This window comes from Sebastes umbrosus, chromosome 21 (assembly GCF_015220745.1).
Source record: "Sebastes umbrosus isolate fSebUmb1 chromosome 21, fSebUmb1.pri, whole genome shotgun sequence".
NCBI lineage: Eukaryota > Metazoa > Chordata > Actinopteri > Perciformes > Sebastidae > Sebastes > Sebastes umbrosus.
In genome coordinates, this window is record NC_051289.1 from 9,235,061 (window position 1) to 9,478,853 (window position 243,793).

At 40.4% G+C, this 243,793-nt stretch overlaps 6 protein-coding genes and 3 long non-coding RNA genes across 13 annotated transcripts in view; 3 read left to right on the forward strand and 6 right to left on the reverse strand.

The window, feature by feature from the left end:
* Positions 1 to 3,425, reverse strand: part of en2a (engrailed homeobox 2a) — a 6,045-nt gene extending 2,620 nt beyond the window's left edge. Inside the window, exon 1 of the mRNA XM_037757420.1 lies at positions 2,073 to 3,425. Within this exon, the coding sequence (XP_037613348.1) occupies positions 2,073 to 2,571 (499 nt within the window). The 5' untranslated portion in view covers positions 2,572 to 3,425. The remainder of the gene's footprint in view (positions 1 to 2,072) is intronic.
* Positions 3,426 to 20,985: 17,560 nt separating this feature from the next.
* On the reverse strand, positions 20,986 to 30,658 carry insig1 (insulin induced gene 1). Its single transcript, XM_037757421.1, has 7 exons — positions 30,485 to 30,658; positions 29,107 to 29,451; positions 28,255 to 28,606; positions 25,705 to 25,829; positions 25,315 to 25,481; positions 24,504 to 24,603; positions 20,986 to 21,823 (listed from the first exon to the last, which is right to left on the reverse strand). Exons 3-7 carry the CDS (start codon positions 28,589 to 28,591, stop codon positions 21,794 to 21,796), a joined length of 759 nt encoding a protein of 252 aa, XP_037613349.1. The 5' UTR covers positions 28,592 to 28,606; positions 29,107 to 29,451; positions 30,485 to 30,658; the 3' UTR covers positions 20,986 to 21,793.
* Positions 30,659 to 65,191: 34,533 nt separating this feature from the next.
* Positions 65,192 to 79,562, reverse strand: htr5ab (5-hydroxytryptamine (serotonin) receptor 5A, genome duplicate b). Its single transcript, XM_037757412.1, has 3 exons — positions 79,032 to 79,562; positions 72,583 to 73,363; positions 65,192 to 67,113 (listed from the first exon to the last, which is right to left on the reverse strand). The coding sequence occupies exons 2-3, from the start codon at positions 73,288 to 73,290 to the stop codon at positions 66,781 to 66,783; spliced, it is 1,041 nt and encodes a 346-aa protein (XP_037613340.1). The 5' UTR covers positions 73,291 to 73,363; positions 79,032 to 79,562; the 3' UTR covers positions 65,192 to 66,780.
* On the forward strand, positions 68,318 to 102,725 carry LOC119480819. The gene is made up of 3 exons (XR_005205013.1): positions 68,318 to 68,453; positions 98,917 to 99,060; positions 102,581 to 102,725. It is a non-coding gene; the product is annotated as an uncharacterized LOC119480819 (long non-coding RNA).
* LOC119480817 lies at positions 97,661 to 99,334 on the reverse strand. The gene is made up of 4 exons (XR_005205011.1): positions 99,196 to 99,334; positions 98,914 to 99,062; positions 98,702 to 98,841; positions 97,661 to 98,616 (listed from the first exon to the last, which is right to left on the reverse strand). It is a non-coding gene; the product is annotated as an uncharacterized LOC119480817 (long non-coding RNA).
* Positions 102,726 to 120,424: 17,699 nt separating the features above from the next.
* dlgap1b (discs, large (Drosophila) homolog-associated protein 1b) lies at positions 120,425 to 228,973 on the forward strand. 5 transcript variants are annotated; one of them, XM_037757394.1, is made up of 12 exons: positions 120,425 to 120,639; positions 160,401 to 160,487; positions 177,220 to 178,369; positions 180,772 to 180,986; positions 186,476 to 186,647; positions 189,966 to 190,224; positions 216,573 to 216,958; positions 217,050 to 217,129; positions 222,587 to 223,002; positions 224,247 to 224,338; positions 225,550 to 225,702; positions 225,900 to 226,197. In XM_037757394.1, the coding sequence occupies exons 3-12, from the start codon at positions 177,287 to 177,289 to the stop codon at positions 225,900 to 225,902; spliced, it is 2,859 nt and encodes a 952-aa protein (XP_037613322.1). In that variant the 5' UTR covers positions 120,425 to 120,639; positions 160,401 to 160,487; positions 177,220 to 177,286; the 3' UTR covers positions 225,903 to 226,197. The 5 variants fall into 5 exon arrangements, with proteins under 5 accessions (XP_037613322.1, XP_037613318.1, XP_037613321.1 ...); XM_037757390.1 differs by lacking the exon at positions 225,900 to 226,197 and adding an exon at positions 226,204 to 228,973 and having other exon boundaries at positions 120,428 to 120,639; XM_037757393.1 differs by lacking the exon at positions 225,900 to 226,197 and adding an exon at positions 226,204 to 228,973 and having other exon boundaries at positions 120,428 to 120,639; positions 186,476 to 186,527.
* Positions 205,665 to 209,574, reverse strand: LOC119480816. The gene is made up of 3 exons (XR_005205010.1): positions 208,830 to 209,574; positions 208,621 to 208,746; positions 205,665 to 206,045 (listed from the first exon to the last, which is right to left on the reverse strand). It is a non-coding gene; the product is annotated as an uncharacterized LOC119480816 (long non-coding RNA).
* A 3,109-nt stretch (positions 228,974 to 232,082) lies between the features above and the next one.
* tgif1 (TGFB-induced factor homeobox 1) lies at positions 232,083 to 236,565 on the reverse strand. The gene is made up of 3 exons (XM_037757418.1): positions 236,228 to 236,565; positions 234,309 to 234,538; positions 232,083 to 233,650 (listed from the first exon to the last, which is right to left on the reverse strand). The coding sequence occupies exons 1-3, from the start codon at positions 236,241 to 236,243 to the stop codon at positions 232,994 to 232,996; spliced, it is 903 nt and encodes a 300-aa protein (XP_037613346.1). The 5' UTR covers positions 236,244 to 236,565; the 3' UTR covers positions 232,083 to 232,993.
* A 4,926-nt stretch (positions 236,566 to 241,491) lies between these two features.
* LOC119480801 (OTU domain-containing protein 1) lies at positions 241,492 to 243,575 on the forward strand. The gene has a single exon (XM_037757405.1). It carries the CDS (start codon positions 241,790 to 241,792, stop codon positions 243,104 to 243,106), a length of 1,317 nt encoding a protein of 438 aa, XP_037613333.1. The 5' UTR covers positions 241,492 to 241,789; the 3' UTR covers positions 243,107 to 243,575.
* The last annotated feature ends 218 nt before the right edge of the window (positions 243,576 to 243,793 follow it).

Sequence of the window (243,793 nt, forward strand, 5' to 3'; positions counted from 1 at the left end):
CCTCTCAAAAAGAACATGCGTAAGAATCAGGCAAACTGCTTAATAACAACTTTAGAAATGAAAAAAATATTATTTATTTGGTTTTCTCATTAAAATAGTCAACCCACGTATAATTAGTATACTATTGTACTACTTTACATTTAGGAAAGAGCCTATACATGTATCTAAACCACGTGCGTAAAGTCTAGAACACATGCGTAAAGTCTAGAACACATACGTAAAGTCTAGAACACACGCGTAAAGTCTAGAACACATACGTAAAGTCTAGAACACACGCGTAAAGTCTAGAACACATACGTAAAGTCTAGAACACACGCGTAAAGTCTAGAACACACGCGTAAAGTCTATTTTATAAGATTTTTTTTTTCTTATTTTAATCTCCAAAATCAAGAAATAAGTAAACAAATGTCTCTTCACTCATCTGTTGTCATTTGGTGACTGTCTTTTAGAAGTTTAAATTTTTCATAAAACAAATCATAAAATAAGTTTTATTTAAAGCATTTTTGGCAAACTTGTAAATAATAATGAGGAGGACTGATTGTAAAATGTTGACACGTCCACTGAAGAAAAAAACACCCAAGAAGCAAAAACCTCCCCTCCCTCCCTGTTTCTATCCCTCTTCCTCTCTTACACACACATATATATACATACACACACACACACACACACATCACACACTCTGACACTGTCTGTAGTAATAAGGAATTATTCACCAATAGGGCAACACTTGGAAAAACATCACTGACCCACTGTTTTGGAAATACAGGATACACTTCAATGCAGCTACTTTGCATTTTTTGTTTTGTTTTTTTGTGGGCCACTTGAAAAGCTCCTCAATGGACAAACGTGAATAGAATCTGAGCAGCACGTTCATTTTCCATCTAGAGGCCTATTTAGTGGAGCTTTTGCACTTAGTGGTTTTTGTTCCCTCCTCCAAAACAGTGTTGAAAACATTAATGAAACCCCATAATACAGGCCGAACCTCTATACTGATGAATCAGCTTCTGTGTGTGTTTTTTTCAAGCAGCTCCATATAAAAACTGTGCAGCTCTACAACTCGTAGTAGTCGCCTACGCTACTCCATACAGCGTTACATAATGCATGAGAACAAGTTGTACTCCACTTTTCATATACACTAAGAAAAAATACACTAGATATTAACTTTGCTGCAGGCTGACAAGTTGTAATGTCTGTTTTCTAGTAAATAAAGATTAGAAATAAAACCAAAAACACTCACTACTGGTACGCATATACATGAGCTCTGGGAGCGTCCATTGTGAACACAGATGCATATTTAATTCATCCCAAACACAAACTCGCTTCTAAGAAGCAAAACAAGAGCAACAAATATTATTTTGCAGATTCTCTGGCGCGCTAATGTTTAGTATGTAGGACCCCATTATTCTCATATTCATAACACGAGGAAATATACAACAATACTGCCTGAATGGGAACATTTTTGTGCAGAAAAATCTGTGCGTAAAAGCTCCAAATAAAATTACTTTTTTTACGTTTTGATGTATTTTGTTGGGTAATTAAAATATTAAGATTTTACAAAGAGTTTCACTGTTTAAAAGATTTTTTTCTTTTCTCGTTTGCATTTAAAAGAGGCCTCCTCCTCTCACCGAAAAAAAGCCCCATTTCTATTTTCTTTGTGGTATTTTTTTCCCCCACATTGTACAATGACGTGTTGTTCGTGTAGTCTACTGCAGGATTTGTGTTTTGCATTAAATAATATTTCTAAAAATTTCTATTATGTTTGAGTAAATCACCAGCTTTTGCGCTGCTCAGCCACAAATGTCACATTAAATCACTATTTCACAACATCTCGTACTAAAAGGCAGGAAAAAGGCATTCAATATAGGCTCTATATACAAATATACTATAAACTGTGCTTTATCTTTCATGAAAATCTATTATTGCTTGGTACTTTTTCCCTCATTCGCCCACCGTATAGAGAGCGAAGCGCTATACTCTACTCTGCAGAAGTCGGTCAAGGCATCCGGGGTCAGTGTTATTGAGGGTATTTCAGGTTACAGAGAATAATAGTAAAAACGCATGCATGCACCAACCTGAAGAAGGCCTGTCCGAGTATCTGGTGCAGTAGACCCAGGCTGGCCACAGCATGGACTTGGACTGGGATGGGTTTGAGCTGGCTTGGGAACTGTCTGAGTCTGAGCTTAGGCACTGGTCTCCTCTCTCCACGCGGGGTTTCAGACTCTCCTCGGCGGCTATAGCTGGCTTCTTGGTCCCGGTGACCGTGTGCGGAGTGGAGGTTCCTTCAGCCGGCACCGTGTTGCCAACCGGCTCGGTCTGAGGCGCGTCTGGGCTGTTGTGGCTCTCCAGGCGGCTACTCTCTCTCTCTTCTTGGTTTGCGCCTCCTCCTCCTCCGTCCTTTTTGCGTCCGAAATCCGGCCGCAGGATGTTGTCGATGAAGAAATTGGTGACCCTGTGAGGAATCTGCTGCAGGTTCCCAGGCGCCTGTAACAGAGGAAGGATGCCTCTGTTGTTGGACTCATCCTGCTGCTGCTCCACCACCACGTCTATGTCTCCACGATCATTTTCTTCCATACTGATTCACTTTCTTTTTAACCCCTTTATCACTCTCTCTCCGCTCTGCAAGAAGCAAAAATTCGCAAAAAAAAGAACTTCAGGGGGATTTAAAATTTGCAAAAAAAAAAAAGAAAATGCACGCTTGGAATATATATTTATATAAAAAAAAATAAAACTCAAATTCTAGTGAGTGCCTTGGACACCATGCAAAGCCTTGCCGTAGTGTCCTCTTGAGAAAAGCATACTTTTTTTTGACATATATATCCTCTCAATCTCTACTGATAACGCAGAGCTAGTGCCATTTGCGCACCATCCAAATTTAGTGTTATCCGATTTCAGTGTGCCTACACCTAAACTAAACTAAGGGTAAATAAAGAGAGCTCCTAAACTGATGCTCTAATACTCTCACTCTGGAGTTTTGTTCTTATTTTCAATACGAGCCCCCCGAGTGACGTTTTCCCACCGTCCTCCCAGACACGTGCCTTGGACCAATGGGGTGGGAGAAACCGGGCCACCTGACGCAGACTCCAGAGCAGTCCACAAAAAAAACGCCCATCCTCAGCCTTTAGTAAAAGGGAAAGAGTCCTCCTGCACTGACGGAGAGGGAGAGAAGAAGCCTCATTTAAATCCAGTGCATGCTCCACAGATACTCCCAATAATTCATCTGTGTTTATGAACCTGTGACTTCATTTTTTTTGGGAGTTTTAGTTTGCAAATCTAATGTGCATCACATTGTTTGAGTTTATTATAGGAGATAGAAGCATCGGCTGTCAAAGTGGGATGTGGGGGGTTCCTTTGCTTGCAGGGCATGGAGGGAGGGATTCCCATTAAAACGAGGAATAGTATACGTTTTTACTATGTTATTATGCACTATATCACATCTTAGGTGTAAATAAGTTGCTTTATCGACACTTTTAAGATGCATACAGTTCAATACAGTTTAATTTTAAAACAATAACAACTAAACATCTGCTCATTTGAAGACAAAATCCTATTATATGGGGTAAAATAGCCTCATGTGGGTGTATTTTGGGGATCTGTGACATGAAAATCTGTGTTGAATTAGCTGAAAGTACACCTTTATACAACACTGAAAACACTATTATATGTTGGAAATATGTTTAAAACAATAACAACCAAAAAATCTGCTCATTTGAAGGCAAATAAGACAAAATTCTATTATATAGGGTAAAATAGCCTCATGTGGGTGTATTTGTGGATCTTTGACGTGAAAATCTGTGATGAAATATCTTAAAGTACACCTTTATACAACCCTGTAAACACTATTATATGTTGGAAATATGTTTACAATACATCTGCATTAAAGGTTATTATAGCACCTGTAAGGTCAACTGGACTCAGAGTAACTTATAGTGAGGTTGTCCTGGCCAAGGTTAAATACGTAAAACAATAGCTGCATGCTCTCATTTGTAACTGAGGGTGGAGTTCTTGACATTTTAATTTAATTTCAAAAACATTTATCTCGTTTAAACCTATAGCAGCATCACATTTTATGCTATATCATGAAATGGAACCACTTTATTTGTGTCTTAATGTGACGTGTTTGCTTTCAGTCGCCTCATAATTGGATGCAAAACTCTGAACTCTGAGTTCTTTTAAAACAAAGCTTAAAACTTTCCTGTTTGCTGCTGCCTTTTATTAAACCAGATAATGATCTTATACTGCACTAGAGCTTTTACTCTTGTGTGTTATATTCTATTTTAGCTTCTATCCTATAGCTTTTTTTTAAGCTTGTTTTTATTTTCTAATCTTTAATGTTTTTATAACTGTTTTCAGTATGTCTTAATGTTCTTTTGCACTTTGTTGCAATGTTCTTGAATGTTTATGTAAAGCACTTTGAATTGCCCTGTTGCTGAAATGTGCTCTACAGATAAAGCTGCCTTGCCTTGCCTTGCAAAATGCATCAAAACATGAAAATGTGCAACTGCAAACGTGCAGAGATGTTATATTATAAGTATTTTTTTGATGTCCTCATACATGTTCTCCTGTCGTGACGCTGCATGCACTCGACCAAGAAACTGGGTCCATATCCCTTTAAAAGAAAATCAGTGATGCAAACAAACTGTTTTGTGCGCCGCCGCTCAGGATACAGAGTCGCGCCAAAGACAAAACTTTGAGTAACTTTGCTGACCGGCTGCTAAGTTTGTGTTTCTCCTCCCAGGAGGGCTGCAGAGAGGCTGCAGAGAGAGAGAGCGAGAGAGATGGATGCATGGATGGATGGATGGATGGATGGATGGATGGAGCTCAGCCGGCTCTCCTGCTGGCGTTTGAACCGGTTGCTGCGCGTAAAAGAGAGGGGGCACCGAGGAGGACCAGGGGACCTGCAAGCTGCAAGACTCAGACTGAGTGAGGAGCCTTTGAACTATTCAGTTAGAAAGTCAGACTTTCTTTTTATTATTGCAAGCATGCATTGTCTGCTCCTGTAGTTTTTGGGGGAGTGGGAGAGGATCCAAATGTCTAAAATGAACACATACTATGTTGTGATTATTTGTGGTCAGCCTTTATCATATTTGCACTTTTTTGGGTGCTGTGAAGGTTTCAACAATAAGCTGCTGCTTTCTTTTTATTATTGCAAGCATGCATTGTCTGCTCCTGTAGTTTTTTGGGGGAGTGGGAGAGGATCCAAATGTCTAAAATGAACACAGGACTGCATACTATGTTGTGATTATCAGCCTTTATCAGATAGAATATACTGATTTATTTAAGCTATGGGGATGTTTGCCATACAAATGTGCACTTTTTTGGGTGCTGTGATGGTTGCAACAATAAGCTGCTGCTTTCTTTTTATTATTACAAGCATGCATTGTCTGCTCCTGTAGTTTTTTTTTAGGGGAGTGCATGGGAGAGGATCCAAAATGTCTAAAATGAACACACGGACTGCATACTATGTGTAACCAAATAGTCAAAAAAGTACTTAAGACTTAAATACCAAAAACTAACAAGTTGGTATAAATACACCCATTTTACACCTTGTTTCAATGGGGTGAATTCTGTGAGATGAGATGTTCAGGATTCAGATAATGTTTGGTTTCATACAGTTCAACCGTTTTGATTTAACTGGAAATAGTCTTTTCTCAAACTGGAAAAGATATTTTCTTTGTTGTGTAGTGTTTCTTGTGTTGTCAGAGTTCACTTTGGGTCAGCCTTTATCAGATAGAATATACAGATTTATTTAAGCTATGGGGACTTTTGCCATAAAAAATGTGCACTTTTTTGGGTGCTGTGGAGGTTTCAACAATAAGCTGCTGCTCAAAACTGTTGTTTTAATTTGTATTTGTGACACCCTGTAATTTAAACTCGAGTTTAAGCCTGGTATTGACCTGCGGGAAACATCCTATCCTTGATTTTTCACTTGTTAAACATAGATTTTGTGCAAATTGCAAAGTTAAGTCTTAATATTTACTTATATTTATGCACCAAATATTTGGAACAAGCTCCCAGAAACCTGCAGGACCAGCTGCAACTCTGAGTTCTTTAAAATCAAAGCTTAAAACTTTCCTGTTTGCTGCTGCCTTTTCTTAAACCAGATAATGATCTTATATACTGCACTAGAGCTTTTACTCTTGTGTGTTATACTCTATTTTAGCTTTTATTTTTAGCTAGTTTTTATTTTCTAATCTTTAATGTTTTTATAACTGTTTTAATTATGTCTTAATGTTCTTTTGCACTTTGTTGCAATGTTCTTGAATGATTGTGTAAAGCACTTTGAATTGCCCTGTTGCTGAAATGTGCTATACAAATAAAGCTGCCTTACCTTGATACTTAAAAATATGTGTTTGGGGTTAATCTGCATTTACGTGCACACAGATTCACAAAATGCAACATCCCAGGCTTTAAACTGATCTTTGGATCATATTTTTCTATTCTTGCTTTCTGATATCAATGCATTTTTAAAAAATCCTCACCCCAAAATCTACCTGAACCTCCTGCTCCTCCTGTCTCTCTCACATGGCCCCTCCACAAAGGGCCCATCCGAGCTCTGCACGTCGGCTGCTGCTGCTGCTGCTGCTGCAGTGAAAGTTGGGAGTGAAAGATGTAATTAGACAGGCCACTCTCATGCTGCGATTGTTTCTCACTTGTGAGAGGAAGCGCAGATTAATGTTGAGCTGCTAAATAAGCAGCAGACAATGGAGGCACAGACACAGACTACCGCCTGGGCTTGGCCTCTAACCTCACAGCAAAACACTGATGTCTGGAGGAAATGACACCATTTCAGCCTCTGAATTATAATAAGAGGCTGTGTGCACTGCAAAAAAAATACACATTTTCTTACCAACCAAGCTCCTAATAAGCCCTAGAATATGATTTTCTTAAAAATAGTGACATATATATCACTTAATCCACTTGTTTCCATTTTGCGTTTTAGTGGTTTTTACGCACATGGAACAAACCTCGCTGGAAATAGGTGAAACCCTATGCAGAAGTCATCTCACTCTATTGCAGCTTTTTAGCAGCAAAACAAGCTTTTTAATACTCAAAACTAGACTAAAATGTGTATTTTTTGCAGTGTATATACCGTACGAGCACATAATCCCACCATTGTGGGATTTTTGATTCACTATTGTGCGCTCAGTTTTTGACTGGCTTGTTTTGGTCTGTGGTGGTAAAACAAAAAGACAAAATGTGTCCTGTTTTAGCAGAAAATCTATGTTTTGCTTACTGAGGATTTCTTCTATCTTGACATATAATCCACTTTCTGGTTTACTTTTACACATTTTTAGGACAGTTTGTTCTGGTTGGTTAAGGGTTAAAATATTGCTGTGGCATCCAATTACGATATTGTTGTTTTTAAGTTGTTTATTTCCATGTTAAATCAGGCATTAATCGACTTATATGAAGCTGTTTGTTGTATAAATCTGGCTTTTTATTGTGTTTTTTGGTTGCATGCTTGCTTTGTTGTTTTTATTGTCTTGCTCTACATCTTCTATTATGTTGCTTTAGGATGTAAAGCCCCTTATAATCAATCTTTAAGATGTTTGTTGTTTCTTAAAATATTGATTAATACAGGGGGAAAAGGTACATTTTAAAAAATAAGCTTTTATGATGATCACCCTTTAACATAATGTTTTTTTTTATTATCTGTATCTACGCCCTTCCAGACGCTGTGAAATGGATATATGAATCCAAAATAATATTTTATTTTTCTTGCTTATAATAATCAGAAACCATCCAAATCAGTCTGTATTAGTTACGTTAAAGCGTGGCTGCATGTGTTCATCAAGCAGGCCTCACTCGCTTCTATTATAGGCGTGTAGATTTTATTTAAGAAGAAAACCTTAAAAAACACTTTTCCACATTTCGATAAAACATTGTCCAATAATCAAACAGCCTTGCAGAGACAGATATTCCTTAAAAAGGTGACTAACATCAACACATTTAAGAATTAACTCAAATGTGCAGCAATGGAATCATCACAAATGGTTCATATTCAAGTGTTATTTGTTATAATTTACTCCACAGCAGTCTGACATACTATATATAATACTGCTACTATACTATTGGTAATAAACACCATTATTGGTAATTTGCCAACATCACGTTCTCATTATATAGCTGCTTATTTGGACTATTTTAAAAAGTGTAAATTGCTTTGTGGGTTAAAGCAGGTTGGATACAATTTCAGCATGAATATATTCTGTTCTTGTTCAGGGAAGCAGGAAATATTGATTATTTTACATGTCATATCTGTCAGGTTCTGCTAAATAAGTGAATGCTTCTTCTCTCTTTTCTCTTGTTTGTTTAAAAAAAAAAAAAAAAAAGCAACAGAGAGTGTTTTTCTGCTTTGCATGGAAGGGTTAATATATATTTTTTTTTGGAAGAAAAAAAAAAAATCCAGTTGTGTGATTGTGTTACTATGCAGCCTATAAATCCAGGGTTTATTTCATATTCACTTATAGCTCCACTCCCTCCTCCTCCTCCTCCTCCTCCTCCTCTTCTTCTTCCTCACACACACACACACACACTCCTCCTACTATAATGCATCGCGTGCATTGTGCGCATGTGCCCTGTCCTTGAGTTCCTATAACCTATTTTTCTTCCTCTGTATTTTCCTTGGTAGGATTGTCTTACACGTCACCAGCGCTCAGTACTATGGAGTTACTACAAAAGGTGACGCGCAGAAAGGAGGATTTGTGAATGGACGCTGTGATGTGTGCCAGCTCACAGATCAGAGGCTGGTGGTGGTGGTGGTGGTGGGACTTCTGCAGATGCACCCTGCAGCCCCCACCACCACCAACACCCCTCCAGATGAATGGGGGTCTCTAGATATCAGCCCTGTCACCATGCAGGGGTCGGAGACCAAATCCTCCAGCTTCCTGTGCCTTTCAAAACCTGAAAGCAAGTCTCTCCTATTTGATGATCCCATATGATTTTTTTGTTGTTGTCCTTTTGTGGGTCTTGGTAGCTCGATGCCCTCTTGTTTCTTCATCCCAGGTCAGCCAAGAAGAGCATGGAGGCCGAATTAGAGCAGATTAGATAAGGGCCTAATTGTGTCTACACTGCAAAAAAGTCAATTAGTTTAAAAAAGGAAATTAATCTAAAATACATTTTAGGATTTGGAGAAAGAGAGAGTTGTTTCAAAATGACCCATTGTTTTCCAGGGATTTTCCAAAATGTGTGAGTTGAATGTGGGAGAAATGGGCAGATCACAAGACATTTATGTACAAAAGAAAGTCAATTAGTTTAAAAAGAAAATTAATCTAAATTACATTTTAGGAATTTGGAGAGAGAGTTGTTTCAAAATGACCCATTGTTTTCCAGGGATTTTCCAGAACATGCAGTGTGGTGAATATGGGAGAAGTGGCAAAATCACAAGAAATTTATGTGCAAAAAAAAAGTAGAAAATCAATCAAAAATACATTTTAGCATTTGGAGAGAGAGAGAGAGAGAGAGAGAGTTGTTTCCAATGACCCATTGTTTTCCAAGGATTTTCCAAAATGTGTTGAATGTGGGAGAAATGGGCAGATCACAAGAAATTTATGTGCAAAAAAAAAGTAGATTTGGATTAAAAACAAATCCAATTATTTGATTGCATTGGTGCATTTTTGCCACTTGTAAATTATATTTTTGCAGTATAGTACACCAACATAGCAGGCTATTACTGCTTCATATCATGGTGAAATGTTGCTGAAATACTGTGCGTAAAAAGCCATAAAACTTAGGTTTTTTAGGGAAAATATTTAGTGAAATGCTTCTCAAAGTCTAATTATCGCCTTCCAGATATCCTCCTTTTTACTCCACTATTTATTTATCATACACATCCTATGTAGATGATGTCTATATCGTGTTTTTGTTTTTTTCTTGGTGTGAAAGGTGTTTACAGAGAAATCCTCAGTGCTGCTGGATCTTCTGGTTTCAGCCCTTTATAGGTTTTAATAACTCTTAATCCGTCTGATCGGTCTGGCGTAGATAAGTCTCATTTGAATTGGGATTGTTCTTAAGGAGCAGCTCGTATTTCTCTCCACAGAAGTCTCAAACAGAGATTAAGCACAAACAACTGCAGCACCCTGAGCGCAATTAAGGCCGCGGCTAAATTGGATGAAGACTAATTGAATGCAGCTGAGCTCCCATCAGCAAACTCCTGAACGCTGCACTAATATGAGCAAAACGGTCGGTGGGTAGTCACTTATTGTTTTATATAAATATTTCTTAAAATGTAAAAAAAGCAGCAGCACTCCTGTCTGAATTTACATCAAAAACGGTTTTTTTTTTTTTTTTAAATGAAGTTTTCTTATTTCTCATAAGAGATAAAAACATAAACAAGTTTTTGTTAATTGAGTTGTGTTGGATGCAGAGTGGTAGGAAACTTGTAAGTTGGACCAATATATAAAACAAGTTCCTACATTTAATATTGATTTCGGGTCTTGCCCAAGTGGAAAATATATATGTTTTGTGTTAAAACCAGTAGTCACTTATTGTTTTATATAAATATTTCTTAAAATGTCCAACAACAAAAAAAAAAAAGCCAAACAAAGCAGCAGCATTCTTCTGAATTTACATCAAAAACGTTTTTTTTAAGAAAGTTTTCTTATTGCTCATAAGAGATGTAGGAGAAAAAGTTGTTTGCAGCTGTTGTTAATTGAGTTGTGTTGGATATAGAGTGGTAGGAAACTTGTAAGTTGGACCAATATATAAAACTGTGGCAAGTTCCTACATTTAATATTGATTTGATTTCTGGTCTTTCCCAAGTGGAAAATATATATATTTTTTAGTGTTAGTGTGTAAATCCTAAATAGGCTCATTACGAGCCAAAGTTGGTCTCCGTGAATCTAACATACAACTGTGAATATCATGAGGAGTCAAGTTTGTTCAATTTCTGAATATGTTATTGCCAAATACGGAATTTTAAATCGAGGGCGAGCCCATGATAAAATAAAACACCCTCCAGCTCTGACTACAAAATAAAACCAAAAAATACTACATGCCCAAAAGGAAAATAAAGTTACAAAAGTATACCTAACAAAACAAAACAAAACGAGAACAACACCAGTAGTTTAATTTCTTTTTTTTTTGTTATAGGAAATTCATGGCAAACGTGCATTGCTTTACTTTTACAACCTTTTTTTTATTTTGAAATTATTGAAAGGTAGAGGAGAAACTGCTGATTCATGCATTGTTACTTTAAGACCGAATGACTAAGGAATTAAAGGGTTAAAAAAGGAGAAAAAGACGCTCACAAAACAAGATTCAGCCATAGGACAAAACATCCTCTCTCTGACCCCTAACACTTTAAAACTACTGTTTCACTATTATTATTATTATTTTCCATGTCAAAGTAAATGTGTAAAAGTCATCAGTCTAATGAGAGAAGATAGTTAAAACTTCTTTTTTATTTTGAAATTATTGAAGGGTATATGAGAAACTGCTGATTCATGCATTGTTACTTTAAGACCCCATGACTAAGGAATTAAAGGGTTAAAAAAAGAAAAATTAGCTCACAAAAAAGACACTCACAAAACAAGATTTGGCTATTAGGACAATACATCCTCTCTCTGACCACTAGAACTTTAAAACTACAGTTTCATTATTATTTCCATGTTAGAATAAACATGTAGAAGTCATTATGCTCCTCATAAAGACTGTTAAAGTTCACTCTATTCTATGCATCCTCTATAGGCTCTATAGCTCTAGTGTTAATACTCAACTGGTGTCAGTGTTTTTCCATCATACTGTAGTTTTCCAGCTGGTCAGCCAACAGGACTTTTCACGTCTTAACTTGTGACAGCAAAGAATGAACTCCACGTGGTGGTTATTTCCGTCAGGTTAACGGGTTTACATTCTCCGTCATACAGAACAAATAAAGCTGCCATGCAACATGTGAGAGTGGTGGGAGTGGAGAGAGGAACCAGAGGAACCAGAGGGGGGGATTTATTTTATGAATGGAAATGTGCAGCTAAACAGATCTCAGAGGAAAGCCAGTGCACTGTTAAAAACGCTCCTCCTGATGTGCAGTGAATTTCTCTCTCTGTCACACTCAGCTCGGTGGGCCACTAAAGTTTTTGGTCACCCAGGATGCTTTAGGGGTTTTGCATCGTCCAAATGCCTCGTGCACCTGTCTCGAGCTCCTGCGTGCGTTTATGAGTAAGGAGGAACAAGTGTGAGAGAGAAACAGGTGGAAAACACTTGCTGCAGAATAAACAGAGCAGGTTTAAGCATGCAGGCTGGGCAGTGAAATATGTTGTGGTCACCTTAACAAAATATATGATTTCTTTTAAAGATATTCCCATATAAATATCCTGCAAATAAGAACATGTGCAATCACTAAATCTCTGCAAGGTGCATTTTTCCAAAAATGCATGTTAAACTAAAGCTAGATACATTTTCCAAATCTTCAATTTAAGCTACTCATTCAACCTGCAGAGATGTAGTGATTGCACATGTACTTCCACCTTTTATTTGCAAGATACCCTTTTTAGCTACATGGTAAAATCTTTAAAAGAAATCAAAGTATAAATGTTATATATTTCGGTATGGTGACCACCAGATATTTCACTGCCCTGCCTGCAAATTAAAGGCGGAAGTACATGTGCAACCACTACATCTCTGCAAGGTGCATTTCTCCAGAAATGCATGTTAAACTAAGGCTAGATACATTTTCCAAATCGTATTAATCTTCAGTTAAAGCAACTCATTCAACCTGTAGCTCATCTTAGTGGATTTTAGTTACAAATGTCAAACCAACCCGCCAGATGTGATCATACCACAGAGTTTTAAAAGTTCCACATTTAATGAAAGGTGCATTTTTTTTCAAAAATGCATGTTAAACTAAGGCTAGATACATTTTCCAAATCTTATTCATTTTCAATTTAAGCAACTCATTCAACCTGCAGAGATGTAGTGATTGCACTATACTTCCCCCTTTTATTTGCAGGATTTTTACATATAAATATCTTTAAAAGAAATCAAACTTAAGTATAAAATATCATATATTTTGGTGACCACCAGATATTTCACTGCCCTTCCTGCAAATTAAAGGGGGAAGTAAATGTGCAACCATTACATTCAAAAATGCATGTTAAACTAAGACTATATACATTTTCCAAATCTTATTAATCTTGACTTTAAGCAACTCATTCAACCTGTAGCTCATCTTAGTGGCTTTTAGTTACAAACGTCAAACCAACCTGCCAGATGTGATCATATCACAGAGTTTTTTTTTTTTATAATATGTTTATTGGGTTTTCTTATTTTCACAAACACAATAAGAATAAAAAATACAAAACAACAAACACAGTACAGATCAAAAAAACGTATATAGGATGTCATAGGAAATAGTCCATAGTGCAGGGAAGTCACAGGATATATGAGTTCATGTTCAAAGACTCCTTGTGAGATAATGGAAGAGAGATCAGGTCCAATATAATTCAAATAGGGCTGCCAAATATTGTGGAACTGATCTACTTTGGCATGTTGAATATTTGTGAGATATTCCAAAAAGTTCCACATTTAATGAAACGGTCCAAAAAAAAAAAAAGAGATCCAACATTGGCTACAACTTTTTTTTCCCCCTCCCGTTTATTTCCGTTTTTCAGATCGGAGTTCATTCTAAACAATTCCTGTTATGTCTCTGCGTCCAGCTTGCAACTTTAATTATAGTGGAAGGTCAGTCAGTCAGAAGCGCTTTCTTGACCTCTCTCCCTGTGTGGCATCGCCTAAAACTGCCAAAATAGTGCCGGACTTCCCTGAAAGCACCATGTGCCATGAGTCCCTTTCACCCCGCGTGCACCTGAGTTGTTTTTACCCCCCCTAGCCACTGGTATGTTGTGAATTTGTCACTTATCGGGGGGCTGGCTGTCAAAGGCCATTTTAGGCGCAATAACTTTCCCAGATGGATTTAGCCTGCCAACTTTGTGCGTCTCTCAGCAGCCAGAGAGATGAATAGGCTGCATGCCTGTTGCTCCACACAAATGTCTCTTACGCCTACTAATGAAGACTAATTAAAACATGACAAACATCGACCTTTAGTGCATCCTAAACAGGGCTGCGAGCATCGTTTGGATTATGCAAATTAGAGTCCCCATTCTTTGACAATATTCAAGCATATTTCTCACATGTGTGTGTTTATTTATTTAAAAAGGATCCCCTTTAGCTGAGACCAATGGCACAAGCTATAGTCTTCCTGGGGTCCGAAATCAAGTAACATCTATCACATACATACTATATACAACATCATATTTGTGGTACACTAATAACATTCAAATTTACCAAACATATATAAATTTTCAAGACCCATCATCAGGGAAAAGGAGCAAAAGAAAAAGCATACATGACCAACACTGGACTATCGATCAGCTGCTTAAGTAATGTATTCTTAGATGGTATTTGAATGAGGTTTTGTGTGTCTGTAAACAGTATTTCTGCTCTGTGTGTCCACACAACAGGTGTCTGAGCTTTTTAATTTTTAGGACACATAGTCTGAATGATTTCATATTTGATATTTTAATGTTTCTTGTACACAATTCAAAGCCCATAGCCAATACTGTCCAGAGCTAATCTTTAAAAATCAGTGAGTAAATTAGTTGAAGTCCAGACTGACAGAGCCTCTCCTCAATTATTTTGTTATTTATAGAAAACTAAAGCATACATATTGACCTGCGGTGTAACATTTTCTGTGAGTTTTCCCACAAAAAAAATGCAAAGTTTTTTTGTGTGTTGTGCCTCTCAGGATATGATCAGCTTGATTTATTCCATTACCTTTTATTCAGTTCTTATTATTATTATTACCCCGGTCGATTTGCAGAGTCTGATCTGGGCTGTGAGACGCACTGGGTGTGTTTAATTTACACTGGGAAGGATTTGTTTGGATGGCATGCATAATGTGCCATCACCTGAGGTTTAGCCTGTCATTTTTATTATTGTCCTGCGGAGGAAGAGGAGGAGGAGGAATGGCACACAAGGCTAAAGCAATGCTGACTGAACTGATAAATCCCCACTGTGAACTGTGTTGTTTACACTGTTAAAGATGATGCTGCATCTGTAGTCTTTTTCTGTTTTTTTATTGCTTTGATTTAGCCCTAAAGCACTGAAAAAAAAGCTGGGAATGGTAAATAAGAAAATGAAGAAAGGGTGTGAAAGGATAATTACACCCTCAGACAGGAATACGTGAGGCAGGGAGCAGCCTGAGACTGCCATTTGAATGGGATCTGAGAGGTAATTTGAGCTAAAATGGAGTCCACTTCTCACTCAGCCCCCCATGGCATCCACTGTAATTCATTATTCCTGGCCGGCACTGGGAGAGGCAATGAGCGAGGGCAGAGGACAGGAGTGGACCCAGCTCTGGTGTAATGAAGACTCAGTAGACCTAAACCTCTCACACACACACACACAGACACACACACACACAAGCTTTCATTATATATCGCAGAGAGCAGGACATTAATGCCACTGAAGACCTTTTGGCAGAGAAATAAGAGTGTGCAATGATTTTCTCCACACTCAATCCATTTCATTGACCTTTTCTATCATGCATGTGACTCTGCCCCGCTCACACCGCAGTGTGAGAGATAAATATTCCGAGAATAATCTGTTTAATAAATTATCTTTTTTGAATCTGAATTTTGATGCTCAGCGGTGGGTTTTTAGAGGTTTTAAAGAAACTCTGAATTTAAAAACAAATACTGGTAGGATTTTCTTAAATTTTCTCTTTTGTATGCAACATACTTGAACGTGCATTTTTAAACATAAAAAGCTTGCTATCTCGGATCAATTATCTGTCTGTGTTTTGTCTGAAGGCTATGGAGATTTATGTTATCTAAATTTAATCTTATAAAAGTAGTTATAATCAGGATAAACCTGCTGTATTATGAGATCAGGCCCTTACTGTTCCCTGTACCTCCACTAGGGGTCCATAGAGGTCACGGTAATAATGTCCAGACAAGCTGAGAGGATAAATACTGTCATCTGGTGGTAACAAAAGCCATCACTACTGAGTAGATAACACTGGAATCTCATAGTATACTGCATTGTTTACTCCTCTTCCCAATCATCTGCTCTTCATCTTTGTGCCACATGAATGCATGCAACACTTGTCAATATGTTGATGTATCTGAGAGACTTTTAAATGTGTGTGGCAGGTAGAGCGAGGAGACAGGAGGATGTCAGTCAATCTGCATCCACAGAGTCTGGATCTGCTGAGGGGCCCTAAGGTGAGAAGGAATTACTACACACAAGTTTGAAAAAGTAATTTAGGAGTGGATGACCTAAATGACAGACAATGGGCCTCATGCAGGAAGCGACATACAAACAAATCTCTCACATTTGTTCTTATTTTGTTAGTATTTCATTGATTTCTGAGATTCACCAATGTTTTCTTAGGTTTGCTCTTCTCTTAGTTAAGAGAAAATCTTTCTATCTAAGATCTTCTTACACTTTTTTGGTGGCCAATTCTTCACCTTGTGCCAGAGTATTTGCACACAGCACAGTACCTGCCCTTATATAGTGTTTAAAGGGGCGTTACCTATGCTAATAACACAACAATGGGCCACACGCCTCCAATTTATGATCAAGTTGGATTCATCATTCAGCAGATTTGGATATTTCAGAACGTTTGGTGCATCTGGAGTTGTCTTATTTTTTCTCTCTTAACATAAAATTAAGGCAAAATATAAGATTCATTTAAGATAATGTTGCTGCATGAGGCCCATTGGCTCATATGAGCGTATGTTAGCTTGGTTTAAAGGTGTTCATGGTGGGAGTTTTGAGGTCTGATATTATTAATATGGGGCATTCAAGGTGACCCAGATCATGCAATGTCTATATCTCTTTGTGTGTTATAAGTTCTCTGGTTTGGGTTGTCTTTCTCTCTCCTTCTCTCTCTCTCTCTTTCTCTTTTCTAAACCTGTGAGCCATGAAATCTAAATGGATTTCTTTATTTTGACCCAAGATCATATGGTAAATGAATTCTGCTTTTGCATTGATGATCTGACCTTTTCTATCAAATTGTAAATTAAACTATAAATAATTTAAATCACAGAAGAAATATAGTCATGTAAACATGTTCTAGTAGAAACCCAGAATACAAGTATGATCCTAAAAATGAGCATGAAATGTCCCCTTTAAGATGTTTTCTCTTGCGAGAACACCATACTTCTTAAACCACGCAAATCAATGATTTATGCACTTGTGGGGCATTTTACAGTAAATTAAGTGAGTTCCCCTTTTTTGAGATATCAAGGACATTCTCAAAACTAAATCCATTAGGGAAAAAGCTGAATGAATCCATCAAAAAGACACAATTTTCCACTTATTTTATGAAAGACTTTCCAATACCCATACTACCATATTATTTAGTATGCCAGAAAAAGATTTAGTATGTCCCAATACATAGTATGTCAAATGCAGTATGCCAAAAATACCAGGATGTCCTACTACATCCAGTTGCATTTTACAGTAAGCCAGCATGTTTTTCTGGCTATTCTGACCCACAATCCTCTGCGCAGCGGATATATGAGAAAGAGGGTCAAAGTTCAAGGAGCAATGTTATGAAGTAGTATGTCCCAATTGTATGCATACGGCATGCAACAGTACGTACTTTGTAAGGGCAGCTGCAGTATGTACTATGTGATTTGGAACGTAGCCATGATTTCCCTTAAGGCGAGACATAACAGGCAAAAACTGTTTTTCAAGCACTGGTCAATTTTGAGATTTTGGGCTATTTTGCTTCCATAACATGTCTTCTTTCAGACTAGAAAACATCCAAAATACACATTTAGGTGTTTATTTTAGGAGATTTCTCCTAAATTCACCAAAAGTTACCATTAGATAATATGCATTTGCATATTTACACATAAAATTTAAGAAAACATGTAACATGTAACACTGTTTTATGATGATATCTATTAGTTAAAATGTTACCCTATTCCCCTGTAGTGTCTCAACAGTATTTTACTGTATATCGGCCTGCTTTTTATAAAGCTATAACTTTCAAAACCAATTCTTCTTCAGAAAGGAATATCCTAGATGTGTTGTATATATCATTTTATACACATTTTCCTTAAATGTGTACTGACATATTTGGGAACGTTGGGGTCTCTTCTAGGATTTACTACCAGAACAATGTTTGGCTGCACAGCATGAGTTTAGAGCCTCTGCTTGTTATCTTTAAGTGTCTTTGTATACTGCTGTTATATTTGAAGAGTTGTGAAATGTTAACATCACTGGTGTCTTCATGTTTACTGGCAGTCGACTCGCTGCAACAAATTAGAGGCTCAATAACGGCAGTTTCAAAGACGTAATCCAAACACAAAGGTGCTGCGAGGAGATGGAATTGAACAGTGTACCAGGAGGATCTATAGATGGCTCAGATCAATAGATCAGATGGGCCCGGGCCTGTCTGCTCGCCTTGAAGGAAGGACAGAGGGAGGAAGAGGAAGAGAGAGAGAGAGAGAGAAGAGAGTGGGGGTTCTTTTGGCAATAAGGAGGCGCTCTAATGGAGTCTTTCAGTTTGCTGTGGCTGGAAATGAAAGGAGGTTGAAGCCCGGCCAATTATTCAGCCTGAGAAGAGGAGGAGACTGAAAGAGGAAGGAGAGGAGAAGAAGTGGCGTGTGGCGCTGGATCGTTGGCCTGTCAGAGAGAGAGATAGATAGATAGATAAATAGATAGATAGAGAGCAGATACATGGATGTATGGAGAGCCTCCCAGAACGAGGGGTTCATTCAGAACAGCCCCACAGATATTGGCCCCACTCCCAGAAATTTCCCCCAGAGCAAAAGGTTAACTGTCAGTCCCCCGCTAGGTATAAATAGAAGTCTGCCCTCCAGAAAGGCGTGTTCAGAGAGGGGGTAGACGGAGGAGGGAGGGTGGCGGGGGGGCAGTTCCTCATGATCCCAGTGACACACACGGGTAGGGGGGGAAGAGAGAGGGAAGATGCAGCCGAAGACATTATAATGGCTCTGGAGACTGACGGACAAAAGAGTGTCCTCATCTATTCAACTTGGCCGTGACAGCAGACACAACAAATGCCATCATCAGCACCACAGAAAGCTCCGGTGCAATTGAGCTGCGGGCTGCATGTGACACCCAGAAAGAGGAAAAATCAGAGAGGCATTGTTTTACTGAAGCTGCTGAGACGTGTAATTAGGCCAATGTCTGGAGGGGAAGATATAGATAGTCGCAATATATCAGTACCATACATGTGATTCTTATATTCATCTTTTATAGCATTTTTTTATTTACTTATTTGCACTGTGGTTATTCATTGTGTCTTTAATGCACATATTTCTTATATTCTTATTATTTACTTATATTTCTCTACATATATTGTAGCATTATGTACATAATTTACATGTTATTTCCTTCTTTATTTATATATTTTTTTACATTTCTGTACTGTAAAATCCCAATATCCCTCCCCCGAGGATCAATAAAGTATATCTGATTCTGATATAATAATCTAGTTTTAAATCCCTTAATCCGGCCCCATATGTGAGTAATAATGACTATACACAGATATCCTCATCAGGTGTTTTTTTAATTTTTCACTTAAATCCATGGTAGCAAAAATGATACACCGCTGAAATATCCGACACACAGAAACTCTAAAACATCGAAACAAAAAGGTGCTTCACCACCTCAAAAATATAAAGCTTCCTCTTCAGTTTAACACACCTGAATCCTGAATGTGAGCAGCAGATTCAACCTGAAGTGACCTGCCACACAAAGAAAAGTATTTAAAAAAATAAAATCAGGTTTCCTTCGAGAACTAAATGAGATTTTTGTTTTTTTTTAAACAACAGTTTGACACAATATATTTATTTACTCTCTGGTGAGAGTCATTGGTATTGACTCTGAAGGCATGTAATCTCTGACACAAAAAAACAAAGATGTTATTGCTGTTTTTTTTTTAAGTATCCACACTGCATATACTTACAAGTTACACTTTTTTTGTCAGAAATAATAATAAATAAGGAAAAATAATCGGCTCATGTATACTCTGATTGCACTTAATCCTCTAGACCCCCAAACGCTAACTAACATGTAGGTCTAGTAAGGTGATAATACCTGTCTGATCAACATAGGAAAGCCATTATACATAAGCAAAAATGTAATTATGTTCGTACAAATGATCAAACTAAAACTGTTATAGTGACAAAAGCACTACATTCTATAATACACAGGCAATCACAGATTGCAAATCTTAAGTCATAATGTCCTGCCCTCTCCTCCAACCGGCGTGTGTTCCCAAAATATTAGTTTGAATAATGTGTGTGATCACAAAGACGTTTAACACCTGGTCACAAATTAATAGTGTTTTCAACTGGTTTAACAGTGACCACAGATGCTGGCAAAAGTAGTTGTAGTATACTCCGGGTACATTCTTTCAAAAACACTTTCTTCGCTCTGCTGACTAATGCTTTGACGTCTTACTTCTCCCAAGTTCCTGACTAAACAATCCTTCGTCTGTGTGTCTGAAACTTATTAGAAGCAGACAAAACATACGTACTGAAGGTCTCAGAGTAGTTTAAAAAATAAAATGTGATCTTGTGCTGGCAGACAGCTGTGAATATGACGCTATCAACAGGTAAATGCGACTAATTTCCATTGAGGAAACTAAATAGTTTGCATTTTCACTTGTCGTCATAGTGAATATCAGCCAGTACAAACAAGTTGGCACTCCTGTACATATTTCCTGTCTCTCTTCATTCTTTCTACCATCCACTAGAATGTGTTTTATAGTCACTTTAAAGGAATAGTTCAACTAAGATGAGAAGATTGATACTAGGGCCGCAATAATTGAATCAGTTTGAGTCATTTTTTAAAGAAAAAAAGTCCAAATTCTCTGATTCCAGCTTCTTAAATGTGAATATTTTCTGGTTTCTTCACTCCTCTATGACAATAAACTGAATATCTTTGAGTTGTGGACATTTGAGGACGTCATCTTGGTCTTTGGGAAACACTGATCAACATTTTTTACTATTTTGTAGACCAAACAACTGATCGATTAATCAATAAAATAACCAACCATCAAAATAATCGTTAGTTGCAGCCCTAATTGATACAATTTTCATGTCTTCGCAGTAAATATGTGCCAATTTGTTCACCGTACAGATATGAGAGTGGCCTCAATCTTCTCATCTAACTTTGAGCAAGAAAGTAATTTCCTGAAATATTCCTTTCAAAATGGGAGGCATCATTCATTATCAATTATACAGTACATTTGGTTTGGGGGGGGGGTCATTCAAAACGTACAAAATAAATACTTAATTTGGTTCGACTGGGAACATACATCCCCTCTGTGTGCCCCAGTGATGCAACTGAGGCCGCAGCTGAATACACTTCTACGTGAGAGTGAAGACATTTCCCTTTTTATGATCATAATATATTCAGGCTTAAAAACAAAAAGACCATCCACACTAAAGCACACGCTTCCACTCCATTAACTGCAGAAAGATACGTATTTCCAGCATGGAAATAAAACCAGTTCACTTCAAAAAACAACAAAAGAAGAAGGCAAACACTGTCCTCCTGCGTAGTGTGAAGGAAGCCTTAATGCTATCGGAGGAGGTGGGAGGGAGCGGTTGTTTGGCCACAAGGAGGTGCAGAGGACATGGCACGTTAGATGACGAGGGGCTTTTCTTTCCTGACCCGCACTTTGTTATGAGAACAAAGGATGAAGTCGAAACAATGAGTCTTTTTTCTCCTGTTGTCCTCCCCTTGTTCTTCACATAACTTGTCCATCTTTACATTGGCTGTGCTTCGCCTGGTTGTCGGTGTTTTCAACTGTTCAGTCCATGTGGGGTTTCTCGATGCCACCCTGAGGGGAGACAGAGAAGGAGCCCGCTGTTAATAACATGTTAATCAAAGTAATGCAGCAATTAGAAAAAAACAATAGAACATATGAAGTTGCTTACAAACTGAGTGACTAAAGCCTTTTTTAATGCAAGAACTGAAGTAGCTTTATGATCCGTCTCATAGAGAAATGTCATCAATCAAACTATTGTTATGTTTTGATGACAGGGAAACTCATTTGGAAACTTAACAGCGTCAGGTGACTTTTTCAAGACATGAATCACATGTGAACACATTAGTTTCAGTTTCCTGTAAACTCAAAACTGCAGCTGGAACAAAACAACAATCAGTAGCTTTCAAGCAAATATGCACTGGTTGCTGTTTCTACTTTAGGACTACTTTAAAAGGTGCCATCAGCCACTAGATGTCGCATTCTCCCTCCCACGTTCCATTGCATTCACTTCACAATAAGTCGTTGCCAGAAACTTATTGTCAAACTCAGCCATTTATCCGTTTTGTCCACACTAAATTATGACCCAGAGATACCATGTGATACAAACGCCGTTTTACTATTGGCTCACAATCCAAAAAACAGATATCTTCCACAGAGATAAACAAAAACATTCATTTTGGACCCACCAACATTTTTTAAATGATTAATTCACAATCAAAACAAATTTCAAGCACCTTACTAAAAGCTCTGTGGATGTATTATTTTTTTTTTTAAATATTCATTTACATAAAAATGTTATCAATATGACCTTTAAATGTCAAAATATGTTTAAAGACAGGAACATTTTTCTTTCAGTTCCCCCTTTTTGGAATTTTTCTTTTCCTTTTTTGTACAATAAGGGAAGAGAGTACTGCTTGCTCATCAAGGCTCATTTTACCCATCACAAAACATCCTAAATATAATCACACAAAGGTCTTGGCAGTTTGTGTACTGAACTTTTTGCTCACGGACTCCAAAACCACACATCTGACTGTAGCTTCAGATAAGATAAGATTAGCCATTCTGCTTTAAAGCAGATCTAACAAGTATGAAAACTAGAGAGCAACGTTTGGTCTTCATTCTGCCTGGTTAATGCTGCAAAACAGATTGTTTCACTATAACTGGCTTTAACCCAAAATAAAAAAAAAACACTTTTGAGATACTAAGTCTCTATGTTCCTCCTGATCCTGCTCATAAATGACCCACTGGAGCGAAAGCACGAAAAACAAAACCACGAGCGCGAGCTTGTGCCAACATTCCTCAGGCCTCATCACAAACAAAAACAACAAGTAGCAAATGACCCTCTGGTCAGCCGAGTCCTGACTGGCTCTGTGTCTCACCACGACTGTGAAAAACAACAGCCCTTAATCTGCTTTCACGCTTCCACTTGAGTCAAACTGAGGGAGTGACGGGACTCTTACTTTACAGACAGAATGAGGTGAGGCTTCTGGGCACGGGCTTAATGAAGACGTCAAAGCTGACTTGATGGGATAATTATGAAGGAAGGGGGGGCGTCCAGTGCACTTTGCACAACTTTAAACCTTTTTGACAATTTTATCGGCTGTTGTGGTTCAGCCTAATAACTGTAAATAAAGCATGTGTGGTGCAGAAGAGTCTTTTGAAGTCTGTTCCACAGTTAAGACAGAGTGCAGAGGAGCTCAATAGACTGATTTCAGATAAATGTGAGGGGATATTTTGTGCAAATATGACAGATCAAACATTATCAAAACATCACACAGAATCACCTGAATTATAATCTTGGCAACATTGGAAAAGTCCCTGAGTCAATAGTATCATGTGACTGTAAAACATCCCACTTAAAACTGCAGAACTGAAACTGGTTTGGTCGTTGTTTAAAGGAATAGTTCACCTAAAAGGGTGCCAATATGTGACATTCTCACGACTTAACTGTTTTAGATGTTAACTTCAAGCTAATAAACGTAGTGAAATATCAAATACATAATGAAGATCACTGTATGGTGAGGAAAAAAAACTAATAAAAAAAAAACTCTCAGCAGTACTTACTCACTCCCTGTATGCTATATTCAAAGGAAAAGTTGAGCAATGTTTCAAGTGTCTTAAGGGTGACTATAGATTAGAGACAGTTGTAAAATTGTATTCTATTTCATTGTTATTTTATCATTTAGTTTTAATTTGACACTGTTTTACTACTAGTACAGCTTTTAATTCTATTTTATTACATTTTTAATATTTTATTGTCTTCTCAAATTCTCAAATTGTTAAATTACTGAATTGTTTTTGTCTTTTCTGTTGTTTTCACAGTCCACACTTCATTCATTGTACATTTTACAGTTGAAAAATAAACTTTTAACTTTAACTTACAATTTTTATTTGTCCCGGCTGTTTATTTATACTTGCTATTTTGTGTTTTTAGTCTTTATTTACTTATTTTTATTAAATTAAATTTTGATTTAATTTCTTTTAATTAAATTGTATTGATTTATATATGTATTTATGTAGTTATTTATTTTATTTATTTATGTTTTTTGTGAATATTCATCTGTAAAACACATTGGACTGTCTGTTTTATGTCTGTGAAGGAAACAATAAAAATCATAATTGGAAAAATAAACTTGTCAGTGGTTTGATTTTTACTTAAAAAAAATAGAATCGGCTGTTGAATGAGAACTCAAATATATAACTTTAACGCTAAACTTATGATTACATATTGTAAAACAGTTGCAGACTTTACCATGGCGAGTTGGCGTCCGATGTTGCCCACAGTAACGCCGCCTGAGAAGAATATGCATGGGAGCCAGGAGCGCACATACCCGAAGTCTGGAGACGTATACCTGAAAGAGAGAAAAAACAAAAATTATTAAATCTATCTTAATAATATAGAACAGGTAGTTGTTCTGTAGCTGATCCCGACCTCTGACCTCTTTGGAGGATGTTGAAATAAACCACAATTCCCTTCAAAAGCTAAATAAGATGTCGTATGATAATCAAAGCACAGTGTCATCATGCCAGAGAATAAGAAACACATAATACTAAACAGAAAAGGCATCTTAAAAGACACGCCAGATCTGGGAGCGGGGAAAAACAAAACCTGTCATGCTAGAAAACGCACTCATTCTTTTCTCTCTGTTTCTACCTTGTAAAGTCAGCGTGAGCTCCCTTTTGAACCTCTTATCTTTCTTCAGCTCTGTGTTTTTGATGATATGCCACTGAAGCCGGTAGGAGGTCCTGTTTAATTGGGCTCCCAGAGACAAGGGGACTTGCCAAAATATAACGTCAAGTGTTATCTGTCACGTTGTGTTTTGATGGAGTCATACAGCTGGGAGTACTTCCAGGTACTTTATCTACTTCAGTCACACCAGGGCGGGGTTTTACTCTCACAGCTATATAATTAACACTTAAACCAACATAGCTGTTGTTGTGAGTGTAATATGAAAACAGAAATTAGTGATGACAAGGCACATGATGAATCATCAGTTTTGTTTCCTCAGAAGGGAAAACCTGGACTACTTTTGTTCCCCTTCTGTACAAAAAAAGCGACTTACTGGTAGACTCCGTTGTAGACCAGCAGCTGTGTGAACACAGTTGCTAGGACTGCAGTGGTGAGGCCCAAACCGAAACCGCTCCTGGACCGGTCGAACGTCCACCACAGGCCCAAGGACAAGGCTGCCAGCGTGAGGGAGAGCTGCACGTTGTTGTCGATGTCTAGTTTCTGTGTTACGCGGCAGTTAAGGACAAAAACAAACAGTGTGGCGCGAGCATGGGAGTTGTTCTTACTCAAATATTTGCACAGCCTTGCAGAACTTCCATCACTTCTTAATGACAGAGCAGGACATCCTGTTGCTTTAGTCTAAACTACAGATAGAACAGAGCAGTTTCCACATATTCTGACAAAAAGATCTGTATAATAAAGAATCTACAAGGTGAAAGGATACAACACTGGCGTGGTTGATGCCGACGAACACCGCGATGCACCTCATGACGCTGGCCCACTCCCTCTTGAACTTGTGCGGCTCTCCCAAATGGCTGTCGAGGCAGGGATACAGCAGGCCGACAACAGCTGTGAAAAGGAACAAAACAGACCCGAATTACACGAGATAAGCAGAAATTTCTGTGAAACGCCAGCAGGCAAATCCTGTCATGGAGCTGCTGTGTGGGATTATTTTATTCGCTGAACATGCGCTTCCATAATTAGTCTCATTTAGACACCTGCATAAACTTAAAAAAAAACTTTCAAAAAGAATAGACTTTTGTTTTTTGACTTTTATGTTGTTTGTTTGACTGTTCTTTTGATGTAATTCCTGGTTTTATGTACCGCCAAGCACCTGCTTACTTTCGTACACCCAATTCTATATTGTCAATTAAGTAAAAAGACCAAAGTAATGTCTTTAAATTGCTTGTTTTGTGCATCCATCACTCCAAAACACAGAGATATTCAGTTTAGACTAGAGCTGTAACAATTCATTGATTAGTTGTCAACTGTTGATTTAATCGCCAACTATTTTGATAATCGATTAATTGGTTTGAGTAATTTTTTAAGAAAAAAAAAAGTAAAAATTCTCTGATTCCAGCTTCTTAAATGTGAATATTTACTCCTCTATGACAGTAAACTGAATATCTTTGAGTTGTGGACGAAACAAGACATTTGAGGGTGTCACATTGAGCTTTGGGAAACACTTTTTCAACATTTTCAGACATTTATAGACCAAACAACTAATGATCTACATCTTATTGTAGATCAAGAAAATGATCTACAATAAAAATAATGGTTAGTTGCAGCCCTACATAAGACAATCAGCAAATCCTCACAGTTTAGAAACTAGAACCAGGTATTGTTAACTAGATTAATTAGATTAGATTAGATTTCCTTTATTATCATTGTACAGGTAACTCATACAAGATGCATTGAAAGACATTTTTATAAATATAGGGTACTGTATAAAGACAGCTATGAGGTTAGTGACCAGTGTCGTACGTGCAAAACGGTCATAAAGGGCGGTAAAGGTAAAGTAGTCAATCTAAAACAATATAAAAGACAATAAATAATTAAATACATAATAAATAGTATAATCAGTCGGCATGTGCAATATCATTAACAAATGCAAAGTGCAATTGTAGTCAGGTTAAAGTGCATGGGAATGAGTACTGAAAGCACATTTAGTTTACACAATAAAGACCTTTAAACAAGTTCCTGCATGGCACTGAGTGGCATTAATTTGTGCACAGACTAATGTCAACAGACTGTGAAAACATGACTCTTCTACTGTCATTTGTTTCCTGCCCTGCAGCACATGGGAGGAGGAGCTGAGGAGAAATTCATATTTATTTATTTTTTTTCCTCCCACTTCCTGGTGGCTGGCCTTAAAGCACCTCCTCCCTTTAGCTCACCCGTTATGACACCAGCCAATCAGAGAGCAGCTCGCCTAGCATCCGGCTGTTGCAGCCAATCAGAGCTCGAGAATCACCACCATCTGTTCCAATTCATTTTTTTTTTTATAACTGACTGCCAGACAACAAAACCACCAAGCCGAATGATGTTTTATTACCACATGATCATACATGAGCTGATAGCAGTGGCAATAATAAAAACATATTGTTTTTATGTCTTGAACTGTTTAAAATTGCACTATTTTACAGCTTAGTCTGGTGTGGCATGCACATTTCCAGACTTTTAGCACCCATGTTTATTCGTAAAGAACATTTTAATTGTTTTTTCATTCTCTAACCTTTTCTCTTTATATCCTCCTGGGAACCGAGTTAAAAAAAAGTGTCTTCAAATTACTTTTTTTTGTGATTTCCTTCCTAATTAGGGTTTAAAGAAAATGGAAATGTTCCCTTTCCTCTGCACATGGAGGAATAAATAAAAAACTCTCAGCAGTGCTCATTCACTCCTTGTGTGTTATATTCACAGGAAAAGTTGAGCAAAATTTTCAAGTGTTTTAAGGGTGACTATATAGAACCAGTTGTAAAAGTTTACGCTATTTTATTGTTATTTTAATCATCTAGTTTTTATTTAACACTGTTTTACTACTATTACTGTTATAATAGCTTTTAATTATATTTTTAATATTTTATTGTATTGGTCTCAAATTGTTGAATTGTTTTGTCTTTTCTGCTGTTTTCACGGTTCTGTTGTTTTACACTTATCAATTTAGGCTTGTTAAACTTTATTTTTATTGTCCACTGTAGTGGACTACAGGACTATTTCAAGTGTTAAAAGACAAAAAAAAATTAACAGTACACCAGGGGGTTGATAGAGTAGGTCAAAAGAGTAAGAGGATATGCATGTGGACAAAATGTCCACTACAGAGGACACATGTCAATGGGCTGCGTATCATGAGGACATGGAAAAGCTTCAGCACTGTAACACCTCCTCTCTGTGCATTCCTTTGTCTCAAACTTTACTGATAACCTACAGGTCACACTGCTCTCCACTACTTTGACGCACCAATTACGCACAGTGTGTGTTGTGTTGTTGTACTCACCAGCCCCTGTGCCACAGCAAGGTGGGATCCACCAGGCGGACGAAAACAAAGTTGTCATCACCTCCTCTGGAAACAGGGTGACATTTCTCTGTATCTGCAGCAAGTTGAGCACCAAAGCGAGGAACGCACCGACGGTGAAGAGCACCAGACCTCTGCGGATCAGGTTGGCCGTGCGCACGTCGTGCAGAGAGCCGTAGGCATTGCGGAGCACCGAGGTGATGATGGACATCATTTCTTCTGCCTTGTGTGCCAACCAGTTTGCTCCAGATGAGTGCTTTGCTTCAGTCGTTGATGATGCACAGGAGCAGCTCCAGCAGTGGTCCTCTAGTCTGGGCATTTGGCACTTTTTAGGCTGAAAGGGGGAATATATATGTGACATTTAGCTTATGAGTGGTGAGATGTTGCAAGATGGAGACAGGGACGTCACATTGGGCTTTGGGAAACACTTTTTCACCATTTTCTGACAATTATAGATTAAACAACTAATTGATTAATCAAGAAAATAATCTACAATGAAATGGTTAGTTGCATCCCTACATAAGACAAAGACAAGCAGGAAGTCCTCTCAATTTAGAAACAAAAGCCAGGTATTGTTTTGCAATTCAGAGTGAAATATTGTACTTTAGTGCACTACATTTATTTGATTAGTTACTAGGCTAGTTACAACTAATAAATGATGAATAAATGTGTGTTTACCAGGATAAAAGCAGAAGTTCCTCTTGTATAAATGCTCACAGATCTTGTCCAAAAAAGCAAACTATTCCAACAGGCTGCACCTCCACAAACTAGTACCAACCTCCTGCACAGGTACCTTTATATAGGCAGCTTATGAGAAATAAGATAAGTGCATACCTTGATCTCAAGATGTCTTCAGTGGTCCACAAAGAGAAACCTCCACTCCTCTCCCCGACAAAAATGATGAAACCTTTCTTGTTTTTCCTGCAAGTTTTTTCTCTGCAATCACGTAGTTTTGTTCACATCATCGTACACTCAAAAAAACAAGAGTGCTGCTCCATTCCACAGCACAGCAGAGCTCTCATACCACAGACAACAGCTTCCTCTGCAGAAAACAATCACAGCTGTGTCGGGTGAGACTCGGCAGCCAATCAGAGCGCGGCGGCTGATATGACGTGGCAGCCGCAGCACCGCCCACTCGTCCGGCACACAGACGCACAAAGCTGCTGGAGGCTGCTGGAGCTGAAGAGAAGCATGAAACGAAAGTGGAAACAGAGAACTACTTTGAATGGCAGACAAACTATAAAGGGAACTATAAAAAAGCATTTGAAGAGATGTTATAAAAATAAAAAAAATGCTGTATGTTTACACAGTGATGGAAAGTACATTTGCTCAAGTACAACTTTTTCTGCAATTTTCTGCTACTTTATACTTCTACTGCACTACAATTCAGAGGGAAATATTCTACTTTACTGCACTACATTTATTTGATTAGTTACTAGGCTAGTTACAACAAATAAATGATGTTTTATTATAAATATAAATATTGAATAAATATATTTATGGATCCCTAGGTGGAATTCACAAGCTACCTGGCAGTATATAAATTGAGAAAAGTAAACATTTTCTGATTCCAGCTTCTTAAATGTGATTATATTCTTGTATCTTTGGGTCAGGGACGTCATCCTGGGCTTTGGGAAACACTTTTTCACAATTTTCTGACATTTATAGACCAAACAACTAATTGATTAATCAAGAAAATAATCTACAATGAAAATAATTATGGATACATATATTTATTGATCCCTCTGTGAAATTCACAACCTACCTAGCAGTATATGAATTAAAAAATAAGCCCCTCTTTTACCAGCTGCAACATTAACGTGATGAACACATTAATGCATCAATATTTATAATTCAATATTGTAATTACATTATTCTGAAATAGGCCATTCACTATAATGAGTACATTTACTTTTTGCACTTTAAGTGTATTTTAATGCTGATACTTTTGTACTTTTACTTAAGTAAAATGTTGAATGCAGGACTTTTACAAAACAGAGTATTTCTACACTGTAATATTGCTACTTTTACTTAAGTAAAAGAGTACTTCTTCCACCACTGACATTACAAGATCAAAATTGGATATTATAAGAGCAAACATACAATAAAAGTAGCCCAATAATTCATGATAAACTCAGCACTGAAATGATCTGCAATATAGATCAATGATGGACTATTGTGAGAGTATTAGTTTAAAGAAAATTGTGTTTACCAGGATAAAAGCAGAAGTTCCTCTTGAATAAATGCTCAAACTTTCACAGATCTTGTCCAAAAAAAGCAAACTATTCCAACAGGCTGCACCTCCACAAACTAGTACCAACCTCCTGCACAGGTACCTTTATATATAGGCAGTTTATGGGAAATGAGATAAGTGGCACACTTTTTCTGTTGTTTACAAGAAGTTGTTGAACTCTGGGTCAGGTTAGGAGAGGAGGTGTGGCTGCCTGCAAGGAGGAGTGTGCCGGCAGGGACATGTAGGCCAACCGCACGTCAGTCAGAGATATATAATGCGAATGGGAAAGGTTCAGTGCCCGGATGAAACCCTCTTTCAAGGCCCGACAACAACATGGAAACATGTTTTGCAAGACCCAGCCAGGTCGATATAGGGCAGTGAGATAACAAACCTTTACCTATTGCATACGTGCAGCAAAAAACATACACATCTATTGGTGCATGTTTTTGTTTTTCACTGTACATGCGTATGTAGGCTAACCAAATACTTGTGCCTCAGTAAAAACAAAATTGAAAACTTGTTTACGAGACACTGCATCTTCAGTCCAGTGAGATTAATGACAAATTACAGTTATTTCAATTTAAATGTCAAAAGTCATATTTACTTATCAGCTGCTGGCACTTTGTACAAAGTAATACCATGGTTGAATCATCTTTTTTTCATGCAAATTGGCTTGCAAAATGAAGCGATGCTTCATGACCTACAGCAAATTTGGAAAACAAAAACAGAAAGCATATCAATCAGATAGCATTTCTTTTCAGTTAAGTTTAATTAAAAGCCTTTTTTTAGTGTAATTATGCCGCTGATGTCTCAGGGTGTTGTATTCATTGTATTTTTTTTGGCAATAATGTGGTGATAAATTGCAGAACCAAAAATGAGTTCTGCACCAAATGAAGGGACTGGTTTCTAGTTGTCGCCCAGCTTCAAGCCTTAACCCAACTGCTGAATTTATCGCTTCTTTTTATGGCTGATTTGATGTGCCATGTGGAGGAGAACAATGCCCCAATTACTGTGAATAATTGAAAAAAAAATTGTACAGACATTCATGATGATGTATCTTGAAGACTTTCGTGATCCACGACTTTTCCTTCAGCGGCACATAAGGTTCAAATTTGTGCTCTTGAGTGAATGTCTCTACAACTATGGAAGGGATTGCAATGAAATTTGGTGCACATATTAATGCACTGTCCTGTGCTTAACACTTTAGTGCTAATTAGCAAATGCAAGCATGCCAACATGCCATACTGTTGGATTTATTATGTACAAAAGTGCTTACAATGACCTGCAATAACCTGATTGTTGGATTTGTTGTGCTTGAAGTGTTTGCGAGGACAGGAAGGCACGCGGGAACTGCATGCTCTGTTCTTTTTGCAAGGTCAAGGAAAGAAAGGAGTCAGAAGGAGATAACAAAGAAGAAGATATGCAGCAAAAATATCACGTGTCATAAGCTCATGAATATTACTATTGTGTAAACCATGAATAGGCTGGATCAGGGATAGCTCGGGGTTCAGACTTCGCGAACTGACCCATGCACTGTATGTTGTCAGGGACACGTAGGTTGGATCCAGATATCTGTAAACTCTTTTATTTTACTTATGCAACACTGATTGTTCGGAATAAATTGTATTATTATGCTTTAACCCGTCTGTTTGGAAAATCTCTTTGTCACACAAGATTAACCAGCACGTAACTGGGCCTTGACCTCTCGGAGGTAGAAGGCCAGTTCCTTCAATACTTAGATGGAGCACATAGTAATCATTACACCTGCTTTAGCATCATCATGTTGGCATTGTCATTGTGAGCAAATTAGCATGCTGATGTTAACATTAAGCTCAAAGCATTGCTGTTTCTGGTCTCCCAGAGACGCGAGCATGACTGTCGACTACCTACAAACAGTGACGGCAAATGCAGTGGAGGGGAAGCTATTTTATTCCAGAGACACATTCACATTATAAGTTATTAACCATGTCATCACACAATTTAAAAGATAAAGGAGCTGCTTTAGTCCCACTACAGCAGTTTCAGAATGAGTTTTTGAATGTTAGTATTTCACATGGGTATATAAGTCATCTTATAGGTATTACAGTTTCCAGACAGCGCATTCAAATTGACCGAGTTTTAAATTGGTTCCACTTGAATAGAATGAGAAAATGCCATTTCAAAAATGGCAGTGATAACTGAATGGTTAAATATAAATGTCACAGCTGCACTCCACTGGAGCTGTTTCACTATTTTGTACCAAACAAGTCAAGCATGAAAGTATATTGAGGGTTGAAAAGTTTGCATTTGTCCCCCCTTGTCTCATTTCTGAATGCTTAGAGTGGTGTTGGTGTGTGCAAGAAGGCTTGAACAAATACAGCATGTCTTATTGGATGAGAAGACTATCAAAAGAGGAACTTCTGCTTTTTTCTTCCTCTTTATAAGGACGCGTTGATATAATAGCATACATCCTCAATCATGACCTCTTTACAAACACGCTGTTGTGGTCCTAAACCAACTTTCACTTTGCTGCAATTCATAGATAATGACATCAGTCATATTCACTCTGTCCTAATTTCAGTGGTCCATGTGGTTAACACAGATAAATCACCAGAGCTTCACGGTTTCACAAAGGGGGAAAGAAGGTCAAAATGAGAAGGGTGCACCTACGGGGGGCTCTCCAAGGCCCAAAACTACTGCACCACCCCAGTAATCCAGCTATAGTATTCTTCTCAGCCTCAGCGAGTGTGTTGAAGGTCTATGAGAAGCAGTGTGTTCCCCAAATGAATACATTTCTCTATGTAGTTCTTGGCAATCCATGTACCCGAGGATAAAAGCCTACAGCAGTGGGAGTGTGTGCGGGAGTGTCTGTAATCTAAGAAAAAGTGTATATGTGTGACTTAAGAGAACTTCCGCACAAGAAGAAACATTAAATATCTTATTAATTGAAGGAAGGAAAATAAGGTTAATAGGGAAAATTGTGAGACCCTGCAGGAATTTTGATCCCAAATTTCTCTTCTTGTGCTCCTCCTGACAGTAACATGTGCATTAACGTGGAGGTTGAAATTACAAGTTAGTTAATGTGGCTCCGTAATAACCATGAAAATGACCCGGCATATAGCAAATAGCTCCTAGCAACCGGCACAAGCCGGCGCTGCAGCGTAGAGGAAGTCTCATCACATCAGAAGATAAAGCAGGATGCTACGACACTTCAAATGAATAGCAGATCAAGCGTGTCATAGATTATGCTGTTAGACTGGGAGGGATTGAATTATAGCTAAAGGAAAAGCCTGCTGGTAAATTGATCTATCAAACTCAGGCTTGACAATTTTCTTTCCTCAATCCTGTGTGAAATTATGAAGGGAGACATCCTAATCCGCCCTCTCGGAGGGTTGATTAAGACGAAAACGGTTTTCAGCTTCATGCTGTTTATTCCTTCTGGTTCAGGTGTCAAAAATCATTGCGTTTATTCCTTTCTAAGTGCTAAGATACTGCACATGTAGACAGCCTTTATTAAAGAGGGTATTTTCATGTAAATGCACCTGCAGCATCCATCCCTTTTTAGGTTATTAATCCATAGTTTGCTCAAAATTCCCAAATGCTTCAATGCATTCTGGGTACTCTGGATACACACCACCTTTTCAGTATCTCTGTGCCATGAAATATGAAAGAGGATTCTGGGTATAGAGTGTATCAAGCAGCTTAACAAAGGGTGCCGTAAAGGCCCTGACTCTACAGCCCGAGGGCGTGGCACCAGGATGCAAATCTCCCAGCCCCCTTTGTTCTACAGTGTTCAGATCCAGAATTGTTTCAGAGCAGCTCACCTAATTTCATAGCCAGATACTACATTTACTTACTCCTGCACAGCATGCCGATATTCACGCCAAAACAGCAAGAATATATTGGGTTTGTAAGAATGACATAAACACACCCTGAATCAGAGCTGCAAGCCAAACAAACTCTGCTATTCAGTGAATACAAAGTTTCTATCTGATTGTTTAAAGGAATAGTTCAACATTTTGTGAAATATTATTTTAAATTATTCACTTTTCTTGCAGAGAGTTTAATGAGGAGATTGAGCGTGCTATCATTCAATCTTCTCATCTAACACTCTGCTAAAAAAGCACATATGTTGATACACAGCCATCAGAGGTGGGACCAAGTCAGTGTTTTGCAAGTCACGAGTTAGTCTCAAGTCTTTGCATTCAAGTCCCAAGTCAAGACAGTCAAGTCCCAAGTTAAGACAGTCAAGTCCCAAGTTAAGACAGTCAAATCCCAAGTTAAGACAGTCAAGTCCCAAGTTAAGACAGTCAAATCCCAAGTTAAGACAGTCAAGTCCCAAGTCAAGACAGTCAAGTCCCAAGTTAAGACAGTCAAGTCCCAAGTCAAGACAGTCAAGTCCCAAGTTAAGACAGTCAAGTCCCAAGTCAAGACAGGCAAGTCCAGAGTCAAGTCCCAAATCAGGACAGTCAAGTCCTAAGTCAAGTCCCAAGTCAAGACAGTCAAGTCCCAAGTCAAGTCCCAAGTCAGGACAGTCAAGTCCCAAGTCAAGTCCCAAGTTAAGACAGTCAACTCCCAAGTCAAGACAGGCAAGTCCAGAGTCAAGTCCCAAGTCAGGACAGTCAAGTCCCAAGTCAAGTCCCAAGTCAGTACAGTCAAGTCCCAACTCAAGACAGTCAAGTCACAAGTCAAGTCACAAGTCAGGACAGTCAAGTCCCAAGTCAAGTCCCAAGTCAAGACAGTCAAGTCACAAGTTAAGTCACAAGTCAGGACAGTCAAGTCCCAAGTCTAGTCCCAAGTCAAGACAGTCAAGTCCCAAGTCAAGTCCCAAGTCAAGACAGTCAAGTCTCAAGTCCAGACAGGCAAGTCCAGAGTCAAATCCCAATTCAGGACAGTCAAGTCCCAAATCAGGACAGTCAAGTTCCAAGTCAAGTTCCAAGTCGAGACAGTCAAGTCCCAATTTAAGGCAGGCAAGTCCCAAGTCAAGTCCCAAGTCAAGTCCCAAACCAAGACAGTCAAGTTCCAAGTCAGGACAGTCAAGTCCCTGGTCAAGTTCCAAGTCAAGACAGGTAAGTCCCAAGTCAAGTTCCAAGTCAAGACAGTCAAGTCCCAAGTTAAGACAGGCAAGTCCCAAGTCAAGTCCCAAGTCCTAAACTTTCAGTTTCGAGACCTTAACAAGTCATGTGCTCTTCACCAAATGTAATGACATTTTGGGGGAAGGTAAGTATTTTCAAGTCAAAAGGCTCAAGTCCAAGTGAAATCTCAAGTCAATGGTGTTAAAATCCAGGTCGAGTTGCAAGTCTTTTTAGATTTTGTCAAGTCAAGTCTACAGTCATCAAATTTGTGACTTGAGTCTAACTCGAATCCAAGTCATGTGACTCGAGTCCACACCTCTGGCCTTCACTACTGTATGTCTGTCATGATAAACTGCCTGCTGCTCTTATCATCTGTGAACTTCCCAGTGCTAAGCTTATTGCTGCCGTTGACCTTTTAATAGCTATTTCACTTTAAAGAGATTGTTATCTGTACCTACAGCGGGGCTGCTGACTGTATTTTTTAATTACTTTATGGTAAACCGATGACTCACAACCACAAACTCAAAACTTACCACAGTGTTGAATCAACACTTCTTTGACAATCTCACAAAAACTGAACATTATAAGCTCCACAAAAGTGCTATTTTTGTTGCAGGGCTATTGTATTGGACTGCTTTAGATTACAGCATGATTCTGTTCCCCCCTGGCTGTGTATGTGGCATATTTACACAAAAGCTCTATTCAAGTCAGCTACACTAGATGTGCCCGTGAACAGCACGGTTCCAACAGCCAATCGGCATCCTAAATGATCCCTGTCTGTCTGCTCAGGTGTCATTCTGGGCCAATCACAGCTGCTCCCCCAGTGGGTATATTCTTGTGTCTATGGCGTAAGAGAGACAAATAGAGAGAGTTTTTTTACAGAGGGACAATACTCCTAAAATACACCTCACATGATCTTTATGCAGTATTGCACATTGGTGTTTCATTTGGTAAATTTTAACAAGTTTCTCCTCAAGCTGTACTGCACAGAGACAGAATTTAATGGTGATGTAATCCTTTCGACAGATCCTGAAGCTGCTTCACAGACAGTGACTAATGAGACAACTCACTATGTCAGCACCCATCCGTGGTGACTTTACTGGGATGACTAATAGCTATAAAAAAACTCAGACATTTGAAATGTCAACAAAACTCTGTCAGTCATCAAATCCAAAACTCAATTCACTTTGCTGTCCAAAATCAATGCAATAGCATGATTCAAATACATTCAATTTATAGAAATAGTTCAACATCTTGGGAATTACACTTATTTGTCTTCTTGCTGAGAGTTAGATGATGGTTTCTGTCATTTTAGGTGGTTCTTATCATGCTGATGTTTGTTCAATCCACCGGCCCACTCCATGACGTGCTGCTCAAACACAGGAGTACATTCATTGAGCGAATCATTCCACCGAGATGCACTACAGAGCGCCACAGGAAGTCATTCTTGGCCATCAATCTTTACAACTCCTCCCTCTGAGTGTCACACACTCTGAGTCAATAGACTAGACATGGACTCATTTCACCCATCAGCTGCTACTATATACAATACTGACTTAACTCTACAATAATTTGTGCAATACTTCAACTGTGCAATACTGTTTATTAATACTGCATTTATACTGTACATTCAAGAAATATTCTTATTCATTTCTTATTTATACCATTCTGGCATTTATATTTAACACACTTAATAGAAGGGATGCACCAATCCAACTTTTTCAGCCCCGATACCGATACCGATACCGATAGCGATACCTGGGCTTTGAGGTATCGGCCGATACCGAGTACCTATCCGATACCAGTGTTGAATTAATAAGCTGAAGGCCTCACTGTGTGGAAGTGACTAGGAACATTATTTTATATGTAAGGCAACATCAAGCCTTAAACATTGCTTTCTTAACTTTGTAAAACCAAATGTTACAAATAAATACATAGATATACATTTACTGAATTGTTCTTTATTATTAATTAAAATAATAAATCATACACTAGCAACTTGGTAAAAAATCTTCAAAATTAACAGGAATTACAATTCAAATTGGTTAAAACATAAACAGCGATTTATTATTTTAATAATACTCAGTATTGGCCCCTATTATCCAATCCGGTATCGGTGCATCCCTACTTCTCAGCATTTTGTATTTACTTTTTTGCACTGTGGTTATATGCTATATATTGCACGTTTTAATGCAAATATTTGTACATATTTCATACTTTTTATACTCTCATTTTCTTATTTTAAATTTTAAATATTTGTACTTATATTTCTTTACATATATTTTGTTTATATTGTAGCACTATGTACACCTTGTAGCATTATGTACATAATTTACATGTCACATACTCCTTTATTTCTATTTTCTTACATTTCTTATGTTTATACAAGAGCAACTGTAACGCCCCAATTTCCCCACCAGGGATCAATAAAGTATTTCTGCTTCTGCTTCTGATTAAAAAGGGGTGATACGTCATGTTTGACAGCTAGTATCTAAAGGATTTAGATGATTTAGACTATCAAAAGAGCCATGTTAGGCAAAAGAACAAAAGAAAAAATCTGTCTGGAGCTGCAAAACATTTGAGGTCACATTGAGGGAAAAAAATCTGAGATTTACAGAATAAAGTCACAACTTTACAAGAAAGAAGTCATAATATTATGAGAATAAAGTCACAACTTTATGAGAAAAAAAGTCTGAATATTACGAGAATAAAGTCATAACTTGATGAGAAAAAAAGTCATAACATTATGAGAATAAAGTCATAACTTAATGAGAAAAAAAGTCTGAATATTATGAGAATAAAGTCATAACTTCACACTATTGTCATACTATCAACTGTCCAAAATGAATGCAATAGTGCAATATTAATTCCATTCATGTCTTAGTTTCTCTTTATGAGCATCTTTAATGATAGTCACTTCCTCTGTTGAAGCTGTTAGGCAGGTTATATTATATAAGCATGGCGTGTTTACAGTCATTCTCTTTGCCAAAAGTGCATCACTTAAGATCACACCACCTTCACCTGAGGTAACCTCTACCTGAACTGTCTCTGGCCATAGCTTAATGTTTAACACCGTGGCCTCGTATCAGGGGAAGTGCTGAACACCCTGTTGCCAAATAGGGTAAGTGTGGGAAAAAAAAATGTGTAAAAGTTAAAAAGTAAACTCGCCTTGTTTAATGTTCTCAGACGATTTCCACTTGACCTATAAAAACCAACATTAATTAAACGTTGCTCGGAAAGACTGTGACATACCTGCATAAATTTAGTATTTCAACCGAGAGTGTAACAAAATAAAACAAATAAAACTTGCGTAAGTTGTACAGCAGATATAAAATAGTTAAACACAGAGGTCATTTCGAGACATTTTTTCTTAAAGAGTTGAAATAAATGTCAAAAGAGAAAAGTTCACACCAGAACATGAATTCAAACAGATTGTCTCCTGCTATTTCACAGTCCAAAACCTTGACTTCACTGTGTGATTATGACACATCTGACAGCCAAAGACTCACTGACATCATGTGATTTTCAAAGTCACAGGATTGGCTGGAGATTTGAACAGTGTGTCCCCCTACAACTGTCCTACCATTGTCCTTGTTGGCCTGCCCTGCACTTGACACAGATGAAGCCTTGATGCGTTGTAAGCATGTGATTTTCTTTTGTTTTGAATCGTGTCTTCAGCCTTGCATCAGGGCACTGCTGCTTTTCAAGCAAGTTCACACTGCGTGGCAGATTTTGAAATGACCATATTTTATGCTTTATCACAAAGCATAAAAGATATTCTTTTCTATTTGTTTCCTTTGGGATTTTTTAGAAGGACATCATGGTGAATGGGTCTTGAATAAAAACCAAACATTGACTTCTAAAGCAAAAAAATCTGAAAATTATCATCCTCATTTATAGAGGAGAATAGAAAGGAATCACACTTAACTGTGTGTCCTCCATAAAATACAGCACTGTGATGAAATAAAAATAAATTAGCTTCAATATAATTAACCATAAACACAGTATTTTATCAACACACAGCGTAATTGATACTGTCATTACAAAAAATGTCCTCTTAAGGGGTTTAATGTGTAATAAAAGCTATTCATATAATAAGCTGCTGGATAATACGACATGGCATCATTATATCATCATTATGATGATGACGACTGGGTAGCTTGAGCTATTACAACTTTTCAATTCTTCAGTTACTTCATTATTAACTGGGCTTATTCATTTAAAAACACCCAATCTTTCACTTTGAGGTCATGATATGATTCATGTGTGACTTTATCCAGGAATGTATTGCATTTATACGTGTTATTCAATGCTTCGCCAATTTAGAGGAGTCTTCCATTGCATAATGCTTTCTACAGTGTTTCTTATCCATAGCTACATGTTGTTATTGTGCCTTTTATCACTGATAGGGCTGCAGTTATTGCCGGGTCGCTATGGGACAGAGGCAAGCAGTCTGTAAGGCTTATCTATTATCTCTGATAAGTTAGAATAGTGATAGTGCTGCTGCAACATGTGTGGCTTTATCTGTGAGGTAAAAGGAAAAACACACACAGACCTTATCTGGAAAACATAGCTCTAAACACTGCAGGATATATATGGCATTTTATGGTGGAGTTTTTATCAATTGATAGTATTTTCAGTCATGGAAATTGTTTGAAGCCCTCTTCTCTGCTTGATAGTGCAGTGTCCTCCTAGTGGTAGAATTGAGTAAAGCACAGAATTGGCTTTTTGCACAAGAATAACCAGCAGATGGCACCCACAACACAGTCAATACAGGATTATTTCAACCTGAATTTCACTCTTACATGCTTTCAGTATTTTTCTAACCACATGATCAAGTTTTAAACTGTAAGATCACATGTTTACACCTGTTTCATACGGGTGTAGAGGTGAGAGAATACATCACCTTCTTAGCATCTTAGTTCTCACTGGAGAATTAAGTCAGGTGACGCACTTCCTTCTCATCATTTCCACAATAGATAGCACGACTGTGTTGCTATGTTACCAGAAAAAAAAAAAAAAAAAAATGTCCTTCAGCTTTTATAAAAGAAAAATGTGAACTTTGACAGTCATTTGAATTTGACACCAAACTTTCTGAGACTCACAGAAATGCAATACGGGGAGCTAATTAAACATTAGTATGCTCGCCGCTGTGCCGTAAATTGCAAATTAGAGAGGCAAAGAAGGTCACTTAGGGACATGCATTGTCCAAAAGTTGTTTATTTCTTCAGTGTAAGTGGAAGTAGACATTTTCAATTTTGAGCTGCGATCTCCCTGGGCTCATTTTAAAGATTTCAGCAAGGGTCCGCTGGGGCGACAGACGTATTTGTCGATAACAGCTCGCCTGGTGGCCAGAGGGGTCAGAGAAAAGTGGCTCTCCATTCCAGCGCGGCCTCCAGAGTGTATATTACCTGTGAATGAATTTCACTTGACAGGGAAACCATGTTTTAAAGGCACAATCCATATAGTCTGCAGCAATTGTTAAAGTCTAACCTTTTCCTTTGCGTAATGTTTTAGTCGATACAAGTTTATGTTCAGTCGCATTTATTATTTACTCAGTGTGCCACACTGGCAAATAACATCCTCTTGACGCTATGCAGCAACTGTGCTGTCGTTGCAGAAGCAGGTGAATTGGTTTCTACTTAGTCCGTCATTATCATCCCTTTAAAGCAGGGGTCTCAAACTCGCCAATTGCGGCCCGCAAGACGATATTTTGTGGCCCCCACCTTGATATGAAAGTTTAATGTTAGTGCGGCCCGCAAATTTATTTATTTTTTATAAAGTTATTTTTTTTGGGGGCATTTTTTAATTTTTATTGACAGGACAGTGGATAGAGTCTTGGAAAGGGGGGAGAGAGAGAGTGGATGCGGAAAGGGCCACAGGCCGGATTCGAACCCGGGCCGCCGCGGTCAGGACCAAGTCTTGTTACATGGGCGCCCGCTCTACCGACTGAGCTAACCAGGCGCCCTCGGCCCGCGAGTTCTATGTGAATGGCAGTTTGCCGTTGGAAGGTCCCTTTGTTGCGCGAGCCCGAGCTGAACGAACCGACCAATCACAGCGGGGTATATGCCTCCCGGGGGCGGGCCAATCGGCCGGGCTTGATGCAAGCAGAGAAACATTTCACAACAACTATGGCGGCCCGTGTAACATCGCATAAGCTTGATTAAAGCTTGATTTATACTTCTGCGTTGAATCGACGCCGCAGCCTGACTCCACCTCTCCAGACATGGAACTACACGTCGCGGCGACGCAGACCGCAACAGCTGTGATTGGTCCAGTCTCTCAGCGACGCTGAGCGGCCAGGACCAAGTTCTACTTCTCTCTGCCTCCATCTGTTCAATGTTTGTTCACACAAATCCACTCAGATATATGTTCTCTTTTCGGCGTTGCAGTAATGTCAGTAAAAGTTCTGTGGTTCAACAGTTATTAGCTCCAACTCCGCTCAGTTTCTGTTTGGAGTACAAGAAGAAGAAGGAACTCATAGAGACGCCGCCGCCAACTAGCGGTTTGGTGGTGTAACTGCAGAGCAACACAAACACAGCAGGCACAACTTTATTGTGGAGTGACACCAAGTGGAATGAATATATATCATGTCTTTTTCAAAGCCTGCAGTGAAGAGAAAGGTTGGTGACGAGCACAGACAATTTCAGGAAAAGTGGGAGACGCAATAGAGGCCATGTTCAGAAGAACCGTTCATGTTCTTCAATGTTCCATTCATGTTCAGGACAGTTCATGTTCAGAAGAACCCATTCAAGTTAAAGAACTGTTAATAATGATGTTTGAGAAGATTGTTTTTTTTTTAACAAAGCTTTTTTTGTGGAATACCTGATGCGGCCCAGCCTCACCCAGACTCTGCCTCCAGCGGCCCCCAGGTAAATTGAGTTTGAGACCACTGCTTTAAAGGTAATTGTTCCTCGTAGATCTATTACGGTTGGCGGTTTACAGGGCACTTTTAAATCATGGAACAAGCAAAATGCTAATAGGCGCCGGCTATCCAATAATTGCAGGCAATTATTACAAAAGTTCTCTTTTCATCTAATTGCACATAATGAAATCATGAGATGGTGAAACAGGGATGATAATTTCTGCAAATATGCATATCAAAAACCCTACTTTCACTGTCAAGAGTGTCTGCTTGACGTCACCACACTTGAGAATAGGAAAATATCCCATCTCAACATGACCTGACTGTCCACTGTGAGCATCTCAAATGTAAGATTTTTTCCCCCAGCTCTTACATAGATCCTCACATGACATCTATAGAAGCTCATTTACATTTTCACGCTGGGCATAAATGAAACATTCCATAACCGAGAGCGTCCCCTTTTTCTTTATGTTTCATTGATAAGTCAGTTCAGTCACACCGTGCCACACTGCGGCGAGACTCTGAAAGGGGCACGACTTTCCATCAACGCCTGAGTGCTTGTATAGTGGAGCCGAGGAGAATCTCTTTTGGTCGGTAAAGCCCCGCAGGTGGAACTGAATCCAGCAAGTCAAATAGAGTCTGACGCTCACTTGAGGCATCTGAATGTACATGAGGAGAAACGTAGCAGCCTGAGCACAAAGGGGAGCCACATTATGTGTGTGCGTGGTCCGTCATTAATCATCCAGAACAAACAGGAGGAAAAATGAGCTCAGAAATGTCAGCGGTGCCACGTACCGGTGCACGTATTATCAAGGTCCTTGAGAAGAAAGTTTGAGGAAATGAATGCTACTGCTTTAATAGATGAAATAGTTATAAAATCATTAGGATCTTTAATCAACTTAGAGGTTATTAACAGATCCTCCTTTGAAAATTGAATATAAAGTCCTGCAGGATTCTCGCGCTCTGCTAATTAAAATTGGGGCTTTTTCCAGTCAGAGGTTTGACAATAATACTTTGCCTGAATATTTCTTCACACGTTTCAATTGTGTTGCCTCAAAGCAAGCCTGGTGCTGTTTTGAGAGTTGCATCAGTGCCAAGGAGGTCAGCTCCAGCAGGATGTAAACAGACAATCCTGTGCTGAAGTTTTCTGAACATTTTCAATGAACTAAGTGGCCTCAAATTCAGTATTTATATGTGTAAGAGACAATTATGCACATATTTGGTACAATTGTTTATGTTGGCATAACATCTTGCAAAAGTTCAAGTTTGTACCACAGTTATCAGATAGTTTAAATAGCCACCATGTAGGATTACGCTGTTTATGTAGGACCGTGTTACATAGGGCTGACCCGAAAGCTTTGACCGTTACCATGGTATTCGACCTCCAAATCACTATTCGAATGCTTTGTTTTAAAATTAAAAAAATAAATACATTTACATTTAAGTTTGTAATAATGATGTATAAATCCCCAAATAGCCCATGAAATAAGGAATATCCCACAACATTATTCATTATTCATCTTCAACATTAATTATTATTAGTTATTCTCAGACAGATGTCGCTGTTTGTTGTGTGTAGAGGTGTGTGTGTGTACAGTAGTGTGGCAGCAGCACGGTCCGTGCACTGAAACGGAGGAGATGGAGACAGACAGACAGGAGAACATGTCAGCCGCCGCGCTCCGTGCTGCTTCGAATACCTTTCGAATATTTTTCAGCGAAGCATCGAAGCCCAAAAAATGGTATTTGGGACAGCCCTAGTGTTATATATAGCGTATTATAGCATACAGTGATAGTGTAATAATGTTTAACGTAGACCTATATGGAACATCAAGTTGGTAGTGTAACAGGCGTGATGTAACTTTGATGGAAAATAGTGATTCATTTCATAGTTGACAACTAATTGATTAATCAATTAATTCACATTATATTTACTTTTTTAATTAGAGGATGTGCGTGCACTTGAAAATGTATTTTTGGTACAAATATATTTAATTTGAATACATTTAAACAATGTAGTAAAATCTCCGGTTCTTCAATATGCTCACCAACAGCACCTCTGCATGATAAACATGTGTAACTGATAACATTAACGATGGCTGTGTTCCATTTGAAGTGTGTGACAGTGAGCGAGCGTGCACGACACCAAGGCCCTGGAGCTGCATTACCTGAATGAAATGCCAGGTGTCAATTATTCATGTTATTTATTACACCTGTGCGTTTCCAGCAGTGACGTGTTGAGATGTGCTGATGTGAAAAAGATAGGTCACATCGACCTGAATGTAGCAATAAACACGTCATGATAGGGTGATTATTAACGCCCCTACGTACTTATAGTCTGCCCACACTGGTGTGTTCTCTCTTCTCAACTGTGTATCCAGGTATAACTCCCACACTGTTATCAATGTGAGTTCATAGAGTTTGGTTGCATCACGTGACTTCCAGCATAGCAGAGGTCTAATCAGTTACAATAATTCTGCATTCATGCGATGGCACCAGAAGTGGAAGAAAGGGTTAGAAAAACCTTCCCGTTATTCTGACTTAGGAGTGTTAACACAGATACACACTGCTGGTGTTACGTTTTTAGAGCGAATATAAACTGTGCATAATTCCTTTTAAATTAGCTGAACCCTTTTGTATTAGTCTTGAAACTTGATTTCATTTCACTGCCATGGTGGCTTTGCTTCCATTCTGCCCGTGTTTGTTGGCAGCATCTTAATCTTGTAAACCATTTTTATTTGAGTGTCCTGAAAATTGCCAACAATGGAATGAAAAAAAAGTAGTGTCTGCTTTCTGATAACAATCCATCAATTTTATAGATGGGAAAATTACAGCCACGGGACACTACACCTGTCAGTAATAACAGAAAATGATGATAATTCATACATGTCTGAAATCTTGCTGCTCACTATAAAATAATCCATTGAACAACAAGGGAATGATTTTGGACTCAGCACAGATGTTTGAATTTATTCTCGCTGATAAGACCTCAATGGACCTTTTTCACAGCAGATATTTTGACATTTCAGGAAGAGCACAGGGTTTAATAATTTAACGAATTGAACACTCAAAAGCTTAATATCAAAGTTTACCACAACACCTGTTGCTGTTTGACTATCAACTGGCATAGAGATAAACAGATTCTGTATTTACATGAAGAATCTGAAGGCAACGGGACAAGATTTTGGCATCGGAAGCGTTCTTAAGCGTTCGTTTGTAGTTCGAGTAGTATTGACCAATCACATTTGAGTAGGCTTTGGTTGAGTGCAGGTACGCCACTGGCTATCGCCCGACCATGATTTTGCTAGCGATAAGCTTAAAATGATTTTGTAAACTGGCTATTTGTGAAACAATCTGGTCGTACACGTTGTGTCTCAACTCAAACTCCAGTCTCGCATCTCACGTTGCTAATCGGACTGTGAACAATGTTATCCGCTGGCTACAACGGAAACACCAGAAATATAACCCCTTGTCCCCAGAGGCTTATCGTCAGACCGATAGCCGATGGGTTCTGAGACCGCAGAGGTACAGAAATGGTAAAGGTGTATGCTAGCACACCGAGAGTAAAGGGGGGGCCTCATAGTTCTGAGAGGAGGTGTAACCAGGCTTAAGTGAAAACACCTGTGTGGGTGGACGAAGAGCCTTTGGATTAAGTAGCTTATTTAATTTGTGTTCGCTCGTTTTGTGTTGTTAAATATATCACACAACCAGATTCAATACATCCATCCATTATGTGTAACCGCTTATCCTATTCAGGGTCGTGGCAGGGCCTGGAGCCGATCCCAGCTGGCATTGGGCGAAGGCAGATTTAATACATTAATAAATATTTTGGTTTTATATTCAGATTTTTTAGAAGGACTATCTTTACATTTAGTATAAATAAAATATGTATATTCATGTTTTTTTTCTTGAGGCTAAGCTAAGAAAAGGAATAGTACAGAGTAGAAGTACAGGAGCGAGGTGTTTAGATAAAGAAAGCAATCGAGAGATATGTCAATACTTCCTCATACACAAGCAATGGGCATTATAGATTCGACATCTGTATCTGAAACTCCCAAACGGCCAAACCAGGTTAAGATGTCAGAGTTCATGCGAAAGGACACTTTCCATCTTGCCATTCGCACTTGCATAATTGTGTTTTTGAGATGTAAGACATCACACTCTTCGGATGAAACACCTCAACACATCACTTCAGCAAATAATACCAGTTTTCCTTCCCATATGTCGCCCTCTGCGTCTCACGCCCTTAACCTCGAAAAACAAGCTACTCACAAACTAGACCTGAGAAATGAGTCCTGACGTGTTAGGGTCCCTTCTGGATAGGAGGTGTAGTCCTGTTTCCCTGTGAGAGCCAGCCAACCCCGAAACACACACCGCCCAGACACTGGCAGGTGCAGAAACGTTCTACTTTTGATCTCTCCGCAGAGTGCCTCGCTATGATTATCTCAAGCTCGCTGCCTTTGATTCATTTGCTGCTGCTGCTGCACTGTGCAATCCATCTATTTTAGTCCATCTATTGCATGGTTTTTCTTGTGTTTCACATGATTGTGGTGGAGAGCAGTCAGGCGCAGCATGCCAGTATTAAAGCGGAGTACACCTACACATTTTCATGCAAAGAAATACATTGCGGGAAGTAAAAATAACCATTCATCTTCGCACTTGTTGTGCCTGAGTGGGTAAATATAAGGGTAGTGAACCAAAAACATCCAGTTGTAGACAACCTCTTCACAACTGAACATATGGTTGTCTCCATTCAAAACATTTAAATTAGAGGAGGTGGCACTGTAAGCCAATCAGGATCTGGTATTATGCATATGTGGACTTTAGGGCTGTCAATTGATTAATCACAAATTAATTGCAAATTTTTTATCTGATAAAAATGTAGTATTTAATACTCTTATCAACATGGGAGTGGACAAATATGCTTGCTTTATACAAATGTATGTATATATTTATTACTGGAAATCAATTAACAACACAAAACAACGACAAATATTGACCAGAAAGCATAAAAAGTATCCTCAAGTCATAACATGGCAAACTCAAGCCCGACATTCAACAACAGCTGTCAGTGTGTCAGTGTGCTGACTTGACTAATACTTGCCCCAAACTGCATGTGATTATCATAAAGTGGGCATGTCTGTAAAGGGGAGACTCGTGGGTACCCATAGAACCCATTTTCATTCACATATCTTGAGGTCTGAGGTCAAGGGACTCTTGAAAATGGTCATGCCAGTTTGTCCTCGCCAAAATTTTGCATAAGTTTGGAGGATTTTGTAGGTGATGCGGGACTTGACCGGGAGCCAATGGAGGTGGATGAGGGTGGGGTTGATGTGCTGCCAGAGCTTGGTACGGGTGAGAACCCTGGCAGCTGAGTTTTGCACATACTGGAGCCTGTCCAGGGCTTTGCTAGGAACCCCGGACAGAACTCCATTGCAGTAGTCCAAACGGGAGGTGACGAAAGCGTGGATGAGGGTTTCTGCCACAGAGTCAGAGAGTGATTGCCGGAGACGTGAAATGTTTTTTAGGTGGAAGAAGGCGGATTTGGTGATGAACCTGATGTGAGACTGGAATGAAAGAGTTGGGTCCAGAATGACACCCAGGTTGCAGACTTCCGAGGAAGGGGAGAAAGAGCAGCCGTCAACGTCCAGGTGTAGATCTCCAACCTTCCGGAGCAGGGCTTTGGGTGCCACAACCATGAGCTCGGTTTTGTTGCTGTTGAGTTTTAGGAAGTTAGATGACATCCAGATGATGAGCTTTAAAACTGAGCCCGCTACAACCTAAAAATCGCAATTTGCATTATTGCGTTAAAGAAATTAGTGTGACATTATCGCGTTAACTTTGACAGCCCTAGTGAACTTAAAATTCATTCAGTAATTATAGTCAAATGATATTTGTTTGCAAAATATCATGAGGAATTTACAGATTTTCCTGAACCACAGATTATGCCAGTCAGTGAAGACCGCAAAAAAACAATATGGCAAAAAAACAATATGGCAATTGTTATGTTTTTATTGATTGTGGGGACCGAGAGGCAGAAACAGCGGTGGAAATGTTCTGAATTTTCTCACATAAAAAGAGAAGATTGTGTTTCTTTTGGCACCTGAATCTGTTGTGAAGCAAATAAACATTTGGATTATGACTTCGGTCGATTTTTTTTGAGATGTGAAGAAGAACCAAACAGAGCCAAAACCGCAGAGGAGGCACTGAGCTGGTCTTTGCTTTTTGTGGATTTTGTATTTGTGCTGGTGGCAGTGGTGAGGGGTGTTTGTGTGTGTGATGTTTTGCCCCTGAGTCAGAAAGCACAAAAGTCGTACTGCAATACAGATGGGATTTCTATCCTCAGTGCCTCCAGAATTTACACACACACACACACCTACAAGAACAACACAATAACTATTTAAAACACATCCTGTCGAGTTACTTTGTCAGCAAAGTTGAAGCTTTATTATAATATTCTCCTCTGTGATAATTTATTCTGTAGCAAACCTTTTTTTTTATTTACTGTGCTTTCAATTGTACAGCCAACAAGCTTTTGTGAAGATGTAATAAGCAGGAATAAAAATCCAAAATATAACCAGCGCTTCATCATAGATCATAGATGTGAGTCTGCCGTATCATTATTACTTCCAGCTTCGGGTAAAGATCAATAATTGCCCTGCAGTTAATCACATCAAACGGCCTCATTAGAGCTGGCACAGATATTGGCTTTGCTCTGGAGTGAATCTCTTTGCATCTTCAGTCTCTCTGTAGTCTGAATTTTTAAGTGCCCAGGAAATGTCTTGGTAAATGTTTGTTTATATTCTGAAACAATTTTTGTCTGTACTTTGTTTTTTTTGTGTGTATAGGTTTCAGAAAAAAATTAGATTTTTTGGTCATATCTGTGATGTGAGTTGTAAAACTGACAGTGAAAGTGTGTATTTTTAACATCCAATAGCAGAGTCAGTTGTAGGAAGTTGTCTTTTCATCTTCAAATATTTGATCTTTTCTTTTGTTGCTCTGCTCAACATGCTGATTTGCAGTGAGGCAAAAACTTCTTCGACAGGCCAAATGAAAGACTCTTTTTTTGCTGTGAACAGAAGCAGAAAACACTCACTATGAATCCCTTCTGTATTCATCTTTGTGTCAAAGAAATCCTGCCACGTTCAGGGTCTGTGCTTTCTATATTTTATTGTTAACAAATTCCAATATGAAATGGCCAGACAATGCCAGATGTTAACCAGAGTACCGTGATAGTATTTCAGATTGTGTCATCAAATATTTAGCAGTTTATTTCTTTATATATATAAAATGAATGAGCAGAAAGTAAAATTCAATTTCTTCACAGAGAGAGAGTTTGTTTGGCCTTTACTCCTCTACGAAAGATTCATCTTTTAAAATATGACTCTTGAAAATCACTTATTGCTGCACGTTACTGATTTCTGAATCATCAGCTGAATGTACTCGCTCTAATGTGTTCCTGTGTGCAAAACAAGTTTCTACCTTCACTCCTCCACTCTTATTTAAATAAACCACTTTATCATCATACATGATCATTTAAAGGAGCTAAATTCCAAATTCAGAGCATATCCAGCTCTGTGATCTCACAGAAATACGTGAAATGACCACGCATGACCTCTTTACAGTGCATTACGTGGTGATTGCACATAATGTATTGAAATTACATGTCGGCACCAAATTATTTCTATTCTATTGTCATATTTATGTCTCTACCGAAATGGCCTGTGTTGAACAATAGAAATATTATAAATGTGCATACTATTATAACTATTTATTTGTTTATTCAACTTTTTTGCCTGGCTGCTTCCCAGAGGAGCATAAAGTGAGCGATGGACATAAATAGAATTTGGAAAAATCCAGCACACAGATTTTGGGAGCAATCTCAAACTTTTTCATGTCAAGGACCTCCAAAATCGATGTACAATAGACCACAGACCATGGATGTATGAGAGTTTGAGCCCTTTGTGTTAGTAAATAGCCTTCAACTACGTTAAATTCTGTTTATGTCAAGCTATTAGCACTACTAGTTGTTTGGGAACAGAGACTTTAATATATCCACCACGGTACAGGCTTACAGCATACAGCCCATGGGTGTATTATGTATGGGATAATGTATAGCGAGCGGGTCATTGTTGTGAAATAAACCCTGACTGGGCAAAGCGGAGGGGAACCGGATATGTCGTATGAGTGTGCAGGGCGGTGCAGTCCCGTAGGTCTGATGCACATTCATTATGCCGAGGAAAATAACTCTGGATTCAGCTATTAGTGAAACTTTATAACTTTTAGGACATAATGATTTAAATAAGGGCTATTTAAGTGTTCGTACTGGGAAATTGATTTACCTCAAAAAATCCATCTGATTTACAGACGTCTCTTTATACATCCATGGCAATGGACTCATTGGCGTTTTCAGTCCAAAATGGCGGAAGCACTACCGCAGCACCATGTAGTGGCCGTTGTCAAAAAAGCACCAGAGTTTCGTCTCTTTGTTTCTATACTCTTTGTTCGCACACTCTGAGGTAACGCTGAGTTATCTTGTTAGCCACGATTGACATTCTGTACCCAACTTACAGCGGTGCATTTATTCAAAGCTGTTTTGACGCTGGAAGAGTTAGTAATGTATGTGTTACATATTTTTTATTGTGTATGTATGTGTGCAAATCATATATGGTCTTGAAACCCTGAATATATGTACAAAAGCTTGTGAGTCCATTGTGTAGATTATTAGTAGAAATTTCAGTCTGGACCAAAATGGTAGACTGATTTACAGTCTGCATCCTGCACATAGTCTGACCCATTGGTCATATAACATATTGATAGTTTTAAGTCCTTCAAACCCTGAAGCTCATAGCTCACACAATAAACAGCACTGTTGTAGATTTATCTTCAACGTTGCTCCCACAAAGCCAGTATTTCAGCTGAAAGCATTTCACTGCAGTCATACACTCGACCTCTGACATAGAATAAAAACACTCCAATCTCATTTTGCATTTTGCACATTAAAATATTTTCACATGATACAGACCCCATCGTGAGGTGTAAAGGAAATTGTAACAGATGAGATAGAGCGCTGCATTTAAGTGGAATTTATTGGTGGGAACACAGAGCAATCGGATGCTAATTAAGATTGCTGGCTACGGAGAAGGAGGCAATGTGGGAACCATTAACTGTAAATGAAGTGAGATAGGAACAACCTATTCAGCAAATGTAGTGACATGCCAATTCACCTTGTTTCACCTTTGTATGATGTCGGCGTACGCACACTATCTGTCTATCTGTCTGTTTCATCAGAAACTGCATCGATTCATCAAAAGGCTCGTTTTTTTGACCTCATATCACCTGCTCTCTACACTTTTAACATCCCACAGTGCTTGGCGGGGAATCAAATTTGTCTTGCCACCTTAAAGAAATAAAATCAATACTGATAAATAATGATGAGTCCTGCAATTACACAGACACAGGCACACACTGGTGACCGTGACTGATAATGCTGCAGACTCTGGAGGCAAACACATGAATGCACATATGGTGCTCTAAATTACATCGTGCATCTCAATTAAGCTGCACAGCTGGGGGTGTTTTAGACATGCAGCACACCATGTTGCACTTGTTTGAACTTTCCTGGGAGTGGCATTGGCAGATGAGTGAAGCCTGAGAAATGTACACTTTTGCGGTGATACATTAGCAGCAGTCGGTCAGTGAAAGCATGATAGCATATTGGGTGTAGGGGCATTTGAGGATTCTTGCTTTTATGTTGCTGTCATGGGGACAGCTGCATTATCTACAACACATGTGAAGTACGGACATCTCTGGGAATTCGTTTCAAATGTTTACGAGCTTATTAAGGGGGAACGAAAAAGACACAGAGGATGTGGCTTCTCTGATTATGTTTACCACTGTCAACACTGTCAGTGGGAACTGCCATCAAGCAGGGCTTGGAAGTGAAAATGCAGAAAGGATCTGTGCGTGCATTATTGGTAATTAGGCTTGTAATGTCAGCATCCTAATGTCGCTTATTTATATCCATTTAGTATTATATATGAGAGAGTATTTGAGGCTAATATATTTGTGAGAGAATAAGGAGCGTCCAGTTCATCAGTGGGGTTTATCTCATGTATTCAAGTACCAGAGGCTGACACTGTGCTAAAGCGATAATGCATGCCAGGAGGTTTAGCATATATCTCCCTCTGGAGCCCCTGCATGTGGCTTGAACTGGTTTCACACACCGTTGTCGATGCACACAAAGCAAGTAGGCTGATGATGATCGCTCTGCTTTGAAGATTACCACGTGTGCGTCCATGCTTTGTTGCCTTGTGCATATATTTCCTGGGAATCAGAAGGCTGTGATGAAGGTTCGATTGACCTCTGTCTGGCAGCTCCTTCCTGTCTTGATTATGACAAATGATGCATGTGTACACACACACACACACACAAACACAAATGGCTTTTTAACGAGCTTGCGTCCTATAGCAGAAAATAAGTTTGTGGGGTTATGGTAAAAAAAAAGAAAGCCCTCTTCATGGCCAGCATTGTGCGGACGCCAGTTCTGAATGCTATCAGAGTTTAGGTTAATGTTAGCATCTCTGTCCTGCTCTTTATTACATTTGGGGAAGTTTACATAAGTTTAAACACAGCAAACGCAGCTAACATTACCCGAGATTGCATAACGTTTGCCAAACACACCGGTTAGTCCTCGTCCGAAAAGCCTTTTCTCTTGTAACATTAAAAGTGAAAACCTACAATTTGTAAAGTGTGTAAGCTAAGCAGTCAAACAGGGTTACCTAGGAAAAAAAGTACGATAAAGTAGACTTAACCTGCTAAAAGAAGTACACTGAAGTAGACTTAACCTGCTAAAAAAAAGTATAATGAAGTAGATTTAACCTATGCTAAAAAAAGTACACCTAAGTAGACTTAATTTAAGAATACTTAGTATAGTCATGATTAATGTACTAAAAGTGTGCTATTTCTGATGTACTAACAATGTATTTATTAGGCTAATGGAATATCATTAGTGCTACTTAAGATATACTAAAACACAATTCAAGTGTACTTGACTGACACCATAAAGATTTACTTAAATATACTTAAGTACAACTTTTTTAACTAATCAATACTTTTTAACAGTACAACTTTGTTTCAACTTGAAGTGTATTTCAATTATATTTAAGAGAACTTGAAAGTCATTTCATATTCTAATATTTACCTATAATCCACACATTTTTATTGCATTATAAATATATTTCTTATATATCAAAAGTGTTAAAAAGTGTATTTTTAAAAAGTACACTATTAGAAAAAATATGTACTTGAGTATATTTCAGTGCATCTTAACAATGTCTCAAAATAGTACAGTCAAGTGACTAATGATTGATAATACGTGACTCATGTGCACATGGAAGTATACTAAGTATACTTAAATTAAGTGTACTTTTTTTTTTACCTTAGCCTCAGTCTTTTAGTATTATTATCATCATGTATGTAGCTGTTATGTGCATAATTAAGACCCCTTTTCAAGATTCTTGAGTCTGACGGAAACATTAAAAGGTCAGTTTTTAACCAACTCATGAAGCTATCATTAACTTAATTGGTGAGCTAGCTACAGCTGATAAAACCTGTTATTTCAGTAGGTAAAATTGACTGTCGCCGTTTCCAAATGGGAGGCCTGCTTTTGTCTACCTCTGTAAAATTGAGGAGTCGTTGTTTCAAACATTACTGCAAATTTCAAGAGGTGAAATCTGCCGCCGCTATCATTGTAGATTGCATATGTGTTATGCAAAAATGGACAGCTTGACAGGCGTAGCAACAGTAACTATATGTAAATTGGTAGAATAATTCATGAACACAGCTGATGTTAGTGAAACATCTATCATAGATGTTTATTTTCCAACACATGCAAGAGGCTACATTTTTCTCTTTACATCCTCCTCTATAATCCCACCTGCTTTTATTTTGATACTATTCCCACTGATCAGAGCTTCAACCACCCACGCAACTCTTATTTCCATGATCACAGTCAACATGCTTTAGCTAATGGGACAGCTCACTCCTCTTGAATCTGCCCACTCAGCACATTGCGATCTGCCTAATTGAATAATCAATAATCGAATGAACACTGCAGGCTTAGAAACTGCTGAAACATTATACTCATGTATGAGTAAATACAGAGAGATCTGTAGTACAGTATGTTTGGTGATTGACCAACCATATCATAATATAATAATACTCTTTTCTTGATTATGGTTCCTTCAGGAGTTTTGTTATCTCAATTTTAATTCAGTTTTTAAAGCGAATTATTCAAATTTGAACCCCCGCTGGGTGTAAAATGATCAAACCTTTTTAGGGGAATGTTCTCCGTTTATAGTCCATAACAGAGCAGTGCATTCATTTGACGTTTCCTGTGGAGAATCTGCAATTCATTTTAAGTTCAGCTCTTATCTCCTCAGTGATTTAGGTGGTATTGAGCCTTCCTGGGCTGACAGAGAGAACATGTTGCTACAGTAAGTGCTGCAGCCCAAGAGGACATTTTAAGTGAGAAGTGGGCTGAGTGGAGTGGAGTTGGCGTGGACCAACTGTGGCTATAAAAAGCCTAAGGCAGGGGTAGACAATGATACTAAATACAAATTGCCTTGTAGTTTGCCAGCAGTCAAATACGTCCAAACAAATGTTCTGCTTAATCATTGATAATCATAGACAATCAATTAACCAGGCTGTTCTCATACAAACTTCATAGCTATACCTATGAAAAAGTAATGCACTGTATATATTCGTATATATCCCACAAAATCAATTCGTATGTAATCCACGTAATTGGGAACCAGGAAGTATGGGTAAAAAAAAAAAAAAAACGTTCGCCCAGGAGACCGGTGTTCGTACCCTGTGAGAAACCAGAAGTCAACGTTGACTTATTTGTCACTAAGTTACGCCACTTTGTTATTTTAAGCCAAACCACCATCTTTTCCTAAACCAAACTAAGTAGTTTTTGTCATGAAACTTTGATACTTAAAGGACCAGTGTGTAACATTTAGGGGGATCTATTGGCAGAAATGGAATATAATATTAACAAGTATGTTTTCTTTAGTGTATAATCACCTGAAAATAAGAATCGTTGTGTTTTCGTTACCTTAGAAAGAGCTGTTTATACTGTATCTACATAGGGAGCAGGTCCTCTTCACGGAGTTCGCCATATTGCACCACTATGTTTCAACAGTAGCCCAGAACGGACAAACCAAACTCTGTTTACTTTTCCTGCTTGGTCCGGAGTCAATAACATTACTCGCTGCCGTCGCCGCTGCTCTCGCACTCTCGCACTCTCGCACTCTCGCTTCACCACTCACTTCACATGTACACACATACTCTAACCACTGGCTCTACTCCAAAAGGCATAAATAGAATATAATATTAACAAGTATCTTTTCTTTAGTGTATAACCACTACAAAATAAGAATTGTGTTTTTGTGATCGTAGAATGAGCCGTTTATATCTACGCTACTTCTGGTGTTATTTGAACCCAAACCACAATCTTTTCCTAAACCTAACTAAGTAGTTTTATTTTGAAAAGACTGGAACGGAAATTAACACGTGGGTCATGTATAGCTGGACATTCGTAGGAAAACGCACAAAAAATGAGGAATAGCTTTTCGTAAGATATCATACGAACCGTTGAATAAACATGATGCATACATTATTATTCGATTTTTGGTTTATGATGCTGGATATAACCTAAGAACACCAAACTGAGTAAAGATCTTGATAACATACAAATCCCGGGTTTACATATTTTAGTCTACTATGCATTTACTGATCTGTCATTCATCTACATTAACTGAGACGTCACATTTTAGTTGTTATGTGCTTCTTACCGAGACAGCAATGATATGCTTATTCAACATTTCCTCATGCAGTTTGAATCTCTCAAAAACAGCTACAGCAGAAGTGGAAACTAACAGGCAATCAGCGGGCCAATAAAGGTTACCACTGCTGGCATTCCAGCAGTGTACAATTTGTCAAAGACCCTAATGAAAATGCTGCAGTGGCACATAGAAATGTTTTTTTGCATCGTGTGGATACTTTTAGCTCACAGTTGTGGATACAATAAAATGAAACAAATTTGATTTCTTTTATTGAATTGAAAAAACATACCAAAGCCACGATGCACATTTAGACTTGATCTCAAACAAGGATTTACTGATGTTAATACAGCTTGCATAATAAAAAAGGCACCAGTTAAACCTGTATAGATGTATTCCTTCCACAGAATACCATAGCAACAAGCTGGACAAAATGTTTCCAATGATGCTCATCTTGGGAAAACACCAAAAAAGTCATGTTTTCACTGTCTGAAAATGAGGTAATGGGGTGTTTAGGGCCGTGTAGTTGGTTCAGTGTCTGCCAATGCACCACAAGCATCTCCTGAATATGAATGCACTGCAACAATGGAATGCAAAACAAAGCCTGTTTTTCCCCCAGGGACTTGTTGTTGTAGTGCTAACATATGAGCTGTAATGCAGGCTCTTGTTCCAGTTGCAGAGGTTGGGTCAACATGGTTTCTAAGGCGGCTCTAAATTCTTGTTAGGGAACACAATCCGGGGGGATTTTTGAAGCTCACGGTCACGCTGTTTTCGCAGTCGTTCTGATCATCAGGCAGGGTAATCAAGCGCATTTTGTTCCACGTCGTCAGACATCAAAGTGACGCGTGCAAACATCCTCTGAGCTGATTGAGGTGGAGGGGCATCGGCATGGACTAAATCAGCTGAAGAAGTGAACAGAAAGAATGACAATACATATGCTATTCCTTACCAAAGTACCACGCCGTTCTGCCAAGCATGACATCATCCCCCCCTGCTAGATCCTACCCTCAGGCTGGCTCGCTTTGCCAAGAGAAGTGTCTTCACTCAGGCATAACTTTGCAGTTTCTGTGACCTTTTCTTGGACTCTCGTACGCAAACTGAGCCAAGCATTTCAAGTCTGATATAAACCTGAGTTGACCGCATGAAACAAATGAGGTATGCACAAGTCTTGTCATGTAGCCAGTTTTGAATAAGGAGTGCTTGTTTCAGTCTTTGATTTGTTTTCTGAATGGATACAAGCGGTAGGCAAAGGCGAGCAGACTTGTTGAAGATGTTTCAGGACTCTTTGAGTCTTGCAGAAAGAACAAATAACATCTCCACTTGTCTTTCTTTAAAGGTACAGTGTGTAGGATTTGGCGGCATCTAGTGGTGTGGTTGCAGATTGAGCACTCGTATCAGTCTGTCACACACACACAAACACACTCCCTCACTCTCTCTGTCTGTCTATTCTTAGTCGACCAACACTCATACGATTTTGTCGACTAATCGATAAGTTGATTTAATCGACAGATCTGTAAAACTGAGTTTCTCCACAAAGAATCACTCAAAAGCACCACTTTAAATCTTCATTCAGCATGAGAAAAGCAAAAATAAATGCAGTACCTGTGAGGGTTTCTGGACAATATTTGTCATTGTTTTCTGTTTTTAATTGATTTCCGGTAATACATATATACATACATTTGCATAAAGCAAGCATATTTGTTGATAAGATATGTAATTGATATTACATTCTTCCTTTAAGGTGCATTTTGAACAGATAAAAAATGTGCGATTAATTTGTGATTAATTGCGATTAACTATTTTAATCGATTGACAGCACTGATAAACATATATAGACTATATATAAACAGGGTTGTTAAAGTTAAAGTGACAGTATAATGGTGAAGTATGTATTGATGAGCTCAAGAGGTCAAAAGTCATATGGCCTGGGGGATGAAGCTTAACGTAGCACTCGAAGACATCCTATAAAACCCGGGTGACTGAACATCTTCACAGACATGTACTGAGCTTTCTTTCACTGTCTTGGTGCCATAGCAACAGAGCATGAGGCTGTGTTGGTTTATCTTTACAGGACTGAGGGAGCAGGGGAATCACCTGTTTCTGCTTTGACTCCCTGCAATGGCATGACTGAATACCAACACTGTAACCTCTTTGTCTTTATGTTTGTTTCTTATCTTTGTTTGTACATCCGTGTCTTGTCTCCCTGATGAACACATGGTGAGACTTCCCACAGCGTACCATTTACCCACTCTGAGCAATCACCTCCTGAATTAGTTCGCTCGTGATTTCCTGCAATCTCGAAATTACAACGCCACCTGCCTAATCCCACCGGGGGCCATCCCTCTCGAAACAGCATTTAGACTCTGTGCTTTTTTAAAAAAAAAAAACTTCTCTCAAAGGCTTTTCTGTTCTCTCTCCATGTCTGCATCGGTTTAACCAAGCCCACTAGGGTGTAAAATTGAAAAGCAGACAGTCAGACAACACAAAAGATATTTTCTTTCACTCCACCGCAACCTAATAAAAAATATATTTTTGTTGTTAGAGTGCATGGACAGCATCTTTTGAAACAAATTGTGCGGACACATACTGTAGCATGCCACTGTTATCACAAGAGGATGCATTACTACTTATAAAGGCTTTAGAGGCTGATAGAGGTACTCCAGAGCGTTTCCATTTAAAATGTCATAGGCTTATCTTAATTCATCAGTGGGACTGAGGCACACAGCAGCTGAATCTGTTTGAGATTCTTCCCACCTACATTGTATTAACTATTCATGGCCTGGCAGAGTGAGTTATTACAGTGAATGACAGCACAGGGGTCAGAAGAGAGAGGAAGCAGAAAAAATAGCAGAAGCGATGGATCAGTGTTCAGAGCAAACAGATGATATTAATGCTCACGAACTCCGACAGTAGACAGATGATTCTTAGAGGTGCTGAAGAATTTTGATGGAAGAGTTTCCCTCAGGTTTCACATCCTCTCGTTTTTCCTTTTGAAGCTAAAAGGAAACTTTATTAAAGTAGTATTTTATATTCACACGCTACAAGCTCGAGACACTGACTCATAAAGTTTTATTACGGACTGTACAGCTGTTCGTTTAAAGTTATAGCTACCTTTTATTCATGCTTCTTCTTTCCAGTATATCTCTGGAAAACATGGTGGAAAGTACAGTTTTTAACAGCTGAATTGTTTTTGTTATTTGCGCTTTCATGTGTATAATCCCTCTTCACAGGCTCCTTGAGCAAAGATTTAAACCTGGAGAAACGCGTTTGTTTCACCTCAATTTGACTGTACCTTTGTCAGCCACACTCGCAGCAGTCTGTCAGTTCTTCCACCACTTTGGTCCAGATTTAAATATTTCAACAACTTGCATTGCATGACATTTTCTATAGACATTCATGATTCCCTGATGAATTATCCTAATGGCCTTGGTGAGCCGTTGACTTTTCCTCTAGTGCCACCACAAGGTTGACATTTGTGTTTTTGAAAAGAAATGTCTCGAACTATTGGATGGATTGCTGTGAAATTTGATGCATTCGTTTCTAAGGGAGACTTATGAACAAATACCTACAAAACAGAACCGTTGCTATTGTGTGGACATGAAATAAAGCGCTGACCATTTTCACACCACTCTCACTCACCACTTAGCTTCATTCCAGATGGCCACGTCGTTGCAAAAATATCCGTCATCAAAAACTAGGCCGGCGGATGCTTACCAACGGCCCTAAACCGTCCAATTGCTTGGTGTGTCAGGGCCTTTAGCATTGTCATTTTGAGCATGTTAGCATGATGACATTAGCATCTAACTATAAAGCAAGGAATCTGTCTGTCTGTCCCTCTGTATGTCCTTAGCATATCTCCAGAACCGCTCATCTGATCTACTTCACACTAGTCAGGTGCATTGCTCAGGACCCAAGGGATTGCAGTGTTGAATGTGGTGCAATTTGGCCAGATGGTGGCGCTATAACAATGGACTTTACGTTTTGGCATGTAACTTTTGAACAGTAAGTCTCAGAAACAAAATTTTCCCTGGATGGTGTGGGTCCAGACAAATCTATCCATATAAGCCATGCACATTTGCTTCAGACTGATTTTAAGCCATTTTGAATTTTGTCCAAATCTGATGTTTTCCTATTCCTCTTACAAATTTTGAGCAGTCATGACCAAATTTGGTACAGAACATCTCTGGACCAAGCCGGAAAAAGTCACTCTTTTGGATTCTTGATGTTTCATACAGTTTTGCTATAGCTGGCCCTCAAAACTGGCTCAAATGCTGTGGGCAGGGCTTATATTGGAAAAAATCTCATATCTCCTGAACACTTTGTGCTTTTGCGACCACATTTGGTGGACATATGTAGATATAATGTCTGAGTGACCATGGCAATTTGGTGCAATTTGGCCAATAGGTGGCGCTATAGCAGCATCATCTAACTATAAAGGAAGTCTTGTCTGTCTGTGTATGTACTGTATGACTGCCCTTTGCATATCTCAAGAACCATTCATCCAATCAACTTCACACTTGTACAAGCAGCCATACAGCGGATCTCAACAACGCTGCAAGCAGCACTTCTTGGGGCCAAGCAATCTTCCCAATCCGGACGGGCCCTGCACTAGTTTAGCCTGAAGCACCACGGTGTCTGTAGAGCGCTAGCGGGCTGTATACTCTCAGTCTTGTTTCTACTTCTGCACATCGTTGTGTTTTGTATTTTTTTGTTTTCTGCTGCTTTTGTATTTTCACAAGAAGAATTTTGTTTCTCGTGAGACAAATATATAAAATCTGAAATTTCAAAATGATTCATGTCTATCAATGCAATGTTTGGAGTACAGTTATGGATAGCTTACATACAGAAAAAATACAGAAAAGAAAAACAGATAGAGGAAAACATTCCTCAATATATTTCTACTTTTCAGTGTTGAGCTTCAACCAGCACTTCAGCAGAGCTCATGAATTTAAAATATGAAAGAAGAAACTTTACAAATCCAGTAAGCACTGTCCATCCCAGTTCTGTCCTGAGGCAAAGAAAGGTTTATCTTCTTGCATCTTCTCTGGAGTATTTTAGAATTTCCAATTTTCCATTCTCCTGCAATCACCTCTGTGTTTTTGCCCTGAGAACCTGAATTAAAAGGGAGCGAGGAGCCGAGCAGAGGGTGTAAAAGTGAGAGCGATGTGCTCATTCAAATCACATATACATACGCTCACTAGGATCCTCTTCTCCAAAGTCCTGCTGTGCAGTTTCTGTTTGGTTAAAACTGAGCTGTCGCAGAATAACAAGTGGAACAACAACAGAGTAACACAGTCGCCGACGCCTCAGACAGGAAGAGACTGAACCCACTTTGTTGTGGAGATAAGAGAGACGAGGCAGTGCGGGACATCTGGTCTTGTCTGGTCATTCTACACTACATGTCTGCACTTCAGCCATTACGCAAAGCCTGATTTATTGTTACCAGAGAAGTGTTGGCAAACTATATCTTTGTGTACATTACATACAGTGTAAACTGGCTGGGACATGTGGTATACAGAAATTCAAGTGCAGAAAGATTGCAGACACAATTGGTGTTATAGTGTTAAAAACATATCTATAGAAATGTTTCATTATTATAAACTGTCTGTATTTGGCCACATATTCCATTGTTGTCATATTTCTGTGTGGAGTGTGGTGACAGAGTATATTCTATCACTGTACATGTGTCATGAGGCATCTATTTCTGTGAAACTCAGTAGCTGCAGCACAGGTTTTCCTCGCCAGAGGCATCTGGTTCTAATCCTAAGTCAGTTTAGCCAAGCCCCATTTTCATGCATCCTGTCTTCCCTGAAAACATGGATGGATGTGCTCCTTTGAACAGGACCAGGCTCACTCCTGGCTCTGAAATGTGTTTGCTGGCAGGGGCGCTGCAGAGAGATGGGACACGCCAATGCCTGTTTATAAAATGACCTCCAGTTATCGGGCAATGATGATCATAAAAATGAATTATCATCAAAACTAAAATACCAAATTCTTTCTCACTTTCATTCTTTCTTTCCCCCGTTTCATTGCAGGTGTGTGTGTTAGTGTGTGTGAACAAGTTTGTTGCCAACTGTTTGCAAATATCTAGCGGTATGCCTCGTGGCTCAACCTGAATAGCTCATACTTTCAGAAGCTTACTTGTCAAAGTGCCAAGCTTGACGCTGTGTATCACAAATCAAGGGCTCGTTTATTGTCAATTTTATCATCCAAGGCTTCTGTGGAAGAAAACATGCACACATTGGAAAAACACTGACAAAATTACACTACTTTTATGTCTGTTTTTTAGGTATGAATACAAGTATGGATTTCAAAAAAGTGCCTCGGAATGAGGTAATTGACCACATTTTATTTTATTTTATTTTTTACCTCTTTTGAACATAAAAATGGAAACACAGATGGATAGTAAACAACACATTTCTGCAACACTTTGCATTTCCTGAGCTGGGTCACCACACAGAACAAGACCAAAGAGGGGCAAAGGGTGAATAATCAACCATCCTTGGGCAATCTGGAGAGCAGTGAGAAGTCATTTGAATAAGTGAATCCTGCAGAACACCATTGGCTCAAGTCATGCGATTAATACATGAAAGATGTTCTAAGAGAGAACAGATCAGTTTCACCAGTAATATAATTTTTTTTTATACCATATCTATGATTTCTGTTTCTGTCTATATTCCATGCATTTCATTATTTATTTACCACAGAATATTGTTTTCACTAGAACCACCATTGCAATTAGTGGGCTTATTATCTTTTCACATATATTATTTATGTTTCTTCGTCATGATATTTTACTCTTACTCTCAACTTTATAATGTTGTACAGTCTAAATTCTTTTTTTTTTTTTTTTTTTTTTTTTTTTTTACAATTGAGTATTCTTATATGGCAAATTCGAAATTATAAACTATTAATAATCCATGTCATTTGAGGTCTGTAAGTTTGTTTTAATATACAGTAAAATATAATGTAAAAGTACAAATCAAGGTAAAAAGCTGAGGTCAGGTAGAGACCAGTTACAGTCGTACAGTCTTGTCCTACAGATTGTAGTCTAACTTTGTGTACAAAAAATTGTGTAGAAAAAAGGATCATTTATAGTATTCTATTATAATATTTAAGTCATGTGAAAACTATGTATCTCTAAAATGTAATGAGCTAAAACACCCATTTTCAGCTTTGCAACAATGCATTTTTAGACAACGTTTTTTTTTTAGCCATGTTAGTGTCATGGCTCTAGGGATGGTAATGTCCAACTCGATGGAAAGGCGTATAAATAGCATGACATTTCCATATGTCATGATAACGCTAGGCTTTCCGCACGTCATTTATACGCCACAGGCTTAACGTTGTGAAACAGCTTTACGTGTGTCATTTAACGCCATGTCGTTACCATGAAATGGTTGTGATTATGTTTAGACAACAAAACCACTTAGTTAAGTTTAGGAAAAACATCATGGCTGGCTAAAATAACTTTCGTGAACTAAGTAAAATACGTACGGAAACAACGTACCATAAGTACGGAAAACACGTCACAAACGTCACTAATGTAACTTTAAAATAATTTAACACTTTGGCACATGAACACTGGTTTCCTGGTTGAAAGTCCTGTGTTTGTTGGACCCATTCGCCATAAGCAGTCTCTCTCACTTTTTATTCTACGTCACTAGCTCTGAGTGTAGCATATTTACGCAGATGCGTTTGCACTGCAGTCAGTACAGACTACGTGGCGTGAAATGACGCGGCAAAAGCAACAAAGACGTTTAAATTGCACGCTAAACGACTTACAAATTACCGTGTCATTCATACGCTATTTGGTGACACCGGGCTGTAATGTCAGTTGTACAGTCTACTACTTGAAATACCACTGAAATATCTCAGAAACTAATTTGCTATGATATTCATGGAGCCCAGTGGATGATAATGACTTTGGTGATCCCCTGACTTTTTCTCTAGCACCATTTATGTTTTTCAGTGAAATGTCTCGAAAGGAGTTGCCATGGAGTTGGCACATACATTCATGGCCCCCTCAGGATGATGTGTAATAACTTTGGTGATCCCCTAACTGTTCATATAACGCCATCGTCAAGTTTTAATTGGTTGTTTACACCAGATACCTGCATCAGCTGCACTTTGTATTTACTGCTAATTAGCAACTGTTAGCATGCAAACACACTAAATTAAGATGGTGAACATGGTAAACATTAAACCTGCTAAACATCAGCATGTTAGCATTGTTATTCCGATCTGTTAGCATGGTAAAGTTAGCATATAGACTCTTAAGGCCTTTACACACCGGGGGCATTTTTTTTCAAACGTCTATATATTTTTTTCTGTTGTTTTTGTCATGAATACTTTCACACAGAACGTAAATATTACACAGCGAAAAAGCACATTTTTTTCGGAACGAGGTGGATTTTTCTGAGCTTTCACTCCGCGAATAAAGGCATCAACCAATCACGAAGTATTCAAAACATACACTTTAGTGTACAACAACACGGAAGATCCGTAGTTTGAACCAAGACGGCAAACTTTATTACTCCCTTCAACCTTGACAAAGGCAGCGCATACCAGATCCACTCCTTCCATTCTTACCTTTCACAATAAAAGCCCTAGACATATACACTGTGTAACTGTTTACCAGAGGCAAATTCACTCAGAGCATTAAATAAACTTAATAAAATAGTTTACAGTAGTTTAGGCTATACAACAATTAACCTCAGTCAGACTGCCAGACGCTGCTCTGGGTCTATAGGATCCCGGTAGTTGGTCCTCCGTCTGTGCGAATCTATTCAAACCTTTTATTGAAAAAGTGTTGCAACTGTCGCAAATTTGCATCGCTACTGGTATGAATAGTTTTAGTTTCCCTTTTTGAATGACAAATACAGATTACAGCGACCTGCTGGTGTGGATGGTTATTTCATCTCACGCAGGCGCAGAACGTACGTGGTAGTTTGCCGTTGGCTGTCGTCTTTGCGGTGTGTTTGAGTGCAACTTTTTGGCGAAGACAAAGACGACATAAGGCGAATCAACGGGTGGCCTTCGTCGCCGCTAGTTCTATGATGTCGGCTTGGTGTGTCCCCAGCTTTAAGAATTCAAAATCACCAAATTTGGAGATACATGGTTTTCACTGGACAGCGACGTTAGATGTACTTGTTAAAAAACGAACATCTTATTAGATTTGTGATACTTTGATGTTGCTCTCACTTACATACAGCACAACTATTTGCTAAGGATCAATTTATCATGCTTGATTCCTCACATTACAGTATATTACACACCGAAATAAAGCTTCACTTACTGATTCTACAGTGTTGAACACTTTCAGTAGAAAGTGGCAATTTGTGCAGGAAGCAGGGAGGGGGAGTCGTATAAAAAGCATCATTAGACCAACTGAAGCACAAGTTTTCTGTGCTGAGCCCATTAGGGATATTTGTATTGGTTAACATTAGCTTCACTTACTCCCATAACCCCCGACTATAATATAAGTCATACTTTAAAACATGCATTGTCTCAGCACTTTAGCTTCTCTATACAATAAAGCAATACTATTTTTTATTTTCTGATTGAATTCCTTTTCCACAGAATCTATTGTTGCGATAATGCTGTGAATAGCTTTACATATCTTCTGTATCTGACGGTTACTTTATTTATCTGGAGTCAGATGTGATAATTCGTGGCTGCTGCTCCTCAATGTTGCATCTATTCAGAGATGATAGACATAATAACTTGTTCTGCTATTTTCCTGCTTTAAAAAATGCATGGAAGTGTGTAGGTGTATGTGCAAAGACAATCTGTGTATAGATAGCCAGCATCAGAGGAGAGATTGTACATTTATCTAGAAGTGTGTATGAATAAATTGCATGTGAAGTCAGAGAGTTTATGTCTACCTATAGCTACAAGGTGGAGGTATCTTTACTGGAGGGATTTCAGGTCAGATAATCCTTCTTTTCTATAATGAAATCCATATATTTTTTTTGTTTGAAATATGATCTACGATGGTGAGCATTTTGTTGTGTAGTTTAGAAAATAATCCACAGTTTGTTCTTGGTTTGTTAGCCTATTTATGAGGTTGTTTTTGGTGCAGTTCTACAAGGTTGTTCTTGGATATTTCTTCCAGCTCTACTTTGAAATTAGTCCCAGTAGCTTCACATATGATGATGAAACTGTTTACGAGGAAATTAACATTACTTCCTCCCTAATAAGCCTGAAAAGGCAGAAGGAAAACCGACATGTAGACAGCACTTTCTCCACTACTGCCGCCTGCAACACAACCAATTTATTCCTGTCTTTGTAGCTCAGACACCCGTCTCAGTCCAGCTGTGAGGTTACCTCAGCATAAACAAAACATAAATATAAACAACACAGTTTTTAAAGACAGTTTTTCAGACACAGTCTCTGGTTATCATCCATCTGAAGGATGATTGAGTGACAGATACAGACAGTCTCTGTCTGCAGGAGTAACACTGTGGAGTGCATGCTGGTGTAGTGTGTCTGCCGAGCGCGCCGAGTGGCTTAGCGCTGCCGGGAGAAGAGGTTCCTCAGGGCATTGTTGTAGTTCTTATTAAAGGCGGTGTATATGAGCGGGTTAAAGAAGGAGTTGGAGTAGCCCAGCCACAGGAAGATGCTCTTCCAGATGGGCGGGATGTCACAGGAGCACAGTGGGACGATGAGCTCGGTGATGAAGAACGGGATCCAGCAAAGTACAAACACGCCGATCAAAATGCCCACCATCAGCGCCGCTTTCTTCTCCTTCTGCTCGCGCCATGTGTCCCCGTCTGTCTGGAAGGTCACGGTGGCGTGGCGCACAGTAAACACCATCTGCGGATGATGTGTTTCGTCCTTTACCTGGGAGGGGGCGGATCAGAGAATAGATCGGTTACTCCATTGATTCATTAATCAATCAGACAAACCTAACAATATAGGCCATTTCAGCTGCTCTACAAAAAGATGGATTGTAGGCTGAAAAGAAGTGTGAATCAACAGGTTTATCAACAAGCCAAAGCTTATTCGTTCATTTCACACACACACACACACACACACACACACACACACGCGCGACACAGAGCATAAAACCAGAGCTGTGTCTTAATCTGCATTTTCCAGCAGCTCATTTTGTGCCATTTCACAAACATACTGCGCAGCTGGGAAAAGGAAAGAGAAAATGTCAACAATAATCTGCTGACTTTCCTCCTCTCTTATGTGTTGCCTAGCGCAGCTCAAGGCTGACTTTATTTCTTGTTTATCAGGTGAAGTTGCCGAGGTCGCTCAGCAGCCTAACAGCTTTTCATAAAGACGCTCCCTCTAAATGTGTCGGAAGTAAAGTGTGCAGGCTAACCCACTAAACTGTTGTGTTCAACATTTAAACAAGAACCTGCACCGGCATGGTGAGACTTTCACTCTGGAGTAAATTTAGTTGAATCAATATGGGTCGGCAGGGCCTTTTAACTGTATAAGATGGATGAAGTCCATTTACAGCAGAGGCTGGAGGTTAAAAGCAGAGTGCTGTTGGGAAGGTTTCAAATCCAGTGGATGGTTTAAGACACCTCAACATTGTGCAGTTAGATGGGCACTTAACGGAAGATCCTCCTTTACACAGCGGATCAGTGATGAGGCCATGATGTACCTTCAAACTAAGAAGGTGAGACTCACTTTAAATGAATCACAAAATCTTGCAATCAGCAAGTTTTTATGAAGCAGTCATCCTACCCTCCTCCTGGTGTTAACAAGCTTAAAGATAAACCTAAATATGAAGCTAAAGAGAGGAGATGGTTAGCTTATCTTAGTATAAAAACTGGAAGCAGTGAGAAACTGCTATCCTTCTCTTTCCAAAGCTCTGAAGTTCACTATTAACACGTTATTTTCGTTTTAATCCGCACAAAGTTGAAATGTAAAACTGACAAGTTGTGGTTTTACGGGGAGATACGTGCTAGAAGTACTATTTCTTGTCAAACAAGAGCCGGTACAGTGACTTCTCGTCGTCATGGTGAGGTTGCTAGGCAATCAGCGGAAACTCCAGGAAGTTATTGGCCCAGAGGAAAAATATTTTCAGCATGTAAATTCCCTGTAAAACAATAATTAGTCTTTCTTACTGTGTTCGCATCAATTTGCGCTGATTTTATGTGTCCAGAGATGAGAGGAAAAAGGACAGTGAGTGGATGGAAATAACTGGAAACAGCTAGTCTATGGTGAGCTGCCACACAAACACACACAGTCCTACACCCACAGTTGGTGCGTACGTTTCTAGCTATCTTACAACTCTCTGAAAACACCTTAACACTGTCATATTTGCAGTGACATTAACCGTTTTCTGCAACTTAACATTTCATATCTTGGTACTGTAGTGTTATTTGTGCATCTGGGCCAAGAACCTTACGTATCAATAGACTCTATTTCTGGTGGCATGTGTATGAGCGTCTTAATGTCTTTGAGTGGGTGTTGTTGACGGATGAGTGCAGGTTTATTATCCTGGCTGTGGATGTCACCGCTCACATCACAACTCCGTACAGACACTGTGCAGGGCTCGGTGCCTCGACTCCTAAATGCATGCTGGGAAATGATGAGAATAAACTTTGGTTGGGTAATGAGACACGCATAATACAACTATAAGCTGCGGGTATATCTGTGGAAAGCAAAATAGAGACTAATAAAACATATTAAATTTAATTGCTATACAAGAGCGATTGCCTGTGTAATGAAACTTGACATGAAGTCGGTCTTCCAAAGCAATAAAAGACGGGGCTAATTTATTCCACGATTGGTCCTCCTTGACCATGAGCTCCTAATTTAGGGCCGACTAATGTCACACTTGCATAACTAAGGGGTATCTTGAGGATTTGCGGGGAATTTAATGCATGACATAAATGAAAAGCTCTCACTGTGTATTTTCTGTCAAACATTTCTCCCACCTGTGGATGTTTGCCAAGTTCTCAGAGTGTTCAGATGAGTGATTTTCTTAAGAAGCCTTTCATAGGTGAAAGAAAGAGGCGTCTGCCCTAAGATGTCTAAAAGTGGCATAATCTCTATCACTGAGGTGTTTTTGGGGCTTTTCAAATTGCATTTCCCTCCATATGGGCAGGTGAAAAGTGGGCGCCGACTCAATTTTCACAGGGAAAATTTGCCTGATTAAATGTTTGCTAATGCTTGCGAAATAGATCTAGACCTTTGTGTGTGCTGATTAGAGAAACGTCAAAGCCAGCAAGGTGCAGTGGCCCATTAAAGGTGCTGGAGGTGGTATTTATAGCCTTCTACCTTCTGCCTACGCACATTAGCAAGCTGCCGGTGATGAGCAGGATTGCTGCAGTTATTTGTCCGTATGCTCATACATCAGATTCTTATGTTTCCCTGATTGCTGTTGAATAGCTCATCAGCCAGACTGATAAATAATTGCACAGCAACTCATATTTGTGGGTCTGGGGCATCAGCCAGTTGAGAAGGAGAGGAAGGAGAAATATTCATCATGGTTATAGTGTCAAATAAACTGCTGTCCAAGACGGTTTATTTGTGCTCTGGGAACATATGGTTTATTAAAATCTCAACATGAGCGGTACACAAAGTCCCGTCAACCAACTTTGCTGACTCACGTACATCTTGTCACAGCGTACCTGCTTATTCAAGCTCTCTGATTGTTGTCTGTATGTTTTACCTTTGCACTGACATCTTAATGCATCATACACAGAATTGACTTAACTTAACTGTGTCAAGATAAACCATAAAACTTCTGATTTCTGAAGTAAAATTACTGCTTTTGTGAGTGTAGTCTGGTGGCTTTGAAGGGTGCGATATAACGGCTTCAGTTACCCTTCGGAAAGGGCTGTCTGACGGCAAGATAAAGCAGCTGTGGACGGGAGCAGCAAAAAATACGCATTTTAGCCACCTAAAAAAATCAATATCAGTTTAAGTGTATTGCTATATTTAGAATATATTCACTACTTTACTTACTCTCAGACAGTCCTTTTTGATGGCAAACTGAAGCCGTTATCTATGCTCTTTTCAAAGCCACCAGACTCCATTAACTAAAGTAGTAATTTTACCTCACAGAACATGGAAGTTGCTGGTTGAGCGCTGCATTGATCGGTTAGTTTATGTTAATGTGTGACTTTCAGATCCGAACTAACATTACGTCCACTGACTATAAGGCTGTATATATATTGTATATGTAGCAGCGGCATCATGCAGAAACCTACGTCAGGTCACGTGGGAAAATGTTTTTAGAAGGGCTTGGGGAAAATAGCATTTTGATGCTAAAACATACGTACTTCGGCCAAAATTTGAATTTGAACACATGTGGAACACTTCTGGAAAGAAACAGAATGATACTGTATAAAACCTAAACCTTTCAGCTGAAGGATGCTGGTCCTCTCTATGTCTTTGCATCTCTGCGTCTGATGAGGGCTTTATGGGCCACTTAGGGACCAGATTATGTTCGAGTGAATGGAGTGTGGCTCTGATCTTTCGTCCCATGAGCAGCTCCGCTGGGCTAACACCGATAGAAGTCGTCAGTGTTGCTCTGTATCACATTAATGTGGCATGTACAATGTCATACTGTCTGCAAAAGCCTTTCCAGGTCTCAATTGTGTATTGTGGAGCGTTATTTACTAGCTATCTGGTTAAGAAATCTTACAGATGTCTGTAGCTATCTGTTATCACAGTCGTTCTGGCAGAGGTGTACAGTAGGTTATAGTGGCTCTTTGAGCTGTGTGCTTGCTTTCCTGGCAGAAGTGGCAGGTTGTGCTCTAATATTTCCTGTCTCGTTGACTGGAACTACAATGTAACAGCCTCATGTGATAAGGTTTCTGAACCTAACTGGAGTGTGTTCCTATATTTATGTATTCATTCTGTCCAATGCCCTGGTTTCCCTTTCTAAAAGTTTTTCTCAGTCTCCTCACTAGTAGTGACTTCTCAGCTCTTACTGACTTGGAGAAACATTTTCCTCTCCCAACGGCCCTTTTTCCCACATTTGCTACACTAATCCCGGGCATTTGCCTGGGGCATTATGCCTCTCCTTCCCACATCAGCAGCACTTGTAGTCCCCCAAGTGGGCTTGCTCTCCTCCACCACTTCTCTCCTTGGCTGGCTGTCTCCCACCTCTTTTTAATGGTCACCGGCGTGTCACCTCCTGCACGCTGAATGCTGTCAGTTGCTCCTGCTGTGCTACGTCCTGTGCTTGTCGTACCATCTGTACGGCAGTTTCCAATGTAAGGTCAAAGTCTTTGAAGTTATGCCTTGACATTATTTTCGACTTTGTAGCCCATTGCGTAAATAAATGTGCTAACCTGGATCACGCCGTCTTTTCCCCCCAACTTTGCAGCCAAACTGTACAGGGTGAACCTCCGTTGTGTCTAGAAGGTAATCCACAAGTTGCAAAACTGTTGTGAGATGGTTAATGTTAGGACAGGTCGTTGGGCACTGAGTCTCAGAAGAGTTTTCGCACGTTTTCACAACTTGTGGGTTACCTTCTAGACACAACCGTGAACTTCTTTCTCCAGGAAGGCCAATCTCAGGGCCGTTCAAAATTGAAGTTTTCTGTCGGGCTGAACTTCGCCATAGTGTCGGGTTTCTCTCTCAGAACACTTCTGACACCACGTCAAGTAAACAGCTGGACGACAAAGTTTATTTGTACTCAGTAGGGATGCACCGATCTGACTTTTTCAGTCCCGATATCGATTCCGATACCTGGGCTTTGGGTATCTGCCGATACCGAGTACCGATCCGATAACAGTCTTTATTTAATAAACTGTATGCCTCACTGTGTGGAACCGACTGGGATCATTCTTTTGTGTAAGGCAACATCAGGCTTGACTTAAACATTGCTTTTCTAACTTTGTAAAACAAAATGTAACAAATAAATGCATAGATATACATTTGTTGAATTGTTATTTCTCAAAATAATAAATCGTACACCAGCAACTTGGTAAAAAATCTTCAAAATGAACAGGAATTACAATTCAACTGTCAACCTTTTTTATCCAGGGACAAATAGGTCAAAACTTAAACAGGATGTAGTATATAATGTATATAGTATATAAACATAGAATTGAATAGATCGGCCGGATTGTCACCGATACCCGATCCAGCTATTTGAGTCAGTATCGGCCCGATATCCGATCCGGTATCGGTGCATCCCTAGTTCTCAGAACGTGGTTTATTGCCTCCACAACAGCATCTCAACATGAACGGTATACGAAGTCAACCAACCATTGGTTTCAAGGAGTAACCATCTACCCTATACCTTGACAAGAGGGAGGATTATGATATTATGACTTAGGTAGACTTAGTATATTGAGGGATTTTAAAAAAAGGAAAAGGAATAATCACCTCAGCCATGGGTGTTATTGTGTTGGTCTTGCGGGAGCCAATCCGAAACTTGGCAGCCTTGTAGATCTTCCAATAAACAAACAGCACCACACAAAGCGGCAGGTAAAACGCTCCGAAGGTGGAGAAGATCGTGTAGGACGGATCCTGGCTCACCTGGCACTTCATCCCCTCCGTGTACGTCTCCCCCCAGCCGAACAGCGGCGACAGGGAAATGATGGAGGACAGCACCCACGTGAGCGCGATCATCACGTTGGAGATCTTTTTGCGCGTCTTGAGCGTGTACTCCAGGTGCCTGGTGATGGACCAGTAGCGGTCCAGCGCGATGGCCGTCACGTTCCAGATGCTGGCCGTGCAGCAGAGCACGTCGAAGGAGATCCACACCTGGCACAGCACGCGGCCCAGCTTCCACAGCCTGCCGTTGAGCTCGTGGACGAGGCTGAGCGGCATGACCAGGGCGGCCACCATCACGTCGGAGATGGCCATGGACGCCACGAGGTTATGGGGCACCCGGTGGAATGTCCTCACCCTCAGGATGGTAACCAGCACCAGCAAGTTCCACACAAAGGTGGCCACCACTAGCATTGCCAGTAGTGTCAGAGTGAGCACGCTGAAAACAGAAAAAGGCCGGTAGATGTTTCCCCCGGAGTCATGGCCGTCCAGAGCTCCACTGAAGTTGGCTGTCAGTATGCTGGTGTTGGGATACGTCATGGTCACTGCTCACGGCCCCGCAGCCGAGGGCCAAGACGATTCAGAGACAGTTTCTGCAGACAGTGGATGCATTCTGCAGTTGGGAGAGAGAAGAGGAACTATTCTGAAAACCTTTTATATCAATGAAAAATCTATGAAATTCAACAATATATGCTAAATGTTGAAGATGCAACACTCACATAGTAGCTTTTACGGCTGCCATTGCACCATTGCATCACTGTGAGTACTAATACAAGAGAGGTACTTTAGTGATTTGCTAACTAAAGTAAAAAGCACTTGAGTTTCTAACAGCTGTCAAGCAACCTACCTACAACTTTCAAGTGCAATTTCATCCGCTGTTAAAACGGCTCAAAAGTACTCTGGGACATCTCGGGGTCTGGAAAAGGCCATAAATATTCAGTTTCATCATCCCACTGCTGTCCTTTGATTTGCGTCAAAGTCAGACCCCTGTTGCAAAATGAACAGTTTTAAGTGGAGTCTTTGTTGTACGTTCATTCGGGAATATCTCACTTTGGTATTCCAATAGAAAGATCCCTCTCTTCAACACAGTGGAGTTGTATGTTTTAAGTGGTTGCGTAGAGCGGCATCTATTTTCACTTTAAATGAGAGAGTCTGCTGGAGAGACACTCCGTATTAACATAGGATTGTCTCCATTTCAGATTCACAAAAGAAAAGATTTGACATGCCAGCTCTATCAATACATTCACAGGAGAGGCTCAGCAAGTTGCAAAGTCTACACAATGTTCAACAGTGCAGAAACAATGAATCCCAAATCAACAACCACGTATACTTTCTGTCAGCTGGATGTTGTAAAGTTTGGTAGCGATACATACAACTTATAAATGAATAGACCAACTTAATCACAAGCGGCATAATTTCATAATAGGGCTGGGATGATTCACCTATCTCCAATTCGATATCTATTGCAATTTTAAAATATTGCGATTCCACAAATATTGTGATTAGATATTACGATTTATTGCGATTTTTGTTAACTTTTTTAACACTAGACCATGGGAAGAAGTTGAATCATACACTTCTAGAGACTTTTACTTTGTTAAGTTACTTAGACTTTAATTAATAAAAAAATTTCCAGCAACCCAAAAATCAAAAACTAAAGACATTTCCCTCGCAAATTAGTGGTATTTTATTTTTAATTTATAAGGGGCAGGTAACACGTTTTATACTTCTGGTGAATATATTTCAATAAATCTTATTTCAATATACAGTATGTATTTGTATATATTTTCCTTTGTTAACACTTTATTTTGAAAACCAGACGTAGTCACACGTGTATACTTCCGCTAATTTCGCCAAGTCCGTCGCTAGCTCTCCCGTCAGCTCCATTCTCTTTATACATCCATGGTTGGCTCCATCGGGGCCGTTTAAATGTCACTATATGGGTGCTCTACAGTTGTAGTGTCGGCCGATTTGACCACGGAGATGAGAGTGACGGCTTTGCTTGCCTGCACGTTACCACAATACGATAACGTTGGCTGTCCAAGACAGAGTTAGCATGCAGCTTTAACCGTGATGTCTAGATCTGCTTTTCCTGCCAATGTGTGTGAAACCCAAAGTGTTTCCATACTTTACTGGATGTGTAGTGTTTACCACTTTGGATTTAAATTGTTTCATCTTGCTGTGGTTTGTTTTGGTTGACGGATACGGAACAGATATGACATGACATTACTACAACAATAAAAGCGGTAACGTCCTTCTACCTCCGCATAGATTCAAATGAAGTAAAATATATTGATTGCATTAAAAAACGGATTTCAAAATCGTAAAAAAAAAAATCATGATACATAGGTGAATCAATTTTTTTCCCACCCCTATTACATAAATCAACTATAAATGATAATTTCAGTGACTATTTTAACTACAAACTTTAAAAAATACACAGTCTGACATTAGAAATCCATAATTTTTGTCCAGAATACATTTGTTATGATAACTAAGACGCATCCCAGAAGCATCATTTCCAGCAGCATCACTGGGGGCAATAACGATTTCACGCATCATGTTTTGGAAAACATATTCAGATGCGCCTGATTTAATAAACTCACAAGATGTTAATTTCAATCATTAGTTATAATTTCTTATTAATGAATCCATTTAAAGTACTCTTCCTGCTTAGACCTATCCCTACGAGCTGCTCTTGCTTCTAACAATCCTCCCAGGCTTTTTAGAAATACAGATCACAGCTTCTTACCTTGACCCAGTGTATTATTTACCACACCGACTTTTATCTTTACGGTGGAGTTTTACCCGCAACCTTGAATATTATATAAAATCATCCATTTTGAATGTCTCCTCCTTGTGACATTGTAATGAGGAGATCTGGATGACTTGCTCAGTTTTTTTCCCAGGCCTCTGGGCGCAGTGCAAGTGTCCATAATGAGTGAAGCTAATGCATATAATTCAGTTGAAATAATTGCCCCCAATTGAGTTTGATTTAAATTGCAGGATTTAATCAATAGGATCTTATTCTTGTGGCTGTTTGGCCTCTAATAACATTACTTTTGGCTGTATTACTGAAGCATTAATCTGATGAATAAATCAATGAGACGTTTCTCGTTTTTGAAGGACGTGTTGATTTTTCTGCAAGAAAATCAACTGAATTTTTTTTAATACAGAAAAACAGAGTTCCTCATGAAATGCTTTATTACTTCCACCAAGAAGGTCATGTTTCCGCTTTGTCAGGGGGAAATAATACTTTCCCGATTTTCATGAAACTTGGTGGAAGGGGGTAGCATGGGCCAAGGAAGAACACATTACATTTTTGAGTGTGTCCGAGTCAAGGGGTGGATACACAAATAATTTTTCACTTTTGCGTTATAGGGCATTTGGCCGTAGCCACCCAATTCAACTGTTATCAGCTCATTAAATGTGCGTTATCAGTCATTATAAGCTTCATAGATGTGGGTCAGTAGGGGCATGCTACACCTACTAAGTTGTGAAAGTGAAACTTAACAGCAACATATCCTAACACGTTGTAAAAATGAATGAAACGTTACGTTTTGAATACAAACAAAACAACTTCTTTACGTTTAGGCAACAAAACCACTTAATTAAGTTTAGGGAAAAATATTGTTTTTTGGTTTAAATAACTACGTTTGAAAAGTGAAAGTAAAACTAAAGGTTGTGAACACAAAGATAACTACACGTTGTTGGTTTTAAACGGTGAGATGCGAACAGATACATATACTTAGATGCTGCATTGGCCTTTGGATCGTATGTCAACATCGCCACCATATCGGGGAAGGCAGGACTGGCCTTACGTAGATCCTAAAACCTGAACTCATTCAAATGGGTTGAGAAAACATTATAGTGCTTTTTATTCGGAAAAACGGCAGCTCCCCCGTGCACTTGTATATGTTAATATATATATGCCAGTCCTGTCTTCCCCAATATGGCGTGACTTTGACGTATCACAGCAACGAGCTGAAGCAGCCTGTCATATTTACTGCGGTCACTAAAGGTCGCTGCTGTCTTCTTTTATTCCTTCTTTCATTGATCGCCTATGTGAATCGATGATAAAACCTACTAGTGAGTAGGCTATGAGGCTGATAATACCTCATTTAATGCCCTGATAACAGTCTAACCAGCTGCCTTGGCGGAGGTCTGCGCTCTCCGAGTGCCCTTCTAGTTCACGTATATTTTTACACCCAGTGTTATCAATCACTGAGCCTCATCTATAAGGCCCGATGGGTAATAACAATATGAGCTGTGTCCCTGTCAGCTGCTGTATTTATGTGACATGTGACACTGTCTCTTAGCATCACAAACCATGCCTTCTAATCAAAGGGTCCAACCAAGCACACCAGTAGGCCCTCTGCTCTCTCTTCTCCCCTCGCCTATTAACAAATCCAATAGCCATGAAATTGGACAATCGTTATGAAGGGAACAGGCAATCAAACATGCCTGTTCCCTCCCTTAAACAGTGGCTGTCACTCACTCAGTGAAAGACAGACACACAAGGCAGGAAGACGCATGCAAATGTAGCCTATATATTTGTGAGAGGAGGGGGGGAGACGCTGACAGACAGGAAGACGGGAATCACGTTCACTGACGTCAAAGGATAATAACTGAATGCTTTAGAGTGTTTTTTTAGACAGCTGTGTGGGGAAAGTGTCAATTCAGGTCAGTCACTGTCATGAGACTTGCAAGTGTCGGCTGGTTCACTGGGCATATTTGCCCGAGAGCCTTGTGGGGATTTTAGTTAACTGTGAGGAATTAAACAGGGACAGAGGCTGATTAACATCTCATTACCTAGGATAAGGTCGTATGCTTTTACTTTGTAATGCAAGTAGGAGGAAAGAGAGAGAAGTATCTTCATGTTGCTTACAGGGCTGCAGCAGGGAGATATTTTCAAACCACATATATTTCAAAATGAGAAAATCAATCAGTAGCTAAAATCTTTTCTGAGCTTCACAGGGTTTTGCCAGAAAGCCATGCTGCGGAAATCAAGACACAAACGTAGATTAATGTGTTTCGCTTTTTTTAATAATTAAGTTTTCTTCGCTATAATTATTTCTAGCCACCATAAAAAATGTGAGTGTAATTTTTCTCAGCAAAAAATTGCTCATTTGCAAGTCCTACACATATTTGCCTTTTGTTTCTGTTTCTAATTCATCATTTTTTTCCTTTTTGTAGGGATGATCCATCTGACTTTCTGTCCAGATACCGATAGGGTATCTAGCGTATGGGCTTCGAGTATCGATCGATACCCAGTACCAATACGATACCAGTGTTTGATTAATAAGCTGTACGCCTCACTGTGTGGAAGTGACTGGGATCATTCTTTTATGTGTAAGGCAACATCAGGCTTGACTTAAACATTGCTTTGTTATTTATTTATAATTAAGATAATAAATTATGCACCAGCAACTTGATATAAAAGCTTCAAAATGAACAGGAATTACAATTCAAGTGTAAACCTTTTTAACGGAGCAACAAAATAGTCAAACTTTAAACAGGATTTCAAATCCCAGCATATAATCTATACAGTGTATAAAATTTAATTGAATAGATTGGCCCCATTGTCACCAGCTATTTGAGTCAGTATCGGCATCCGATCCGGTATCTGTGCAACTGTAAATAAAGGCTGCCAGCTATAGATTCAGGTAAAAGAGCATGCTCCCATTCATCTGTGTGTCCAAAACACACTGTCACAACCTCGTGCTCAAAGCAGCGAGAGTGTGAATGGCTTTCTCTTTGTGTGGAGCTCTCCATTCTGAAACAGTTGTACGCTCCATTTGTGACACACGATCCTCAATCCTCTGAGGCTTTCAGAGGGTTGACATCTGCAGCTGAAAGGAAGGGAAGGTAATGTGTCCTTTGCATGGCTAAAAATCATAAAGGCAAACCTTTAACTTGAGACACTTTATCTTTGGTTTGGTGTTTCCAAACCAATGTATTATAATATATTAAAACACATGGAAAAAAACACATTCACATGTGCTTTATTTATTGAAATCCACATAGTTTCTGGGAGACTTTCTCTCCAGAATAATAACTTTAGCCTCAATAACAAAGGATTCCCTGTGGAGCTCACATGTCCCATGAGGTTTCCTGTCTGCACACTTGACTCTGGTTGTAATGATCATCATCAGAGACACTTGTTACACAACATCTCAACAACACAGCCTCACTTTTCAAATCCTATATTCCAGAGGAAAAAAAAGATATTCTTTGTTAGAATAAATAAAACTCGGCAGTCACATCCGGAAATAACTCACCCCATTAACAGTTGTGCGTAAACCAGTCCTGCAGCAGAGGATGCATGCTCCTCGGTCCTAACCTCTCCATCGAAATGCGCTTTTGCTTTTGCTTTGCTGGGCTCGTCAGCGGAGTGATTGAAGCGCTCTCCGGCTCCGTGTTTGGAGACAGAGCTGCAGAAACACACCTCGGCTCGCACTGAGGACACCGAGCCGCTGGAATGAACCACGCAGTCGGTCGAGGAGGGGGATTCAGATGACAAACACTGCGTTTTCTAGCAACAGCTGTCTTTCCAGAGGCACGTTGCGCGGAGGAAGACGATGCATCTGTGTTGTCAGCCTGTTGGTGCTGCTCACAAAACATCCCCTCTCTTTAATGAGTCTTATTCTGCAGTGATCAGAGGTATAGGCAGGCTGCTGCATGCTGCTGCTGGAGGAGATGATGCTTTATGATGGATGATATACTTCCACTGCAACCACAAGTGTGACTCCTGTGGCATTTCACCTTTATGTCTATGGAAGTTTTTATTGGACTTTAGTAGTTGTAACCCACAGAAGACAGTCCACAAATGTGCACCATGATCTGCAAATATTTCACAACACTGTAAAAAAAAGCAAATTTTTTTTTTTCAAGAAATTTTAATTTGTTTTCTGTATTTTAAAATGACAGAAAAAAATGTAAAAATGACATGTTTCATTTGTGATTTATATGTAAATGGTCTTAGATTTACAGTATTTTTTAATAAATAAAACGTAATTATCTGTGTTTAAGCTTTTCTTGATCATTTTTTAAAGATAATTATTCTGTTTTTTAATTAATTTAGGTTAGAAGAAAAGGATTTCATGGAATTCTACAAATATTTCTAGTAAAAATACAGATTTTTTCTTTGCAAAACCTTCGAGAGTTAATGTAAATTTGGGCTTTTGCAACGTAAAATTACATGTTCCACTTGTGATTTAAATGTAAATGGTCTTATGTCTACGGTGTTTGACTATTCTAACAATAAATATATGTTAAAAGTAAAATATTTCTTGTAAAATTACAGTAATAAAGGCTAATTATATAAAGATACGTTTTGTTTTTTTTACAGTTTATTTATGTTAATTAACGGACAGTATTTTTCCATTTTTTAACAGACATTTTCTGGCGCCTCTGCTGCCGAAAAATTTCCGTTATTTTACACTTTTTTTTACAGTGTACCCACAAACATGTATTTTTCTATTTGTGTTGTGTAAAGTTCACATTCACAAAAATACAGGGCGATTTGCAAATACGCATGACTTACTCTGTAAATACGTATTTTAAGGTTTACATGTAAAGTGATATCTACACATTTGTGCATCTATTTCGCATTTGCAGATCGCTTCCTGTGCATTTGTGGGCCACATGACATTTGTAACTTTCCTCCTGTTTGTTTACAGAATTTGGCCGATTGGTACTGCAGCAGATCTGTAGATAAGAGTTGTAACCCACAGAAGACAATTCACAAATATGTACCATGATCTGCAAATATTTCACTACCCACAAACATGTATTTTTGTATTTGTGTTGTGTAAAGTGCACATTCACAAAAATACAGGGCAATTTGCAAATACGCATCACTTACTCTGTAAATACGTACTTTAATGTTTAGATGTAAAGTGATATCTACATATTTGTGCATCTATTTCTACATGTTGAATGATATTTGCGCATTTGCAGATCGCTTCCTGTGCATTTGTGGGCCACGTGACATTTGCAACTTTCCTCCTGTTTGTTTACAGAATTGTGTCCGATTGGTACCAACACAAATACAAAAATACGTTTGTGGGTAGTGAAATATTTTCAGATCATGGTACACATTTGTGTAATGTCTTCTGTGGATTACAACTAATAAAGTACAATAAAAACTTCCATATATGTCCTGCAGATTAATGCGCATTTTGTGCAAAGTATAGCAGGAGTGTTGCTATGTGCAACTTGTAATCAAGTTGGGCTTTATTTTTGAATTTCCAGTGAGACACATCCTTTGTCCTGAGCTAATCCTCCCAGGATTATTAATTTAATTAAATCATCAGTCTGGTTGCTCCCTGACCTGAAATAACACTCAGAAAATAGAACAATGTGACTGTTTAAGCAAAGCTGTTTACAAGGTGTTTTCATGTTGAAAACAAAACTATCTTGCTTTTCAATGTTAATTACCTTCACCAGCAAAAAACCTGTAGCTATATGAAGACCAGGATGTGGATAGAAGGGAGGCAGACTCTATGATGTCGGGCTGTTATGTGTACAGGGGCGGACTCAGGCTGTCTGAAGGGCAGGGGCGGAAAAAAATGAAAAGGTACCAGAGTGCAGAAAGTTGTGATGCATTTATGGTGAAACAGTTCCAAACTTGTGTTAACATTATAATTGTTAACTTACTAATTTTCTAGCCTGCAGGGCAGCCTATATGGCACTGCATCGCGTCTTCACCACTGGACAACACATTCTCAGTGCCCCTCAGCATCAGAGACGACACACGGGGTAACCCTCATGTGTTACTTTTGGACGTGTTAGGGACGGTGTATCAATGTACGCTCGTTACATGCATAGTGTCCTTTCAAAATAAATTTTCACAGGAAGTTAGGTTTAGGCAACACAACCACTTAGGTAGGTTTAGAAAACGGTCATGTTTGACGTTAACGTCACTGATTAGCGACTCACGTGACTCGCGGGACTGATGATACTAACGAGTCACATGACTAATGACTGACGTGACCAAAATGTTACTTTTAGTTTCACACGGCCCACGAACAGCGGCCTCTTGGTTGAAAGTGTTGTTTTTGTTTGACCCATCCACCACCACTCCGACCTGCCCTTATTGGACTCTCACGCTATTAACCCTACAACACTCCGACCGTCGGTTATTGCCGCAGTTGGTTTTACATTGGAGTTAGTTGAACGCCTGGTGTGTTGCATACAGTCGCTAAATGGCACCCTAGAGTACGGTGACCAGACGTCCCGATTTTCCCGGGATTGTCTGTAAAACACTAAAATGTCCCAATTTTCACCACAAGTAAAATAATAATAATAATATCATACTTGTTTTCAGCGCTTACATAGATGTTTATCATGTTCTGTCCAACTCATTAACCCAATATAAAAACATAAACAATGCCCCATGCATCTGAATTCAACACTTAGTTATCTGTATACATGTAAATCAACCAAGGTGTTGTTGTCAAGGCTGTTGCTATGATGCTCTTTCTGACAGAACAATCAAGGTATAGCTGCTAGTGAAATACCCGGCAACGAAAATGCTGTGTTCTGCAAACATTGCAAGAGTAGATTTTCGGTCACGCGCAGTTGAAATACCGATATAAAAGATCATATTAAGACGGCCAGATGGCAATATACAACAGCTGTCAGTGAATGCGTCACAGTCAGCCATTTAGCCGGCAGCCGCTTGTGCACACTGACAAACACCTTGTGTTTAATCCTTGTGTTTTGTGTCTACTCGTGTTATTATACAAATAAACTATGTTTGGATTTTGGGAGACAAAACATAATTTTTTGTCTCCTGAAGCGCTGTCCATGGTGCTGAAAGCTGCGCCCGGTTGGTGTGCTAAGTGCTGAGATAATTTGCCCCCCATCCAGATGAATAAGCCTATGGTGCGTGCATATGTGCATACACGTGCACGTGCATGATTGTGCGGTACACTTAAGAGTCCCAGTTTGGGGGTTTGAAAATATGGTCACCCTACACTAGAGAACACAGCACTGTTTTTTCTCTATTTTGAGCTGCATCACTTTTTCTCTCATGCGTCATGTTACCATCGGGGGCAGCCAGAGGACACTTTTGCAGCATTTTTTCCTTCCAAGTCCACCAGTGACTTTGAAGGTAACATCCAGCTATCCTAATATGACACAGCAGCAGTCCAGAGCAATGCCCTGACTATAAACTGATTATTCAGTATCACAGACACACTATGAATCCCTGAAGTAACTGATGATGAATGAGAAGAGCCCATATGAAAGTTGTGGTTTCAGACCATTGCCAACGCTGTGGGACGCTTGTTCATTGCCATCATCGTAGCACCACAAACTGCATTAAGTCCCGTGTTAAAACGCTGCATGTGCTCGGCTTTACAGCTGCTACTGCAGTGTGAATGTCACACCGCACACCTTCCACTTCCTTTACTCCACAACCTTGGAAAGTACGATGAGTGTTTAGCTAATTGTCACTTGTGTTAACACTCACTTCTTCCAAATCCATGGGATTTGTTTGAAACATCTACTGAAAGAGGACGAGTGTGCTTTGGTAACTAGCCGTGAAATATGTAGCTGCACACACTTATAGGCACACTTGCCGTTTATCACATCATCCCCTGCTCAAGGGAAACATTTGAGTAGCTGTAGGGCCCTTTCCCTGCATCCCCGTTATCCCTCCTCCCACCTTAACTTAACTGCCTCATACAGGTGATGCTGATGCACAAAATCAAATCAGCTTAGCTTGTGCAGTCGCTGCTGAATAACCTGCTTATTGAAACTGTGTCTTGCTAATTATAGGGCTATGAAGGCATTAATGCAACCCACTTAAAGTGTCAGTGCAAAGTGTTCCCTATTAAAACAGATGACATACTTGTGCTTCCAGCTGTTTAGCTGTTAAGTGATGAAAATACAGTGCAGTAGATGAAAACACTAGAAGGGCTTATAGCAGTGTAGTCTTGTTTTTGCAAAAAAACAATAAAAAAGGAGGAAGTGTGAGCACTAATCAAGCTCAACAATTAACTCTGTGTCACACCGTGTCCTGTTTGGAGCAGCTGTGACTCACCTTACTCGTACTAAATGCACACTTCCTCTGCTGCAAAGGGGTCTTTTTATTCTCATTTTCCCTCAGCACGTTGATGTAAATCACATCTCTGACCTTGTCCCGCCAGGCTGCTTTCATCCCCATAAATAGCCAGTCATCAATTATTCCCTGTTACTACCTGAATTCAACACTGTCAGCAACTACAACTTGAACTGGAGTATGACCACAGAGAGAAATGTGATGTGGTCTTGGCTCCAGGACTTTGCTGGTAAACCTGCCACATAAATTCAGCGTTGCGTCTAGCCTGCGGTAATTGTGCAATGAGTGATTGAATGTTAAGCACAGAGAATCATTGGAATTTCATATTAGTGCACCCTCTGTTTGCTCTATGATCCCCGCAAGGTCACATGGGAACGTGTTGTACATGCTAAAAGCTAAAAATTGTCCAGTTGGAGCAGCGTCATGATTTATTTGGTCTTTAGGAGAGTTCACACACCCCGTCACATTTATTAATTTCACGTGCCATTTTACAAGTATTTGCTGCAGTAGGAAAGGGCATATGTAAGATGTTTTATTTTTTTACTTTTTCAATGGGATTTTATCCAAACAACAATAAATAATGTGACGGGGTTAGGTCACAATAATAACGCGATAATAACGCGTTAACGCAAATTTGTCTTAACGCCACTAATTTATTTAATGCACAACGCAATTTATCTTTCAGAAGTTAAGAGCTAGAGTGAAGATACTGGTATCATATGAAACTAGAAAACCTAAGGAATCCATTGGTACCAATCATGTCATACCAGCTTGTTGCGAAGGAGGTTAAATAACGCTCCAAACTTGCACTAAATTTTGTCGAGAAAAACTGGCACAGCCATTTTCAAAGGGGTGAAAATGGGATCTATGGACACACCGACAGCTGTTGTTGCCTCTTGGGCTTGAGTTTTTATGTGATGATTTCAGTATATTTTTTTATGTTAAATGCAATACCTGTGAGGGTTTCTGGACAATATTTGTCATTGCTTTGTGTTGTTAATTGATTTCCAATAATAAATGTACACGCGTTTGTATAAAGCAAGCACATTTACCCGCTCCCATGTTAAGTGTTAAATACTTGACAAATCTCCCTTTAAGGTACATTTTGAACAGACAAAAAAATGTGCGATCAATTTGCGATTAATCATGATTAACTATGGACAATCATGCGATTAAGTGCCATTAAATATTTTAATCGATTGACAGCCGTAGACGGGCTAAATGTGGCATAGAAGATAAAGGGCTAAACTATCACAAATTCTGTCGACAAGCTTGATAACGTTAAGCTCTACTCTCATGTCCCTGACAGTTAATGATATCCGTTTGCTCTGTACCACCCACACCTAATTAGAGCGTCAGCGTGTGTGTCAGCGAAGCAGGAGTAGGTTCACACAGGCAAGGTGTTAGGCTGTGATGTGCTGAGGCAAGCAGCACCGGCCCAGTAGATGAAGGAAAAGAAGGAGAGATTCAATAAATGGTGCCGATGGAGCGGTGGAGGTCCTCTCTGATGGCCTGTTAGCAGAGTAATCAGGGAGCAGAATTCCCTGCATATGAATGATGCTCACGACTTGTACTATATGCTCAAAAAAATATCTGTCAAGGTTGACTCAAAGTGACAATGACCTCAGGTACAGTGTGTATGCCAAAGACTGCAGCAAGTTTTTGGCATGCGTGGTCATAGAGGCTGCAGTGTAATGATGTTGTTTTATTGGATTACAACGTGTTCCTCCATCCCCCCACGCATGGCTGTTTATTTTTTAAAGCTGCAGTGGAGGAAATATGATTAAAAAACTGTTATTTTTATAAAACGGTCACTATATCCTGACAGTAGTGCATGGGACAGGTAGTCTGAAAAAAAAATCATGTCCCTCTGTGTCCTCCGCTGTTCTCAGGTGCTCCTAATGGCATCAGACCGGAGGAAAACAACCAGTCAGAGCTGATCTGGAGTCTGCTGTTCAGCTGCTGTCTCTGAGCAGCTGTCAATCACTCGCAAACTCCGACCAAACGGTCAAACTAGGTAGCTCTGATCAAATATGAATCAATATTCTGTTAATGCCTATTTCTCTCCTCAAATGTTTTCAGAAACATCTTGTAGTGTACTGTTTAGCTGTAAAAGGAGAAAGTTTGTGACCCAGCAGCCATGTTGAGATCAGTTGAAGAAATACCAAGCACCGCCCACCAGCTGGAGCACAGCCAATAGGAACGCTCTCTAAATGAAATGACATGTGATTGGCCAAAGTCTCCAATCACGGGGTGGATTTTCTAAAGCCTGAAAACACAGAACGAGGAGGTGCAGAAGTCTAGTTTTCTGTCAGAACACTTGAATTACAATATGCTGAAAGGTTATTATGGAATTTGTTTCCCAATTATGCCAAAAATATACTGCTACTGAAGCTTAAAGGAGAAATTTCAATTGTTTAATTTAGCATTTTCTCTTAAAGGCAGGGTCGGTGATCTTGAGAAACTAGCAAGAGTACAATTGACTTTCATGAACTGAAAACACACTGTGAAAGGGTTAAAGTTGTAAGACGAAAACACGGACATCTCCCAGCCCGGACAACGCCGTGGTAGCGACCTGTCAATCACAAGGTAGCCACGCCCTAAAGCATACCCTGCTTTATGGTCTATTTGAGTCTAAATGGGATCATAATTTACTAAATGAACATCATGCTGTATTGAAGAAGACTTGAAACTAGCGATTGAGACCATAAACTCATGTTTACTGAGGTAATAAATCAAGAGAGAAGTAGGGTCATTTTCTCATAGACTTCTATACAATCACACTTCTTTATGCAACCAGAGGAGTCGCCCCCTGCTGGCTGTTAGAAAGAATGCAGGTTTAAGGCACTTGGCTTCACTTTTCGAACCCTGGAGTTGCCCACTGGGTGGCTTTGGCTCAGACGGTAGAGCAGGTTGTCCGGGCTCGGTGGTTCGATCCCTGGCTCCTCCGGTCACATGTCGATGTGTCCTTGAACAAGACGCTTAACACCAAATTGCTCCCGAAGGGATAGACATCAGTGTGTCAACGAGTATTCAGATTAGATCCTGATGGGCAAAGTTGTCATCTTGCATGGCAGCCTCTGCCATCAGTGTATGAATGTGTGTGTGAATGGGTGAATGCTGACATGTAGTGTAAAGCGCTTTGAGTGGTCGGAAGACTAGAAAAGCGCTGTATAAAATGCAAGTCCATTTACCATTTACCATCCTCTGTTTGTGACCGAATACCTACAAAATAGGCAATGGCATTTTATTTCCTCCCTGAAGTTGTTATTGACACACACACAGTCTTTCATCTCCCCTGAAACGTTTGGCTGGTTTTTAGGCGTTGCACATAATGTGAGGGACAGAGGTGTCCTTATTGTACAGCAATCATCTTGATAAATTGCTCTGACCCCCGCGGGGTGCTGCGAACTTGCCAAGACTGGAAATACGTTAGTGGCCTGTTATGTTAGAAGAATCTCAAGCTGCTGTAAATCACAGAATGTTTTTCTTTCCTCCGAAGACACTTTTCAGAGTAATATAAGAAGAATGGTCAGATTGTTAGTGCAAAGCTACATGATGTGTTGCTGTCAACATCACTGTCAGTACACGGCACTTTTTCTCCCTGAGCTTATTTGTTTATGACTCCTCGCACAAGCAAAACTGACTGGGGGAATCTGACCCAGAGATGCTTTTAAAATGAATTTCCCCCCTTCTGGTTGCTACTGATATCTGTCAATTTATATTCATATTTTGAAAGGTAAGATTGAATAAGTACATGTACTGCATATCAGTCAGGGAGGGATGTTCTGGCCTCTTTATTCACACCTTTCCAAAGATGACACATTGAGTGCAATGCATTTCAAAACACAATGAGTCAGTGCATGAGTTGTGAATCTTTGGTCACTTAACTCCCCGAGTGAAAGGCATTAAAGACGTCTGTCAACACATGAATCCACATGTCTTGTATCCTTAAATGAACCCGGATCATAATTTACGCTCTCCAGGGAGAATCTAATTGTTCCAGATGAGTTTATCATCTTCATGAATAAAGGCTTTTAATTCTAAGTGGTTAAATGCCAGTTAGCGTAAATCACTTTTCAAAGCATCTCAACTTCACCATAGGATTATTCTGTATGATAATCTATTCTGCTTTAAAGTGCCGTCTTTCTTACTTGGCATTGAGTTCAGGCAGAGTGGAATGGATTCAGTTAATGCCATTTTTTTATGTTAAAACCATTCTGATATGATTTGATGTTAACCAGACTCCTCTTATTAAATACCTTAAATAACTACTACCCTTTGAATAATTGAAAAGAGTAGCTCACACATGAAACAAAAGCTAATTTGATCATTTTAATTTAATTATTCTTCAACAGGAATTTTTAATTGAAATAGTTAATGAGCTCCTTTTGACTGTAAATTGTCTAATTTCAGATCTTATGCCTCAAGTAATCCCCTGACTCATCTGTTAGGTGAATAGCCCGAGGTATTGCCCTAAAAAAAATAAGGGAATTAATAAAGAACTCAAGGTCATGTGCCAGGAAACTGTGAGAGGAGCCATCCATCTACTGTTCCTAGGGACCGGCCAAGGTAAAACAGGCTGAGGCTTCATATTTCTTTAAAATGACATTAGCATTTCCAAGTGCAAGAATGAGGAAGTAGTGTGGTTTAGAATTACAATAACTCATCTAATATTGCTCTGCTGCAGCCGGGAAGCTCTTTGAATTTACACCATGAGGTTTTATCATCTTTGTGTCCGTCAACGGAGACACGTGCGAGTACAATTTACTGTCAGGGCATGTTGATTTCCCCTCATTTTCACGTGTCTGGCGCCTTGGCCACTTTCCTCCCAATCCTCCTCTCACCTCACTCAGTTATAAAAATAGTGCGGGGAAGCGATAGAGCCTTCTGCCCCTCACACACACACACACACACATCCCATCCCCGTGAATCACATGTCATCTCAGACAGCAGCCAGTGTGCCGGGAGCACTTGTGTAACAGTATGAAGGGCCCTTTAATCTGTAATTTGCCGCAATCAGAGACCCTGGACCTTTGGGGTACAGTGAGTCAGATACTTGAAATTGATCCCTCGCTAGACACCAAACAATGAGGGTATAACTATCCTCGCTTTGCCCTGTTGGTCAGCCTAATATGAAGTCAGAAGTGACACGTCTAATCTAGGAAGGTGTCTTCTTCCTCAGTCTGACTTGTAGACTGGAGCTGAGATTTTGACTATATGTCTATAGTTTCATCCTTTATTTTTATCCTCATTTGACTGTACATAACATAGAATTTTAAATTAAACACCACGACATACTGAGACAGCTTGCAGCACTTGCATTTCAAAATAGCATTTGCTTATACAAAGTGCTATTTACCATATTCCTTAACTCACACACAGCTTCCACTTCCCTCCAGCTGTAGAAAAATATTTCCCCTGACATTAATTAAATACATTAACATGTAAAAACATATTGAGCATTTAGCGGAAATGCATTTTACTTATAGTTGGAATGAAAAATTCAGTTCAGTCAGAAATATTCTCATAATTCTTTTCCCAACTTTATTGATAAGTTAAAAGAGGAGACAAAAAGCCAGGGAATTCATTAATGACTTTATATATATGACTTATATATATATATATATATATATATATATATAATTTAAAGAAATATTTGGTTAAGGGATTGTGCAAGAAGCTCTTTACATCAAAAAAGATTAGGGCTGTCAGTCGATTAAAATATTTAATCGCGATTAATCGCATGATTGTCCATAGTTAATCGCAATTAATCACAAATTAATCACACATTTTTTATCCGTTCAAACTGTACCTTAAAAGGAGATTTGTCAAATATTTAATACACTGGGAGTGGACAAATATTCTGCTTGAAGAAAATGTATGTATATATTTATTATGGGAATCAATTAACAACACAAAACAATGACAAATATCGCAAGTTGCATTAATGCGTTAAATAAATTAGTGGCGTTAAAATTAATTTGCGTTAACACGTAATTATCGCATTAACTTTGACAGCCCTAATAAATATGCATGAAAAGTACCTGTACAGTATAATACATTATATTATCAAGCAGAGTGTCCTGCCCTTTGTCCTAATTGCAATTTTAAGATACATCATGTAAACCCTTAATAAAAGCTACCTAGAACACTGAAAAATAGGATTTTAGCAGGTCCCCACTCTAACTCCACTTCACCAAGAAATATGATTAGAATCCTTCAGAAATCTTATTTTTTCGTATTATTGTGTGGCTCTATTTCCAATTTAGACATGAAATACATGTTCTCATCGGACATTGTTCAATAAAATACACATTTTATTAATGTCGCCATCGTGTCACTCTGTCCTGTTACCCTGACACATTACACAGGTCACATTATCAACAGGAAGTAGCATCATTTGAGTCTCCTGAAGACCATGGGAAGACCAAAAATAAGTTTTCTCACTCAATGTCAATCTCAACGTACTGTCCTATTACCTAAATTATTTCTTAGATGTTATGTTCTTTTTTTAAATATAGTTCTGGTAAACCACCTGAAGGTGCTAAGTGTTCTCATGCTATTAGCAGTGACATCATGTGGGGACATTTCATGTATTTGCTAATGCTGTGCTAAAAACTCACTCGCGCACTGTTACTTTAAGAACCATCTTCCATTTAGAAACCTTGTAAACAATAAATAAAAAAGGCCTGTGTTGTTAAATACAAGATAAAGTTTAATTTTGAAAAGTTACAACATAAAATTGGCACCGATTTAGCTGGAGGTTATTGTCACCCTTGAGGGTAATATTATATATTAGCTTGAGGGATATAAACATGATTGTATTGCTCACGCAGCCCATTTTGATAACCATTGCCTCGTAAGAATGGCTTCTTAATGGAAACTCAGCAATGCATAGAAAGTCACAGTCACATTTTTTCCACAAGAAATTATTTCTCAGCCAAGCATTTGATAAATATTTAAACTCAAAGCGGTGGCTTTATGTGGCAGCATGCTTTACTGTTGTTTATATCGTAATACATCTGAACTGCTGAGTGGCTGTTTTGTGGTTTATGCTGCTACAATCAACTCTAAGTACGTACTGATGGTCATCTGCTTATCAAGCTAACATTTCGTTAGAAGAGAAAGTCTGCTCCAATATGGTTTATGACTTTAATATTCGTAACATGTGAGAGGTTTAGATTCATCCATCTACAGTTAAAGTAGTAGTTGGAAATTTTAAGAATTAAGATTATTCACCTTCTTGCTGAGAGTTAGAGGAGAAAACTGATACCACTCTTATATCTGTATGCTAAATATGAAGCTACTATATAGCCATCAGATAGTTAGCTTAGCATTACACAAAGACTGGAAACAGCTAGCCTAGCTCTGCCAGAAAGCGAATAAATCTGCCAACTAACACCTCTTAAACTCACTAATTACCACCATAAACTGTATATAAGAAATGGACGTAGTCACCATGACGTCACCCATTGGTTTGTGGACTGCAGATTTGAAGCCTCGAGTTCGGCCATCTTGGTTCCTTGCAACCAGAAGTGACACGAGAGGGTGAAGCTAAGTACAACTGAACGTTGAATACGACATTTTTAGGCGACCAAAATGTTACAATTAATGTTCATGAACTGACAACACACTGCGAAAGGGTTAAAGTTGTAAGACAAAATCACGGACAACTCCCAGACCGGACAACGCTCTGGTAGCGACCTGTCAATCACAAGGTAGCCACGCCTTAAAGATTACCCTGCTTTATGGTCTATTTGACTTTGAATGGGACCATCATTTTCTAAATTAACATAATGCTGTATTGAAGAAGACTTGAAACTAGCGATTGAAACCATAAACTCATGTTTACCATGTTTACTGAGGTAATAAATCAAGTGAGAAGTAGGCTCATTTTCTCATAGACTTCTATACAATCAGACTACTTTTTGCAACCAGAGGAGTCGCCCCCTGCTGGCTATTAGAAAGAATGCAAGTATAAGGCACTTCGGCATTGGCTTCACTTTTCAGAACTGGAGATTGCCGCCTGATTACCACATTATATCTCATTTGTTTAATTTGTCTGTGTAAAAATGTCAAACTGTGACTTTATGGGAGCTTATTTGCTGGACTATTTCTTGGCTTGGCATCACTGTGCAGTTGCCAGACTCTATAACTTTGGTCATAGACTTCTTTACTTAGTACCAGACAAATATGATATCAGTTACAGAAGCAGTGAAGATTATCTTTCCTATTGGCATTCAATCATCATGGCAGCTTCCACGTTATCAGCAATTTTCCGTTTGTGATGTTATAGCAGTCACGCACAAATAAGTGAAAACACTTGTTTGTGTTGTGCATGAAGAGTCCTTGTACTTTGACATGATTTCAATATTTCAGAAACAAGTATGAAACTAGACTGCACTCTCAAAACTCTCTTTTTGTTATTGTATTTCACAGCATGTCAAGCACAAGCCATCTTCAGTGTTTTTATCTGCAGGCACTTTGGTTTATGCATCTTGTTGACATGCCCCTCATAAACCTCTCGGTGTTCTTTTCCCAATCTTACATTTCAGAGTCAGAATGACTTTGTTCACCGTGTACAATGGCAGTAAAAGGGAACAGGCTTTGTTAATTTGTGTTGACACATTGCGTGACAGTTATACAATACGGGATTGGCAAACTTAGTGCACACAAGGCACATTAAATGCAAGAAAGACTGAGGGAACCAGTCAAATTAACATAAATAAGTGTAGTCTAAGAACTATCCAGTAATATAAGTAAGTAAAGCAGTTTATCCAGATGTGGAAAACATCTGTAGACAGTTTTTGATCAATCATCAGCTGTTCTGCTCTAAACATGACACACTGAATTATAGTTCTGTCTTTTTAAAGTTATTTACAGATCTCTAGAGAACCGTGTTCTCTATAATTATTACTCCTTTAATTACAACTGTAAATGAAAGTCTATATCTTTTGATTAACATCAACAAGTTCCTTGTTGGTTTGCCTTGCGTCCTAGAAGACTACATCAATGCTCATCTGCACTGACAGAAAAGCACCACCACTAATTAGCCAGATCTAGTTTAAAAAAAATCATCAATTTAAGGTGATAATTATTCCTACAGATTTCACTCTTTGGTGTCTGCTGTCCCCAAATCTGGACCGAGTGGGTTTGTCTTAAATATGGAGCAATAGGAGTCAGGGATTACCAGCTAATTAGTGTAACAGTGTCCTGGGATTAATTAATTCAAAGCATTTACATATATTCTAATTGTCTCACCGAGCTAATTGGCATCACTGTGCCACAGTTGTAATATCGAGGATTGTTGGAGTTTGTTTGCTTCCAGCGAAAATGTATGTCAAGCTCGTTCATGTTGTTGTTGCCCTATCAGCACTTACTGAATACCAATAAATGCATTTATTCAAAACTCGTTCATCATAGTCGTAGTTTATGTATACTGTGGGGCCTACTTACTATAATGAAAGTTGTCAGATGCCTGAAACCATAATATTACGGAGAAATTAGCCAATGTATTACCTAAATTATACATAACAGATTATAAAAAAACTGTTGGATTATTTACAACTAAAGCTTGACCTGCTTAAAGTTACTTAATAAGTCATAAAACACCATTTCAACAATGTTTGAAATCTCTTTTTTATGCTTTGCGTAAATATTTGTTGTTATTAATGCACATATTTTTGTGAATATTTTTTTTAAAGGTGCTCTATACGATATCCAGAGCATTAATATGGCAGCAAAAAACTATTTGCTGTATAAAGGTATAGAGGAGTAAGGTCTACCTGAGCAGCTCGCCCTCTGTGTGTGTTGTAATCAGAGCTTCTCTGTGCTTTGTTGACATAGCCGGGCCGGCCACGCGTGCCTTTTTGTGCATGTGAGCGTGCCCCACTGGCTAGCTCATGGCCGCCACTCTGCACTGCACTCATACAACTGACAGCGTTGTCGCGGAAGCGTAGCGCCCACCCTCCGGTTCCACCCCCCCAGGGTTAAAACTGTTAGCTCTATCAGCACATTTGCCGTTTTTTTTTTACTGTTAGCACCGTTAGCTACGAGCCACTGGCTCGTGAGAGCTGCGCGGAAGCAATAGAAATGCTCCCAATCTCGCATTTAGCACCTTTAAGAATGAAACCCGCCTGAGTGAGTGAATTAAGTTAATCTATTACTTTAATAAAGAAAAAAAAAAAGTCATATAAACTGAAGATGGTTACAATGTTCATAATTTCTGTTGGCAGTTCAGATTTTCAAAGTTTTGATATTTTGAAAAAGATAATTATTCAATGTATTCTCGTACAACAGTTCGTATGATAGCTTACGAAAAGTTATTACTCATTTTTCGTTTTCCTATGAATGTTCAGCATTAATTTCCGCTCCAGTCTTCCATCTTTACAGGAAGCAACTTGGATAGGATTAGGCAACAAAACTACTTAATAAGGTTTAGGAAAAAATATTGGTTAAGTTACGCTACACCGGAATTGGATACGCCGTACCGGAAATGGCGTAACTTAAGTACGGACGTTTCGTGACAAATAAATCAATCTTGACTTCTGGCTTTACACGGGACATCGACACTGGTCTGCTGGGTGATAGACTGGGTTTTTTGACCCACCCTGACCTTGCTTGCCACTCTTTATACTTGTTCACAATTATGAGGCTTACATACAAATTCATTTTGTGGATATTATACGAATTACAGTGCATTTACTTTACGTATAGCTACGAAAGGTGTATGAGAAAAGCCTGAATTATTACAATTTCTCTTTTTTTGTCATTTTATATATAAATCCTGCAGACTCGTACTCTTGAAAGATATTTTGATATTACTTTATCTGAAAATGTAATAGAGTGAACCAAAGAAAATAAAGAATCATTGATTCTGATCACAAATTATTTGTTTTGAGTAGCTGTTCAGAACAAACACTTGTTCAGTCAGTTTAAATCAATATTTTTTTGAAAGAGCTTTTAATTAAACTCTAATTGAGTGCAGCTGATGAAGCATAAATTCTGCTCAGGGAGACTTCAAACATTACCAAATTTCATACGGTGAAATTTGGTCAAACATAAAGGCCAGCGTTAAGCTGTATTTTAAATTAGAGCGCTGAAAATGGGGTCGTGAGGTCATGTTTATGCATTTAGTGACTACATTTAAACCTACTTGTATTGATTACTTCCACCAACTCACTGTTTGTTGATTTCAAAAGGCTTAAGACCACTCACAAAAATGTCAGAGATAATTGATGCTCATCTGTGTAGCCGAGCATGCTTCAATATTCTAATTTAGCTGTACTGCAGAGTGAGGGGGGTTGAGTGGGAGGACAACTTGGCACAAGGTAAGACTTCTTTTTCTCAACCCAATCTCTTTTCTCTGCATAATTATATGAATTAAATTAATTGGGAATGCACATTTGCATATCTAGGTTATTTCTCTTATGGAGCAGAAGGTCTTTGGAGAGTATAGAAACAATTACAAACCCGCCAGACAGTAAAACACCTCCGTCTCTTCTTTCTCGTCTGCCTTCTCCCCCCCAGTGTTTTACTCCAGGGAGGATTTGGCCTCAGTACTCAGGAGGAAAAATGTGATAACACCACAGTGCAGGAGTCACATCCCTGAAGCAATTTAATGGACTTTGGAGCCACCTTTAGCACACACTATCACCTGACATCTTTAAATTACTTTGAACAGTTGTAGGTATTTATAAAAATGGAACTGTTTGTTTTGCCAGGCAGGGAATAGCTTAAATTCTAAAGGAAATTGGATTTAATCTGATACTGGGTGGTAAATGGTACGGGGTGGAATCTAATTTTCTGCTGTTGCAGGAGAATCTTTCACTGCTGCATTGTAATAATACTGAGCCAACGTGGTATGAAGCCATTTTAAATCCGATAAGCTGATGCATCATGTTGTTAGGGGTGGAAATACTAGAAGTTGCTTACTGCTGGAAGTTCAGAAAAAAATCTGTTGAAGTTTAATCTGAATAACAGTTATTACCACAAAGGGCCAATGTAGCCGCTTCACTGTATTAATCTGAGTATGAGTGCACGCTCCCAATTCATCCCTCTCCCCTTTTAATACAGTAACACTTTCCAAAGTGATGACCATACTTTCTAGTTGCTGCAACTAACGATTATTTTCTTGATTAATTGGTTAATCACTTGTTCAATGAAATGCCAGGAAATGGCAAAAAAAAGAAAAAAAAAGTGTCATAATTTCCTAGAGCCCAGGGGTGACATTTTAAAATGTCATGTTTTGTCTGGAAAATAGTTCAAAACCCCCAAATAATCAGTTTATACTATAATAATAGACCAAGGAAACCAGAAAATATTCATATTTGAGAGGCTAGAACCAGTTCACCTTTTGCCGTGTTTGCTTAAAAATGACATAAACGGTTAATTTGTTATCAAAATACAGTCCATAACCCAAACATATTCAGTTTACTATAGTAGAAGACCAAGAAAATGGGAAATTATTCACATTTAAAATGCTGGAACCAGTGAATTTTTTTCTATTTGTTCTTAAAAAATACTTAAAAGATTAATCAATTATCAAAATACTGTAAAACCAGTCAGTTTGCTCTCATAGATGACCAAGAAAACCAGAAAATATTCACATTTGAGAAGCTGGAACCTGTACATTTTGGCCATTTTTGCTTTAAAAATTATGTAAATAGTTAATTTATTATCAAAATACTGTCAAAATACAGTCCAAAACTCAAATATATTCAGTTCACTATAATAGAAGAGCAAGATAACCAGAGAATAAGCACATTTGAGAAGCTTGAACCAGTGATTTTGTTTTTATTTCTTTGCCATTTTTGCTTAAAAATTATTTAAATGGTTAATCAATTATGAAAATTCAATCCAAACCCCAAACATATTCTGTTTACTATCATTAAAAACCACAAAAAACAGAAAATATTCACATTTGAGAAGCTGGAACCACTACTTTTTACTTAATATTTACCTAAATTGTTTAATTAATATCAAAATACTGTCCAAAATACAGTCCAAACCCCAAACATATTCAGTTTACTATAATAGAAGACCAAGAAATCAAAAAAATATTCATATTTAAAATGCTGGAACCTGTAATTTTTGCTATTTGGGCTTAAAAATTACTTAAAAGATGAATCAACGATTTATCAAGATACTGTTAATCAAGATTGGTCAAATACTGTACAAAAAGACAGTCCAAAACCACTCAAGACCAAGAAAACCAGAAAATATTCACTTTTAAAACCAATCAATTGATCAGTTTATCGCTTCACCTTAACTTAAAACTTTCCTACAAATTTCCTTAAGGTGTAAAAAGAGGTTTTAATCAAACTTGAATGGGAAATCCTCCTTATTGAACCACAATATGATCACGCAGGCAGCTCTTCAATTCCAAACAAGTGTACTATTCCATCAAAATTAATGTTTCTGGAAGCAGAATTACTTGCTCAAAAATATACACAAAACTAAATTACAGTGATCTGATTTGTAATTAGTGATTTTCCACTCCCGTGTGCTCACACGAGGCCTCTTTTCGGCGACGACCCTGAAAGCGAATCAGTTCTGCATTATGAAGCCGGAGATAATAACGTTCTGCAGGATTTTCCCCAAATGAGGCAGTCGAATAAATTGCCAATGTGAGTTTATGATCCGGGTCACAGACATCAACCCCACAGCAGAAGGCACTTTGGCAATCTAATGTCTGTCTGTAAACACCAAAATAACACTTCACTGACAGCAGGAGGAAAGCAACATTATGGTTTATATAGTTTGTTATAAATTAATCATTAATGATCCATACTGGACCAATGTGATTATATGGAAATAAGGGAAAAAAGCCCCTGTTGCATTCAATTTCTGTATTTGTCCCAGTGAACAAAACCATGCCGTAGATGGAGACCAATTTGCTCGGCTGTGCGGTCAGCATGTCCATCCGTAGACACATTCATTGTATCCCTATTGTCCTTTTCTTTTTTTTTTCTCTGCTGCTTTCATCAGACGTTGGGCTCTATTCAGCGCCGCATCCTCATCAAAGGTCGTGCTCGCAGCCATCGGGCATGTTTGATATTCCGTTCTTTTAAAGCCGCATCAAGAAAGAGGGCACTTATAAACTTGAGCATGTGTGATTATCTCTGCTGCTGTATCACGTCACGGACACAGTGAGGGACGCAGAGAGGGACGCAGAGAGGGACGCAGAGAGGGTTTTTAACGAACTTTGATGGTTGTTAATTATGATTATGAGTAAAAAAAAACAAAGCTATTATGGTTTTATAACCCTGGTTCAGCTTATATTAAAAGTTAAAGTGTGCATTAATTTTTGAACAAAGACAGAGATCAATTTAGGCCTCAAAAACACAAAAAATAGTATGAACCACACTGGATAGTATTCTTTTTATTTTAATTTTTTTTAATCAATGAAATTTAGTTTTGACTCATGTGCTCAATATAGAAATAATCCCTATAAAAGCTTGAGCCACTGTGCCATCTTCTGGTACAACAGAGCTGCGTTTGCCATATCACATTCTCAGTGTGAAGTGAGTATATGCTGCCCCCTCTTGGTGATTAATGTAAAGTGCACATAAGTGGATTTATTTAATTGTTTTCTTTTATTACATGAACTCAAATTTTGCAGATGTCTTTCTTGACATCGTCACTTCCGAGGTTTGTGTGCCAGACTGTCTCAAAGCCCTCAAATGTCCCATTGGGCTCCGTGGCGACAGGTTTGTTCGACTTATCTGTGTGCAAACATGCAGAGATCAGATGGATCAAGCTCATGATGGTTATCAGGAGCATAAGTAACCCTAAAGATCAGAGAGGACAGAGTCAACTTTCACAATAAAATAGACACATTTGATCCAACATCTGCACTCTGAGTGGACATCTTACCACAATAGACTGTGTTGGCAGCGAGGTCGTGGACACGATAGCTTCTGGTGAACATCGCGCCCAGGCCCAGAACGAGAATGGCGTAAGCGCTGAATGTGTAGCGCATGTACTTGGTTAGCAGGAAGATCTGTAGGATGAACCTGCAACATTTTCAGCCATTTATTAATAATCAGAAGGCAAAATGAGACATTCCTTTAATCTTTTGTCCTTACCAGATTATAATGAACAAGAAGACTATGGTGAGGACGATGGTGCTGATCAGTGGGTCCGGCACACCAGCTTTGTACTTGAGCACGACGCCAAGACCCACCACAGCGTTCAAGAGAGTCCACCAGGCGAACACCGTCAAGCCGTTCTGGGTCTGCCACAAATGATAAAACATTTATGGACACAACTCATGATGGTGACAACAATTTAGTTAAGAAACTAGATAAATATTCACATTTAAAAAGCTGGAATCAGAGAATTTTGACTTTTTTTACTTTAAAAATGACTCAAAATAGTTGAAGATTAATCATTGCAGGTCTATTACAGAATACATATAAAATGTTGCTACAATGATCTTTGGTAATTCAGTGGTCTCACCAGGTAACGTGTCCACGAAATCACGCTAGGGTTGTTAATTGCGAGCCAGGCTTTGTGCTTGTTGAGGTTAGAGTGGGACATGTAGAGCATGTAGAAGCTGAGGACTGGCAGAATCCACCCGAGTATGACGGCTCCAAGTATATCGCTGTGGAAAGCAACAGCAGCTGTGATTGCTTGTGTGCACACATTAATTCTTTGTGTGCTGCAGTATAAGAGCATTGGTGCTACTTACTGTCTGTACCACAGAGGCATGCTGCACATCCTTGCAATGTTAAGCAAGGTCCACATCAGATAAAATAGTGGGGGGTGGATCTCCGGACCAAGGACATTTCTGCAGATGAAATAATAACAGTCTGATCACATAATATAAATTATAATCCTTGAGATTTACATTAAATCAAACCCCATTGTTGATTCTATTTACAGTCAGCAATAGCCATTCAGTGTATTTACATTCCGTAATTATATTTCTATAGACCGTTTCACAGTTGCAAACATTGCAAATGTGAGATATTTTAGTATGTCCGTAACCTTAGTATGAAAATAATAGTACGCAATACTATTGCCGGGCCCATTAGAATGTTTATGTTGTCAAATTTGAAAAGGTCTATAGTAGTTTTCATCATTAGTGGCGGAGTCTGCTGTTAATAGCTTATATGCATACGTACAACATGACTTTGTTTGGTTGCACTGTAAACCTAAATCTACCTGAGCAGAGAATGAAGTGTGTGTGTTGTAATCCAAGTTTCTCTGTACTTTGTTGACATAGCTAGACCGGCTGCACCTGCTTTTAGTGTATGTTCGTGTATGTGAGCGTGCCCCACTGGCTAGCTCTGCACTGTGCTCATTCGGCGGTTACAGCTGATAACGCCATCCCGACCCGACAGCGCCGTCGTGGAAGCATAGCACCCACCCTCCGGTCGCCCCCAGGCTAACACTGTTAGCTCTGTCTGCTGTGTTGCTGTTGTTTTCACCGTCAGCTGTCGCCCGTGTTGAGAGCCGTGCGGAGGCAATAGAAATGCTCCCATTCATGTATTTAGCACATTTAAGGATTATAATAGAAGTTCTGGTAAACCTCACTTTATTCTGGCATTGTATAAAGCTTTAAAGACACCACTCATGCTACCTTTTAAACAGGCTGACCACCGCATACAAAAGCCAAGCCTTAGACCACAAGTCAACCATAATCCAGTAAGTGTCAGACCACCAGTCCATAGTCACCTCCAGGGGGAAGGTCTCAGACACATTCCTGGATGAGGTCTGAAACAGAGCTGAGGGCCAAGAAAAAAATAATACAAAATCACTGATGCTTGGTTAAAGTATATTAGAAATGTCAAGACAGTGACACAATGTAGCTGGAGCATTAATAGGAACACTCTCCTAAAAGCACTGTAAAACAAAACACATCACATTTTATGTTTCAGACTGTCAGTCTAGATTGTGAAGTGTGTGTGTGTGTGTGTGTGTGTGTGTGTGTGTTCTAGTTCGTTTCATTGGCCTCGATCTAGGTCAATAGCTTGCAGAAATGACATGACATGACCGTCAGGGCAAAGGTCTTTAGGTAAGAAGTAAACATGCTCGCTTCAAGCCCCTACAAACTTTAACATCATCAGATTGAAAACAAACCCACAATATCATATGACACAAGACAACACATTTACTATCATATTACAAAACAACAATTCCCACATTGTAAAGCTCTGAATACGATCTTCTGGCATGATTAAATGATTGAAATATTCAGCGGTGTCACTCACCATTGGGCACGCTGCTGTCCTTTGCCAGGCTACAGAAGATGGATGAGATCACCTGAGCGACGACAGCCAGGATGACACTCCCAGCATGTATCACTACATGGTTACTGTATTTCACTGAGAGCCGAGACACCTCAGACCTCTCCATAATGTCTGACTGCAGCTCAGGAGACTGTAAGGCACAATATTTGTCACCGCAATGTAATATTTTGGACTTTGGATCGCTGCATGTCCTGTTCAATTTTATGGTATCTCTTTGATTACACTCGCAGTGCCCTGTAATTGGTCAGCGTGCATCAGGTGCTGACATTAGGACGCCTCAGTTGATACCATTGTGCTTAACAGTTTTCACTCAGTACCAGAGATACTTATCACAGGGATACGTTTGTGCTGAAAGGATTAGGCGATTTATTGAGTCGATTAACATAAAAACGATTAAAAAACAATTCTGATAAGTGATTAGTTGAAGTCATTTATGAAGCAAAGATGCCAGCTTCTCAAGTGGGAGGATTTGCTGCTTTTCTTTGTACTTTTACTATAAACTTGTTGTACCTTGGGTTGAGAAAAAGTAAACAGTTTGAAGATGTGACCTTGTGCTCTGAGAAATTGTGTTATGTTATTCACACATTTTGTTTGACATTTTATTCACTAACCAATTGATTGGTTATAAACAAATATAATTTTTAGTTTCAGCCTTGAATAAGTTGTTTATTTCAGAAGCAGCCAAGGGAGAGCCGGGCGATAAAATCTTCTCTAACAAGTTATATGTTGTTTGTTTAATCCGAAGAAAAACTGTATCTTATTTCCATGTAGGAATATACTTCTTTTGAGGTTATATCTTGAGAAAGATCCTTGTGACCGAAACGTCGACTCCTTTTAAATAAATCTAGAGCTGCAATGATTAATTGATTAGTCGCCAACTATTTTGATAATCGATTTGAGTATTTTTTTTAAGAAAAAAGGGTAAAAATTCTCTGATTGCAGCTTCTTAAATGTGAATATTTTCTGGTTTCTTTACTCCTCTATGACAGTAAACTGAATATCTTTGATTTGTGGACAAAACAAGACATTTGAGGACGTCATCTTGGGCATTTTCTGACATTTTCTAAACCAAACAACTTGACTTTTTACTTTGGAATACACTGTCTTATGCCATTATTTGGCTTTACAATTATTTGATTTAAAGTTTTGATATCCCTGTGCCTCACAACATGTATTCTATTTTCTGACTATTTAAATTACTCCCCTTTCTTAGCATTCTTATGAACTCACCATTTGATCAGTGTAATGTTATTTCTTTTTTTCCATAAAAAACATTATTATTAAAAAAAATCCTTCAAAAATTCTTAAAAAAACATGAATGACTTCCTTTTTCCTTCCATTTTTTCTTTTATTTGTTAAAGAATCTGCAGATTTGTTTTTTATGAGAGGTGTAATGTACAAGTGTTTCGGTTTTCATCTTTTTTTCAGTATTAACACATGAATTATAGTATTTACATTCTAAGCTACTATTCATAAAAAGAGTGTTCTTTGTCTCAAGGCTATTTCCACTGGTGACATACTGGGTTCACTGGGACTGTAAAGTGGCCGTTTGTGATGCTTCCATGTGACCAGGGCGATGCGTGCCACGAACATGACGCAGGAAATAGCCAGGATCGAAGCTGAAGAGGGAAAAGGAGATTAGATATCTATACATGAATCAATGAACAGTGTACAGAGAAATGCAACAAAAGTATATAAGAAGGTGTGTAGTGTTAATATCCCTCAGTGTCAAACCTGCAAAGATGTAAATGTGACTTCCAGGAGAGCCAGAAGTGCTCAGGGTGCCTGTCAACCACACGATAACAACGGGATAGATGGTCACAATATAACGCACATGCTCATCAAGGTAGAAATTCTCTAACAGGAACCTGGGAGCAAAGAGAGACACAAAAACAAAAGATTTGTCTTCCTTTTGCTCATGTATCTTCTCTCTGGAGAGGAAAAACAGCGACGGCTTAATGACAGAAAGCAGTGGGGAGTACAGACTTACCAGGCCAACAGCTCCATCAGAAGCAGCAGCAGCGACAGCATTGCACAGTCACATCTAGAGGTTTCTGTCTGATACTGCAAGTATATCGTCAGGTTGAGTAGAGTGGAGAGAGTCCCCCATGTTGCATATACCGCTATTCCATTTAGCACCTGATTCAACACAATGAAAGAAGACTTCAAAAAGCATGTAAAGCTATGACCAATATCCTAATCCTAACAGTTTACTGTGCAGGATGCTGGTCTGTCACGTGACCTTATCTGCCTCTTCTTTAATGTCAAGTGCAATGCAAAGAGCGAGTGGAAACCAATCTCAGGGTTTTTGCTACGGCCTGACTCGGCTGCTTCGAACCTCCTAATCTCAGACCACAGTCGCCTTGTGCACAGACTTTGCTCAGCCAGTAGGACTGGGCAGTTTGGCTGAGAATTCCCTCTTTAGATATGGGTGATGGAGCAGTGGCTGGCTTCTTTAACCTTATAGTGTGTCAGCAGTGTGCAGTGGGATTTAACAAATGCTACTGACTGCATGGTAAAATGTCACTCTAAAGGAATAGTTTGACATTTTCAGAAAAACGCTTATTCGCTTTTTTTTTTGCAGAGAATCGTTACCACTTTTATGTCTGTACATTAAAAAGCTACAGCTAGCAGCTGCTTATCTTATCTTAGCATAAAGGCTCCCATGAGTTTTTAAATATCTTATTTAGTTTAAGAAGCAGGAGACTTTTCTCAACCCATAAAGGAATATCTAATCCTTCAGTTATAGTAAAACATTCGAATTCAACAAATTTGGAGATGCACAATTTTCTAGGGCTGCCACCTGTTAGTGGACTAATTGGTCATTTTGGTCTTAGTCGACTCAGATTTTTTTAGTCTATTAGTCGTTTTTTATGCTTTTTTCATGTTGAATGACTAATTTCTAAAGTGGTGCTTTTGTGAGATTTTGTTTTTGTGGAGAAACTGTTTCACAGATCTGTCGATTAAATCAACTAATCGATTAGCCGTGTGTCGAGTGTTAGTCCACTAAGAATTTCTTTGGTCGAGGACAGCCGTACAATTTTCAGTGTTTTAGTTAGTTCAGGAACTAATTTTCAAGGAACTAAAAGGTTCCTCCAGCCCCCTGTTGTCTGTGTTTCCGCCTGCAAAGATTAGCCATATTAGTCTGCTGATGTATGTGAAAGCAGCATGACATGGGACGAGGATTTCTAGTGCTAACAGTAGTAAACACACTCTGCAGCCTGCAGTTCAGTGTGTCCGCCTGTTTAATCTCAAAAACACGTTGAAACAAGAAATGTTTCGTCTCACTACGACAATATTAACTGATGCATGTATGATGTAATGAATGAAATGCAGAGGAGGAAAATTGAACTAAGAGCGATCTCTCTCTCTCTTTTTCTTTTTTTTTATGAGTCGGTAAGCCGACGGCAAATCCTAAATTGTGCAGTGTTATCAAACAAAGAAAAATATTCCCCCTTCGTCCTAAATCGATACTAGAGTACTTCTCTGTTTATGAAAGGTCTGGTACCTTCAGAACGTACTACCCCTGGACCAAGGCCTTTTTTAGGGGGGTAAAAAAGACTCGTAAAATGTCCCCAGGACTTAATTTAGTCCCTGGTCCCTGGTCGAAACGCACAGGGCTATTTACAACTTTCTAAGAAAGTTGCTTATAAGGATATATTATGGATAGTTTTTATGCTTTCAAATATGGATTATGTTTTCCAAGGCAATACAGTAAGAATCAGAATATAATGATGTTCTCATATGTAACAGGAGGGAAATAAAAGGCAGTAAATGTTCAAGTACTAAAGGTTAAAACCCTGCCCTGTTGAAGGCCACTGCCAAAACATGTACTTTGTAGGTGTTACAGTCTGGCTTTTTAATCTTTGCTATACTCAAACCCACCTTGGATTTATGTATTTTTGCAAATGTGTAGCTCTTCACTCCAAAGAGCACCTTTTGTTTGCTGAATGTGTGAATGTATTACTGTTTTTACAAGCTTTTTAATCACAGTGTCTGTAAACCAAAGACTTCCTTCCTCCTTTTTTAACACATTTGAAGCCAAGTGGAGATGTAAAAAGAAATATATATATATATATATATATTTCAAAGTCCATAAACAGAAAAAATGCCTTTGATATGACTTTACCAGTATCCTGATGAGCCAGAGGTCTATGTTGTGATATTTGTTCAACCAGGCTCCATAGATCTTCAGTCCATGACAGGAGAAAAATAGGATCATGTAATCGGTGAACGTCATGAGTGTTGAGATTATCAGCACCGGCAGCAACAACCTATACACACACACACACACACACACACACACACACAGAAAAGCAGATGTTTAAACTGTCAGAAACGACAGCAGAAAATACAGCTGTTAATCATGTTTTTCCTGAACTCACACACTTACTCTCTGTCAAACAGAAACAACCATGTAATGTTCAAGCAAATATCGATGATGAGGGAGACGTGAAATCCATAGGGCAGCACTGCTGGCGTGGTATACATCCAGTCATAAGCGCTCCTGCAAAGAGGAAGGACAATATTGTTTTATCTGGGAGAGAAAAACACACCACGACAAACAAATTGTGCCTGTGGGGAAATAATCAGACTCTTTCATATAAAGTCAGAGCAATCTGCAACATGTGAATGAGTGCACAGAGGAAGACTAAATTGCCTCCGGACTGTATGGAGTGATTTGCTGCGTGCAATAATACAACAGGATGAGATAAAAGTATTAAGAAACAGGCACATTTACGCCGTGTAATGCGGCTATTAAACATTATAATCTCCTGTAAATTATGCATGGAAATATGAAAAATTGCTCTACCTTCTGCAGAGTCCCACTAAAAAGTATATGAACATGGCAAGAACCCAAATATAAATGAAATCCCAGACAAACAGAGCCCACGGAGCAGGAGTTATGGGAGTCGTATACTTGATTGTTACATCCTCTGTGCTGTGCAGGAAAACACCTGTATCGAGAGAGGTACAGTTTATTATTCACGCCTTAACGAAACCTTCAGCTGATTTGATTTATCTGACAAATATTCACCTGATTTAGCACCGAATCCTGACAGAGAGTTGAGCGTAATTGAGATTAAAAAGACAAAAAATCCAACAAGCATGAGCACAGCGCGGGCTGGGTTGTGGCTCACCATGGTGATGGTCTGAGGGTAAAAGTCCACAAAAAAACAACGAAATCCCAGTGTTTATATTCTCAATATATAAAGATCTGAATCTACAACCCACCTCTTCATATATCGGCTTATGCACAGTCTTTATAGCTCTTCTACAGCAAATATAGTCCAATATCTGAAGGTGTGAAATGGGAAATGAGAGTGCTTACCGTAACTTGTCTTGTCTTGACATACTCTATATTGTGTCATCTCTTTTTATTGCCCTAGATGGATCGTCTGTTATCTCTCCCTGTCATAAACAACCTGCTGTTTTAAAGCAGCAGGGTAAAGACCAGGGTGTGAAAGGAAAATCACAACATAAGTTGAAGAGCGTGAGATTTTCAGAACAAAACAAAACATTTTCTAAATCAGCTAAGCGCTGAAATATAGATGTAACCATCTGTCGACCTCCTTGCTGGCATCTAGTTGGAGCTAATAGATTGAGTGTGAGGATGGCAAGAGTTCATATTGACCATGCTACAACTCTCTACAAATCTATTTTACTGATGTTATTTAATATGGTCATTGTTTAATGAATACAGCTTCAAATTAAATCAAGATTAATGAGGTTACGGCTCCAGCAGACCTGGAAATCATTACTTAAATTATGGTATTGACAGTGTTTTAAAGCTCTAAATGAACTATTATTTACCCTTAATGTTTGCATGATAGAGCTGAAGTGAACGACTGTGTGTGTATGTGTAATACAGTTGCCGTTACGTAAAGCCACTGCAGCTCTTGTGTGTGCAGCTTTCTTCCACACAGTGGCACCATTGCATGATAGTATGTCAGTGGAGTCTTGTGATGAGAGTGTATGATATCAGCTCACTGTACTTTTAATTTACATATAAATGAATTCAACTTTTACTTAATCAAGTATAGCAGAATTTATACTCGTAACAGAGTATTTCTACACTGTGATTTTGCTACTTTTACTCAGGCGGCAACCTCCATGTCTGAAAAGTGAAGCCAATGTAGAAGTGTCTTAAACTTGCATTCTTTCTAATGACCTCTGGTTGCAAAAATAAGTCAGATTGTATAGAAGTCTATGAAAAAGTGACTTCTCACTTGATTTATTACCTCAGTAAACATTGTAAACATGAGTTTATGGTCTCAATCACTAGTTTTCAAGTCTTCTTCAATACAGCATGATGTTCATTTAGTAAATTATGGTCCCATTTAGAGTCAAATAGACCATAAAGCAGGGTATGCTTTAGGGCGTGGCTACCTTGTGATTGACAGGTCGCTACCACGGCGTTGTCCGGTCTGGGAGTTGTCAGTGTTTTTGTCTTACAACTTTCACAGTGTGTTTTCAGTTCATGAAAGTTAATATTAGCATTTTGGTCGCCTAAAAATGTCTTATTCAGCATTCGGTTGTAGCTACACCCTCTTGTGTCACTTCTGGTTGCAAAAAAACAAGATGGTGATGGCCAAAATGCCAGACGTGAGGCTTCAAAACCGCAGTCCACAAACTGTGGTTAACGTCACGGTGGCTGCATCCACTTATATAGTATATAAGTATATTATACAGTCTATATTGTTACTCAAGTAAAAGATCTGAGTGTTTGTTCACCACCACCCAGATGTTTTCCAACTTACCCTCAACACAGAACACATTCTCCACACACATGAGAGTCAAAAATAAAGTAAATGAATAAAATAAAATATATAAATAAATATTAATTAATAAAATACTAGTGTAACTCTCAAGCATTTAAAGTATTTGAACCAGGATGAAGTCAGTCTGCTTTGATCAGTCGGCCTTTTCCACCTCCAATAGGACATAAAAACAAGTATTTTGTGTCCATGTGTGCCATTATCCATATGATCCAATTATTCTGCTTCTGAGGACTGAGGTTGTGGGCAGGCAGGCCGTGACACGGCAGCCCAGCTGAGGTTCAACCTTTCTAAAGGAGCACTCGACCCAGGAAACCTCCCCTGCTGGTTCCCTCACCCGGCACCATATGTTGCCTTGTGGTGTGTCGTATTTATCGCTCTGCAATAATTAATGCAGAGCTCCTTAGGAGAGCTTGGATTATGGAGTCTTGCACACAAATAATGCAGTCACATATACAGGTATGTACTCACTTCAACGTATCCTCTTACAACGGAAAAAGTTATTCGAAAAGTTATCCCTCATTTGTTGTGCTTTTTCCTACGAATGTCCCGCAATATGTGATGCACGTGTCAATTTCCTCCTCAGTCTTTTCAAAATATATTCTGTTTTCACAGGAAACAACTTGGTTAGGTTTAGGCAACAAAATGACTTAGTTAGGTTTAGGAAAATATCGTGGTTTGAGTTAAAATAACACAGGAAGTGACGTAACTTAAGTACAGAAGTTATGTGACAAAAACGACGTGCATACAAATGTATTTTGTGGATATTAAACAAATTACAGTGCATTACTTTTTGTAGGTACAGCTGCAAACGGTGTGTGAGAACAACCCGCACACAAATCTGCAGTCAAATACACAGGTATGCAATCACTTGCACACTCAAAAAAGCACACATTATATACTAGAGTTGAGTCATAACTCCTGATACACGTGGGAGAGAATAACAGCTGTGTATTGATGCTTATGAACAGCAGTTATTCGTGACCATGAAGTCAACAAGCTCTTGAGAGCGTATGAGGCTAAATTTACCAAAAGAACACTTGAACATTGCTGTTGACTTTACAGAGAACAGTATTTGGCTTCCTTTCTGATCTGTTGTAATCCCACATTGTGTCTGGATGACTCTTTCAAGTTCGCCGACTGATTGCTGTGACCCGCTCTGCCGGCAAAGGACAAGGCCCAATTTGTCGGCTGCTCATCATCTAATAACTGAAATCATATCCAATTACACGCCCGCCATCTTTGATCACTTACATTATGAGAGATATGTGCATGATGGGTATTATAAAGGATCACTGTCACTTTGGTAACAAATTATGATTCACTTTATGACTCATGTAGGTCTCGGCGACAGTGAATTCTCGTGGGCTTTCTGCATCAGGCAGCGATTATTACGTCCAAATGCTGTTAAATATCAAAATATTGTCAACGTTTTTTGATGGGATGCCAGAAAGAAAAGCAATTAACTTGAACTGACAGGGATCCGGATAAACAGAAAACAGTTTGTGGCTTGAAATCTTGATCCGAAGAAAGAAAAAAAATAATTTGAAAAGATCTTCAAATAGTTATGCATGCCAGCAGCTTCTTTGGCATCATTTCTGTGCAGACTAGATTGGACAATTGGGACGTTCCTACATGAACCGTTTGGTAATTAGAGACCATGACTAACAAGCTCTGTGTATTTGGAGTGTTTATCTCCTCGCAGCCCGGTCTGTGTGACTTTCACGCCGTATTTGTGGACGACATTTGCGGATCCCTCTAGAACCAACTCCTAATGTCACAATTACGCCGCCATGACCAATAGTGGCGGCTGTGCCAACTAGATTACAAATGAGGATGGCAAAGGACAGCAAAGGTGAGCGGAGGAGATTAGCCTCTGAATGACATCAAGACTCACTCTGAATCCCAGAACTATAATTTAGACATTATTAGGAAACTGTTCAGTCTGCAGAATACCACTTTTAAAGATAACACATTTTCATTTGTCAGTATAAAAGGAGACTTTTTAAGCTCCGAGAATGTCCTTGCTGAACAAAAATAGCGAGTTACGCCACAACAATAGGGTTTGTTAAGAAAATAAAAATAAATCACCTCCTTTGACCGGCAGTAGAGACCATATTTTCAGCTTTGATGGAAGTTTCAACAGGGATCACATCCAATCTTACTCCTCCCTATCCGCACCTCTTCGCCTCAGACAAGCCATCACAAGAGATAAATCTCCACATATGAAACCACTTTGGTCTGTAAGAGGCTGTCAAAATAATATTTTCATTCCTCCAAACGACCCCGGTAACCACTGCTGTCTACTGCTGTGCTGCGTTATCGCTGAACATCAAGTTCGGACACAACACATAGGATTTTTCTTTTCTTTTTTGTAGAACTTAAGAAGTGTACAGACTGTTCACCTTTCTCAGTGCCACTACTTTCCTGCCACTCAAACCCTGGGTGCTGCTAGTGGAGTGTGAAGGCTGGAGGAGGGGGATCACAGGAACCTTCAGGTGAGCCAGGTGATGTTGGACTAAATCTGATTTAGTCTTGTCAACTAGACCTAGAATTGCACTCCTGCTCAAATTCGCTGCTGTGACAAAATAACAGATCATTCTATGAAAATCCTTTTATTGCTGTTTGGACAGTTCAGTGGCACTATGGAATATTTCTTTATTGTGTTGGAAAGCATTTGAAGGTTCAACAAGACATTTATTTACTTCTGATGCAATCAGAGTCGTGTTAAAGAGGATCTATTATGCTTTTTTGCGTTTTCCTTTTCCTTTAGTGCGTTATATAGTTTTTTGTGCATGTAAAAGGTCTGCAAAGTTGAAAAGCCCAAAATCCAGGCCAAAGGGAGTTACTCTCCCCCACAGAAACACTGCTCCTGAACTGCCTGAAACGCCTTCATTGAAGTCCTGCCTTCTTCTGTAACGTGGTGATGTCACTAAGGAACACATTTGCTGGACCGCGGGCTGGGAGGCGGAGTTAGCAAACTGTGACGACAGCGTGACATTGTGACCCCGTGACCGAGCGGAGGCTACTGCGCCTGCTCCACGGGCCCAATGGATGCGGAAGATCGCTGGAAGATCCGGGTACTTTTCTAGATGGAAGTCAAGCCATTTTGGTTTCATGCGCCGCTGAGCAACTTTCATAGGAATGAACGAGGCCCCGCCTCAAACACTGTATCCAGTTCTCTTTAAACATCCATGATGTGCCTAAGCACAGTCTATGGTCCAGCCTAACTTTATTTTTAGGGTGCTCAAGCCAAGAAATTTCAGGACCACTGCATTAGACAGCACTCTCCATCATCAAAACACCAAATTAGGGAATATCTTTCAGAAGAATGGTGTTCATCCCTCCAATCGATTTTCACAGACTTGACTCTCTGCCAAGAAGCACTGAAACTGCTCCGGCAGCTTCTGGTGGCCCGTCACTTCACTAAGACACTGTTTGTTGGTTTTTCCTTTTATTTGTCACCATCCTGTATGTATGCGGTCATATGCACAGTTGTTCACTTACACAGCGATATCCCAGCTGATTATAAATTCCCATTCCTGTCACGTCGTTCCATTCACATGTTGTCTATTTGAAACTCACACGGCATCATCCATCATGCTCAGCTTGTTATGGGGAGCAGAAACGGTGTAAATTACCCAGCCTGAACTACAAATGACGCAAAATTGAAGCAAACAAAATGTTAAATGGAGGTAAATTGAATGTTTAATATGCAGGGGAGAAAATGGCGGCCTCACAAATATGATATGAGAACAAGCAGTAGAGGCTGACGTCAAGAGAAATAAGAGTAGGTGTGCCTTGCCGTAGTTTGGCCCCTCTGGTCTGTGAAATGATTAATTATACTATTATAGGAGGATGTATCTCATTAAGGTACACATGCTGTAACTGTGGTTACTGTTGGTGGTGGATATAGAGTAATGATCCATCCCTGACATCCCGGCCACAAAGCTTTCCTTCAGCAAACCAACATTTAACAGCACATCTGCCCGCAGCAGCATGTCTCTCATTCAATCTGCTTTCTGTCTTTCCATCGTCCATGATTTACTTTCATACCCCCCCACCCACCTCCACTCTTTCATCTCTAGATGCAATAGTGTCAGAGCTATAAACTCCCAGCAGGAGAGTACACGGTGGTTTAGAGGCATTGTTAGAGTGTCTCAAATGTGGAATTGCTTGATTCCAGGGAAGGTTTGCACGGTTTTGTTTCTTACAAAGACATTTTTCCCTGAAACTGCCTTTAGGAAAACTCCATTCTCAGGTGTTCATATATTCTTTCATCTAACAGTTAGTGATTCAGCTAAGGCCCCAGGAAGAGCGTCAGGCTTTGAAGCAAATTTTATGTAGTGGCCAAACAGTGGTACTACAACTTCCGTGTCTGTCATGTGATGCCATGGCACCCAAAAATACTTTTTTACTTGGACTTACTTTGGGAAAGAGACGTCTGTAACTCAGCAGATCTTTTTTTTTAGGTGAAGCAACTTCCCAGTAAGAACACTTGAATAGCCCCCATTTAAATCATTAGGTCCTAAAAGTTGTAAAATGCACTAATATCCGAATCCAGAGTTAATTTCCTTCCTTTGTTCAGTCCGAGGCTGGATCATGGATATATAAACAGAACTGGATACAGCGTTGGAGGCGGGGCCTCGTTCATTCCTATGAAAGTTGCTCAGTGGCGCATGATGCCAAAATTACAACTTCTAGGACCTAATGATTTAAATAAGGGCTATTAGAGTGTTCGTAGTGGGAAGTTGATTCACCTCAAAAAAATTTGCCGCTGAGTTACAGACATCTCTTTCCCAATGTAAGTCTATGGGAAAAAGTATTTTTGGGCCAAATGTCATCACATGACAAACACGGAGATGTAGTACCGCGGCTACTATGAAAATTGCCATCAACGACCGGCGCTCTTCCTGGGGGCTTGAGCCAGACCGAGGGCTGGAAGGTGGGGTTAAAGGAAACACTCCTGCTCTAAGGGTCCAATGGATGCGAGAGATCGCTGGAAGATCCAGGTCTTTTTTCTACTCGGAAGTCAAGTTTTTTTTTGCTCCATGCGCGCCACTGACCAACTTTCATAGGATTGAACGGGTCACTTGTTGCATTTGTTTCTGCGGAGAGCAATAACAATAACAATGCTTAAAATAAACAAAAAAAAATTCTATTAAAATAAATCACAAACAATTTTCACAAACATTCAAACATTGCATTACATCCAAAAATTGCTGTCCTCACATTACCTTATTTAAAAATGATGCCTGCAAATTCCATGCAGTGGAACATATACATATTTCAAATATTAAGACCCCAACACCACAAACAAAGAAACAAAACATCAGCACGCCAGAGGAATCATTTACTGTTTGTTCATGCAGTTAATTGCATTAAATACTGTTTCTTGAAAGTGGCTCTGGTATTTGTAAAGAAATAAATAAAGAGTTAAAGCTCACATCGTGTGGCTGCAGTGCATTATGGTCTTTTGAAGCCACTGTCAGTAAAGAAGTAAGCAGTTTTCCCTCTGACACAATGGTTTTCAGATATATTTCTTAAATGTATTCAGCTTTATTGAGGTGAACTGACACTGACTGGCAGCTAGAACAGTGTGTCAGCCTTTTGTAATCGAATCACTTCATTACCTCGTTGAAAATGTGACTAAATTGACTAAATTTATCCTATTTCACCTCCATTTCGAAACCCACACGGTTGCATTAAAATTTAAAGGACTTCCATTTCTGCTTTTTTTTTTTTTTTTGGACTTGTTTTGAGAGTAGAAAGATGTCATGATGAATGTGACATGAGCTGACTCTCCTCCAAGGTGACACTCTTTAGTGAATACGAGAGGAGCCCTTCTGACTTCTGTCACTTCAGTGGGGACACAGTGAATTAAGGGTCTAGAGAAAAAGAAAAGAGAGAGAGGAGAGGAGGGGGGAGGTCAAAGAGCAAGAAAAGCGTAGAGAAAGCAGTGCAGTGAAGCAAAGATAATGTAGTCACTGTTTGGTTCTCTCAGCACCTTCTACCTGCCAGTGAACGGTTCAGGCAGGAATTGCTCCCGCCTGTCTCTACCAGGAGGACATGGCAGCTACAGTGCAGAATGACAACACAGTGACAGAGAGTAACAACACATCGCTATAGTGCCAATATAAACAGCTCTTTCCCAGGGGCGGGGGTTTCTCTCACAGAAATTCAAGGTTGGTGTTATAAAAGCTTGCTGGAATGTATAAAGCATGCATAGTCAAGGTTGCACGTTGCTTATTAGTGAGACCGTCCCCATAACTGGAGGGTCAGCGCTTTAATTTGTGCAGCAGCCATGTGTTCATCCACGGCTGTGTGTTTCTGAGCTGAATGCTTTACCTCGGATTGCTTCTGTTAATTAATGCTCACTGCTAAACAATAGAAATGTTAATGACAGCGTATTATAATGACCAAAAACTAAAAGGATAGTTTGTCTTTTTTTGGGAAATATTAATTTTGCTTTCTTGTCGAGAGTTTGGTGAGAAGATGGATATCACTTTCATATCTGTAAACTAAATATAAAGCTAGAGCCAGGAGCATATTAGCTTAATGCTGTATTGAAGAAGACTTGAAACTAGTGATTGAGACCATAAACTCATGTTTACAATGTTTACTGAGGTAATAAATCAAGTGAGAAGTAGGCTCATTTTCTCATAGACTTCTATACAATCAGACTTCTTTTTGCAACCAGAGGAGTCGCCCCCTGCTGGCTATTAGAAAGAATGCAAGTTTAAGGCACTTCAGCATTGGCTTCACTTTTCAGACCCGGAGGTTGCTCACTGCATCTAACTCTGGGCAAGAAGGTAAATGAGTGTATTTCCCAAAATGTCAAACTATTCCGTCAATCAACTGAAAATGTATCTATAACAAATTTTGTTATTGAGTATTGTTTAAGTCATTCATCAAGCAAAAATGCCAGCTTCTCAAATGTGAGAATGTGCTGCTTTTCTGTTTTCTCACATCACTGTGGCCTCCAGGAACTTTTCGTAGACTAGGTGATTAACTGATTAAATGAAAAACATAACTGACAGATCATTTAGTAGTGAAAATAATTGTTAGTCACAGCCCCAGTAAGATGAATTCCTTCCATACGAGTGTTGCCGATCATTTAAAATAAGGAACATCTGGTTCAGGATTCAGCCTTAATCCACAAATCTTGTTCCATCTTGCTCACCGACTGTACTGACAGAAGGCCGATTTAACATTCTCACTTGAGCTGTTCAATATTTAATACTTCACTGTGAATTTCTTTTGTAAAGTTTAGGGAAGTGTGAAAAGCACAAGTCCCATGGAAGGATGGAGGAATGTGGGAAACAGAAAGTGTAAGTGCTGCCTGTTCTGTTCAGGAAGATGAAGAGTGAGATTTGCGAAAAACTCCCAACGGGTGAACGGAGCTGTTTCCGCCCATTCTAGTCTGCACAGTCCGCAGGGTTCACATTAAAATGCAGACTTTTACACTGTACTATGTGTAGAGCAAATGGAAAGTGGACTTTGTAGACTTATGGATGAGCTGAAACAGCTTTTATCAACTGTAAATGTGTGTTGAGTAATTCTTTAGACTTCATCACATCAGTTATTCAGCTATAAAACCACTAAGTGCATCTGAATGAAGTCGACTCATAGAGGACTGTGATATGATTAGTTCATCCTTGTGTAAAGTGTCCCATGGCCCTTTCACAACCCGCACACACACACACTTAACAAATGAATGTCTCCACATACATACGCACAAAGAGATTCTTCAGTGAGGGCTGTTGTGATATCAGCATTTCTACGTTTTTTTTTTTTGAGGCCTCATAGAAAAATCTCGTTGTGTATTCCACCCCCTGCGTCTGAATTATTCAGCTTCAATGCCATTTCTATTCTTAGTACTTCTACTAGTGTTTGGATGGCTGCAGAAGAACCTGACGTATACAGTAAACAACATAATGTGTTGCCTACAGAATATGAACTAATCTCTGTTCATTAGCTCGGCTCTTTCATGTGGACATTGCGATTAAGGAGGTTCAGATATGTGCATGAGCACATGTAATGAGTTCTGATTTTCTTGGGCTAAAACATGTGCAGCATTAATTGCACAATTAGAAAATGCAACATGTTCTATGTTCCTTAACTTGAGACCATCACGCTCGCGCCATCTGCTCTTTGCATAACACATGTGCATGCATATATACTGCAAGGTTGAAATTAGACACTGGTGTTTACGCGTCACTTTTCAGGCCTGGAATTAATTTGCTCCAAGACAAAGAGGGCTGAATTAAATCAAGTCGAAAAAGCGATAGAGTCTTCAAGGGAACATCAAAGGTTTGCAGACGTCCCTCTGGGCCGTTTCATGAGCATTGATCGAAAGTGCTGGGTTGGAACGTGCTTACGGTCTCCCATCCAGTGAAACTGATTTCATCCAGCCACGCCTCGTGAGCTGAGATCTGCTAATCTCTCAAGTCTGTAATTGTTCTGAGAGAAGCAGAAGAAGAAGGGTGAGTGGCAGTTGAGGAAAAGATGGGAAGGTAGAGCTGAAACTAGGTGACATCTGCCTCATACTATACTGCTGAGATCAAATAAAAATATGATTTTGTTTTTATTTCAGATACAACATTCTTAAAATACGTGTTATTTGAGGATCATTTTTTCATTAAGCTTTTCCCCATTACAAGGCAGTCATTGCCATGGCAGCATCAGCAGAATTTATAATGATGTAGAATAATTAATAATTTACATTAATATGGCTCGTGCTTCATCCGCCTGCATCATAAATTTGTTTAATCAGATAAACTGCAGTGTAATTATATGTAACCACAAGATTACTCTGTTGACAGAGTCAATACATGTAAAGAAAGCACATCACAACATTAGTGCTGTCATTGACTTGTAGACATGCAGCAGGAAACACATTATAATGGCTTCTTCTTGGAGTTCTGTGAAAGAGAGTTTGAGGCTCTGACAACCTGTCAAAATATGATTTAATGGTAATTATGACAACAAAGTAATGGAACAGTTACTTTGCACTCTCTGTGTCATCTTTCATATGTTTGCAACTACCTCCATTGGTCTGAATTATTGATAAATAGCTGGCTGTTGCATGCTGAGCCAGAGAGAGATGTAAAATATGGACTGGAGTCAGTTTCCAGTGGCTTCTTCAAGTGACAAAATGCATACAGTAGAAGTCACTCCTGTTTAATCTGAAATGTGTTCAAACACTGCTGTTGTCATGGATTTTAAATATACAGTGTATCCCTTTTTTTTTCAGTTACCCTTTTAAATTCAAATCCTGTTGAACTGCTTTGTTGACAAGCCTGCAGGCATCATAGGACTTTATTTATTTTCAATGAGCATATCTGTGTTTCTCAGCCTCGAGACAAATTTCGATAGAGCCGAGCCATTTCACACCCTTTGATGTGTAGGCCAGCGTCATGGATGTACTGTACTTGCAAGATGCCGTGACGCAAATAAGATCACACATGCCTCCTGAGGGACTCACACTGCACCAGAGCAAGTTTCCCTTAAAGACGCCACACACCGAAAACAATCTTGAATTTGAACATAACTAAGCTTAAAGACACTGTACACACACACACACACACGCACACACACAAACTCCTTGTTGAGAGATTTACTGCAGTCAGCCCTGGGTGACAGTTCAGTTTTCCCCCAAGAAAAATCAGTCATCACACTGGGATCAGCCGGGATTAAATGTTTACACTGACATTTAAAGTCAAAGGGGGAGTGAAAGTGAGAAAATTTAGTAGTGAATTGTACAAATTCAGGTCAGGTTCATTCATAATGCTCTACTGGCAACACAGTTAATCAATCGTATGTGCATACAGTGCAAGTGTGGCTACTCATTATACGTCTGCTTATTTTTCCTCTCGCTCTCGCTCTCTCTCTGGGTTGTCACGGGGGGAATATTGATTTCACTGACACTTTCAGGGAATGCCTTTATTGACTGACTGCCACCAATAAATTGTTGATTGCTGGTTGATGAAAAGGCTTCAGGCTTCAGTAAATCCCCCCGATAATGTCTCAGCGCAGAAGATTCCTCACATCCAAACCACTATTCTAAATGCATAACTGATTTAAAGCCTGATCACCCAGAGTCCATACTAACACGCACCCCGCTATAGCCTACAGTAAGTTCAATCTTTGCTGCCGTTGCCAGGGTTATGCAATTGAAGTACGCAACTTTGTTATTAGATCCAGGCTGCCTGGCGGGCACAGAGCTCTCTCCCAGCAGAGTACCCTCCAGCCATTCATCAGTATCACTGCTACAGAGAGACAGAGAGTGATGGGAGAAGTCTGTGTGATGTGCCTGTGTGCACTGTGCTGCACAACTTGGCTGTCTTTGTGTGTGTGTGTGTGTGTGTGTGTATGTGTAAGATTTGATGATAAAAGCTGCATCAAAGGATTTCATACTACAAATGTCACATTGTGACATTATATGTCTTATTTTGCAGCCAGTTTTTGGTTATTAATACAAGACATGATAATTAAATTTGAACATTTGCCCTAACCTGAACACTAATGAACATTACAGAAGTGAGTGAAATTACACAATCCGCAATAGGGGGAAAAAAGATATAGGCCTATTGTAAATTTTGAAAAAGCTGCTCCTCAGCAGATGGATTTGTTTAACTTCATCAGAATCACAATCAGGTTTATTTGCCAAGTACATTCATACAAGGAATTTAACTCTGGTTTTACGCATCTCTCTCAGTGTATTTACACAGAAATAGCAATAACAGCTAGGAACAAGGACAACAAAGCTGGACAGATAAAGGCGAGAAATAGACAGGACTTTTATGTACACAAGTAGTGAAAAAAGAGGTGTATATAAATATTACATAAAAAGCACCAATGACCTACAATAAAATAAGAATAAAATAAAACAAAACATCTTTATACAAGTCCAGTGTTCTGTAAGTTGTAAACAATACAAATAGTGAAAAGAAATACTAAATGGATATACATGGACTGGATGATTAAGTACAGTATGTACATGTAAACATATCTATACTGTATGTATGTACGTACATTCATGTCATGTTCTCTTCCATGTTGGCTTAAACAGCGTAAATAAATCTTGACATGCGAGAGAAAATATTTAAAGAATAAAATAAAATAGTTCCGAATAATAATTTAAAAAACAAAATATCTCTTCCATATGTTGGCTTAAACAGCGTAAATAATTATTGACATGCGAGAGAAAATATAAAAAAAATTCAGAAAAATATTTGAAAAACAAAATATATAAAAAATAATATATATTTCTAAATATATATATTTATATATAAATAAAAAATAATCAAAATAATATATCTAATTTTTTAATTAAAAATAATATATTTATTTATATTTTATATTTGTATAAATATAATATATAAAATAAATAAACACATTTATATACGGTATATACAGTATATAAAATTCTAGCCTTTCCCAGGACTTTCTTCCTCAGTGGATGGATATTACTCAGTTGTAAAGGTGTGGCTATATCTCAGAAACATGCTAGTAAGTGAATGTATTTTAAATATAGCCTTATATATGTAGCATATAAACTCATATATAATGTTTTCATGTGACTGATAGACAAATAAAATATTTTATAAATCAATTATTATTGATTTTCTGGCTTAATTATGAAACATGTAGGAAATAACCTAAGATTAGTGATAATGTATCCACTCCAACACCACCAGTAGTTATAATAATAGGTACACTACTTAATATTAGTCCACTATTACTATTAACCCTCCTGTTACCTTCAAATTTACTAACATCCTTTATCCTTGGGGTCAATTTGACCCCAGCAATTTAAACCTCCAGAAAATGATTATAATTAAAATTGTTACCCAAGTTTATGTGTCAGGTACTTTATGTTTGTTTGTTGACTACCTAAATAGCCCTTTAAATAAAATCAATATCTTCACGGGAACCATATTTTGCCGCCCCCAAAGCGTGGGGAAATATCAAAGTTCTCGCGAGAATGATGTTTCCCCTCCCCCATGTTGTGTGAACTATCAGTGGTTCTTGCACTACTACAGTTATGGTTATGTTAGGTTAGGGCCCTAAAGCTTTTTGAAGATTATAAAGTTGCATGTTATAGTGACGTCAATATCATCCAAAACAAATGTGTGTAAAATGTTGATATTTATATATATATATATATATATATATATATATATATATATATATATATATATATGTTTTATACAGCTAAAACAGCCTGGGGTCAAATTGACCCCAAAGAACACCGATGCGTACAGCATGTGTACAGGACATTGAAAACATATCATCATTTTAATTTTATGTTTATCCAGTTGTCCCCATTAAATTAGGAAAAGTCATTAAATATGAAGCAAAAAAAATTATGTCAATCATTTATTTAGAGACGTTAAAAATTGAATGGGGTCAAATTGACCCCAAAGATAATAGGAGGGTTAATTGTAAGTTTTATCTAGCTATATCTCTGAAATGTCTTGTGTGTGGACCATAGATGAGTGGACTGCTGAAGGATCCAGCTCAGAGTGACTCCATGTCTGACTTTGCCTCCCTCCATCCTTATGAAGCGCTGTTTCATCCGTTCAGTGATGCCTCTGCAGCCCACAGACGGAGCGATACAGGAAGATACTCCAGTGTATGGGACCTTACCATCCAAGTGACGTCCTATATGATAAATCCAGACTTGTTACATTCTCACTGCAAAAGAAGCAATCAGCTACATTCAGAGGATTACTCTTCAGAGGCGAGTCTCGGACGGCCTGTGTGGATAAAGGTAGGGGTACAAATGCGCAAATTGTTTGTCTCGTTTCATTCATTCTGCAGGGAGCAATTTGTTTGCACTTGTCATCACTTATAACATCTCATTATCAAAACATGCCACTTTTTTTTTCCTCTTGAATGTGCAGTCCTGGACGTCATGCTTGTTTGTTTCCATGTCACATTGTGCGTAATGGACTGCATTGATTGTTTATTCCCACAACTTTTATTATGAGCCAGGACACTGATAGAAATTAGGTCATTTATTTTGACAAAGTTGTTAGACTGCATTTCCCCCTTATGTATGGCACGTTGACAACCGTCCTCACCACTTGCCGTAAGTGATAATGAGGCATGGGTAAAAAAAAAAAAAAAAAAAAATCCAACCAATCACCCAATCCGGAACAACCGCGTCTGCTATTGCGTCCTTGGCATTTTATTATGAGGATAAAGATGCAGAATTGTGCTTCTTTTATAACAGCTTGGAAGCAACATGAAAAAGCTGAACATGCTGCTACCACTTGTGGGATACAGTTGGAACATGTGGCCATCATATCACTCTGTGTGTCCAAAGCTTTTGAGGTGACTCCTTCTATTATAGAATCTGAAGCCTTGCAGGCTGTAGACAGACGCTCCAGTGATGGGTTCAGGGGCACCATGCCTTTTATTCCAATAGTCAATCTGCTCTATGGGTTCATTCTGGCTCTCTGTCTCCTTTTAAAATTGGCTTGGTGTTACATTGTGGTCTGCAACAGACAGCAGCACTGCTCCACACTGAATGTGAGTCATTAAAACACTGCCACAAGTACAGTAGTAGCCCGTGAAATTCAGTCGGCGTAAACGAACAACATTACATCTGTAATTTACTCTCTAGACTTACTCCAGCTGCGACATGAATGGACCACTTGTCTGATGTAAATGCACAACTAGTTTGTCTAGCAGAATAAAGCTGTGTTAATGGCTCCTGGTGTAGATGGAAATTATATGCCATTAGGATAGACTGTAATTATTGTTGTGTGTGTGTGTGGAGAGGCACTGAGCCAATTGGGGGGGGGGGAAAGCAATTGTTATTCTGGCTCCAGCAGAGGTAGAGCCAGATTCAAGGATGATAGGAAGGGATCAAGGCTAAAGGTCTTGACACACCAATCCGATGGTTTGCCGTCAGACAGTTTGGGGCCATCGGCCTAGTTTTTGCGGTGTGTCCCGCACCGTCGGCTCTAGTCTGTCCGTGTTGGAGGTTTCGTGGCATGTTGAACAGGCGGTGGCGCCCGTCGGTGAGAGAAACCACTCTAATTGGCTGTTCAGCTTAAACAAATCAGTGCACCACATGAGAAACGGAAGTGAGGAAAGCAAGCCAACAAGTAAAGAGGAAAAACACAGAAGGCTCTTCTCATTGTTCATCTTTATCTCATCTGCTCGTTCCAATACACAGATATTTTTACGACAACATTGGCCATCTGGAATCAAGCTAAGTGGTGAGTGAGAGTGGTGTGAAAATGGTCGGCAAACGCCGCTTTGTTTTGTGTACATATCATTACAATAGCTTGTACATCCGCAGTCCTCGGTCTTCCGGTTTCTCTTTTTGAATGACTAATACAGACTACCTGCAGGACGTCCTTGCTAACTGGCCGTCGGCTGTAGTCTTTGCAGTGTGTTCGGGCCAAAACAAAGCCAACGTGAGGCGTTCGTCGCCGCTAATTCTCTGATGTCAGTTTGGTGTGTCCCCAGCTTAAGAGGTCAATCAAGTATAAAGAAGCTATTAGCACCCTACCAAAATTAATTAAGTACTTAAATAATACAGGAACAGGAATATTGACTGAAAGCTGCAGGCCACACAGATCCTCCAGATTTGTGTGCTACAGGATAAGAGGCATATTTAACGATTTCCCCTCTCTCTCTATCTCCTACTCCAAGTGAAAGGCATTGCAAGGCAGACATTTTTTCCCATTCTTTTATCTCAGAGAAGCAGCGAACAGTCCCACAATCTGTTGATCTTCCCTCGGTGCCTGTGTCACTTCCTTAAACCGTGCACGCTCTCCTTGTTAAACGCAAAAGGCCCTATGCAGCATCTGCTCCCCTTCCCATCCCCCCCGTTAGAGACCCTCCGCATCTCGCTCCTATGACTGACTGCAGTGGCCTCATACGACTGTGGAGTGTTGGAGTGATCATTAGCTGCCTTTTCTCTTTGCCCGTCAGATAATTATGTACTCGGTGCTGATCTCTCAACCTTGTGCCGGTGCTTCATTAGCTTGCTTTTTGTCTTGATGCCGTTATCAGCCGTGGTGGCATCCCCCCCGTATCATTTTCATAAATCTCACAGATGATGAGAAAGATTTACAGATTTGAAGGTCCTTTGTGACAGCCTCTTTTTATTCCCAGGTCAATTAGAAGAGCTCCTTGTCTGTGTTGTGCTGTTGCTGAACGGCGCCAGTTTAGTTAAAACACGACGAGATCTGCTCTGCTACAAAATACCTGTAAACACCGCCTCAGCCGCCTGCTTTCCACACGCTGCCTGTGGAATATTAAGGATGCTTTCGAGGGGAGATAAGGGCTGTTGAATATTTTAAAATCTCTGTATATTTTTCACACTTCTTCCATAGCCAGCAAGTCTGGCTTTGCCATGTAATTATGCAGATAATGCAGTCCGGATGTTAATGTGTCATCACTAACAGGCCTTGTTTGTGTGTTTTTGCTGTTCTGTTTTGAGCTTTTCTTTGAAGCCACGGAACCCTGAAATTAAAATGAAATTATAAAAGGACCATCAGATTTGAGCAGACCGAAGGGCAGAAGGAGACTAGTAGTGGCACAAATATTGCTTTCTAACGCCCCACGGCTTTACAATAAAAATAAGGGATGATGACAGCAAAGAAGATTTTGCAATGCACAGCGATGACATAGCTGTTACTCATAACTTGTCTCCCTCAGGTTTTATTTGCGAAGGCCAGAAGTCACAATCATGTGGTAATGATGGTTGTGGATGACAGCGATGATGAGTCAGCTGTAGCAGTATCCTCTGATGTACTGTAGTTTCAGGCTGTGTTCTTTTCTTTGTTGAATTTTAATTACACTGCACTGTTCTACTGAGCGGAGCACCGTCAGGTCCCACAATTGCTTTTCAGTGGTTCACCTACTGTATGAGAGCAGGACATCTTCTGTGTCCAATTCCTCTCTCTCACACTGATAAGACTTACTAGTTTGGCTTGAGGGGACTCTTCAAGCACTCCTGCACTAGTCCTGTAATCTCAGCCTGCACACTTTCCGCCGCACTTAGCTTGCTGAGATTGGTCGTACGGGGGCCGTCAGCAGGGCCAATTTAATTTCTTCATCTTTTTCTCCTGTGGATTTTTTTTTTTTTTTTTTTCAAGATTTAAGGAGAACAAGCTGTGAGCTACCTCAGGGGGGAAACCAGTGGAGGACCTTTATGTTTTTTGTGCTCCAACTGTGAGGTTTAGAGGGAGCTGAACTTCTTTACAAAGCCTGTATTCACTGAAGACTACAGGTCCTCATGAGGAGTGTGTGTGCCACTGCCCATGAAACAGGCCTCACCAGCCTGGTTTCATTCTCAGGGCGTCAAATACCGACTAGGGATGTTAATAATTAACCGTTTACCGACATTAAGAATTTTAACCGATTAATGCTATCGGTTAAACGGTTAAAAGAAATATAAAAAAATAGCGAAAAAGGCGTAGCAAAACTCAGAGCAGCGGCTTGTCACTTAAAGGAGAATAGCTGGTCCGCCTTAACAGCCCACCTAAAGTGAGTCTGAGCCGGAGTTGCAGGACACAGGAGCTTGGCTTGGGTCTTGAGGAGTTGTAGCATTTATTCACCGACAAATAAACTGTACACACACTGCACTGTTACGTTCACAGCTATAACTCCACTGACAACCCCGCACTCACCGCCGCCACACAAACACGGTCTGTCGGACACTCGCTAACGTTACGCCGGGCAGACACACTGCTGACAACCTCGCAGCTAAACTAAATGATGCGTTGGAGACTTACTGGGACAATACACGCAGCGTCATGGCTGCTACAGTCACTCTCCCAGACGGGTGAACTCGGGACTCAGTTGTCTGTTTTGCACATACACTGCAGCTGGTGATAAATGATGGATTTAACCTGTTTGTGCATCAGCTTATCGTTGCAGCTGGGCGGCTTGTTAGGCACTAAAAATAGCACCGCTGCTTGCGACACACTTATCTTGTCGGTTAACGGTTAATAAACGGTTAACGAGGATTAGTTATCTGATTGGAAAAAAATCAGCATCCCCAGTACCGATGCTTTGTCTCGGCCGTCGGCATTTGATACCACCTCACAAGGCACCATTAAGCGCCTGTATGAGACGCACCGGGCTTTCTATTAACTACAATGTACACAGTCAGATGTTCGTTCGTGTCCTGTGTTCACAACTTTCAGTTTTATTTTCACTTCACAAATGTAGTAGTTTCAAGCCCAGCCAGTTCTTTCCTAAACCTAACTAAGTGGTTTGTTGCCTAAACCTAAAGTGATGCCAAGGGGAATGACAAAGCTGTAATGAGTTGGGATGAGAACATGTTGGCCTCACTGTGCCTGGGCAGATTGTCACTCACACCGAATGAACACAGACTCAGTGCTCGAATACATTTACTAATCCCGCTCCTCTCAGATTATCTGCCTTTTGAGGAGTTTTAGGATGGAAAAAAAAAATCACTTTCTGCTCCCCAGGATTTATTCTTAATAACTCGTCTGGCTTTTGATTTTTTTTTTCTTACTCTTGATTGTCAGCATAACATATTCATGTAGCTGCCCCTTTCACTTAACTGACAAATATAATTCATTTGGAGGTCAAACCCATTACCCTTATAATGTGCTGCAGCTGAAGCATGAGGAAAAGTACATTACTCTTACTGATGAAGTCGCTTTGCTGTACAGTATATACAGTATTCTGCTGAGGGAGTACCGTGTGTGCAGCACCTCTGACAAAGAGCATTGTATACCATTACAGCTTCCCTTCATGCCTGCTCATGCCTGCAGGACTTATACAGTCTATGCCTCAGGCTTTCTCTCTGTGTTGATAGTGTGTGTGTGTTTCTCTACACACATTATAAACAGCTCACAGTATGTCTGATCACAACATTACCTCTCCACAGTTCTGTCATGCCCTTCTGTGAAGCCCATTCTGTCTTGTCCATCTTTCATTAGTGAGGAGAAGCAAACACAGCCACAGCGGTCTCACCTTTTTTGTCTTGCAGTGACACTGGGTCCCTTTTCATGTGTGATGCCATTCATGTCACAGCACGCTCCGTTGAAATGCTTTGGTGTGATAGTCTGCTTTTTATTAGCCTTTCACCAGAAACTGGGGCACTCATTTGTTGATATAAAGCCATAATGTAGACATGCATTTGTCAGGGGACAATGTCAATTCTGGTGGGAGAGCGGGGGAAAGGGGAAGAGAGGCATGTTTGTATGCCTTCAAGCTATTGGAGCATGCTCCGACTGTGAAAGGCCACTGCCATTGTTGGGTAACATAATCCACCAGGGAGGCCTTCGGCCAGACACCGGGGAGGACTGCCTGTACACACTCTCCCCCTCTCTCTCTCTCAGTACAGATGCATATCCCTTTCTGTGCTGGAATCAGCTGCTGAATGCTAAGCTATTTTCAACTGTTACTGAACCTGTGTGTGGGGTGACAGCGCACACATCCTCTTATTGTTGCCGTTCTGAACACAAATTCTCTGCCGGCTGACAGCTTGTTTAAACAGTCTTATTGATAGCGGTGTATTCCGCTATTCTTCGCTGATGGCGAGGGGCTGAATGGAGACAAACAAATACCTCCTCTGGGAAAAAAGTCATTCCAGATATAATAACTCTCTGTGGATGGTTTTAATGAAGTACGGTGGTGTGTATGGTCACCTGCAGAAATGATGCCAACAATAATGCGTCTGCGAGCTGTGAGGTTTGTGATTTGATAGTGGAATAAGTGGCTCACAATGGATTATACAGACTCCTGCTTCAGTATCGGATTGCTTGCAATCTAATATGTATAGATATTATTTTCAGCCGTGTGCTCCAGATCATACTAGAGACATAACCACTTAAAAGATGGGTGAGTAGTAGGCCACTTGCTCTTTTACGATGTTTGTGTTTTTTTAAACAGAGAACACAGGTTTTATTCTGCGATATTTACTGAAAATGACATACAATACAGCCAACAGCAGCCTGAGTAAATGCTCAGGCTCCTGGCAGTCTCCCTCCAGCCAGCTGCCACCTTATTAAGGTATTTGTAGTGAAATGAGGAAGTATCGTATCATGTAACTCCTCATTTCATCTTCACCGATCAGCCATTCCTCATCCGTTGGAATAAGGAATAAATAGAAACAGGGCGTCTGACAAAAGTTCAGCTCAGAACGTTATTTCCTTGATTAATCGATTAGTTGTTTGGTCTATTAAATGTCAGAAAAAGGTGAAAAGTGATGATCAGTGTTTCCCAAAACCTGAGATGACGTCCTCAAATGTCTTGTTTTGTCCACAACTCAAAGATATTCAGTTTACTGTCACAGAGGAGTAAAGAAACAAGAAAATATTCACATTTAAGAAGCTAGAATCAGAGAAGTTTGCCTTTTTTTCTTAAAAAAATTACTCAAACCGATTTAATTAATTATCAAAATAGTTGACGAATAATTGAATTATTGACAACTAATTGATTAATCGTTGCAGCTCTAGTTGTGTAATTTCATTCTATCATTAATTTGTTATATTTAGTATTCAGATCAGGAGTCATAAGAATTGCTGACCTAAACCGTCGTCCAAAACTTTAACCCAGAAGGATCTGATATGTAATGCAATGTAATGAAGTTCCTCCTCTTCTGTCTCTAACCCGGTTATCAGGTTATCAAACATCATTTAAAGTCAAATGGCAGTCATGCTGTTAAAATGATTTCCCATAAAAAGGTTCAAATGTTCATTTTTCTCACTTACAATTTCATATTCTTTGTGAGTGAACAGCTCTGTGCCGCTAAGTGAAGCCCCTCATTGCCTCGATTGTGAGGGCTCTGCATGTGAGTGGGAAGTCGACATATTTCTTGTTCAAATAGCTTTCTTTTTTTATGAAACAACATTTTTGCTGGCATACACAAAAGTCACATATCCATTATAAAGCAATCATGCCTCAGAAATGGCAATATGCTAATGTTTGTACAAAACATCATGCATATTTCTAAACAGGGTTTTCTCCTATAATCCCCAACATCATTTAATAGGCTAATCTAAGATCTGGGAAGCCAGTGGCAGAGTTGATGTTCATGTCTTTGTACCACAGTCTGTTAGCATGTGTACACAGTAAAGCCAGAGAGACTCATTTGCTTGCAGACTGAAGCTTTAGGAAAGTCTAGATGGCTTGTCTACTAGACTGACAGTGATGAGAGAGGGGGAGAGGGCTGATGCCTCTTTTGAGACGATTTTTGACAAGATTATACCGTTTTGGCATGAGGCACTGAAGATTATGATATCTATGAAACAACGTAAGGCAATCCTGAGTAGTGTGTATGCTCTTTACCACGTAATAATTAAAGTATAGAGTTCATTTGAAACCATATAATAGGCAATTTTGTTTCATCCAAACAGTGCCAGTTGAAACCATGTTATAATATAAATTGCAAACAGATAGTTTGCACTGACACTGACTTTTAATGGTCTTACAATTGTCTAGACAAGATAATAGCTTCTGTTATCATCCCAACATTTTAAAAAAGGTGTATTATTCCCGAGGCGTCTCGATAGATAAATTATTTCGTAGGGCATAATATTTTCACAGCGATCATCAAACCTTAGCCGCCTAGATGGGATGATGGGTGCAACAGGAATGGGCCACAATCAGTGTTGTGTCAACCTGTTTAACTTCTACACAGCACAGGTGTGACATCCTTTAATAACAAACCATTGTGACATTTTAACAGTTCATCTGACACTGATGAAGAATTTAGCAATTTTTCAACCCAGGTGCTGGTCCGCCTTGTTCCATCACTTCTTGCAATAATTAAAACGGATCCACTGTCACAAAATGATGAAAATGATCATGATCAGTGTTAAAGAGGACCTTTTATGCTTATTTTCAGGTGCATACTTGTAGTTTGGGTTTCTACTTGAACATGTTTACATGCTTTAAAGTAAAAAGAAAACGCTTTACTTTTCTCATACCAGCGGAGCTGCAGCACCTCTTTTCACCCTCTGTTAGGGCTGCGTGATTATGGACAAAATGCTAATCACACACGGTTATTTATCACGATAATTCATACATTTTAGGTACAAAATATTTGTTTTGCAAATTCACATTTAAGTTAACAGAGCGCTGTTTTCACTTCAATGTTGTGCTACATTTCAACTGTCAAAAACTCTAAATGTTATCCTTTTACTTTGTTATTGTCATCTATAGTGGTTATTTGCATAAAACACAAAATTCAAATGATTAGGAAATAAATTATTGTATTTTTATTGATAAAAAAAGTCTTGGAATTAGTAGTTCTGATTATATATTAGAAGCAGCTTAGAGATAGTGTTAGGAAGTTAAACAGGTCATATTTCTCTCTCTATTATCTATTTTATATTGCTGTGAAAACATCTTTAAACAACTTAAAGTTTCTCGCCAAAAACTCCATTTTACAAGATTACATTTGAACACATCATGATAGCGTTATAATCTACCATCGCCCAATATTCATTATACTGGGTAGAACTTGAACGCACCATAAGCACCATAACGGAGCTGTATAGCGTGTAGCTCCGTGCTGCCGGCAGACTAGCAAGGTATTATGCAAATGTGTTACTTGGTGACATCACCACATTACAGAAGAAAAGGCGGGACTTGAAGCGAGGCGTTTCAGTCAGTTCAGGAGCAGTGTTTCTGTGGGGGAGAGTAACTCCCTTTGGTGTGGACTTTGTAACTTTGTAGACCATTTACATGCACAAAAAAACGATATAACAAACCTAAAGGAAATGGAAAAGCACAAAAGCATAATAGGTCTTCTTTAACCTCTGTAACAAATACATTACGTTTGCTGTGACTGCTTCACAATAAAAACGTTTAATGTGAAGCAGCAGTGCAAATGTTGGGTTTACATTAGCAGTAACTTAATACAGCTCTGATATGACGTTGGGAAAGTAAACAGTAAACAGCGAGGTTGATAAATATGCTATCGAGAGATATGGATATTACAGAAAAAATGGCAAAAATAAATGGTGTCAGAAATCTAGAAACATAACTTCAAACAAAATCCCACTTTATAATATTTAGTCCAGTTTCCAACAAGTTTTTCCTCATATCATATTTGTCCTCTGGACTGTGAAGATGCTTGTTGCTCACAGTGTCACTTTGGTGAGGCTTGGCTCCGCAGAGCAGTGAGGGGGCTTCTTTTGACCTGCCAGCATCCCTCCACGCCACAGCTTTCTGCAGCGCCCTGTAGCAGCTGGCCTGGCTGCCTCTCAGTGGCTGTGACAGGAGAAAGGGGGATGATGATGAATCAGGGGCATGACGAAGATCTCCCCAGCACTGACTCCTCTCTGAGTCGCCGGGCGCTGTCACACAGCGAGAGAGCGTGTGATCACAGTTACATTCAGCCATTTTAAAGCTCATAGGCAAGTGTGGTTCCGCAAAGCTGGCGCACATTACTGATCCACAGGGACAGATTTTATATGTCTTATATGGTTTTAGGGAACGGTGAAGTACTTTGCAATCTGCTTATTTTATTGAAACTCATCAGAATGCCATTAACTCCCTATTTATTGGTGTCTCATTAATTGTTTTAAAACCGCCTCTCCCTTAAGCATAGAATACACAGTTGTTGGCATTAGCATGTCACGTGCCGGTCAGAGGTCCAGGTTAGGTTGAGTCATGTGACCCAACATCTAGGAAAGCCTTTGTGAGCAGCGCTCCTGTTTATTTAAAGCACGGAGATTTATTTAAGAGCTTGTTACACAAGATAAGCTGCAAAAGGTACAGCTCTAAATGGAATAGAAGAGCCTATTTGTAAACGTCCGCAAGTGCCAGGGTTAAGTGCCTGGCTGAGAGATGAATGGAGACGATATGCAAGAGAGGATCATTTCAACAATGGGTGTTTTAAAAGGTAGATATTTTGTGATGGCAGCCCTTAATTTAGCTCATCTCTTTTGAATAGAGTATAATGTGGGGTTTTCATTGCGCTCATCTAAACGCTGACAGCATTCTGTCAGTTCAGAGAAAGTAATAGTTAGACGGATGGCCTGAATGTTAGAGCAGAAACTCTGATACATCAGTGGCTGAAATGTCTCCCTCCTCAAGCCCTACATGCCCAATACATGGGATTACTCTGATTCCATTTTTGACAACCCACAAGAGATGGTCTGAGGCAGAACTGACTGAGTAGGGAGGTTTTGGATCCAAAATGGTGTCAGCTCAGGCTGAAAGCCCCTCCGCGTTCTTGATTTTAATTGAGAGAGAGCCCCTCAAGCGTGCTGCCAATCCTCCCAGTAGAAGAAAATCCTAAAGGGAACTTTTCCTGCAGTGAAATGTTGAACTACTCATCGTCCTTCTGCGCCAACGTACAGCGCTCGCAGCTTTCCTGCCTCCTCCTGCTGTAAGAGTATTATTATTCTTTTAGAGACATAAATCATGTGACTGACACTTGAACGGTGAGATATGTCACTTAGATATGTAGCGTCCTGATTACGTGTATGAAGTACATGCATACAACATGCATTAATCTTGATATGGTTGCATGATCCGTAGGATTAGTTGGGATTAGCAAATCTATCCAATTTCACATGACAGCAATAATAATCTGTTTCTGAACTAATAACCTGTTAATCGTGTTGGGAAAATATTTATTCCCACATGGAAGTGAATGCAACACTTCTGACCCGACACTTAAATAATTGATAAAAAAAAAAGAGGCGGGGGGGGTCCAGATGCAATCATAACATGCGCTTGAGTTTTATATAGGACCCATGCACTGTGGAATGTCCATGTGAGGAAAGGCAAGGCCTTAAAACTCTGCCAGATTTCATTTCACGCTCCGCAGAGCACAGCCTCTGAGACGGTGACATTTACATGGCCCTCTATACCACCGCCAGTTGCTGCAGGCCCAAGGCACTGGCTAAATCAGGCACAAGAGGGCCAATGAATGAGGAGGCAATGAGAGCGGGAGAACAAGGAGGAGATGGCTAATGTGCTGTGCAGAAGATGCACATAGAGGACCGTATCACATCACAGTCATCTTTAGTAGAAAGACGTCTCTTTGGAGGAACATACAGTGCAGTCTGTGAAATATATAAATTATGCAGTGGTAATGCATCATCTTTGTCTCTGTATCATCGCTAAGATGTTACATGATGTGCACTGACCTTTGTAAATGATTATGGTATATGCAAAACCATGAACTCCCACAAACATTAAAACAGTTCATTTAGGCAAACCCCATTATACGAACAAATAGCTCTGCATGTGCCACAGTAGTGTTGACAGTGTGTGTGTGGGGGAGGAGACCATTGTTCAGTCAGTAAGACCAGCTTTTCCAGGGATTATCTGCTCCAAAGACCAACTGGTCGTCTCCCAACCAAAAGGTCATCAGGCTAGTTTAAATGCTAGTTAACCCCAGCTGCCCGATTTCAACATACTCGCTCTATCCCTGGCTAATCTGATTGGGTCTCTCCACCTCTAGTAGCTGCTTCACTTCAACCAGCATGAGTAGTTTAGTCCTTACTGAGCTCCACGTCGGCGCTTCTCTTCCTGATGGCGCTCCCCCTGAGAGGTTTCCCAGTAGGTTGAAATAAACATGCAGAGCAGCTGCACACGCTGAAATGTTTCTGGCTGCATTCAAAGGAAACCCTTTGGCAATAGGAGAGTGTTTCTTCCTCTGAACCCATTACAGACTGCTTTCACAGGTCTTCCAGTAAGCTCCTGAAATTGTATGAAAACAATGCACATTTGGCTTATATAATAACTGCACAGGACAACTTGGGCATCATCTCCTCATGCATGCTGTATCGTCTGAGAGTATTCCTTTCGCTGAGCCTGTTTGGCTCAAATTCCCTGCTCCTTTCGGTCTTCAAATCCTGGCTTTTGCTTTTGTTTTTGTTTCCTGGCAAGTCACTTTGCTATGATATTTGTTCCCAGGTGGTGTGAAACTATAGAGCCGTGTGTACCGGGAGCCTGTTCGACTCAGAAAAGCTGTGGAGTTGTGCGTGACAGCCTTTCATTGTCTGCAGAAATGTTTTATTTAAATCACAACATATTTCAATAAAATGTTGAGGCATAACTGCGCTGCAATATAATCAGATGTAGAAGGGGAAGAGGCAGATGGACCTAATGACGTAGCTCGAGAGCAGGTGGAGGTCAGCGTCGCCACCACGCAGTCTCAACTGGCCTGTTCGTCACGGTGCAGTGAATCAATACGGCTGTCAAGCAGATGAGTCCGCACTGCTAGTCCATTACAAAGTGGTTAAATCTAGCTACGGCGCTTACTAACCGCCATAATGAGGTGGTAACAAAGTTATGGAATCATTAGTGAGCATGTGTCCCGGCAGGACGGCGAGGGAAAGCGAGCTTGGGGAGGTTACAGCGTGACAGATGGTGGCTGTATGTGTGTGTCAGTGTGTGAATGAGTGAATGCTTGGTGCTGGTACTCAGGGTTGTTTTTGCACACAAACAAGTGGAAAGACGGACCAAATATGGTATTCTACTTGGTCTATTGGTCTTGAAATTGTTGCCAGTTTTAGTTTCACTCTTTCATGAGGAGAGTTTGTTTTGACAGCAACATGATTTTATTTACAGTTTGGAGGATTAATCCTTCGTAGCCCTTTTGCCATCTTGGTACAGTGTTGTGTATCATATAACAGTGGTTATATTTAGTGTCCTAAATTGGTTTTATCCACGTCAAATGTCATTATTTTCTGTGGTAGTTTGTATCATATACCTTTATTCAATTTAGCTACATTAAAGGCTCCCTAATCAGTCACACATTTTATGCGTAATAATTCATCTGAAACAATAACTCAAATGGACCTCAACCAAATGTCATGTTTGCATTAATTCCTGGATTATCTCTTGGTTTATGGAAACAATCATTTGTCAAATTAAGTCTATACGGATTACAGAGTCCAGCTACCAAACTGACCAGCATTCTTTTTTATGATTCACACGAGACCCCGGAACACGAGTCTGTAAAACACGTCAATAATGTGGTGTAAAATAAACGCAGATCCTTGTGTGGGGTTTTTAAGTTCAGCCATAAATCACCATGTTGCGTTTTTTGGCTGCAAGGAGAGAAAAAGGGGGGAGAGCGGAGGAAGAGGAGGGAGGGACTGAAACTGTGGTACAAAGCCAAAACATGACCGATGCCAAGGTGGCAGGCATGGAAGAGGTGGGAGGGAGAGAGAAGACGAGAGGGGAAAAACATCTTCTCAATCTAATAACCTGCATGGATGGACAGTGACGTACCTATTTATGACCAATCATCTAGATTACCCCTCTATTTATTGTTTTTTTTTTCCATACAGCGAGCATAGTCAGAGGTATTAGAGTTTATTTTGATAGTGTCACAAGAGGCTTTTTTCCTCCATTTCATTTTGTATGAAAAACAACTTCCATACAGACTTGAAAATGGCTCAAACTACATAATAGTCCACAGAAAGTAAGTCACTGTAATTTTGGTGTGCATGCATCACTCACAATAGCTCTCTGTTAAAGCTGAAGTAGGCGAGATTGGAGAAAATATGATTAAAAAAAGTTATTTTTTATAAAACGGTCGCTACATCCTGACAGTAGTACATGAAACCTGAAAAAAATCATGTGCCTCAGTGTCCTCCGGTGTCCTACGGTGTCCTCTGGTGTCCTCTGGTGTCCTCCGGTGCTCCTAACGGCATCTGTAAGATTTCACAGACCAGAGGAAAACAAGCAGTAAGAGTTGATCTGAGATCCGCTGTCCAGCTGCTGTCTCTGAGAGCCGGCTGTCAATCACTCGCGAACTCTGACCAAATGGTCAAACTAGGCAGCGCTGATCAAATATGAATCAATATTATGTTATGTTAATGCCTATTTCTCGCCTCAAATGTTTTCAGAATCATCTTGTAGTGTACGGTTTAGCTGTAAAATGAGAAAGTTTGTGATGCCGCTGCCATTTTGAGATCTGGTGAAGGAACGCCAAGTTCTGGTCACGTGAACGGAGCACAGCCAACAGGAATGCTCTCTTAATGAAATGACCTGTGATTGGTCAAAGTCTCCCGTCACGGGCTAGATTTTCTAAAACCTGAAAACAGAGCCGTGAGGAGGTGCAGAAGTCTAGTTATCTCTCAGAACACTTGAATTACAATATGCTGAAAGGTTAGTATGGAATTTTTGCCCAATGATGCCAAAAATACACTGCCTACTGTCACTTTAAAGCTGGCCCACACTAAAAGTTTTTTCAAATCTTAAAATATTTAAAATGTTGAGACCCCACTCATAACGTTTAAATTTAACAGTTTTGTTCCTATAGTGTGTGGTGAGCAACGATTTGACCAATACTGAAAATTCCCGAAGGATGGATGGATGAAGTCATGGAGACGCTTGAAATTAACACTCACGTTGTTGCCAAAAATCAACAAGTTGGTCCTCCATTTCTGTGGTCCATCTTACTACTTTATGCTTCGCATTTTGCATTAGCTCATGCATTAGACACGGCTGGTATGATGGCGGTGGTTGTCCTTCCGCTTCAGTCAGCTTGGTTCCCAATTGGCTATCGTTCTTTCCCACATGACTGCATCATCGGCTGACCTCGGGGTTCCCCACACACAACAGGAGATCTGATCGTAAATATTGAACATGTTTAATCGGTGCAGCTCTTAACAAACGTCACACCACAGGAATATCTGGAAAGATAATCTTTTGAACCATAAAACAATCTGGGATGGCTGACAATTGTCGGGAGGGGGAGATTGGTCCCAAAATTGTCTTGATTCTAGTGTAGTGTGTACTCTGGCATTAGTCATTTGACACTTACAGGAAAAAGACAAAATTTGTCACATCCATTTTTTGTTTGTTTTGTGTCAACGAAAAAGTGGTAACTGTTAAAAAGTGATTTTGAATTACGCTATTGTTCTTTTAAAATCGTGAGTGCATCCTCTACTTTGCTTTTGCTGACTGGCCTTGGCAAAGCTCGCCATGTTGTCTTTCCTCTCCAAAGATTGACTTTTTAAAAGAAAAAATAATTGTAACCTCAAAGTGTGAAACCTGCACTTTTTGCTAGAGTAGCTTTCTTTAAAAAAAGTCCTCTTGTGGCTCTTTACAAGCCCAGATTGTCCTGGCGACAGAGCGACAGTGAATATTGCCCTGCTCCCAATCTTCCACCTGCAGAGAGGCCAGGAGGGGAATGAATCAGCAGACCCCTCCATCGATGTCGTCTTCATTCTAGCTCTTCTCCTCTCTTGACCTCCGCACCCACTCGTTTGTGACAGAGATATTTAGCGTCTAGATTTATTAGTAATTTAATTAGCGGGGGAACAAAAAGGTCAGAAGCGCCGAGGTCTTTGCACATGTGCGACAGAGAGAGTTCTTTGCTAATTGAGCACAAAATGGACAGACAGCTGGAGGTCAGACATCAGTCTGGCCCTGTGGGCTGAGTGATGGGGCTGCTGTTGAATTAGCTGGCTTCTCATCCTGTTATTGGTCACCACTTTTTCAGGTCACCACTCGCGCCTGTGTTCTCGCTGAGCCTTTTCAGGGACATGCCATTTTTAGTATAGATAATCTAGATATACATAATAAAAGTGGTTTTGGATTGAGTTCAGGACAGAAGATTTGCAGGGAGATCAAAATATGTTTTTGGCTGAAACTAAGCGATGGCGTGTGTGTGTGTGTTTGTGTGTGTGTTTGTGGGTGTGTATGTGTGTGTGTGACAGAGAGAGAAAGATGAATGAATGTCCCTGAGAGCATGTTAGTGCAGTTTGCAGGATGACTTCAGCACCACGGACAGCGTCTCATGCTTCATGCATATCACTTTGCTCTTTTATCTGTATCGCTGCACTCCGTCTGTTCTCACACACACACACACACACACACACACACACACACACACACACACACACACAGACTGATTCAAAAGCAAACGTTTATAGATTAATGAACAGCAAAGATCTTTGGATCAAATTTCCGCGATAAGCTCAGCAAACACAAGTTCACAGCCTGCAAAAGGAACAGAGCTTAATTTAGCATTACCTGTTATTTTATCAGCTTATTTCCATCGCTGGCTTTGACACCTTACAAATTTACAGAGCGGTATTTGGAGCAAAAACTGTGACACAAGCCCTCTGTATAAAAATTTAGTTTCATTCTTTTTATTGCATTATTTGTGCAAAATGCTATAATGGAGACTGTATTTAATCACTTACACATTCTGAAATGAATGGTTCCAGTATGTATAGATTAGGCATGTCAAAGTTAACGCGTTAATGCAAATATGTTTTAATGCCACTAATTAACACATTCGACCTTTCGGAGGTTGTATCGGGCTCTGTTTTAAAGCTAGAGTGAAGATACTGGTATCATATGAACCTAGAAAACCTAAAGAATCCATTGGTACCATATCATACTAGCGTGTCGTGAAGGAGGTTAAATAATGCGCTGAACTTATGCTATTTTGGCGAGGAAAAACTGTCATGGTCATTTTCAAAGGGGTGAAAATGGGTTCTATGGGTACCCACGAGTCTCCCCTTTACAGACATGCCCACTTTATGATAATCACATGCAGTTTGGGGCAAGACATAGTCAAGTCAGCACACTGACACACTGACAGCTGTTGTTGCCTGTTGGGCTGCAGTTTGCCATGTTATGATTTGAGCATATTTTTTATGCTAAATGCAGTACCTGTGAGGGTTTCTGGAAAATATGTGTCATTGTTTTGTGTTGTTAATTGATTTCCAATAATAAATATATACATACATTTGCATAAATAAAGCATATTATTTTAAGAGTATTAAATACTTAACAAATCTCCCTTTAAGGTACATTTTGAACAGATAAAAAAATGTGCAATTAATTTGCGATTAATTGCGATTAATCATGGACAATCATGCGATTAATCGCGATTAAATATTTTAATTGATTGACAGCCCTAAAAAAGATATTATCTGAAGCGTCAGATTGAAATGTTCATTCCACAACCTCTGCTGTTTCATAACCCTTGTTATGAAAGGACGCTTGTCTCATGTAAACCTCTAGTGTATCTTGGCTGTTCAAAAGGACGCCTGGTTGAGTGAGTGTGATGTTCACCATCAGCTCTTGTGTAGGTACTGTCCAACACTGCAAAGCTGTAAGACGAAATGATCAAACCACTCACCCACCTGACAACGCTTAGAGGGGCTGGGGACTTCAAGTTGTTTCATCTTCACTGTAATTGAATATTCATTTCCATCTCACTTACTTCCCTGACTCCATTCAGACAGGCATTTCATTGAACTCTATAGTCTGAATAAGACGGTTCTGGCCCGGATTATACTTTACAAAGTTCTGGTCTCTCTCACGAATTCTTGTTTGCCACATCAAAAAGAAGAGCGAGTGGAAAATGCAAACCGGCACCTTTTTACCCACTAATTTGAGATCAGAAAGCAAATCAATTAATGCCATTGTCCCTTTTTGGAATGAGATGTATCTAATGCATTATGGACAGCAAGCAAGCTTTTGTAGCGTAATTAGCAAGTTGTCGAGAAGAGGATGCTTGTTTTTTTTTTCCCTCCCTAAATGCTTTCCACACTGCCAGGCAGACAGACAGAGAAAGCCTGCGTGTCGAAAGCATGAAATACTGGCATCTGTGAGGACACCCAAATCTCCTTGGCGGTTCTGGCAGAGGGAAAGAGGGGAGTGCACAGGCAGCAGAAAATGGCTTAGTCAGGGTCATCACTAGCCAATAGCTTTGGATAGCTGTGACAAGCCAGGGCATTTTCTCAGGCTCCAATAAGCTAAGTGAGAAAAGATCTTCTTGACGCCGCGATGCCAACAAACACTTTTTCTCACGGTCTTTATTGGACATAATTATCATACATTTTATGGGGTGGTTCAGATCTTAGTGTTTATATGACACCTACAGAAGCTTTCATAGCCACAGCAGCAGGCAATTTGAAGTCCAAATGACATGAAATGGCATGTCCTGTACACTCTTTTGAGAATTTTTTTTTTTAATATTTTTTGCTTTGATGGCAACACCCCCTTTTTTTGTGGATATGCAGGTAAGAATGTATCTGTCTACGTAGGTAGAGAAATGCTTCAAAACCATCATCGTTCTTTTATTGGCTGACAATGATGAGACAACTGACTGGAACATAACACAGACTTTGTATCGCAACCCATATTAGTATAGTGCCCATACTAATGTCTCCTTCATTTGTACCAGTCGGAAACCTCCAGGTCTGAAAAGTCCCTTAAACTTGCATTCTTTCTAATATCCAGCAGGGGGCGACTCCTCTGGTTGTATAGAAGTCTATGAGAAAATGACCCTACTTTTCACTTGATTTATTACCTCAGTAAACATTATAAACATGAGTTTATGGTCTCAATCGCTAGTTTTAAGTCTCCTTCAATACAGCATGATGTTCATTTAGTAAATTATGGTCCCATTTAGAGTCAAATAGACCATAAAGCAGCATATGCTTTAGGGCGTGGTTAACTTGTGATAGATTGTCACTACCACGACGTTGTGCAGTCCGGACATTGTCCGTGTTTTTGTCTTAAAACTTCAACTCTTTCACAGTGTGTTTTCAGTTCATGAAAGTGAATTGTAACTTTTTGGTTGCCTAAAAATGTCTTGTTCAGCATTCGGTTGTGCTTAGCTCCACCCTCTGGTGTCACTTCTGGTTGCATAAAACCAAGACGGCGACTGACAAAATACCAAACTTAAGGCTTCAAAACTATAGTCCACCAACCAGTGGGTGAAGTCTGACAATGTACTATGTCCACTTCTTATATTCAGTCTATGATTTGTAAAAGCGTGAACAGAAATCTTGCACCTTAGCTTGCTGCTTGAACTACTAAACAAACATCAGTGTGTAAAAGCACACCGTTAACGTAATTTTGCTGGCTACAAAGTTGATTAGCTCGTTAGCTGCTGCACATCGATTAGCTTAAAAACTTTCAGTGTGACAGTAGAAGTCAGGATCTTTCAGTTTCGATGCTAAATTCTGCGATCCTTATAAATATGTATAAATGCCACTGCTGACAAAACCCTGGCTGTCGTTTCCTTGTAAGTCGGCAGAAGTTTGTTTACATTTTACCCCCGTCGGCTTAGCTGTCAATCAAAGCCTTACACCAACCCGCCCACTCAGACGCTCGGAGGCAAATGTTTCTGATGTATCTCAAAATACCCTCTTTCTTTCAATTTCAATAATAGATTTGTCAAATCACATTGACATGATTTTGGACGGCAAAAACGTCTGTGATTTGAGTTTGACTTTAAGATATTTTCTCCTTTTGGCAGTTTTTTTTTTTAAAATAATGCAGTTGTCGAACAGAATTGCCCTTGATTCAGCGTATCCCACAGAGACACTGTTGTCTGATCCGTATTCCATGTGGCTGCAACGCACTAAAAAGTAATAATAATCCCTCATCGTATGTTGTTTTCCATCATATGTGAATAGCCACAGCAGGAGGGGAGGTACTTCAGTATGGCTGAAGTCACGATACCTCTGTTGGCTGCTGCACAGCGGGATTATTCTTTGCATGTGAAAGTGCCTAGATGCTCTTTTCTAGATGAGTCTTGTCACTGGAGATGCACATAAGCATATATGGCTGTTGAAGTTCAGTGGCCCGCAGAACAACAGATGTACTTCCCGTGTTGACAGACACGCGAGTCGTGTCTCTAAAGCCAGTGTGCGTTTGTTTAGTGTGATGAAACCCAGTCGAACCCTCTCTGTTCAGCCACGCTGAAGGTTTGTCATGTTCTTTTTGTTTGTTATATGAGGATGCTTTTATAATATCAGGGTTTTTTTTTTGAGAGCTCAAATATACATGAATGCACATAGCAATAGATACCGCGCTGACAATATACAACCGTTCATGCACATGCTCAAAAAACACACACACTTGATGATGTCATTTGTATAATCTGATGGAATCTGGGCCAGCGTTGACGACGAGGAGGCAGCCGGCGGGATGAGCAGTCACTGTCATAATGATTTGGTGTGTAGGAGGGGAGGTATGGGGAACAGAGTGTGTGTGTTTGTGTAGTGGGGAGGAGTAACACCTAGCAGACGCAATTCTCTTGCTCATTTGCTTTATATGAAGGTTGCAACAAAACAAAATGTACTGAAGCGTGAGTCATTATACATTTTGTTGATGTAATTTATGCAGTCACTTGAATTAAAACAAAGTGGTTTCCGCTCCGTGTGCGCCATTAAACCATTAGTCATTTATGTTTGGCTGATCTGAGCAGGTAAAAAGAGGGAAACGTGTCAAAGAAAAGATAAGAAGGAAGATACATTGAAGCACCGCTCATGTGCAATTGAGTTTGGTAAACGCTGCAATTAACTTGTCGCGTTTACACCCGGCTGTGATAAATGGCAGATTTCCTTCAAGCCTAAACTCAGTCATTCAGTCATTTTGACTGTACTCACCCTTTAAACGTTGGCATTGCTTTTGGATTCTCTCATGTCTCAAAATGCCAGACAATTTGAAAGGCATCCTCACTACACAGTTTGATGAAAAACATGTTGCTTTTGGTCGCAAGCCACGTAATAAATTCTTGGAACAAATCCTGCAGAAATTACACCAGACATTTAGACATCTAATTAAGCTTTTGTTCATTGCCAAACATTAATTCTGATAGTTTTATACTCATGATGGACAACAGTTTATAAAGTAGTTTAATATTTACACTGAGGTCATTAAATGATTAGCGTAGTTTTCTTGTCTTTGCATAATCATTGCGCTCATCAAAAAATTAATCATATACAACGTTTTTTACAATGACCTGTGAAAACTCTGCCTGCAGCTATACGGCTGGAATAATGGGATAGCTAACAATCAATGTGTGTCTATTGATTTATACACAGGCCCAAAACAAACTAGACCACCACCGCCGTAGTGATGCGTCAACATCCTCTGATTGCCCCAAAGCAAACGTCAATGAAAATGATTAACTGACTGCTGTGTGTGAATATAGGAAAGGGAGTAGACGTGGGCCACAAAAGCATTGTTGTTGCTAACATTAACACCGTGCTGTGACGTCTTCAAGCTCTGAGGTGACGATGTTTCATCGATTGAAATCTTACGCATGTTTCATGCAAGTCGTGCCAATTTTTTCTCATAAAAGTACGTCAGTTCCAAGATTTTTATTATGCTTGATTGCCTCAAATACTGTAACTGATGATTTCTGTGCTTCCATCTTACGCTTTTACACAGCAGTTTCTTTATTTTTGTTTTGTCCTTCATGGCTATTCACAGGATGGCATTAGTTTGAGTTGCAGCCACTCAGTGAACAAGCAGTTCTGTCAAGTATTTAACTTTCTTGTCTGTGTTTGAAAGTATGTTTAGCTGAAGGTCATGTTTCATTTTGTGTTTTAGTTCATTTTCTTAGCATTTACATGCATGTGTTTCTGTACATGCCTGAATGTGTATTAAGCCGGTATTCATAGTAATCCTGTACACATATGCTTGTGTGGCGATGTGTATTTATAGCGCTGGGTGCATGTGAGTGGGCGTACAGGCGCATGTTTTGTGTGTGATTTAGATTGACGTGCCGTTACGGGAGGCAGTCGTAGTGTCAGTGTGGTGCTGCTGGCTGCCGGCCTGACCGTACCAGATTCTCCCCAGGTGATGACACTTACTGTAGATCCTGGCCGATGATGTAACCACCGCGCTCGCTGCCAACTATAACCTACACTTGATTTATCTTGACTCTCTCAACTCTCTCAGCTCCTCTGGCACAGCTGGGCATGTGCAGAGGGGAGAGTATAGAGAGGAGTTGGACACTGAGTCATCAAAATTTAAGTGCAGGCAAACTCATCAACAGTATGTTGGGATATTATTGAAAGATCCCTCAGGCCTCTACAAAAGCAGTCTTTAACTTTCAGTAGTGGACTTTTGTGCATACATCAACCAATATTTGTTTTCATAGTCAATTAATGCTGATTATTTTTTCAATTTAACGGCCCATCACAATTTCCTAGAGCCCCGGGCGATGTCATCAAATATCTTGTTTAAAGGTCTTTGCACACCAAGTACGTATTTTTTGTATGCGATTTTTTTATTCCGTTATCTACTAAAAGACGTTACACTAAGAAACCTTGCACACTGAGTCTGATGCGTCTTATTATTCTATTCGTTGCAGAAAATCACAGTACAAGACAAAACTGAATTCATTACTTGGGTGCCATGAAATGGATAGCACTAGTCCCACACGGGGCTAATGAATGAATGACATTAGCAAGAAGCTATCTTTTAGCTGCCTAAAGCAAAATCACTACTGTTTAATCTTTCCTACATCCTTTGTTTTGCGACCATCCCTGATTCTAAGCTGTTCGGCATCACCTGCCACAATCTATCTTTAAATTCTGCATCTCTGTGTTCTTTTATTTCTTTAGACAGAGTGAATGTTTATCAGATGCCATTTTGGAGGATGACGTTTGCACAGACAGTGGTCAAACAACCCTCTTTTGGCTTTTGACAGATGCAAAAAAATACAGAAAATCAAACCTGTTCCAAAAACTTTAATGACGGATGAAAGTTTCGGAGTCGGTGTGTAAATGTGATTGACACAACGGGAGGTTACATTTATTTTTAAATGTGCGACAATTAATACGGACTGGTTTGCAAAGGCCTTAACAGTCCACAACTCCAAAATATTAAATTTACAAGACAAGGAAAAGCTACAAAATGTCACATTTGAGAGGCTTAAACGAGAGAAAGTTTTGACATTTTGATTAAATAAGTAATTAATGGATTATCAAAATAGTTGCCTTTTTTCATCTATTAACTAATAGATTAATTGACTAATCGCTGCAGCTCTACATCACAAATGCAACGTTTATCTCATTACCAAAGGCAAAAAATATATTTTTAAAAGTTGCGTAAGCGGCATCTGCGTCATGACGTCTGATAAAAGGTTTGACATCAGCGTTACAAATTTAGAAGTTTAATCACAGCTTCATGAGGTCAAATCGTGCAAACAACTCATCATCCTTCAAAATGTTTTCAAAGTCAGAGCAAACGGCGAGAGACGACATCAGACATCACACCAGAGACCGAGACATTAACCCCCACCCTCTGTGGACACCATTACAGTGATATTGCATGTGGCGTTGTGTGCACACGCGGTAAGTTTATGTGTGCATGCACCAGGTTGTGTAGTATTCCGTCTAAGCCTTATTTTGTTCAGCATGTGTAATCCCCTTAAATTCCCCACTGATAGCCTGACTACCTTCGCTTCAGATTAGCTGAGGTAGAGATCAAGGAGTGCTCCTCTCACCAGTATGTGGGACGACACAGGAGGGACACATGGCTCGAGATAACAAAAAAGAAACGGTGTCATGAAAGATGCTGCCCTGGAAAACAAAATACATATGGTGTGTGATGTAGTGCAGTCACATCCTATAAACATTTGTATTCATATGATCTAACCATATAGGCATCTGTTTTGCATTCAAGCAAGCACTCACATATAATAACTGTAATATAATACACTTGATTTATTGCTTCATAGAGGCATAATCTTCCCATCAGAGAAATATGTGAATGTCATATAGGACTCATAAACAGGAATCAATCTCTTTAAGAGGCACCATTCTTCCTAATGAATCATGCTTTTTTTTCCCATAGACTGTTCTTATGTAAGTGTGATCTCTCGCTGCATTAAACGTATAACTCACAGACTCGTGTGAACAGTCACACTAGGTAACAAGCTAATGGGAGATTGCATATAGTGTGTACACGCTGATTTAATGATGTTCTTATGGGGTTGCTTGAGCGCTAGCTGGTACGAGCCAGATGGAGGGGTGAGTGTTCAGTCTGCAGGTCCGTGTTTCACTCTCTGCACGCAAATGAATGTTTATATAGTCTCTTTTATGTTTGTGCGGATGCCATCTTTTATTTATCTGCTTAAATTGTCAGATGCAACAAATGTTCAGGAGCTGTCGACACAGTGAAGCTTCTGTGAATTTCTGAAAAGGGGAGGGGGGAGGGGAGGGTTAGCCTAATGAGACTCTGCGAGAGTGAAACATTAGAATTACACAAGCATATCCCATGTCTTCTGGAGTCTCTGTAGAACCATCACATCCCTGCAGTATGTGAGTTAAATGTAGAATTTGGTGCAGAGGCGCAATAAAAAACAAACTGGCAAACAGTTGGAAAAACAACAGGATAAAAGGAAACCTATTACAGGAGATCAATTTGGTTTCTTTCTTGATGTGTATGCAGTATGTTTTATCAAAGATGTTTTACAAGAGATAGCTGCAATGTGTCTGTGAGGACTTCAGATGTTTCAGTTCAATAGATAATTACACTATTAAGTACACTATTAAGAGAATAGTTTGACATTTTGGGAACTATTCCTGTAATGAAACAAACCTGAAGACAATATTATTCTCATATACAGAATGTAAGCACCCTTTTTTCATCCAGTATAAGTAGAAAAATACACGTTTATTGATGTGTATTCAAGCAAGTATGGTACAGTACACACTGTACAGTTGGAGATGGCGAGTGTCCAGTGGTGCATTGGAGCAGAATAACATTAAGGTTCAAATGAGTTGAATGAAATGCAAGAAGTGAATTAGATGAGTATCATGGAGCAGGAGCACGAACACGGTGCCTGAGGCCAAATGAGCTACTGTACAAAGACGTGTGCAGAGTCGTGCAAAATTATGCGAACAATGTTGCATAATAATGATAATTTATCACGGTGAGAGAGCTAAGCCTAATGTTTTATTAATCTGCTTACTTGACAGTGGTGAGCTGTGCACTTTTCAACCTTTTTTTCCCCTCCCAGGCAGGATTGATGATCACGTTGAGATATATGCTGTAAAAGCATTGTTCGCTCTGTTTGTTTATCTAGACTATCAGCGGTGACACACCTCAGCTCGCTCACCATTCACAACACTACGCCTCCCTAATGTCTTCGTAAGTCACATCATCACTACATCGTAATTAATATCATATCATCAGAGTTCAGTAGGAGTGTTTCAACACAGCCTCAAACCACATTTACTTTGCTCTTTAAGAGCCAGAGATGCTGCACAAGCTACTGAATGTTAGACTCGATCAGTATTGTCTTTATTAGAAGATTAAACCAGTCCATAAATATAATGGAGTTACTGAAAAATAATCAATCTACTGGAGCAAGTAGGCCAGCATTTATATGTGGAAAACAAGTCTTACAAGTGGTCACAATGTACTATTCTGTATCTTTTTAAATATTTAGTTTGTTTATTTATTAATTATTTTGGGCGGGTTGTAACCGTTTGAGGTTCTTTTTGTGCCATTTTACAGTTTTCACCCACAAAACATTCTCAGGCTCATAGAAATAGAATGAGAGTAGAACGGACATTGAACAGTTTGCCATGATCATTTGACTAGTTCAAAAGAAAATGAAGATTGCTGCTAGTTGTTATGGTGACAACACACGGTCAGTGGCCGTGAAGTGTGCCACACTCACTAGTTTGAGAACACCATTTTGGCCTACCGTCCACACCATAGACTGTGTATAAGAAGTGGACGTCACCCATTGGTTTGTTGACTGCCGTTTTGGAGCCTCAAGTACGGCATTTTTGCCGTCATCATCTTGTTTTTTGGCTGTTGCCATCTTGGTTATTTGCAACCAGAACTGACATGAGAGGGTCGAGCTAAGTAAAACCGAACGCTGAATAAGACACTTTTAGGCGACCACAAATGTTATAATCAACTTTCATGAACTGAAAACACACTGTCAAAGGGTTAAAGTTGTAAGACAAAAACACGGACAACTCCTAGACCGGACAATGCCGTGGTAGCGACCTGTCAATCACAAGGTAGCCACGCCCTAAAGCATCCCCTGCTTTATGGTCTATTTGACTCTAAATGGGACCATAATTTACTAAATGAACATCATGCTGTATTGAAGAAGACTTAAAACTAGCAATTGAGAGCATAAACTCATGTTTACAATGTTTACCGAGGTAATAAATCAAGTGAGAAGTAGGCTCATTTTCTCATAGACTTCTATACAATCAGACTTCTTTTTGCAACCAGAGGAGTCGCCCCCTGCTGGCTGTTAGAGAGAATGCAAGTTTAAGGCACTACCTCATTGGCTTTACTTTTCAGACCCGGAGGTTGGTCACTTGTCAACACTAAGCTGGTGTTTTCCATTTGTCTGTCTCTTGTCGATGCTCATCATGTAGCCTGGGCCTATAATCACAGTCATAATTACCAATATCTATGTATCCTGTTGTGTTACCGAGCCAACGGTAAAATCTCAACTGAAATATCCCCGTCATCTTTGACTTTATATGGAAGTTAGCTACAACGGTCACTGTTGTTTGCAATGGCAATAGTCACATAAAGATGCTTGCCGCTCTGACCATCCTGCTATGTTGATTTAAATGGGAATGTCCATTCAACTCTCATTCTATTTCTATGTTTAGGCTATACTAATATATAATTGCCCCCTCCTCTCTTCTAATTAGTGTGATTGAGATTGAGTCCATATTCTGCATTGAATTTGCACCAAACCTGTGCAAGCAGGTGAAATGGACCCTTTTTCACAGCAGACATTTTGGCTTGTTATAGCAGGAAAAGCAAAAGTGTATTTAAGGATATTAATAAAGAGTGCAGTCCTCTTACAGTAGGTGAGCTGGTTCCAGGGTCCTGGTGTTGCACATGCTGGTTCTCTGACCCGGCTCATCATGGCCATCGTTAATAAAATTAGTTTCACCTGTTCTTTTCCTGGTTTGACAAGTCAAAATATCTGCTGTAAAAAAGGTCTATTGTAACCTAACACCCAATTACTGAATGGCAGGATTGCCCAATTTGAGCCATTATAGCAGATAAGTTAACATTATCCAAAAGGCTAATTGAAAACAATATAATACATCATATAGTGTTTTACAATAGTGCAGGTCATTGTTTTAGAGGTCATAAGTGAGACAGGCTATCTACAGTCTGTCATGCAAGATTAATAGTAAATATAGTAAATTAATAATTATAGATTAACTGTCATTTTAGTTGATTGTTTGGACCATTGTTGTTAAAGGTCATCAATTAACAAAACCACTGCCTAAAATAATGGAAAACATCAATATTGGTTTTAAAAAAAGAATGACTTGTAATCTATGTCCAGACAGTGCGTTTGAATATTGTTGAAGTCAGCTCTTCTCTTAAGGCCTTTGTGTTTAATAATGCCGATGTATTTATGATAACACCATAAACACTGAATGCTTGTCAGTTTTATAGCACCGTTACTTTGTTCTTACAGCAGAGGATTCGAGTATGTTTGAGTTGTAAAGGTTAATTCTGTGTGATGAGGGAAAGACAATAAGAGTATAGTAGCACTAGCAGGGCATTTTCTGCTTTATTAGGGTGTATTCATGCAGCCAGTGACAGGAAAGCCGTCTCAGAGAAATGTGATTACATGCTACCGAGCACTTGAGCCAAACAAATTGTGGGTCGGCTGTAAGAGCTTTAGTTCAGGTAGCTCTCCACCTTCCTGTCTCATGACACTCAAAAACTTGCACGTTGTATTCCCTGGGTTTGAAAAAAACATTATCTTCTCTCATTTGTCTTGTGTTCTTTCAATTTTGTGAAAGATTATAGACAGTCTGGCTCTGTAAAAATCTCTCTCCTGTGAATTTCACACAATCCTCTTTTGTCTCCGACATGTCCTCTCCTTTTTTTCCTAATCTGTTTGTTCCTTTGTTGGTCCTCTGAGCTGTACGATGCATCTGTCTCTCAGCTGTAACTCATCCAAGTGGTGTTCTAGATGCCCATTCAGTCCCACTTTGCTTGCTGTAGATGACATGAGGGCTGTTCTCTCCCTCTGCCCTCCTTCACTCCATGTGAGGTTTAACGGCGTGTGTTACGATAGGTTCTGCTTGCTGCTCTGCACTGTAGATAGAGCTTAGCACACTTACTGGCTCAGTAATGGGATATCTGCTTCCTTCAGATTGCTAGATTTGCTGTCTGACTCCTGTCTGTCTTATTTCTTCCCCTATCAGACACATGTGTTTTATTCTATACATAAAAAAAAATCCTTTTAATTTATTCAGTTACATAACCTCAAAAAAACATTTCAAGAAAATATCAGTGAATTATGCTTCCCAAGAGGATGTTGCCGTTATGCAAGAAGTTTTATTAATTCAAAGGATTTAGTGTTTTCCAAATAACCGCTATGTCTCAATAAAAGTTTGGAGTTTAAAGGAGAAAAAAAAAAATACAGCATAGAACACTTTGACACAGTTAAATAAGCAGCCTCTGGGCACATTTTGTTGTTTGATGGTGTGTTGCTGTTGTTCCTGTGGATAACGCTGCCTGGCAAAGACTTCCCACAATTAATTTTCACTTTGCTCTTTGTGGTCTGGCAAGGCCACAAATGCATTAACTTGAGACACACATCATGTTAAGTAGGCTGTGCAACAAGATGATTGACAGTTCTCTCCTTCACTCGGACAGCAACACGAATCAATCATCTGATTGATGAACGCGTTGGTCTTTGACTGATTTCTAAACTGGAAAAACACAGAAATATATCCATTTGGAGGCAAGAGACACAGTAGGACATACAGATGTAAAATCATGCTTCATGTTATATTAAAACACAGAGTTTTATCTACTGTAAACCTTTGCTGATTGTTTGTATTCTATACATTTTGTTATTGTCAATAAATCCCATGAATAGACGGTCAGCAATAAATACTTTTGCTTTAAAAAATAATATGAATTTACTAAAACAGCTAGGCACTGTAGTTTTTAGCAAATGTTAATAAATGTTGCATTATTTGGGGTGTATTTCCCTGCGCGAATTTGGTGAGCTAGTGCGTATTTACAGCAGCAGGAACATGTATAAGAGATAGACTCAAAATAAACTATACTGCCCATGTTCAATTTTAATGAAGGAAAATGTCAGCTATTACAACGATGTGGCTCAATGATGAAGTTTAACTTTAATAAATACAGCAATGAATGTTTATTGCACAGAGGAATACGTTAGATCAGGCTTTGTAGAAACAATAGATGGATAGATATATACTTAATTGTACCCATGGGGAAATTTGACTCTACAAAGCTAGACCCATCAACACGTATGGGCATACAACACCAGCAAACAGAAGACATTAAAGAGAACATAAAAATACAGTGCAGGTAATACAAATATAAAAACACACACCCTGAGGCATCGATCAGTTTGTGTTTTTCGTACCCCAGTACAGCCTCCGTACCTTCCGCTTATTTTAGGCTGCTGTTTAAAATTCCAACTGATACAGGCACAAAGGAGCTTGTAAACCAATTCAATTTGCACCGCTGAGCTCTCTATCGTCTTCCTGACGGTAACAGCTCATACTGAGAGTACAGAATATGGGGATGGATCACAGAGGATTCTCTGTAACTTAGTTAGTTGCCAGATCTCGTGAAAAGTGTGTTGCTGAGACAGAGAAAGGTCTCAAACAAAGTTCATTTTCTCATGATTTGTCTGTCTGAAAAATGCCATTTTTAGTGTGAGAATGTTCTGGAGGATATGTGGCTCGTGAAAAATGGGTCCAATATTTACTTTGGTGACTCTGGGGCGAAAGAATCAGTCATAATCTGTGTTCATGTTCACTTCTCCCATTGGAGTTAGTAGACTCAGGACATGCCGCCAGTCTCTGGCGAAACCCACGTGACACAGATACAGGATCTGACTCTCAGTCTCCTTTCTGAACTGTCTCTGATAAAGATTACATTTCTCATGTCCTCTATTAAAGTTAGAAGCCAATTTTGTCAGAGAAAATGTATATTATCAGCTTTCAACCAACTATTACTGCATCGTGATATCCAACCCCTCATCTCACAACAGCTACCTTTGACAATGCAAAAATTGTTGAATTATTCAAAAAGAAAGAGTTCATATTTTGGAAAATTGTCCTATCACACACTTGTCATGTCTTTCTCGCCTCTCCCTCCCCCACTGTCTGTCTGTCTGTCTCTTATTCTGGGAAAAAACATCCTCCCAGAGCTTTGTGTCTGTTTATTTGGCGGTGTGCGTGTGGCAGAGGAGCAGAGAGCATGTTTGTGAATATGCAATGCACATTTCTGAAGGTGCAGTATTAATCATTATAATACGGAAAATGAGAAAGGGACACAAAGGGAGGTTATCGCTGAGGCATGAAAGAAAAAGATGACAAAAAGCAGCTAATCAGGGTGAAGGAAAAAGTATCATCAGCAGCGGCCCCATCTCACTCATCATCAGCCCTCCCGTCTCCTCTTCTCAGCTGGATCCCATTTATCGTCTCTTCAAAGTACCGCGGAGCGTTGAGCTATGGGGCCGATACATTGAAACACTTTATGTCTGACCCACGATCAATGTAGCCTTGAATGCCAAGAGCTGTGTCCGTTAGAAGAGAAAGAAATCTCTCATAACTGCATTCTCTCATTCTCCTGGCTTGTGTCCAGGACTTTCAATCAATCCGTTCACAGTGAGAACTGAATTAGGTCCTGGGCGTTGAACCACGCTTTCTTAATTGGCACAGGATTAGTTCACATTGATTTGGCCTGATTGGAGTCCCTAGCCCCCTTTGTTACCACTTAATCACTGAGCACACCTTTCTCTTGTTCCACTATTTGCATGCACCCTTCCCCTCAGCCCACGTCAGTCATTCACAGTCCGCGGCAGCCTTGTGAATTTGCATGAAATCACCGGCCTTGCTGCTTTACTATCGCTGCCTCTGCTGCTGCAGCGGCACACATACTACGCCGTGTTAATCAGATTTCTCGGTGTTATTATTACAACAGTGTCTTGGTACAGTATAGCAAAAAGGCTGATGCTCCGCCAGGTCTCGAAAATTGCCCTCCGGTTACAGAAAATGTTCTGATAGATCGCTGCTGTTATTCTGAGTGAGCGGCGGAGAGAGCGATGGAGTGAGAGAAAGGAAGCCAGGGAGAGATTGTCTCTGGGGGAAATAAAGTGAGGACAGGAAAGAGCACAGATTATGCATGAGAGGGAACAAAAGAGTGGAAGAGAGCAAAAAAGATCACAAATACGGTTGTGGGAGCAATATGCTTGGAAAGGGAGCAGCAGGAAGGAGATAAGGGAGACCGATATGAATGGAGAGGGAGACACAGAAGTGGAGATGGACTGTGTCTATTAACACTGTGTTCTGTGCTTCTGCCTCTCAAAGCTCAGACCTTGAAGGAAAATGTCCCCATAGAATTCAATTTATTAGACTCTATTGTATTTTCTGTGGAATTGATATGTGGAAACGTTTTGGTGCCTTGATGTCCATGACAGTATATACGTTGACTTTTATTAAACCCATCGTCTCTCAGAATAAGTGTGGATATGATATGTGAATGTAAGAGTGTGCACTCGCACATGTATCCAGGAAGTGTCGTCTAGCCGCCGACATGATTGGATTTGATTATAGGCTCTCTGGCAGACTACAGATGGGCATTTATAGGTGGGTAATCTCACATTCCCAGACCTGTCTCTCACTGGCGAAAGGTCTAACTGAACACACTGTCATTTTAGATAAAGAAAACAATATGGGCTGTTTAAATTTCTTAATTCAATCAGGATTGTCATGGGGATGCCGAAAGAGCACAAAGCTGACAGGCGCTCATGGGGTGAAATATTACTGAGGAAGATATTGCATGGAACTAATTACCTGCCTTATGTTCGAGTCAACGTTTTGTTCAAAGTCAAACTGATTTATTTCTTCTTCTAAGAAATCAGCATATATAGTTAATCCTTGGTGCTCGTTTTGGCTTGTGTACTTATTTTCTCAAAATTGTAATTACCAAAAATATTCATTTTAGGTTTGATTTATTTTTCTGCCATATTAGCACCACCTAGCCTACATTAATGTTCACCAAGGAGCAGAATTTTTTGTTTGGACAAACAAATGTCAGCTGGGCGATTGTTAGACATTGTTTTTTTCTGTTAGCCTCTGCGATTTGAGAACTGTTGCTGTTAGACCCATACCTTTCTATACATTTACACTGAGGTGTGAATTTAAAATGAATGGATTGCGGCCGCTGATAGCACCATGAACAAATGCGCATCACTTGCAACCGATATCTGCCCCGTCTCAAGGTCCGATTCACAAAAGATATTGCGCTAATTATATTACAGTGCAAACACGCCTGTAAAATTTTGCAGCTGAGTGCAATTTGCCCTTTTTGTGAACGGAGAGGGACGAAATAATTGTCTATTTGTTTGTATAACAACCTTATTTTTTCATCCTTTTTTTGTTTTTCTCGTTCTTTTTCTCACGTATGACATGTAGGGGAGCTTTATTCTTTTATTTTTCATGACACAACTGTCATTGCATCCTGTCACTGCATAAAATATAATAAATGAGTTTGTGCGGAGCATGACGATGCCTTCGCCGGGCTACTCACTGCTAATATGATCACTGGAAAGTCTGGGCGTGATACCAAATGCGCTTCAGTTACCACCAACTCTCTGAAGACGTTAAGAAGTTCACTGTAACTACGTGTGGCTATTTGCGCTAAGTTAGGGTTTAGGCGTACATTTCACCCTCTATGGGTGCTTTGAGAATTACACGGTTTCTTTTTGTCTTATTTTTGCAGGTTTAGCGGCCGCAAAAGTCGCACAATCCTTTTGTGAATTCATCCCTGAATGTACAGGAGCTGCCGATGACTCAGCAGGTGTTGAAATAACATGACCAATAAGTAACGGTATTTAGTGGAAATCTGTGCAAACATTATCAAGCCTAGAAAACTAGCTGTGACTTTCCGAGTGGAAGTTAGTTAGCCTAGTTTGTGAGTGGAATACAAACTTGATAGCACAATGGGTCCTCCAAAATATTTAATGTTGTATAGAGACAGATGTCTTAAATCACTTATGTTGCATAAAGCGCTATGTGGGCCTGTTGAAAAAGGGGAAACAAACATCTTGTATGAACATTCGTAGGCAACAGGGCTATGGACTGCTCCAGTCGGTAGCCTATAAAATGAAAGACTATGCACAATAGCTGCAGTATCATTTTAGTTTGTGTTTCCTTACACAAAAAGTGTGGAGAAATTTCAGTCCAACTTTAAGTTTTCTGTTTATCATGTAGCTTGTTAGATAGGTCAACTGCATATCACAGTTGGTTAACACTGAAAATGGCAACAGATACCCTGAGGGTGAGTGAAAGGAAGCAGAATGCAATAGTCAGCCAGTAGGAGTTCTTATCTGAGCTGTCAACATCTATTGAGTCCGACTGTGGGATAAGAAACGGAGTGATCCTCCTGATTCTTAAAAGGATTCTATAGATATCACATTGGTATTCATTTCACTTTCAGACTCAGTAACATTCACACAGTCAGACATAATGTGCCATATGTCTCCTTTACTCTTCCACTACGTTCACACCACAGGCCTTCGTGCTCGCTGCCAAATTTGCTGCTCATATCTGATTGTTTTGGCTGTGGTTCATAAGTATTCTAGGATATAACCCGTGTCCTAATATAAACTGACAACGATGTCAGAATGCAAATCTGCATAGAAAGACAGTGACAGAAGGTGTCATATCTCTTTTCATGCTTGTCCTGCTCTCTGCGAAGGTTAGCCGACTTGCAAACACTGAAGTGAGTCCAATATGGGGCGTAGTTCTATCAGCATTGGCAAAACCCCTTTATATTGTTTTGCTTCTATTGTTGTGTGCACTGTTTCCCAGAGATGGGAATTTATAGGCAGTGATTAACTGCAAGGGGAGTGTGTGGAGCTGGTGGTGGTTAAAAGCTCCAACATCCTCCACTTGACTTGACAGCATAGGTTAAGTCAAGTGTATTTACAGTATATAACCCAAAATCACAAGTTTGTTTTAGAGGGGTTTACGACCTGTATAACATACGGCACCCTCTATACTTAGACCCTTGAGTCAGATAAGAATGCATCTGAAGAAATAACCGTAGCAGAAAAATAAGAAACGGCTCGACAGCTTTGTTTTCACCTACTTTAGATCAGGAAAGTAATCTTTTAAAATAATATACGTATCAGCTTTCTTCAGGAATCAACGCCACTCTCTGCACATTTACTGGATGATAACTAATCTGTCATATTTGACAAGCAAGTGCAGTCAAATATCCTGCTGTGATTCTGTAGCTCTACACATGCACGCATATTATATACACACAAACACCTGCTTTTTAATAAATGAGTACCTGTCATCAGTGTGTGTGGTTCTCACATTACAGCGCTGTGAATTCATTAAGTGTGCCCTTTGGAAGTCTAACCAGCCAGGTGGGGTGCCGTCAACCCCCCCTGCCTCCGAATCACACCGTGCATTACAATTGCAAATACTGTACACATCTCAGTGCCCTTGTAAAAACCCCCAAGAACACGCACACAACTACACATTCACAGGCAAACCTAGAAGTACACATACGGACACAACTCACATTTTATTTTTCTCTTTGGCAGTGCAAAAAGTTTAACCTACCCCAGTCTGTGTAGTGTTAAAACAGATTTTTCTTTCCTACCCAGAGCCCTGGAGATAGATTTTTAAACACTCTGTCTCCTTCTTGAAATTCTCTCCGGGTAGCCCTCGGCCACTTTCATCCTTTTTAGCTTTTTTTCCTAAGTTTTTTGTGCAGCAGAAAAAAAGCACAAGACTGAGAATGTAGACTAACCAGGACGGTTTTATTTTGTTTCTGTTGAGTTGGAATGAAGTGTGTTTTCCGACGATTAGCAAGATGAAATTACAGACTGTAGTCTGGTGGCTTTGAGGAGAGCATATTAATTGTATGTTTTGTACTTTAATAAATTCTAATAATTGTCCAAATCCCTGTTGATTTTATTTTATTTGGCATATACTGTTTAATCACATATACACATAGCAGGCGCCGGAAAAGGGGCGAAAATTAGCGTGTCCACCATGTTTCCATCACAGCCCGGTCGCTCGAAAAGGAGGAGACCGATGATCGAAACTGGTGTTTTGTTTTGTAAGCTACGTCAGTGACGTTTTTGACGTGTTTTCCGTACTTATGTTATGTTGTTTCCTTACGTATTGTAGTTAGTTTATGTACTTATTTTAAGGCCAACCATGACATTTTCCCTAAAGCTAACTAAGTAGTTTTGTTGCCCCCTGCTGGTAGGCTACAGCACCTTCATACATAGGGCAGGGACGAGGCAAAAGGTCACACTGACACGCTCTCCTCTGGTCTATTACACGCTTTGGCGTGATATCGGGTTGTCTGTCCCTGCTAATCGTAGCTTGAGCCGATAAATGCATCATTCTTCATTTGTCCCCAGAATGAATGCCGATTGTGACCTTTTCCTCTAAAGACAAAATCCAGATGTTAGTGTTTTTTTTTATCCAGAGGAAAAGGGACTCCGGTTAGTTTAATCACCCACGATTTATTCAAAATCTGGAATTATTTGACTCACACAGAGATTTGGTTGTATTTTGAATCGGATTAGTGTATGTTTTTCTGCGGATAGATGAGATTCTACAAGTCCACGTCTGACTCTGTGCATTCCTTCATCCATTATGCATCACTCTGGTCTGGCCTTTAGCTTTTTGAAGGATGCTACTGTATGTTCATAGCTGACTGTGTTTGCAGTTATGGGATAAGGCCTAATAGAAAAAGTCGGGTCAGAGCGGTCCACAGCTTGGATTTATGGTTGCCTGAGCAATGTCAGTCCAAAGTGACCTGAGACAGTCTTACTGAGTCATCACTAGTTTCTGTGTGTATGTAGAAGGGAACAGGGGAGGGGTTAGAGGCTCTTGTTGACTGGCAGAGCTAAATCTAAATCCTCCTCTTTTCCGTCAATAATTCTCTGCTTTTTCACAGCCCCTCTAATCCTCTCTCTGACGTGACTCACCTCTATTTATCACCGGAGTGCCCGCATGCCTCAGACAATCAGGAGAAAGTGTGCTAAGAGTCCTTTTATGTGTGTGTGTGAGTGTGACTTTCAATCTGCAGTGATCTTGATCATCATGATAAAGGTCCTTCCCTGTGTGTTTCTTTGTGCTGTCTGCCAGCAGATAAGAAATCACACGACAACTTCTGACTTGATGTTATGAGCTCCACAAATTCCATCTTTGTCCAAAATAAGCATCAGGTCCGCATCCGACTGGTGTGAAGTCATGCTGCTGTGAAAATGTAATAAAGCATAGAGATAATCACTGCTTAAGTTTGAATAATGGCTCTGTATAATGGATCCGTGCTACACCAGTGTAGAGATTATGCATCATGCTGGGTTGGCGGGCAGCCCGCTGGTGCTGCTGCTGCTGCTGCTGACTCAGTGCAAGCATAGCTGGGGCTTGGGGGGTTAATGCAGCAGGGCCACGGACTGATCCACAGCCCGTCCTCGTCTGCCAAAACTTCAAAGGATGCCATGACAAAGTCTAAATCGCCATCTCCTCCAGTCCAGGCTCTGCAGAAAGCTTCCCCTCCCCCTCAGTGCACAGGTCAAACTCGGCCTCATCTTTTATGTATCGCTTACCCCATTGATTGCGCTGTAAGAGATTCATGAACACAGAAGGAGCTATTTCCGTATCACACTCCAGCATATGGAGTTTTTTTTTTTTTACAAGAGAGGAAATATTTCTCTCGTTTGTACAGCTCTCATTTTATTTCCCTCTCTGTTTCTGTTTGCCTGTCGTTTTTCATCCCTGTCTTCTACCTATCTCTCACCGCATATCGCTCTCCCGACTTCCACTTACTTTGCGTAGAAGGTCACAGTCATTTCCCCTTTTGACAGACCTTTTTTGGTATTTATTGTTCGCTCATGAATTATTCAGATTGCAGATAGTGAATACTGTGAATCTGAGAGCTGCAGTTGACTTACAGGAAGCTTACTGGAGATGGATACTTGGAACAACTTCTTCAAGTCAAATGTGGACACACACGCTAAGACCTTTCCTAATCACTGACTTGAATTATAACATTTATCTTATTCTTGATTTTTTTTTGCGCAGGTTTCAAAGTAGACACAGCGAGGGGAATAGCCATTGGCTCTGCTTTGCCTCTACTGAGAGCAGTGGAATCTGTATTAGCATGCCAGCGGCGTGTCTCATGTATTCATTTATGTTCATCCCTTGGTTGTTTACTTATTCATGAATACTTATGTTGATCCATTTCTTAACAGGCCAGCGCCCCCCCCTCCGTCTCTCTGTTTCTGTACCTGTGTTTAAGTGACGTGCGTGTTATGCACCCCAGCAGAGTGTGAAATTGAAATTCTCCCCTGCAGAGGTGACGTGATTGACAGAGAGGACACACGAGATGTGAAATCTAATCTTTTACTGAAGTTGTTGTCATTTTTTTACTTGAAACTATAAAGTGGTTCATTCAAAAATGATTTTACCACTCTTGATGATATTTGTATTGCCACACTACCGCATGTTTAGAATGCTAGCAATATTCATGAATGCTGCTGTGTGGTATAAAAAGAAAATTTGCTTTGTAAATATTCCTCAATCTGAGTGAATTTGGGATTCTAAAAATATATCTGCAATCTGAGTATACTGTAAGCTTTTCACATCCTACGTAGTAAAACTGCATGCCGTTAAGTTCTCTTTCATTTTAAAAATAACAGTCACCTTAGAGGTATTTTAAATAGAAAAATATCTAAATCTTAGCACATTTTTAAATGTTTTTTTCTAGGTCAGATGAGTTTCAGATAGAACCTTCTAATACTGAAATTTCATTTAGCACCAGATCTCACTAAGATCACTAAAATATTCAATAATTCAACAGGTAGAAGCCTGAATGTAGATCAGATTAAAGCCTAGCCATCATCTCTAAAGTTGACACCGTAACTTAGTTACTAATACTAGCATTACTTCTTGCTAACAAACATTAGCATGAGTGGTGTACTTACTGAGGGTGTATAAAAATTGATACAGCATAGTATCACAATATTTTGCGTGGTAATATTGCATCGATACACGGACGTCAAGTGTCGATCTTTTATGATATAAACTATTAACCTCCTAACAATCCGACGGCTGCTATTCTGTCTTTCAGAGGTTATCGTGAGCTCAATCTTAAATCTAGTATCACTAAGGAATAGATTGGTACCAACCAATTAGTGTCACGTTAGCTTGTCAAGAAGAACGTTAGATAAGGCTCCAAAGTTGGAGGAAAAACTAGCGAAGACATTTTCACAGGGGTGTCTTGACCTCTGACCTCAAGATATGTGAATGAAAACTCTTGAGATGAAAACTGTATCTCATTAGATAAAACAGATTTTGACAAAGGTAATAAATCGCAATATATCTTATTGCAATATTCAACATGTTGCAAAAAGTTTAAAATCACAATAAAATCGTATCGTGACTTAAGTATCGTGATAATATGGTATTGTGAGGCCTCTGGTGATTCCCACCCCTCGTACTTACCGTTAGCAATCTAGCTGTCTAGCATGATAACTAATAGTAAAAATGAGTTCAAACAAGATAATGACTGTTGATTTTGTTGGTGTTTTTGACAAAAATATAATTTATAACTTTATATATCTGAGATCATAAATGATTAATAAATGGTTATGTGAATAGTTTTGTGTTTTGTAACAATTATGCACGAACTTTGCATGAACTTTACATTGCTATACTTTGGTTTTATTGGTATCCCTCCATTCCTTGTCAAGTGTAAAAGACCTGAAGCCCCCCTGGCGTATCATTGCCCCCCCTCTGACCTGTGTGTGTGTGTGTACGTGCAACCTGTCCAAACCAAGTCCCACCTGGCGAGCATCGGACAGACCACCATCTGTTCCGTGCCCCCACATTGAACTACCTGCCACCTCCTCTTCATCACCTTCATGGGATATCAGGAAATGGTTGCTTTCCAGAGAACTCATTTGCAAATTGTTAGTTTATTCTCAAAAGTGCAGTAATGAATCTTGTTTGATTGGTTATTACAAGGGGGTAATTATATAAGATGTCTCAGAGCTGGATGTTTCTTATATAAGCCTTTTTCATGGGAGAAAAAAATCCTCAACAGCATGACAAGCCACTGCCGTGTGCTTTACAAAACGGGAGCAGCGTGTTGGTGATCTGCTTTATTGTAAAGCAGAGTGAGTCATTGCCCTGAGACAATCACCCCCCCTCAAAACACCTCAAGGACTTAACAAGCTAGATTTAAAGACGCTCAAATAGGCTCAAAATGAATTTCCTCCTCTTATCTTTTTCTTTTTCCTTTTTTCTTGCCGGCAATGAATTCTGCATGTCCCCTCCCTCCTTTTGTGCCATTTTCCCTGAGATATTGCTTCCCAAAAGACTGGGTTTAGGATCAAAACCAACATGTTTGTGCTGTGATTTTACAGCCAAACAAAACTGGGCTTAGCTGTTTATGCACACAGACATTTTTAATGTCTTTTAATCCACCCTCTCTTGGTCAATGAAGATCAAAGTTTTCAATTTTCTTCTGGGGTCTACTTAAAAGCAGAAAAGGGGCTGGTATATTTCTTTTTTCTTCTTCTTCCAAAGAAGATTTGTGCTGTCCACCATCCCCCAGCATTTCTCCAGTAATTGCAACACTGAAGTGAGTCTGGAAAAAGCGCAGGGAGCAACATCACAGCGTGAGCACATGGCACATGGACCAGTACATTAGCCACCAGGGCACCGCAGGAGTGTTTTGATATGTAGTGATGAATTCTCAACCATGGCCTCTGTCTTTATTCACTTCAAGGTGGAGAAATGTGCACGCACGGAGGACGAGGAGCCTGGAATTAAGCACGGGGAGAGAAAAGATGCCGAAGATGAGACACTAAAGAAGGTGAGTTACACTCCTCTGTTCTCCACTGGATCATTATGCTGCCTACAGCTGCTGCTATAAGTAGTTTGGATGCACAGGACAGTGTGTGCTTGGGTTTCACTGACGTATAGCACTACATAAAGAAAAACCTTGACATACTCTATATAATATCAACTCTGAATGCTGTCAATTTTCACACCTGCACACACACAATAATTCACCTTGACCCTTCGAATGCAGCCTTCTTTTGAATGCAGCCCGGCGCACTAAAAGCTATAACCTTTTAGTGCACCATTACGCATCCGTCAAGGTTGACAGCCTACCATCGATGGCTGCAGAAATGAGACAGAAAGAGACACAAACGCTGAGCAGAGGGCGACAGAGGGGCAAATGACAGGGAAAAAAAGGGGGGATGACGGAAAGATGTGAAGATGAGATGAACAGACAAAATGAAAAAAAGAGGTTTCACAGAGGCTGTTGGGATTAAATGCTTTTCCCTGTTTGTGTAATAATATCTGGTGACAGAGCAGATGGCGGTGGTGAGATAAACAGTTTAAAAAGTGTGCAAAAGTGCTTAATAGCGAGTAAAAGTGCTGAACATGTTTACTGTGCCAGGCATAAGTCAAAGCACTCTAGCAATGTTGTGCAGACGGCAAACAGGAGGGAGGGCAAAGGATTTAGAGTTATTTTTGTCACTATTTGTGTCCTAACATTAGAATCTGACATTAGAATCATGGTTTTACTACTTTCACATGATGATGGATGCTGTATAATACACTTGTGATCTGTCCTGTCATTAGTTAGAGTCCTTCATCAACAGCTGTTTAACAGCGTTCTGTGTTTTTCAAAGATCACACGGTGTTTATTTCTCAGAAAATCTGCTCTGTGACTCACATGTAATGTGAGAGGCACAGACAGACTGGGAGGGCTGAGGGCCGACCATGCTGTTTGCCAAGTTTTGACTGCAATCAGAGCACAGAAATAATTATTGAGTTGTCACCCAACACTTTAACATTTAACAGATCAGGCTGTTCTCATACATTGTTTGTAGCTATACCTACCAAAAGTAATGCACTGTAACTTGTATATAGTATTTCCCACAAAATCAATTTGTAATCCACGTAATTTAGAACCAGGAAATAAAAAGAGCAACAAACGGCCCTTAGGCAGGAGGTCGGGATGGGTAAAAAAACACAGGACTTTTGCACAGGAGACTGGTATTCGTACCCCGTGAAACCAGAAGTCTTGATTTATTTGTCACCTAACTTCCATACTTAAGTTACGCCTTTTCCGGTGTTATTTTAACCAAAACTGTGATCTTTTCTTAAACATAACTAAGTAGATTTGTTACCGAAATCTACCCAAGTTGTTTCCTGTGAAGACGGAAGTTTATTTTGAAAAGACCGCATGCATGTGACGATTTGAAATTGTCACGTGCTGCAGGACATTTGTCACGTGTTGCAGGACATTCGTCACGTGTTGCAGGACATTCGTCACATGTTGCAGGACATTCGTGATGTGTTGCTGGACATTCGTCACTTGTTGTTGGACATTCATCACATGTTGCTGGACATTTGTAGGAATAAGCATAAAAAATAATTAAAGAATAACTAATTTAGGAATACTTGTATGAACCGTTGTATGCGGATACGTTGCAATAGAGTACTTGCTTTGTGATAGGAATCTCTTACAAATCTCATACATGCAACAGGCTGTTCTCACCAAATGCAACCATTTTATTAATTACCTTTAAATTGATTTAGTAATTAAAAATGATCTGATCTAATGTTGACCTACAGTATGTTGTAAACTGTAATCTTATGGTCAGGTTAATAATTTAGAAAACATGTTTTTTTCAGATTTCATAATTATTCAAGCAGCTAAATTAGAATGGAAATAGTGCGACGTCATTACCATGAGTGGTTAATGTATTATCACGCATGGGATCCCATTCCTGGCTGAGCTCTTGTAGACGAGCCAACCCTGAACCCTAAGGCCTGGAGACGCTGCCAAAAAGCTGGATTTACAGCGAGCACAGCTTACCATCTGAAAACGTATCATTGCACTGGCTCGGGTCATCATCGAAGGCTATTTGAAAAGAAGTAATGTTGTTTAGAAACCGACTCTGTAAGCCAACGTGTCGTGTATCCCGGGGAAGACGGAGGCGGGAGTCAGGCAGTGGGATAAACAGGTTGATAGCTGACGCCGTATCACAGAAGTCCCGCTGTGCAGTCACACACCTCAATTTAACACTTTTTTTTTATTTTTTCAAATACCGAAATCTTGATGTTATCCTGTGCAAACATCAATTTGGGTTTCCAACATCAAGCGGTTTTCCATGGAGTGTGTTTATGGAGATTAGGCAGCGAATGAGTGTGTAATTAGGGACGATCCGATGAGGTAAATCTTGGCCAGTGGGAAGAAAGCCACGGCGCTGATGCTGGTAATCACAGCAGAACAGAACGGACACCCGGGGTTGGGTGGGGAAAAGATAGAAGAGGAATGATCAAATAATGGAGAAGGGTTGTAAGTAATGTAGAGAGGTAAGAGAGGAGAGTGGTTTTGGGGTGTAAAAGAGATGAGAGGTGACGCAAAACTGAGCTGGACATCCAGCTGGACATTACCTACAGTACAGTACTGACAGTGTAGAGATGTGTGAGAGCTTCTCCTCATACTCACAGTCACAGATTAACAATAAAGTGCCCGGGCTGAGTTAATCTACTGTAGTCAGCGTGCAAGAAACACATTTGTTCAGCTAAGGAGCTTCGACGCAAGGTGTTGTGATTCATTTCTCCCACTGCAGGCTACCGAAGAAGAGGTTTATCTCGAATCCACATTGGCATAAATAGGTTGCAGTAGATGATACTAGGCCAACAGTGTTGTGTAACAGTTTGTAAAGCACTGAGCATGCAAAATAACAGCTTCATACACAATTATAGGGCTAGTAATTGTAAACGTGATAGTATCACAAACATTTATTAATCCATCCAAGCTTTCAGCAACTCTATAAATGGTTCAGTGTTTCAACATGTTTTTATGATTAAGGTGTTAATGAGGCTTTAATGTGTTTTAATATAGAGCACAAGGAAACACTCAGCTAGAACTTTCTTATCTTTGAGCCTCCCTACTTCATTAATTCATAATAAACTACATTTAAATTGTTTTTTTTCCCACCTTTCAAAGACTAATTTAGGATCATACATATCTCTTTGTTGCAGAAATGAGACTCCTTAACCGTGGTTCGCATCTTGAGTGATAACATCCAATATTCAAAATGTCATTTAATGTGATGTGTGTCACCTCAGTACACCAGTAAGACGGAGGCTGTTATCTGTGTGTGTACCTGAGCAAATTATGAAATGGGAAGCTAATTTAACTTGCTCAATGAGCGGCACATTTCACACTTCATTTGGTCGTTCATGAAACACTCAACAGCAAATCACCTTTACATCCTCAATGCTTTGTTTCTAATTCCAACGCTTCACAGTGCTGGCGCCGCTGAGAGAAGACGTTTTTATAATGTACTTTTTACAACATTATAAAAAAACAGCAATTATCATATTAGCATGAATAAGTTATCGTAAGTTCAAGTATCCTTGAAAATACTTAATATTCGACCTTGCACTTGAGACAAACCCATTTAGTTTCTACCCTCTCAGCTGAATAGTAGATAAGCGTCCACAATTAGCAAGTCTCTTATTAGTGTCTTAAACACTTATAAATATGTATAACATTGACTTTTTGACCTGTGTACTCATTAGTCTCCATGGAAACCTATAATATCCCTGTCAATAATGAAGTGTTGCTTTTAGTTTTCTGTCTCAACACACACTCTTTAAAAGAAAAGAACAAAACATTGTTAAATGAATATTGAACCAATAGTGGAATTGCCCTAGGGCTGGACAATTAATCGAATATTAATGTCGATCACGATGTTGGCTTCCCGCAATGAAATGAACATGATCGCCTGCGATATTGACGCTTAAAATGCGTGTTCTGCTCATAGAAAACTCAGCTGCATATCAAATCAAGCGCTTCCTAAATCCTAATCGAGATGTTTTGGCTTCACTTTTGGGGATAGATATTATCTTTACAACCAAATGTGTTTATAATTAAATTGAGAGCATAAAATTGTTTTTCTAGCCTCTTAATGTTGCTAATTTTGCTCTCAAAGTGCACCAGATTGATGCATTTAACTTTAAAACGTAGCTAGCAAAAGGTAGGGTGAATATTCCTCTTTTTTTTTCATATTGCAGAAAAAAGAATATTGCAATGTCATTTTTTTCCAACATCGTGCGGGATTAGCAGGAATGTAGCACACCATGGAAGGGAAAGCCGCGCTCTGTTTATTTTAATGTGAAAGTGCAGTAATGAAAATATGTTGTAGCTAAAAATCAGTAAATAAATAATCGTGATCTCAATAATGATCAAAATAATCGTGATTATCATTTTGGCCATAATCGTGCAGCCCTAAATTGCCCTGAAAAATGACTGATTTGTGAATGTTTACAGCTTGAGGAGGTTTTTATATCCAGAAATATTGATTTAATGGACCTCGGATGAACAAATACATGTAAAATCTTAGAGTTATTTTGCTTTTAGGATATTGGCTCATATAACTGTAGCCAGCCGGAGCGAATCATAAACAAAGGAGAGTTAATTAGAGGCAGATATGAACAACTCTGTGCTGCACTAGCTTTGTGGTGCATTACTCAATTTCTCATCTCATGTCTCTCTTTTCCTTGATGTCTTTCTCTTTTAATGCTGCGTTATTTATTATAGATGCCCTGAATGACACGTTGACCACAGCTACCCGCCGTGGGAATTTCTGCTAAAGGGAAACCGTCTCAGTATCTCTGAGTTTAGCAACAAGGCCCCAGTCTTGAGTCTTTGATAGACGTTGGCTAAACCTGGGTTGACAGGAGACATAATTGAGTCCATTTTGATGGCATTCGCCTTGCTGATTCCATTTAGTTGGGAATTTCAATGCCCTCTATCCGTGTCGCCAAGTTTTGATGTGAGGTCAGCTGGGAGCTAGTTGCTGCTAACCGTCAGCGCTCACCTGGTTTGACACCTGCTCTCTGTGCAGGCAGCATGCTCGGTTGAGACTTAAATCTCCACTCTGCATGCAGAGAGAGCTGGAAGTATGCCTCCTAACCTCTGTGCGTGTGTGTGTGTGTGTTTGTAATGTGCGTTGTATCTGTATATGTGATTGCATTCCTTGTGTATGTGTGTGTGTCGCATTGGATATGCGTCCACCAGCACTCATGCGAGAAGACAGCGGGTTAGACTCCCTCCCCCCAACCCTCTTGCTCAGTTGGATCTCACTCCCAGATCTGTCAGGCGTCTGTTGACGTGTCCTCGATGTGACATGCCACCCACGGCGAAGGAGAGGCACAAATCATCCAGCTTTTTCCCTCATCGGTTTACCCGAGGTCCTCCCATAACCAGTCTGTGACCTCCGCCCTCAGAAGTTAAGCAGATAGCCTGGCGTTGGTCTTAGAGATGTAGTCGAGGTAATCTCATCAAAAGGCTTCAGTTGGTCGTCAGCCCATTATGTAAAGTGTTTACCCAAAAGAAACAGACAGCTAAATCTGCTTTTTACGCCTCCGCGCCGGCGATAGCCGTGACTGGAGGCATTATGTTTTCGGGTTGTCCATCCGTTCATACCATTCTTGTGAACGCGATATCTCAGGAACGCCTGGAGGGAATTTCTTCACATTTGGCACAAACGTCCACTTAATCTCAAGGATGATTAGATTAGAATTTGGTGGTCAAAGGTCACTGCAACCTCGCGTTAGACAATTTCACACACACGTCTAATAGGATAGAATGATGGAGTGATGACATTTTGGACAGACATTGATGTAAACTGCAGCTTGACTGTCTTTTTTTTTTGCAGTTTTGTTGACTTTTTTTCTACAAACTTAATTATTTGCTGAGCTGGAGGGAGTTATTTCATTACAGAATTACTACTGGCACTTTGTTAATACAATATGTAATCTTTATTTATCACATATTGTCTTATAAACGTTGAATAGTTTGGCAAAGGACAGTAGTCAGTATTTAGACTCCATCAGCATATCAACACATTAGCTGTGTGCTCTTAAGGTCAGCTCTGTTTCCTGACATGTAATTAACTGTAGAATGAGTTGCTTGAGATCACCTGACACTCTGGACGCCTCTGGCAGCAGTTTGACACCAATGCAGCCTGGCAGTAGCAAGTGACTGTACTGTGCTTACTGTACAAGCACGCTGCTTGTTCCAGCAGGGAATGTGAGTCCTTGTGTTTTTTTTCATAAATCAATATGAATGCTTTGCAAGTCACGCACAATGATGCATCACATTTTTAGTGACTAGACAGCTGAATATACACACACAGTTTGTTTTGTAAAATTTAATTATCCATGTTCAGTGTATTTGTGCTGCTCACAAGCAGCTGCATGAGTGGAAATAGCAGCTGTAATGAGGAAGCAGCAGCAGTCTTATTATCAGCAACAAGTGTACGAACACAGGAGGAAACCGGTGCGAGCCGTGCGCTGACATCAGCAGCATTGGCAACTTTTTCCCGTGTGTGTTATGGCCGCGGTGGTGAGGCTGCAGGGTGTCGTGTAGAACATGCACAGAGACGAACACACACACATACAGCCTGACTCTACAGGGTTCAATTTACTTATCACCGTCACAGCACTATGCCGCTTCCATGTAGTTCAGGATTACAGTAGGTGCCCCAGATTTCACAGCTCTTAAGAGGGAAGATAAACATGAAGGTTATTATTCTGTGTGAGCACCGATCCAAATGTGCATATCTAAACATATGCAGAGGCTTTTTACGCTTGTGTGTTGGCAGGCTCAGAACAGTTTTTTTGAATGTTACTCTGTCCCACTTTGAGTGGAATAGAGATAAAATGCATATTAAGGAAAATGATTGAAGCACTTAGAAAGGAAAATGATTGAAGCACTCATGATTAGAATATAATGTCCAACAGACGGGTTCGGTGCGGCGTCAGCAGCGATGCGGGCGTTGTACCAGACTGTTGTGGTGAAGAAAGAGATGAGCCAGAAGGCAAAGCTCTTGATTTACCCGTCCATCTACGCCTGACCCTCACCTATGGTCGTGAGCTTTGGGTAGTGATTGAAAGAATGAGATTGCGGATACAAGCGGCTGAAATTAGCTGCTCCTTCGTGTCAAAAGGGGCCAGCTGAGGTGGTTCGGGCATCAGATCTGGACGCCTCCCTTTAGAGGTTTTCCGGGCACGTCCAACTAGTAAGAAGCCCCGGGGTAGACCCAGAACACGCTGGAGAGATTATATATCTCGTCTAGCCTGGGAACGCCAAGGAGTCCCCCAGGAAGAGAAATGGTTCCTGGGGGAGAGGGACATCGGGAATACCCTGCTGCCCCTGCGACCTGGCCCCGGATAAGTGGAAGATGATGGATGGATGGATGGATGGATGGATGAATAGATTATAATGTTTGTCATTGTAGCGCAAAATCATGAAATTTTGAAGTCCATCCCATTTTTATACTCAGCACTCTGTACAGATGGGTGTGTTAGTAAGGCAATGGGCCACAAGTAACCACCAAAATAGCTTCAGTATTCCTTTGCATAGATTATACAAGTCTCTGGGATGAACACCATTCTGCCAAGAGATATTCCCTTATTCGTTGTTTTGATGATTGTTGTGTAAAGGCCAGGCTATACTTTTAAAAAAAAGAGTTTGTTGATGTGGCTACGTCTGAAGGCAAAAGAGCCTGCTGTAATAGGTGTTTATTTTGGGTTGAGATCTTGTGGTCTGTGAATGTCATAGCATGTGATTTACATAATTTTTTCATACACATCAAACTGTTCAGTGACCCCTTGTGCCCTGTAGATTGCAGCATTGTTATCCTTGATAAGATCCTTATCCAGACCCTGTCATTCATCACGTTTCTTCACTCATTTATTCAGATTTTTCCTCTAATTTGTCACTCTTTTTAGGATATACTGTATGTAGGCTATATTTTAAGTTATCCATCCATTTGTTCACACTGGACTTGCAGTTTTTTTTTAGTCCATTCAACAGTTCGGTGCAATTAATGGGGGACAAATCCAGCTCTGCCTCTACTGTACGTGAGCAGCTTCACAAATTCTATAGTACTCTTCTTAGTACTCCTCTAAGTGCTTTAATATTTTTTACATTACATTTATCACAGATAAGTCACCATTTTTCATTGTTCCCAATCAAAATTTCTATCCTCTAAAAAGAAGATGATAAAACTGGGGTTTGGTCATTTTATTTTTCCTTGCTTGCCCCGTGGACACATGAAGATATGAAGCATAAGAAATGGCGACGTCAGTTCCAGTCCACACATATGATCCCAGAGCGGTTGGTACATATGAGTTCTCATTAGCTTGGGGTGGAAACACATTGTTTTCCACCAGAAAATCCATTTGTTTCCATGGTGATAGTGTGTCCTCCCCTCGTTCAATTTCCTTGCCTGCTTTTTATGGATAGCTTTATTGAACTTTATCTTTTTTTTCAAAATGTTTATTGTTAATTTTAGATATAAAAAGAAACATAACAAATATAATAAATAAATAAAAAACAAAATATAGATTAGTAAGTAATTTTAGAGGAAAATATATATATTTCTATATATTACATATTTTAGCTTTGTACTAAACTTTACTAGAAAATAGAGAAGAGGAGAGAGAAACGACTTTCTTACACAGTAATATGAAGGTTTGTGGAGGTAAATCATTTGGAAATGCTCAAGGTGAAGCAAAACCAATGACATTGCCATGAATTGGGCCTATTCAAAAGAAAACAACATTCCTATTTCCTTTTTCTCGTAAATTTACGACTTAAATCTCAAAATTTCTTTTCTCAGAATATTACCCCCCCCATCCCCGGCTCTGTAATTTATTTATTTTTTATCCTACAATGGCCCTAATACACTGTCAAACCTAGTGCTGTATTGAGAAATAAATATTGTTAGAATTACAAATATCCAATTAAAGTGGCGAATTGCTTTGTTTGACCGGTTTTTGATATCATGTCTCTGTAAGAAGCTCAGAATTAAACCATTTCCCCCCGAGAGATCACATGACTGCCTTATATAAAGAATGTGAATATCTAACTGTAAATGGTAGCCTACCCTTTAAAGTGAGCAGATAGGGGCTGTCTCCTCTATCCTTGACTCCCACAGTCTGCCCGTGATGGATTCAACCTTCAGCCATACAATACCAATCTCAGTGGAGTCGTGGCCTTTTGTTACGAGTCAAAGTGTCAGATCCACTCAGTTCAATCTTTTTCCTTGAAAGACCAAGGGATCCATGAATGAGTGCATTCATTTTTATGAGAAAGGGGAAGAAGGCTTTTAAGCACAGCAATCTTATAGTCTGAACTTTTCTAATATATTACTGCAACCAATATATTCTGTTCATGAATCCGTCACTTTAAGACTGAGTTATCTCCAGTGAATAAAATGTTTTTGAACAAAATACAATTATTAGGGCGGTCAAAGTCGACATGATAATAACGCGTTAACAGAAATTTGTTTTAACGTCAGTAATTTCTTGAACACCTTAACGCAACTTGTGATTTTTAGGTTGTAGCGGGCTCAATTTTAAAGCTAAAGTCAAGATACTGACATCATATGAAACTAGAAAAACCTAAAGAATCTATTGGTACCAACCATGTCATACTATCATGTCTTGAAGGAGGCAAAATAATGCTCCAAACTTGTGCTAAATTTTGGCGAGGAAAAACTGGCTCGGCCATATTTAAAGGGGTCCCTTGAACTCTGACCTCAAGATATGTGAATGAAAATGGGTTCTATGGGTACCCACGAGTCTCCCCTTTACAGACATGCCCACTTTATGATAATCACATGCAGTTTGGGGCAAGTCATAGTCAAGTCAGCACACTGACACACTGACAGCTGTTGTTACCTGTTGGGCTTCAGTTTGCCATGTTATGATTTGAGCACATTGTTTATGCTAAATGCAGTACCTGTGAGGGTTTCTGGATTTGTCATTGTTTTGTGTTGTTAATTAATTTCGGGTAATAAATATATACACACATTTGCATAAAGCAAGCATATTTGTCCACTCCCATAATGATAAGAGTATGAAATAATTGACAAATCACTGTTTTGAACAGATAACAAAATGGGTGATTCATTTGCGATTAATCACAATTAACTATAGACAATCATGCGATTAATCACAATTAAATATTTTAAAAGATTGACAGCCCTAAAAATTATATAAGCATAAAGTAGTTGTAATTTTTAAATGCTTTTGCTGAGCTATACATAGAAATGCACTTTCAAACCTCTTGACATAACTTTAGAATTACCTTGAAATCCTATGTTGTTTTGCCTCCATCGGTCCATTTTCACCACACTTCTCTGTGTTGTTGAAGTTCTGTGAACAAGTAGCGCGAGCCCCAGTGACAGCTCTGCCTGCAGACAAACAACACCGCTCTTTCTCTAGACTTAATGCCTCTGTTAATTTGTTTACCTTGATCAAATAGACCTCATCACTTGAAGAATTTGTCTCCAGAATGTGTTTGGCGGGTACCGAGCTATAACTCAGCACAGTCACTCCATTTGTCAGAGAGAGCCCTGACAGTCAGCCTAATTAGTTTGGTTGTGACAAAGGAGCTGTCTTGTGGAAACCGGGAACATCAATCCATCCATGAAGGCATGTGTTTTCATAATGCAGCCCCTTACAGTGAGCACAAACATGCCCATTAGGTGGCGGGTGAAACTGCATATGATCGGTTTGGTTAAAAAAGAGATGCGCTGTAAATATGTATTTGTTTGTCAGGTTATTTAGCATGTTTTGATACAATACCAAGCAGGTATTTCACTCTTGGGTGTTTTGAATAAAGCCTGCATACAAATTACAATGGCAACATGTTGTATAAGCTAAAGATATACTACCTTGCTTCTTATCTTCCTTGTTGTCAATATTGAAACACCTTTGTATAGACCTGTCAGTGTAGGAGAGTGAATATGCCCCTCCATGAAATAAGACTGCTGAAAGCATTTTATTTCTATCAATTTCCCATTTTTATGGGCTTTTATCATGTCCGCTATTGCTTTTGTAGACATTCATATATTTTATGAAGCACGTCATATAAACTAAAAGCAGTAATGTGCAGTTTTTCTTCAAAATGTTGCCTCGCTGCAGCCAGACAGGACAGTCGAGGGAGACAGTCATCTATCATTTAAGAGTCATTTTAACAGTAAGACATTAAAGCTGGTGGTTCTCAGCCTCTCCTGACATCCCTAAAAGCCACTTCTACATAATCCGGAAACACAAAAAAATTACCAGTTCCCTCAACGGCTTTTTGGCCCCTGGCTGCCTTTAAAATGTTCTGCAATCTCAGGGGGATTTTTTTTTTTAAAGGCGCTGTTCACACATTCACAATGAGAACATCCTCTCTGTCACCGTTACTGCTTCTCTACCAGCTACAGCTCTCCTCTATGTGTTTAATTTTGAGATATTAACACGTCAGATATTCATGTTATTAAATATTTATACCGTGAGTTGCTGTGAGCGCGTCTGTTAAAGTGCCTCCACAGAATAACTGAATATACCTCATATGTTATGTCTGTCTGTAGCAGAGGCAGAACATTTACTGCTTCTTTATTTCACAGTGAAGCTTTTTATTTTCCGCCATATTGACTTCTTCCGCTCAGAAAAGCGTAATGCTAATCATCTTGTTTATTCTAGGACGTGCTGCTCAAATTATCTTTTTGCTCTTTATATTTAAAGGGTCAGTTCACGCAAATTACTAAAATAACATGTTGGCATCTCATCATGCAGATAGTTTTTGAGATATTCATTGCTGAGACTTCTGCCACAACCCCATAAAACATGGACATAAATGGAATTTAGTTTTGTTTCATTTGTTCCTTTTTAAAACTCAACTCAGCAAAGTCTGTAGACTACTCCGAGTAAATGTCACCTTTAAATGCTTTGAGAACCGTAAACTCACTACAGTACTTTAGTAGCAGCAGAAGTCTCAGAGGCAGACAAGGGGGCATTTGTGTTGTTTAGTTGTTTTTCAAATGGAAACGCCCAATCAGCCGTTGCAAAAAAGCAGTGATGTAGGTAACCAAAGTAAGATAATCAAAGCTAATCAATAAGGTTATGAATCATGTGAACACTAGCAGTAGCTGCGTCAACGTTAGCTGTGCTAATTTTGGAAATATTTGAAAGGTTGGTTCAGATTTTTTGAGGTGGGGTTGTATGTATACTCCCGCATTCTGCGAGGTAAAATTACCGCTTTTGTGAATGGAGTCTGGTGGCTTTGAAGAGAGTGATATAGCGGTTTCAGTTCCCCGTAGGAAAGGGCTGTCTGACGGCGAGGTAAAGCGGCTGTGGACGGGAGCAGCAGAAAAACGTTTCACCGCTTTACCTTGACGTCAGACAGCCCTCTCCAACGGGGAACTGAAGCCGTTATATCGCTGTCTTCAAATACCACCAGACCAGACTCCAATCACAAAAGCAGTCATTTTACCTCACAGAACATGGGAGTTACTGGTCTACCGCTGCATCGATCGGTTACTTTGTTTCTACTACTGTGTGGCTTTGGGATCCGAACTAACGTGGCGTCCACGCAGCAGTACATTGCTCAGCTTCCGTGCTGGTACTTCTGTCTGCTTCTTCAAACAGGGAGCCATCTAAGTTACTAACGTTAATACACTGGCTGTATATATAATGTATATGTAGCAGCGTCATCATGCAGAAACCTACGTCACGTGGGAAAAAGTTTTTAGAAGGGCTTTGAAAAACAGCATTTTAATGCTAAAACATACATATTTTTACCAAAATTTGAATGTTCAGATCTGAATACATAAGGGACACCGCTGTGAAGCTACAGAATTATATAAACACCTAAAAAAAAAACTAAAAAAAACACGCCCATGTACCCACCCTTTAAAACCTGATGAAATGAAACCAAATTTATCTGCATGACTAGATACCACCTGGAGTGGATGGACATTCCAGTTCACGTGCACAAATATTGACCCAGAAAGAGGGAAAAGCATGAGTCCTGAAATCATTTTTTGCACGCACATCACTAAAACATGAGAAGAACACAGTGTGCTGTGCAGTATAACGTTTTCCATCCAGCATATTTGAAATGTGGAAAGTAGGCCACATCAATCAAGTATGCAAGAAAAGCAGCATTCCATGCAGGTCAAGAAATTAGCATTTTTGTATTTTCAATGCTGAATAATAATTGAGCATGCATGAGTACATTGTTTTTGTTTTCCCTTATTGACGTACAGGTACAATGCAGTAAACAATCACAAGGATATAGGCCTCTTTCTGTCTCACACAAACAGTAGAAACAACCCTTCTATCCAGGCTGTGCAGTAATATCATGCAGTAGCCTCGGACTGCAAACGTTTGCAGGATCAAAGGCAAAACTTCACTTGACCTGAAAAATGAAGGTAAAGTGCTGCCTGTACTCTTTCCTCTGGTTCTTCCACACAAACGTACAGACACATGCGCGCATATAAGATGAGCCATGTCCACTGAGGTGCAGACAGGTAATGTTTTCAACCTTCTTGAGAAGTCATTGCTATCGTTTAAGCGGGAAGAGGAGACCTTTTGTAGTCTTGTGGCATCCGAAGGCCTCAAAGAAGCTCCGTAAACCCTGAGCTCCATTGAGGAATATAGACTAAATGCAACATACAGCAGCCTTTTACTTTGCTGCAGCAGTCTTCTCACATTAAGGCTTATTGATTTTCCCACTTCCTACGAAGATGGTATGCAGTAAGTCGATGTTACTTTGCATTTTCACACCTTTGTTTATTTGCTTTGGTGAGTCTCAAAGCTCAGGGTGAAGTAAAGAAAATTAGGAGTAGATTTGACCACTGTGAGGCTGCGTCCCAGATTGGCTACTGAGTTAGATGATAGGAAAAATCTATTTTCCATTTATCTCGTCTGAGCCCGTAGAAGAAGAAGCATGGCATTTAGGATTTAGCCTGCTGTGCTGATGCAGCGCAGGTGTTAATGGGCATTAACATTCATAGCCTTGACTTGTTTTATCTACTCCTGCACTTTGTTTGCACACCTTGCTGTTCGGCACACAATCACTGTAATGAAGTCTCGGTGGTTTTCGGAGCCTGTTCACACAAAGTATTAAAGGAGCAAGTTGTTTGGGTCTCCTTGATGATTTTTTGTATTTGTTTGCTTGTTGGTTTTGTGTTGTGGAAATAGGGGTTTTAAGCACCCATAGTTCATGAAATTGACAAGACAAGACAGATCTCCATGGTGACAATTGACAGTTCGCTAAATCCCACCACAAACAGTAATTGTCCAATCATATCAAGGTTCATGGGTTGTGTCTAGATCATCTCTACAGAATTGCATTGCTAGGCAACAGCTTGGGTCCACGTTTACTTCCTGTCAGCTTACGACATTCACATACACTGCAACAGGAAATAAACAGGGACACATTTGGAATGTTTATGTTAACAACTGTGAAATGGTCTCTAGAAGGTAACCCAGAAGTTGCGATTAGGCTAGGAGGCTCTCAGGAATGATGTGGTCTTTACAGCTTAGTGCGTTCACACTAAAGTGCACATATTGTACACATATTGAGTATTAAGTGCAATGTACGCTATTTTGGGATGCAGCCAGTGTGCTTTGTGAGAATGCTTGACAAGCGTATCAACAGTAACTAAGAGGGGTGTGGCTTAGCAAAGACCAATTACAACCCATGTTGTGACAGAAATGTTATATTAATATTTCAGAGTTGTAATATAGCCTGTCCAGTTGTTGGTGTGCTATAATGAGGTTGGCTTGACCAGACAGGTAGAGACACAACTGGGTCAGTCAGCTACGATGGACGTGTAGCATAATACATACCCACAGCTGTCTATGAGCTCTCCTCATGTCACTGTAGGCCGTACCTGACAGACACGGCAGAACCAGCAGATCTTCTTCTTCTTGTTGATAAACTGCACTTTACAAGCTAGCAGCATCAAAATTCAGCATGGATATGCAGCCTGTCGGATACACTATGTATTTGTATGTCAGTGTGTGTGTGTGTGTGTATGTATGTGTGGCTAGCAGGCAGAACGCCAGCGTGACCCAACTTCAGCTTTTCAGCTTTAGTGCAGTGCTGCAGACAGCTGTGCCACAAACACGCTGCTGTGGATCACCGCGAGGGCCTTTTATTTAGGTCACATTCTGTGCTTCAGCGGCCAACAGAAGGGATCTCTGTCAACTGCAATGAATACCTTTAGTTGGACACAGCCCACTTTTTAAGTGCCCTGCAAGAAGCGGACACTGTGCGTGTCTGTGTGGTATGTAGTGTGTGCTTTTGTGTGGGTTCTCTCTTGTGAGTATATCGCAGATGGGGTCGGGGATTGACCGCTCTATATATTTTTTTTCATTTTCACTCTAACAATACAAGTGTAATATATTGGCTTAATTCTCTCCCAGACTGATTTGATCCCCTGGTTTAGTACAGACAAGGAAATTGCATGAATAATTTCCCCAATTTTTTAATTAATCCAGCATCCAGTTTAGAGCCACTGTAAAGAAAATAACAGATATGACTCACTCTATATTCAGGCACATAAATACACCCTGCATGTGCCCTACACAGTGTCCTCTACTTATGTAAAAAACTGACATAATATGTCATTCCACTGCTCCGTCTCCCTCATTTTCTCTTGTTATGTTTCCTCCCTTCGTTTCCTCCTCCTTTTTTATTTTTTATTTACCACAGTGGCCTTTGGTAGTGCATTATAAATCGCAGTAATGAATTCCCCGCGCAGACTCGGCCACACTGCTGTCACAGTGCTACACCGGGCTGCGTGGGCTCTTATTATTGTCTCGTTAGCTTCACCTCCAGTCCATTGGAAACAGTGTGGGTTCAGCGGCTAGCCAGCCGCAGCCCCAGATGGGTAAGGAAGGCAGTTTAAGGGCCCTGATGGATGCCATTGTTTTCATGTCACCATGTAAGGGAAAGGTCGTTTATTGCCGCTTGCCTCCACCGGCCCAGAAGCTGTCAGCTGGGTTTTACTGGCCAATTAGTTTGCCCTTAGAGGAGAACTAGAGGTATGGAGGAAAAGTGTGGGATCGGGCTGTGATCATTTGTTGTGTTTGTGGGTGGGGGGGATGTGCATGCGCGCACACTGAGCAGGTGTACAGTAAAGTAAAGATAAATGCACTTTTTGAGTACTACCCAATGTGTTACATCATCTCTGCAGAAGAAGTCTCTGCATTCCCGTCACCACTTTCTCATTATATTTTTTGTTGAGTTAAAATGATGCCTCATTCCTAACAGAACCAAATAGTACACGCTTGAGCTGGAAATAGATTTGAACTCTTCTTGATACCCCTTCCTCCTTTGTTTCTCCCTGTTTCCTCGATCCCCTGTCACTTTTTCACTGAAATCTACCAGAGAGCAGAACAGAGAAGTGGAAGACGAAGCTTTAGGACAGATTTGGACGGTCAGAGACCACATGCCAAGTGGCTTGCTATATTTAGAGTTTCTCCTATTTTAAGTTTTGAAGGACAAAAATAAAACAATAGGTCCAAGTCTCGTCAACATCATCAAGTTTCCTCGTCCGTGAAGGAGTGCCAAAAGCATCGTAAAATTAAAGCAGATGAAGACGCTGCGCTTTGAGTGTATGCAAATCTGAGATATTTATAATCCTCTCTTCTGTCTCTCTCTCTCTTCTTGTTTGTTTGTCTGTTCTTCCTCACGGCTGTGTGTTTCTTTGTAGAGCTAGTTTTGGGGCCTGTGCAGACTTCCCACGGCAGCAGTTGGATGTGCACGTCGACCCGGCCACGATGACAATGAAAGGCCTGTCCAGCAGCCGCAGTCACCACCACACGGTGACCTGCGACCCCTCTTACGACTCCATGACCCTGGGGCGCTCGGACCGTCGGTCCTACTTCCTCAACCCTGGGGAGGCTCATCCTGCCGACCACCCGTGCTACACCCAGCGCAACTCCTTCCAGTCCGAGTGCGGCGCCTACCCTGACCTGGCCAGCTGCACCTTCCCTCGCAGACATTACAGCTCTCACCATGAGCTGAAGGAGGAGTGTGGCGCTTTGGTGCCTTATACAGGGCCACCTGGGAGCATTAAGGGAAGTGGAGGAGGTGGTGGAAACAACAATAACCGCATCCCTTCTAACCTGCTGGAGCAGTTTGAGCGCCAGGCACCGGTGCGGCGTGAAGGCTACCACACGCTGCAGTACAAGCGCACTGCAGTAGAACACCAACGCAGTGACAGCCCCGGTCGAATCCGCCACCTCGTTCACTCCGTCCAGAAGCTTTTCACCAAGTCCCACTCCCTGGAGGGGCCCTCGGGGTCTGGTGGAGGAGGAATCGGGAGGATGAACGGCAGCAAATCCAGCCCTGACGACCCACCCTCCTCCTCTGGCACCCTGAAGCACAGTAAGCGCAGTAAGAGCAAAGACCGCTCCAAGTCGGAGCCTAAGATGCGCACCGCCATCTCGGGCTACTGGAGCTCAGACGATACGCTCGACCGGGAGATGTGCCTCTACCACCATCACCACGGGGGCAGCAGTGGAGGCCTGCCCACGGGGGTCATGACCATGGGGCGCCACCCGGAAAAATCCCAGTCGCAGTACTTCATGGAGTCCTACAACACCATCAGCGCCCACTCTCTGAAGACGTCGCGCAGCAACAACGACGTGAAGTGCTCGACGTGCTCCGGGGGCAGCGGCAGCGGCAGCGGAACTATGCCACTGGTGGGCGCCCTGGACGGCCAACTGCAGCTGAAGAAGAGCTCGTGGTCTTCTACTCTGACGGTGAGCAGAGCAAGAGAGGTCTACCAGAAGGCCTCAGTCAACCTAGATAAAGCTCTAGTGAAAACCGAGCAGGGACGCACCTGCCACTTCCTACAGGTAGGACAGCCCCACCTCTCGCATGTCATGCTTCTTCATGCATCCTGCGGTGCCAGCAGCTCCTCCATGCTTCTTCATGCATCCTGCAGTGCCAGCTGCTTCTCCATGCTTCTGTATTTCTGCATACATCCTCTGTGTTTGTTTCCATGTGCATGGAAATACGTGATCATGTGGATGTGGTGCCATTACTTCTGTACTGCACTGTATGTCAAAAGTCACATTGTATCAGATACCATACTTAAAGCCGTTTCTCACCAGTGCAATGCAGAAATACGATGCGGGAATACGGAAATGCACGCAAATTTTCCGGATGACGGCCCATTGTTATTCCGAAACACCATTAGTCCAAAAAAGAACTCATAGGACAGAAAAAAGCCCATTTGTTTGACAGACCGGTACACCGAAAACAAACGTTCATTGTTCCGAAAATACACACTTTCCATGCTAAAACATATATTTCCATCGGCAGAAATCTGCTTAAATCAACATCCGAATATTTCTTCCCCCACACAAATATTTCACAGGGGTGTGTAAGTATTTATAAGAACCCACAAAATCAGTTTTTATTAATTTCCGTGCTAATTTTTCAGACGAAAATCCGTGCTTGGTGTGAAACGGCTTTTAGCCTCCACATTTAGAAGTCTATGAGAAAATGACCCTACTTCTCATTTGATTTATTACCTCAGTTAACATTTTAAACATGAGTTTATGGTCTCAATCACAAGTCAAGTCCCCACAAAAATCACTTTTTATTCATTTCCCTGTTCATTTTTTGGCCGAAAATCCGTGCTTGGTGTGACACGGCTTAAAACCTCCACATTTAGAGAGAGATAATGCAAGAAAGCAAAGCAGGTCAGGTTCATGTATCATCACCCTGAACCTTTTTACACTATACAAGCACAGGAAAGAGAGCAGAAACACCAATCTGATCTGTTTTCAGAGCATGAGTGGCAAATTGTCACATGGAGCTGCATTTCTACAGACTGTGCTGGTGGTGGTCGTATCAGTGTTGAGTGTGAGAGTGAGTATTAACTGAGCGAGAGTAGGGTGCCGCTATGAGATCGAAGAGAACCGGAGGTGAGCAGACGAAAAAATTGAGGTTTTTCTGTTTTGGAAAAGATAAAAGTGTTTGAGATTGCATGCATTTCCTCACATCGGGGTGAGTTTCACATATAATCCAGAGGAGAGAAATGGAGAGACAAGGCAGGAATGAGAGGTGTGTGTGCACGCTGTAGGAAAAGAACCAAAAGAGAGTAAGTAAGGGCAACAGAGGAGGGTGTGAATGGGGAAAGTAAGAGGCAGAAAGCGAGAGTGAGGGAACATGAAAGACAGAGAGAAAGTTCTGTGTGGCCTTGCATTTTAACAGCCTGGAAAACCGAGCGAGCAGATCAAGGAAGGATGTTGTCGCTGCAGCACGGCAACATTTCTCCCAGCCTAAAAGACCCATCGCTTTTTTTTCCTTTTTTTCTCTTGAAAGGGAGACGGAAAGGGAAAAAGTGGCTTTCAAGGCTGACAAGTTAGACTGCAGACGTTTCTTGAATCCTTAAAACAAGAGTGTGCTATTTGCTTCACCTGCTGGGACTGAATCCTGTAATCCTCATTAAATGTTCATACTCACATGCGCACACTTGAATTAATGCCGAACCTTTTCATGCACTTGTGCAACACTTGCAGAACATTTTAAATATGCTGCACTATACTGTGAGGATTAAAAAGCATGACTTCATTTAGTTTTTAATGACTTTTTCCTCAAAAACAATAAGTTCCTTTGACATCATCACAGTCCCGGTCTTTCCCAAGGTGTTAGCACCGTCTGTAGTTGCCTCTGACATCAAAGTCAGCTTGGTTTCCTAGTTACGCACCAGTCTGTTGAATGATTCTCGCTCTGTATCTCATTTCTTTCACTTCAGAGCTGGTGCCCTAACAGCCACTCACATTGGGACTGCAGTGGTTCTGCTGAACAAAACCCCCTTTGTTTTCCCTCCCTCTCTCCATGTCTGCTGTCTTTGACTCTCTCTCTTTTAGATTAGAGATGGGAGATGGCTTTGCCTCCTTTTATTTTTTACCTTCGTTAGTGTGTGTGAAAAGTCAGGAGAGCAGACAGAGGCCAGGGTACTGCAACGTTTGGTCAAAACAATTAATTCCCTGCTTTTGATATGCCGCATGCATCACAGGAAAGACAAAAGAAGGCCTCCGGCACTTACAAACTCATGGTATGATCGAGTCGGACCCTGCATTGATACAGCTACTATTGAATCTTTTAAGTGCACTGTGTGATACAGGTATTTATATCAGGGTAGAAAATGCTGCAGCCTCGTTTTTACTCATCTGTATTAGCTCTCATGTCTGGAGGGTGACCTGTGTTCGCTCCCTCTTTACCTTATCTCACCTCATCTCCACAGGTGCCTCAGGATGACTGGAGCGGTTTCTCTCCGCTGGGGAAGGATGACGAGATCCCGTGTCGGCGGATGCGCAGCGGCAGCTACATCAAGGCCATGGCAGAGGAAGACAGCGGCGACTCGGACTGCAGCCCCAAACCCTCGCCCAAGGTCCAGGCACGACGGGCCAGCTACCTGAAGGCCACACAGCCGTCACTCACAGAGATGACCACACTCAAGTAAGTGTGTGTGTTAGAGCTGAAACGCTTATGATCGATTATTCTGTTCACTCAACTCAACTTTATTTATATAACACCTTTCATCAACCATGCAGTTCAAAGTGGTTCACGTGGCAAGATTAAAACAACACAGACAAAAACAACAAAAAGTGCACAACAATAGATACAATTTGCTCAACTGAAAATTACAACCAACAATAAAACAATAAAATTATGAAAATAGAATAAAAGTCAATAAATGCCAGGGCAAAAAAGATTAAAACTTAAAAGCTAAGGCTATGACATACATCCACATTAAACACCAGATTAAAAAGATAGGTCTTTCATTTTGTTTTAAATATTTTGAATGTTTATAAGGAGTTGATTTATTCAATATCATGTATTAAATATGTTAAATATTTATTGATTTCACAGCGCCTAAGTTGAGAACATCAAACTGCTTGTTTTTTTTCCAACCAAAATACAAAAATATTAAATTTACAATTATATAAACCAGCAAATCCTCATATTTGAGAAACTCAAACTAGTTAATGTTTGCCATTTTTGCTTGAAAATGACGAACGATTAAGCAATTTGCTACAAAGTGTTGTTGATTAATTTTCTGTCATCTACCTAATCACTTACATGACTAATCATTTCAGGATTTATGTGTGTTCGTGTTTGGTGTAAAAGCCTGCCTGTACATTATGTTTGAGTGTGTCTAAAGTACATGCTTCTGAACATTATGTTCAAGTGTTCACTGCAGTCATACTGTGCAGTTTCAGTGAAACAGACGGGCGATATGAAAGGAAAAGAGAGAAGTCGACAAACAGAAGGAGATGAAGGCGGTCGGTTGCTGCCTGGCAGCAGTCTGGCTTATGACTCTGACTCTCAGTGGCCACAGCTTAATTACCTGTTCTGTGTTTACAACTCAGACACACACTCCTATCTTCATAGCTGCCCTCTGTATCTCTACAGTGACACAAACAGACTGAACAGACTGAGCCTTAATTGAAAATACATGATGTCTGTTGATGTACTGAAGTCTCTTCAAAAATGCATTCTGGATGGAGAACATGCAAGAGATATTTTCTCTTTCTTTTTGAAAGATCTGAAGCTAAAAGCCGAGCTTCATCATTTAAAGATTTTCATGGAGCTGTTCCTTGTTGCAGAAGACATTCTCTGCTCAGCCGCATATTTTTTTGACACCGCAAGCTCATAAAGTATTCACCAATATTTGACTCCATCGAGAAGATTTCAGACTTAGTAAGGTTTTGAAACCCATCAAGCTGACGACATTGTCCACAATCAAGTCCACATAAGTCAACTCTTTCTGAAGGAATAGACTATAGGAATGTAATACATAATAAATTAATTGTAATCGTGCACACATTTTTTGTGCAATGAGGGATTATTATCGAGATCTGAGGTGTGCTCACTTTTGTTTTTACCCAGGCGACAACCTCTGGTTCTGAGAAGTGAAGCCAATGCTGAAGTGCCTTAAACTCCCATTCTTTCTAATAGCCAGCAGGGGGCGACTCCTCTGGTTGCAAAAAGAAGTCTGATTGTATAGAAGTTGTCACTTGATTTATTACCTCAGTAAACATTGTAAACATGAGTTTATGGTCTCAATCGCTAGTTTCAAGTCTTCTTCAATACAATACGATATTCATTTAGTGTATTATGGTCCCATTTAGAGTCAAATAGACCATAAAGCAGGGTATGCTTTAGAGCGTGGCTACCTTTTGGTTGACAGGTCTCTACCAAGGCGTTGTCCGGTCTGGGAGATTTCTGTGTTTTTGTCTTACAACTTTAACCCTTTCACAGTGTGTTTTCAGCTAAAAATACCTTATTCAGTATTCGGTTTTACTTAGATCCATCCTCTCGTGTCACTTCTGGTTGAAAAAAAACAAGATGGTGACGGTCAAAAACCAACATGGCAACTGCCAAAATGCTGAACTCGAGGCTTCCAAACCGCAGTCCACAAACTAATGGGTGACGTCCCGGTGACGTCCACTTCTTATATACAGTCTCTGGTTTCACCTCAAAATAAAGTGATAAAATGATGGCTAAATCTAAAAAGACACAGGTTGTAATAAACCAGAAATGTCCTTTAATGTATCATAATAGCATATGTCCCTTCACTAATTTCATTACTGGACGTGACTATATAATTTAATTAATTAATTTATAAAATATTAACTTATTCCCATATGAAAATCATACTGCCTTAAAACGCTGAATGAATTGGGGACACAAGTGTTATGTTGCAGCATGGGGCTGTGACTGATTAGCTATGTAATATACAGAGATGAGAAGAACACCAGTGGGTGCTCAGTCATTGTTACTGGTTGCACAAACACAAGCGTGCACGCACACAACCTTATGTAAGTGCAAGTGGCGCAGCTTTGGGCCCACTAATGACTTGAATTCGGCCCGGGGAATGCCATCATCATCTGATGGAACCCAGTGGAACAAACCAAGCTGCAGAGCTGCACGTTGGAGATAGAAAACGAGGAGGGAGCAGCTGACGTCTTGTTTTCACACTGTGCTTTTGGGAGCTGGCACCAGTCTGTGTTACACTCCGCAATGATTCAATAAACAGCTTTGTTGTTCCATATGTTTCCGAGCCCATTCTCTGACCATTGTGTCCTTGACTAGTAAAGAATTTGCTCCTGAGAAGTTGTGGGGTTTGTTTACTCTCACCCCAACAGTAACCTTCCTCCTTTCTTAAAACACGCAGCGCACAGATAACGCATGCATTTAAACAGCTGGGATTATTCCTGGCTGACAAACAAGCTCAGGAGAAAATGGCATCCTTTCTTGTCTCCCTCTGTCACTAACAGTCGTCTTTCTTTTTGCCGCAAATTCATTTATTCCTGGCCTAGATTTTATCATGTTTATTTTTTTATGTCTCAGCGAGAACAGACATCCTGAATAATGGGTTGCAGTAATCACATCTCCGTCTTTCTGTCCCTCCTACCGCAGTCATCACTCTGAAGACTTTTATTCAGGCAGTGACTAAGAGGAGAAGGTAAAAGCAAATGGAGGATAGGGAGAACAAAGAAAACTTCTCAAATGAGGAAGCAGGAGGAACATACTGACAGGAAAGATGAGGCGAAGCAAGCAAGGAGACAAAGGGAGCTGATGGAGAAGAAGAAAAAAACAGATCCAGGAGTACATGAGCACTCGCTAATGCAAAAAGAAATCAAGAGACGGCTTAAGCCAGCCCTGATCCTTGACTGGCAGCGAGGAACATGTGTTCATTAATGTCACTTGTTCGATAGCGGGACACCCTGGGACAGGCTGAACTTCCCCCCCTTAGGTGGTACTGATTACAGACTGGGTCTGCCATTCAAGTTGCCACAAAAGACATTGGTTCTGCTGATAATCAGCCCCACAGGGAAATCAGGAGATGTGGATGGAGATAATGGTGTGGGGTAGATTCTCTGTGCATCATGTACAGTCACAGACTACAGGCAGCTGATATGATGATGGATGATTCATACCACTCGCTGAGGTTTGACGTGTACAATTAGATTTCTTTTCTTGGGTTTAAATGTTTTTAAGTAAGAGTATGGAGCCCCAGCAAGGAAATTTTAAATATTGTGGAAAAACTGTGCATTAAAGCCACAGACCGTATATAAGAAGTGAACGTAGTCATCGTGACATCACTCATTGGTTTGTGGACTGCCGTTTTGAAGCCTCAAGTTCAGCATTTTCGCTGTTACCAACTTGGTATTTGGCCGTCGCCATGTTGTTGTTTTTTCAACCAGAAGTGACACGAGAGGGTGGAGCTAAGTACAACCGAACACTGAACAAGACGTTTTCAGGTGACCAAAAATGTTAATGTTAACTTTCATGAACTGAAAACACACTGTGAAAGGTTTAAAGTTGGAAGACGAAAACACGGACAACTCCCAGACCGGATAACGCTGTGGTAGTGACCTGTCAATCACAAGGTAGCCACGCCCTAAAACATACCCTGCTTTATGGTCTATTTGACTCTAAATGGGACCATAATTTACTAAATGAACATCATGCTGTATTGAAGAAGACTTGAAACTAGCGATTGAGACCATAAACTCATATTTACAATGTTTACTGATGTAATAAATCAAGTGAGAAGTAGGCTTATTTTCTCGTATATTTCTTTTTGCAACCAGAGGAGTCGCCCCCTGCTGGCTATTAGAAATAATGCAAGTTTAAGGCACTTCAGCATTGGCTTCACTTCTCAGACCACGGAGATGCCCACTGATTAAAGCACAGTGTCACTACGGACCACTTTGATGGGAAACCTCAGATTAAAAAATAATTAACTGTTATAAAATGAACTGGCAAGCGTGAGCAACCACTGAATGCTTTGATATAGTAGCTTTCAGTAGATTCTGCTCAATATTTAAAACCCTAGAGGACAGTTTGGCTACATGGAGATGCATTTTAGGTTTAGTAACCAAAATCATCACATTTATTCCCATGTCAATAGCTCATCCGCCCTTCTATTACCCCGTTTCTCTCCACTGTCCTCTCCCCTCAATTCTTCCATTCAAGAATGAGTAATCTAGTTTGCTTTGCTGTGGTAACCACGCTCTATTTTAAGGAGGAAATACATAATTAAAGCAGACCTGACCTGGAGGCAGAGAGACATAAGAGTTGTGTGTGTACGTGTGTACAGCATTTGTGTCTGTGAGTACATTTTTTATACACTCACAAGTGAACATAAGAGACAGTGTGATATAAAGGGGATATTGGATCGTACTCCTCACAGTCGATTTGAGAATAGTCGCTCTAATAATGTCTCTCTGTGCACTTTGTTTTCTGGAAGTTGGTTTACTGGGTCACGATGTTCATCAAGAGGAAAAGCGAGTCAGCTTTTTAGGTTTCATTTCCCCTGATTAATGAATTGTTTAGCTGGCATCCGACTGCTGCACAACCTACACACAGACACACTTTTTCACATGTGCACACAAACACGTGCGCATAGGCGTGATGCATGCTGAGCGATCAGATTGGAGGCAGGTGAGAGCTAATGAGACACCTATTCATCTTCCTTGGAGATGGGAATGCGTGTTTGTGCATGTGTGTGTGTATTTTTGCGGTAATTATGTGTCTGTATTATATTTGTATTGATGTGAAAGTCGTAAGTATACCTCACAGATACACACAGTTCCTCTTCTAACATATGTATGAGTGTTCTCACCGCTAAGTGGTTTAGAGCGTGCGTACAAGGTGCTTCAAGGACAGACTACCTAAGCTACTGTTTCTCAATACTACTGCGCTTGTTGATTAGATAAGGGTGTCTCCTGAAGCAATTGTGGATTGATCTGTATCTTTGGGTTCATACACACACCCCCCGAGTACTTTGCAAATATCGCTCTTTTCATCGCTTTATCTCTCCCTCTGTTTCTCCTTCTCCGCCTCTATCTCGCTTTGTTTCCTCACCCTTTTACCAAGCTCCTTTTACTCTGCTTTGACCGTCCTCTTTTCTCTCCTTACTTCTCCCGTGGCAGGATCGAGCATTCGCCCAAGCTGCAGATCCGGAGTCACAGCTACCTGCGGGCGGTGAGTGAGGTTTCCATCAATAGGAGTCTGGACAGCTTGGACCCGGCAGGGCTGCTGGCCTCGCCTAAATTCCGCTCACGAAACGAGAGCTACATGAGAGCCATGAGCACCATCAGCCAGGTTAGTGGCACCCAGAGGCCCGTGCCTCTCGGCCGTCAGAGCTCACACCCCCCCGTACCTCCACTGCTATGTCCAATAAGGTCGTGCAGGGGGGAGGAAATCCCATCCGTAGCCATCCTAAGGCCTGAATTAACAATCAGGTCACCATCCGGCAAAGTATGAACAGTACGAAAACCCCCAATCTCATAATTAGTGTATACGTCTGTGCGCTGTTTTCCGGAGCTCAGATGATTACAGGCATATTCAGATTGGCTAATTAAACAGGAGGAAATGCAGAACACCCCCTCCCGACCCCCCAATCCCCTACTTTACCCTAATATGCTCCTTCTGCCTTGGCATACTTTGTGTTGCAAAATGACAGGCTAAAAATGTTCTCTTCAATTTGGCATCTGCTGTGTAAGAGATGAAAAACAAGAATTAACATGCAGCCATACGAATTTTGGGAATAATTGAAATTGGGATTGGTTCAAAAGGATGATTGGCATTTGCCTTGATTTGATAGTTATTGAAAATATTGAAGAATTGGCCAGGAAGCACTCAACAGTGGAGGTCTGTTATTGTCACGGCTGCTGCAAAATAAGATGTTAGTCATTTTGGATTTTGAGCACAGCTTCATACTCTTTATTCGGAGTGACGGGGGAGCTTAGCTTACCTTTTCGCCTGGGGTAACGGGGATATGTACTCCCCTCCAAAGCCCAGGGGCGACACTTTGCCTCGTTGGCAGAATGGCGGACCCTTGAGACGACCATTCAAGTCCTGGCATGGAGCAGGCCCAGAGGAGGGTGACACACTGGACCTGGCATCTGCTAAAATGCCACTGAATAAAAGAGGTGCTGGTAGGCTCTCTATCTCACTCACTCACGCTCATATTTGACATGTGTGCACATAGAGTGTGAAGTGACACACAAATCATAACATCAGTGGATTGAATCGAGGTCCATGAACCTTTCTGACTCCAAGCTCTACAGTTTATACTCACACTTGTCTGACTGTGCACTCTCTTCACTGACAAAACCAAACGCTAGTTCCTATAGCCACATCCCATTCCTGTGATCTGCTCTATGGTTTTGGACTAGCTCAGTGGTTCTCAAACTGTGGGGCACGTGACCGGGAGAAAATGGGTTGCGCAATTCATGTTTTGATGAATTCAAAAGAAATTAATTCTTTTTCACGGTGGAAAAATAAACAAATCATCTCTTTATACATCCATGGTAGTGATGGTGTTCATTCACACAGACCGGGACAAAAAGAAAAACAGATGATGCTTCAGAGACGAACTAAACAACATGCTCATCTGACGGTAATCAAAAGAAAATATGACAAAGTAGGGCTGCACCGAGTGGTTTGAAGCTTCATTCATAACATTGACATTTTAATTATTTTGATATTGAACTTAGAGAAACATTAGCTTACCTTCCTCTTTCTCTTCCCTTCTCTCTCTGAAACACACAGAGCGAGCGACGCGGTGCTCCATCTGTCTTTGTAATTGTCTCAGTTCAAAAGTCAAAATTTCTTGAAAAATGAGAGATTGTAATTATTTACAATATGTTTTTATCTGACGAAATATTCCGCTTCAGTCCATTTTTTTCATCGTTGAGCCTTTCAAAAACAACAGTTTCATTGCAGTTAAGGCTGTTTTCACTCCCGCACGCACCTGTAACGGGGCGGTCTAGCAGCAATCCAACACCACCGTAATTACATTTATATAATTATAAATAATTATGAAGGTGGTGGGAGATGAGGAGAGACCAGTGTGCATTTTATGTCTGCATACTCTGGCTGCTGACAGTATGAGACCCAACAAATTAAGAAGACATTTAGAAGCATTACATCTCTGTAATATCCCGAATACCATTTTTTGGGCGCCGAAGCTTCGGTGGGAAATATTCGAAGCTTCGCGGTGTGGCGCGATGTAGAGCGATGATCTGTTTCCATCTCCCCCGTTTCAGTGCCCGGGACAGTGCCGCTTACGCACTACTGATAATATTTAATGTTGAATATGAATAGTGAATAATGTTTTAGGGATTTTTCCTTCTTTCTTGGGCTATTTGAGGATTTATACTTTATTATTACATACATATATTAAAAAGAAAAAACAAAAACAAAGCATTTGAATACTGATTTGGAGGTCGATTACCATGGCAAAGGTCGAAGCATTCAGGTCGACTCTAATTACATCCCAGTCACGTCAATAAGAAAAGTGGTTTAATAAAGTTTAACCCTCATCCTACCAACCTATTTAACATACTAGGACTAATGACTGAAAAATATGTAAATATAAAGATATAAAGTGAAAATATTTCTTCCTCCAATGACAGAAAAAGTTTGAGAATCACTGGACCAGTTGAACTAGGGCGACTTTAAGGAATGAAATGGAGCTTCTTGTTATCTGCCCTAACACAACCCGATCTGTAACACACACCCATCTCACCAGTCTTTCTTTCTTTAGACCCTGTTTTGAAACACAAACTGCACTAGCTGTAGTTAGATTTCCTCGAGTCACACCTCAACTCCCAGTAGTCCTAGCTTTGACACTTCCTAATGCTCACCTTTAATAACAACACTTGTAGTATTTCACTCTGTGGTACGGCTCTTTGAAGTCATATCCTACAGTGATTCCTCCCTCTCTCCACTCCTTGGACCTTCTTTTATTTTTCTAGAATACATTCCTTGTTTTTATCTATATGCAAATTTCTATGTATGCTTTAAAGCTTCACAAGGCTAAGTGGAGGCAAATGTTTGACCCATTTGAACAAAAATACTGTACGCTGATGTTTAACAGCTTGAATAGTCTGTGATGCTTAACGGTTAGTCTGACAACATTGTTCACTGCAAATTCATATTCTGATTGCTTTTTCTTAATGGATTTGAGTCAAAAGAACGTTCTTTCGTGCTCTTGTTTCAAAAGACAAATCATACTTCTTATTTCTCCGTGAGCAGAGAAGTATCGGTATCAAACAACAGGATTTATTTATGGCAAATATGATGAATCACCCTGCCTCAAATTATATGAACACTGGAACACTGTCTTCTATTGGAGTACCCAATTTGTAATTTAAGTGTGTTTGCACATAAAACTCCTGCCGACTGAAGCTTTAATCAGTGAAATAGATCTGTAACATTGAGTCTTGCAGCATCCCTGGCTTCTGCTTCTGTAATATATTGTCCCTTCTCCTTTGTCTTCTTGCACTACGCTGGGGTGCGCCTGTGCATTTTTATTTTTCATTTGTATTTTTCCCCGTGTACGCTCCTGTGTGTGTGTGTGTGTGTGTTTTGCGTGCACCTACTGTATGTCTGCATGTGTCCCCTCTCTCACAGGTGAGCGAGGTGGAGGTGAACGGGCAGATCGAGGCCGTGTGTGAGTCAGTGTTCAGTGAAATGGAGTCGCAGGCGGTGGATGCCCTGGACCTGCCCATGCCCGGCTGCTTCCGCATGCGGAGCCACAGCTACGTGCGTGCCATAGAGAAAGGCTGCTCGCAGGAAGAGGAGGAGGCGCGTGGCATGGCGGCGGGCATCAGGAGGACCAACTCACCACCGCGCAACACCACCACCGTCAGAACCATCCAGAGCAGCACAGGTCGGTGTGGAACATGCACTCAACACACACCGACTCATGTCCTCGTGAACATGTGTGAACATACATAATCCATAGCGCATTATAAATTGATACATGTGCATAGAAAGTAATTTATTATAGATGTGCTGTATGTGCAGCATGTGTTTAGTAACAGAAACAAACATAAATGAATAATTACTGCAGTTAGCACAGAGAGAGATTCATCCTTGTATAAAGATTCAAATCAAATTTCATAATTCTCTTCTGTTGAAAACCAGTCAGTATTTTTCATACAGGAAAGAGTTACCTTGGTGAGCTGACCGGGGAGTAGTTTCACTTTGCAAACTCAGACCCAAACCCTCTGCATTATTATCCATCTGACCCACTTTCCTTCTCAGATACAATATGATGAATGCAGAACTGTTTTTTCCCCACATAAGAGCTTATTGGAGCTGTAAAGCTCACTGGCTGCTGGGTCTTATTTTAGCCCTCTTGTGTGCCTCATGGTCTGGAGCGCTTGGCTTTCCAGCATTACTGCATGCAGTATTGATGCTGAGTGGTGCTGGCACCCAGCACTGGGTGCTTCTATGTTTCCCACTGCAAAAACCCAAAACGTCATCCCCTTACATTGTGCATGTTGAGTCACCGTCGCATGACGCACACTGGCTTTCTCCTCCATTTCTTTTTTAATTATGCCAATTAAAAGACCACATTTCCACAAACCTAGCCGACAAGGTTACTGTCAGCTAATCAAAAACGTTTACTGCAAATTGGAAGAATGGCAAAACTAGTTCAATCAATTCAACAGGCTTGAAATTGATTCTGAGCAAACATTTATTTAATTGCTGCAACTGACCTCTTCTAAAACTATCATTTATTTCCCTAGTTACTGAAATTATGAAGTTGCATTACAGTATTTTTATCCTTTCACATCTATTGGCAATTCAGTGTAACAACACAATTAGGGGCAATAGAGGATTCAGTTGATTGTTCTAGTGTGTGGTGGAAGTTATTGATCTATAAAAGAAGACTGATAAGATCAAGGGAAGGACATTTGGAGCTCCTTCCCCTGAGGAGGGAAGAGATAATGAAGACCATCTATCAGCTGAGGTGTTGTAGGGACTAAACTCTGGTTTTCAAGCCAGACAGCTACTCTGTAATGCTACATACACTGCTGCTCTTTCTCTTTCTACCCACTGTCTTGTGTCTCTCACACGCGTCGTAGATGTCTTGATCTGTAATCATGTGCTGATTATGTAAAGATAACACCTTTTAAACCCTTCTCGGGTAAAAAAGTGGCAGAGCAGAGGTGTGTTATGTAGCGCGCACGTCTACAGCAGTAGCCTCACAGCTGTTGGCGATTTTAATGAACTTCCATTGTTGGCACCTGAGTTTGTCACATGATGAATGGACGTACAGAGAAGGGATATTAGTGCTGTGTGGTCACTGATAATCCAACATTACGCTGCTGCTTCCAATTGAGAGCAATCATCTGTCTGGCTTGCATAGCTCTCTGTCGACATCTTCTTGCGACCCTCGACCTTCATTTGCTGCCGACCTTATTGTGTCTCAGACTCGGCTGCAACTGAGGCTCAAACTAACGTGACAGGGAGAGTGGGTTGGAGTGATACATTATGAGGCGATGTGGAGAGCAGTTCACAGCGGTTGGTAGTGAAGGTATGGATTGCCTCAGATTACTGTCATCGTTGTACTACGGCACAATTCATCACCTCCTTAGATCTTCACCGCCGAGTCGTCAGTCACTGTAATTAATTAGCTACCTCTCCTTTTTCTCCTCCCGGGGAACGGCTGTGATGGAAGAGGAGAGGAAGAGAGGGAGATTAGAAGGAGAGAAGGAAAAAAATCGCACTCTCTTCACACGTGCACTACCGCCACATTCATGTCATGTGGGAGTTAACATAACTACCGTTTTCTGACTTTTACACACAGAGATCGCAGTTGGTCTCGGACCCCTTAATTAACACCACTAAACATTAATTAACACTTCTTGAAAATCTGATTTTTGGGGGGATTTCAAATATGAAGCTGATTATTTTATATTTATCTGTAACGTTAAGTTTTTGGAGATGTGTAAAGGTGAGGAGCAGCACAGAAAATGTGACTGGCAGTGAGCAGGCAGCCAATGTATACTGTACCTAGCTCGTGCTGCAACTGCTAGTATGGACATAAAGTGCTGCCGTCCTCACAGATTAATGCAAACTATAAAATTTAAGATAATTAGTCCGGCTCTTCTTCTGCATATTTGAAGCCTCATTCACATCCAATACACATATGACATGATTTATTTATGGATTGCAGACAGGGCAACAGTGTAAAAAAGGGAGCTTCTTGCGTAAGAAAGAAGAAGTCTACATTTTGCTTATGGAATAACCATTTCATTATGCAATAATATGAAAGTCCTTATTTATCCTAAGGAAAGAATAGAAACAGTGCTTGAACTGTCCTTTTCTCACTAAACACATGGCATATAAGATGTTTAATTATGTGGTGTTGTTGTGTAGCTATTTGAATTGTGAGTGCAGGGACCCCCCAGTCCCTCTATTGTCATTGGGTATTTTGCATACTGTGTTCACACCAACAAGTCATGAGAATAAAGGCCCTGATACACTAAGCCGACGGTCGGCCGTTGGACAGTTTGGGGCCGTCGGTCAGCGTCCATCGGCCTAGTTTTTGCGGTGTGTCTCGCACTGTTGGCTCTACATCGTCCGTGTCTGAAGTTTTTCGGCCGTTTCAGCATTTTGAATCGTCGGCGAGCAAAATCACTCTGATTGGCTGTTCAGCTTAAGCGAGTCAGTGCACAAGAAGAGAAACGGAAGTGAGGAAAGCAAGCAAAGGAAGTCAAGAGGGCGCAAACAGAAGGCTCTTTTCATTTTTCATCTGAATATTCCAATACAAAGATATTTTCACAACGACTTGACCATCTGGAATGAAGCTTTGTTTCATGTACGTATCATAATAACGGCTTGTAAATCCGCTGTCCTGGTCTTTCAGTTTCCCTTTTTGAATGATGAATACAGACTACCGCCCCCTGCTGGTGGGGAGACGTATTTCCTCTCACGCAGGCGCAGAACGTTCGTGCTAATTGGCCGTCAGCTGTAGTCTTTACAGTGTGTTCAAATGCAACTTGTTGGCCGAGACAAAGGCGACGCAACTATCGGCCTTCAACACCGCTAGTTTTTTTATGTCGCCTTCGTGTGTTTGGGCCCTTTACTGAGATTTTGTAAAGAGACATTGATCCCGTCAGCCAGCAAAAGTCATTTAAGGTAGATAAATGCTAGAATGTGCAGTAATAGTCAAAAGAACTGACTGACAGCCTTGAAAAAAACTAGCTCTTCTGCATAGGCTTGCATTATATAATTTATTACAGACATTTGAAACATTCTTTTTCTTTGCTCTGACATATACAGTATAAACTAGCCTTGACATAACCGATGGTGCAGTGAGTTCCTGCCAAGTAAACAGTGACAGCTTGTTTCTGCTGTTCCACCATGATGCAGGCATGCAGACGCACAAACACGTATACACACACACGCATTCATACCTTTCACAGGGAACCTTCTGGGAGCTCAAAGTGAGAAGTGAAGATGTTGTTGTGGTGAATATTGCATGATGTTTCAAAAGGACAGCCGTTCCAGAAAAACAACCCCGCGCATACGGTTTCCGCTCCCACTTGTCCCTGCGGCAAACCACCATGGTATCACACGCGTGCACACACACACACACACCGACAGGTGAGAGACCTATCAGCTTCCGCTCGCCGGTTTGCCCACTGCGTCGCTCCAGCCCATTATTATTGATGATCGTTTTAATCCGGAGGAAGGAGACTGAAGTAAGGGGCTGTCCTTTGATCTCTTCTCTTTGAACGTCAAGTGGCTGTGGCTGCTATCGCCTTCCTCGACGCACACTCAAACCGTGCACACACAGTCACACACACATTTTACTACTGCATCGGACAGACATGTTGGCCTAGACATCAGCTCCTTTGGATCAGTTTAACAAAATCTGGAGCAGATCCTCTTTTACAGCTTGGGAAAATCCATAGCAATCGGTTAATGTGAGGATTTTACTGCCTCTAAGCCCTGGCTCCTCCACGCCGCGTCGTCTCCAGTTAACATATTCATCACCTCTTCACTCTGCTTTGTCTTTCCCTTCCTTGGCCTCTTGCAGCTACATCCCCTGCCTTTTCACTACAGCATTTAGGTGTGTGGGTAAATCAACCTGTTGTTTCACTTGGAAGACGAACTGACCTTCAATTAGAAAGAGTATACACACAGATCTTAAGTCTGGGAAATGTGCCATAGATTCTGTTTCTCTTCCTCTCACCCTCGGTTTCTCTGGCTCACTGACCCTGCTGTCAATTATCCAGCCTCATTTTCCCAGCATCTATTTTTCAGAGGTGCTGAGGGATTGGCTGAAAAGAGTGGCTTTGCTCCCCTAGCTCCTGTAATAGGCTACAGGACAATGTTTAATTTAATGGCTGTGAACTTCCTACGGCTCCGAACAGAGGCGTTGCGCTCAATAAAGCATTCCTTAAGTAAGCATTTGAGGCTTGTGGCTCATTTTGCTGATGGTCTTGTCAAACACTCACTGGAATACCACCTCTTCGTTTAGTTTTCTAACGCAGCTCTGGGCACACTTTTCCATTTGTTGTGAATAATGATCAGAAAAGCATTCAAAATCTTCCAAAAAAGACATGGTTCAGTTTCAAACCTTTAAAACCATCATGAGGAACAGGAAACAGTTTTAGCAACAGTGAGGAAGAATCCAACTAAAAAGGTAGAGTTCATAACAATAAGACTACAAGAAGACTTCATACTGTATTTCATATCCACTTAAGATCCCACACACAACGCATATCAAAGTTATTCAGCATAATTTCATATGCCCTGGCTCTAATGCTGATTACATAGGCAAAACTCAACGTTGCTTTATGCAGGAAGTTTTCATACACCGTTCATAGTTATACCTATGAAAGGTAATGCACTGTAATTCATATATATATATATATATATATATATATACATATCACAAAATCAATTTGTATGTAATCCATTTAGTTGTGAACCAGGAAGTATAAGGAGTGACAAACGCCGCGTAGGAAGGAAGTCGCAGTGGATGGGTGGGTCAAAAAACACCAGGATTTCCGCCCCAGGAGACCGGTGTTTGTGGCCTGTGTGAAACCAGAAGTCAACGTTGATTTATTTGTCACGTAACTTCTGTACTTAAGTTACGCCACTTCCGGTGTTATTTTGACCCAAACCACAATGTTTTCCTAAACCTAAATAAATAGTTTTGTTGCCTAAACTTAATCAGAAGTTTATTTTGAAGAGACTGGAGCGGAAATTGACACGTGCGTCACATATTGCTGGACCTTCGTAGGAAAACGCACGAAAAATTAGGAATAACTTTTTGTAAGATATCACACAAACGATTTTTTATGAGGATACGTACAGTAGCTTTATTACCACATTCAGTGGACATGCAAAAAGACCCAACAGTGTGTGTGTATGAACATTTAACACGTATCTTGCAATGAGTTAAAACATCTAATATATTATCTAACATATCCATCTATCCATCCATCCACACCACAATTACTGTTAGTATTAGGTTCATCACATTAGGAGCTGTTCTTAAGAACAGGATCCTTTTTGTTTTTTTATATTCCCTAATGAATTTCAGACATATTGCGTTACTAAACCTCAATATGCTCTTTTCAGTCTGGAACAGTAACCTTATAAAATCAATGTTTGCCAGCTTTACTGTACTGACATCACATGGGGCTCCTGTGTATTCCCAGCTCTATCTACAGTACGGTATGCTAAAGGAAAGCCTGTACAACACTGCCCCCAGGGGCTCAATGTAGCACAGCACTGCACCTCTGCCCTTTCTTCTTACATTAGCTGTGTGAGTGGGTGGATGTACAACTACCAGACAGCTTGACCCAATTAACAACAATCGCTGCCATCGCTGGCACTTTTCCAAGACTTCTGTTCTGAGAGAGCGTGTGAGAATTAAATATATATATGTTTGGATTTCCCAGTGTGCTAAATATACATGGCAGGGATACAGACCACTATAGTCTGCTGGAATCAAGATCAAGTCCAGCATTCATCCAGCATTCGTCCAGAACCCCCCTCACACCTTCACCAGCCCACGCAAATCTCCAAGAGCAAGCCTGGAATTTGTTTTTCATATGTCAGGATGACTCAGGTGTTATAAAAGCAAAGAAAATTGCTGCTGGAGGGTTCCCTGTGTGGTTTGAGAAGGTGTGTTTGAGGAGGACTTCAGGTGAAAGGCCCCTGAGGCAGCGTTAGGTCCTGAGAACACTTGATCTTTGCTCCGTGCGTCTGCAGTCAGTTACTGTGGATTTGGCCATCTGCTTGTGTTTGTTAACAGAGTGTGATGAGTTCAGAGCAAGGTCAGGAAGGTAAACAATGCCTGTATGAATAATCAAGTTGCATGTTGCCATGTAATCTATCTGCTGATTTGTTGTTCATTAAATTCAACACAAGATAAAAAAGGATTAGATGCAGATCTAAATCCATGTTATACAAAGTGTTTATGTCATGGAATTACATAATGATCCCCATAACCCCATCAATCCCCATTGTAAACAATTAAATATAAATCTTAAATATAAGCATTATATGCAATAACAAGGGGCGACCCTGCACTAGATCGTTGCCCCCTGGCTATGAAAACACTCTACTACATCTCGCTTTACTAAACCACAAGGTGGCAGATTATCACATCTTCTGTTGGCTGGAGAGTTTTTATGTATATGGGTTTAAAAGTCAGTGAGACAGTCACTCCAGCTGTATTTAATGTACTAAGAATCAAAAAAGACAAGGTATATCATAGTGTAGTTTTAACTGTTTTAGTTAGATTGGCTCACTGAGTGAGTTCCAGAAGCACTTCAACTTGCAATTGATTTATAGTGCAGCGTCACCCCCAAGTGCAAAGACGCAGTCAGATTAATTTATCATTGGCAGTACTCCTGATGATATATCAGACAATACGTTATTTATTACGCAGGGTTACAGCTACCATATGGGGGTGAGAATCCAAAATACTTTACTCATCCGCAGGGGGTAAATTGGGACGTTACAGTTGCTCTTATATATAAGCATAAAGAAATATAAGAGAAATAGAAATAAAGGAATATGTAAACTGTAAATGATGTACATAATGCTACAATATGTAACACAATATAAAAATATGTGCAGTATACAGTATAACCACAGTGTAAATAAGTAAATAGAAAATGCTGAAAAGTGGGATCTATTAAGTGTGTTAAATATAAATGGAAGAATATTTCTTGAAATGTACGTTATAAATGCAGTATTAATGCCAGAGTATTGTGCAAATCATGTCCTCTATAATATTTCTGTAAATCTGGCAGGTTTAATGATATGAAAGTTTACACTAGAATTACGTGCACACTACTAAAAGGATTTTAAATCGATATGGTTCTGTTTGTCAGACTAAATATCTTAGAATTGGACAATTTTATGAAAAAACAAATAAATACATTAAAGGGACTGTTTGTAAAAATCAGAAATGCTTGTTTGTTAACAGCGACACCTGTGGCTGTTAAGTCAACGAAAGTCAGCGTCAGCGGCCAACACTGTTTTGCAAGACGGGCTTCACTAGATAGAACTTTGCGGTTTTGGTGCTTCCGTGTAGTTTGTGTTGGAGTCTTGTCTGAACAACGTAGCCACAAGTGAGCGCGCATGGTACACCGACCCGGATTGATTTATACGTGTAAGAAGTTAATAACAGTCCCTTTTAAAAATATATATTTATTCACCACCAGAATTACATACCTGTCAGTGCAGATTTTGATAATATCTGAAAATATAATTGATCATTTAAAAACATTAATAAAATGTCATATTCTGTGCTTTTTGGGGGGAAAAAACATTTGTGTAGCTAGTAAAAATGTATTTGGTGGTGGGAAAAATTATAAATTTGTCTTTTTTTTATAGATTTAAAGCATCTCTATGGTGTTTTCTCACATAGTTTAATTTATTTCCTGTTTTCCATCAAGTTTATTTTGAGTTTAGTGATGTTGAACTGATGAATACAAATTATCTAAATAATAATAATACAAAATAATTTTAAAAATTATACATTTTTACAAAGATGAATAGCCTATAAATAAAAACCCTCTATTGGAATATGAGGGTATAATACAGTGTGTTCACAAGCATTACTGCAACACAGATGCTTAAGAAGTCATAGGGGAAAGTTTTAGAGTATCATGGATGACAGTGAGTGGGACTGTCCCAGCCGGTGCTGAATGAGCTGTAAAGTGTTGGTGTTGGGCGGGGGGGTGCGTTAAAGGCGCGTCCACATCCTGACATAAGATCCACTATATCGTCAGAGTGGAGAAGGAAAAGAGGGAGAGAGGACTCCTCCTGTCATCTCATCATCCCGGATCAGTGTCTGCAGCTCTTTATGTCGTTACTTCAGTGTCTGTACGGTGCTCTGCTCAGCATGAGAGACTACTGGATACGTCTTTGTGAGTAAAAACGCTGCAGCTGTTTCTCTGTTGTTGTTGGAGAGGGATGATGGTGAGCTGCGTCAAGCGAGGCAGGGTGCAGGATGTTAGCCTTCAGAATAAAAGCAACATGTGTTAGGGAAGGGGGCAACAAGTAGTAAGATGGACTCAATGCAAAATATAGTTAAATTAAATAAGGCTAACAACAAGTGGAGTTAACTACCCAAAGTCAGGTCAGCTAGAAATAACAGGGTACACCAATGAAAGTGCGTCACTGACTTTTACTTTGAAATTTGTCACCGGAAGTCGTGTATTTATTGTGAGTGGCTTGACACAAACTATCAGCCCATCCCATGCTTCTTTCTGCTTATTCATGCTTCACATTAAAAATGGATGAAGTTGTTCATATTGAATAAAAATAACAATAGGAACAAGCTAATTCACATTATAAGTAATGCAATAAAAAATACCCCCAAAAAATTCTAAACTATTCATAAACTGTTTGGATTCTTTTTTTTATTTTATTTTTATTTGGAAAAGGTGTTATCACAGTGTATATCAAACTTTACAGATAGTTATACCTGACTGTTTTCCCGTTTTAATATACATGTACAGTTTATATGCATATGCCCGAAAAGAAGCATGCAGATGCCACAGTACTTGTGAGTCAACTCAGTCTTCTGGAGAACTGTGGGTCCTCCAACCTCACTTTCTGAAGTACGTGGCCGTGTAAACCGTTCCACAAGTCCAGGTTTAACACATCAACACATATGCACATCTATAGTCAGTTGCATACTCACGCATATACAGCCTACATGCCCATGCATACTTCTCCATCAAACTATCAGCAGTTACATTTAGCTTTCTTCATCATTGGGCAAAAACATCCATAATAACCTTTCAGCATATTGTAATACAAGTGTTCTTAGAGATAACTAGACTTCTGCACCTCCTCATGGCTCTGTTTTCAAGCTTTAAAACATCAAGCCCTTGATGGGAGACTTTGGCCAATCACAGCTCATTTCAGAGAGAGAGAGCGTTCCTATTGGCTGTGCTCTGGCTGGTGGGCGGGGCTTGGTATTTCCTCGAAGGATCTCAACATGGCTGGCTGCCGAGTCACAAACGTTCTCATTTTACAGCTAAACAGTACGCTACAAGATGTTTCTGAAAACATTTAATGCGAGTAATAGGCATTACAGTAACAGAATATTGATTCATATTTGATCAGTGCTGCCTAGTTTGACCGTTTGATAGTAGTTCGCGAGTGATTGACAGCCAGGTCATAGACGGCAGCTGGACGGCAGACTCCAGATCAGCTCTGATTGGTTGTTTTCCTCCGGTCTGTGAAATCTTGCAGATGCTATTAGGAGCAGCGGAGGACACAGAGTCACATGATTTTTTTCATATTACCTGTCTCATGCACTACTGTCAGAATATGGTGATCGTCTTTTTTTTTTTTAATCGTTTGCGCCATTTCTACCCACTGCAGCTTTAATCAAATGTAATTTAATTTACTAATGTTTTCCCTCTGTGGAGTCATACATGACCTATGGCTGATAAGCTCTTGACACTGTTATTAAATAAACTTCCAGTTATCCCCAAGGGGGCTGGTTTTTCCCTCCAAACTGGACACCATGTGAGCACACTGAGACATGCTGTTTGTTTCCCTCTCCACTCATGGTACCCGGGAAATCTTGAACACCTCCCAGCTCCCAGTCTATTTCAGTATATCTCTGATGGGAGGACGACAGGTGTGGCCTGCATCACACAGAGCAACGCCTGGCAGAGCATCACAACACACGCCTTCCCGCTGCAGGGTATTTAGGTCAGACTCGGAGGGGGGCCCCCCTTGGAATTGGAGTTCATAGGGGTTCATCTTGTTAAAGTGAGCATCCAGAGGGCAGGGGAGAGAGCTGCTTAGCCCCAGAGGCCTTATGGGAAAAGAGATCAGTGGTGCCACTTGCCAGTTCGTATAGGGTAGATGGAGAGCCCCTAACACCCTACTGTGTGACAGACGAGCAGTCTGCGGACCCGTGTCTCCAACTGACCATCTGTGTTTCAGTGAGTCATCATGCACACGCGCCATTCTCGCCAGCTATGCTGCCTGCCCGCTCACCTGCCAGCTTTCCGCTTTCTATTTTCGGCCGAGGCGCCAAGACCCTCCTGAGTACAATATGCCATTGACACACACATGTGTCCGGTGATTCCAGTAGGCCATAGTCATATGGGATCATGTTAATATCATGTAAATGACGGAGTTAGAGAAGGACGCATTCATCCAGGAAGGCCTTAGTCGCATTTTAAAGGAACAGTGTGTAGCATTTAGGGGGATATTTTGGCAAGTATATTTTCTTTAGTGTAAAATCACCTAGAAATCAGAATAGTTGTGTTTTTGTTACCTTAGAATGAGTCGTTTATATCTACATACAGAGCGGGTCCTCTTCACAGAGCCGGCCACCATGTTTCTACAGTAGCCCAGAACACAAACCAAACACTGACTCTAAATGGGGCCTTTCACTTGTTTGCGTCGGGTACCATAGTCGTCCTACACGCTTGGCACACGGGAGAAGTTTCAGTTGTTTGCAGTCTGCAACCTCACTGCTAGATGTCACCAGATCTTACACACAGCACCTTTTAATTATCAAGCTGTAAATAAAACCACTGCAAGTTAGTACTGTCACTGTAACACTTTCAATCATAGTTACTTTAAATGTGATATAATTGTTTACATTCTATACAGTCAATCTCTTTGCTTTACGGTTTTTCTTATATGTTTTGGCTTACTTCATATCCTGTTTTGTGCTCATAATGTAGCCTACAGACATTTTTTCCCAACTGAATCACATTACTTTCTTTGCTGTACCTGTTTGACCCTGGGGGATCATTAGTTTCCCTCAGTTTCAGTCACAAATTGTTCCAACCCATCAGCGCTGGCTCAAAATTCATCTTGAAAAAAACAATGTTTTCTCGAGGGCACAGTTGCACAACCAGCTGTTTAAATGTATTGGCATTTAAACTGATAATGCTGTTTCAGGAATGACTGCTCCCGGCAGGCAAGGTCATGTTGAAGAACAGAGTCACTGCTTGTTTAAGTATTTCAGTTTCAAAAAGGAATATGTTTAGTCACATTTTACCCTCTGGCTTGACTTTCTTATGTAGATCTGTATCAACCGGTTGAGAAGTGTTGCATTTGTGGTTTAACTCTGGACCAAAAAACAGTTGTAATGAATGTTTAAAGGAATAGTTCAACATTTTTGGAAATGTGTGTATTTGCTTTCTTGCCGAGACTTAAATAAGAAGATTGATTCCACTCTCATATCTGATCGGTATATATGAAGCTGCAGCCAAGAGACGGTTAGCTTAGTATAAACACAGGAAACAGGTTAAAACACCTAGCTTGGCTCTGTCCAAGGGTAAAAAAGTAAGCCTGGCAGCACCTCTAAAGGCCCCGACCACTAAGCCGACATCAAAGAACTCGCAGCGACGAAGGCCAACCGTTGAGTCGCCTCACTTTGCCTGCGTCTTGGCCAAAAAGTTGCACTCGAACACACCGCAAAGACAACAGCCAACAGCCAACTGCCACGTACGTCCTGCGCTTGCGTGAGATGAAATAACTCTCCCTACCAGCAGGTTGCAATAGTCTGTATCTGCCATTCAAAAAGGGAAACCGGAAGACCGAGGACGGCAGATATACAAGCCGTTATTATGATACGTACATGAGACAAAGCAGCGTTTGCTGACCATTTTCACACCACTCTCACTCATCACTTAGCTTCATTCCAGATGGCCATGTCGTTGTGAAAATATCCGTGTGTTGGAATGATGAGATGAGATGAAAATGAAAAATATGTGAGCCCTCTTGACTTTACTCGTTCGACTTCGGTTTCTCTTCTCGTTCACTGATTCGCTTAAGCTGAACAGCCAATCAGAGTGATTTCTCGCACCGACGGGCGCCGCCACCGATTCAACATGCTGAATCGGCTGAAAAAAACTCTGACGAGGGCAGACTAAAGCCGACGGTGCGGGACACACCGCAAGAACTAGGCCGACAAACGCTCACCGACGGCCCCAAACTGTCTGACGACTGACCAACGACTTGGTGTGTCAGGGCCTTAAAGCTCAGTAATCAACACATTATAACTTGTTTGTTTAATTTGTACAAAAAACAAATTGTAAAAAGTAAGTTGTTCATCTAAACAATATATTTATAATCTTAAATTTACTTAATATGTCAATATAACCATGTAACATGACTCTGATTGCAGACCCTAATAAAATACTGCGTTCAGATTATTTTGTTCCATCTGAATGTACAGACCAACTATCACGTTCGTAAAGGTCAGAGAAACAAAACAGCTGCCTGAACAGTTGCATTACTGCTAAGTATTACTGGTAATCAGGTTATGTTGTAGTGCTCTTCTAATGTGGAAACTGTATGTACTAAAGACAGTAGGTTATAATGTATGGTCTGAAATGTTAGACGGATACTTTAAGCTCTATGCTGAGGTAATGTTGTAGTGTAAGTGCAGTGAAAGCACTTTGTAAAGTGTAGTTGTCTCAGGTTTGTTGTCCCCCTATGTGACCATAGGGACTAACAGAGTCAGTCACAGCTTGCAATATCCCCCTCTCTCTCTCTCTCTCTCTCTCTCTCTGTCTCTTCCTCTCACTTCATTTCCGTGAGACTTTATTGGAGTGAGACAGCATTGCCAAAGCACACTCCCATGAGTCTCCTCCCCACCCCACTTTCTCTCTCTCAATCATTATCCAGTCATATATTCCCAGCAACTCTCACTTTTACCAGGTGCTAAGACTTCCGCTGCCCCCTCCTTGTCTTTCACCGTGTCTTTTAAGGAGCAATTATCATGTTAAAGCTGAGCTTATGAAGTACTTGCCAAGGGAAACACAGACACTTTTACTTCAGTCATATGAGGTGTCCACATTTTCAGTAACTTTGGAATGAGATGTGATGACAGACAACTCATAAACAGTCTCGCTGGCTCAGGGGTGCTAAACAGACCAAAGTGTCTTTGGATCTGATCCTTCACTTACTTTTTCTTTACTCACTTCTAGTCTTTCAGCTTCTTTCATCAGCCTCTTAATTCCTCTGAGCTGTGGGCAAAGTTAATTCCAGATTTTCTAGTAATCCACATGAAAAGCAGAGCAGAGAAGAACAAAGATAAAGAGGTCAGGTGAAAATATGGGCGTTAATTAAAACTGTTCCGTGTTAAGCTATGCAGCACTATGTGCTTTCTGATCCTGTTACTTACCAACTCCTTACCAACACATTGTCTCCTGTCTAAATACGCATTGCATGTTTTTATCTTAGTGGAACATTTTGAAATGCATGCTGTCTGCATGAACAAAACCTCCAGTTATTCAGTAATATCAATAAAGTATTTGAAACAAAGTAAAATGCAAAATTAAAATACTGTACAGGAGGAGTAGCTTTCATATGGTGCTAGCTCGGCTGCTATCATGGATAAATATGAACATAAAAAGAGACAGTTTAGATGGTACAGCACTATGGGTGTTGGTTTAAAAAAGTCCTGACTTGATTCATAAAATCAGTGATCACCAACAATATCAGGAAAGATGACCGTTGTGCCAGTTTAATGTTGTTTATATCTGATGCGATGCTCAGAGACTCATTTATATTTTGTATTTAGTTAGCTTTTATTTCGATGTCATGCCAAGTATTTAGCTCATCCCACACGGGATTATAAGAGACAACTTCAACCATAAAAATCAAACTTCAAAAAGAATAACTTCATCCTTTTTAACATTATATTAATCATTTCAAATAACATGTTTATGCGCATATTTTCAAATAACTAGAAAAGCATTCTGAAAGTGTAAAGTTTATCCTGATAAAAGGCTTTTTCCTCATCTAAGGCATATATACAGTATATACACGCACATCCAATCCAAAAACAGGCAGGTGCTGAGCTTCAGGTGAGAAGATCATGGAATAAACACACTGCAGGAATCCAATGCTCACTAATTTATTGCACAGCCCTGCAGTGTGCGAGCTATCTATTTGTTTATTCCTTTTTTCCTCATCTCCCAGGCTTTTTCCAAGTAACTATCCCTCTTAAATGTTTTGTGTGAGAATAGCCAACTCATAATCCATATTTTAAAAATCAGTTTCCTGTTTTTACCTTACTGAAATATGCATAGTTCCCAGTAAAAAGAACAATACAAACAAAGTAAAACTTGCTCTCTAATACATATTGTACATATGTACACTGAGATGACTGCCCAGTTTTAACATTTAGTGGTCAAATGCAACTCAATGTTTGGAATTTCTTCAGAATCGTGAAAAAACGTGACTTAAAAATTATCAAACGCACACGTAAAAATTGTATTGACTGATTTAATGTAATGACAGTAAATTTAACTGCTGTGTTCTTGTGGGCATCAGCAAAACAAATGACCAAAGTAGAAGACCAAAAAGCCAAATTCCTACTTTTTCCATTATATGATTTGAGCATATTTGTTATGCTAAATGCAGTACCTGTGAGGGTTTCTTGACAATATTTGTCATTGTTTTGTGTTGTTAATTGATTCCCAATAATAAATATATACATACATTTGCATAAAGCAAGCATATTTGTCCACTCCCATGTTGATAAGAGTTTTAAATAATTGACAAATCTCCCTTTAAGGTACATTTTCAAAAAATGAAAATGTATGATTTATTTGCGATTAATTGCGATTAAATATTTTAATAGATTGACAGCCCTAATTATTTAAAAAACAATATTCATCTAAATAAAATGTCATTAATAAGACCTTTAAGTGTGAAGTGGATATGTAGGATATTTAATAAAAAGGAGAAAATGTAACAGATTAAACAAGGATTTTTAAGCATTTCTGATCTGTAACATTTTTAAACCAGATTTAGTTTTAAAAATAGACATGCTGATGTTTTTCTCATAAATATTTGCTTCATAATAAATCATTTTTCAGTTTTTCAATTCTGCTCTATCGCCACTAGAGGGAGCCCCAGTTTTAGAATAAATCCAGCCTGTCTTCTGATGTCTCCCCACAGCAGTGGGTCTCAGTATATGGGCCAACTCACAAGTTTCATCTTGCTGTCAGACATTATTTTAGACGCACAGTGACACGTTTGTGTGTGAAAGACGGAAATCGAGGAAACGAGTGATCAGTGTGTGTGATACTGTACTCATGAATCATGACAGACATTCATGCTTTGCTTGATGTATACGTGCCTGAGAGACGTGGAGATCAAACGATGAGGAGGAATGCTGCTTTGAGCTCCATCAGTCCCTCCTGCCATGTCTGTTTCCTCAGTCTCACACACACACACAGAGATAGTTCTCAATGCTCTGCCGTTAATTACAGGGACAGATAAAGCCCTGCCTTAGCAACGTATGCCGCTGCACGTGAAATACACCTGTGTGTCAGTGGATCAAAGCTGCCATCCTCTAAGGTGGAATTAGTATTCAAAGGGGGGATGTAAATTAAACAGTACTCTGGTGTCATCTGTCTCTCCGATTCTCTCTCTCACACACACACCTGCATAATGCTGTCATCCCACATGCTTTGATGGTGCGAGTAGGTGTGTTTGACAGGAAACAAGGGCTGGGTCGAGGCATGTGGTGACACACTAGCACACGCTCTGCATACATGTGGAGTGAAAAGCAGAAAGATGGTTGGCAGGCGTACCTCGATGGAGCTACTGATCGCGCCCATGTGATTGTATACGGTGTCAAAGTGTCTGTGTGTGGCTTCTCCGTTTGCAGCTGCGGGATCAAGCCCGGGCTGGGAGCCTCGATGTGGGTAAACTGTGATTTGGCTATCTCTCTTCCTGGAGGAGATAAATCCCAACCATGCTGGTGTGTCAGCCACTCAGTAATTACTTCATCCTGTCACGGCTGTCTGAGAATGCAAGCCAGTGGGAACTTGCACTGTCGCTCTTTCACTGACACAAGGCAAAAAAAACACTCTTTTATACGGCTCAATGTCAATTTGAGGCCGTTTGTCATCAGATTAAGAGATGCAGAGGGATTGAATTTAGTTGAAAAGTGTTTACATCTGTGGATTTACTACCAGTTACTCCAGCTTGTACAGCTGAATTTAGTAAACTAACTCGAACGCGTCTGATCTCAAATTGAATTTGAAGTAAATCTTGTGATCCAGATGTAAGCAAAGGAAATCCTTGACTTCTTGCAGTATGAAAGCTTTCACTAGATGTCATCATAGCCTCAGCTCCTTTTGAAGCAGTCAAATTTGTGTTGAGTGTGGCCCAAATAATGCGTAACATGACGCTCTGGTGCAATGTGATCTCAAGTAACCCATGCAGGATGAATTGCACCTGTAGGCACTTGCTGAATATTTGTGCAGAAATTGCTATATCATTGTATCAATCACGTGTAATCATTGTGCATTTTCCTACGACTTGAATCGACAGTGATTTCCTGTCTTGACATGCTCTAAAAGCACAATAAAAGTCAATAGGATCAATCTGCAACGGGACTTAAAGCTTTTTGTTAGGTGTTCGTGTTTACTTACTTACGACTTAATTGGTCCCAGCTTGTTAAGGCCTGGAATGCTTTGATTATAGCTATTTAGGTAGGAAGAGTAGATATCTTTTGACACAGGAAGAGAACGTCTCTCCTCCTGCTCTGTTTGAAAAAAAGGCATGAGACCAGGGAGGAGCTGACAGGGCTACGGCAAACACAAAGAATGGCTGCGGCATCGGACCCCTGCTGTCCCCCCACTCTGCAGAAACAACACACCAGCTTCCTGCTAAAAAAAAAAAAGAAGGAATCTGCAGTTTAACTTTGAGGAATTACTTTCCCAAATGTCAACATGTAAACAGCACATTTGGCGTGTCTGAACGGGGGTTTGCTCTGTCAGGTTTTTTGCTCTTCCTGTCTGTGTTTTGGCATCAGAAGGAGCAAAGGAAAAAGCAAAGGATTTCCTCAGTGTTTACTGTGGATGATCCTCATGGCTCCTGCATGCTAAGCTAAGGCAAGGCAGGGCCCGCAAAGCTCTGCGTGAATGAAAAAAAACAGAACAGGAGTTGGGATATAGAGTTAAATCTCCTCCAAGGAGGCGTAAAAGACGAAACATGCTTTTTTTGCTCTGCTCTCTTGACAGAATGTTGAAGGTTTTTAGACTTTACTTGACAGCTAAATTGCGTGGTTCATGTTGCTTTCACTGCTCAGGAGGGGTATGTTGGAGTAAGTCTGAGGAATGGTGCATGGCTGTAAGTGGGTGGTTTGGGCCGTGCAGTGTGGGAGGCCGGGCCCCAGCGCAAATTAAAGACTTCTCTGTGAAAGTCCCAGACTCGGCTACAGTAATGTGTGTGTGTCTGAGTGACTGAGCCTGTGTGTAAGCGGCCGGCGGGGGAAGAGACCCAGTCCTCCCTCTTTTTTATTTTTTTAACCAGTCATTAAAAATAAGCCACAGCTCACCCCCGGTACACACTGAGAGACAGCGAGAGGGAGAGAAAGAATGCATCTCCTCTTTCTCCTCCCTTTCTTTGAGCTTTGCTGCTTCACTAACCAAGTAAAACGGGGAGGAAAGGGGGAGGAGGTGGGGAGGTTGTGTTCAAGGGGTGCTGACTCCACTCAGAGGTTTTTTTTTTTAAGACGCAGACCCCTCCCCCGTGTAAAGAGCAGTTTTTTTTTCTATCCAGGAGGGGAGAGAGAGAGAGAGAAAGAGATGAATGGGGAAAGGAATGCAGGAGACAAACGAGTGCTCTCGGCAGGAGAGTGGGAATGTTGGAGAGACTATTGTTTTGTTCCTCCCCCACAAGATTCAGCAGGGAGTGGATGTAAACACGCAGGAAAGGGAGGGAAAGAGGGGTGTGAGAAATCACACCTGAGAGACAGATAGAGAGCGTCTATATTCATATTTACCCCGATACATGCCGTCTCCTTCGCTCGCTACTTTGGACACACTCCCATGCAGCCAGTGCCTATAGCTGCCATCTCGTCTTTCCCTCCGCCCCCTTCAACAGGATGTATAGGGTCACAGGGTCAGGACTGGAAACCACAAAAGACAGTATGCGTCAGTATAGCCTGGTTCTTGTTCCAAATCCCCCCATAGCCCCTCTTGTACCTCCTACCTTTTCTCTCTCTCTTCCCTCTCTCATTTTCTCTCTCTTAACTTTTCCATCTCCTTCTCTCCATCCATCCTCCACCCCCCCCCTCCGCCTCCTCCTCTTCCTCTCATATAGGCGACGCAGAAGGCCTTACGTTTGGTTTTGGGCCCAGATGGCTTTAGCATGCCTCTGGCGGTGGATTAAGCCCCGCCAGTGTCTCCTTTCCCCTCCATGTGCAAGTGGTCAGGACAAAGAACGTCAAACAGAGGGGAAAAGGAGGAAGGAATGCGAGGAGGAGAAGAAAAAAAAAAAAAAAACAGGGCTGTGAAACAACACCCGTCGCCGATGTTTCACGGCATTCCTGGAAGAGTAAACTCAAACGCTTGTAAAAACCCCGGCAGCCAGCTTTCCTGTTACTTTTTGTGCCCAGTCATTTTATGAATCGTGCTCTGACTTTTCTTGCCTCTCGGCGTTAATCTTTCAGAGTGCTTGTTGCACGGAACGAAGAAGTGAACTTTTGACCACATTCTGCTGCATTTATATGTAAATAGCAGCTGCAGCGAGCACAGTGATCCTTCATGTAATGACATGACATCGGCATTGTGTTTCAGCCCTCTCACTTAAGGCCCGATTCTTCTGTGCGTATATGTGTGTCAGCCTCTTGTCTTTTTTGTCTGTCTTTGCTGTTTTTGTCCCAGAGTCCATTACTCCCCAGGCTCGCGGTTATGTTTTCCTGTACTCGGCTGTAACTCCACGGACTTTCAGTTCTTGTGGACAGTCTTGTCATGTTTTATCAGCGAGCTGTGTTTAGCACTCGGAGACAGTGTGGTGGCAACATTGCTGTGTTTATTTTTAGTGTAGCAGACACCGGCCTAAGTGGGCTGTATTATCCACTTAGCAACACAAAATGCCACCATTAAGACTCTCCTCGCTTCTTCTTTCACTCTATCTTTATCTGTGTGTGCTTGACATTAACTAGATTTATGTCGACCTAGTCACCGCTCAATCACAAAGCCGGTTTCATTTTAATGACTAACAGACCTCCCCCAGCTCCGTGATTCTGTTTTTAGGTATGCCACCACGGCTTGATACGGTTGCTGTCACTGCCGGCACATGCGATGTGTCACTCCGCGCAGTCTACTCTTAAAGTCTCAGTCAGTCGGTGAGCAATGCTGTGGGAAACGAGTGCAGTGAAAGCATGCGTGAGATGTGTGGGCGTGTTAGCTTTAGCGTTGGAGCTAATGCTCAGGTTTATGCCCCACGAAGCAGCTGGAATGTACAGGAACTGAAGGAAACAGCACAGCAGACTTATCCTCTGTCCTGTTCACCCCCTTTTTCTCACTTCTCTTTCCATTATCCGTTCTTTATCTCTGTCCTTCTCCTCTTACGTTATGCTCTCTCTTTCAACCCCCTGCAGGCAGCTCTTTTTGGACAGAAACAAAAGACTAATGTGTCTCTTCATGTGGTTGTGCACTAGTCAGGGGTAAAGCTCTCGCCAAGGAGTGAGGGAGAACAATGGAAACGGCCCGGAGCCGTCACAGGGGCAGGTCTAATGAGAGAACTGCCGTCATGTAGGAAAAGTCTCCAGGAGATTAGCTCACATGCTCCAGAACTGTACACAGAGGAACTTTACGTACAGTATTTATACTAGGGATGCACCGATCCGACTTTTTCAGCACCGATCTGATACCAGTGTTTGCTTAATAAGCTGTATGTCTCACTGTGTAGAAATGACTGGGGTCATTCTTTTAGGCAACATCTGGCTTGACTTAAACATTGCACTTTTAACTTTGTAAAACTAAATGTAATTGTTATTTATTATTAAAATAATAAATCGTACACCAGCAACTTGGTAAAACAATCTTCAAAATTAACAGGAATTACAATTGAAGTGAAAACCTTTTTAATGCAGCGACAAATTTGTCAAAAACTAAACAGAAATTAAAATTACAGTAATAATGTATTTAGTATACAATCATAGAATTGAATTGAATAGATCGGCTGATATGCTGATCCAGCTGTTTGAGTCAGTATCGGCCCGATATTCGATCCAGTATCGGTATCGGTGCATCCCTAATTTATACCAAATCTTAGATGATTATACCTGACAGTGTAACTAATGACATCTAGCTGCTATTTAAAGTGTCAACAATTACACTACTTACTTATCTTATTTTGAGGTTTCACTTCAGTTGCAGAAATATCTCATAGTTGCAAGGGAGATGTAATTTCCCCCACGTAGGTAAACTTCACAACACTACATCTGGTGGATAAGAAATAACATTCCTTTTTACAATCAACACTTGAAATGACGAAGGCACTGGCAAATGACAATGTAGTACAAAATGTACAACATACTTTGTTGTTTTTTTACTTTTTACAAAATGAACCAAAACACCGACAACGAGGAAGATCAGAATCCGATATGAATTGGAATCAAGCACTAAGCTGTAAGGCAGTATGGATCCTGAATAAATGTGATCACTAAGAAGTTTGTTTTGAAAGTGAACTCGGTTTTGAACTCTCAGCATGTCTCTCCCTGCCTGTCACTGATTGACAGGGCGTCATGCCATAAAAGAGGAATGCAGGTAACCAGGCTCTTTATTAATTTGAAGCTCAGGAAAGTGGGTTAAGTGAAGTGAATCTATTGCCCAACGGCGAGCAGCTGCCTGCCAGCCTTAGCGCTGGCTGACAGTTGTAAACACACTCTTATCTAGCGATTCAGGAGACGCAAGCCTGCCGGAGCAGTTCCCCACTGTTGTCGCGGGTTTCTGTCAAAAGGGACGCACTGAGCACACGGCTTTGTTGATAGCAACTGTTGGTCTGAGGACACCGGAGGCATATTTAACAAATGTTTGGCGCTGATATGCACGCTTATGTTTAAAAAACAAACAAACAATTTAAATTCTGCAGTTAGTGCAGGATGTTTACAACAACTCCCTCCCCGACGAGCACTCACACATGCTAAATATACTGCTTTAAAAGGCAGACTGCCACCTTCCCCTCATGCACACACAGTGAGCTATTGTGTCTGAGAGAGTTCAGGCATCTGGAGAGCAGAAACCCTCTCTGGTGACCTCTGACCTCCGCTGGCTGAGAGGCGTCGACTGACATGAGGGTCTCTGGGAGACTTTCAGGTGACTCAGAGGACTGTTAGCGGACTTTGAAAGGACCATTGTGTACTGTGTGTGCAGGGTTTGTTGTGTCTCAGTATTAGCTGATCAGCAGTGATAAGTAATAAGCAACAAACCTGCTTTCTTTATTTTAACACAACACTTTGAAACTCAAGGCTTTTTTGTGTTTTTTACAGTAATCATAGGAGCCTACTGGAGGCCATGTTTAGAATGCACCTTGTATTTCTGCATTGTTGTTCACACCAGCCGTGTAATATCAACCTGTGTGAACCTTCCAGCTTATTGTCATCTCATGAGTCTGTCCCGGAAACCCAGTGACAAGCGCTTTTGGACAAGGATCCAAAGCAAACTGGTTGGTAGAGTTCAGCACTCAGCTGCACAAAGCCCACGCTTACCGCGCGACAAACGTTATTGGATATTCATTTGCAACACCCGGTCGTCCTCTCTCATCTGTTGTCCTGGTGTTTATTTGATTTTCAATTTACGCTAGCTGCGACCCATTATTCCTGCTGTGTTTCCCCTGTTGGCTGGTGTTTTAGGTGGGTGTCAGTGCAGCTGTAGTTGTACCCTGTCAAGGTAAACAAATGGCCAACAGAAGCTCCCCTCTGCTTGCTGCTGGTACAACGCCAAGCCTCCCGGCAAACTTCATGTTGCTACGTGTCGCCATGGTGACGCCATCACAAAGGACTCCAGCTGGGTCTCTATGCGTGTGTGTGTGCGTGTGTTTGTGTATGACAGAGAGGTAGAGAGAGTGGGACAAATGGACAGCGAGCGAGCAGACGGAGGCAGGCAGTAACTCTCTGATTTACCCTCCTCCTCCTTCAGCTCCTCTTCTCTGTTCACTATTCTCTGCCCTCTCCCCTCTGGCAGACCCTCATCCCAAACACACTGCAGCTGGGCTCAGCTGTCAATGTTCCCCCATACTGACCGCCCCCTTTCCGGGCCTTTGTATTTGTTTGGATGGTGGTGGATTTGCCCTTGGCCCCCGCGCGGGGGAGCCCGTTCCTGTTAGCTCGCCTCTTAAACCAAACCGTCTGCTCTTTGAAGTGGCCTATCACACAGATACACAGATTGGAGATTACAGGGCAGCTGCCTGCCTTCAATCTGTCCAGTAACATGATGATTGAATAAAGGAAACACCTATGCAGACACACAAATAAGACACAGTGAGCCAAAAAAAGAGTGTGTTTTAGTTGTGAAGGCAGGAGAAATGAATGGAGTCTTAGCTTTGTCTCAGGGGAGGGAAGAGGGCTTTCTTTGATATTATCGAGCCCAGAGGTGGGGGAGTGCTCTGCCAAGAAGAACCGCTATTCACACCAACTTGTCGGCATGGGACTTTTGAAGTATTTGTCAAAAGAGGGATTTGGCAGAGAGCCACTAGAGTTTTGTCATTCACAAACTCTTCTCTTTGGGACGACAATGCTCGCAGCAGGCTTCACCTACCTCTGTGAGGGGAAGGGAGACGAAATTCCACAATTTCATTAAGTGAGGAAGTTGTTCCCGCTTCACAAGATACGTGAATGATGTCTTTCTTTTTCTGGGATTAAAGCTCCACTAACCTGGTATCATGGAGCGACGGGCAAACTTTTCCGTGTGCTCGTCAGTGTGTATCTGTGGCTGGTGAAGAGAGGTTTCCACATTCCTCGTTAAGGGTCTGATGGGATCCTGCGTCACATTCCTACTTCACTCCGTCCTTGACTGTCTGTGTGCGTGGGAGGTCCATGGCAGAGTAGCTGTCTAATGGCTGCGAGAGGATCAAACTGTTTTCTTATCATTTCGGTGGAAACTTGGCTGCTGTTTTATCAGGACAGTTGTTTTGGTCAGCTTTGCCCCTCACTGTTGACATACAGTTTTTCCAAAATAGGAACTTAAATCCATTCGTTTTGCTAAATGTTTGATGACACATCTTTACACACTTACATCCAAGTCACTGGCGTGGGCCAAGTCTCTGTTGACAACAGCTCCTGATGAATGGAGAGCATATCAGTGGCAGGAAGCCTGTGGTCTGCCTTGATGTGGAGAGCTTGAAACGTTAAGCTGGGTTGTGTCAATGTTATTTGTGTGCCTGCATGCGTGTGCATGTCTGCAGGCGCATACATGTGTGCGTGGGCATGTTCCGACTCACCGAGTGTGTTTACTTAACCTGTCTTGGCATTCAAAACCCCCCCCTGTCATTCTCCGCCGCGTCTGGCTCTCGCAGTGACAGCTAGGTGGGACACGGCGCGTCGTCTCCTGTTTCATACGGCGCTCTATTGAGCGGATGAAAACCCTCTGTTCTTTAACCCTTTCTCGAGGCCTGATAGGAGTGTGACTTTTAGATGACTTCAGGGGATAGAAGCTCTGAAAGGGGCTGACATCCTATCCTTTGAACCTCCACGCCTGATAGGGGCAGGACCTCGCCCTCTCCCTCTGTGTGACTGCATGTGTCTGTTCACTGTGTAGTTTTTTTGTTCCCATGTGGGTCTGTACTCAGTGACCTTTCTGAAGCCATATTCCCTAGACATCTGTGAAAAATTGAGACAGCGCTGCATATCGCGGCATGCTCAGATGATCCCGCCTAAGATGTCTTTGGCAGTAATTCCTGCATATACAGCACCTCTCAAAACATTTAGCTGTAGAAGGAAATACAGTAAGTCCTCTTTTGTCTCTCTTGTGGTTTGTTACCCCGCCATCAAAGGCGCTCACATTAGCAACATGTGATCTCATCCCAACGCAGCATTCATCCCGTCTGAGGACTTTCCAGCTTGTCAAAACCTGACAGAAATCTTGTCTGGCATCATCCAATCACTGCTGGCGAGGCAGGAAAGCAGGAGGGTGTGTGGAGGGCGGCGGATGACTCTGACAAATCAAGAGGATGAAGTCAGCCCTCTGTTCACCTCCAATATGTTAGGGCCTCTCCGGAGCTGTCAGCGAGATGGCAAGACACAAAGCAAACAACATCCTGCTCTAATAGTTTTAGACATGGCCGCTCGTGCAGGGTGTGGTTGGCAACAGTTGTCTGCCGCGCACGCAGAGCCGCGATCTCGCCACGGTAGGATGTTTGTCTTTTGTAGGGATTAAAAGGGATCCAGGAAACCCGGTGTCCTAGTTCTGCTGCAGGGCAGAGAGAGAGAGAGAGAGAGAGAGAGAGAGAGAGAGAGAGCGCGACCTAGTTTTGATGACAGCACCAGACCAGGAAGGAGATTCCAAGGCATAATGTAGTTAGGAGGTGGCTGTTTTTGTCTTTCTTCAGACATGCTATGTTTTTGGTCTGTTGGCATGTTTCTGCATACACAGGCTCCTGAGTCAGTATGTGAGAGGCTCCATTGTCTGTGCACAACCTGTAGCTGTAACCTGAGAGGGAGAATGTTACCGAGCAGCACTATGATGCTTTTTAATATCTATTTGCTCGGATTTAATGCAAAACCTTTGGAGTGTACTGAGCTCTCTAGCTCTCTTCTACAATATAATTTAACTTTTGTGCAATTATGCGTGCAAACAACAGCGAGGCACACAAGCACCCAGGGCTATATTCGGCACCAAATTGTTCTGGATGTGTACAGTGAGTGCGTAGAGGGCTTAACCATCTAGATCAGTGGGTCAAGTGGCTGACATACTAATCCTATTAGTAGACGAAGCTCTGATTTGTTAAAGTTGCCCCTAATCTACTGTCCATTTTGACTCCATCAGGGACCTAAGACCTCTGGGTGTCAGCTGTCAGTAAAGTCATTTCCCTCTCAGGGCGTGATTCATTTATATATAATATCTTTTTATTATTTATGTTTTTGTTTACAATATTGTCACCCACTTTCTGCATAATCTTATTGTTTGTGTTGCATAACATGCATGTATGTAGCGCTGGAACTAACGATTATTTTCATTGTCGATTAATCTGTCGATTATTTCCTCGATTTATTGATTTTGGTCTATAAAATGTCAGAAAATTATGAAAAATGTCGAACAGTGTTTCCCAAAGTCCTCAAATGTCTCGTTTTGTCCACAACTCAAAGATATTCAGTTTACTATCATAGAGGAGCAAAGAAACAAGAACATTTTCACATTTTAAGAAGCTGGAATCAGATAATTTTTACTCTTTTTTTTCTTAAGAAATTACTTTAACTGATTAATCGATGATCAAAATAGTTGCCTGTTAATTTAATAGTTGACAACTAATCGATAAATCGTTGCAGCTCTACATGCATGCTGTAGTTTCATAGTTTCATTCACAAATTTGTACTTATAAATTTCTACCATTTATATTGCAGCGCTGTAGTTGCTGGTTATTGTATGTTTAATATCCTCCATATACAAATATTTTTATTGCTTATTATCTTATTTATATTTTCTACATTACTGCCTCCTAAATGCTTCTTTCAAACCCCACATCTTCAGTTTGTAATGAAGGCTTTCAGTTAGAAATTTTCAGATGGTTTCAAGCCCAAATTGAGAAAACCGTGATGACATCACTATGACATCATCCGGGTTATTTTCTCAGACTTTATACCGCCGTCCTCCAGAACCACAGAAGAAAATATAGGTTTTAAGTTTTTATAGGCTGTGTAGTACTCATGTGATGAGTGAACAATTGTTAGAGATCTTTCTTTTTTTGAGACTTTCATTCATACTTTCATCTTCCTCTGTCTCCTCCCTGCAGTGTCATCATGCATCACCACCTATAAGAAGACGCCTCCTCCAGTCCCGCCACGCACCACCCCGTCCAAACCCTTCATATCCATCACGGCGCAGAGCAGCACCGAGTCCGCCCAGGATGCCTACATGGACGGGGGCTCCGGCTCGCGGACGGGCATCAGCTCCCAGCCGGGCCTGTCCAACTCCACGGAGAGCATCGACAGCATGAAGGCCCTGACGGCGGCCATAGAGGCGGCCAACGCTCAGGTGCACGGCCCCGCCAGCCAGCACGTCACCAACAGCACCATCACCATCACTGCCACCGCCACCACCTCTGCCGTCGCGCACGTCTCTACCGACAGCAAGGCACAGAGGGAAGCGCTCCGCAAGTGCCTCTCCATAGGGATCCAGGTTTGTGGATGAGCCTGTTGAAGTTCTACAGTGAAACTCTGACGTGCAGTTTGACAGTTTCTCCTCCTCCTCCTCCTCCTCCTCCTCTTAGGTGGACCCAGAGGAAGGAGGGCCGACGGAGGAGCAGTCTAAATTCCAGTCGATAGGAATTCAGGTGGAGGATGAGCGATGGTGAGTAGAGAGAAGGAGGCTGTAAAAGTGAAACTGGATAAGTCTGATGGGAGGGATGAGGCAGAGATAGCATGAGCAGGAAGAGGATTTGTGCAGACAGAGAGGGGTTTGTAGTGTGCAGTGCAAGCTTTTGCCCCCCTGCACTGGCTTCCCTACAGCAGCTGTCCCCAGATCAGGGGAGGTTGGCGTCAGAGCCCCCTCAGCCAGGGGCCCCATGTGACAGCTGGGCCAGAGGATGTGGTGCAGGGAGCTGGGAAGGTGGAGGGGGTGAGTTGACAGCCATCTGTTGCTCCAGTCATTGTGATTCAGGCTACTTTGAGGCAGTTTGTGTGGGAGGGAGGGAGAGAAAAAAAAGGGAGGGAGTTTTATTGGGTTTGTTTAGCTCTGAGAGCACTGAGAGACTGCTGTGCTGTCAGCTCCAGCCTCTCACTCTGCAACATGTTCCCAGTTTGAGGAGAAGCAGCCCAGTGTGCATACTGTTTCTTTAGCTCACATTGGCTCACCGAGGCCTCTGGTGGGACACGCAGGCATTTATGGTTTTCTTTGTCTGCTTTCGTCCACGCTGTCAAAACAGTGACCTTCTGTTCGGTGAGGTGCAAGCTGACAAATTTAGCCACGGCGCTGGTTTTCGCGCCGTAGCCCAGGCATGCTTCGGGAATTCAAAGAGACATCACCTTTAATCAAAGGTCACAGTGAGGGCCGCGTCCAGCACTTTCAAACACACACTCACACAGTGTCAGGGAATGTGAGGGGCTTTCTGAAAGGGGAGGTCTCAGCTGACTGACCAAGCTCTGAGTTCCCGGAGTTGCCAAGCCAAATATTAACTCACCCAGACACCTTCCAGTCTGCGGGGGCTTGGATGTCATGCAGCTCTGCAGCTTGTGTATTTCTCTGGTTAATGTTTGCAGTAGGTGGGAGGGTATTTTTGTTGGTGCATGTTTTGATTGTTTACCTGTTGGCATGCATCTGTGTGTGTGTTGGTCCATGCATGTGTGTGTGTGTGTGTGTGTGTGTGTGTGTACCTGGGAGGTCTGGGCATGCTGCCCCCTACGTTAGATTCCCAGACAGTGAGAGTGCCAAACTCCTACGGCCGCGCTCCAGTGCTCAAACTGCCTTATTTGTGTCTGTGTGTGTGTGAGAGAGAGAGAGAGTCTGTGTGTTTATATGCAGTAGTCACAGGTCACAACCTCAGCTCGCTGTTTGAACTGGGATTAAGTGAGAGGGAGTGGAAGAGAGCTGGAAAAGAGATGAACACAAGCAACAACATGCTTGTCTTTACACTGATTTCTTTCTGTTCTGAAATGTTTTATTCATTTATCATATTTATTCCTTCAAAGATGTATATGAGTCAACTTTTAAAGGCTTTGAATATACCAGACTACTACAACTCACATAGAAAATATAAAATGTAAAAATAGAATAACAATAACATACTTTATAAATTAGCAAAGTGTGCAAGTTGCAATTTTGCTTATAAAATAAAAAAATTAACTGTAAATATCTGATCAAAAACATGCAAAAAAGTAGAAAAACTAAACTGTTATATACATAATATGGGGGAAAAAATCGATACAGCATAGTATCATGTTATTTTGGGTGGCAATAGTGTATCAATACACGGATGTCAAGTATCAATTTTATTATATAGACTATTAACCTCTTAATCCGATGGATTGGATCGGACGGCCGCTATTCTGTCTTTCAGAGGTTGTAGCGGGCTCACTCTTAAAGCTAGAGTGAAGATACTGGTATCATTCGAAACTAGAAAACTTAAGGAAATGACATGTTAGCATGTCGAGAAAAACCCTAAATAAGGCTTCAAATTATGCTCAATTTTGGCGAGGAAAAACTGGTATGGCCATTTTCGAAGGGGTCCCTTGACCTCTGACCTCAAGATATGTTAGTGAAAACTCTGAGATGAACAGAGTGAAAACTGTATCTCATTAGATAAAACAGATGTTGACAAACTGCAGAATTTGCAGTTGAAAAAAGGTAATAAATCACACTATATCGTATTGCAATACTCAGCATCACAAAATGTTTAAAATCACAATAAGATCGTATCTTGAAGTATCGTGATCATTTCGTATCATGGGGCCTCTGGTGATTCCCACCCGACAAATGAAATTTGATGGATTGATTGATGGATCATTTTAAGGGCGTTTGGGGTCTGGGGTTGGTGATCACCAGATGGCTTTGCAGTCACAGGGGATGTGGGGTATTGCTCATGGTCCTAGTGACTAAACCATATGAACAACCATCTTGAAAAGTCAACTTAAGCGACAGCTAGACCTCCCTGTCTTTTTATTTTTGTCCTAACTGACTGAGGGTTTGTCATTACTGGCACAAGACAAACAAACAAGAAGCCTCAGGTGCATAATATAATGTTAAATGACAATAATGTGGTTTCTGTCAAACAGCATACCTCTTTCAGTTTGTTCTGGTATCTTCTTTCTGCATCCAAATAAGACATCAGGCTGTTTTTGTTTATAGAGGCTTCCTCATGTTTGTGGCTTGAACCATGTTTTGTGCAGATGAGAGGAAAAATAATATGATTTAAATCTGAAAGCATCTTTTAAATCCCTTCTTAAAACTTTCTTTTATGGGAAAGCGTTTATGAATATTTGATATCTTGCTGTTTTTTATCGTCCCTCCTTGGCCATTTTATATATATTTTATCCTTTGGTATTGTTGTTTTTATGATCCCTCTGTTGTTTTTATTTTATTCTATCGTTGTTGTTTCTGTTTTTTATCTGCTGTTTTTTTTTCTGGAAAGCACTTTGTAACCTTGTTAAGAAAAGCGCTACATAAATAAAGCTTATTATTATATCTAAAAGAAAAACCTAGAGGTTAAGAGGCCCTCCGAACGCGGCAGCGTGTGGAATGCGAGACTCCACCTCTGTAGTGATTTACAACTTTCCGTCATGTTCACCACATGAATGTAATGAGAACATGGACTCTGCGTTTTTATGTGCACTTTTTTTCCTCCTGCATACCTCGCTGATATTTTATAGTCGCTCTCTCTCTCCCTCTCTCTGTCACATTGACTTTTCTCTTTAAATGCCCTCCCTTGTTCTTTTGCCTCCTGTCTATTGATATGTCTGTCTTTCTGTCTGGGCTGTGTTTGGCCTTGCCCGTCTCTGCCCCTGCAGGAAGTTGTTAGCAGGCTGATAGAAAGCAGGCTGAGGTCATTAGAAGTGAACACCTGCTCGGAGGAGTTACTCTTTAACTGCTCCTCACACACACTCACACTCACGGGCTGCTTGCACACACACATAAAGCACATATACACAGTGTTTGATGTAGCCGAAGCCACTCCCTTGCTCTTGCTCTCTGTTTTTTTTTTTCTGTTCACGGAAGAGGAGAGATGAATGAGCAAAAGGGGAGGTTAGAGATGAATGGATAGCTTCGAGGAGGAGTGTGCGTCCGGAGACGGGGCCGAGGCGGACGTGATGGAGCTGTGATCATTTGTGTGTGTCGTGCTGCAGGCAGGTCAAGCTAAGGTTCACATGTGAGAGGACTGTGGGCATGTTTGGATCAGAGTACAGCTAGGAGAGGATTGCAGTTCAAGCTTTTTCTGGCTTGGCAAAGTTGTTACTTCTTATGAATTTGCTGTGTATTGACTAGGGATGTAAGAAAACAATTGAGATAATATCTTCTGTGATACTGTATCAATTCTCAAAGACACTGTATTGATTTTTAATTAATAGTTTACATGCAAAGATTACCTCAGTCAATACTTTATTTCATTTGCGAAGAGATGCGCCCTCTCGGTGTATGTCTCCTCTCAAAGTAGTGCTATGATGTTGGATATTACAGGGACTGTGATAAATGCAGATCCCACTATTCTGATTGCATAAAAAGTATGTTTTTACTCAATTTTTATGCATATGGTGATGTGTTCTTTATACTAGGACTGTTTTCCTAAAATTAGATAAAAGAAATAGCAATATATCTGCTTGCTTACAGTATCGCAATACATTGAATCGTAACCCCTGTATCATGATACGTATCGTATCGCCAGAACCTTGCCAATACCCAGCCCTAGTATTGACAGCAAAATAGTATGTAAACCTACACATGTCTAACAGTAGGATAAGGTGTGTATGAGTTCAAGTTAGGGCTGTCAAACTTAACGCGATAATAAGGCATTAGCGTAAATTAACGCCATTAATTTCTTTAACGCAATACATTTTTCGGAGGTTGTTGCAGGCTCAGTTTTAAAGCTAGAGTGAAGATACAGGCATCACATGAAACTAGAAATGCTAAAATCTTGCGCTAAATTTTGGCAAGGACTGTCATGGCCATTTTCAAAGGGGTCTCTTGACCTCTGACCTCAAGATATGTGAATGAAAATGGGTTCTATGGGTACCCACGAGTCTCCCCTTTACAGACATGCCCACTTTATGATAATCACATGCAGTTTGGGGCAAGTCATAGTCAAGTCAGCACACTGACACACTGACAGCTGTTGTTGCCTGTTGGGCTTGAGTTTGCCATGTTATGATTTGAGCATATTTTTTAATACTAAATGCAGTACCTGTGAGGGTTTCTGGACAATATTTGTCACTGTTTTGTGTTGTTAATTGATTTCCAATAATAAATATATACATACATTTGCATAGAGCAGCATATTTGTCCACTCACATGTTGATAAGAGTATTAAATACTTGAAAAATCTCCCTTTAAGGTAGATTTTGAACAGATAAAAAATGGGCAATTAATCACGCTTAAATATTTTAATCGATTGACAGCCCTAATGCTTATCAAAGTGTATCTCTTGTTTACGCCCTGCTTCATTTTTCTATGTGGTAATAAAAGATGCGCTTTGAGACATGCACCACTTTGAGTTGTAATTTTGCAGTGATTAGATTACTGGCTCCTCCAATCACTGTGCAGTTAGCTGGCAAGCCCCCCACTGCCCCTAAACACCAGCGTCCCTCTGGCGTCCCATTCATTGCTGGGGTGGTGAGCTGCTCTATAGATCGTAGCCAAATTTGTGGTTGTGTGTTGATTTAATCTTTGAACATGAGTGTGTGTGTGCTGTTGCACGTAGTGTGGAGGGGACTTGGCAAAGGCTGCGGCACAAAGCCTCTGAGCCAAATACGACACGGCACACCCAGCTGTAGAGAGGGGTCCCAGGTGTGTGAGTGTGTTTGTGCATCAGCCCCAAAGCAGGCCTCGTGGTGTGACAGACGACTGCACACTCTGTTGCTTCTGAATGAGCCAGGTGACAAAACACACACACGCTCACAAAAGACGCTCCACACTACAAAAGCTATTCATCGCTATCAGTGATGAAATTGCTGTGATCATTTCAATTTTTCATACTGGGATCACCTCCAAGAACTGTGTGTAAACAATATTACCATAATTACTGCTAAAGGAGAGACACTAATGTGGTATTACCGTGCAATTTTAGTATGCGTAATCAATCATCTCTGCTTCCTTTCCTAGTTACCGCAGGATGACCCGCTCCAACAGCGTAACCACGGCGGTGCAGGCTGACCTCGACGACCCCTTAGACTCCCCGGAGCTGCCGCGTCACTGTGCCACCATGCCGCGCCAGCACTCTTCCACCTCCGTTGCCTCTTCTACCGTCAGCATCCAGGGCTCGGGGAACCACTACCACGCTTGTGCGGTCGACGACTACGGGGACGTGGGGTTCGACCCGTCGATCCTGCCCCCTCCTGACCCGTGGATGGACAGCGTGGCCGAGCCGGAGGTGGAGGCTCTCGAGGCCGTCGGACGATTGGTGTGCCCCCGCGACGGACGCTGGTTCCTCAAGTTGCTGCAGGCCGAGATGGAGCGTATGGAGGGCTGGTGTCGACAGATGGAGCAGGATGAGATGGAGAATGAGCTGCATGATGAGAGTGAGTTGAGTCATAGTGAGACTGTTGAACACTGATATTAGGTCTATTATTCATCCTCTCCTCTCCCTTCCTCTATTCTCCTCTCCTCTCCTCTCCTCTCCTCTCCTCTCCTCTCCTCTCCTCTCATGGTATTCGTGGCATTGGACCACAATAGCTGCTTGTTCCTGTCTCAGGCCCTCTGGCCTCCACAGACATACCGTGCATACTTATCAATAGTCCGCTGCTGGACTCAGCCACACATCTGTCCTTTAGACACACTGTATAATGAACTCTCACACCAACACAGTGAAGGGGTTTCTCTCAGCAGCGCTCCTCCAGGCAGCTATTATTTGATCTGGATGTAACACACACACACACACACTGCAGCAGAGCATGTCTGCATACGCACGTCGAATTACGCACATGCACACACCAGACTGAGCAAACGAGCCTCAGGCGGTCGGCGCTGCATTTATACCTGTCCTTGCTGCGCAGCTGATTTCATGTCTTACCGAAAATGTCATTGTTTATGCAGCCAGTGTGCTGTTATGGTTCCAGGCAAGATATTCTCTCACAGAACGTGCTGAACGGGGAGGCTGTCTCAAGGTTATGTTTTCCCAGATCCCACGTTACACATGTGCGCACACACACACACACACACATCCTGAAGGAGTTGAAAACATTGTCTCTGTAGTGCAGATTCATTACTCCCCCTCTCCCATTTTTTCTTCATGTAGACTAATGTATGCACTGACAGCTCCTCTCCATAGGGATGTGGGAGTCAATAGGACTGACATTGGAGTCAGGTTATGCAGCACAACCTTGTTTCAGCCTGGCATTGTGAGAGAAATATACTGTAATAGTACATAAATATCAAAATGCCGTATTTACAGCACATAAAAAATGTTTTATTTGCAGTTTTTTAGGACTAAATGCTTGATTTCTAAGCTTATTTTTGATACATGGCAGCAACTAAAACATGTTTATGTGCTGTAAATATGGCATTTTGATATTCATGTGCTATTTTTGGATTTGTAATTTCAGCGCATTTCAGTAAATATTTCACTTCCCCTAAATGGTTTCTGTTTCTGAGAGGCTCAGATAAAAGAGGCTTCTAGCGTATCCCTTTCTGTTGCATCACAAATGCACCCTCCCTGTTAGCGCTGCAACATGCCTGCAGTATGCGGCTCTGTGAGTAATTGCATTGTGAATTGTGCGTGTGTGTGTGTGTGTGTGCATGCATGTGCGTCCGTGTCTTTCTGCAGTCCTGGGGAAGATCCGCAGTGCAGTGGGGAGTGCCCAGCTGCTGATGTCCCAGAAGTTCCAGCAGTTCCGGGAGCTGTGTGAGGAGAATCTGGTATGTGTCACCTCATCCTCTGCATGCTTCCCCCTCCCTCCTCAACCCACCTCTCCCTCCTCCCCCCAACACTGACATCATCCTGCACAAATCATCCTGACAGGCCGGGCCAGCGCTCATTTACTATGCATCTAGTGTAGACGGTGCATCTGCACACCCTTACTGTCTTTCACATACAAAAGATAGAAGCTGTTTTGTGAAAACTACAGCCTGACAAACATGATTTATTTACATGCTGATACCTATATTTAAATATTTCTGTATTGAAGCAGCCTAAAGCTTTTTTGTGCATTTCCATTTGCATTTTCAAATATTATAACACAGGTTGCATAATTTACACATTATATAAAAATACTACCTGCCATTTTTCAAAGATAATTTCATTATCGACCCTAATTATTAATTATAAAGGAAAAAAATACAATGTGTGAACTGAAAAATGACAATATTTATAGTGTTTATGTAGCAGTGGAGCACATTGAATAAAGCTGCCTTCACATAAGACATTTGCTCTTCACTCACGCGCAGAGCCTCGCACAAGCAGCGGGTAAAATATGAGTAGCGATGCACTGATCCGACTTTTTCCGTCCCAATACTGATAGCGATCGGTTGATACCGAGTACCGATCGGATACCAGTGTTTAATTATTAAGCTGTATGCCTCGCTGTGTGGAAGTGACTGGGATCATTCTTTTATGTGTAAGTAAACATCAGGCTTGACTTGAACATTGCTTTCCTAACTTTGTGAAGCAAAATGTGACCAATAAATACATATATATACATTTATTTAATTGTTCTTTATTACTGAAACCACCTAGTCGGGCGGCGCCGCTCTCTCTATACGAAAACAACGACACAGCCAGCGCAGTGTGGGCGGCTTAAAAGACGAGTACTTGACAAACTGATATGTTTTAGTTTAACCACAGTGGATGTATGATTCAAAACAGTGTATTGAAGAAGTCAAAGATATATTCTGGATACAATCCCAGATAGTACTCCCACATATTTACAGTTCGGTGCCTCATTTATAAATACAATCTGTGGCATTCAAAATAGCTTGCGCCTCGATGTGCATTTGACTCACTTGTAAGCCAATTCTGTGATTCGTGCAGTTTCATCAGATAGCAGCGGCATCTTTCCAAAAATATGTGATAAGCATATAAACAATATGTGTTAGTATGTGTGTGTTTATGTGCAATGTTTGTGTATCAGAACCCAAATGCACATCCGCGGCCCATCTCCCAGGACCTGGCGGGTTTCTGGGACATGCTCCAGCTGTCTATCGAGAACATCAGCCTGAAGTTCGATGAACTCCATCAACTCAAAGCCAACAACTGGAATCCTCTGACCCCACCGGAAATTCAGGTGCAGACACACGTGGCAAAAATCATCTAATCTCAGTTTTGTTTTGGAATGCTTTACTAACCCGCATGCTATCTGCTGTCATTACTGTGTACTTTAAAAATGATTTACAGCTGAGCTTTGTTGTAGCATGCTGCACACTGTCACGTTGCCTGCCTGACGTCACCACTTGTGTTTGTGTTCTGTCTTGTTGTCGACAGTGAGCTGCTTTTGAGAAGCCACTCTACCTGCCATGCACCGTTGGGGCCTGTCCGTCTCCAATGGTCACTTTTACCTCACGCTATGGCCACCGCCGTGCTCTCTTACCCCACACAAAAAATGGCTGCCACTGTGAACCATAACCTCATTCAAAATTGCATGCTCTGACATTGTGCCGACAACAGCTACGCCGCTCTCTCTAACCCCTTACGCCAGCTGGCTGCAGTCGTGTTGCTCCTTACTGTGTTTTAGCTGCAGCTCGCCATGAGGACTCTCTGTCATTAAGACTTTGTCATTCCTGTCCAGGAGAGAAGGATGCCCCCTCCCGTGCCAAAGAAGCCCCTGAAGGGCCACCACCCTCCCCTGGCTAGGGACCGCTCGCTGGAGAGCTCCGAGCGCCAGCGCATGGAGGCTCGCAAGCGCCTGCTAGCTGCCAAACGTGCCGCGTCGGCTCGGCAGAGCTCCGCCACCGAGAGCGCAGACAGTATTGAGATCTATATCCCCGAGGCTCAGACCAGACTATGAGACCCACACATGCATGTACACATGCCCGATACACTGTCCCATACACTCTATAGCACTGAATGGTAACGTTAGGGTGCTAACATAACATCATCACATCTTTTACAGACTTCCCAGATCACTGTGGGGTCAGTCACAATGGATGAAGAACAAGAAATGTACATTTACAGCATTTATTTATATATTTATTTATCACCCCCTCCCCTTCCTCCCTCATTTCCTCCTCCCAGCTGTGATGTAGCAGTCCCTCCTCTTCTTGTACCTCCCTCACTGTCAGAGAAGTATCTTATGAATCCCTTTTTTTAAGTGGCCTAATATTACAAAGTAAGCCAGGTGTAGCACAGCAGTGATGCTTCACGTTATTATGTTTCAGGTGCTGAAAAGAAACAGGGAGGGAGCATGCATGTTCACGGGGAGTGTGTGTGTCTGTGCATATTATACAGCAGACACACACAATGAGTAGAGAGGCCAAGTCCCGCCTCTTCTGGTGGACCACCGTGGGACCTTATTTCGGAGAAAATATGAACCAGTAGTCAACGGCGAGAGACAAATATTTTTATGATCCCGTTTGAATTGCGCCATGAATCACACATATGATGTTTGCCAATTTAAAACATAATTTGAAAGTTAAGAAAGTCACAGTTTGTTAATGAAACTGTTGAAGTATAAGACTTTGAAAATGTGTAATTAGAAAGACTACACACCCAAAAGTCGCATAGTGATGTTTCTCTCTCTGAAGAGTAAGTGTTTCTTACTGGGATGTAGGCTACTCACAACGTGTGTGGTCGTTCGTTCTCTTCCCGGCTTATGAAAAGACCAGGAGTCACTAGATGAAACACATCAGGTAAGATAACGCTACATTTGTGCGTGGAACATAGCTAGTTAGCTAGCTAGTTAGTGTTGGTGAAGAGGGATGTAGTTCACTCAGAGGTTTCACACAAAACTAAATGATACTACGACAAACTGTGACGTTCTTAACTTACAAAATGATGTTTTAAATTGACATATGTGTGATTCGTGGCCCAATTCAAACGGGATCAAAACACATATTTGTCTGTCGCCGTTGACAACCGTTCATATTTTTTTCCAAAATAAGGTCCCATGGTAGTCCACCGGAAGGGGAGGGATTCGCCTCTCTATGGAGAGACCAGACCTGACCTATTGACTCATATTCTAGATTTATTATTTTATTTTATTTTTATATTTGTATAAAACCCCATGATAAAACTATGAGCTCTGAAGTTTTGGATTTGTATAATGATATAGTGAAAAGACCAGACAAGGGAACCATAGTGTCAGTTAGCGACACAATTCGCCCTCTGTCTGAAAATGGGTCTTTCCAGCAGCATTAAGAAAGGTCAAGAGGTCAGACTTTGCTCCTCCAGGTGAGGCAAAGTGAGCCGGGAGCAGGTTTTGTGCTTCTGAAAAATTCACTGAAAGAATCACTGTTTGCCACAAAACCTAAACTGTGCGCGTGTGAGGGAGAGAGAGAAAGAGCGTGTGGTACGATTCAGACCTTCATTTTCAAAAGTGCTTCCTATTTTTCTAGGTCTAATGGGGCCTAGCTGTAATTGAGGATTAAGGTAGCAGTATCAACAAACTGTAAACAAACCACCCATCTCGTCTCATTTTAAACTGAGCAGGACACGTTTGTATAAAGAACATCCAGTATAATGACATGACATGCATGCTGACACAAGCTAACTGATCTTTTTTGTCTTTTTTAATCCTTTCTCATGTTGCGTTCGGTGTTACAAACAGTGCTAAAATACTGATATTTGGTACAATACTGGTAGTTGTACTATATTTTATTATGTCATTTTTAGACAAGAGAGGTTTATTGACAGTATTGAGACTAAAGGACTGTAAAGGGACTATTTTCTCCTCACTGTGTGCGCACTATCTCTGCCTCCAAATGAAGCAATTATTTGAAGGTCATACAAAAAAAAAAGATCCAATTTGTAATATTTTGTATTCATGTTTAAGTTATTGATTAGGAGAACAATGACTGTTTATTGACATTGTGATTATTATTATGCACTGAGGCCCTTATACTGTGTTTATTTTTTATTTATGTTGATTCTTTAGCATGACAGGCACCTTTTTTTGTCTTTTCTGTTTCAGTGATCAGCCTTAATTTCTAATATGATAGTTGAGCACAACAGCAGTCTCAGGGGAAGAAGTGTGTGTGTGTGTGAGTGTGAATGACTTCATGTGGCTATATGTGACTCATGGCTTTGTCTCTTACTGTATATATATAACCCCGGTCACCAGGATAGGCCATGATCTTAAATAAGGGAATAATATCCACGCCATCTATTGAGCATCTCGGCCCTAATTATTACTTCAAGGTGTTTCTGTCAGCTGCTTGAATGTGGAGACAATCCTCAGCCAGTTTACCATCATATAATTGTTTTGATAACAGAATAGCAGGACGTTGGTGTGTAGTCCGATTCTCTGTCTTGATCTGACAAAGTTTTGTGCCATTGGATAACTATAGGTCAGGATATATTCCTGCTTTTTGTCCCTATTAAACCTGAAGTTTTCATTGAGAGACATTAGTGAAGGAACTGATGAAGTAACCGTACAGTATGAGTTGTATTTCCTTTAGCTGGTCGATGTGAAGTTTAGAGAGGAAGCATAAACAGTACAATAGTTCAAACTTAAAGGGTAACTTTGGTATTTTTCAACCTAGACCCTATTTTCTCATGTTTTTGTGACTAATGAGGACAACAATTTCTGAAACTGGTCCAGTATTGAGGCAGAACGCTGTAAACGGGCTGTAATGTATTTATTTGGGGCAACCTGGTCAATGTGCGTCCACTAAAAGTGCTTGTTTCTGCAACTGACAGGCTCAGATTGTTATTATAAGTGTCTGACAACATTACAGAAAGAACCCTACAGAGAAATAATATGCTGTTCTTACCTTTCGCTTTCTGTTTGTTATTGTGTCATGTGACTTGTTGCCGGAAGAGACAAAGGTGGAAAGGTTGGTGAGAGTTGGAGAGAGGAGTGTCGGGAAGAGTTTGTTGTGTTGGAGTACAGAGAGCATAGCTTAGTGGTATCTAAAAGATTTTCAATGTCATGGCCGAATATTTCGATGATTTCAACAATGTGGATGCCACGCACAGTTTCAGAACGAGACTTCTCTAGGGCAAGACACAATAAAATGCCCCTGTATTGCAACACATTAAAAAAAAGACGTTTCAATCATTCCTGTCCACCTCGTGCATGTCAAGACTGGAGGGTGGCAGACGTGTTTTTTACTCTACAGATACGCTCTCATTTTTAATCTGTGCAGCAGCTGTCTGCACAGCTCCATCTCAGCTGTGTTTCACATAGCTGCACCATGAACTGAAGCGTTTATTTACGCTTCAAGTCTATTTCTTTTTTGACAATACGTGTGTAAACGTGAGGTTGATGCCCAATAAGAAAGTAATATATTTATCCACATTTTGCAACATTCAAATTAAATCAAAGTGATCTGACATCCAGCTCGCTGCAGTTACATAGTGAACCGGAACTATTTTAACACTTCTCAACTGGTGGGCTGGCCCTCGCCGGGCGCATCATCCAGTGCGCCACAACAGACTCTAGGTATGCTTGGAAAGGCCGGACCCTGAGTTTTACAGCACCCCTCACCAGTACCCGGGGGTCGTGGAGTTCTTGCTGTGCATTGCACCCTCTCTTTCCCTGTGGGGAGGGACGGGATTCTGCGGGCGATGTTGGCACACCGTCTCGTTTACCATGCTTATGCTGTGTGGCTTTTTGACATCAGCATTCATAACCATACAGCCTATATGATTAAATTGTTTACTAGAGCACCCAAGTCCTTCATAGATCTAGCCTCGTAATTTTGCTCTCAAAGTGCACCAGATTGATGCATTTAACTTTACAATCTTAAAGCATGACCCCTGGAAACCTCTTAGAGGGTCTGAGGTCCGCCCACCACAGTCTCTCAAAATCCTGTGGGGACAACACTGTATTAGCCTACGTCATCCAAAGCTCGCCGTAAAATGTCGGTGCCAGTTTGCCCCAAGCGAAACTCATTTAGCGGCTACAGCGCCCTCCTCAATACTGGATCAGTTTCATAAATGGTTGTCTTTATTAGTCACTTAGACACAGAAACATGAGAAAATAGGGTCCAGGTTGAAGAATACCGAAGTTACCCTTTAATGCCATTTTATGTAGATGAAGCTCATTTTAGTATTTTTTTACTTTAAAACTTGTATTTGAACTGTCTGTCAAACGATTGACTTCTAATTTATACTTATTATATTAACATATCAATATAAAGCTCCTGGTATAGCAGGGAGTTAGAAACCAGAATGTTGGATAAAGCTCAAAAAGACCCTCCAGCAGATCTAAAGCTTGTGATGTAGTTATATTCAGAGATTCAATTAAACATTTGTACATAAATGAATGTGTCCCTATGTAAATGTAAACCCAATCAAATAACATATTAAGCAGATATACATTTTTGTAATTAATGTTATTACACTGTTGATGTTATGGCACGTGTATGAGCTCTTATCAGCATTAAAAAATTATATCATTGCCATCATTTTGTCGCATTCATTTCTTGTCCTTGTCTCCACATGTGTTTCCAATTGGAATATAATTAAACAGATTACAAGGCCAGCATGGTGTGTGTGCTTTTAGGGCATTCCCCTTCCGCAGGGGCGGGTCCCCATAATTAGACAGCACTTTCTGGCCTTGGCTGAGCCCCGACGCTCCTGTACATGCAGCTTCTGGTGATTCGTCATTCATGCATCAGTCATGCTGAGAGGAGGCATGCTGACCTCGGTGGCCAGAGTTCAGGAAAGGGGGTTGCGGAAATGGGTGTCGCCTTTGTATAAAGTCTAGCCCAGGGTCAGCCTACCTTTCAGATGGCCCACCATGGTGGGCTACAACTGCCCACTGTGTGCCTGGAGGTCTGTTTAAACCCTTATTAGTGATTACATCCAGCCTTCACCACAAGAGCTGTCACTTCTGACAGGAAACAGCTTGAGAAAAAAGTGGAAAACTCCACATTTGTTGATGACATATGGTGCAATGTTCCAGCCGCTGACTAGCCAATAAAAATAACCGCTTATTATAGCTTTGCTGATTAGTGAAGATGTTCTGATTGTTCAAAAACAAACAAAACAACCTCAAACGTTTCTATTCCCTTTCAAGAGAAGAAGATGTCATAAATGAAAGAGGGTGTCTGTCTCCACAAATATAGACAACAAATCCTATTGAGGCCGATGGAGAAGCTTTAGCGGGACCAGAAGGGAACAGCTGTCCTCCCAGCCTTGATCGAGCCAGCGTACTCGGTCGTAAGCTGACTTACATTGACTCTATTGAGATGCAGGCCCACATAAAGCCCCGCTGGCAAGAAACTGTTGACGTCTGCCGTTCGCTCGTGTTAATTTATGCAGGATTATGCTAATTGGCAGGAGCTGTTGTAAACCTCTCACACACAGGAATGTGTCTGATGGTAGCCTGTGGAAAGACATGAACGCTATACTATTCGTGTCCTCTGGCTCTCCTTTATATTTACAGAACATCCTGACTCAACACGCATCCTTAAAGGGATGAATCTCCATAAAGTTCAGCACAAGAATACAGCCTGTATGAATCCACAGGAGGCGGGAAACACCAAATGATAAACTCTGAGATGTAGAAAAACAAAACTTTATTTGAATCCCATGTGACCCCTATTTGCCACAAAACATTGCACAGTATGAAAAGAAATCACATCATTGGGCATCATGTCACATTAACTATACACATGGTCCTATTATACATGACTTTTTTTTTGGTGATTTCAAAAAAACGCTGTCTTTGTCAGGTTGTAAAAACAGCATCTGTAGTGTTGAATTTTCCAGTCCACTGGCCGTCGTTTTCGCTGAGTGATGAAGGGATGAAGGCTCCGACTAAGAACCTGCTACATTGGTCATCTGAAATATCCCTCGGTGGGAAAATAACGAGTAAAAAAAACAAACAAAAGCATAGGTTTTTTCTTTTAAAATAGCTAAAAGTAAAGTTACAAAATCAAAACTATACTCATGAAAACACATAACATTTACTACAGTAGTGAATAAGTTTGTCGTAGATGCTGAAAGTATGTTTAAGACACTGAGATGACCTTCCTCTGCCTTTAGTGTGCAAACAAACGAGGCAGACCAATCCTGAACTGATCTCTGAAATGTATAACAGTAAACGTGTGTGGACGCGACCCGGTCCGGTCTGTGAAGGAGAGGGCTGATTCTAACTCTAAAAATGATATACAGTATAATGGAAAGACATAAGACAGGCAGCATTTTCTCCGATAACATTTTTGGTCCCTGTGTGCAAATAAGATACACATGTAGATACATACGCATGTATGTGAAATGAATAAACAACGTACAGCCAAGGCACCTCGATACAGTTTCTCAATAAAAAAACGTCCTCATCAATTTGATTGGTATACCAAAAATAGAAATGATCAGGCTTTCGTGTGGGTTTGATCTCTGTTTTGCGTGCAGACAAGTCACTGAACTCAGAGGATAGTCGAGACACAAAGTTTCTTCTTCTTCTGTCACTTTTAGGAGACCAGCTGCTTGGCTTGCAGCTCCATCTCCGCGGCCCGTTTGAGGGCCACGTCCACCAGGAGCTGGAAGCCGCTGAAGTCTTGTGTGAGGTCTGGAGGGGTGGGGGGTGGGGTGTTGAAGAGCCCGCTGCGGGGGCTCAGGTTGCCCTCCATGCTGAGGATGGTGGTGGTGGCGGTGGCGGTGGAGGTGGTGGTGGGGAGCGGCCCTTCATCCTGGCACCTGAGCAGCGCCTGCATCTGCGCGGCCTGCAACAGCTCGGCCGCGATGTCGCAGTTCATCCCCGGCGCAGACGGGTGGGAGGCTGTCGGGCTGGGCTGCATCGCCGTGGTGACAGTGGTGTGACAGATGACAGAAGGGCGAGTAGGCACGAGCCCCGGGGAGGGGGACAAGGAGGTCGGAGAGGGTAGGGAGGGGGACGCCGCCTTCCTCAGGACGCCGGGTTCGAAGCTGGAGGGGTGGAGGACGCGCTTGTCGTAGCTCTCCTCCGTACCGGCCGTGCTGCTGTGCTTCGGGGACTGGGAGCTGTCGGAGAAGCTGTCGCCTGCTTTGCTACCTTTTCTGGATATGGTGAACTGGTTCGGGTCTTTGCCGTCTTTCCTCAGCATCTCTGGGAGAAGTCGCCGCCGTGCGTTAATGAACCAGTTGCACACCTGGAGAAGAAGACAACAAAAAGGAAGTCATGCTGTGAGAAAGCAGCATTACTCACTCATGTTCTGCCATGCAATTTAAAAAGAAAATCTGCTGGTACACTTATCACCCAGGTGCAGATTGCACCTGTGTTTTCAAATCAAAATAAAGGCTAAACACCACCAGAGGCTGTATATTTCACACCATGAGCATATTCTGCATCATTTCAGCACCAAAACCAGATTAAAGTATGAGAAGATAAACATTAACTTTCAACAAAAAACTCTAGTTTATGTTTGTAAAATGGTCTTCAATAAAAAAGTAATCTCCTTTGTGATAGCAGTAATCATGGCCATCTCTTCTCTTTTTCTCCTCAGGCTAGTCGTAACTGGCTCAGCAGCTCTAACCATGTAAATGACTCTGCATTGTTCCCAGACAGCTGGGATGGAAAGGGGCTGGAGGGAGGGAAATTCCTGTCCCAGTGCCTCCGCCAAGCCCACAGCAGCAGCTCACAGGGAGTGAGTTTACTCACGTTGTCTCAGACTTTTAATATTGCAACATCAAGCTGCTTTGGATGACCTTCAGTTCACAGTTTATGTGTCATGTTTTGTTTGCCATCTAGGCAGGAAATGATTCAGTCAGTGCATCCTTTTACTGTTTACTAGTGGTCGTTGTGCGTACCTGTAGTGTGGAAAGCTGAGTCTGCTTGGACAGGAGGGCTTTCTCCTGCTCAGAGGGGTACGCGTTGTAACGGTGCTCGTACAGCCAGTCCCTGAGGATCTGAACGGACTCCTTGGGCAGATTCCCCCGCCGTTTCCTCTTCCCGTTGCTCCCCGAGCTGGACGACAGATCCAGGGGGGCGTCCACGCTGTCCTCGTCATCCGTCTCGCTCCCCGACAGCATCATCAAACCTGTAGCAAAGCGAGGAGAGAAAAAAAGAAAGAGAGAGCGTGTGAGACAAAAGAATATCCTCTTTATGTCAGCCACCCCTGTTGTCAGCCGCCGTTCACCAAACACAAGCTGTCTGGGAGGCAGCTGATGTGTCAGAAGCAAGCTGTCAAGTTCAGCCATGTGATTCATATAAGGAGCGAGGGAGGGTGTGAGGAGGAGGAGGAGGAGGAGGGAGCGAGGGATGAAGGGGGGACATCACGTCACAAAGGCTGGTCTGATGCTGTGTCAGTTATAAAACCTGCCTCGACAAATACAAGCCAGGTCTATTGCACAGACTGAGCACACACCTTGCATGCTCGGATAAGTAGAGTACACTGGGGCTGACCACAAGAACAATCCCAGTATGAAAAGGGAGATTTGGTTTTAGAAGAAAGGCGGCAGTGTTTTTACCAGAGATTACAGAGCTGCTTTCTTATTTAATTTGGCTTTTTTAAGCACGTCTAATCAAAGTCAATCATGATCAAACAGGATTCAGGCCTTTGAATGGGGGGGAAATAAACCTGATTAGTCTGTTTTGAGTGTAGTTTTCAAAAACACTTTTTTTTTTTACTCATATATGATGTTTAGATCACTATTTACACATGATAACAACAGCTTCCTATGCAGGCAGACCAGACTCCATTAAGGAAATGCAGAATTAAGACTCAGAGGCTTTATAATCCACCACCATATGCAGTCTGCTCTGAGGCAAACTAGTGGGAAAGGAGCAAGAAAGTTCCCAAGTCTGAACGGCCAACAGGATGAGGTAATTACGTAGGCTGAGAGAGAGAGAGAGAGAGAGAGAGAGGAAGGGGGAGGGGAGACCTGTTGCAAATCAGCGTCTCCAGACTAAACAAAAGAAACCAGGGCTGCGTGCTTCTTTGTATGCAATTCAAAAGTTTCTACACGCAAAACAGTGAGTTCAACACAAACTTAACTCCCTCTGAAACATCACAGTTTAACAGGAAGGGTAGAAAATAGGTTTTAAAGTCGTTAAGACGCTGGTTTGGCGAGTTTAAAACAACTTGTAAGAGGTTTTCTATTGTGTGTGTGTGTGTGTGTGTGCGAGCTGCACCACGAGGTCCCTGAATGTAACAAGGCAACTTCCCACAATGAGGTCAGGATGAACATTAGCACACTTTTTTGGATTTAAATACATTTTAAAAAGGTGTTTTTTTTTGCAGTAGTGGATCCATAAAAAGATGCTACATATTGATTTTTTTTAAAGCGTGTAAAAAAAAAATGCAACTCTTGCACTCAACAATAGTAGCCAAACTTTAACTTTTAGAATTTTTTTTTTTTCAAACTTCGACACAAATGTAGTAAATTAGTTTTCATACTAAAAAAAAAAACAAGCTTATTTAAATCAGTTTTCCTTCTTATGTGAGGCTCTAAAGTTCCACAGCGACAAGAAAAACAACACATGGCAGAAAACATGGTGTGTTATTGTGTCAAAACATTGAATAAAACATATTTCTATATAAAGAAATGAGCTATATGGACTTCTGACATCGCGCCAGCACATGGCACAAAAAAGCCCCCTGTCATGTCTGGAGAGGAAACAATAGACTGCATGGTTTGCATATGAGGGGAAATCGCAATGTTAATCGTTTAGTGTGCTGCTTATCGTTATGTAAACTCATTTTGACTTGATTTATGTCAAACCTTACCTTTTTTCGTCTTCATATCCGTGCGTAAAATGCCCACTTTTTCTCCCTCGTCAAAGCGCAGCAGAGAGAAACAGTCTTTGTGTTATTAGTGCAGTTCCTCCAGATATCCCCAGCAGCGTGTATATCCGAAAACCCTTATTCATCCAAACGCCGTTTTAAAACCAGCTTGTTTTTCTTCTTGTCCTGACGTTAAGGGGGTTACCTGAGATCTCTGTCTGCGTCCCTTCTGCTCAAAGCCCTTTTTCTCATTGACTGTGTGTTTGATCCTGAAACTGGGTGACAGCTATCTTTGACAGCTGCGTGACTCAACGCACAGAGATCCTCCCACCAAGGGGCAGAGAGGAAAAAAAAAAAAGCTCTGACATCAGCATGGCTTGTTCCACTGACATGGATACAGTCTCTCTCTATAAAGCTATTACTGCTGCAGACAAAGAAAAATCACCAACACCTTGTGTATTAAATTATGAGCTGCAGAGAGGCGTTGGTTTAGTCAGAATGACAACAACAACAACAACAACAACAGGCTGCTGGTTGGAGGATGTAGAAGGAGCACTGCGGAACCTCGTGGTAACATCTCACTAAAATAACAACACCGATGAGAAATCACAACATTATTGGTGCAAGGTGTGCATTTTTTTTGCACATTGTGAATTGTGGTGTGTCTACGAGTTATTCGGCAAATAACTTTTAGTGGCTTTGTGGTTTTATTTCCTTTTGGTATCACTTCAATTTTGCACAAATATGGTGCAGAATTAAAGTGCACAACAGGATGGAGAGCACTGCGGAACCTCGTGGTAACATCTCACTAAAATAACAACATTGATGAAAAATCACAACATTATTGCTATACACTGTATATTTTTTTTGCACAATCTGACTTGTGGTGTGTCTATGAGTTATTCGGCAATATTTTTAGTGACTTTTTGGTTTTATTTCCTTTGAAATCACTTCAATTTTGCACAACACCGTGCAGAATTAAGTGGCGTTTAATTGCTTTAATGTGTGAGCTTAAAATCCATATCTATTAGGAGACCCATATTATATTTTGTAATACCAGCTGTGTTTATACTAATGCATTTTTCCCTCCAATGTTGACACTGTTGTATCCCTGAAGGCACTGAATCACGTTTTTCCTGTGTTATGGTGTCATTTCCTTTAAAAAAATATATATTATCTAAAAGATTGTCGCTGTTATTTCAGAGAACATTAGTTAAACAGTATAATATATATTGGTGTAATAGGGGGAGATGTTTTTTTAGCCATCCGGCTGTATTTTAGTGCACCAGTTCAGGTTACTAAAGACAACAACAGTATAACAGCGAAGGAAACGATCAATGCGCCCATTTGTATGCGGTGCACAACCTTGCGACAGCTGCTGTAGCATCGCCTCTTTTGCATGCATTTGTTCCAGACAGGCGTTCATTTTCTCTCCAGCGTGTAGATCAATGTCGCCTCCGTGTGTGTGTTTGTGGTGCTGCACTTGAACGCAACATCGCTTAACAAATATAAGGTGCTCTGACTCCCTCTGGTGGTGACTGTAGGATACTGCTATGTGCGACTCAACAGGACGTTTGGTACAAAGTAGAGCTAGTTTGAAAAAACAAAATACTAATAAGCATATAGGGAATTATTTTTCACAGCATTAGGGAAAATTACTCCACAAGGGAAATTGTGTGGAGCTCCCATTTCTCTAATATTAATTTAATTTAATTTAATTTAATTTAATTTAATTTATTTTATTTATTTTATTTATTTTATTTATTTATTTTATTTATTTTATTTATTTTATTTATTTTATTTATTTTATTTATTTTAATTTAATTTAATGCACATCAGTATAAAATACAGGATGTAAACATGCAGGAATTAGCAAGAATGCTAATTTTCATCCTCGATCCCTAGGCAGGTAACAATATTCATTTGGAAACAACATGGCTTATACTTTATAAATTTGTACAAAACTGTACACAGGCCTAATATTTATCCTACTAACACATTTGTCTCAACATTTGTGGTTCTCGAATAATAAATGTGAATGTTGTAAAAATGAAGAAGAACCAACCAAACATCTATTTTATGAATGTTGGCACACTTGAAGACTATTTTGACACTCAAACTAATCATTCAATTAAATTGGAAGCAAAATATGTAATATTATACTCTGAAAGTAAAAACCAGAAAATTTGGCAGACTGTCAATTTATTAATTTTATTGGGGAAATTTCACATCTATAAACCTGAATTCTCGAGGTCTCGCCCATCATTTGAACTCTTCAAGATTGAATTTAGAAAGTGAGTCTATCCAAATAATAAACAATAAGCAATGTGTACTTATTTTGCTACAGGTTTTTTTTGAGAAATGTGATTTATTGCCTACCTTCTATGTTAAGCTCTTATTTATATAATTTTTATTACTGTCTTTTTTCTTTTCTCTCTTTTTTTTAATTATATAATTTTTTATCTTTTAAAGCTTCTTATAATGACCTGCCTGTTTTGATATCCATATCTCAGCATGATGATTGTATAATTGTCATCACCATAATGCCCATGTTTTAATATTTCATATGTTTGACAAAATCATTAGAAATTAAAATAGCCAGCCCACCATAGGCAGACTTATTTAATCATGTATATTAGTTCAGGATTTTTAAGTTTACATTACAGCTGCGGTTGTAACTGACTCCACTGAGGTAATATCTATATTAAGCACCATACACAATCAGTGTGACTCTGTCTCAACCGGACATGAAACTGTCAATGTGTTAAAAATAGAGATATGAGCAGCCACCTGTAAGTCAATATCAGCCAGTTCCGATATTATATACTGTGTAAGACACCCTACAATCTTATTATTAATAATAATAATAATAATAATAATAATAATAATAATAATAATAATGATAATGGTTATAATCATCCACTGTAAAAAAGAAAAAAAGAAAAAAATTAAAATGCTAAATAATTTTAGCATTTATTAATAGTAGGCCTACATTTTTCATTATAATATTTGGCAGGCCTCTTGAAATAGGCCTACTGGTAGTAAATGATTTATTTCATAATTTAAAAAAAATAAATAACTGAAATTAAACACAAGCAGTTTGAGTCTGTTTCAACCAGACAAGCTGAAACAGTCAATGTGTTAAAAATAGAGACATGAGCAGGTCAACCTCCTGTTGGCAACTGTAAGTCAATATCAGCCATCTGAATAATAATAATAATTATAATAATAATTAGCATAATAATCCACTAAGAACATGTTTTATTTGTCAGGCCTCTTGAAATACTGGAAGCAAATGATTTATTTCACTTTCACAAAAAATTTAAATAGTGACTGAAATTCAATAAGTTCAATTAAACTTTTTTTCTCTCGATGCTGTGAGCTTTAGTTTGGTTATTTTTTAAAAGTAATAATAATAAATATTATTATTATTAGAACAATAATAATTATTTTATTATTTACACTACTCTATACAGGATAAATAGGTCAAGGAGAAAGAAGTGTTTTATTATTTTCTTGTCAGAAAAAAAAGAACATTTGCCTACTGTCATACACACTATCACTCAGATTATTGGCCTGTGACACATGAAATGCTTTACATCATTGGAGTGGTCAAACACTGACGCACTGCTTCAGTCTCAACTTGTAAAAGTTGAGAGCTGCGTCGAGCCGCATACCAACAGCATGAATGACACCGGATATTAGGCTGTGTTGCCTTCAAAATAAAGTTGGCACTTCATTCCAGCAGCAGTCATCTATGTTGCCTTTTATTTATGAGCCTACATCGTCGTTTTGCTATTAGTTATATTATGTATTTATATATATGTATGTATGTATGTATATATATATATATATATATATATACATATATAGAGTTTATATCGGTTTATTATTTCTTCGTAATATTACGACTTTTTCCACGTAATATGACTATTCTCGTAATATTACGACTTTTTTCTTGTAAACTTACAACTTTATTCTCGTAAAGTTACGACTTTATTCTTGTAATATCACAACTTTTTTTCTCGTTAACTTCTGACTTTTTTCTCGTCATATTATGACTTTATTCTCGTAATATTACAACTTTTTTCTTGTAAACTTACAACTTTTTTCTCGTAAACATGACTTTATTCTCGTAATATTACAACTTTTTTCTCGTAAACATGACTTTATTCTCGTAAATTTATGACTTTATTCTCGTAATATTACAACTTTTTTCTCGTAAACTTTGACTTTTTTCTCGTAAACTTCTGACTTTTTTTCTCGTAAACTTCTGACTTTTTTCTCATCATGACTTTTTTCTCGCAATATTACGACTTTTTTCTTGTAAACTTACAACTTTTTTCTCATAAACTTATGACTTTATTCTCGTAAAGTTACGACTTTATTCTCGTAATATTACGACTTTTTTTCTCGTTAACTTATGATTTTTTTCTCGTAATATTATGACTTTTTTCTCGTAAACTTCTGACTTTTTTTCTCGTCATATTATGTCTTTATTCTCGTAATATTACAACTTTTTTCTCGCAATATTATGACTTTTTTCTTGTAAACTTATGACTTTATTCTCGTAATATAACGACTTTTTTTCTCGTTAACTTATGACCTTTTTCTCGTAATATTATGACTTTTTTCTTGTAAACTTACAACTTTTTTCTTGTAAAGTTATGACTTTATTCTCGTAAACTTATGACTTTATTCTCGTAATATTACAACTTTTTTCTCGTAAACTTCTGACTTTTTTCTCGTAATATGACTTTTTTCTCGTAAACTTCTGACTTTTTTTCTCGTAAACTTCTGACTTTTTTCTCATCATATGACTTTTTTCTCGCAATATTACGACTTTTTTCTTGTAAACTTACAACTTTTTTCTCATAAACTTATGATTTTATTCTCGTAAAGTTACGACTTTATTCTCGTAATATTACGACTTTTTTTCTCGTTAACTTATGACCTTTTTCTCGTAATATTATGACTTTTTTCTCGTAAACTTCGGACTTTTTTCTCATTATATTATGACTCCATTCTTGTAATCTCAGATGTTTTTTCCCCTCAATGTGGCCCTAATACTCCGTAGTACATTTGCTCTTTGGCCCTGACTGCATTAGACTTATATACTATATACGTAGACTATAAACTGTGTTACCTTCATCACAATGCTCAAATGTTTTGCAGCTCCAGACAGATTTTTTTATTTTTTTATTTGGCTCTTTTGATAGTCAAGGTTGCTGAACCATGGCCTCAATGCAATGTTTTATTTTGAAAGCATTTAAAGCGAAGCCTTATGGGTGTCATCATATCTGACTTGACACTGTTATAAAGCAGAGTGTCCTGTTACAGTTTGAAGGCTAAAATTAGGGAGGCACCCCAACGGCAAATGACGCAAGAAGTCTAAAGCGTCCCGTCTACTCGTCTCTCTGTGTGTCAATGGTATCAGGACTCAGGACCATGGAAACCTTCCCTACAACTTCACTGTTGTTGATGACATGCAGGGTATTTTTAGTCGTTGTTGTCATCTCTCCAGTAACAGCAGCCAGGCGTTCAGTATAAAGGCTCTCCTTCAAAATGCAGCTGTACAACAGTGTGCTGACACACTACCCGAGGTCGTCTCGCAAAGTTACAATAACTGTATTGAGCGGATCTGAGCGTTCCTCTGGTGCGCCTAAAGCAGGATTTACGCACCAACAAGCAGCAGGCGCAACTCCTCCAGCGACCAACGGGGATCCGGTGAGAGAGGCTGCTCCTTCTTCTTCTTCTTCTTCTTCCGCAAACATGCCTGCCTTTTCGTGTTACGAAGCTACATCCAGGAGGCCAGTTTACTTCACATCCACTGCTGAGATATTAATCCGCAGGCCTGATGGAGTGGAGAGGTCTGTGCCTGTCCATATCATGAGGAAGGACAAGACTAAACCTCCATCTCCTGAGGATGTGGAAAGTATCCTCTGTGATGATGAGATTGTGGACTTGATAGATCATCTAAGAAATGGCACAGATGAGCTGTTTTCTGATTGCCCACAGCTTGTTGGAAATCACCGTTTCAACAGTAACAACAGCAACAAGAGGGTGGTTGGACATTCAAGTGAGGATGAAGCAGTTTCCCCACTCAGAAGCAATGGATGGGACTCATTGCATGAAGGGGAGCTGGTTCCTTCCAGAGCAGATCAGCTTGAAGTAGACCTCAAAAAGGAAGATTTTAGTGGCACATCTGCTCCAGCATCAGATGAGAGAAGGGCCTTTGAGCTCAGCGTCCTGCAGGAGTCCCCCCAACAGAGGTGCCAAGAGAGAGAAGAGGTCAACAATAAGGTCACCCGCTACCTGGCTGAGGTAGAGAAACAGAACAAGTACCTCCAGGAGAGGCACAAATACAGGTACCACATCATTCCAGATGGCAACTGTCTGTACAGAGCTGTGTGCAAAGCCACGTACGGGGACCAGGCAAGACATGGGGAGCTGAGGGAGCAGACGGTGCACCACATCGCCGACCACCTGGAGGAGTTCAACCCCATCATCGAAGGGGACGTGGGAGAGTTCCTGATCAATGCGGCCCAGGATGGTGCCTGGGCCGGCTACCCGGAGCTTCTCGCCATGAGCCAGATGCTGAACGTCAACATCCACCTGACGACAGGGGGGAGCCTGGAGAGCCCCACCGTGTCCACCATGGTGCACTATCTCGGGGACGAGGACGCCTCCAAAGCGGCAATGTGGCTGAGTTGGCTGAGCAACGGCCACTACGACGTCCTCCTGGACAAGTGTCTCCCCAACCCGGAGCACGAAGACTGGTGCAGACACTCACAGATGCAGAGGAAGCGAGACGAGGAACTGGCAAAGTCCATGGCTGCATCTTTATCCAAAATGTACATTGAGCAAAATGGATCTGCGTGAAAAGAGCTACTGAAACAAGTAGACCACTGATGGTTTCTATACATGCTTGAAATTATTTTTTTTATAAGATTTATATCATGAGAGAAAGGAAGTGCAGTGCACATACTTTGGGTTTTTCTATATGCCAAATTAGTGGCAGTGGTTTGTGAAAGTGTTTGAAAGTGTTTTGATAGTTTGGGTTATGTTGACATGATTGTTACTGTACATGGAAGTGCTTTTGAGTATTTATTTGCCTTTTACTGGCAGACCTGATGTTTTTCTATAATGTCTGTGCTTTGTAGGCCAATTACAGAGAAACTTGCCATCTGTCGCTAGAGCTACTGTTTAATAGCTGTACTCTCTTTTGCACAAATCAGACAAGTCCAGAGAGTTTGTGTCTGTCTGTGAGAACAGTTCTTTTTTCTATTATTCCAGTTCTGTTTAGGCTTTTGACAGAATATTTCAAAATAAAGTTTTGAAGAAAACCTGATTTGCAGTGATTTAATGTTTTATTTTCATGCTTCATTATCTGTCTTTTGTGCACATTTTCCACAGAAATTATTATCCTGTAGTATTAGGGTGCAGAATTGTGAGTTCCTGTAAAGGGATCCATGTATTAAATAGCATCTAGACATGCTAGATGAAGTGATGTGTGCAGTTGGTCATCCTCGACCCCGGTTGTCCCTAAAGTGAAAAGTGATGTTTGGT

Bases quoted from the DNA above. Each gene is read 5' to 3' on its own strand.
- insig1 (XM_037757421.1), bottom strand. From the start codon at position 28,591: ATGCCCAGACTAGAGGACCACTGCTGGAGCTGCTCCTGTGCATCATCA. The intron at 25,482-25,704 runs GTATCCTTTCAC...CGCGTAACACAG, and splicing joins GCATCAACCACGCCAGTGTT to AAACTAGACATCGACAACAA. The intron at 21,824-24,503 runs GTAAAGTCTGCA...GTCTCCCCTCAG, and splicing joins TCGGACGCCAACTCGCCATG to GGTGGCATCGAGAAACCCCA.
- htr5ab (XM_037757412.1), bottom strand. From the start codon at position 73,290: ATGACGTATCCCAACACCAGCATACTGACAGCCAACTTCAGTGGAGCT. The intron at 67,114-72,582 runs GTGATTATTCCT...GCCCCCTCCCAG, and splicing joins CAATAACACCCATGGCTGAG to GTAAAGGACGAAACACATCA.
- dlgap1b (XM_037757390.1), top strand. From the start codon at position 177,287: ATGACAATGAAAGGCCTGTCCAGCAGCCGCAGTCACCACCACACGGTG. The intron at 178,370-180,771 runs GTAGGACAGCCC...TCATCTCCACAG, and splicing joins GCACCTGCCACTTCCTACAG to GTGCCTCAGGATGACTGGAG. The intron at 223,003-224,246 runs GTGAGTTGAGTC...GTCTTTCTGCAG, and splicing joins GAATGAGCTGCATGATGAGA to TCCTGGGGAAGATCCGCAGT.
- tgif1 (XM_037757418.1), bottom strand. The intron at 233,651-234,308 runs GTACGCACAACG...CTTCTTCTCCAG, and splicing joins CTCAGCTTTCCACACTACAG to GTGTGCAACTGGTTCATTAA.
- LOC119480801 (XM_037757405.1), top strand. From the start codon at position 241,790: ATGCAGCTGTACAACAGTGTGCTGACACACTACCCGAGGTCGTCTCGC.